Source organism: Cimex lectularius, unplaced genomic scaffold (assembly GCF_000648675.2).
Source record: "Cimex lectularius strain Harlan isolate CLEC.00 unplaced genomic scaffold, Clec_2.1 scaffold381, whole genome shotgun sequence".
Classification (NCBI taxonomy): domain Eukaryota; kingdom Metazoa; phylum Arthropoda; class Insecta; order Hemiptera; family Cimicidae; genus Cimex; species Cimex lectularius.
In genome coordinates, this window is record NW_019393025.1 from 27,900 (window position 1) to 302,342 (window position 274,443).

A 274,443-nucleotide genomic window follows, 5' to 3' on the forward strand; every position below is an offset into this window, starting at 1 on the left:
ACTTGTCTAGTACTTGACCAGCGAGTACGACTTTCTAAATGATCAAGTGAATGAGCTAAAGATGTCAATTAAATCTATCTATGAACCATCAACGTATCTTCGACAAACAAAGTACCAAAAATAATAGATATTTCTATTTCATGATCTGGTGTTCCTCGAGTGGTTCTTAGTGGATTTCAACGGTCATTATTCAAGACTCACGTTTTCTTCGTTGTACTCCAGCGACTGGGGCGAAGTTAAAGCTGAAAAAACCCTCTTTAATTAGGTGTAAAGAATCTTTTAATGAGATCTTTTTTTTTTTAAGGAAATTAACAAGTCGCGAAGGAAGTTTAAAGCAGAAAATAAAGGACGGAAGAAGGACTCAATTATTTCAAGGGTAATTTTGTGTAAATTTTCCAAATGAGCCAAGAAACAAAGAAAGAGTCATTAAAAATTTAAACGATTTTTTTATCTGAAAAGTAGGAGTTTTTAATTTACATAGCCGATTTACAGTCTGATAAGTCTGATTTTATAAGGAACACAAGTAATAGTATTACGTGTATACATATATATGTGTGTGTGTGTGTGTGTGTGTGTGTGTGTGTGTGTGTGTGTGCTGATTATTTATTTTATTTTAACTTTGTGGTTGGAATGTAAATTCTGATCGACTTATGAGCCAACTTTAAGAACAGAGTACAAATCAGCACTGGATTATGGGGGCCACAAAGAGGAAATGAATTCCCTGTTCCCATCCGACCGACTAGGGTTGGCTTCGATTTTCTTATTTTCCAAGTCTTCCAGACAAATCTAATCTCCCCATCGGTTTGAAAATCCAATAATTTGATAGTGCTACATGGGAAATCGATTGTTCAATTTTCGCCTCTTCTATCTCACCACAACTTTGGACAAATTTGCCTATTTTTACAAAAGTGACTATTAATACAAAACTAATTAAAGGCATTGACAGCAGAGGGTTGATGTATATATTACACAGGGCGGGCGACCAGGACCCGAGGGGTTAAAAGCCTGAGTAGACCCGTACCCCATCCCTAAAAGGTCCGGGACCTGGTCGGCTCACGAGTACTGCATAAACCTTTTGGACCTATTCATAAACCCCAGGATTGTGGACCATTTTATCCTGGGGAGTGTTTTGGTTATGTCCTCTCCTTCGAAAGTATTAAATCTTTCCCTAGCATACCTATCGCATTCTGCGAGGTAGTGNACTCTCCACTATTTCAGCAGTCTTCTTCTTCGTTGTCTGCTCCATCTCGTCCTTTTTCCGCCTCCTCTCCTTCTCCAACTCCTTCTCGGGGTTTAATTCTTGTTTTCCACTCATCTGAGTGGAAAACGTCGGTTGAATCGAGAAAAAACGTGATTTTGAACGCCGGTTAGCACGTGGCTATATTGGACCGTGTTACCTTCACGCGGTTCACCGCTCAAGTCGATCGACAGCAGAGGGTAGTTCGTTTTAGATTTTATTTTAAAAAAAATCCATCTCTTGCAATACAGTTGGATTTGGATAAAATTTAGGGGAATTTTCAGTGTCTATTGTAGAACTCGCATATTTTCTTCATTTTGAAGTAAAGCATTGAATTTCTTCCGTATATGTTTTCCTATCTCTGGTGTTTCAGGCTGCATAGGTCTTCAAACCAAATTTTGCACTGTTTCTTCTTTTTCCTGGCAATACCTCCTCAGATTCTATACACATGCCTCCGGAGTCTGATTTAGTAGTTCTGCCTTTAGTTTCTACGGTGGTTCTTTGTTCTGGACCAAATTCCCATTGAACTGCAGACTTATTTTTAATCCAATGTCTGATGGAACTACTTTCTTGGCAGTCTGGACAATGTGAGCCGATAGAATGTGACATGATATCTAGAAGGCGTGTCGATACAGACAACAGGAAAGATATAATTTGTTAGTTATTTTAATTAAGTTAATTGTACGTGTTGTGTGTTGTTTAGAGACCGGTGGTTATAGTTGTGGTTGAAGTTGTGAAGAACGGTCAGGTTAATTTTCTCCGCTTCTAGGGGCCGTTGGCAAGAAGACTCGGACACTTCCCCCCCTCACCATCTCCCTAACCTCTCCCTCACCTTGCCCTCTCCCTCACTCTCACCCACTCCCTCTCCCTTCCCACTCCCTCTCCCTCACCCTCTTTCCATGGTTAAAAAGAATACAAGCAGATTAAAATGGAGAAAATTAAAATTTAATAATAATTGAAAGAAGTAATTTGGTCAATCAGAAGTATAACTTCACTAACAGCTTCCCGTGGCCACTTCATATGTCGCCGAGAATCGAATCCTGACTACACGACATTTGAAAAATGGAAAAAAAGAGGGAAAATGCGAAAGGTTGTAGGGTGAGATTGGGAATTGGTGTCCGAGTGGATCGAAGTCACTATAGCCCAAGTGGTTAGAGCAGCGGCGTATTTAGCCGGAGGTCGTAGGTTCGAATCCCGCTCGTGACACTAACTTTTTCATTTCAACCAAAACCTTACATAAAAATATTAATTAATTGAGAGAAGTAATTTGGTCAATAGACCAATAAATATAATGAAAATGAGTAATCTTCATGTTTACGATTCTTAAGTAAATCCGTTATTATACAACATATATAACAATTCACTCATTTCGTGGTCCGCTTGACCAATTAATATATTACAATTAATTAAGGTTTTTAGTTGAGATAAAAAAGTCAATAGCACGAGCGGGATTCGAACCCACGATCTTCGGCTTGATACGCCGCTGCTCTACCACTTGAGCTATCGTGACCTCGATCCACTCGGACACCAACTTCCCATCTCAACCGCACCTTTTGAATTTTCCCTCCTTGGAAAAATGGCAAAAAGGAGGGAAAATTCAAAAGGTGCGGTTGAGATGAGAAGTTGGTGTCCGAGTGGATCGAGGTCACGATAGCTCAAGTGGTAGAGCAGCTGCGTATCAAGCCGAAGATCGTGGGTTCGAATCACGCTCGTGCCATTGACTTTTTATCTCAACTAAAAAGCTTAATTAATTGATATATATAACAATTTTTTTGTTTTTAGTTTGTATTTTGCATTTGCTTTATCCAACTAACAAGAATACATTGTTAATTTAATTAAAAATAATAGAATAAAAATAAATTACAAATGTTCCAATCATTTTTGAGGAGTTTAGGCCCTTTGCTAGGTTTTCAGAACCTGCATTACCGTTTAAATCTCATTTCAACGAAAATCGAGGAACCTCCTTCTCTCCTCCTCGTACGTTTCCTTGAAAACCGGCTGTACTTACTGTAATATTATTTTTGTTCGAACCTCGCTCAACCGTTCCCCGAGTGAAAAGATCCCGCCTGATGTTATTAAATTTCGTGGGCGCTGCCTAGGGCCGCATTTCAAATATTCTTGGTAAAGCCTTTCTGGACTTAAAAGGACTCTCAGTCTATTTCAACAAATATTTACGTTGTTCCGAGAGTTTTTGCTCAGGAAAGAGGGTAAATAAAACGTCGGAGGGCTGACACACCGACCACTGCCTTTTTGCATGCAACATTCATATTGGCGAATGGCACATTTTCATAACGGAAATCGTCGAGGCGAAGGCTAAAAGTGCTCTTCGAAACGTGTTGACTCAAGGTTTTTCATGTCTTCCATCGCGTTACCGCCAATTGGTCTCGTGTCTCACAAATTTAGCCAACACCAAATTATTATCAACAATCGCAAGAAAAGCTGAAAATTTACATAAAGCAAATAAAGCAAAAAGGCAGAAAGAAGAAAGACATACGTACGAAGGTTATATGTATTCTGGCAATATCAACAAAATAATTCTGTTATTTGTATCAGTATTAACGAAACCACACAAGCACGACACAAGAAATCGTTTGATATTAAGTTAACGTTGAGACGCTTTTCGTTGGTTATTTTCCTTGTACGGCTGTTTCCCGATCAATTCCCGCAGCTTGCGATTTCGTTGAAAATCAATGATTATTATTTGCAAACGGCCAACTTGACGGCGTTATCGTCAATCAACTGCTCCATTTACTCCATTTGAATTGAAAGGAAACGCGTATATTTAAGGTTTACCGAGGTGGAATCTGTCGAAATCGGCTTTTGTAAAATGAAACGCGAGCGAAATATGATCGGAATGAAGTTTCGGGTTTATTTCAATCGAAACGGTTTGAGTTGAAAACGAATTTTTCACGTTTTAGACCTCGTTCAACTTGCCGCTCTGCTCACCGGACTAAGGTCACAGTTGAAGTATTTTGGATTGGCGATGTTTACATTAAACTTCATCACTCACTTCTAGATAACAAAAAAAGTGTGGTGATTAGTGACCGTTAATCGATATTTATGTAGAAATCGTGAGATGCGGTCTGGTGTGATGTAGGTTTCAGAAACACATTTCTTATATCGTGCCAACGTTTCGATCTTTATTGCGGTCATCTTCAGTGCCTGGGATTTACAAACATTGTTTAAATTTAACAAATACATGTAGGATGTGGAAAAAAGTGAATTTATATAATGCTCGAAAATTTTAGATTCAATCAAAGTATTTGTACTCACTCAAAGTGTTTGTTTGTTTGTTGTGTTGAGAGTGCCAGTGTCATGTCATCATGCCAGTGTTCATACGTCGGATTTTGAAGGGGTGGGAAAGGAAGTCGGGAATAGAAAGACATTTTTATAGGAGTCGGCTTCTTTGAGGCGAAAGGAGCCAACAAATGGAGGATGGTTCGGCCTGATTATCGTTCAGGATTATGTAGTCGGGGATAATTAGGGAAAGGAAAGCCAAATTGTTGAAGAATTAAACTATTTATAAATGTTTGATGTGTGAAATGTGATGATTGTTTTATATGTTGTATTATATGTTTTGTGTGATGTGATGGTGATATATGTAGGTTATCGATATAGAATTTGATTAATGATATATAACTGAGTTTACATGCGTCTGTTCTGTAATTGATTTATCCCTGTTGAAGTAAACCATTTCTAAAATGTTACGTTTGTATGTTTTTTGTTCGGTGTGTAATATTTTTTGGATTGTTGAAGTCGAAATAGTCTTGGTATTCATAGTGGTGGGTAGGCAGTGCTGTTGGATTTTGTTTGGGTTTTTTGCAATCGTAGATATGTTGCTTTACTCTCTTATCCAGATATTGGGATGTAAGACCGATGTAAGTTGCCGGACGATTTAAACAATTGATTTTGTGAATTACGTAAGATTTATTTATTACTGGTGTGGGATCTTTAATTTTGGAGAAAAGTGTGTGAAATGTTTTACAGTTTTTGAAAGCTATTTTAAAGTTGCCAGAAGAGAGAAATGTGTTTAACTTATGTGATAGGTCGTGAATGAATGGAATGGAAATGTATGTTGGTTTGTCTGTATTTGATAGATTTAATGTAGTATTATTAGTAATAGTGGATGATGTTAGTGTTGTGTCTAAAAATGTCTTTCTATTCCCGACTTCCTTTCCCACCCCTTCAAAATCCGACGTATGAACACTGGCATGATGACATGACACTGGCACTCTCAACACAACAAACAAACAAACACTTTGAGTGAGTACAAATACTTTGATTGAATCTAAAATTTTCGAGCATTATATAAATTCACTTTTTTCCACATCCTACCTGTATTTGTTAAATTTAAGCAATGTTTGTAAATCCCAGGAGGCCCTGAAGATGATCTCAATAAAGATCGAATTTCATTTGTCGTCGAGAATCCAATCCGATTACACGACATTGGAAAAATGGCAAAAAGGAGGGAAAATTCAAGAGGTGCGGTTGGGATGGGAAGTTAGTGTCCGAGTGGATCGAGGTCACGATAGCTCAGGTGGTAGAGCAGCGGCGAATCAAGCCGAAGATCGTGGGTTCGAATCCCGCTCGTGCTATTGACTTTTTTATCTCAACTAAAAACCTAAATTAATTGTAATACATTAATTGGTCAAGCGGATCACGAAATTAGTGAAATTAAATATCGAAACGTTGGCACGATAAAGAAAATGTTTTTCTGAAACCTACATCACACCAGACCGCATCTCACGATCTCCGAATAATCATTTATTTTTTCTCTTTCTTTAACTTTAAAACCCGGTCCTGGGAAGGAGATTTAATTATCGGCCTATTAAATTGTGACGACCATCGCGTTTCAGGAAAAATGTTAGCAACACTGGGTTGATTTCTGATACCAGATAAGAGACAGGACATCAAGTGATTTATTTCAACCCGGCACGCAAAGCTCACCCTAAAACTTTTCTTTTAAAATTTTACATATTTTCATGAAGCGAGCGGGGTTGGGCTTATAAACTATTTATAAACTATTTCGAAGAATATTGTTAAAAACGCGGATAAAAATAAAAGAAACGCAAACGATGTTTTTGCTAAATAGGTTTTTATCAGCATTATATTTACTTGTTGAAGCTAATCCTACAGTGTAAATTTCATACAAAACGCAAAAAGCTCATACTCATAGTTTTAAATTGGAACCATCAGTGGAAGGACAGTTCCACACATAAGATGGCCGAAACGCACCCAATTAAGTCATTTGTTCTCTTCGTATGCAATACTAGTTTACATTATTATAACCTCAGTAAAGCATATTTTTTAAAGCTTGAAAGTTGGCCTATCAAAATATTTCTGGTACAAAATGTACAATGGTATGGTAACTAACATGCCCTACAGACTAATCTGACGATATTTGGCTCGTTTACAAGCTTGAAATGATCTCGTTTCATTTGAAGATATTAACACAAAAACATCAAATGTAGTCACGCATTTTTTACCACTACCGCATATAACTGTAAACCATTGTGGCCTGGATATCATCGGAAGGGTGGTCAGCAAATTAGGGATCATAAGGTTCGTTCACTATGTTCGCATAGCAAAATTCCATTTTGACATTCCTACAAATTAAATCCATTAGATTTCGTGATCCAATTGACCAAATGACGACTTTCAATTAATTAATCTTTATGAATGGTATTGGTTGAGATAAACAAGCCAGTGTCACGAGCGGGATTCGAACCCACGATCTTCGGCTAGATACGCCGCTGCTCTACCACTTGAGCTATCGTGACCTCGATCCTCTTCCCATCTCAACCCCAGCTTTTGAATTTTCCCTCCATTTTGCCATTTTTCAATTCAAATTCAAAATTCAAAAGGTGGGGTTGAGATGGGAAGTTGGTGTCCGAGTGGCTCGAGGTCACGATAGCTCAAGTGGTATGGCAGCGGCGTATCAAGCCGAAGATCGTGGGTTCGAATCCCGCGCATGCCATTGACTTTTTTATCTCGACTAAAAACCTTAATTAATTCTTATAAGGAATGCCCTACCAATCTGGTCGTAAGTTTAATCTCGATTTCAATGCTAAAATACTAATTATAAGACATTTTGTCGGCTTTTGAGGCGGGAAAATTCGTTACACTGAGGGAACTAAAATGCATTTGTTTTATACGTTTTAACTAGATTTTTTTCAAGGGAGCAGCACTTTCTTACGATGTATCGGTACATGAAATACTGGGATTTTACTGTATACCAACCCGAAGAAAAGATCAGGCTGTCAACTATCAGCACTCTTGAATGTTAAAGATCATGAGCAGTTAGATAATCATTTTTATTACTGCCAAATGCATTGAAAGACTACGATAAACGATTTTCAATGAATAATCAAAGGCATTAGTACATATCCTATTTTTCAAATGAAGAAATAATTCTGTGCTGTAAACTTTGCTATCGTCAGTTCGTTTTGTTTATTATAAAGTTTATTATATTGATTTTTGTGTTTGTTAAATTTGCTGTTAGTCCGTAGTGAAACAAGATCTACAATCCGTCCATTCTAAATCGGAATTCTTACAATTGTGGGGATATTCCTCGAAAAATTGTCGTAAATATTTTTCTTTTCTTTCATCTTGGCCTGATTTTTTAAATATAAAATTAAACAGGTCAAAGTTTGAGGTCAAGTTGGTAGTTTTTGTCTTTACTGGACCGAGTAGTTCCAATTTCAAACCGAAAAAACAATTTCAATTGTTATCTGCTAAGCTTTCGAACTATTTTGAGGCCATCATCAGGGAAAAAATCTTAAAGATATCTATAAATTGATATAATTAAATTTTTATTAGATGGTTTCTAATTTCTTTGAAAATAACTCAGCCTCCACATTGCCCAGAACTGCAGTGTTACAATCCTTCCCAATTTGTAGACAATTTATATACTCATCAAGAGGAAATGATCGACTTAAAAATTGCATAAACATATTGGAAGGTATATTAACTCCAAGCCAAATACATTGAATATAGTACTGGATTAACCATATAGTTAGAGAAGCTATCAAAAAGAAGATTTTAGTTTACCCCTTATGATGGGTTGTAACTGGTTCAGGCGTTATTTGGAGATGAAGGTGGAGATGCAATTGTGACTATACAATTTTTTTACCACATTTTGTTTTTGGCACAGTATGATTAATTCATTCAGATATTCTAGTCAGGTCGGCGGACTCTCGTAGACCCCCGTCTTAAAAAAAGAAAAATGTCTTAAATCATGGACGACTGAAACAATTGCAAATCTGTGTTTGTATAGAACAGTCGGAAATGGATAAGAAACAAATGGACTGGCGTGAAGCAGTGCTGTCTCCAAACACCGCTGCTTTTTACCTTGTACCGTGAAAAAATGTTTCATGGCTTTCATTAAATAGAATGGCATTTGAAGATAAATTTGGTGAAGAAGTAACGTATTACTTCTAATAAAACTAATATAAAACTCTATTGAATTATTGAAGTAAAGAGATCAGGGATGAAGCCATGTAGGTGAAAAAACCAACATGTTTTTCTGCTGTCGAGCTTTTGGCTGTATTTGACGCTTTCCTCAGGACGTTGAAAAACTATTTTAAAAAAACGTTACAATCAATTCGGACATGTGGTCCAAATAGAAGGGGCCGGATAACTGTATCGAATTATTCATTGAAGTCTTCATTGATTTCTATACAATTTCGTGTAGCTTTGCTTAAAGGCACTTTGCGTCTTTTAGTAAATTAACAAACTAGTGCCATAGAGCGCTAATTAGATTATTTTATACCGGATTCACTTGGCACCCGTGCAAATTAGTGAATAGGCAAATGGCCACGAAATGAAACAGATTTTCTCATTAATGTCGCACATAAACCGAGCATCATTTTATACTAGACCTTAAGAAGAGTTCGCCCTTAGTAGCAACAGGCGTGGCATCAAACCCGCTCGGACAGTTAAATAACCCCACATGTAATTAAAAAATTAGATTCATCATTAATAAAACAGTATGGTGATTAGTGACCGNATCTCAATAAAGATCGAAACGTTGGCACGATAAAGAAAATGTTTTTCTGAAACCTACATCACACCAGACCGCATCTCACGATTTCTAAATAAATTAATAAAACAGTTTTGTGTAGAACTTCCCTTTAGCCGTAATAAAACGACTCTTTACCAACCAATTATTTCCAATCGCCAAAAATTGTTATTTCCTCCTCCTCCCCCCGTTCATCGTTTAACACGGATTGTAAACAGATTTCAAAATACTGTGTTTATTTGGTACAAAGATGAATGCCGAGATGGTATTATTACAGGGAAACCGTGTTTCATTTAGGAACGTGACAACATCCCAAATTCTGATAGCTTTGATCCTGCCGTTCATACCGCAGGATTGCGAATGTTATTTTGAACTCCCTCGCTTAATAAACCGTTCCGATAATAACGTTAATAACGTTTACTTATAATTAATCATTTCAGTTTCGGTTCAGCGTATTCGAGCAAGCAAGAATTTGAAACGGTTCTGTAAAGATATACGGAAAAATTCACAACATTTCCTTCATTACAGAATTTGAAAATTTTTATATTTGTAACCTTTCGACGTGAAAACGATTCAGGAATGATGATAGGAGATCTTTCCAATCAAAACAAGATTGAATAATATTTCGGACTTGTCGACATATTCTGCTTTGCGACATATTGATTAATCGCATATCGGAATTTCGGTAGTTGTTGGTTGACAGTGTTTGACGCATTCAATTTTGTGGCGAGGGATTTATAAGTTTAAACCGAAGTAACACAGCATTTTTTTCAGTTTCGACTTTCACTATCTAGAAGATCTAACACCAGGCGAAGCCACTGACTACTCGCTGTGGAAGGCCATAAAAAAATTAAAAGACCAATCGCCCAAATTCCTCCATTAACAAAAGCGGATGGTACTTGGGCGAGAGACAGCAGATAAAAAGCTGAATTGTTTGCTAGTTACCTTGCTGAAATCTTCAAACCAAATGAAATCATCAATGGCAGCTTTCTTGAAGTAACAACCACGCCACAAGAAGAAAAGATAAAGCCAATTTCACCTAAAGAAGTAGCACAAGAAATTAAAAATATACCCGCTAAAAAGACTCCACTGACCTTATCACTGGAAAAATACTAAAACAACTAACATACCTATTTAATGCTGCAATCATACTGAAATATGTTCCCAGCATCTAGAAATTCGCAGAAGTCGTTATGATAAAAAAATCAGGAAAAGAACGAGGTCAAATCATATAGACCAATATCGCTACTACCAACAGTGTCTAAACTTTTCGAAAAGTTATTATTAAAACGAATAAAACACATCGTAGATAAAAAGAAAATCATTCCTGACCACCAATTTGGATTCCGAACAAGACATTCAACAATAGACCAATTCATCGAGTAACGGACCTAATAGGAAAATCTCTCGAAGAAAAACAAATTTGTTCTGCTATCTTCCTTGATGTCTCACAAGCTTTTAACAAGGTCTGGCACGAAGGACCCATTAATAAACTAAAAAAGGATGCTACCAAAGCAATATGTCGATATTATCAGTTCCTACCTAACGGACAGACTGTTTAGAGTGAAACAAGAAGATCAATATTCAAAATTAAAAACAATAAATGCAGGAGTGCCACAAGGTAGCATATTAGGCCCACTGCTTTACTAGTTATACACCAGTGATTTTCCGAAAATAGATGGAGTAAAAATTGCAACGTTTGCAGATGACACAGCGGTGATATCACTAGGACCGACTATCACCCATTCAACCAAAATCGTCCAAAAAGCATGTAATAAGATAAACGAATGGACAAAAAAATGGAAAATCAAGCTAAATAAGCATAAATCAGTTCATCTAATCTTTACAAACAGAAAGGTGGACCATGTTCCGTCGCTCACAATCGATGGAACTACTATCCCATACAGCAATACAGCTAAATATCTGGGAATGACCTTAGATGCCAAGCTGAGATGGAAAGAACACGTGAAGAAAAAAAGGACAGAAATAGGTTTAAGGTATAGACAACTATACTGGTTGATAGGACGTGGCTCCAATCTTGCTATACAAAATAAAATATTATTGTATAAACAAGTCATAAAGCCTATGTGGACATATGGTATCCAACTATGGGGTTGTACCAAACACATCAATATCAAAATCATACAAACACTCCAAAATAATCTTACGTAACATGGTCAATGCACCTTGGTACATAAGGAATAAGGACTTATATAGGGATCTTAAGATCCCTGAAGTCACGGCGGAAATACGACTATTTGCCGCCAAACCCTAGGCTCGCCTCAGCCAGCACGAGAATGTGGAAGCGACCAAACTCTTACATAACCGAAACATGGTCAGAAGATTAAAAAAGCAAAGCCATATGAACTTGTGTAGTTAAAAATTAATAGTGAATAGTGAAGTGTAAATCTTATTGTACCAGTGGGTTTATAAGAATGTAAACATTTATTTATACTATAATATTATTGTAAAATTAATGGTTGGTCTAAAAAGACCAGTTTTAATAAATAAATTAATTAATAAAAAAATATTTAAAAAAAGTTTTGACTTTCATTGTAAATTTAGTTTTATCGTATTGAGTAATCAAAAATCATTGTAATTCCGTGTCAGATATATCATTGGCGAACCTCTTCCATAATGCAACATTGTCCAATAACCTCTTAGCAGTCCTAAATAAAACTTTTCCTCTAGACGGTCAACAAAAAATTCAGAACAAAGTGGAGTGAGTGGTGATACCGTTGGTAAACCCTGAGCTGAAACTTTCCGTTGAATTTTAAATAGCAAGATATTCGTTTAGTAGGGCATCACGGACGAATGGGTTCACTCTCTTTCTTATGAATCTGCCCTGAATTATTTTTACTGGGGCGTTTTATAGTACATCTGTGAATAAATTTTTTTTATACCAAATGAAATAATCTTGATGTTCTCCGGAGGGTAGATATCTTGATGGTCAATAATGGATCGATCCACAGGTCCACAAGCTTGCCCGTATACGGCCCATCGACAGGTTGATAAAATCCTCACTGTAATCTGAAAGTTTTGAAGAAGAATTTAAAGCAATCTAGTATCTCGCCGTAAAAAAGGTTACAGGAAAGAAATGGTGGAAAAATGATTGTGAACAGAGTTGAAAAATTAACACTTACACGGGGGTCGACATTCCGAGAAACAAAAATTGAGAAAGGATATCGTTGTGTTTCTTATTTATATATAGAAAAAATTGTAGAAAAAATAAAATCCATCCTCAGAAATGAAAGCATAAAAGTAGCCCACAGAAATAGAAACACCCTAGGGCATAACTAGTGGCATGCGATATCAAAAAATATTCGATACTACTCAATTATCGACAGAAATTATTCGAAACTAACGAATATTTACTCATGTGAGTACTTTGTCGATTATTCATAAATGATCAACTTACTCGCTGTGAACTCGTGGGTAAAAACAAAATAAACAAAAATTTGCAGTTTTTTCATGTTTTTAAGTATTTTTTCAAACAGTGGGTACTACGTAGGTAAGAACAAAGAAAAGCTGTCAACACATTTCAACAAATTGATATTTCAATTTTATCGTCGCGACTCACCATCTCCAAATAATCATTAATTAACGGTCACTATCTTCTCTCCCGATTTTACAATACATAAGCCTATTGTTTCAATACGTTATTCGAAGCTAAACCGCCACATCACCTGCGAAATGGGAAGGAAAAGTTGAATTTCCGTGATGAGGTAAACAAGTGGTTATCGACAGCAGAAGCATTCCTCCCAAATGGTCAAAGTAAGCATTGTCCCTTTCCTGTTCACCTTTTTGAATAAGTCATCGGAACAAAATTTGTAGAGCGTAAAATTTGCGAAAATATGACGGTCCAAAATGTATGCATTCTTGAGAGTGAGTGATCGGTTTTATTTTCATGAGCACGTAAAAAACCACGTTTTTGCAAAAAAAATCGCTAACAACTCGAAAACGGCTGAGAAATCGGGCAAAATGGACGGTGACCAATTGAAATTTGATTAAAATATCCTATCGATTTCTGTAGGGCGCCGCTTTAGGACGATTTCCTGGCTCCTCAGCTCAATTTGAAGTTTTCGTAAAAAGTGCCAAAATTATCATGTTCCAGAATTTATAAACCTCCTTGTAGATATAGTAGATATGGTTGCAGGGTATAGTATACTGCGCTCTTTAAGAGCTATTGCATCCCCCGTTCTCTGCCTAAAGCGCACCAATGAGTCCTATTTCATCAAGAAACTATTAATAGGCCCGGTTTCAATGGTTGAAGCTCTTCTATGGTCACATTATCCATCCCAAAACATTTCCTCCTGCGGGCTAGTGTAGCTCCGCAGTTTGTTTCTAGATGTGTTGGTGTCTCCTCTGCCTCTTTGCAGAATCTGCATGTGCGATCTTGGATTATTCCAATTTTCTTTAAGTGTCCATTTAACCTGCAGTGTCCTGTTAGGAATCCTATTAGGATTCGCAGTTTGTTCCTGCTTCCCTTGACACATTCTGTAATTTCTTTTCTTCCAAAATTGATTAGAAGATTCTTGGATTGTCTGTGGCCAATGAGTGAATTCCATAGTTCCCTCATTTTCTTTTTGTCCTTCTGTCTGAGATACTTGTTATTAGTGTGGGTTCCTATGCCACAGAAGGGTTCGCGTTCTATCAGCGGTGTAGCAGCCCCTTTTCTTGCAAGGGTGTCCGCTTTCTCGTTGCCTTCTACTCCCATGTGTCCTGGGACCCAGCAAAGGCTGACTTTATTCTTAATATGTTTAGTTTGGTTTTGCAGTTCAGCACTATCCTTGAACTAATGATATTTGAGCTTTGTGCTTTGATAGCTGCTGGTCTATCTGACATGATAGCTATATTCTTGTTTTTGTACCCTTTACTTAGGTTGAGTTGGGTACATCTTTCGATTGCATGAATCTCAGCTTGGAAGATACTGGTGTATTTTACCATGGGTTCTGAGTATTTGGTTCCAAGTCCAAATACTCCTGTATGAATTTCCTTATGAATGACTGAAGCTAAAAGAACTTATAAAAAACCATCTTATTCAGAGTAAAATTTTCTAAACAATGAGACCTAGGACCGGTCTATGACTTAAAAGGCTGGGAAAATATGCATTTCCAAATTTGGCCATTTTTTTGTAATAGACAATGTATATCTGTTGTTTTTGGGTACTTGTCAATTTATTCAGTTTTGAGCATACACCGTTTGAAATTTCATTTTTCTAGCTCTAAATCAGTTAATTGGTCGAAGTTCCAAAAGCATGAGTGTTCAACGATAACCAACGGGTCTTAGATTGCAAAGGCAATGGTTTGTCTTATTGTAATGTTATCGTGTAATTTTCTATTGTAAAAATTTAATAATTTTCTCTTTATATAAAGCCCTTTATGTAAAGAAACTTAAAAATAAGTTTTTTTAAATTACAGAGAAATTTTTAAGACTAATTTGTTCTTTTTAATTTTTGTTTAACAAAAAGAAAACCATGTGGTTTTTTTAAATAAATTCATTATTTATTTAAACATTTATTTGGACGTTTCCGGAATTTACACCCATCAACAGAGGAATAACAAAGAATGAGCCTTACCTTTTTAATGATGTATTATGAGCCTTACCTTTTTAAAAATTAATAACTTTTTCATTTTATAGTTTCTTTTAAAAGATATATGTCCATTTTGCATCTTTAATTTAAGTTTATTTATATAAAATTTTGTATTACTTTTTAATGTTTTTTAAAAATAAATTACAATTAATTAAGGTTTTTAGTTGAGATGAAAAAAACGAAATTAGTGAATTTAATGATTAAAATGAAGTACACTTCACTACAGCTCTCCTTGGCCATTTCATTTGTCGTCGAGAATCCAATCAGATTACACGACATTTGAAAAATGGCAAAAAAGAGGGAAAATTCAAAAGGTGCGGTTGAAATGGGATGTTGGTGTCCGAGTGGATCGAGGTCACGATAGCTCAAATGGTAGAGCAGCGGCGTATCTACCCGGAGATCGTGGGTCCGAATCCCGCTCGTGCCATTAACTTTTTTTCATCTCAACTAAACACGTTAATTAATTGTAATGTATTAATTGGTCAAGCGGACCACGAAATTAGTGAATTTAATGATTAAAATGAAGTACACTTCACTAATGCTCTCCGTGGCCATTTCATTTGTCGTCGAGAATCCAATCCGATTACACGACATTTGAAATATGGCAAAAAGGAGGGAAAACTCATAAGGTGGGGTTGAGATAGGAAGTTGATGTCCGAGTGGATCAAGGTCACGATAGCTCAAGTGGTAGAGCAGCGGCGTATCAAGCCGAAGATCGTGGGTTCGAATCCCGCTCGTGTCATTGACTTTTTTTCATCTCAACTAAAACCTTAATTAATTGTAATGTATTAATTGGTCAAGCGGACCACGAAATTAGTGAATTTAAAAATAAAGTTTACTTGCCGACAAACCGCATGGCCAAGATGGAAGAAGGTTATTCTATTACTATTATTTGTTATTTTTAATGTAAAAATACAAAATTTTGCCAGTGCGGGAAATTTTTCTGCTTTAAGCTCGTTAACGTAGGTTTAAACGTGGAGAAAATCGTTTAAATTATGTAGGTATGTCGGTGAATTGTATGAATTCTCACTCGACAAACATATCCATGTTTCATTTTCCGTGAAGCTGAAAAAATATGCGAGTGTGAACCGCGAGATTGGTTTGGCTCTAATCGAAGGAAGAAAATACTCGAGTACAAATTTCTTCTTAGCAAGGTATGTACTTGAATTGAAAACCACATGACGGAACGACCGTGCAGGTTTAACATAACGAAGCACCGTTTTCATAGAGTTTTACCTCTTAGACGTAAATAATAAAGGTTTTACTGGATTTTTTCTTGATAACAAAAGGCCTCCAATTTCGTTGACTACACGACAAATGTTTGTACACTAGGTCATGATATTCTACCGGGTAAAATAGAAATCCCTTGCTTACCTCCTCCTTTACACGATTATGTTGACTTTCTTTCTCCTCAAAGCAATTTATAGTAAATAAATCATCTACAACCATTACATTTAGATATAATGATCTTATACTGATTTGCCCTTAGATATTTTTTTATATTTATAATTTTTTTAAATCTAATTTCTCAATTCGTTTTTCTCGTGATAAATGAGATGATTTATTAGATAAATGATTAGCTAAATGTGTGGACGAAGCAGCAAAAATCGTTGCTCTTGGGCACGTACTTTACGCATGCCAATATTTTTTGTTACAATGCTCCAGCTGTTATCTGCTGAAAACACAATTGTGAAATTATTACATTTGTTGGTGTATTTATACCGAATATAATGATTAATTTATGAATAGAAAATTTAAAAAGCAACACAAAACATTATAAAAAAATGTTTTTTTTTATAGATTATTTGAGGGTCGTGAGATGCGGTCTGGTGTGAAAGGAGCGGACAGAGCCGACATTAGGGAAAAATTGGGATAAGTAGGGAAAGGAAAGCCAAATTTTCTACCTAGTCTTTTTGTTCAACAAATGGCTTCTTTTATAGCTTGTTCATGAGGTGGAACTCTCAGAAAACCCCCAACAATTTTCTTAATTAAGTTAAGTTATCTAACACTAAAAAATATAACTAAAGCAGTTTCTATCCATTCCTTACTACCAAATCTTCATTAACCGACCATCTTCAGAGAGATTCGGCAACGAGTTTTCCAAAGTCAGAACGATCGGCTGGCATCCCACAAGGGAGCATTCTTGGTCCCATCTTGTATACAATTTATACAGCTGATCTGCCGATACATCCCACTACCATCTTTACAACCTACCCAGCGATACTGCATTTTTATCTCTTAACTCCAATCCTACCCACGTCCTATATGCCAAGAACATCTTGATGTCATTGAAGAATGGTGCTTAGGCGATCTATTTGTATTGATGAACACCATAAAACCTAAGCAGTTGAAGAAAAGGTAGAAACTATTGTTTTTTTTTATTTCTTCACGAACTCACCAGGACCAAAGTTCAACACAAATAAACTTCCATTCTTTCCCTCTCTCCTAACTTTCAGATTTAAACGTTTATATGCATGCATTTTAAAAGGCCTAATACCCATCGTAGGTTTACACAATGCCATTCCTTCGCAGCATTTTGGTTTATGTCCTCTTAATTCCACGATTCAGCAATGTTTCAGGGTTGTTGACACTATTTCCTTTGGTTTAGAGAACAGTGCTAGGGTGCATTCTTAGACATGTCCCAAGCTTCTGACAGGATCTGGCACCCGAGAGTTCTGTTTAAAATAAAGGAGTTCCTACCCACTCCTTATTACCAAATCCTAAAATCCTAACTAACCGATCATCTTCAGAATGAGATGCGATAACGGGTTTTAGGAAATCAGAACGATCAAGGGAGCACTCTTGGTCCCAGCCTATTTATAATTTATACTTGTGACCTGGCGATACTTCCCAACACCATCTTCCCAACCTACCCAGCGATACTGCACTTTTATCTCTTCACTCCAATCCTACCCAAGCCACCTCCAATATCCAGGAGCTTCTTGAGCTCATTGAAGAATGGTACAAAACGAGGAAAATGATGCTGAACGAGGATAAATGAACCCAAATTACGTTCACGCTAAACAAACAGCCTTGCCCACGTCTGTACGTTAATAATTTAAAAAAAACTACCGACACAAGTAAAATACGTAGGTTTATTCTTAGACAGTAGACTGACGGGAAATTCCCCACACAAGTCTCAAGCGACAAGGACTAAACATTCGATTTGGACAACTACGAAGAATGATAGGCCAGAAATCAGATATGACAATAAAGAACAAACTAACTCTATACAAATCATTACTTTGGCCCATTTGAACATACGGAGCAGAACTGTGGGGTACACCAAGCCATCTAATATCCGACGAATCCAAGCTTTCCAATCAAAAGTCCTCAGACGAATTCTCCAAACTCCGTCCTTCTCTCACTAACCATAACGACCTTAACATTCCCTTCTTCAAAGAATTGATCCTTTCCCGCTTCTTCAAGTTTCTCTCCAATCTTTCAACCCATCCTAACCCTATTGCTCAAGCCCTCTCTACTTCTTCCCATCTTAAGAATCCGCCACGTCGCCTCAAACGACGATGGTACCTTGACCTCGACTGATCCGACAACATACTGAGTGTCAGCATTGACTCGATTTCACAACACATGTCCTCCGGGTGCAATAGTGTTTTGCCCGGGATTTTATATCATTAACAATTTGTAAAGTGTATAATTCATGTACAGGATACAATAAAAATTATTATAAAAAATAATAAAAGAACAGACCAGGAAAAAACAAATATTTGCTCGCTTCGTCCTTGCTACATTCAAACCCATCTTTTTAGCAAACAAAAAACCTGTATTTAAACGTACACAGTAAACATTATTGTACACAAAGAAAGCGATTAAATGCAAATCACGAATGGATTAACCGTTTTTTTAATTCAAATCTGTACCGTAATTATTGCTCAGATATCGAGTGCCAAAACGTGGAGGAAGACGAAAGAAAAAGTCCCATCGAGCGGGATATCGCCTGATAATCTTACAGCCAGAAACACGAACAAAAAATAACAATAATTTGCCCTTTGAATAACTAAACGCTTTATGATTACTTGGCGCAAGGATGTAAAGTTTTATTGAATGCCAGTGTGTTAAGTGCGGGCATGTTTTATAGGCATCGAATCGGGCAAGTGTTACACTTTTGTATTGATTTTCCGTCCAATCAAAAGAAAAGCATAGATCAGATTTTATCAGAAAACCAAGCCCTAATGAAAAATTGGCACAATTGAAGGGAGAAGAGTTCTGGCTGAGACGGCTGGTTGCTTAGGTCGGATAAGGGTTTCGCTATAAAACTCCCTATCTTTTTTTTCTTTCCCTGGGTCTAATAACATTCAAAATTGTTCTGGCAGGTAAGTTTTATCTCATTTTCATACAAATAATTAGCCAATTGAAGAGGAACGAGATGTAAGAGAATCAATCTGTTCTTGGCAGTAAATCAGCTCCAGAGGTTTTATTCGGTTATGAATGACTGTGAGATAAAAATGTTAAACCGAGTTATGACCATCTTCTTCAGCTTAATTTGACCTATGTACAGCGCCCTTGTTAGGTGGAAAAAGGTATCGAACACGTCATTAAACATTGCGAAGCCGAGTAGACTAAGAATTCCCAAGCGTCGTTTTGGCTCATTGTTGGGTACACAAAGCCGCGAGGGATTGGCCATCAAGTTTCGTTGAAATGCACCCTTGCATAACGGATTTACCTGGGGAACGTAGAAGAGGTTGGACGGAATAACTTTGGCAGGGAAATTAAAAAATGTCTTGCCCACTACATATTGACGTAAAACCGATAATCGTTCTATTCCAGCGTTAAAAAGCCTAAGATTATTCTAGGCCATAGCGCTATTTAAAAAGAATTGTTTCTCCGTGCGTTTGATTTTCGTCAACGTAGAGAAAATTTAATTATAAAAATTAAAAATGGAAATTGAAAATACCTTGTACCTGTCAAGCGGACCACGAAATTATTGAATTAAAATGAAGTATACTTCACTAAAGCTCTCCGTGTCCATTTCATTTGTCGGCGAAAATCCAATCCGATTACACGACATTTGAGAAATGGCAAAAAGGAGGGAAAATTCAAAAGGTGGGGCTGAGATGGGAAGTTGATGTCCGAGTGGATCGAAGTCACGATAGCTCAGGTGGTTGAGCAGCGGCGTATCAAGCCGAAGATCGTGGGTTCGAATCCCGCTCGTGCCATTGACTTTTTTATCTCAACAAAAGACCTTAATTAATTGTAATCTTCATAAAGATAAGAATATCACCTGATATTCCCTCATGATCTCAAACCCACCAATGTGTTAATGCTTTTATGAATCCCAGCTTTTTAGGGTATTTAGGTAGTTACAGTTTAGTGTTGATCTCGTAGTATTGAAGTCTTTTCAGCTGCCAGACTAACGTTAGTATTATAATTGCTGACAATTTCTATGGATAGTATTTCCGCTNAATGAATTGAGGGGGGGTCAAAAATTGAATTCCATAATTAGGTCTAATCTATATTTCCGGGGGTGGCGGACGTACTGCGTGAGCGCCCGTGCATCTAAGCTATCCAACAGAATTATCAGAGCATTTCTAGAGAGGGTAAAAGATCCCAAGTGCAACAACCTGATCTCGCCCAATATTGTACATTCGGCCATAAAATGCCGTGTTGTTTCCATAGATTGAGAATTGCAAAGGGCACATAACCCCTCCTTGCCCCTCAACCAAAGTGTAGAGTTCAAGTTAAGGGCCTCGCAACGGGTTTTTAATAGCCATCTTAAGTTTGATAAACTAAGGGAATTAAGGTTCTCACGTTGTAGATTAAGTAAGGTATGGGGGTGAGATAAGTCTTTAAATAAGGAACGAGGACTGAGCTCGGAGTAAGCAATCGTCCCGATGCCGTTCTTTGAGTCTAGATAGCAGACCTGAAAAAAGAGCTGGCCAATCAGCAAGGTTTTCGTAGGTGGGACAGGTTACTTCAAATCTTTGAAAGAGCGTAAGCCATTGGGCATACCAGGCGTTCTTATTCCTGATGACTTCGATCAATTTCTTTTGCTCATAGAAATAAGAAAATTTTGCTTCGGAACTACCGAAAAGATAAGGAAGCCACGTATTCGTGAAGAAAGTCGGAACAATTTTTCTTCTACAAAATTAAAATTTCCACTCTCAATTTGCTTTTCAGAAATTTCTGAACAAGCTTATTTTATCCTTCCGTTGTCCATCTTTAGTGTGTACTCCTCCAAAATTAAAATTTCCACTCGCATTTTGAGTTTCAGGCTTTACTGAACAAATGTCTGGGGTCAATTCCTTGTAAGCGGCAAAACTCCGAAACCATGTGATCAATTTTTATAAAATTTTCAGAGATTGTGCTCCCGCAGTTCTCACAATTACTACACGGGCTATATTTTTCTGTATCCAGCCCGAAAACATATCTATTAAAAAAATAACAGAATACGTTTCTAATCAGATTTAAATACATTTTAGCCTACATTTCTCAAACTTTCGTCTCTATCAGCACGTAGAGAGTACTTAGAGAGGGAAATAGTCATTTGAAAGCTTTTAAAGCATTACTTTAGTTAGAACGCGAGGGGATTTCAAAACATTTATTTACAAAACTTTTTACATCCGCCGTACGTTGGATATACGAAGTAGAGAGGGTGAAGATGGCGTGTCAGCTAGTGACGTGCGATACCAATCGATATCAGTAAAGTATCGAGTACTTTCTTTCGATACCGAGTACTTTTGGTATCGAATATTGTCATTCGACACAACACTGTATCGAGTACTTGTTGTAGTATCGGTAAAAATACTCAAATAGATTTTACATCGAGTGTTCAAGTAATATTGAATTGTTATTTTACGTTCGAAACATATCTTTCATCAAACTGGGAGTTGACTATTTACTGTTAGGAGCGCCTACAAGCGGCATATGTCAACAAAGTTAATCGAGATTTCGAATTGGTGGTTGGTAACTCTGTTGATAATTCTTTCCCGCGTCGCACCTCGCACTTTTAATTTCAGTAATTTTTTATAAAATGTTTTTGTCTTCAAGTACCTAAAAAGTGTTCGCCTTCCCTCTCATCATGTCTCCTCTCAAAAGTAAGGCATGAGGTTATTTTACTATGAAAACTAAATCTTGGCATCTTGTAAACTCAGCGGGAATACGTCTAATCTTGTCAAACATTTGAAAAGAAAACACCCGTTGATCAATTTTTTCAATACTCGATAACGATAAAATTGAAATATCAATTTTGTTGAAATTTGTAGTCAGCTTTTCCTTGTTCTCACTTACGTACCTGCTGAATGAAAAAAATACATAAAAATATGAGAAAAAATGCAAATTTTTGTTTATTTTAACGCATGAGCGTATTTCACCCACAAGTCGATAGTAGGTAAGTTGATCTATAAATAAACGACAAAGTACACATATGAGTAAGTACTCGTTAGTATCGAATAATTTCTGTCGATACTTGAGTAGTATCGAATATTTCTTTCGATACCAGTATCGACTACCGTTGCCAAAGGTAGCCAGAACTAGTTCAGAGATTTCCAAGGAAGAGAGACAAGCCTTGAAACTAAAGTTATATCCAACCGTCTATATCTTGTTTGCAATAATTTGAGAGCTAAATCCCTCGACGTGCACAAAAAACCTTGCAGTGGATTAGAAGTTTCCAACACACCATTTTAAAATTTCCTTTCTGTTTTTGGTTTAACGTTCTAACAGTCAGTACTGGCGTTTTACATCAACTTCTGAGCAATATTTCCTCCAAGTTACCTATTATGCTTTTTCAATTTCCCTATTATATTTGTTGTGTTTGACTGTATTCTTCAGTTCTTGATGATTTTTTTTTTCATCTTATTCCGTAATCGGCGGGTTTTTTCCTCCTTAATATGTCTTTCCACGAGGAGTCTCTTCATTTGCTGGTACGGGCAGTTTGAAAACAGGATTCTTGATATGACCTATTTCTGAGACCAAACATAATTTTTTAAGAGAACTTATGGGTTCTTTTCCAGGTTAAATATAAATAAAGTTTAAATTGATGGTAAAGACATAACCTCCAAAATTTTGACAATAAAGCAGTCTTATTTTGTAGATTAATCAGGATGAATCAGAAGTTCATCCATTCTTTCATCCTATGTGGACACTGTTAAAAACTTACATCCGCATTAATTAAAAATTCCAATACTACTTTTTCCTTTCTTATCCTTTAAAGGATTTTCACTCTAACGTAGAATGGAAACGTTTGGTTATTAGTTGGAGGGATTTCCCAAAGTGTGCCAATTTTACGACTTCAATTCATTTTACCTTAATAAAGGGAAAAAGAGTAGCGCATCACAAAAAGATTAAAGAAGTTTATTCGGGGAAACAAAATATTCAATTCAAATTATGACTTATTCCACCGGATAGGAAATCTTCCTGGATGCCAGGTTTCTTTTATTAATTTCTTTTTATGTGTGTGTACGTTCAGAAAAAATATTCTGTGCCATCCCGGGAGTGCCCTCGACTGTTTAGCTCGAGGCGGTGCAACCCCGCTAAAAGGGAAACCCGCTATTCACGAAAATATTGTTTAACCGTCGCGCCTTGCATGATTTCAACCGTCATGGCAAATAGCAGAACTACATTCTAACATCTACATTCTAAGTGGTACGTGATGACTAATACTTTAAAATAAAAATACACATATAACAGTGCTTTTAAAAGTCCGCTAGATCTCGCTTTGTTGTAATCATAAAAAAACTGGGATTTCATGAACACCATTTCTGCAATATTTTATGATTATTGATTATTTGGCTTTGTTCTTCATTGATGATGATTATGAGGAACATACTAGGAAAAGGGGTTGACATTCCCCAAACTGCAAATTTTTGATTTATTATAATTAATTAAGGTTTTTAGTTGAGATAAAAAAGTCAATGGCACGAGCGGGATTCCCACGATCTTCGGCTTGATACGCCGCTGCTCTACGGCTTGAGCTATCGTGACCTCCATCTACTCGGACACCAACTTCCCATCTCAACCGCACCTTTTGAGTTTTCCCTCCTTTTTGCCATTTTTCAAATGTCGAGTAATCGGATTGGATTCTCGACGACAAATGAAATGGCCACGGAGAATTGTATCAGCGGCGTATCAAGCCGAAGATCGTGGGTTCGAATCCCGCTCGTGCCATTGACTTTTTTATCTCAGCTAAAAACCTTAATTAATTATAATATATTAATTGGTCAAGCGGACCACGAAATTAGAGAACTTTTGATTTATTGTACTTTTCCTAGTTTCTTAGTCCAGTTCAACTGATTCTGGTGTGTCTTGATGAACTCACCATTCCTTACGCTATTTGCATACTCTCATCTGTTATGTATATTGTGGATAAAAGAACTCCCTTCCGAACTAACTCCCTACTGCAAGAACTGGATTTGTTATAGTGTAAATTGGGCTGCATCGGGATAAATTTGAGATCGATAAGAAAATCGCGTCCCCTGGAATGTTGTATTTTTTTATCCTTTCGGTTTACCTTTGTCCATAACTATTCATCATATTGAAATTTTCTTAAATGCTAAAAGGCAAAAATATAACAGTAATTTGTTTAAAAAAAGCCCATGAGCTGAAAAATATATTTTTTGTATAAAGAAAAGTGTAAAATATTATCCCAACTTTAGGTTGTTGCCAGAGATTAAGGTATCATTTTTTTTTAAATCATGCTTGTTACAAAATTGTGGTGTACGAATAAAAATTAAACAAAGAAGTTTGGTTGTAATATATCAAATAAATTTTAAGAAAATGTTATCGGACAATTGAAACAATTTGGCCTTTCTTTGAACATATAATTGACCTTGAAAAATTTCTGAAATACGATAAAATTTTATAGTATTTTGATACATAAACTGAAAGGACAGACTCTTCTGAAAGCGCAATGCTTATAAAAATTAAAATCAATTGAGGACATGGAGTTTGTAAAAAAATTAGGAAGGAAAACCATCCATTCGTCCGAAAAATAGTCGCTACCTCGCTAAGCCATTCGTCATAACCCATATATCTATTCAGTAGTCATAATTGACCTTTCAATTATTTATATTTTTATCTAAGGTCTTGGTTGAGATGAAAAAAACTAGTGTCACGAGCGGGATTCGAACCCACGACCTTCAGTTCAATACGCAGCTCCTATAATCACATGACCTATTGTGACTTAGTTCCGCCCGAACACCAACTCCTCATCTCAACCTCCAACCTTTTCTAATTTTCCCTCTTTTTGCCATATTTTCAAAAGGTTCAAATACCGCTCATGACAATAGCTTTTTCATCTCAACCAAGAACTTAGATTAAAATATATTTAATTCGTCATAATGTTTATACAAATGGGAAAATTTTGTTATACATTATTTTATTTATCTCGTTGTACATTTTGATCAGCAGGTTGTTCCACTGGTGGGCTTTAATTAAGCACTCCGAACATTTCAATGAAGTGAATCTTCATTAAACTGTTTGGATAAGATAATGCTCATAATTCGCACAATGTTCACTTCGTGGAATAAAAAGGGCATCAGCCTGTACGATCGTTTTGTATCTGAGCTTATGAGATGGCTCACTTCATTCAGCGTGAGTCGTAGTGTCAAACATAAATTCAAGCGTGCAAAACCCGTTTCGCCGAGTCCTCCCCCCACAGTCTAATCCCCATTTTTCGGAAAATTTCATTTCGTAGGCTTATCTCACCCTTTGCCACAACAACGGGGATTCGGAAATGAGTTACCGATGGATTCTCGATCACTGAAATTCAGCCCAAATAACCCCCTTGGATTCATTCGAACGTAACATCATTTTTCATCCTTTATAGTTTTCATTCATCATTTCCCTAGGTGCTTTTTACTTTTCCCTAGTCAACTTCTTCTTTACGATTGCCGTGGACTAAATTTATTGCTGGACATTTTTCGTAAACACGTGTAACTTCTTTGTCATTATAGTCTNGGGATTCGAACCCACGATCTTCGGCTAAATACGCCGCTGCTCTACCACATGAGCTATCGTGACTTCGATCCACTTGGACACCAACTTCCTATCTCAACCCCACCTTTTGAGTTTTCCCTCCTTTTTGCCATTTTTCAAATGTCGTATAATCGGATTGGATTCTCGGCGACAAATGAAATGGCCACGGAGAGCTTTAGTGAAGTATACTGAAAAATGGCAAAAAGGAGGAAAACTCAATCTAGCCGAAGATCGTGGGTTCGAATCCCGCTCGTGCCATTGACTTTTTTATCTCAACTAAAAACCTTAATTAATTGTAATTTTCATAAAGATAAATAGGTCAGAGACTGGTATGTGTGATTGTTGTTTGGGCAGAGTCAACTTGCCATAATGGTATGTACAAAATTCTACAAATAAAACTATTTTTCAATGAAGTAAACCGTTACCTCGTTATCTGAAACTTCCATTTGACTATGGCGTGATGTCCAAAGAAATATCAAAATTTATAAATTAATTTATCATTTTTTGAAAAATTAAACATAATGCATAATTAGTACCTTCAGTAATCTTTAATCGGTAATGATTATTACTTTTCACTGTTTTGTCAATTGACATTATGTGTGGGTGGGATGATTGTATCGTTCTTTCATTCCATTTCACGCCGTATCGTTTAACACTGAACTTTTTTTATATAAATTGTAAAAGATCAAACTAATTACATGGTCAGGGTTTATGTTTGAAGTTTTGATAGTTCCTACAAATGAGGCTAGTTAACGGAGACAGTCTTTAGGATGACGGCGGGTCCTCTTAACCGTCAGAGCCAGGCTAATAATTACTAGTTTGAGATTGGACGAAGGGCAGCTCGTATTGCCCCATAAGATTTCCTGTTTAGATATGAGTATCTCACCTTTAGCCCGGTCGGACTTTGGACATTATCGTCTTCTCTTAACTTACTTCTGAAAACACAGAGGAATCAGTGCGGTGAAATTTCGAAGGGCACTCCTTCCAATCCCAAAGTTGTATTTTTTTAGCACTTTTTCAGACATTAGCTAATAAATTCATCTCTATTCTAACTACAAATTACATACGTATTCGAATAGGTAGGAATACGGTTCTACTCAAAGGCACCACTATCAAAACTTAGAGGCCAATAAAAACAATAATTTCACATGAAGAAGGACAATAATCCCATTTTAATAGAGTCAGTACAACAGGCTTTGCAGCTACCTCTTACAAACCTAACATATCATTTGACCAACCATAAAAGCCTTTTGCCATTCTTTGGCTGAGTAACAGAGTAACTGATCGACACTTCGGTACACGAAGAAAAAGGGAGAAGTGAAGAGGCTACGGAATTGTATGAAAACATTTGATTTATCTTCTGACTGTCCCCTTATGCCATAGAGTATCCCGTAAAATGCACTTAAAGCGTGTTAAAAATGGAGAACGTTAAAAACCTTATGATTCTAATTTTCCTCGTCGTCATCACAAATGCCTTTTGCAATAACGTCCTGATTTTCTAATAATACTCATTATATATTTACAGCTTTCTTAATTCAAGATCTGGGGATCGGGTTTCTCATTTCTTCCCCTTGGTTATACTAAGAAAGAAAGTGCATTATTATGATGTGCTCAATATCTTCCTTGGCATTGCAGCCGATATATAAAACGTAACGTTAATTTATTCTAAGCAGGAATGTTCCACAAAACCCATAGTTGCTATGGATTCAATTCATCACCGTACACTATTTTAAGTCCATTTTATTGAACCATGACTTTTTTCCTAAAATGGTTGATTGACAAACGTCGTAACGATGCATTTTAATTTCAGGGTGCTGCGAGACAGGACCAAGGTTTGTCGTCGAGCCGCCAAGGGAGTTGATCGTCTGGTACAAGGACGGCGGTATCGCTAACTGCGACGCAAGTGGAAGCCCTGAGCCTAGGATAACTTGGTACCTATCCGGTGAGAACACGCCCCTTCAGCCGGTGCCCAAAGTCAGAAGAGTGCTGGAAAACGGTTCCTTGTACTTCCCTCCGTTTAAAGCCGAGGAGTTTCGCCCGGACGTGCACCTAGCAACGTATCGATGCCTGGCAGCAAATTCCGCCGGAAAGCTGCTGTCCTTGGACATGACAGTGCGCGCAGGTATTTCAAAATTAAATAAAATATATTTCAACAACCACACAGTTTGTTTCTACAATCATCGTGGTAAAACCAAATAAAAGGATTTTTATATTGTTTTTGTGGCGTGAATCCAATGCTGTTTCTCGACGAAAGGTAAATGGTTGAACAAACCGGGTTTTCAATCAAACCAACTTCTAAACGCCCAGAGGCAGAACCTATATTTTCTGCATATTCATGAGACGCGACTCACTTATTAAAATCCTTCCACCCTCCTCCTCGTTCAATGCATAAAATTGAAAATCTTTTTGTTGACAACAAGTTACAAACACAGCTTCGTTATTTTGGTGTCGATTGTTATATTTTTTATTAGTTTTGTCTTAATGTACTGCACTTAAATGGCTGATATCCAGTTCGATGTAGACAATTAAACGGGCTGAAATGAATTTTCTATAGTAATTTCAATAGCGGTTCTCTATTTTTTTATTTTTTCAACTGTTATATTGCCTCTATTGTTATTATTCTAAAATTATTACTGTGCTCTAATCTCTTATATAAGCAAATTCCTTGGAGTGAGAATTGCCATAACGAAGTTATAATATTAAGATTACACAGTATCCGAACCAGTGCCGCAAATCCACAAAGGATGTGCCCAATATCTATGGTTTCTCCTGACAGAGTCGGCATGCTTCTGGTTCTCCTTTTCCCATCTTCTTTAACTGGTGGTTAAGAGGGCCAGTGGCCGCTAAAGAGTTTTTTTCAAAATTTGCCTGCTGAGAGAGAAGCGTTCTTTCACCTTCCTTTTTCTGAGATTTCTTAATCTCTTAGCTTGCTCATACCCGGTGTTTTATGCAGTGGTTCAGTTCGGTTTGTTGTGGTTTCGGTCACACTGGTGAGAGGATAGCTCCTTTGGTTAGCAGGTCAGCCTGTTTGTTTTTCTTCTATACCTTCATGTCCTGTAACTCACCATAAAGTAACCTCGTTATGTTTAAGGCCATTAGGCAATTTAGGCATTCCCAGACTAGTTTAGAGCTAAAAACATCAGCATTTAACATCTTTTATATCTTTTATAGCTCCTGATTGTCCGAAAGTGTGTGTGCATCGTTCATTTTTTTCTTTACTCCTGTGCACAGAGTTGAATTCCATGGACCTCAGTTTGAAGATAATCCAAGGGGTTATGCTAGGGTATAAGTACCCGATTGCCCTCTGTAACCATTCCCTGTTCCATCTTTGATCCATCAAAGAAGCTCCTAAACTTAGCATTGCTTTTCTTCCAAAGATCTCTGTTATTTATGTCCAGATATAAAGGTCTGTCGAATCAGTTTTCCTATCATTTTGTAGATATCGTTTTATAGATATCGTTTTATATATATTACGCAGGGCGGGCAACCAAGACCCCGAGGGGTTAAATGCCTGGGTAGACTCGTACCCCATCCCTAAAGGGTCCGGGACTTTGTCGGTTCACATGTCCTGCATAAACCTCTTGGACTTGTTCACAAACCCCAAGATTTTGGACCGTTTTATCTCAGGGAGTGATTTGGTAATGTCCTCTCCTTCAAAAGTTTCAAATCTATCACTGTCGTACCTATCACACTCTGCGAGGTAGTGCCGTGCTGTTTCATCTTTTATTTCACTAAAACGGCAGAAGGGGTCTGGTAAAATACCCATTACGAAGAGGTGTCTTCTCAAAGGGCAATGGCCCGTCAGGATACATATCAGCCTCCTAATTCCCTTCCTTGAGTCATAGAATAGCCATTTTGATTCTTTTGGTTTGATCTCCTTCACAAACTCCTTCGATTGCCTATGTCCGGGGGACAGATTCCATTCTTTAAGGAATTGTTTCATGCCCCAGCTATTAATACTCTCTTTCGCTGTGCTTGTAGAGTGGGGTAATACCGGTTGTAGCCCGACAAACGCGGTATTAGATCCTTCTTTGGCCAGGCTATCCTCCTCTTCATTGCCATAGTGTCCCTTATGAGCTGGTATCCACATGAGGGTTACCCTATTCTCGTCCCTGGTAGTAACCCTGTTAATAAGTTCAACGGTTTCCTTCACCAGCCTAGATGTTCATAACTCCTTTTGTAATGACTTAAGACCGGCCTGACTGTCTGAAAAGATTCTTATATCTTTTCCCGTAATCTTGTTATCCATGAGTGTTCTGCAGCAAAAATTGATGGCCCAGACCTCCGCCTGAAAGACCGAGGTGTTATTACCAAGAAGGGAGGAGATACTGATCCCTAATTTAGGTATATGTATTCCAGCACCGCTTCCCTTATCCTTAATGAGTGAACCATCGCTGAAGCAGTCTAGGCTACGATGGTCCTCATCCGCACTATAGTTATAATCACAGGGAGTAATTACCTGAAAGTGCTTTTTCCCTAAACGTGTTTTAACCTTTTTATCGCTAACGCTTAGTAGTTGGTTATTAACCTTACTTAGTAAATGTAGAATTTTCGAGTGACCTATGTTGTTTCCCTTATGGTTCCAGCTACCTTCACTAATTAATCTATAGCAGCTGGTTAGTGCTCTAACCTTAACCTCTATGTGTAGAGGTTTAGTATTGGTTATAATTTCAAGTGCTAGGGTGGGTGTGGTGGTAAATGCTCCCGTTATCATCATACAGCCTAGTCTTTGAGATGATCTTAGCTTGTTAATATTCCATTTATTATCTGGCCCTTTCCACCATACTATGGCTGCAAATAGAAATCTAGGTAGTATAATGGCGGTATATATCCATTTGGCCACACAAGGTTTAATACCCCATGTTCTACCAACAATTCTCCTACATTGCACCATAGATACTGTGCCTTTTCTATATATATTGTTAATGTGGCCTTTCCAATCAAGTCTCCTATCAAGCGTTACCCCGAGGAATTTGATTGAATCCCTCAATTTTAATTCGATACCCTGAAATTTTGGGTTTTTGAAGTTGCCTAGTGTTCTTCTCCTGCTAAACATTATCATTTCCAGTTTTGCTGGTTAATTGAAAGACCTTTATCACAACACCACTCAGATAACAACCCCATTGCCTCCTTCATCAGCAGTGAGAGGGTCAGGGGATCTCTGCCCGTGATCATTATGGCAGCATCATCTGAAAATCATTGGCTATAGAAGCCTGAGTTATTCAGAAGTTCTATTAAGCAATTTACTGTGATTAACCACAGAAGACGGGATAAGCAGCCTCCCTGTGGACAGCCTCCTGTGACATTGATTCTCAGAGTACTACTGCCTAAGCACATATTTACCATCCGTCGCTCAAGGTAGGTTTTCACCCATCCTGTGAGGTGTTGGTCTACATTGTTTCTATTTAGTGCTGATATAAGGCAGGAAGTATCTGCATTATCAAACGCCCCTTGGATATCAAAGAAGCATCCTAACGTATATTCATTATTGAATAATGATTTCTCTATCCTTCCTACTAGTGAATCAATGCAGTTTCCACTGATTTTCCTGGTAAATAGGCATGCTGATTGGGATGTATCATGGTATTAATTCCACATTCATGTCTAATATATTTATCTAGGATTTTCTCTATTATTTTAATGAAAATAGAAGATATACTTATAGGTCTATATGATTTAGGTAATTGATAAGAGACCTTTGCTGGTTTGGGTAAGAAAATTACCCTTGTTTCCTTACAACATTTATGTACCCAATGCCAGACTGGTCCTTAGGAGATCCCAAACGGTACCAGAAAGACCAGGCGTATCCTTAGATATCGTTATAGCCACATCAGTTATTTTAATTATCTTTTCAGATCTGGGTTTGTTTCCTTGTATCTCGGGAGTGATTGGCACTCTCGAAAGCCACCTTATATACATGAATCCATCGGTGTTGTGGGACAATTATGCATTATGTTATGTTAAGGTTATGTTAAGACACGCTAGTCTTTGTACACTTTGTAATTGGTTTTCTGCCTTATGCAGTGTGTTTCGCCACCTTACGGTGCTCGGTCTGACGTATAAGCACTGCAGTGAATATAAAATATTCAGCGTAATTGATGGGATACTCAACGTTATGTTGGCGAAATCATTTCTCAGTTACTTTCCCACTGTTGTAAATCAGAGAAGTTGGATTCCACTTATCTCTTAGTTATTATTGCCTTTTTGAGTATTTTCGATAATTCATTTTTTGTCTTTTTAATAATGTTTTTTTGTATAATTAATATATACAACCATTTATGAACAAAATAATTATTACATGGTTAACTTTATGTACAACACTTATTTTCTCTTGTCATATTTTTATTTTTGCACTGCACAAGAATTCATACAGTTTATTGTATGTTGTTTTGGTGTATGAGGAAAGTAGAATTTCATTGTTAATATCTTCTCCTAAGATGGTACTTCTTTCTTCTTTGTATCTTTTGCATCTCATTATGATGTGCTGAAGATCTTCCACGCAACCGCACACTTGGCATTGAGGTGAATCCTTTTGTCCTATTTTATTGAGATAGTAGCCACATAGACCATGATTTGTCAGCAGTCTATTTAAGGTCGTGGTCTGCGCCCTGTCGTATACTCTCCACGGTACCAAGGCTCTCGTCCTACTAAGGGGAAAATTCTCTTAAAAAATTGGCCTGCTCCTGCGGATGAATACGCCAATTTCCAGTCCACGAGAAGAGTCAAATGTAGGGATCTTTTTACGTCTTTTTTTGGAACTGGTATGGCCAATGTGAGTCTAGACTCCGTTGCTTTTTTGGCTAATTTGTCAGCTATTTTATTACCTTTTATCCCCACTTGCGCTTGTATCCACACTAATGAAACTTCCAGCCCATCCGACTGTATTTCTTGGATACACTGGAGAATTCTCATTACTAAATGCTCCGTGATAAAACCCTATTCAATCCCTTTTAGTTTTTCCACTACGCTTTTACTATCTGAGCAGACCACCGTGTGCCTAATTTGTTTTTGTTTCGCATATTCTAGTGCCTTTAATATTGCGACCAATTCTGCAGAGTTCATTGACAGATTATCTGGCAGTTGAAACATTGGTTTCAGATTTGCTTTGGGGTCGTAAAAAGCACAACCAACTCCCTTTGTTGTAACCGACCATCCGTGAATATGTAGTGTCAGTTTGGAAAACTGGCCTTTAATTCGGACCAACACAGTTGGTTTGCAATGCTAGCTGGGTGTTGGCTATATTTGTTGCAAAATTTAATATCGGGACTTTTAAAATTTGTGACATATTCCGCTTGGAATGCAGGCAGAACACTGTTTTTCTCCACCTTCACTTGTATTGGTGCCATATCCGTAAATACCTCTGCTAACAAAGGCATTGACTTTTTTCCCCAGCATTTTTGAGTTAAAGTGAGGAGAGTTAAGGTGGATATTTTCCCAACCAGGTCTGATTTTCTCGCCATCAGGTTGGTCAGAAGCCTTCCCGCCAAAAGTTTACGTCGTAGATTCAGGGGGGGGGTCATTGGATAACACCCTCATCGCATCCACTGGGGTACTTGGCAACACTCCTAAGCATAACCGGACGGCCTTATTTTGGACGATATCCAGTTTATTTAATGTCGTTTTGGGTGCTTCTCCAAAGAAAATGGAGCCAAAGTCGAGAACCGATCTTATGTTCGCTTTATAAAACATTAAGCTGACTTTTATATCCGAGCCCATTCTGGGATGAGAGATACAACGAAGGATATTGCACATCCGATCAGCTTTCGTTGTTATTTTTTGTATATGGCTTTTCCAGCTCATTCGTTTTGTAAGCGTCAAGCCTAGGAAAGTAACTTCCTCACACACTGGAACATCGTAATTTCCTAGCTTCAATACTTCCGGAAGAGATAGATTCCTTTTTCTACTAAAAGGGTACACACTTGTGACTTGGTTGAGGAAATAACCATTCCATTTATATTGGTCCATTTTTCCAAGGAGATGGCCGTCTCCTTAAGGGCTTCTACTGCTGCGTTCGCTTCTTTATGTGATGTGTAAACGCCGATATCGTCAGCAAACTGTGTGATTTTCACCTGGAGGGGATTTCTTTCAGATACGTAAATTGCATATAAAATTGGGCTCAAGATACTCCCCTACGGAAGGTCAACTGTAGATCTACGAGGCCCAATAGTCCCATTTATATTAAAGTAAAGGTTCCTATCAGATATAAGCTTTATGATTTTCTTGCTAAATTTCTTTGGTATTCCAAGCCGGGCCATTTTCTCATACAGTATTGTATAATTGACTGAATCATACGCTCCTTTAATATCTATAAAGAATGCTAACGTGATAAGATTCGAGGTGAGAGCTGACTGAATATCAACCACTAGATTACCGTGCGCTTCCATAATGAAGCGTCCTCTTCTGAATCCCATCTGGCTCTCCGGAAGTTGTGGTGTCTTTCTATCCACCATTCCAGTCTATTTTTAAGTAATCGCTCGAAGGTTTTTAGCATGCATGATGTCAACGAAATGGATCTATACGAATCGGATTGATTGGAAGGCTTTCCCGGTTTTAACATTGGAATTATTAGAGTCTCTTTCCAGTCTTCTGGGAATTCTTCTTGATCCCAAATTCCGTTAAATATGTCTAAAAGTCTTTCCTTTGCGGTCTGCGGAAGATTGTAGAGCATAGGGTAATAAATCTCATCCATTCCTGGCGCTGTGTTATTATTCTTCTTAATCGCCACGTTGAGCTCGTGAATTGAAAACTTTTCTTCTATAAACTCGCCTGGTTCGTCTATATACCGAGAGATATTTGTAACTGTTAACTACTCCAATTTTATAGGATATCTCTAATATAGGATATCCTCCAACTTTATAGGTTCTCTTTTCCTGATCTCACTCTGCCACCATTTCTACAAGGTAAAATCTATTAGAACTTGTCGATATTAATATAAAGTTAACTTTTATGCCCTAAGTATCGCAATCTGGTTCTAATTTTGATATGGTCATTTGCAAATGCAAATGAGCAGGACACTGCCAAAATGACGGAGTCGTCATCGTATAGGAGTATTTTAATTAAAATGTCTTCAAATCCCGCTTTATATATATATATATATATATATATATATATGTGTGTGTGTGTGTGTGTGTGTGTGTGTGTGTGTGTGTGTGTGTGTGTACATGCGCATACATACATATACACATATGCACACATACACATATCCGAATACAAACACATACATACACACCCATACGCATGCCAATTAAATATTCTAAATGAACAGGTAAATAATTTATATAAATAGTTGAACAATTTAAATAAATTAATAATCTAAATAAATGATTTAAATAAATAGGAGACATTGGCTAATATAAATTTATAGTTCTTATAACAGTTATTGTACATATTTTGCTTGAACATGACTAGACTGAATAATAATACGATTTATTAGCTAGTAATAAGTTCGACAATAATGTCTGAAGTGCTTCATTCGGCCTTAAAGTTGTATCATTAGTAACGCTATTTATTATTTTTTCCAGTTCGCATAAGACGCTGTTATCTCGGCTGAATTTATTTTCCTTGAATTCTTGAGATTCAGTTGTATTTTTTGATCCGTCTTCTAGATGATGTTTATTTGTGTTGGAACTAGAGGAATTCCTGAACTTTGGTTTAGCCGGAAGTGATAATACTTCACCTTGACCTATATTGCTGCGATTTAATTGAAATTCATCCTCCGACTGAGAAAACTCATAGGGCTTATTTCTCATTTTAATTTGTCTATTCTTTGTAATGTTAAGGTTGTAATTTTTCTGTCTTTCATTAAAATTTATTTGGGCTTTTTGGGCCAAAGAATGAAATTCTTCATTCATTTCCAATATATTAAATTTATTTGATGTGACGACTGAGTATAGCGCATGATTATTGATTTTTGTTTTATTCAATTCTGAGATTTTAATGTAGTGTGGGCATTTACTTGTTGAGTTGTGAGGGCCTTTTGACAGTGTACGCACTTGGGGGAGGAATTATTACAGTCGGACAAGGGGTGTTGTTCTCCACAGTTGCTGCAGCGAGGTTTGCTACGACATTGATCAGAACTATGTCTATAACGGAGGCAGTTAAAACATTGACGGATTGGAGGCACATAAGGGCTGACTGGGCATCTTTTCCCATAGATAGTGTTCTGGTATTTTTTGGCTGTCGAAATCAAGCTGTTTGTTTTTAACTTAACAATTCGGTAATTATCATCAGAATTTTTTATTTTACGGGTTAGTCTCCTTATGTTTTTGATAGGTGTATTTGATATTTATTACAGACTTTATTTCTTCTTCTGTCAGGTCCGGATCGACGTCTCTAATTACTCCTGTTTTGTTGATCAAGAATGATGGAATATATATTTTATTTCCTAGAATTTTGTTTTCTATAAATTCATTTGCCGCTAAGGGTATGTTAAATTCTATTTTTATTCTATTGGAACCGACGACTGAGATATTTATGATGTTCTTTTTATACAAGAAGGAGCTGTTATATATCTGTTTTCCTAATGACATTGGATGTAGATTTCCTATTTTCCCTTCGGAGTTTTCGATAAATAGTAANCTTTTTTTACTGAGTTTGAAATTAGTAGTTTTAGGTCCGCTGGGCGTATAGGTTGGGAAGCGCTGTGGGGACTTCCAGCGGCTCCTTTGGCCGCCCCGTCTGCTTTTTCGTTCCCGGCCATCCCTATGTGGCCGCGAACCCATGCCAACACGACCTTCTTCCCAACTGCATCGATCCCTTTTAACTGTTCTTTTATCTTGTTTTTAAGGGGTCCACGGAGGCTCTTCTCCTGAGCTTCTGGACTGCACTGAGCGAATCGGTACAAAACAAAAAGGAGTTGTCGTTTTTATTTTTTATCGTGCTCAGTGCGAGGGATATGGCGTTTAGTTCCGCCGTGTACACGCTTGCGGCAGGAGGGAGCGATAATTGTTTAAATTCCAGGGGGACGTTTTGGGAAGCTTTTCTGTGTCCAGCTGGTTCAGCTCTACGCCCCACGCCGCTAATATTTCTTCGGCTCTTATGGCCAGCGGCCTCGTACGGGTTCTCAGGAGGGCGTATCTTTCTCTGGAGTTAGGTTCGAAAAGGGTCTTATATAAGAAATGGTCCGGCCTTGCCCATTTGCTCGCATAATATTTCAATATTATTTCATCTCTTTTTAGAGCAGGGGGGAGAACCCCTGCTTCAACGCAGATGCTATCGAGCGGGCTTGTCCTGAACGCGCCTGTTACTAATCTTAAGCCTTGCATATAAATAGTGTCTAATTTTTTCAGGCGCGTTCTTCTTGCAGAACCGTAGGCCATACAACCGTAGAATAATTTCTGGCACAGCAGCGTTTTAAAAAGGGTCATCAATACCTCTCTTTCTGCTCCCCATCTGAAATTCGACAGGAATCTCAGGAGGTTGATGATCCGTTTGCACTGGACTTCGATATTCGTGATATGTGGTTGCCATCTTAGTTTCTCGTCGAAAGTCATGCCGAGGAACTTTGAACGGTCCGCGTACACGATGGCTTCGTTCCCCAACCGCAGCCGAGGGGGGTCATGCTCCCTCCTCAGTCTACAGAAGTGTACTGCCTTCGTCTTTCCCGCGGAAAAGGAAAAACCTATCTTCTCGGCATTGGCAACCATTTTGTCGATTGCGGTCTGTACTCTTGTTCCGACTTCTTCCAAATCTATACCATGAGCGTAGATAGCGGCATCGTCGACATAGAGCGAGATCATCATCGGAGGCTCAATACCGTCGACGATACCGTTAACCGCAATCGCAAACAGGGTAACCGACAGTACCGATCCTTGCGGGATCCCATTTTCTTGCTCTCTCCTTTCGGATAGCGTACTTCCCAGCCTAACCCTAAACTTCCGGTTGCTGAGGAAACTCCCTATCAAATCCGGAAGTCTGCCTCTCAGACCAACTCGTGACACTTCCGGAGGATACCATACCTCCATGTCGTATCGTAGGCGCTCTCGAGGTCGAAGAACACAGCCACACCATGTTCCCTGTTCAGGAACGTGTTCTGGACCTCGTCCTCGAGAAGAACCACTTGATCAACGGAAGCATGTCCCCCCCGGAATCCCGCCTGATGACGGGAGTAGAGTCCCCGGGTCTCCAAAATCCATACTAACCTTTTATTTACAATAGACTCGAGGACTTTACCCATGCAGGTAGTCAGCGATATCGGCCGGTAGCTTGAGGGTTGGCTGGGGTCTTTGCCTTCCTTGGCGATCGGTACTACGATGGCTTCTTTCCATTGCTCCGGGTACTTTCCGGCGCACCAAATGTTATTATATAACTCTAAGAGGCGACGCCTAGCCACCTCTGGGAAGTGGCGAAGAATCGCGTTAGGCACGCCGTCAATACCAGGGGCTTTATCTTTTAAACCGTCTAAGGTTTCTTCTAGTTCAGCCATCGTTAATGGTCGGTTGTAATCTTCTTCGTTTTCGCTGGTAAAGTCCAGTGCAAACTTTTCCATTCTGTGCATTACTGCACGGAACTTTGCGGTATATGACCGATCGCTCGAGACATCTTCGTAGTGTTAGGCGAGCGCATCGGCCACCTCCTTTGGTTCCGTTGTGATTCTACCAGTCACTTTTAGTGATGGTATTGTTGGTTTTTTCTTCTTCCCCGCAATCAGTTTTACTTTTTCCCAAATCGGTGGCTATCATTATTTAGCCCTGATACATATTCTTCCATACATTTCTTTTTCTGTTTGGTCAGTAACCTTCATTCTTTTGCTCTTTTTACTTTAAAATCCTCTAAGTTGGCCGACGTTAGACTTCTTTTCAACTTTTTTATCGCCTCTTTCTACTCCTTGTTCGCCGCCTTGCATTCTCCGGTCCACCACGGCACCCCTCTTCTACGTATAGGGGTTCCTCCCGTTTTCACCGTCGAGTGCTCGGCGGCTTGTTTCACATTCTGTGAGGGTGTGGACGTCTCGTTCCACATCCCCACTCATGTTTCGAATATTCAAGGCGCTAGTGAAAGTTTTCCAGTCGGCCTTATGAAGGTTATATCTGACTGTGGGGGGGGGGGCAGAAAACAAACGAATATCAACTTTGTTTCTTGGTAGCAAAGTTCAAGGGTTACAAAAAGGTTGAAAAAGATCAAAATTATATTTTACAACTTGGCAGGAGAAATTGAAATACATAATTTTCGACTGTGATTCTATCCAAATTCACGGTTTCTTTTACAATCATTGGTATGTGGAATGCCTCTTCTTTCAGCCTATGTCAATAAGGTTTCAATTTTATGCCATTAAAAGTGAGAAAAATACGGATGAAATCTACAAAAAAGGCTAAAGCGTTTTATTTTATTTCTCCCGTTCTGATTTAATTAAGAAGGCGACGTTTGTGCAATTACGTGGTTTTTTAGCGTTCAAAAGCCCTGTAAAGTTCGGTACAGACGTTTCAAAGTATCGGCATTTTTGTGATTTTCGAAAAAATCGGAGACAAGGAAGGTAAAAATTTGAGTAAATTTTTTCCCCATAAATTTGTATTCAGGGGTTTTTGATGGTGAAAAAACGAAAATCGGCTTTGTTTCATGTTAGAAAAATATTTTAACCACTTTGCTAAGTCGAAACCCCAACCCAGATTTAATCCACAAAAGGAACCGCCAAACATAGATAACGCCCATACAGGCGTAATCATTTCACCACAAAAACATAAAGATATACAAACAGATCCTCCATAACAATCTCTACCCTAAACACATAATTAACAGAATAATCAACAATTACAACTCAACACTAACACCATCCACTATTACTAATAATACTACATTAAGTCTATCGAATACAAACAAACCAGCATACATTTCTATGCGATTTATCCAAGGTCTGTCACATAAATTAAACACATTTCTCTTGTCCGATAACTTCAAAATAGCTTTCAAAAATTGTCCGGCAACTTACATCGGTCTTACATCCCAATATCTGGACAAGAGAGTAAAGCAACACATCTATGATTGCAAAAAACCTAAGGAAAATCCTACAGCACTCGCTACCCACCATCTTGAACACCAACACAATTTCGACTTCAACAATCCAAAAATATTACACACAGAACAAAAAACATACAAACGTAACATTTTAGAAATGGTTTACATCAACAGAGAAAATGACAGCATCAATTACAGAACAGATACATGTAAACTCAGTCGCAGTTACGCGAGTATCATTGATCAAATTCTATACAGATAACATACCTATATCATCACATTACATTCCACACATCAAATATTTTTCACATAGTCTACTTTCCCAACAATTTAGCTTTCCTTTTCCTATTTATCCCTTTCTATATAATCCTGAAAGGATAATCTGGCCGAACCATTACCAACACATTTTTTCCCTTCGTCGGCTCTTTTCACCTCAAAGAAGCCGACGCCTTATACAAAAATGTCTTTTCTATACCGACTTCCTTCCCCACCCCTTCAAAATCCAACGTATATAAACATAAAACAGCAAAATCTCACTGGCACTCTCAACACGACACGCAAGAATGGCACAATTACACAGAAGACAAACACTTTGAGTGAGTAGAAATACTTTGATTGAATATAAAAAATATATTTTGCATTGTATAAATTCACTTTTCCACATCCAAAATGTAATTGTTATATGTAAACAATGTTTGTAAATCCCAAGCCCTGAAGATGATCTCAATAAAGATCGAAACGTTGGCACGATAAAGAAAATGTTTTTCTGAAACCTACATCACACCAGACCGCATCTCACGATTTCTAAATAAATAAAGAAAAAAAATTAAACAGCATTACTAGGTTAATAAGGTTCAACCGTTCAGGTTTAAACCAGAAAGCTGAAAGAATGAAGAATATTCCTGTTTGATTACAGCCGACCAAAATTTATTGTGTCTTTCTCAATTACAGTTGTCGTTGAAAATTACGACGCGATGGCTCAAGTTGTCAGCGGACCTCTGGGACTTGGAAACACGGCCATACTCCGCTGCAAGGTACCGCAGCATCTGGACGGCATAGTAGCAGTCACAGCTTGGATCATTGACGATTCTTACAACATCTACCCGACCACAGACGGAGGTAATGGACACATTTATAATTCAATTATTTTCAACGGGTTTTTTACCGGCTCGTTTGATTTAATTATCAGCTGGAACTTTCTACAAATGAAAACGGAAAATACACACTTAACGCCGATGAGCTTAGTAGATAGAAGTCAATACATCTTGGGTTATCTCCTTCTCCCAACCCTAATGTAAAAAACATCTCCTATCCAATTCAGATGGACTAGCTCGGACCGTTGTGGGGCAACGTGTTGGTCTTTTTATTACTATCCTCAACTTGATTACTTATTACTGATTCCCTTAAGTGCTTTAACTCCTTTAACGTTTTATTTTTATTGTGGCTAAAAGAATGCTGAATTTTATTATCAATTATATGTGGACTGCTGCAAATTTTATACCAATTTATATGATCAAGGGGGTAGCGACCGTTTTTCGGACGAACTTTTTAAAAACTCCACTTCTACAATGGTTTTTAACTTTAATATTCATTTTTTTTTTCATGAGATGTAGTTTTTCTTTACGCATTAAAATACAAAACTGATAGTATTTCAACAATTTTTGTAGGTCAATTAGCTGTTTAAATCAAGGTTAAGTTCATGTGAAATATTTTTCATTTGTTTCCCAAAACGAGTATTGAGAGTTACAGACCGGGCGTTTTTGGTGGCCCTGAGAACCAGTGTTACAGGTGAAGCCGATGGTCAAATTCCATGTCAATGAACCTGTGCGATGCAGCTGGAGTCGATGGACTTGGTAGCGAGCAAAGGGACTCGTGCAGCAGGCAGCCAATTGGTTGTTGTGAGTGCGAGAGACAATGCTGCGAGTACTCTTGTTGCTGTAGCTAGTGTTCATGGCTTAATCCATTAGTGAGGGAAGACCTCATCGATGAATCTGAAATAAGCAGCTTGAACCCCTCAAGTGGTTCATTGGCTGCAGGGGTGAAGGTGGAATATTGAATACCCCATCAATGAATCTGAAATAAGCAGCTTGAACCCCTCAAGCGGTACATTGGCTGCAGGGGTGAAGGTGGAATATTGACTACTCCATTGCCCTTACTTAGATTAGTTTATAATATTTGTAAAGGGTGATGGAGTATCCAGTAGTCCATCCTATTTGATTGAATGGTATGTAAATAGGAAAGAATGGAAAATGAATGACACTGTACCTAGATTTAAAAACTGCATGTGTTGGGGGCTGAAGTGACCTAGCTGTCGACAGCTCCTGGAGCTTAACTTCAGTGGCCGGATGTATGAGACGAACTCTGACCCCAGACTGCTAAAACTTGAAGTGGGTGATTGTCAGTAAGAAGTCATAAGCTAAATTTGTATGTGGAGTTGAGCTTACACAAATCAGTCATTTTTTCAAAACCAGAGCTACCAACAGTATGACATTTCAGCCCCACATATGACCGATGGGATATTCAATATTCCTCCATCAGCCCTCTCATTAAACACATACTCACGTGTACATATACACATACAGTATACACTATTTTTATTTGCGAGGAAACAAAAAAAATTTTTTTCTCTTAAGAAATAGAACTGGGGACCCGACATTTCACCCACCGCCTTGAGTGCCATCTTTATGTCAAAGCTCATGCCTACTTCCTCCCTGTAAGTTTTTTTTTTTTGGATTTTAATTTAGAACTCAGTACTTTACTATTTTAAACACATCTTATTTATTTTAGAATCATAGTAGATTTACAGATATAATTTAAAAAATCAAATTATCTCAATATATTTGATATCACTTTTTATATCAGTATTTTATACAAAACATAATTTTGTATTAAAAAATCAAGGATTAGGCCAATTTGAAAGAAAATAAAACACTCAGTTCCTATGTCAAACTGTCAAGGAATATTCCTTCAGGACTTTGAAACTATTATAAATAATTCACAGTTCTAACAAATATGAACATATTTGTCTATCCCTAACCATGCTTGTTTTATTTACTATACTAATTCTCTGCTATAAAACATATAATTTTACCCGATAAAATTTCAAAAAAAACAAAAAACACCACATATGCATGAAGTTTGGTATTTACTGGTCATTTTGGTCTGCCTATTCTCACTAGATCAGTTTGATTTCATTAGCTTTCATCAGCTTCAGTCAGTCTGTTGGTGAAAAGACAAAATATGTCTAACAGACCAACCCAGCGATGATAGGCAGACCAAAATGATCTGTAATGACCAAATATCATGCATTTATAAGACCTACATTCAAATTTTTTTTTTTTTTTTTTTTTTTTTTTTTTTTTTTTTTTTTTTGTCTTTACATAAGAGCTTGGCTATTCATCAAAACCGCATCTTTGTAGACTGTTTTTATTATTTGGCTGCTCCATTAATTATGTGGGATTCCCACATAACAAAAACCGTGTTTTATGTTTTTAAGCTTTTGTCGGTCTATTTTTGTTGAGCACAGAAATAAAATTAGTTTGATTGATTAGTCTAACTCCTATTAAAAGTGGGGACTAAAATTCCATTCATCGCAAGTTTTATGACCAAAAAATTTGTTACTCTTGTACAGAACACATTTGGTCATTCACATGTCTCATTCTCACTCACTTATTAGCTAGCAGCTGCCTTTAGAAATCCGGTAAATCAAGACAATAATTTTAATTGGTTACAGTGCAAATTTGCATTGTGTATATATATAACAGAAACCTTTCATTTTTTTTTTTTTGTACTATTATTTTATTTAACATTTTTCCTTTTAATATGTGTGTATTTTTCATTGACTTTCTAGGTGGAAAATATGTTATGCTTTCTTGGAATGGTGATTTGCACATTCTCAATTTAAGCAGAAGTGATACCAAAAGGAAGTACACATGCAGAACTCTGCATCGGCTCTCTGGTCATTCACAACACAGCAATGCCGTAACGCTTCTTGTAAATGGTATGTGTGCAATTGGTGTTTTTTTTTTGTTTTTTTTTTTTGTCTGTATTAATAAAATTCTTTTAGAAATGTCAAGTTCAACTGGTGTTAACCTGATGGTTCCGGCTGATTCAGTTGTAACTACAAGACAGACAAGCGATATAATTCTGCCATGTGTAGCTAATTCGTATCCCCCTCCGAGTTACCAGTATGTCTTAACAATTTTCTTGTCTTTTCAAAGAACTATTATATACTGTTTTATCTTTTAGATGGTTTAAAAATAACATACCGATTGAAATTAATGAAAGGAAATTACTGGTCGGTGGTTCTCTGCTTCTGAGATCCGTCGCTGTGGAAGATAGTGGTCTTTACGTATGTGTTGCCAACAGTTCAACAAGCAGTGTTAAAGTACAAGTGACACTTGCAATTCCAAAGACGCTCATGGTTCACATAAATCCTCAAAACCTTCAAGTTGACAGTGGATCAAAGGCAGGCTTTGAATGTGTCACAAGTGCAACTCAAGTATGTTTATAGCTGACAGTAGTTTAATAGCATGTCTTATTTGTTTTTGCATTGTTGTTGGTCAACAAGAAAGCTATGCAACCAATTACTAATCAAATTTGATAAAGTTAAAGGCTTTAACTATTTACAGGGTGTCAATTACTAGTGAGGGGACCGCGGTAGCCGAGTGGTTAGCATGAGAGACTCTCACGCCGCGGTCGTGGGTTCGATTCCCACCGTCGCCTCTGGCCCTTTTTTCCCGATAACCCCCAATTTGAACACAGAAGAATTCGTACTATGGCTAATATGCAAGATCATAAGGCCAATAAAAAAAATAAAAAAATTACTAGTGTTTTCTCAAAACTTACTTAATGCAAAACTTTTATTTTATTTAACCAAGAAAAAATTGAAAACTGATTTTGTTAGCATACATTAAAAACAAATTTTATTCTGATTTAAGAAATTGTAAAAGAAATTAATAATAATAACAGGAATAAATATAAATAAACAAGAAAATAATAAATTTGATAACTCTAAATTTTAAAAGTTTTAAAACAGGAGTTTTTTCTTTGTATAAACCAATGCCAGGTCTGCCTCTCCAAGCTCCAAATACTATCCTTGTGAGTAAAACGTACCCGCTTTCTCCATGAACTGATAACGAATGATTCCAAATCATAGCACGAATTCAGGCCTTATGAACTATGTTACATTTAAGTGAGGCCTGAAATTGAACTTTGTGCCTCCAGAAAATATGTGTGACCAAAGCTACTTCACACCATCACAGAAAATGATGCAAGATAAATATCAAGAACGAAGAAAGAGCACACTTCTGGACTTTTTTAGATTGACGAGGAGACAACAGTTTTGGGTCAACAAAATCTTAGGCCTCATCTTGTAAAACCCACAGACATACACAATCCCTTCACACAGTGTTTGAGCATGCTTGACATGTACATCACTCAAACAGCGAGGAACAGACAAAACCTGCTTTAGATGGATAGAATCAATGCTAAAAACCAGGAAAGTGCAGGCCTCCATGTTCCACGAAAAAGTAGAAGCAGTGGTGGCAAGGAGGAATACCCTCGCCTCTGCTGTGGAATGTGGTAATGGACGACCTCATATGCGAACTAAATGAAAGTGGAATTTACACCCAAGGCTATGCAGATGACATTGTCATACTAGTCAGGGGAAAATTCAACTCAACATTAAAAGAACTCACCCAAAGAGCACTAAACCTGGTGAAACAATGGTGCTTAAAACGGGGACTTAAAATAAACCCCTCAAAAACCACCTTAATTGCTTTCACCAAGAAAAGAAATATAGAAATACAAGGATTACACTTCTATAACGAAATGCTGCTATTAAAAAATAAGGTCAAATATCTAGGAATAATCTTTGATAAGAAATTAACCTGGAATCCTCACCTGCAACATACTATAGCAAAAGGTAAAATATCGCTGATGACCACAAGAAGGACCTTAGGCAAATCTTGGGGGCTAAAACCGAAAATGGCCTATTCACTATACACGGCAGTAATAAGACCCAGAATAACCTATGGATCACTAATCTGGTTGAACAAAGCTCAACAAAAAGTAGCTACCTGAACATTAGGCAGCATACAAAAACTAGCAAACCTATGTATCACAGGGGCAATGAGAACAACCCCTACAAACGCATTAGAAACTTTACTAAACCTACCTCCACTGGAAATATTCATACAAGGAGAGGCTAGGAAAAGCTCACTTAGGCTCCAGAAACAATTAAATTGGAAAGGAACTAAACAATTCAGGCATACAACCATAATCAACAAAATCAGACACCCATTATTAGAAATGGGGACTGACTACATATCCCGGAAACAATCTTCACAACTTCCTATAAAGTCTCAACGGACTATAAAGGACAGGAAGAACACAGGAGAGCACAAGCAGATAAAATGATATGGTACACAGATGGCTCCAAAACAAATGAAGGAACCGGATCAGGCGTTTTTTGTACAAGCTCAAAACATGAGCAATCAAACTCATTAGGGAAGTACACTTCGGTCTTTCAAGCGGAAATACATGCCACAATGCTTCTGCCCTGAAAATCTTAAAAGAGGTTACACTGACAAAAAAAATCCTCATAAGATCAGACAGCCAAGCAGCCATTAAAGCATTAGCATGCAAAAGAATCACATCAAAATTAGTCAGTGAATGCATCCAAAATCTCCAAAACCTGGAAAACACAACAACTTGGTGATATCTTGGGTGCCAGGGCACAGGGGAATTTTGGGTAGCGAGAAAGCAGACAGACTGGCCAGAGGAGGATCTGCAAGACCATATATAGGCCCCGAACCTATTCTTGGGATAACAAAAACAAATATAGAATCCTCCATCGCAGAATGGATCCAAGCAAAACAAAAGGAGAAGTGGATAAACTCTAGCGGTGCTAGGCATAGTAAACTTATGATGAAACATCTCTCACCGAGACTGGCAAAAACACTGCTGCAATTGGAGAGGGCCAAACTCAGAGGAGTGGTAGGATTACTAACCAGTCACTGGCATCTGAGAAAACATCTACACAACTTGGGTAGATACAGCGATGATCCCATTTGCAGATTATGTAATGAGGAGGAGGAAACAGCCACTCATATCATCTTCAAATGCGAAGCAACAGCTCAATGGAGGTTTAACCTAACGTACGGAAAAAACTTAGGGAATCAAATTGCAGCAGCAACAGTCAATGACCTGATACTTCTAAGAAGAGGGATTGAGTCTATTGACTGAACTAAGGAACTAGGAAGGTACACTAAGCCAGAAGGCTGCAGTGCCTGGGGAGTACAAACCCCGCTTCCTAGTATCCTTTTCTACCATACCATGCTTGACATGAAAAGAGCGTATTCAACATCTCAAATGCAGTCAACAGCAAGACATTGGTCAAATTAACTATCCAAAGGGGGTCAATTGTGGGTAGAATCCTGTAATTGGTTTCAATTTTGAAAACAAATTCATTTGTCCAGGCCTTTAAGGTTGAGAAATTTTGTCACAATTCAGTTTATTTCATAGTGACAATGGTGATTTAGACTTCATGACTAGGGCTACAATGCCTGAATAAAGAGATCCCCACTTTTAGGGTAAAGACCAGGGATTGACCCCATTCTTGCATGAGAGACTAGAAATGATAGTTCCTAAAAAAAATAGTCTAAAGAAATCATGATTCACAGCACTATTATCAAATAGTGAGTACCCCCATCCACTCTTGTTCCATACGGTCTGGCAAATGGTTAGCACATAGTTTTTTAGAGATAAAATTCCTGTTTATTTAAATTTAAAAAAATTTAATTGTGCGTTTTAAAATTTAAAAAAGAAATTTAATGTATGTTAATTGACATTATTTTCCTGTTTTATTAATAAATTTCTTTTTAAAAAATTAATTAATTTGTATCTTGAAAGGCTGGTATTCAGGTCTGTTCAAATCTTTAGGGCTCTGTTTACTATTAATTAAGATTGAGGGTTGATCCCGTCTTGCTTTGAGCAAGAAACAAGCATAACAAAATTTATTTACAGTTCTTTTGCAATTTCTTAAAAAATTAAACCAATTCTAACCTAACCCAAACTCTGCCTAACCTAACCTGCCCATTACCATAACTAACATAATCTAACCTAACCCATCCCTAATTCTAACCCTAACCCGTCTCTAATAGATGTATTTAATTTTCATTCTATTACAATTTTAAAACAGTTTGTCACCTATTGTATTGTCAGCCCTTTCAGCCATCAAACATTTAAAATATGAATGATCTTACTTCAAAAACACTTGAGTAACTAAACTATTTCTTTTAAGGTTTATTGGTACAAAGATGGAGCAGATAAAGGAGTGTATGGAGCCATTTTGCAAATTCCATCAGTCGGACGAAGTGACCAAGGCGTTTATCAGTGCAGAGTTATACAAAACAATGAACAAAATTATGCTGTTGCAGAACTGAGACTTGGAGGTAAACAACAGCAAAAACGTGTTGCAAGAAAATGTACAAGATTGAATTTTACATTTTTTGCAGCATCCAAGCCTCAATTGATTTATCAATTCTTAGAACATACTTTACAACCAGGCCCACCGGTCTCATTAAAATGTATTGCAACTGGTAATCCAACACCACACATTACTTGGACCCTTGACGGTTATCCTTTGCCTCAAAGTGATAGGTGTGTCCATTTCCAAAATCTCAGTTAAATTTCTATCTACATTATTTTGTTTTATTTATTCACAGGTTTATTATTGGCCAGTATGTTTCCATGACGGGGGATGTCATTAGTCATGTCAATTTAACAAAAGTAGCAGTTGAAGATGGAGGAATGTATTCTTGTAAAGCATCCAATCGAGCAGGAGCTGTTGAACACCATGCACCACTTCGTGTTTATGGTACTGTTTACCCATTTTGTCATCATTTACCTCACTTAAATTATCACTTTCATTTAATTCATCATTTAAAAAATCACTTACCTCATGCAAATTATTTAATTAAAGCCAATGTGATAGTTTTGTTGTGTTCACTTACAACTAGAATTATGATAAGAATACCTTTTTTGAACTTCATGAAATACCTTTCATGAACACTCATAATCATGAAATATTTTAATATTTAATATGTTGCTAATGCTAGTGCCCTTGCCTCATACCATCACGTAAAAGCTGGAGTTTCTCTACCAAAACTACTTGGACTTATGAAACATTTGTCTGAGCACCAAAATTCAACAAATTCAAAAATCCTCAGAAAATTCTAAATGTGCCGTTCTGTAAATACAATGAAACAATTCTCAATGATCTAAATCCTTTATATATGAAAACCTGACCAAATACTGTGATTTCCACAAAACCCTACAAACCCTTAATCCACTCATCTGAAAGCTCTCATCCTCAGAATCTCATTAAACCGTACACAAAGGTTAAAGAAGCCATCGACCAAAGATTTACTGTCCTGTGTCGAGTGACTAAATGCATAATTTAAGCAAATAATGACAATTAATTAAGGTTTTTAGTTGAGATGAAAAAAAAGGTTAATGGCACCAGAGGGATTCGAATCCATAACTTTCGGCTAGATACGCCGCTGCTCTACCACCTGTGCTATCGTGACCTCGATCCACTCGGACATCAACTCCCCATCTCAACCCCACCTTATGAGTTTTCCCTCCTTTTGCCATTTTTCAAATGTCGTGTAATCGGTTTGGATTCTCGACAACAATTGAAATGGCGACAGAGAGCTTTAGTGAAGTGTACTTCATTTTTAATCATTAATTCACTACTTCCGTGGTCCACTTGACCAATTAATACATGACAATTAATTAAGGTTTTTAGTTGAGATGAAAAAAAAGTTAAAGGCACGAGAGGGATTCGAACCCATGACCTTCGGCTAGATTCGCCGCTGCTCTACCACCTGAGCTATCGTGACCTCGATCCACTCGGACATCAACTCCCCATCTCAACCCCACCTTATGAGTTTTCCCTCCTTTTGCCATTTTTCAATCGGCGTATCTAGCCGAAGGTCGTGGGTTCGAATCCCTCTCGTGCCATTAACTTTTTTTCATCTCAACTAAAAACCTTAATTAATTGTCATGTATTAATTGGTCAAGCGGACCACGAAAGTAGTGAATTAAGCAAATAATATTGAGTCCTACCAGTTGATAGCTCCTTCACTCTTTTGTTGTTCATTTCTTTTTCTGTTAACCTCTGTACACTAGTGCTTATTACCCACAGCTTTTAGGTAGTTTTGATATTCAATAAAAAATTAAAAATTAATTGATGTAAATTAATTTTTTTTTTTTTTAGGATCACCTGTAATTCGAAGTATACCCGCACTTTCTGCTATAGCTGGAAAAAGTGTTACGATAAATTGCCCAGTTGGAGGATACCCAATACACACTAAAACATGGGAAAAAGGTAAATTGTTATTCAATTCAAACTTTTAAACTGTTTCAAAACTGCACACCATAAACCTAAATGATTTGCAGATGGCAAACCTCTGACCACTAGTCACAGAGTGAAAGTTTTTAGTAATGGAACCTTAAGTATATCAAATGTACAAACAAAAATCGATCAAGGTTCATACAAATGTGTTGCTGCTAACAGGCAAGGGCACACAGCAAGAGCCACTGTAGAAGTCACTGTCTTAGGTAACTGCATGTCCTTTTATTAAATACTTATTAAAAATATGAAGATTTATTAAGATTTGCGCTATAATTTATCTCACTGATTAGAAGGTGGTATTTAATTTATTTCTATTTAATAAAACATATAACGCATTCAAAAGTAAAATAGTATAATGTAAATGTATATTGAAGAAGAAAATGTAAGCAATACATGCCATTAAATGCCAAAAAATCAATATTTGAAAATGTTCATTTTCCAAAATTATAAAGATAGAAGAGTTTCTTGATTTATATTATGTAATAGCAGTATTGCATACATATAACTGTGAACTAACTTTTTGTTCTTAATTTGTTGATTTTTTTAGTGTTGATTTATTATGGTGATGTGGCTGCAGTTGTAATGCAATTTTTGTTTTTTTAAATTCAAAATTGAAATGAGTTGAGATTGTGTTGCAGAGCCTCCGGTTTTATCTGGGCTGGAACCTACCCGTGTGGGTTTGGTTGGCGAAAGACTAGGCCTTCAGTGTTTAGTTATTCGAGGGCAGGTACCAATAAATCTACACTGGCAACGTTCTGAAACTCCAGTCCTTAAATTAAATCTCCCCTCAATTAGTATATCTTCGCCTGCAGAGTACTCGAGCACCTTGTTATTTGAAAATCTCAATTTACATCATACTGGTAACTACACATGTGTGGCTACTAATTCTGCCGCAACAGTATCTGCAACAGTTCAACTTTTTGTTAACGGTAACTGTTTTTAGCAAGAACACGCCAGTTTTGTAACGTACTGCACTGCATTGCACTGCACTACCTGCACCAAAGCAAACTGTTTTGAAAAAGAAAAATATTTTGTTTATCTAATATACAGTTCAAAACAGTTTGTCAATCTTAAAACAAGAAATTGTAGTGTTTTTTTTTATATATTTTGTTTTGAAAAGGGCTATCTAAAAGAAACTTTCAGAGCCCCCAGAAATCACTCCATTCACTGTTCCCGTACTCGAGGCAGGGAGCAGGTTACAAGCAACTTGCACAGTCCACAAAGGGGACCCTCCATTAAATATTTCTTGGAGCAAAGACGGTATTAACATAACACAAGATGTAACTGTCTACAACTTATACACAAGTATACTTAGTATAGCACAAGTGACTAGAAGAGATTCTGGCAATTACACTTGCACGGCAGTCAACCAAGCTTCGACCGTTGAACACACTGCACAACTTATTGTTACTGGTAACAAATCTTTAATCATTTTTATTAGCTTTATTTAGGCTAAAAATTTAACGTTTCCCAAATCAAATTGTATGTGGTTATATAATGTTTAACTAATATTACTTTTAATTTTTTTACAATTTAACCCATTATTTTAACAATACATTAGAACAATTGAAAAATAAAGTTGCAATTTTACATTCATTTATTTGATTAATGCCAATACTACAGAAGATTATCCTACTTTTCAAACTGTAAAAAGTATGTTTTGTCCAAAGTCCGATTGCCAATTATATTGGAAATATTTCACTTTTCAGGTTCAACTTTTCACAACTTTTACCCATAAAGTATCCCATATATCATAAATTGTTGATCTTACAGTAAATTTTATTACACTAGAGCATTGAAAAACCTTTATAAATGAAAAATCATTATAATTATAATTTAAGTAACTAAGTAAATAACTGAAATATCTATTTGCAAGTACACAAAGTTCTTTTCAAAATTTAAATCATTTAAAATTAATTATAATTATTATAATAATATTTAAATTTTAAAAAAAGATTTTCCTGGTCCTAAAAATACTGCTAATAAACTTCAAAAATGTGTTGATTTCTCAAAGGCCAGTTATCTCCAATGTATAATTAACAATTAATTAAGGTTTTTAGTTGAGATGAAAAAAGCTAATGGCACGAGCGGGATTCGAAGCCACGATCTTCGGCTTGATACGCCGCTGCTCTACCACTTGAGCTATTGTGACGTCGATCCACTTGGACACCAACTTCCCATCTCAACCCCACCTTTTTTGAATTTTCCCTCCTTTTTGCCATTTTTCAAAAGTCGTGTAATCGGTTTGGATTCTCGACGACAATTGAAATGGCTTTAGTGAAGTGTACTTCTTTTTTAAATCATTAATTCACTAATTTCGTGGTCCGCTTGACCAATTGATACATAACAATGGGATACATTGAGATGGGGAGTTGATGTCCGAGTGGATCGAGGTCACGATAGCTCAAGCCGTAGAGCAGCGGCGTATCTAGCCGAAGGTCGTGGGTTCGAATCCCTCTCGTGCCATTAGCTTTTTTCATCTCAAATAAAAACCTTAATTAATTGTTATGTATCAATTGGTCATGCAGACCACGAAATTAGTGAATTGTACAATTAACATTTAATTGCTAAAAAAAATATTTTTCAGTTACCAGTCATTAAGATTTTGAAATTTATTAAAAATAATGAATCTAATAAAAAATAAACAAAAATAGACTCTTCCATATAAAATTGAACATAAGGGGAAAAAAGGAAGTTTAAAAAGAATTAAATCACACGTTCACACCTCAATTTTCTTGAAAAATGCAAGCCTGAAATCGGTTCCTGACAGATTTTACTGCACTTAAGAGTTTACCCTGCTTCTCGTCTTTCATTCCTGAATCCTTTCTGCGATGTCACTAGTTTATTGGGTAAAAGTTGTGAAAAAGAAATATTTCAAATACAATTAAGAATCAGACTTTGGTCTAATGTGGACTATTTTTTAGGGCGTCACTGGCCGCAATGTTTAGTTGTTGTCAAGGTGCTCATCACCGTGTATTTGAATCCGACATACTTACAAATGGGCTTTTTTTTTTTTCAAAAACACTAGCGCCCCCCGAGGGTTGACAAAACCTCTGCTGTTGCAAACTCTCGTAAAAATAAAAAATATAAAAAAGGAAAAAAGGGACTTTTAAGTCCAATTTGAGATGTAGGATAACCTGAAGAATTGGTGTCTGTTCATGGGGCACCCTGTGTATGTAAATATGTAAATAAGGACTTTTGAAATCTTTGTGTAGTATAACTTCGTAGTATAATAATATTAAAAAAAAACTTCTGTGTGATTGAGCTTCGTTTTATACCATAACATAAAGTTAACAAATTGGCTTAACCTATATTTTTAATGAAACTGTACAGGAATTTAATTCAAAAATAATGTCTTTAGGTCCCATGCTATTAAAATAGTAATTCTGTTAAAATAACAAATTAAGAATTGTTCAAAGTAAAAATATACAACAACAACTAAATGTGATGGCATGGTGCAGCAGACACCAGTTTTCTGAAAACTAATTGTTCCTCATTTTCTTTTATTGCTGTTATATCTGTAACTAACTTAAACCTGTGACTAAGTAAAGTTTTTTGACAAAAAGAATTTTTTTTTTCATTTATGATTTATGATAGTTTTGACAAAATTTCAAAGTGAATTTCTGTAAGAGCTTCTAGCTATTGACAATTTATATTAGTATATTTCAAAATTCTGAACTTAAAAACAGATTAAACTATTTTAACAACAAAATCAAAAAAGTTTCACATTGTAAAAAATAATATTTATTGAAAATTATCAACACAATTTCTCACAAATAGATCAAATATTTTATAAACCATCATTGACTTATATCTGAGTGAAATTAGCAAAAACATTGAATGAACTATTGTTGTCTATTATCCAGACCAACGAGATCATGTAAAATTTGTAAATCTTATTGTCAAACATTTTTCTAATATGGCTCTTTGAATTTAAGAAACATTAAAATTTACTGAGTGGTTAGGGCATCCAACTCGTGTTTACATTAGCAGTTCTGGTTGAATCCCAACATAGCCTATGTATTTTAATTGAGAATAATATGAACAAAAGTATTAGTTTGATCATTCGTCTGCAACACCCAATTGTACTTGGATATTAAGACCTCCTGTAAGACAAAAATTACTTTACTTTTATTAAAATTTAGTTAGAGTTAGGTTAGGTCAGGGTTGAGTTAGTGTTAGGGTTAAAATAATGTGTTAGGTTTTTTTTTTATCATTAAATGTACTGCTTAAAAGCTAATATACCATATAATACACTACAAAATTACTTCTTAATCATTTTGAATTTTGCCAAGTTAGTTTTAATTAATGATTGGGAAAATAAGAGAAATCAATATAAAACGTACAACAATTAAATCTGCACAAAACAAAACACACATTTTAAAATTATTATTTGGAGGATTTTTTTTCAGTAAATTATAAATTTACATTTTTTATTTTTTAATACTTTTTTAACAAAGAAAAGCTCTACAACCTTGATTTCCTGCTATTTTCTAAGGTAAAATCGCATGAGTGTTGCACTGATTATGCACCATTCAAAGCACTGCACTGCACTAATAATAAATTCATATTTTTATTTGTAACTAAAAAATGTATTTTTTTCCTCATACATTTTTGAGGATATTGACTTGTCATTTGATTATATAAAATGAATAAGTGATATTTCCGTACAAATTAGATATTTTACTACTGCATAAAGAAGCATTACTGTTATTATAAGAGATGCACCAATAACTAAACAATAATGAAATGTATATTTAAAATTAAAAACTATAAAATATAAGTACTGAAAATAACTAACACATATATTTAAAAGTTATTTGATCAATTCTGTCCTCGAAATATTTAAGCACACTATCTGATTCCCTGAAATAAAATAATTACGTAATAAATAAAATTATATTAAAATAATAAAAATATGTCTCTAGCTTTTGACTGGCTATTTCTAGAATATTTTAGTAAAATTTTTTCTTGTCACCATAAAAATACTTTAATAAATCACTAAACTATTTAAAAACAATGTTTATTGTTACACATGTAACTCCCACATAAATGGTTTTCAGTAAACAAACAAAAAATATCATAATAGAAGCATAAATCTTTGTTGAAATTATTATTGTGCATTAAAATTAAGTATTTCAAAAAACATTTAATTCACCATAAAAGCTAATGCAGTAAAAAAGTACATGAACATCATATTTATATTGTGTATACTTTCCTCTGATCAATCAGTTAATAAAATATTTAATTTTCACAAAATTGAGTCAAAAATAAAATTATTTATATCAAAATCACTTTTCAGTGCCACCAGAATGGATTGTTGAACCTCATGATGTAAATGTTGTTGTCGGTCAACCAATATCATTACATTGCAGTGCAGATGGCTACCCAAAGCCTGCACTTACCTGGAGAAAGTCAGTTGGTAATTATATATATATACATATATTTCTTATTATCACAAAATATTATCTTTACAAAATTTCAAACATCAACAGCAGGAGTATTTGTTACTGTAATTATGTTTATTGGGGACCGCAGTAGCCGAGTGGTTAGCATGAGAGACTCTCACGCCTCGGTCGTGAGTTTGATTCCCACCGTCGCCTCTGGCCCTTTTTTCATGATAACCCCCCCAATTTGTACACACATATAAGAATTGTCACCATGGCTAATATGCATAGATCATAACGCAAAAAAAAAAAAACAAAAAAAAATTATGTTTATTATTGTGGCATATTATACACTTACTTATGAATGAAATTTAAAAATTGCACTCATGCCGGCAGGTAAAGATTCAACACAGTTTGGTGAAAAGCTGTCAGGAACAGAAAACGGCACATATACTGTGAGTAGTGCCTCTGATGAAGATGAAGGATATTATTTATGTGAAGCACATAACGGGATTGGAGCAGGCTTAAGCGCTGTTATATTTTTACATGTCAATGGTAACCAATATTTTATTCATAGTTGTAAATAAGTCCAATTTAATGCATTCTAAAAAGCAATCACTGTCTATTTACCCTCATAGTTATTATTTATACATTTTTCAGCTCTTCCTAATTTTGTGTCTGGTGGGCGTAAAGTATTAGCAACGAGAGGTGTCTCAGCAGTCTTAAAATGTGAGGCAAGAGGTGATTTACCTCTAGTTGTAAAATGGCAGCGCAACCACATTACGATAACATCCAGTTCTGACAAGTAGGTTTTCTGATAATATTACATATTTCCATTATTAAGGAGTGTAATCTTTTGGCAGATATGAACTGAAAGAAACTTTTCTGGAAGAGGCAAAAACCATAAAATCACAGTTGACCGTCAAAAACACGATGCAAACCGATTCAGGAAAGTATGTGTGTACGGCGTCCAATTCATTCGGAAGCGATGAAATGGTAGTACATTTGTCGATTCAAGGTAAATTAATACATTATAAAAAATTTCATATATTTATTGACTAAATTTACAAAACAAATTAAATTTATATTATATTACAGATGTTCCGGAACCTCCAAAGGATGTGAAAATTATTGAAACATCCAGCAGAAGTTTAAAAATTAGTTGGATGCAACCCCAAGATAACAATAGTCCTCTTCTTCACTATTCCATCTCTTTTACAAAAGATCCAGGTATGTGCAAGGTTTACAATGAAATATTATGCATTTATATCAAGAAATTAGAAAATATACAATATTCCCTGATCTATAGATAATTGGTTGAATTCTGAAGATACAAAAGAACTTTGGACTTGGTATGAAATACAACATTTACATCCTTCAACAAAATATCACATTCGTGTATTTGCTGTAAATCATGTTGGTCCATCGCCGCCAAGTGAAATTGTTTCTGCTAAAACTGGTAGTTATTGTTATTATTGCAATGTGTTCTGTATGTCAAATTTAAATGGCAAAAAATTTAAGGGCCTGAAATTCCATCTGGAGCACCCATTGAAATAATAGCTACTCCAATTTCAAATAGCAAAATTGAATTGAACTGGAAACCTCCTGTTCCTGAACATAGAAATGCACCAATCACGGGTTATACAATAGGATTCAAGCGAGCCATGTATGTAAAAACACTGAAATTTAACCTTTTTTTCACAACTGAGCCCATACTTGATTTGTAGTTGCATTTTTTTTTTTTTTTTTTTTTTTTTTTAACAATTATATGCATATATGGCTAAATATCCAATTACAATTTGTGATGATTGGCAATCAAATGATGTAACAAAATTATTTATTTCAAACAAGACTTTGCTCTGTTAAAGCTATGTTGTTTATTATTATTTAGAGATGAATCATACAACTACACCAATTTGGACTTCACATCAGATATTGAACGCCTTTCTCATACATTAACTGGACTTAAAAGTTTCACAAAATATGAAATAACTATTCAGGCAATTAATATAATGGGAAGTGGGCTAACAAGTCAGGCTGTTTTCTGTACAACTCTGGAAGCTGGTAAACCTTTGCGATCTTTTCTTTCTTTTTAATTAAATATTTAAATTTTTTTCAATTGTTTTATTTGATTTCAATAGCACCTGACGACTCACCGAAAGATGTAAACTGCAAAGCAGTGAGCTCACAGCGTTTGGATATTCGTTGGACAAAACCTCCTAAATCGAAGCAAAATGGAAAAATACTTGGTTACAAAATAACTTACCTGAAAATACCACCAGTTAATGACATATTAAGTAAGTTTCTAAATGTTATTTTTTAATAAGTTAAATGAAACTAAATAATTCTGCCAGACATTTAAAATTGTTTTCACGTTCAATTAATGTAATAATCATAATAACAAAACATAGGTGATATCATTTCTAATCAGCTCCCAGCCAGTCCCGAATGTCACCCTCATTGGTTCCTGCCCTATAACAAAAACTTCACGCTCACATATTTTATCCATTTCATGGAAAAACATTGAATCATGCATATGTAACTTAACTCAACCTAACTTAATCTAACCTAACCAGACTTATGAGATTTTACCTTATTAAATAGCAAGAAACCACAGTGTTGTAGATCTTGTAGATTGTAAGTTTATAAATAACTGCAAAAAAAAATTTTTTTTCATAGATTTAATTTTGTAATTTTTATGCTGATCTCTCTTACTTTTTTTGTAATTTGTTCTTCTTCTCTTACTTTATATTTAACACATTGACTGCAGAAGACTATGGTCATTTCAATTGTTTTTTACTGGAAGTGATTTTTTTATTTATCCTGTGTATGTGTGGTTATTTTAATTAATTATTTACCCATTGTGTATGATTGCATAAATTAAATGAAAAATTATTATCAAAAGTAAAAACAACTTTTATTGAACTACACACCCAAATGGGACAAACGTTCTTCAGATTGCATGCTTCATTATTTATAACTGCAGGGAATACAACTGTTGCCTCATTATATCACTTGGATAAACACAATAAGAATAAGAAATTCATTCACATTGTTTTTAAGCACCAGAGGTCTATTTTACATGGTAATTTGGGTTCCGCTGTGGTCAACCAAAATGGCCAAGCATATGCCGCATTCAACATGTTAAACTGTTAAATAATTAATAAATATTAGAAAAATCAAACCCTAACCTAACCACACTCATGTGGTTTAACCTCAGAAAATAGCATCACAAGGTTGTACAGCTTTTCTTTATTGAAAAAGTGTTTTTAAGAATTTAGAGGCTATAATTTGCTGAGTTTATTGTTGATTTTTTTATATCATTATCATAATTAATTAAAATTAACTCAGCTAAATTAAAAATGGTTAAGATTAATTCTGAGGTGCATTATTATATACGGTTCATTAGCATTTAAGCAAACAATTAGTAAATATCAGAAAACCTAACCCTACAACCTAACTTCACCCAGCTCAACCTAACCTAGCCCATCCCCCCCATTTCCAGCTCTGTTTTTATACATGAGTAAATTCACCTTAAGTGAAGAAATAATCGTTGTTTTAGCTAATACGAATATTCGAAGTAGACACAAAAGTTAGAATTGGAAAATGTACACAATTTTAAATTATTTTTAGCTGAAGCATTTGAAGAATCAAAAAAGACAGATAGGGAATCTTTTATTTTAACATCACTTGAAAAATTTACATCATATTCTATCAAAGTGAGTGCATTCACGATAGCCGGAATGGGCCCACAAAGTAGTCCCATATTTTGTACAACAATGGAATCAGGTATTGCCTTATATTCAATTTACATTTTTATTTGACAAGATATTTAATATATTATTAAATATGTAGCTCCAGATCCACCGCAGGAGATGAAAGTAGTACAAAGTGGTTTGCAGAATGTTATTATAAGTTGGTTACATCCATCGAAGGCCTATGGGCGTCTTATCAATGTTAAATTACACCAAAGAGAGCTCTCTTTAGGAAATTCTGTACAAATTCGAAGCCTCTCGCCAGATATAAATTACTTAACGTTGGGAATAAAATTTGGTATTAGCTATGAATGGTGGATGTCTGCTGTCAATTCAGCAGGTGAAAGCGTTCCAACGACTACGATTTCATTCACCCCAGCAGATAAAGGTCTACAGATAATTTACAACCCTACAGTAGCCAAAATATTTATTTAAAATTTATGTTTCAGTAAGTGCTAAAATTTACTCTATTGGATCAGAGAAATACGTCGGTTTGGGAAGCAAAGTAGACATGACTTGCAATTCGGTCGGTATTCCACTCCCGATTACCGCATGGAAACGGAACAACAAGGACATATCTGCCTCAGGTTACAAGATTTGGTCAAATAAGACACTTACCATCAATCATGTTACAAACAAACATGGAGGAAACTATACTTGCATAGTGAAAAATTCCCATGGAAGTGATCACATTTCATACTTGCTCAACATAATAGGTTAGCAATGTAGAAAGAACTATGCATTACATAACATAATTTCCATTAGACAGTTAAATTTAATATTTGATGTTACATTTATTTTCAGGCCCTCCCAGTGCTCCAAAATTACACCTTGTTATGGCCACTGTCCATAATATTACCTTAGGTTGGGGAAGGCCTCAGCAAGCTCTAGCACTTTTGGGTTATAAATTAATATACAGGATTTTCAACGTAATTATTTTTTGTTTCTAGTGAAACTGTCTAAATATATGTGTGTAAAAATGTGTGGTATTTAGTGACCATTAGTCAATGATTATTCGGAGATGGTGAGATGCGGTCTGGTGTGATGTAGGTTTTAGAAAAACGCTAATATCATTAATCAAATTCAATATAGATAACATACATATATCATCACATCACACAACACATATAATGCAACATATAAAACAATCAACACATTCCATACATCAAACATTTCTACATAATTTAAATTCTTCAACAATTTGGCTTTCCTTTCCCTAATTATCCCTGTCTATATAAGCCTGAAGGATAATCAGGCCGAACCATTACCCACGTTTTTCCCATTGTCGGCTTCTTTCACCTCAAAGAAGCCGACTCCTCATATAAAAATGTCTTTCTATTCCCCACTTCCCTCCCCACCCCTTCAAAATCCAATGTATATGAGCATAAAACATCAATGTGTGGTGATTAGTGACCGTTAATCGATAATTATTCAGAAATCGTGAGATGCGGTCTAGTGTGATGTAGGTTTCAGAAAAACATTTTCTTTATCGTGCTAATGTTTCGATCTTTATTGAGATCATCTTCAGGGCTCATATCAATCAGTGTGGGCACTCTCAACATGACACGCAAGGATAGCACAATTACACAGAAGACAAACACTTTGAACCCTGAAGATGATCTCAATAAAGATCGAAACGTTGGCATGATAAAGAAAATGTTTTTCTGAAACCTACATCACACCAGACCGCATCTCACGATTTCTGAATAATTATAAAACATCAATATCTCACTGGCACTCTCAACACGACAGACAAGAATGACACATCTACACGGAAAACAAACATTTGAGTGAGTACAAATACTTTGATTGAATTTAAAATTTTCTAGCATTGTATAATTTTTTTTTAATCTAAAATTTTCTAGCATTGTATGAATTCATTTTTTTAATCTAAAATTTTCTAGCATTATAATAAATTCAATTTTTTTAAAGCGAAAATTTCTAGCATTGTATATATTCATTTTTTCACATCCTACATGTATTTGTAAAATTTAAACAATGTTTATAAATCCCAGGCCCTGAAGATGATCTTTATAAAGATCGAAACGTTGGCACAATAAAGAAAATGTTTTTCTAAAACCTACGTCACACCAGACCGCATCTCACGACCTCTGAATTATCATTGTCTAAATATAATCAAATGCATTTTTGTCTTAGAAATCGTTGAATTGGAATGAAATCAATTTCACCAATAGTGCTGATGAATTCACAATAAGCAATCTGCAATGTGGTACTACAATAGAAGCTAGAATAAGTGCAGAAAACCGAGTAGGAATGGGGCCTCTCAGTGATATATTACAGCTGTCAACATTGGCGCCTGCACCTGAGCCACCTCTTCCTGACCAAGTACATTACAATACTACATGACTAGCATTATTCGTACAGTAAATTAATTTGTGTTATGCAACTTATACTTCTTCTCAGGCATTAACAACAACGTCAAATACAATCATAGTCCATTTGGAACTGTGGAGGTTCTTTGAATGCCCCGTAACGCATTTTGTGATAGAAAGAAAAACAAGAAATAGCAAATGGCACCTAGGTATGTGGTTTTTGGTATCAGTTCACACTAAACATATATTGATGATGTCTTTTATTAATTTATAATAAGCTCAATTCTGCACATGTCTGTACATACTCATCTGAACAGAATGACCTACATCAGATTTAGGCAGTGCAGGGTCAGACCTTGAACTTACCCGTCCTACACCGAAGTTAGACTCCTGCGGCTGTCAACGGCTAGGTCATTTCAGCTCCCAATGCATGCAGTTATTAAATTCACACTCATTCACTCAAATAGGGTAGTGGAATACTAGATATTCACTCCATCACCCTTTACAATTATTTATGTACTAATCAAATTAAGGGTCGATGAGGTTCTATATTCCACAATCAGTTCTCTCACATATTCATGCTAGTAAATACATTCACTCTAAACATATAGAAAACAAGATCAGAACTACATACAATAAAACAACCCTGTTTTCTTTAACCTAACTCATGCACAGTTCTCATATCGGGTGGCATTCCTACACACTCTCTTTAATGGAGCCAAGGGCACTCTACAAAAGGACACATGGAACTTTTATCTGCTTAAAAAAGAATTAATTGTATTGCCTTCTTTATTATTCTAAAATTATCTTGCGTATAAATATAAGCACTTTCCTTGGTCACTCTTTGCTTCTTGACTTAGTGTGAGAATTGCCTTACCGAAGTGGCTGTACCATACAGACTAGACCTCACATTCACAAAGACATGTGCCAATGTCTCACATTCCTCTTGACAAAGTTTTGGTCTCATCTTTACCTATTATTCATTAGACAGTAGTTAAGTAGGCTGTGGCTAGAGACCTATAATTTTCTTCGAATTTTTGCCTTTTTGAGAGAATTATAAATCTGTTAGCTTGTCTCAAACCTGGTGTTCGTCTAGTGTTTTTCTTTTGTAAGTAATTTTCGGTGGTTTCGGTCCCATAAGAACATCTGCCCCTTCTTTGGCTAATTGGCCAGCATGTTCATTTCTTTCCATACCTTTATTTCTCGAAAACCATCTCAACGTAGCCTTGTTGTGTTCTCTTAGGGACATCAGGCATTTAGTGCATTCTCGCATTAGTTAGGAGTTAAAATCATAAACATTTATGCCTTTATTCTACTTTAGCATAAGTATGTAANTAGACTAAACTAGGAATTATTCAATCTACTGTTACATTAAAATTTTAAAAATGTGTAACAAAATATATAAAAATAGTATATATACTACTGCTTTTGGCAATTGGTCTTCAAATATATTATATTTAAAAAAGCGGTTTGAATAAGTACTTTAAGGCATTTATTAATTGAAGGCAGGGTTAATTTTATAATTATTGAATGTCATCACACTCGAGAAAATAAATTACTCCCTATCAAAGTAGAACGATTTTGTATTTTTTTTTACATTTTAGTTTTAATACAGTACTAATTGAAACAGTTCTGATTTTTTTTTATAGATAATAATTGAAGATTATTTTGTAAAAATAATTGAGAATTTTATTGTTTAACTGAAGCTGTTGATTTCTTCAGTATTTCAATGCTTTGAATGTCAATGATTTTTATTTAAGAACATTTGTAATTTCATCGCTTATTAACCTGTGATATTGTCTTTATATTCATTATAATCAAACGCAATCTTGATATATGTATAATATCTCTCTTTGTAAACAGCGAAATAACTTTTCACTATTGATTTTCACTGCTGTTATATATTGTATGAACCTTAAAATATCATAATTTAGAGAAATATTCTGTAATCTAATGAATGTTATTTGTAGTGCGTATTTCTTAAACAAAGCTAAGTATCAAAAGCAACTTAGATATGAAAATTATGTATCTTTATTGCATATTATGTATTATGATTATAATGTTAATAAATTAAATTCCTACCATTATTTTTTTTTTTTTTAACTTTTTTCATTTCACGATTTTAATAGATGTATTTTGCAGCTAATTCATTCTGCACTGCTAGGAACTATTTGTGCCAAGTTCATTAAAACTGAAATGATGTCCGACAAAGTATCAGAAGCTATATTAAATATCAATCCTGTCCGATCACATCCCATGATAAATGTGAAATATTTATTGTTCTTTTACAAACTTTGTATAAATTTATATGTTTGACTTGTTCATTTCAAAGAGCATTATTGAGCGCTCAAAGAAAGAATTAAGCAAACAAACTGTCTTCTGTTAATTCCCTTTGGTATTCAAACACATCCAGCAATTATAACTAATATTCTATGAAGATAATTATTTTATTAACACTTGATTTACCACATTTCATGATATGAAAATTGCCTTCAGAAAATTCTATACAGGAAACAATATGTATAAAATCTGTTTGAATGTGTTTGCAAATTAAGTAAATGAATAAGCATTTAATTAGTATTTAAATCATCATAGCTTACATTGTAAAATAAGTGTGGCTGACAGATCCATCAAAAAATCAATGTTTAATTCAGTTTTTTGTACTTTAATAAAAGAAATGTGTATAATTAGGTGAACAAAAGTATTGACAGATTTACTGATGCAAAATATCTTATTACTATTTGAAAAGGAATATGTGTTTAAAAGTAGTGTAATAAAAGCTTTTCCTTGTTGGAATAGAAAAAGTTCAATATCAATACCCAAATAGTTGTAGAAATATTTAAACTATTAATTTTATTAATTCAATTATATAAATTCTCAGAACCAAAAGTATATTATTTAAAAATATATCAATGTATTGATGTGAAATATATGTTTATTGATACATTTATGTAGTAATGGCCTAATAACAGGTTAAGTTAAATGTAAACTAAGTTATTTATAAAATCTTATTTAACCTTGCATACAATATATCAATCAGAGTGCACTAGTATTAGTTTATACAGATGTAGTATATAAAATACACAACTTTGGTGCCAAATGTTTGATTTTTATCAATTAACAGTAGCAAACTGCATATTTTTCTTGTGAGGCTATAAATAAAAAATTCTATTGACTCAACTTCAGTTCGTTAACCCAGAGTTGTGCCAATTCAATTGAAAAATGTTATAAAATTAAATTTAATGTCATTCTGTAAATGTAATAAAAAATTAAAAATATATTACAGTTTTGTGATTAATGTAACGTTCATTACCACCTGTTAAAAGATTCGTTTGATCGGGAGGAAAATTACAATTTAGTTTTTTTATTTGCTACTATCTGTACCAGTTGGAAATTTTCAAAATAAAATTAGATATAAGTTGACGAATAAATTATGGATTATATTTACCATTTAGATGAACCAAAGATCAATTGACACGGCGCTCATCACTGTAAAGTAAAGGTCCTGGGTTTGAATTCTGTGCCCCTGAATTCGAACCCGACATACTTACAAATGGGCCTTTTTATCATTCTTATTTCCTGTTGTTAGAGATGCTAACTTTAGCATTAAAAAAAACCCTTTCCAAAAGATGTACAAAAATTGGACTCTGTCTAAAAATTTCTCCATGGTTGTTTAGCGAATTTAAGTTTTCCAATTGAAAATTTACACAAGATAAGTTTTAACTATATGGTAAAGAAAAACAAGTGTTTTTTTCCATAGGAAGTATTTAAATCCGTGAACCTTTCATTTTCTTCTTTATAAACAACTGTGCATGGAGTTGGATTGCATGGATTCCATCTTTGATCCATCAGTATACCGGAAATCTCTGTTGTCTACGACCATGAATTACTGCTTAAAGATATGTTTAAATTAAATTATATTATAATTTTCAATGATGATTTTTAAATAAAAATGAGTGATTGGTGTGTATTGCAGCTAATATATCATTTTGCTTGCTCAAAAATTCCTAATTTGACCAACATTTAGGCCTGAGTGTGTAATACTTAATTTGTTTTGTTGTTATGGTGTGATAAATCATTATAAAATATTTTTATTTATTGTTATTATTGCCAAATTAAATAATGCATTTTTAATCAAGTATATAAAAACATTGCAAACAGTTGGTGAGTGGCTTCCTGGGTCTAACTATGTAATGTCTGGGCTACAACCGTCGACATTTTACCAAATCTGCATCATCTCCCACACATCTGCAGGGCAAATCAGCCATTATTTTCACACAACAACTAAACCAGCTAATGGAGGTAGGATAGACACACAAAAGAATGATGAAATTGAACAATTTTTTTATATTTGACAATTTTAATTGTAGAAGAAAGCCAAATCGATACTCCTTGGGAGCCGAGGGAACAGCCGAAGCCGTTTTATTTAGATTTACACACAACTTTGCCTATAATCGCATCAATACTGGCTCTTATACTTGCAATTGTGACTATAATAATATGCCTAAAACAAAGTATGCATATTTAAAAATCTAATGTCCTTATTTGAAAATGACTCATAAATCGATTTATAGAAATTTGGAAGTGCAACAATTTAGAAGAGCCAAGCGCTGAAGTGATGCCACAACCCGAGTATTATTCAGCGATGGATAAAAAAGCGGAACCTACAAACAGAGTAGATCCTGGTAAAATAATTTTAAATGTGCTTCTACATTTTAACAAAACATTTAATTTGTATAATTTTTTAGAGTACGCTGATGAAATTTACCCATACGCTACATTTCAAATGCCTAAAGCCAGTAAAGAAAAACTGACTCATGATTTTCATCCTTTTATCTACCAGGGATCTTCCATTGTGGATGTCAATAATTTTCCTACTCCTAAAAGCAAGGTACTTAATGATGAAAAGAATTATAACTGATTATTCATATAATTTGGTCAATACCGATCGTTGTGGTCTGCCTGTCAGAAAAATTGTTCAGAAAAATAAAAATCACCCAGACTTAACTGAAGATGGTGAAAAGCCCCAAAATGTGCCTGACAGATTAAAACCACAAGGATAGGCAGATAAAGATAACTGCATGACTTGTATGTAACATCCATAAATTCTTTTTTTTTTTTTTTTTTTACAAATAACAATTTTTTCTCAAAATATTATTATTATTAGACACAGGGTTCTGGTGTTGTTGAAAAACATCCACTTGTAAGTACATTGGGTTTGGAATTTAGGGCCACTGAGATTCATTCGAAACAGTTTCACAGGTTATCCCCTATTTAAATTTTATTTTATTTAGTTTTAGAATCAATCTGTCATTGCATCTTGCAATTATTATCTTCTGTACAAATAAACAAAATGTTATGCAAATACATTGGTGGTTAGAATATTGAGGTGGAGTTCTTTTTTGGAAAAAATTGTCAAAATTTCATTTTCTTCATCTTATTTTATGCTGATTTTCAGCTTATATCAGGAACTTGAAAATGTCAAATATAAATTAATGCAGTTGAAATGAGTAGGCCTCTTTACAACCATGCATACCATGACCAATATTGGTCTATTGTGTCATTTCTTTTTCTAGAGCTCTTTGTTAATCTTAAGGTGTTTAACCAGATCCCAGTGCTTTAAGATCATCTGTATCCTTCAGGCCTTGGCTTTTTCTCTACCAGGAGTATGAATCTCAATCTGCGTACACCTTCGCACCAAACAGCTAACAACATATTCCACTGTTGCTTCTTATTCGTGGCAATATCTGCCCAGGCAAGGTTGCATCTCCAGAATCTGCAGTGTCCAATCACCAATCATTATCATTCTACCCTACATGTCCTAAGTTTAGTAGTTCTGTCGTTGATTTCTGCAAAGCTCACGAACTTTTTGCATCCCTCTGTCCTGGAATTTCCCAATTGAACTGAGGACTGTTTAACCCATTGTCCGATGTATCTATGCTTATAAATTTGAACCTTCCTTGGCCAATTTATCTGCCCTGGTACCTAAATAAAGGTAATTTTGTTATTTTCGCCAAGTGGCATGTTCCACTTCTTCTTCTTACTTGCAATATCTATACAGGCTTGTTTCCGCTGCTCCAAGTCTATGCATACACCTTCAGAGTCTGCAGTCCAAATATTATTCCAGTCTTAACAAACCCTAGTTTGTATAGTTCTACCGTTAGTACCTGTGAGAGTCTTTTAATGAATTTTTTACATGCCTCTCTCCTGGAATTTAATCCCATTGAACCGAGGACTTATTTTTAACCCGTTGTCTGATGGATCTGCAATTTAGTCTGCCGTAAAAGGGATCAAGGCCGATAGGTGTCCTGATTGAATTTTCCTTCAACAATCAGCCACCTCGTTGTCCCTCTGTCCTGTATGTTCTGATCCCGAAACAAGGTTATGTTGTTTTCCCCCAATGTTCGAAAGGGCCTTGATGCCATCGCAAACAGCTATGGACTTTACTACCAATGAGGTTCCTGTATTGCTGCCCGTTATTAACAGGTCTCAATTCTGATTGAAATTTAATGGCATATTGCCCAAGGCTTATTTGAATTATAGTCATTGGTTTATTTCCGTAGTCATACTCGGTTTTAGACCCCAGTTGGCATTAGCGGATCCCTTTCACCAATTCTGCTTTTCCAAAGATAAGTATGACATTAAAATTGACACTTGTAAAAAACATCAATGAATAAAAGATCACCTTCATAAATAGTTTCTACAGTTTATAAATTCAATAAATAACACCACCGATCTATTAATGCTTATTATTTTAGCAGTACAATGATCATGTTCTTCCTCCAGATGAATATGATAACCTTGATGATGTGCAATTTCAAATGTCTTTACATCGACATATGAAACAAAGTAAGTTTTTTTTTTTTTTTTTTTTGAAAGTATATAGGATTAATTTGACTCTTATAATTTCAACATTTCAGATCAAATCACAAGCATGAAGGTATCAAGCCCTATTGATATTTCCCCACAGCATGTTAAAAATCACACTTTCCGAAAAAATAAATATATTTATACAAACCTAATGAAATAAAAATGAGTCTAATCTCGGATTGGATTGTAATTTGGTAATGTCAAAAGAAAGTTAACAGGCGACTGTCGTAATTCCTATGAAATTTATATTTTTATTGTTATATAAGTGAAATTTGTNCGAACCCTAATAAAAAATTAAATTTAATGACATTTTGTAAATGTAATTAAAAAAATTAAAAATATATTACAGTTTTGATGTACAAAAATGGGACTCACTGTCTAAAAATTTCTCCGTGGTTGTTTAGCGAATTTAAGTTTTCCTATTGAAAATTTACAAAAGATAAGTTTTAACTATATGGTAAAGAAAAACAAGTGTTTTTTCCATAGGAGAATTTTCCTCCATAACAAACAAACCACTTCTATGGTTGCTACTGGTAGAAGACCTAATCAAAGAGCTTAACGGTTGAGAATACCATACCATAGGTTTTACGTGGTAGATATCATAAATAGAAAAATTGTTGAATCATATGCAAAACACACTAAACATTGGTCAGAAATTATGCAGCGAAACTGGTTAATAATCTGTAAGATGGAGTATTGGTTATATGTCACTACGGTCAGACCCTTAGTCTCATGAAGCACTGGTATAGTGGAAAAACACGCTGCATAGACACAAAACCTATAGCAAAGTCTACAAAGACTCTTAATATAACGGAATCAATGCATAATTGTCCCACAACAGCTATAGATTCACATACAAAAGGTCTAAAAACTAATAGTAACTGACATTATGAGGGGAACTCAACTCTGTCACCTCCCAAGTGGTCATAGATATCAAAGATCTTTGGAAGAACGCAGGTTTCAGGAAGGGGCCTAACATGAATCAAAGATGGTATAAGGGTGTATATGTAGGGGTAAAATGAAAGATGGATCTTTCGGACAGTCACGGAGCAATAAAGGGCATGAAGTCACTAAACGCTTATTCTTTTAGTCTAAACTAGTCTGATTATGCCTAAATTGCCTGAGGTGGGTTCCGAGGCATGAAAGGATAAGGAGAAAAGGAACAGGCTGACCAACTAGTCAATAGGTCAGACCTCTCACCCATGTAAACTAGAATCACAACTAAGTGCACCAGTGTGTGGAACATAGGATAGGGGTAAAGGGGTGAATTACGGCCTAGCAAAACCCCTTGGACTGGTTCCAACTATTTTCCAAGCTGAGTAGTATACAAATAAACTAAAAGGTGCACAGGTTTACATATTTTGGGACAGTCAGACAACTAAAAGGCACTAAATATGTATGCTGTACTCCAAAGTAGTCTGGGAGTGCCTAAATCGCCTAACAGCCCTAGGAATATACAAAGTGAGGTGGGTACCGGGACATTATGGTAAGGAAACAGGCAGTCCAACTAGCTAAATTGTGGCAGCCTTCTCATGTTTGGGACCAGAACTACAACTAGGCACAACAGAGAGTGCTAAAGGTTCCACAATGACCTATCTATATAGGTCCAAAGTGGAGTAAAAAATCCCTACAAAGGGATTGTGTTGTTCTATAACACATCAATGCTATAGAATAAACAATTAAACCATATGTAAAGGAGCTAGTTAAGATTTGTCTAAGTCAAAAGTATCAGGCTAAAAAAATAAATAAATAAACAGAAATCACAATCATTCTTTTGATTTATTTGAGCTAACATATTTTCATGGCTGTTTTATTTTCTGAATTAACTCAACATCCAGATTTAAGCTAATACATTCTCAATATAACTATAAAATTTTATTTTAAATAGTTTTATTATTTTGAATCTGTATTTGTTGTGACATTTAAGCAGTGTTTACAAAGTTTTTCATGCGCCTACATTTGGAAATATATAAATTAAAAACCATTTAGCTTTTTACAAGCATAATGACAAACAATTTTTTATGATCTTTATCTTATCATTTTAACAGTGGAACAGAAAATTTTTAGTGACAAAAATGTTATGTGCGTTTCTTTTATTATCGTCATATTTGAATACTACATTAAACAAGCACACATTTAAATTTATACATTTATTCAAAATACAATTTTAAAGTTTAGTCATTCAACTTCTTTCAAGTTTAGTTTATAAACTATTTCTTAATCAAATATGTAAAGCTCAATTTCATTAGTTGACAATTTTAACAAGAAATTTTTTTTTATATTCTTATCTACATTATATTACAAAATGTGCTAAGAATTACTTTTGATGAAATACTCTCCTAATTTCTACATAATATTAATTTATGTGCAAAAATGTAACTCTAGTACAGTTTTTAAATTTTGACTACTGTATTTCAAAAATGAATCTGTCGCTTCATATTTCAAAAATATATTTGTATTCTTGAATGTGATCTTATAAAAATTATAAACGATAAGAAAACCAGCAAACTTATGTACAAATACAAATCGGGTGCAACAAAGAAAATCTCAACTATTTTTGTCCGTTTTGAAAATTCCAATTGAATCATTTTTTGGTAAGTATAAAATTTTGAGATATCAATCAGTTACATTCTAATGACAATAATTAAGAAAAAATAATTTTAATGTCGATTTATTACAGGCTTTAAGTACCAAACACTAAAGCATTTTAATCAAAATAGATACATTGTTTTATAAGAAAATAAAATTGTCTTCAGAGCACATAAACTTTCTTAACAAATAATAAAATATATTTTATAATTACATATAGCGTATATGCTCTGAAGACAATGAATTACCACTCATGGTATAACTTTTATCTATATTACATATTATACTATAATGAAATATTTTTATAATTATAGTATCTATGTTCTGAATTAAAATTTTCAAGAAATTTTTAACCAATTTCACTAGCTAAGCTACCAGTAAAATATCCAATATATGTAAATCTTTCTTTCTATTCTCTCTGATACGCACATACACCCAGGCTTTTATAATTACGACTAGGACAAAAATTAAGATGCACGTATATGTGTCTAACCACATTAGTGAATAAAATAAACCCAATTTGAGTGCATGACTAAGGACTTTTATTCATTCTATTTATTATTTTCTTAAAATGACAAAACAATAGCTTTGATGAGTGGCAAGCTAATACCATCCATATTTATAAACGAATAAAAGACAATTAGTAACAATTACACTTAAAAAAGTGTTTCTGTTGCTTGATGTGCATCATATAAAAAAAAAATTATTAAAATCGTTGGAGTATTGACAAAAAAAAACTTACAATACTGCCAAAAACATTTTTTTCTCAATAGGAGCAAATTAAATGCCTTTTTTTCTTAATCAAATGGTCAAATGTACAGCCCAATTTGTTTACGTCACCATTTAGGATTATTTTAACATTGCACTTCTATTAACATTAAAAGAAAAGAAACATAACAGTATTATAATACAAGAGTTGGATTCCAATTTAACATAAAAACCATTTTGAGCCATTGACCATTGTGTGATTCAGTATTATTAAATCAAAACTTTCAAAAAAAAATAATAATAATAATAAATAAATTAAAAAAAAAAAAAAAACTTCATTGTTCTCAAAAATCGCAAGCAACATTGAATTATTTAGACAGAAACTATCTCTTAAACATTTGTTTACACTTTCAATTAATTAATCTTTTTATGTAAGGTTTTGGTTGAAATGGCAAAGTTAGTGCCACAAGCGGGATTCGAACCCACGACCTTCGGCTAAATATGCCGCTGCTCTACCACATGAGCTATCGTGATAAGTGGTAGAGCAGCGGTGTATTTAGCCAAAGGTTGTGGGTTCGGATCCCACTTGCGGCACTAATTTTTTCATTTCAACCAAAACCTTACATAAAAAGATTAATTAATTAATTGAAGTAAGTAATTTGGTCAATGGACGACGAAATATAATGGATTTGTTTAAACATTAGACAAATTTGCCAATGAACATTTATATAGTATTTTGTATAAATGAGTATTCTGTGAATTGTTACACTTTAAAACTAAACGTTTAATTTTGACACAAATTAAAAAAATTTGTAGGAAGGTTTAACATTTTGTACATCGTTTGGTTTATTATTGCAAGAGATAACTCTAATAATAAAAATAAATCTATGGCACTCTTCTATAGGAAAGTAATACATAAATATTAATTTTTTTTTTTAATTAACCAATTTTCATTATATACAATTTATTCGTAGTAATGGTAACTTTGACATTTGTGTTTTATGTGTTGATTAAACATTTTCATAAAATTAAATCAACACGTATGGGCTCTATGGGTTTTTTCCTACTTTGTCAATTCAGAGTACAATAATTAAACAAAATATGACTTTTTCTTAATAAATAAAAACAACACCAAGATCCAATTACATGTTTCACATGTTATTCATTCATTTCATATAAAAGGCAAACGGCCATGCGTTGAGTATACACTTGAGCATGATTACAAACAATACAAATACTAAGGAAAAAAAGACAAGGACCTGTCCTCTATAGAATCAAAACTTTACATATTTCACTATTAATAATTATAGTTTGTTCCAAAATAAAATAAAGTAAATATAAATAATTAAACAACTTACAAACTTAGCTGATTCTAAACAACACATTAAAACTAAATAAAAAATAATAATATGGTTTTTTTTTCAAACTAATTTTAATCATAATGTTGATAAAATTGTGCTCTTTGATGTTTCAGGAGCAGTTAAGCAGATGTTTCCCAGCGTATCTGAATGATCCTGATTGTGGTCATACTCAAGCGTCTACACAACTTTATATGTACAAAAATGGACTACAGCCATGATCTTGTACTTATCACAAGTTGCAGTAGGTTTAAAAATTAATCAGACATCTATAATCATGTTATTTATCACTGAGTTTGACATGGCACTCTTACTTGGTAATAAGAAAATTTGGATGGTTCAAGTATTTTGATCATTATATTTATCCTAAAAAATTAATTTTAATATTATTCAAGTATTTATTGTCTTAATGTAGTAAAACTATAAAAAAAAATGCAATTGTGTGGTTTGTAAAATATTACATCACATTTACTATTTATGATAAAAAGTAAACATAAATTTTCCAATGGTTTATACTCACACTTTTGATTTACATATCAGCATGAACGGGTTGATAATCCTATTCGAGGCCCTCAGCAAAATGTGATAAACAAATCATGGCCATAATACTTAAACATTCAGTTATTTTCTATAATGGGGACTAATTTTAAATATATANCAGTCTTGGCAAAAGGCTAACACTCAAGTAGTACAGGTAACAACTATATTGTAAAAAAACTTCTGTACATAGTACATTTTCCTCCTTGTGCTAGATTTATCTTTTAAAACAATGGCTGCTAATTAGCCTCTATTCAAGAAGGAAACTAAAATAACATGACTTTTTACCTCCAAAGGCTTTTTCGGTGTTAATTATAATGACTGTTTTTCTTTTTCATTTAAAGTTTGTAAATGAAGAGTTAGAACCTATTTGAAAAAATGATTCATAATTAGATCTGTCTCTTAGTGCTTATGAATCAATATTATTTACTTACATTCTGCAAAGATGCCTATCTACGCATTCAAAAACATTTTATATAAACACAATTTTGAAAATAAAGTCGCATTTCATCCATGTTAACCAAATGTAGTAATACTTAGTTAAGTAATTTTCAAGAAGATGGCTTGGGTGACAATGACAATGACATAAAAATTACTGTGATTCCAGAAGAGATTAACAAATGTTTAACTTTTTTTTATTAAAAATAAAAATATTGAGTCTGTTAAAATTGTTCTTAATTATAAACAAAAAAAATTTTTTTTTTGATACTATTGTACAAGTGACGTTTCTTTGGCTTTCATTTTCAAAAAACACAAATTTATTTAAAACAATTAAATCAGGTAAAAACCCTATAATTAAATCATGCAAATTCTGACCATCATCATCAAATTATACACGTAGAAATAAAACTATTGTAAAACTACAAATGGTTCACATAAATGACATCTATGGAATAATCATTCTTTGTAACAACCATAATTATATAAAATTAAAAAATAAAATAAAATAAAAAATAAACAGATTCACAGATGTATTATCTGGAAGTTTCCAAACAACATGATTTAAAACACTCATGATATTATATGATAACAATAAAACGAAAATGTACATCTAGTCACACAAGAAAACATTAATGAATTTAAACAAGATGCATAGGAATAAACATTTTCACAAATAAAATAAAGAATTGTTGTGCAGAAAATTTGTAAAACCTAACCAAATAAATGTTGCATTATAATAAAAGTGACTTTTGATTTGATATGAATTTTATTTTATACAATCTAATGGCTATTGTGTCATCCTTAGATTTAAATTTTCCAATTAGAATTGGAACAAGAAATATATAAGTGAAAATGTTTTGGTAAAAATATATTGCATCTCTTTAATTCAACATTTGTACATTTGTTTGTAGTTATACCATGTTTGTGATTATTAAATACATTGTGTAATAATAGAATTAAAAGCAAATAGGCTCTTTTTATCTATTACCATCTCGGTTGTATTAACAATTTAAGGCCATATTTTAAGCTTATAAAGTTCGGATGCAAAGGAAGCCCCCTAAGTTGATTTGTATCTGTTGAATATAGAAAATGTTAATTCATATGAATTCTTGTAATACCCAAATGAGCAATATCTATAACTCATTTTTTATTATACAATTTCAACACAGCCAACAATTGCAGGCTATTTGAAAAATAACCTACTCATAATATTAAATTTACAAAATATTTTTTACACATTTATTGTATTTTTATAAACAATTAAACGATTTCTTTGTGCTCCCTGCAATCAGAACAAATGAAAACATCAGGAATTTCGGACTTTTTGACTTTCGCGCACCTCAGATGGATCCATGTCAAACAGCTGCTGCATTCTATCATCGGGCGCCCAGCAAATGGTTTTTGACAAAAGCATGTCACAAGATCGTAAGAATCGTCGTCGGATGATTCGACAACAGAATTTTGCTGTTCGCCTGCGCTCGACTTGGAACTACTTTCAGAATCTTTCCTTTCACTTTGTTCGGATGTCTCGTGTAGTTCCTACAAAAGAAAGTACAACTAAATATTAAACTGTTCATTATTTACTAACCATGCATTTACTGTAATATATGAAAAAATGAACACCGATTTTGAGTAACTTGTTATTTCTCACATAATAATAATTTACAATTAATTAAGGTTTTTAGTTGAGATAAAAAAGTCAATGGCATGAGCGGGATTCGAACCCACGATCTTCGGCTTCGTGACTCTAACTTTTTCATCTCAACCAAGACCTTACATAAAAAGATTAATTAATTAATTGAAGTAAGTNCTCTACCACTTGAGCTATCGTGACCTCGATCCACTCGGACACTAACTTCCCATCTCAACCCCACCTTTTGAATTTTCCCTCCTTTTTGCCATTTTTCAACATAATAATAATGTTATTTAAGTTATCACTAATGTGAAGGAGTTGTAACATTAAATGTTTAAAACCACTAACAAACAAAACAGTATTTTCTTCTATTAACAACTAAGCTTCTTGGCAAAGTAGATTAAAATATGTTTTTAGCGAGAAACAAAATAGATTTATTTTTTGCAAACCCCCCCCCCCAACAAAACCTGATACAAATTTTTGGGAATATCAAAAATATTTTTTTTTCTTAAAATTTTTGCCTTCCACCAAATGTTTTTGATGATTTTTCCAATTATCACAAAAATGTTTATAACTTTAAAACAAACTTTTTGAATTAAAACAAATTTTATTTTGTTTGTCAAAAAATGAGTTTTTGACCTACTACTTGTCTTTTTTTTTCTTTTTTTTTTTTTGTAACTTTTTATATGTCTAATCTTATTTAATACAATCATGCTTATTATTTTCTTATCCTAGTTTAAAAAACAAGTCGACTGATTAATAACCTTGAAGTACGTGTACAACGAAGGCAGAAAATTATTACTAAAAAAAGGACTAAAACTACTAATGCTTTTTCTATGTTCCTAGAGCAAATTGGCAAGAACGTTCATACACTTGTCTAATATTTTTTCAACCTAGTATCACCAGCAAAAGTTTCATTAAAATCGGTGATCCCATGCCCATAGCCTCACCTTGTGAAGTACTTACAAAAATATTTATAATAGGGATACAATTAATTTTTGTCTTCTTAAAAGTTTAGAAAATTAGGAAACTGTTTAATGGGAAACAGTGAAAATGTGATGTTTTGGGCGAATAACAAGCTGTCGACGTTAAACAATATTCAACAAAAAACAACACTGACATGATAAATGCGTACATTACAGCCTATGATTGAAATTCACAAATGAAAATATAATTATTAGCAAATATATCGCTATAATGGTAACTAAAACACTTTAATCAAAGACAATACAAAGTACAGGATAATAATTATTTACAGATTATGAGGTGCGGTCTGGTGTGATGTAAGTTTAGAAAAACATTTTCTTTATCATGCCAATGTTTTGATCTTCATTGAGATCATCTACAGAGCTAGATCGTTGTCGGTCCCTTTCACCTCAAAGAAGTCGACTCCTCATGAAAAATGAATTCCTATACCTACCCCCGTCCCCACTCCTTCAAAATCAAACATATCTATAAAGACATTACAATCTCACTAACGACACACAACACTGACATGACAGAAAACACACACTTTGAGTGAGTATAAATACTTTGAATAAACCTAAAATTTATGTATTGTGTACATCATTGTATAAATTCATAATCATTTATTATATGTATTTGTATAATTTAAACGATGTTTATATATCCCAGGCCCTGAAAATGATCTCAATAAAGATCGAAATGTTGGCACGATAAAGAAAATGTTTTTCAAAATTTACACACACCAGACCGCATCTAACGACCTTTAAATAACAATTAATTAACAGTCACTAAATACTACACATTTGTACAGGATAATCATTAACAATATCTAGCAATCCAGCCATAATTAATTATGTCACAACAGAATTCTTGAAAATAAAAATTGAAAATACAAGCTTATATTATTAAAGCACTCAAAGAGAATAAACAGTAAAAGAAGATCATCAATGATACCTAATTCAGCCATAGAAATTTGAATGTATGTTTGATTTAAGCATAAAATGATAATAAAAGGACAAGACCATCAATGACAGTTATCAATCCAGCAAACAAAATGTCACAACCCTTAAACATGTAAAAACACAACTAATAATAAAACATAGCTAGAATTGAGCCCAAAGTCGTGGGTTTGAATCCCGCTCGTGACACTAATTTTTCATAGAAATGATGAATGGTGGAGTGAGTGCAGTGTTCAATCCTCTTTAAAAAGATAGTTCCTACTCACAGTGTTGTTTTTCAACGATCCGGATTTCTAGCTTTTTGCTCGTCATCAGGTAGAAGGAGTTCTACAACCATGTCTCTCGACTCGAATTGCAAAAGTAAATTTGCCAATACCCCCGCGCCAACGCGATGTTCCAATGAGTTACTATTTTTTCATTTCAACCAAAAACCTTAGATAAAACTGGAATAATTAATATGGTCAATTATGACCACTAAACAAATATGTATTAATTCATAGCTAAAATATAGGCAAGGATGATCATTAAAATCAAATTGCACAAAATGTTCAACGTCAATTAATGCTAATTTACATAACAAAAGATATAGCAAAATACCAATACATATTTAATCAAAAGATGAGTATGATCATTAATGACTCCTAGCAATCATAGTACTGCCAAAACACAATCCTTGAGAGCATGGAAAAACAATGAAAAGAACATTTTTACTTTAAAGCAATGAGAATAAACAGTACACGATGATCATCAATGACATCTAGCAATTCAGTCAGAGAAACTCCATAATTACATAATTAGTCAAATATGACAAACTTCAACAGATTGGATCTGCAATCCAGATAATGGTAGTCAAATATCACATCACACGAATATAAACCAATAAATACAAGCAAAATACCAACATATTTGATTAAAAGCAAAGTGAAGGTGACAGGACAGGAATAATCTATATATCGATACAATAATCATCAATGACATCTCACATCCAGGTAAGCATTACTTTGGATTCCTTGAACATGGAAAAATTTCAAAAACATGTTTGATTAAGGTGTACAATAATTCCGGATAAGACAGGACAATTATCAATCAAGTGGTAAATTACCAATAAATTTTCAATCAAAACATAAAACCGCATTCCTACCATATCCCCTGGATGGACTGATCCCTCCCCCAAAATGTTTATGTAACATTAATCGCACTTTGCCTAATATGAAATACATACAGTTATAAAAATAAAATAAAACAACAAGGATATAAAGATCAAGATCATCACCGATATCACAATGGATTGAATATGGCAAAATGCCAAAACCTATATGAGTGACAAAAAGCAACAATAGCAAATTTAGTATGTTCAACCTGCATGAAATGTGAATAACATCCAGCAAATGTAAATTCACGATCTACTGTAAATTATTTCCATAGGGGATATCTATTTTTTAATAATGCAATGAAAATTAAGCATTAATTAATTTATTTATTTTTTAATAATGACAGTGATTGTCCTTCGTTTTCAAATAAACTGAACTGATATAAACGACTGATTTGCTATGATTCAACAGGTAAATATGCAAATGAGTTGAAAAATAAAAAAATTCCTCTGGTTCCCAGCTGATATAATACAATTTTAACAATATCTAGCTGTTGATTTTTTAAATAATCGAGGGTTATTTTAAATAAACATAAATAAAGTTATGTTTTTCATCTACAGAAACTTGTTTGTTTTTCCACCACCACTCGGTAATGGGATTTTGTCTGTTTATTAGAAGGGCTCACATATAGAAAAATTATTTGTGAATAAAAAATAAATTGAATTCAAAGGAAGCGTAAGTGCACACACAATAATTTTCTCTTTCTCATGGACTCACATGACTTTGACCTTTTCTATGATAGAAATAATATTTTAGATCACACTCATCTCTTAACAGGTTTGCCATTCTCACAACACAGAACTAAGAACTGATCAGGAGGCTTGGGTTGTGGGGTGTAGGAATTCCAGAAACAATACTTTAAGTAACATGAAGAGTCATATGTCATACATGGAATACTCAGTTTTTTCTTTCTACTGTCTGCTTACAAGAGAATTTTTCATTAAAAAATCTATACATATTGTGACCTTGTCAGTTTATTGACAATAATTTTCTTAGTGGAATAAATAATGCCTGGGAAAATGATATAGTCAAGTCATGAGGGATATCTGATTATTATAAGTGTCCATTTGGGGAAGTTCGGCTGTATATGGCCAAAACATTTAGGATCAAAATGTACGTGATCAACGATGATCAAAAGGTGCATACCGATTTTCAAAATTGCTAAATCTAAAAGGGTTCACAATTTAATTTTCACTAGTTTAATTTATAAATATCCTTTAACTTCCCATAGAACTTCCCATAAGTGGACACCACTTGGGAATTCGTCATTATTAGAAGGTTCCACACATAGAAAACTCATTACATACATTAAGTGTAAGTAAAAAATAAATGGATTTGAACAAACAAAATGCATATACACAGAAACTAATTTTTCTCTTCTTCCTAGACTTGTACAACTTTGACCTTATATCTGATAGAAAGAATCTTTTTTTTCTCATCCATGAACTAGTATGTCACAATCAGCACATAAGAGTCATTACTCATTCATGGAATCCTGAGCTGTTTTGCATTCTATTGTCCGCTTATAAGACTTTTTCAATTAAAAATAAATTAATGTGGTGTCCATTTATTAGGAGTACTCATTATAGAAAAGTAAATGAAATAACAACGGAGAAAATAACATTGTCCCATCATGAGGAATGATGATTCAATGATTGATAATCAAAAGATGCATCCAGGTGCTCAACATTATTAAAGTAAAAAAGGGTTAAAATTATAGTTAGTAAAAGAAGTCTGTAAACACTCCTATTTTTTTTATTTTTTTATTATTTTTTTTAATAAAAAGAAATGATTTATCATTTATTATAACCCTTTTTAAAAATGCTGAGATAAAATAGCCATTTGATTACGCAAAATAAGTTTGAATACACCTTTGGTTTTATTCTTTGGGTTTTTAATAATCGAGGGTTATTTTAAATAAACGAAGTTAATTTTTACGTCTATAGAAACTATATATAAGGCCCTGTATGGATGGGTTAGGGTTGAATTGGACAGAAAATAACTCGAATTTATGATTTGTATGATTTAAAAAGAAAAAAGAAAAAAACATGCTTACCTCCTCTTTGGTCTCGTCGTAATTTTCGTATTCCAGAATAAATTTGCAGAAGAGATAAAAATCCTCCGATGTCCTAGGCTTTTTTGGAGTGGATTCTGAACCTACCTAAAATTGAGTAAGAGAAAAAGAAAGAAAAAAAATGAAACACTCGTGAATATCACAACACAAGGGATAAAAAACAAACAAGCACATATTAAACCAGGATTCACGTCCAAACAGGACAGTTTACAAATCAAACAGACGATAAAGAAAAGGAGAATAATTAGATCTCCGCCCTTTACAATTACTTGTAGAGGAAACCGTGTTGGAAGTCGCTTATCAAAAAAGTATTAATTATAAAAAAAATATTACAGAATTAAAATTGTAAATTGACTAACCTCTTCTTCCTTTAATTGTGACGATTTTCTCGATTCTGAAATAATTTAAACTTGACATAAGACATAATGCATTTAAAATAAGTGATGACATAAAACATTGTTATTTATAATCAAAATCAAACCGAATCATCGACTGACAATTAATAAACGTAAAAGAAACGTTCTAACAGATGGGAAAAAATGTTTTCAGAAGATGCGGGTTATTTATTTTTTACAATTTTCTTTCCAGGCCATTTTAAGCCGATAATAAAGCAAGGGCCTGAAAGGAAAAATTCCAAAATGGATCGATTTCCGAGAAGAAAATATGAAAAAGTACGAGAGGAAACAAGACTAAAATCCTGTTAAAAAGGGTACTAAAAAAAGAAAATCTATCTAACCTATGATGGGATGGAATGGTTGATTTATCTAAAGAAAAACTGCCCATTAATTTATAAAGAAAAGACAATAGGAGTTAATTACCTTTGAGAATATCGTCAGTCATGACTGAAATTTGGTTTAGTGGAAAAGAGAAAAAAAAAAGTAAACTAGAAACAATTCAAAGCGTTGTGGGAGAAATAGACTTTAAAACAGCTTTATAGCATATTTCGGGGGTCGTCTTCATTTTCAACAGATTCAACGGAAAATCGGTGAAATCGTGCAAACGATTTTGAACATGTTGAAGGAATTATTTTGAGAAAACCCTAAGACGAGAACGGAGACCCTAGTCAAACTATGTGGTAACTTAGCGGCGTTCAGTTGTCTACTGTCCAAATCAGTCCCGCCAACAACGCAACATCAAATTTCTCTCACATCCATCAAACTCAGATTCATTTAAGGCCTGATTGAAATTCATTTTTATTAAAATAATTATTATTACAATCCTATTAAATAAAAATCTTATCAACAAGGAAAAAAAAGAAGTTATAAATTGTCAGGCCTTACATTTCTCTTTAACGGACCCAAAAGAATAAAATGACAAACAACCAAATTTCTCTTTAAGTTCCCTCATGAAATTTATCTATTATATTACATTATTCAGTTTAAAAAAATAACAAATTATAATGATGCTTGGATCATAAACATGCTAATGACTTTAGAATAATAAAACCTTTAGATAATTCTTACAGTTTAATGCAATTTGAAAATGAGCATTTTTACACCCAACAATATAAAATGGAAGGGCTTCCTAAATATAAAAGAAATCATTTTTCCCCTTTTTTACAGATAGATAGTTAAATAATTTTAATAATAATAAATTGCAGTCAAGCCATTTAAATTTTTTAACAGACCCAAGAGAATAACATGACAAACAAGCAAATTCCTCTTTAATAAAGTTCCCTCATGGAATTTCCTTCAGATCGGCTGAATTAAATTAAACTTACTAAAAACACATGATAACAATATGATGATTATAAGGATATCATTGAGCATCCCTCCAGACCATTGTATTTTTTTGTCAATCGCATATCAAACTATATCTATCTGAACACATTTAGCTTAAAATAATTACAAAACTTAAATTATAATTATGCTTGGATCATAAACATGCTAAGGACTTTAGAATAATGAAGATTAATAATAATTCTGACAGTTTAAAGTAATTTGAAAATGAGCATTTTTTCACCCACCAATGGAAAATGGAAAAGCTCCCTAAATATAAAAGAAATCCAAACAATTCCATGCCTTCATCACTACAACATTTTTTATAATCAAATAACATTTATTTTCTTTGTTTTCACTTCAATCAGTCGTAGTAGTATTTTTGTTTATATCTGTAAAGATCTAAACAGATTTGATTATATGCAATGCAAAACGGAAGGCCATTCCAAATACAAAAGAAATCCATCCATTCCAAAAAACTTAAATTGTAATCACGCTTGGATCATAAACATGCTAAAGACTTTAGAATAATGAATATTAATAATAATTCTGACAGTTTAATGCAGTTTGAAAAAGAGCATTTTTACACTCAGCAATGGAAAATGGAAGGGCTCCCTAAATATAAAAGAAATCCAAATTTTTCCACACCTTCAACACTAAAACGATTTTTTAAATCAAATAACATTTATTTTCTTTGTTTTCACTTCTATTAGTCATAGTAGTATTTTTTGTCTATTTTCTATAAAAATCTGCATAAATAACTTTAAAATGTATACTACTAACTCATTTTTTAGTAATTTTTTTAACAAACCCGAAAGAATAAAATTACAACCAAGAAAATTCCTCTTTAATAAAGTTCCCTCATGAAATTTATGTGTTATATTATATTTGTCTATTCATTTTAAAATAATTACAAAACTTAAATTGGATCCATTGGAAAGAAATCCATTTTTCCCCTTTTTTACAGATAGATAATTAAATAATTTTGATAATAATAAATTGCGAAAGTCAAGCCATTTAATTTTACTAACAAACCCAAGAGAATAACATAACAAACAAGTAAATTCCTCTTTAATAAAGTTCCCTCATGGAATTTTCTTTCAGAATGGCTGAATTAAATTANGCATCCCTCCAGACCATTGTATTTTTTTGTCAATCGCATATCAAACTATATCTATCTGAACACATTTAGCTTAAAATAATTACAAAACTTAAATTGTAATCATGCTTGGATCATAAGCATGTTAATGGATTTAGAATAATGAAGACAAATAATTATACTGACATTTTAACAATATATTTTCTTTGTTTCCATTTCCATCAGTAGTAGTAGTATTTTTGGCTATTTTTTAAAAGATCTTTATAAATAACATTGAAGTTTATACTAATAACTCTTTTTTTACTATTTTTTTAATCACTTTGTTTAATCACGATAATCAAATATATTTTGTATCTGAGCTTATTTGATTAAAAAAAAAAAAATATGATACATAAATGGTTTAACATACTGTAATAACTTTAGAATCGCAAAGATTATCATTACAACACATTCACACAATTTTAAAGAGACCTTTTTTACATGAGGCAATGCCAATGGAACACCATTCTAAATACAATACATAAAAGAAATCCATCTTTTCCCCTCCACTTCAGATAGATAGATAAACATTTTTATCTACAACAAAAGAACAAAGTCTACAACAAAAAAGAAATTTATGAGTATACATAAGCATGGATGAAAACCGTCTGCACATCCAATACACTCTGTATACAGAATTTTAAATCATATATTTATTATTTGTATTTATTTACGGATCGAAATCCACTATAAAAAAAGAACTTTACNAAATAATTTATAGGTTTTAAGAGAGTGCGAAGGGCATGTAGCTGTAGTTGAGAGAGGAGAGAAGGACTATCAATGAGATTGTTTAATAATTTAAATAAAAAAACAATATCAAAGTAATCCCTTCTTAGTGCCAGTTCGAAAAGTTTAAATTCAAAGCGGATTCCAGGGTAGGCAGAATTCGGAGGAAGATTGAGATTGTAGGAAAGTTTTTTTAAAAACTTGTTTTGTACAGATTGAAGAATTTTTTGTTAATTTAGATAGAATGGGTTCCAAACAGGTGTAGCATATTCTAGTATGGGTTGTAAAAAGCTTTATAAAGATGGACAAAACAGAGAGGATTTTTAAATTCATAGGTGTTCTGGATGATGAAACATATATCAACTATATGTACCTGAGATTATTCAGTTTAAAAGTATTATAAAGCTTAAATTATAAGCAAGCCGAATAACATTAGAATATTTCTGATATGGTAATACAATTTCCAAGAGACCATTTTCACACCTGCCCAACAATGGGAAATAATAGAGTATCACAAATATAAAATAAATCCAATTTTTTCCACATCCTCCAGGTTATAATACTTTTTTTAAATTTTTTTTTTTTTTTTTTTTAAATCAAACGACAAACCTATTTTCTATTTGAGTTCAATTGGTTAAAAAGGATTATGACAAATAAACAATTGACATGCTGTAATTATTTTAGAAATATAAAAAACTAATTATTGTGGCATTGAGAAATGGAAGGGCTTCTGAAATATAAGATAAATCCTTCTTTTTCCACACCCTCCAAACCATAATACATTTTTTCAATATAACACATGTATTTTCTTTGTATTATCTTCAACCAGTAGCAGCTAGCCTTTTATGCCTATATTCCACCAAGTAACATATAATTTTGTCCTACTAATTTTTTTTAAATCACTGTTTAATCATGTAACATAAACCTATTTTCTATCTAAACTCATTTGACTAAAAAGGGTTATGACAAATAAATTATTAGCATCCTGTAATTGAATTTATATAGGCTCAAATCCACACATGCACATACCAACATACAAACATGTACTAGTTGAGCGTGAAAAATGCTTATAAATCCAAATCGAATTATATCTATTTGAGCTTGTCAGTTTAAAAGTACATACTAAAAAATTTAAATTATTAAAAATCGTGTAATAATTATGGAAAAATGAAGTCTAATAATGCTGACATTTTCAAGAAATTTGGAAGATACTGTTTTCACATCCAGCTTGCAATGGGAAATGAAAAAGCATTCCAAATATAAATTCATCTTTCTACTGAGCGAGAATCTCTGAGAGCCCATTCTGTTTAAAGTTATAGCACCAATTGGTTACAACAGATACAACAATCCATGTGTGTATTTAGTAGTCATAATTGACCTATTAATTATTTAAGTTAGTTATACTTTTAATCTAAGGTCTTGGTTAAAATGAAAAAGCAAGTTTCATAAGCGGGATTTGAAAGGTTCGAATCCAACTTGTAACACTTGCTTTTTCATCTCAAGACCTTAGATTAAAAGTATAATTAATTAAAATACAACAATACTGACAGATCTTTAACAAGATCAAGCTTTAGTAAAACACAATTGCTGGATGCCCAAAAAACTTAATAAAGGCTAAACGTTTAAATGCATAGACAAAATTTTAAGGTGGGCTTTTAGTCTCAGGCCTTAACTTAAAATCACTAACATTTTTCCCCAGCAGTTTGATAATTTCCAATCATTTTTGGTCTGCCTGTCCTTGCTGGTTTGGTCATTGGCTTGGCTGTTTGTGCATGTTATTTTTCACATTTTACACCCACCACTAATGAAAGCAAAAAGCTGAGACGTGTCTGAAAGACCAAAATTGTGAGAATAGGTAAACTTAAAAATCACACTTCTTTTCTCAAGAAGTGTGCAACTTAGTTAATTACTAATTACTGCCAACATCTTTTGCATCATATTATATCAGAGATGCAGTAACTGACATAAGCAAAAAAAAATTTGCATTAACACACTCAAACACTCTCAACACGACACACAATAATGACACATCTACACAGAAAACACTTTGAGTGAGTACAAATACTTTGATACTACTACTACTTGATTGAGTCTAAAACTTCTATCGTACAAATTTTTTTCACACCGTACATGTATTTGTATAATTTAAACAATGTTTATAAATACCAGGCCCTGACGATGATCTCAATAAAGGTCGAAATGTTGGTATGATAAAGAAAATGTTTTTCTAAACCTACGTCACACCAGACTGCATCTCAAGATCTTCGTATCATCAGCAAAATATTAAGGTGAACTATCTTTTTGTGTCCTGGGCATTAATTAAATATTGCTAGACTTTTTCTCATGTAGTTTGTTTATTGCAGATAATTCTTTATCTGACCTTTCTAAAACAAAAACAAAAAAAATGTGTTTTTTGTGCTCTTATTACTTACATAAGCGACAAAGAAAGCAGTTTTACATTACTTTTTACAACATTTTTCTTCTGTCTCCTTACAAGGAGGTGCATTTGGAGCCAATTAGTTTGAATATTTTCAAATTCCCTCGAGAACTATCTTGTTCCGTGGTAATGCTCCAATTTCGATTTGATGGCGTCATTCATGTTATGGCGGTTAAGTCGATAACCGGCGGCTGTTATCATGGAATCATATGTTTTTTGTCGTGCCGTGCATCGAAATCAGTCCAGACTCCAGTGATTAGACGTTCGAGCTGGGGTTAAACCGTAAAATAACAAAGATGGCCTCTACTTCAAACCTCCCAGTTTTTATTACTGTTGATAATTATGTTCAAAATCCGGGAAGCAATTGATGATTCATTTAAATACAGCTCTTCAAAATGTTGCCATCCAAAGGGTATTTCTTGTCGATCAATTGCCCGTACTACGAATCCGGCGAATGTGAAAGGCCCCACTGCCACTTCAAGCATTGCAAAATACGTAAGAATTTTCTTATTAAAAAAACAAAAAAAAAACCAGATAATATATTAGCTATTGAATGAAGCCTTTTCGCTCCTTCACCGGGGAGATTTCCAGTTCGAAACGAGGAAATCCCCCGTTTGCAGGAGCTCAAAAAGACTCGATCGTCCCTTGTTGTCAGCAGAAAACCGACCTCTCAGAAGAGGTTGGCGTTCGATCTGGCCCGGCTACGACGCCGGAAATTCTCAAGGGAATTTCCAGATTTTATGAAAATCCAAATGCCAATTGGAATTTTTATTTCTAAAAAATAATAAATAAGTAAAAATATCCGAAGAAATAGTCTAGTTTAAGCATTTTCTAATCAGTTCGTCCCGTCATTAATTTACTCGGTGATTCATGGTTCTTCTAAACGCCATTAATTTTTCCACCAAATTGCCAGTTTTCATCTAATTTTACGTCCGTTGCTAATGAGAAATGTAAAAAAACATGACATAAACCAATTTTAGATTGAGTAGCTTCAGATTTATCATGGAAGTAATAAGAGCCATAAAAATACAGATTTTCTTTGTGTGCTTATGGAAATCATTGACGATCATATACACGATACAAAAGATTCTGGCGCTAGTCAATTAGAAAAAAATTGGGAATTCTTTTCGGTTTGTCTGTTCCCACCCTATCGGACCATTAATCGCATTTCAGCTTTTTGCATCGTTATTTAAAATGACTCATAATAACTCGTAATGATATAAATAACTCGCTGTACTAATGCTTCATCTTGTTAGTGATCTGTCAATAACAAGACAGCGATTTTTTTTTGAATAATGGAGTAGCTTTTGATTTATCATGGAAGTAATAAGACCCTTAAAAATATAAATTTTCTTCTTGTATTTGTGGAAATCATCGAGGATCACATACACGATGCAAAAGATTCCGGCACTGGTTAACTATTTGAGGAAAATTGGGCATTTTTTTCGGTTTGCCTGTTCTCAGTCTTTCGGCCTATCAATCGCATTTCAACTTTTTGCCATCGTTAGTGGGTGGGTTTAAAATGTGATGAAAAAACATAACTCGAACAGCCAAGAAACAAAATGGTTTGTTCTAACCAGTAAGGATAGGCAGAACAAAAATGATCAGGAATGAACGAACTACATGAGACATAACATGCACAGTCAAGAGCCTGAACCTAGCTGTCAATGACATGCCAAACCAGTGAGGGAAGGACGTAAGACGATATGATGCTCTCCCCAATTGATTTGCCGTAGTTTGGTGTGTTTCATTACTACGGTCAGTCTTCGATACAGAATAATTAAGTCATAATCTGCCAGATTTACTGTAGCTTCTTAAAATGAAAACTGATACAAGAGACGTCAAAAACCCTGTAATTATGGGATTGGATATTACATCCCAACTCATATTCATGTTTGGTTTGTGGGTGATGAACCTGTTATTTGAAATTGTTATTTTAGTCTGCCTAGCCTCGCTGGGTTAATCTACAACAAGCAACATTAGAGCTTAAATGTTGTAAAAATTCTGTACTTAAATATTAAATTTTAAAGATGATTTTCTGTCAAATCTCAAAACAATTATTTTACCTTTGCATGCATTAATTGAACCTCTTTCCTTCTTCCAACGTTTAGGGAAGATAAAGTGGCATAAATAATAAAATTTATTTATATTTATTTCAGCAAAAGACAAAGAAGAAGAAAATTTAAGGAAAACATTGTCAAATTTGCAAGTTGAATTAAATGAAAATGGTGCTCATAACAAAGAAAATAAAGAAAATCCCAAAACTCAGCCCAACGTCGATGCAAAAGTTAATCAAAGCACAGTGCTTTCTAATCTGCCAGAAATTACTAAGGGAATTGACGTAGCAAACACTGGTGGCACTAGATCTGATTTTTACAAACGACATATACCAGTCGTGTATGCCCCAGCCAAGCCTACAACTACATTCCGAAAAGAATTATCCAATAATTCTAGATGTAATAAATATATACCAGTTGTCCCTGAAAATTGCCCTAAGCCATTGAATTTTGACTACAAACCATCGACAAATAAGACAAATGCTGATTCTGAATACCAACCTCAAAGTTTAAGCAGCAACAATTGCACAGTTTCTTATACACCTAGCCAGAGCAATAAAACCAACTTAGATGCACCTGTTGATAGTCTGAGCATGCTTGATTCTGAAGAAGAAAGCATAATAAATAATGATTTGGACCAAGATGAAAGTTTAGAGTGTGAGAGTGGTGTCGTTGATTCGACAGTTACTGATGAACGAAATGTTAATGGATCGGAAGAAGATAATGCTGATAAGACTATATTGTACAACCACTCAAGTAAACACTTAAAAAATTCTACTAATGAAGAAAGTAAAATTGTTACAAAAAGAAAAGAAAACAAAAGTAGCAAACATGCTAAAGATAGAAAAGAAACCTCGGACCATAAAGAAGATTCAAAAAGGAGAAAATGTAACAGTGAAGAGGAGAAAGATAAACATACCGAGAAGACTTGTAATGTTAAAGGAAGCAAAGATGCAAAAGAAAAGAAAACAGACAGTAATGACTCAAAGAACCAAGATAGTATGAACAATGAGTCGAAAAATGCTAAAACCAAAGAAAAGAAAGAATGTACAAAGCATGATAAGAGTCATAGTAGGGTAAAGGATGAAAGTAAAATTTCGCATAAAAGTTCTCACAAGTCAAAGAGTAAATCGGAATCATCTCACTCTCACAAAGAAGAAAGAGCTAAAAGCGATTCGCACTCATTGAAATCCTCATCATCATCTAGTAAGTGTAGTGACAACAAAAAGAAATCTAGTTCAAAACATGATAAGTCACATAAAGCCAGTAGTAGTAAACACAAAGAAAGCAGTTCTTCGAATAGCAGTTCAAGCAAACATAAATCATCGCACAGCTCAAAGCTATTTGAACAACCAAATAAACATAAAGTGGAAAAAACAAAGAAGAAACACTCATCTGATAAAAAAGATGAATCCAAACCACATAAGAGATCTCACTCTTCATCAAATGGGAAAGATGAAGAACAGCACTTTGAGAAAAGTAAGTCCTCTTGGTTATATGTGGTGTTTCTTTTAATGTGTTAGTTAAAAACCAATAATTTTTTGATTTTTTAGAACCAAAATGGGAAATAGAATCAGCAAGTTCTTCAGATGTAGAAAGCGTTGCTTGGGAACCCAACGATATTATAATCTCCGATTCATCTGATGATGAGCAACTTGCTTCCAAAAATGAGCCTGTGGTAAGTTATCTTCTTAAGATAATGTAAGATTTCTCCATGTTGTCTGCAGGATGATGAATATGAATCGTTATCGGTCAATTTGGTCTTTCTATCCTCATTGGGTTGGTCTGTCAGACATGTTTCGACATTTCGCCATCTTCATTATTGGGTCTGATGTGTGTGAAGTTCCTTTATAAGATCATTCCGGAAATCACAAACACACTGAAGATGGCGAAATGCTGAAACACATGTGCAGCCCAATCCAGCATGGATAGGAAGATAAAAATGATCAATAATGACCAAATTTAAATTGTTTTGCCTGAAAGGGTAAATGACGATTCATGTTATCTCAGTTAAGTGAAATATTGAGTTTATGACAGCAATAATTTGGCTTCCATGTAGTTTTATTGCACAAGCGCTATATTGTCCTTCCTGAAGGACTTGTCCTTCATTTAAGCCCTATGTTTTTATATTAGGATTGGACCTCTGGAACTTTTTGTGGGCTTTAATCCTTCCTTTTCCCTAGCATGATTGTATGAACTTCTTCAACATTTGCACTTGACTTCCATGTAATCTAATCTGGGTGTTTTATGAGAATTTATTTTGGTAAGGTCAAAAACCCAGTGGGGTGTTCACTTAAGATACTGTTAAGTGTAAATAGATAGAGTTAACCATTCATCCTTCTCTTCGCCATGGTTCACTTCCACCTTGAATTGGTGGTTATTTTAAGAAGGGAGAAGGGCGTACAGTAAGGGTTAGCCACACAAAACTAAGCATATTCCTCGGTGCCTCTTTGCGCACTTCTCTTGGTGTTAGAATTGTCTTATCAAAATGACTATACCATATCCGGGCTAGTGCATCAAATTCACAAAGGATATATGCCGATGTCTCTGGTTTCTACTGACAGAGTCGGCATGTTTATATCATTGCTGTATCCATTTTCTGTGATAATTAAGAGGACAGTGGCTGGTATAAAGGCCTATAATTTTCCTCAAATCTTGCCTGCCGTAAGAGGCGTTCATTTGTGAAAGATTTATGGATCTCATACATGGTGTTTTTGCCCAGTGCATGAGTTTTTCTTTCCCAAGCCATTTGTCCTGCTCCAACTGTTAACACTCTTGCGCCTACTTGTGGTTCTAGTCACACGGGTGAAAAAGCATCCCCTTCTTTGGCTAGTTGGTCAGCCTGTTTGTCTACTTCGTGTCCCAGAACCAATCTTAAGATAACCTTTCGTTTTTCTAGAGCCATGAGGTAATTCAGGCATTCCCAGACTTGTTTGGTGCTAAGAGCTGCATTTAGTGCCTTTGCAGCAGCCTGACTGTCTGAAAGTACGGAATTCTGTGCATCTTTCATATTCTTTATCAACAGAGCTGGATTGCATGGACTTCCGCATTCCAAGGGGTTTTACTCGGGTGTAATACAACCAATTTACCCCTACACCTACCCCCATTTCTATCTTTGATCCATCAGGGTATCATATTAAGGCCTTTTCCTGTAACTTGGGTAGTAAATATTATTATTTTAAAACATTTAAAAATGATATCTTCATTCTATTTTATTGAAATTTTCCCTTTAGATTAAATGGATTATTCATTACATTTCTGATCAATGTATTATCACTGTTAATACTTGGTAAATCATCAATTTTCCGTACCGACCAGCCCCCACTTTTTCATTTTTTTTTTTTTTAAACTTTCTTTTCAAGCCTGCATAAATGTATTTAACACTGGAATGACATTGCTGAATGTCTAACTGAAAGAAGAAAATAAGAAATCAGGAATAAGCAATGTTAATGTGATGCTATTGTGCAAAATTTAATATCTTAGGTTGTATGGTTTGCTAAGTTCCGTATTTCAATATTCTTTATTTCTTCTCAAATATATATTAACAGTTACATTATATTGTTTTGTTATTAGGTAAATGAACCTTCAAAACTCAATAAGAAAACAACCAGTAGAACTCCAGACTATTCAACTGTAAGTATTTTCAAGTTTTATTTCAAATTGTCAAAATCAAATCAGTGTTTTAGAATTAGTTCAGTAATTATTAAAAATCTAGTGACATAGATTTCAAAACTTAATTAATTAAACTAGGGCATGATAGGTCGACAGTTACAACAGTTCTGTTATTATTGTTTTGTGTTAGTAGTGATGTAATATTCTTATTATTTTTGCATGTAAATATGTCCTTTTCAATTAGTTATCTTTTTAAAAAATTTCATTTGTTTTTAATTTTAAAGACTCAATACAATTATAATTTGACATGAATTTAGAACACGCCCAACACACATATGCCACAATATAGTGATAACATTACCAATTTAAGAAATGACAGTGTCTGTTTTATAGACTTGGTGCATCACGTAGAATGCAATTTAATTTAACTGGTGACTAGAGAATTTTTTGTAATGATGTTGTTTACATTTTAATGTAGGTCATTGATGCTTTTTCCTTCAATCCACATTGTTGTCTGGAGAACAATCACTCTCATTATCAGTTGACGATCCCCATTTTCTCGATGTGCATCTTTTTCTTGCCTCCTTACTAGGTTTGAGGATTGTTTGATCTTCAATTGATGAAAAGTTAATAAATAACAAATAAAATATTAAAAATTAGTTGTTTGCCATGATGATGATGAAATTTTAATTTTTAAATTTTTTTATTATTTAATAATTTTAATATTTTTAATATTCTAGGGATACTAGAAATGTGGTATTCCCCATGCCAGTTATTTAGTTCAGTTCAATTGACTTGATTCTTCTTTTAAGTAATAGTAGTTCATTGACTGTCATTGATACAATTAATTTTCCCCGAGTGGTCCTAGTCTCGTAGGTTGTTTGCATTCAAAATATGGGTGGCGGTTTCTTTCTCCTCATTGCTTGCCATTTTTAAACCAATCCATGTCATGTAGGTGTTTTCTCAGATGCCAATAAGCACAAAACTGCATTCTTTCACAATAATTGGACAAGAATTATGACCTGACGTGTCATCTCAAGTGTGCGTTTCATGAAAGGCAATACTCTACAAAGAGTCCAACCTAAAGATTTTTTTGGTCTAATTAAATGTAGACAAATCATATAAGGAAATAACAAAACTTTAAATATATCAGATGAATGAAAGGCTAAAAACCAACTAGCTATTGTAATGACAATGGGATCAATTCATATCGATCAGTTAGTCATCCACCATAAGGAATACAGTATTTGTCAGTTGATTTATATGACCATACCCTTGAGAAATTCAGTTGTAAATTATAGAAGTGATCGTTGGAAAGATAATTGAAGCATATGTTGTGATCAAATTTTGAAAAGTTAATTTCATAGGCAAACTTTTAAATGAACCTAATTCCTTTGTGGTTTATGGCCAGGTCTCGAGGCTGCGTCTTTAGCGTCAACAGAAGCTAGACTTGATTAGGTGGTTTTTGATTCCTAGGAGGGTCTACTGTCTGATGATAAATTTGCCATGCTGCGCAGGCTGGATGGGTTTGTGAGGAGGTAGACATTTCATCTCCTACAATCCATACTGAACTGCCTCATCTATGCAAGTGGCAAAGACAGAGGACTAGGAGTTGTACAGATGGCGCATGGTCCTCATGTTGCATCTGCGGGTAGGCTTGGCTCTACCAACCCATTGATTAAGTGGCTGTATGAAGCCAACCAGGTAGGGAGAGGCATACTTAAGTAATGTCACCAACTGCCTTGGTTGGTGGAGTGGCCCACAATCTATGCAGAACTGTGTGGGCTAGCACAGACTTTATACGGGTTATAAGCTATACTATAAACAGACGCTGAAGAATTGGGCGGCCTTGAGTGTGACACGGGTCACAGGATGAAGATATTCACTGGCAATACAGTGGGCGACCATTGGCTCCATAAGAGATCTCTGATCCATCAGAAGGCAAGATTAGAGGAAAAGTAAGGCCTTTATACTTCTGCCCACACTTCCTTCTCCATTTAGCATGCTTTGGGATGTGTCAAACATAGTATTTCAAAGCAGATATTCCCATATTTAAATATTAATGATTTTTGACAAACTATACATTTGAGGAGTGTCAGCAACATATGTAAATGTAATGTTCTTATGTTAAAGCATGGCCATAGCAAAGTGTTAAAGGTCAATGCCTGCAATCAGTAAAAAAGTATTTTTCCTCAAAATCCTTCAAATTTGTCCAGATAGAAAGATAGCAACAACTGAATTTTTTAACAAAGCCAGTCAGTTATTTCGTCATAGTCATTCGTACGGCACTACGTATCTCTTATTTATTATCGGTGGAGGAGAATTCCTCGCCGTTTTCTTCTAAATAAAAAGAACAGCCAAAATTTTTGAAACGGTTGAATATTTGAAGACACCAGAAGCTATCGTCAGACGAAAACGACCGCGCTGCATTTGCAGCATCTGTCAGATGCTTCATAAGAATACCCCCAAGATTGGTGAACTTCATAAATCAATTTTTAATTTTTTATTAAGTAGTATGATCGAGCTGGCGATATACCCGGGCTTTCCAGGAGGACCGGATATTTATAATTTGGAAGCGTGTTTCATCACTAAATGTTCCAAGTTGTCAATAATATATGTAGATGGCGCGGACATCAACCCCTGAAATCCTGTACTTTGCCGCCTATAAACATTAATAAGACACAAAATAAGTGGTATTATTCGAGAGAGTTAACTAGTTTATGTACGTGCACCTTAGAACGCCTTGGCCAAGTCAAAAAAATCTCCGAGATGGATAGGGATCTACGTCGTACGATATTTTAGCGTGATAGCCATCTCCAAGGGAAAAGGTGCTGTGCTTGTAACTTCGTTCCGCCTTAGACTTGAACCTTCCGTCGGCCATTTTGTGCCAGATCTGAACTTTAAAAGACACGTTCGCAACCCATCGGCATTTGCTGGAGGTGGTTAGGGTTGCTGCATGAATTTGAAACTTCCAGCCAGCCAATTGGAATCCGAACAGAACCAAAAGTGGGATAGATTCAATTATTCCGACAAAATAACGATGAGATTTCTGATATGGCTGAGAAGCCACCATGCTGGTGACACATGGACATGTGCTTTTGGATCCCAAAGACGCTACGTTTTATAGAGAAAGGTCATTTTTATTGTTTACATTAATCCATATATGTCTAGCAGTCATAATTGACCGTATTAACTATTTCAATTAACCAAGACCTTAGATAAAAAGTATAATTTATTGCTCACTTTGTCACGGAAATTCTTGGTCGCTTTTAACTTTTTGATCGGTACCACCTTAAAGGATGTTTTGTTCTATCATTTAACCCACCAGGTCTGCTATTTTTCCTTTCTACTAGCTATTCTTTCATTTTTTTCTTTGGTTAATAGCTAAATGTTATATGTGTAGTTTTGCACCTGTTGAGTCGAAGAGAAGTCGTGTTCAACAACCGAACTGTGAAAATTGTTGTTTTTGTTATTGCCTGAATACAACTTAAAAGTTTTAACTCCTATGGTTCTCGTTATGTCTGAAAATTGTGATTTCATTAAATGTGCTGGCAAATCTCAAGATGTAAAAAAAATGTCAAAAGTAAATAATTTAAATAATTAATTTGTTATTGTCTTTCTCTGTTAAATGTCACTAAATAGTTTGCTTTGTAGTTCTAACATAAGTAGACTTTGTGAATCATGATTATTTCAAGTTAAAAAATTACTCAAATTTAAATTGCAGGTACTTTATGAACGGTGGATGAAAGCACGAGAAACAATTAAGAAAAATCCACAAGGTAAACAAATTTTTTCTTTTATACAACAATTGAAGGAAAAAAAGCATTATCAAGTTGAAGTGTAAAATATGACTATGAAGCTAGATTGTAATAATCACACCTTTAAAATATTAGATCATTTTAAAATTCTTACTCTATTACTTATATTGATAAATTTTTAGGAAGGATGAGAATTGCCCACGTTCCTAATGTTTCATCACTATTAACTGCCAAAGATAGAATATTATCAATAAGTAGTCAACAAAAAAGTATGCCTGAACAGCCTCCGTCAAACCCAGTGGAAGTGTGTGAGCCTAAAATAGTAAAGAGAGTAGCACATGTTCCAAGAGTATGTACAATTCTTTAATTTTATTTTAGCTATACATAAATATTTGGTTTGAAAATAAAATTGGGACAGGGTGTCGGTAAAGGCATTGACGCAATCACTATAAAGTAAAGGTCCTGGGTTTGAATCCACCGGCCCTGAATTCAAATCTGACATACTCACAAATGGGCTTTGTTCAAAAACCGACACCCCAAGGAGTGATATAATCTCTGTTAGTAAAAAATTATACAAATGGGTGTCATATTAAACTTAATCATTTCAATTATTTTAATAATTATCACTTCAATGTATCAATGTATCCGTCATAAAATAAAATATTCAACCGCCTTCAACAAAAGATTTTTTTTCTAGCTTCAATATCTAAATTTGATTATATAAATGATTTCAATCAATTTTGCTTACACTTTTCATGAATGGTAAAACTGACCTTGCCTATTCTGAATTCCCTATTTGGCTAAAAAAAGGAATAACTATTGATTCTTGAGTGAGTGTTTTTTCTTGAAAAATTTAGAATATAATAGCAGTATACTATAGCATGCAAGCAAAATACTGAGCTTCACCGCTGGATTGTTATTTGTTCACACCTAATTTAAAAATTAAACAAAAACTTAGTTGTGAGGTACGCTGTTGACAAATTTAAAGTATTCAAGTTGAGTAGAAGTTTGTCTGGAACTCTCATAATTTGCTGAAATCGTATGGAAAGCTATTTTCTGACTGTCCATGTTAATCTGCTATCCTTTCTCAATTTTATCAGATATAGTTACAACACTGTATAAGTTAAATATTTAACTTTATAATCACCATTTAAGTTGTCTTTTGGGGAGAGTAATTTGACTAGTATTTATAGAAACTTGGAAGCTATTGATATTTTACTTGAATAAGTAATGGGACTTTATCTTTCATCTGAGCCGTCGAATGGATTTAAACATAAAATCTTGTGAAAATTTTTGTTCAATAATGCATTGTTATGTCATAAAGGTCAAATGGTTTACTGTTTATTTATTTTTTATTTTATTTTTTGTTTGAAATGTGTATTCCTAAATTATTTGTGAACACACAAAATATAGATTTATTTTTCTTTGACACTCATAAATTGTAAATTTTTTCTATTTTTTTTTTTTTTTTAATTAAAAATCTTTTCCTTAAAATTATGTATGTGAAAGAGAAAAGAAAAGCTAGGTCATATAAGTAAATGTAAACGTTGATTTTATAAATACATTGAAAACTTTTCCATCAGGCGCAAGTTCAAAAGTATCCAAAGGTGAAGCCTGATGCCGATATTAAAATTCCTCCTGTTGTGAGACAAGTTTGCCTCAACAATCTGTACGATGAATTCTGCAAGTTTTTCTCTTCTGAAGAATCCAGTGACAAGGTAAATTTTGCACTTTTTTTATTATTTTTATTAACATTTTCTCATTGTGTTCTATGGGATGAAGAACTTGTAGTTCAGTTGTTTATGTTTACTTTGGTCCACCTAATCTCAACTAACCCACAAGATGACCAAACTACATGTTTATTAATATTTATTGTAAGTTTTAAGCTTCGTCAAAAAAAAGTTTGTTGGTGTAAGAGTTAAAAAATTCAGATTTATGTTGTTATATCTAACATTAAGTACAGTCAACTCTTGTTAAGTTGAACATGACGATAAAATTTCTTGATAATACGAACTCCTCAGCAGGTCACTTCGCTAAATCGAAAAAATTGTGGGCATACACTCGGTAATACAAAATATTTTTCGTACAGGGTGAGAAAATGTTATATTCCTCTAAATTTTCACATATTGTTTATTTTCTTACGGCCTAAAGTTTCTTAAAATTTTCTCTGGTTTGTTATGTTCTGCGTTGAGTGTTTTGTCAAGTGCTCTCTGCACTTGTCACTTTGGAAAATCATTTAAACAAAGGACAATGTTCAATTTTACAGTTGATCTATTTCCACTTTTATTATTACTGTGTTTTATATATGTACAGTAGAAATCCGTTTATCCAGACTTGAAGGGACCGGGACTTGTCCGGATAATCTGAAAATTTGTGATTTTATTTGTATCGTGTCATAAAAACGGAAAAAACATATATGAAAGTGAACACTTTTATTCACATACCAAGTAACATTTAAAGTAATAGATGTTTTATTTTTGTTTAAGTCCGGACATGTGTTTCTCGAAAAATTTATACGTAAAAAATACCTGATAAAAATATACATAATAAAAAAACCTTTTCAATGAAAGCCGACATATGAACAACACGAGAAAACAATTTATAGTCTTTTAAAATAGTATACACCTTTTTATTTATTTATTTTGTAACAAAAACATGCCTCTCCGGCCTCTTCGATCGTGTGATTAATAGAAGGGCGATTTGGTGGCCTTTCCGAATTTCGAACAACGAATTAAATGTCCCATAGTTGATTTATGAATTTAAAAAAATTAATATACAGACATCGAAAATTATGAAAAATTCACTAATTTTTGTGGTCCACTTGACCAATTAATATCATTAAATTAATTAAGGTTTTTAGTTGAATTATCAAAAATGTATAAAAATGTGTGGTATTTAGTGACCATTAAATAATGATTATTTGGAGGTCGTGGGACTATACCACTATGCACTACTATACTAGACAGCATCTCAATATCCAAATAATTTATAAAAAATATTTTAACAAACGGGTCCGGATAAACGGGTTTCCACTGTATAAGTAACAATTTCAAAAAATGCATATCATCAACTCTTAACAATTTTTTTTCTTTCCTCCTGATAATTGAAACATCTTAACAACTGTACATGTATTCAAGTTTTAAAAAAATGACCATGTAGACAATTGCTAAAGTAGAATTCATCACCTCAGGTTCTTATTGTTGGTCTGGAGCTACCAACCGTAGCCACCGTATGATAAAATTCTTCAGGATTGGAAAAAGCCCAAACTTTTTTTAAAGAAAGGAATAATAATTCCTCATTTAGTTGTTTTTCAAGTTCAAAGTAATTTCTAGAAACTATTTTTTTAATCATTTGAAAATGATAACACTTCTGGTGATTTGCCATGATTCATTAAAGATTAGAATAAATTGAAGGCAAAGGTAATGATTCATTTGAATTTGCGAATTACGTAAGTGGTGAAGATAGAATTATAATTCTCCGAAGTAGGAAATTAGAAAAATGCTTAATGGTATTACTCATATTTCAAGATATTTATTGACTTTTCCTTAAAAATGAATCATAAGGCAATGGGTTAAAAAACACCATAGAGCAATACCATGTCCGCTGAAAATGACTGCTGTATAGAAGTAAAGAACGAAAGGTCTGAGACGACAAAGTTTGATTGTACATCGCAACTTACAAGAGAATCCAATGTAGTTTTGCAATTTTAACAAGTTATTTTATAGTTTTCATTTTTTTTTTTTACATTTATTTCTAGGCACTTGCAGAAGAACTTGACATTGCAAAACGAATGAGTGTTGCTCATACTTATCAGTGTGCAGTTGCAGTATTTATTTTAAGAATTCGTAAAAACAAAGGAGTTATTGAAGGAGGTACTTGTTTTTTTTAATGCAATTACAAATTATATTTTTGATTTTGTACTTATTGTTACAAGAGCTTAGACAAAAAATATATATAAAATCAAAACTACTACTAGTTTCATAGGAATTATTTAACACGTTGACTGCATAAGAAGCTATGTGTGCATCATGCTAACTATCCTGGGTGCAATGGATGGTCTATATCCCGCTTATACTTTTTAAACTCTCCCTCCACTTTACCTGCTACACAATTCCTTTCAAAATTCCTAGGGCTGCCTCAGAAAGGGCTAACGTGTCACTGGCTATGATTGTTTCAATTTTTTCCCTCAACCAGAAGTCTTAATTTTTTTTTAAAATTCTGTAAAAATCACGTATTTGCTTTTCTGCACGTTTGGTTTTTGTACCCACTTTGTATGATTTAAGTAAATTAAAGGACAAAATATTGTAGAAAGTAAAAACAACTTTAATTCAACTACACACCCAAATTGAGCAAATGCTCTGTGGGTTGCTTACTTCATTTACTTAGTACTGTGCAACGTTCCTTCATATAAATTATAAAATCATTTACAGTATTTTACGTGATACATTGGATTCCGCCATGGGCAACTGAAATGGCCAAGCATAGGAGCATAGGATGCAGTCAACATGTTAAACCATATCATTTAATTATAATAACTCAAGTTTTTGTTTTCAGGAAAAAATGCGGAAGCCATTGAACCTCTTTCATCAGAATCAATTCCTCCTTATACATATGGTAATTATAACTATTTTATTACAACTTTGCACATATAAATTTAACTTCAGGGGCGTCAGTGGTTGCATAATTAAGGCATTGACATGGTGCTCATCAGTGTGAGGTAAGGTCCTGTGTTCGAATTTAGCGGCCCCATTCGAACCTGGCCTACTTACAAATGGGCTTTTTTCCCCGAAAACACTGGCACCTCAAGTGGTAAAAAAATTAAACCAAAATTTAACCTTCGTTCTTAGTAGAAACTAGATTTATTTATTTTTTATTATTTATTTATTTTTATATATATTAAAATGGTCTTATTAATCCACCAACCATTAATTTTTCAATGATATATATACAATAAATAAATGTTTAAATTCTTATAAACCCATTGGTACAGTAAGATTTTTACTTCACAATTCATTAAAATTTTAACTACTCATTTCATATGGCTTCGTTCTTTTAATCTTCTGATGGTGTTTCGATTTTGTAGTGTATTTGCTTCCACATTCTCATGCTGGTTGAGGCGAGACTGATGTTTGGTGGTATGGTATGGTGATAAGGAAGTGGGGTTTGTATTCCCCAGGCACTGCAGCCTTCTGGCTTATTGTACCTTCCTAGTTCCTTAGTTCAATCAATAGACTCAATCCTTCTTCTTAGAAGTATCAGGTCATTGACTATTGCTGCTGCAGTTTGATTTCTAAGTCTTTTCCGTACGTTAGGTTAAACCTCCATTGAGCTGGTGCTTCACATTCGAAGATGATATGAGTGGCTATTTCCTCCTCCTCATTACATAATCTGCAAATGGGATCATCGCTGTATGTACCGCTGTATATCGGTTAGTAGTCCTACCACTCCTCTGAGTTTGGCCCTCTCCAATTGCAGCAGTGTTTTTGCCAGTCTCGGTGAGGGCTGTTTCATCATAAGTTTACTATGTCTAGCATCGCTAGAGTTTATCCACTTCTCTCTTTGTTTTGCTTGGGTCCATTCTGCGATGGAGGATTCTATATTTGTTTTTGTTATCCCAAGAATAGGTTTGGGGCCTATGTATGGTCTTGCAGATCCTCCTCTGGGCAGTCTGTCTGCTTTCTCGTTACCCAAAATTCCCCTGTGCCCTGGCACCCAAGATATCATCAGGTTGTTGTGTTTTCCCAGGTTTTGGAGATTTTGGATGCATTCACTGACTAGTTTTGATGTGATTCTTTTACATGCTAATGCTATAATAGCTGCTTGGCTGTCTNGCCCATTTGTAAGTATGTCGGGTTCGAATGCAGGGCCGCTGGATTCGAACCCGGGACCTTTACCTTACAGTGATGAGCGCCGTGTCAAAGACTAAACCTTGCGGCCACCGACGCCCCCCCTCCTGTGTTATTCCTCTCCTTTATAGTCCATTGAGACTTTATAGGAAGTTGTGAAGATTGTTTCCGGGGATGTTTGGTGACAAATCTTTGTATTTACACGGTGGCCTCAGGGATCTTAAGATCTCTATATAAGTCCTTGCGTACTAAGTTGCATTGACCATTTTATGTGAGATTTATTTTGGATTGTTTATATAATTTTGATATTGCTGTGTTTGTTACAACCCCATAATTGAATACCACATGTTCACATAGGCTTTAGGATTTGACTGTACAACAATAATTTATTTTGTATAGGTTGGAGCCGTGTCCTATCAACTAGTTGTGTATACCTTAAACCTATTTCTATCCTTTTTTCTTTGTGTGCTCTTTCTATCTCAGCTTGGCATCTAAAGTCATTCCCAGATATTTAGCAGTATCGCTGTATTCTATAATAGTTCCATCGATTGTGAGAGATGGCACATGGTTCACTTTTTCTTAGTAAAAATTATATGTATAGATTTATGCTGATTTTCCCCTTTTTATATTTCTTTTTCATCCATTTGTTTATCTTGTTACAAGTGTTTTGAAGGATTTTGGATGAATGGTTGATGGTCTGTCCTGATGTGTCATTTAAAAACTAGAATTTTTACGCTATCTATTTTTGGGAAATCACTGGTGTATAACAAGTAAAGTAATGGACCTAACATGCTATCTTGTGGCATTCCTGCACTTATTGTTTTTAATTGTGATTATTGATCTCTATTCACCAGCAGCCAAATTCAAAATGGCGCCGATGAACACCCCAAGAGATAGGAGTTGAAATTAATAAGAAGATTGTTTTGGCACCACGGGAATGGAAGATTCCCGATTGATTAGATGTTAGTTTAGGAAGAATTAAATGAAGGAATAAATAATAAACGAAAGGAGTAAATGAAGACTCACTGTTTAATGAAATTTCTATGGCTTACAAGATGGCCGATGATCGTAATGGAGATCTGAAGGCAATGACGGTCTAAAGGCGATGACGACCAGACAGCGGTGAATATCTCCTGAATGCGATATCATGCGTTGTTCAGCGGTGATTAGGCCAGTGCACCGACCTGGTTCCTGCAGTGTCAATGATGATGATGGATGATGAAATCCAGTGGCGATGACAATGAGACGATGCAATTCGGGTAGTAGCCAGTGAGATGATGGAGTCTTCGGATGATAATGATGGATGATTCATTCGTGGGATTACAATGATGATAAATGGAAAAAGGGAGATGAGATTCAGGGAAAATGGCGATGATAGGTTTGGGGACCATGCGGTTGGGAGATGGGCCGCACACGGAGGTGAAGATCATATGGCGATTTGAAGGGGAATCCGTGGGGAAATGGAAGAGACGGCGATCTTACACGGAGGTGAATTACTATGGTGCAACACTTTGGGGAGATAGGGCGGTAGAAGGCGTGATTGCTGCAAGAGCTGGTGGAGAAGAGAGCCCAAAAAAGCTGGAAGGGATGGGTTTTTGAGTAAAAAGGAGGGAAGCGTGTTATGATTGGTGGACGTCCAGAAGATAGGGGTTGTAGATAGAGGGGTACAGTGTGTGTCGCAAATCGGGCGCTTTGGTGACAGAGATGCTCCCGAACCATCTCCTTGTTTGCCTCTACAATTTCTATCAGCTGGTAGGTGTGTGAAACATCAAGGAAGATAGCAGAACAAATTTGTTTTTTTCTGCGAGTGATCTTTGTTACATCCGTTACTCTGTGAATTTGGTCTATTGTTGAATGTCTTGCTCAGAATCCAAGTGGTGGTCAGGGATGATTTTATTTTTTTCTACAATTGAAAGGCTTAGAGACTGTCGGTAGTAGTGATATAGGTCTAATTATTTATATTATTAATATGTGATTTTTTTGTTCTTATTACAGGCTTAACAATTTATGACTGTTGTACTAAATATTTAATGACTGAATCGGAACTTCTTCTTCATGGCTATCCTCAAAAAATTGAAGGCAAACCTGGTTGTGCATATTTCAATATAGAGTCAGGCAGAGCTCCAATTAAACAAGAAGGAAAAGAAAGAGTATGTATTAATTGCACAAGAAGTTATTATTTGGATGATGATGACATGCCTATCATGGATGGGGACTGTGTTTATCATTGGGGCCGACTGATAAAAGTCAAAGGTAAATTTTCAGTTTTAATATGCTCTTAATAATACATTTTCACTTAACACAAATATTCCAATAGTTTATGGTGGTTGGACTGAAAAGTACACATGCTGTAATCAAGAACAATTCATGGGAGGCTGTCAAACCAGTCAATATCATATTTCGAATACATTCGATTGGGAGTGTTTAGAAGGTTTTGTGTCCACAAAGCCCTCGAAGAAAATCACAAATGACCATTATGCAGGAGTTTATGCATTGGATTGTGAAATGTGTAGCACAACAAAAGGGTCTGAACTAACAAGGGTCACTGTCGTAGATCTTAATGGAAATATCAAATACGACGTTATTGTACGACCTGACAATCCTATTTTGGATTATTGTACAAGGTAATTTAGCTCTTTCAGTTAGTAGATTCTAAGTTTAATTACATAAATTATCATATCATCATTATAAGAATCAAAAGTATCATTATAAGAAAATAAATATAATTATGTTATTCAAACTACTGAAACAATCTTTACATGAAAAATTACTGGGACTACTTCAAAATGGATTTTTTCTTTCTTAATGAATGCAAATTCTGTGATTATCACTATGTTGGCAAGCAAGATTTAAATATTTTCACTAATATGTAGTCCCCTGGATCTGTCTACACTCATAGGTTTTGATGTTACTCATATTTATTTCTACTTTGTGCAGTCTTCAGTGAGGAATAGTGGGCTATAGACAAACACAGGTTCAATATATGTATAGACTCGCATATCAATGCCCATCGTCAACTATAAATCCCCTTAACCTGTATGATAATCACAATTAAACTGTTCTATTTTACCGAGCTAAATTGAAAAGTTAAGGGGGGTCAGTATGCCTGTCATTTTTATATCCCAAGGCCCATTATCTCAGAACCTATTCAGTAAATTTTGCAGGTCTTTTATTTTGCCTAAAATACTAAAGTTTTCGTTGAATTGTAAAATAAATAAAAAAACTTCAAAATAATCTGATATCTAAATAATTAAAATTATAAATAATAAATTGTGAGATTTGAGATTGGAACAATCCATCAACACACCGACAGTGAAGCTAACATCAACACAAACCAAACCCTTCCATCCACGACTTTGTAACTGAAACTTGATTCCATACAAATTGCCCAGCCTCTTCGCTGAAGATGGCGTAATGCTGAAATATGTCTGACAAACAATTTCAGAGAGGATAGAGCAGAACACGATACCTGATTCCTTTAATACAATCCTCATGGCTGGCCTTGGAATACTTTTACGATTTGCTGATTTATATAAGTCCAACTCTGCACACAGATGTACATACATTCACACGGGTACAGCACTAAGCCTATCACTTCTTGCAGTCTGCCGACAATTTGAGCTGTTGAAATTAACAATAAATTACCGTCAGGCCTCGAAAATCACTTACCTTGTGTGTTGACAGTACGGGGTCAGTCTTTGGTCTTGTCTGTTGCTTCACCAAGGTTGGGCTTCTGGGGCTATTAACAGCTATGTCATTTCTGCCCCCAATGCAATCAAAATCCGAAGCATTTAACTTGGCGGTTTTTTTTTCACAGCTGAAACACTGGTTTTACTAGAGGTTATCGTATTGGTTTCACTGTTCCACAAGACGGAACTGACCAGTTGTGTCGTTTTCCAATAATATCAATTACAGTATAATATATTCCATTATTGTTTATTGGTACAATGGATGAAGAGCAAGTTCATCTGCTGTCCCTACTGTATTATCCATTAAAAAGAACGAAAAACAGTTTAATATGGGTTCACCCAATTGTAGGAAAAAGATAGAAAAAAGAACGTACGAATGTAAAACACCTGTTTTACATATGACCTCTAAATCTACATTATTAATTTTGTGAGATTCTCCGTGTAGACTGGAAGGTGATGAACCTGTGATTTCCTATTTGTCTGACAAATGACCAAATTACATTGTAATTTTGTTGCATTATATATTACGCAGGGCGGGCGACCAAGACCCCGAGGGGTTAAATGCCTGGGTAGACTCGTACCCCATCCCTAAAGGGTCCAGGACTTTGTCGGTTCACATGCCCTGCATAAACCTCTTGGACTTGTTCACAAACCCCAAGATTTTGGACCATTTTATCTCAGGGAGTGATTTGGTAATGTCCTCTCCTTCAAAAGTTTCAAATCTATCCCTGTCGTACCTATCACACTGCGAGGTAGTGCCGTGCTGTTTCATCTTTTATTTCACTAAAACGGCAGAAGGGGTCTGGTAAAATACCCATTACGAAGAGGTGTCTTCTCAAAGGGCAATGGCCCGTCAGGATACATATCAGCCTCCTAATTCCCTTCCTTGAGTCATAGAATAGCCATTTTGATTCTTTTGGTTTGATCTCCTACACAAACTCCTTCGATTGCCTATGTCCGGGGGACAGATTCCATTCTTTAAGGAATTGTTTCATGCCCCAGCTATTAATACTCTCTTTCGCTGTGCTTGTAGAGTGGGGTAATACTGGTTGTGGCCCAACAAACACAGTATTAGATCCTTTGGCCAGGCTATCCTCCTCTTCATTGCTATAGTGTCCTTTATGTGCTGGTATCCAAATGAGGGTTACCCTATTCTCATACCTAGAAGTGATCCTATTGATAAGTTCAACAGTTTCCTCCACCAGCCTAGATGTTGATCTCTTTTTGTAATGCCCTAAGACTAGTCTGACTGTCGGAAAAAATTCTAATATCTTTTCCCTTGATTTTATTATCCATAAGTGTTCTGCAGCAAACATTAATGGCCCATATTTCCGCCTGAAAAACGGAGGTGTTATTACCAAGAGGGGAGGAGATGCTGATCCCTAATTTAGGTATATGTATTCCAGCACCGCTTCCCTTGCCTTTAATAAATGAACCATCGGTGAAACAGTGTATGTTATGATGATCATCATCCACGCTGTAGTTATATTCACGCGGAGTAACTACCTGGAAGTATTTTTTCCCTGAAGGGGTTTTAACCTCTTTATTGCTAATGCTTAATAGTTGGCCGTTGACCTTACTCAATAATAGTAGGATTTTCGAGTGACCTATGTTGTTTCCCTTATGATTCCAACTGCCTTCACTAATTAATCTATAGCAGCTGGTTAGTGCTCTGACCTTAGCCTCTATGTGTAGAGGTGTAGTATTGGTTATAATTAATTAAGGTTTTTAGTTGAGATAAAAAAATCAATGGCACGAGCGGGATTCAAACCCACGATCTTCGGCTTGATACGCTGCTGCTCTACCACTTGAGCTATCATGACCTCAATCCACTCGGACACCAACTTCCCATCTCAACCGCACCTTGTGAATTTTCCCTCTTTTTTGCCATTTTTCAAATGTCGTGTAATCGGATTGGGAAGTTGGTGTCCGAGTGGATCGAGGTCACGATAGCTCAAGTGGTAGAGCAGCGGCGTATCAAGCTGAAGATCGTGGGTTCGAATCCCGCTCGTGCCATTGACTTTTTTATCTCAACTAAAAACCTTAATTAATTGTAATATATTAATAGGTCAAGCGGACCACGAAATTAGTGAATTTATTGGTTATAATCTCAAGTGCTAGGGTGGGTGTAGTTGAAAATGCTCCCGTCATCATCAAACAACCTAGTCTTTGAAATGACCTTAATTTGTTAATATTCCCTTTATTTTCTAGCCCTTTCCACCATACTAGGGCTGCAAATAGAAATATAGATAGAATAATTGCAGTATATATCCATTTGGCCACCCGAGGTTTGATACCCCACGTTCTACCAACAATTCTCCTACATTGCACCATAGATAATGTGCCTTCCCTGTATATGTTTTTAATGTGGCCTTTCCAATCGTTTCCCTGTCAAGCGTCACTCCGAGGAATTTGTGAGATTCTCCATGTAGACTGGAAGGTGATGAACCTGTGATTTCATATTTGTCTGACAAATGACCAGAAATGACCAAATTACATTGAAATTTTGTTGCATTAAAAGAAGTAAAAAGATCTCATTTGAACGTTATTTTATGTTTTTATCTGCATTTATATATCGGAATTTTTCATATATTTCAAATTGATGTTTTAGGTTTAGTGGCATTACAGAAGAAGTTATGGCAACTGCTTATTTAAGACTGCCCGATGTTCAGGCTCAGTTGTTAAAAATATTTAATGATAAGACAATTTTAATCGGACATTCTTTGGAAAATGATTTAAGGGCTTTACGGGTAAAATTAATGCTATCTATTATCTATTATTATCTATTTATAAATTTGATAATTTGAAATAACAAAACTTTAACTTTTTTAGATGTTTCACAACAGAATCATCGATACAAGTGTGCTATACCCCCATAGAAAAGGGCATCCATATAAATATGCATTAAAAACATTAACGAAGGAGTACTTGGGTAGAGAGATTCAAATAAAAGGTAACGGTTTATATAATTTATTAGAAATTTATTTATTTCAACATTGTTGTTCATTAAGACTCAGGACATGACAGCGAAGAAGATGCACAAGCTTGTTTGGAATTAGTCATTTTGAAAATAAAGGAGGATTGTAAATCACGAAAACCAAGAGTAAGTTTTATATGAAACTCTTGTCCTTATTTTACTAAATTTTAATTTAAGTTCATAGCTAATATATGTTTTTTCTGTTTTAGGTAATCATTAGTTTACCTGGCAAACAAACAAGAAAAGAGTCTACTGAAAAGTAGCATTACATTTACATGTATAAACCAAAACTAGCCAAAATTTGGCAGTCATAGATAAAATATTGTTTATTAATTGCATTGTAATACTCCCCTCAAAATATTTTTATACTTGTTTGTAGTTATTGATTACGACAATTCCTGACGCAGAAAGTTGTAAACAAAGCTGCAGATTGTTTTCTGTTACAGTTGTTTTTTTCTTTTTCTTTCTGACCTGTACATAGCTATTTTAGTTATAGATTATATCTGTAAATTATACTTAATACATTATTTATATCTGGCTGTTTTGTATCAGCAGTTCAGTTCAGCTTCAGATAATTTGGCCCACTCTATCCCCTGGTAGTGGATGTTATATGTTTTTAAAAAAGAAAAGACTGAAATACAGATATAAAGAAAATTTATGCAATAAAGTTGTTAAATTTGTTTTCAGTGTTTTTCTCACTTTCCTCTCCTCACAATGTGTGTTGTGAAAAGTTCCAATGAGAATGAAAATAAATGAAATAAAATTATAAAAACTCTATTAGGTATGGGGGACAAGTAATTTCTAGGATGAGCACGCAAAATTGAACTGAAGGCGTATCAGCTTCACAACAAATTCAATCAAAGTAAATTTGCGTAATGATGCAACAGTTCAGGTAAATCAAATAACCATTTGAGGGAGAGAAAAAAAGAGGGGAACCAAAAAATGGTTTCAGCGAATTGCTGAATGAAAATAAAAATGAAATAAATTAATTGAATAAATAAAATTTAAAAAAAAAGACAGTTACTGCTATTGCGGAAAAATGTGAATTTCTGGCTACTGCTCGACAGCGCTGGACTGGATGTTGGAGTTCGGGCCCGAATCCACGCTTGCTCCTGTTGATAAATTGTCGAAGCCAGGGACAAGTGTCGAGGGATGATGACGAGAGAAAAAACGATACGGAGATATTGGCGTGGTCAAGACCTGAATGCCTACTACTGAGCCTTCTCCTGTCCCAATAAATGCCCAACCTAAACCCCCACGCGAGAAAGGCCATAACCACAAGCCCTCGAAAGCCACAGGAATTATGAAAAATGTAAATTATAATTTTTCCTGACATAAACATGGACCTTTCATTGAAAAAACATACTTGAAAAATAATGACATAAACCCTAAAAAGAAAAAGCTCCCTACAGGAATGGTAAAAAAAATTCTGTTTGATCTATATGTGACACAATGGTCTGCTTCTTTCAATGTCCCAAACATTAAAGAGCTACCAACAATTCCTTCCATTGTTGAGAGGGCATTCAGCGATGATGCCCGAGGCTCCGTAAGTATGCAATAAGTTTGAATGAAATTGGTATGAAGGCCATGAGGAGATAACTACTGGAAGTGAAAAAGCCAAAGCCTGAAGGGTAGATACAAGCTAAGCCCTTAGCTTAGCTTAACAAGCTCTTAAAGTCTTGGGATCTGATAAAAAAAATCTTTAAACATAATGGAGAGGAATCAATTGGTTCAAATAGGTAAACAAAAGTAAAATATTTTTATTTTAGTCATATTTTAAAATATTTACATACATTAACACATCACAAAATATAATAAGAATTTATAATAACATATCACATGTTTATCCTTAAACATTTAATTTGGCTAATTATCGAGCCTCGCTTAATTATTTATTATTAAGTTTCATGATAAATTATCTTTAATATTGTCAAAAGGCACTGTATTCAATTTGTGTATTAAATCACAGCTTTTATTATTTCTAGTTCTCAAGTTAAATTTTGATTGAACTTATTAAACTGAAAGTAAAACTGCAGTGATAGTAAGGAAAAAAATATAACAATGCTTGCCAAAGTGTTTCGGCCAATTTTTTTTAAAAGCATCACTTTAAAAACAGACATAATAAACAGTTTTGATAGTAGCGAAAAACTGGTAATATGTCAATAAAAATAAAACTATAAAATAGTACAACAAATGTTAACTTTAAAGCAAAAATAATACACCTTTATGGACAAATTGTACACAACATTAAAAAAAAATTATAAACAAAATACTTCTGCTGAATAAAATACTGATCCTTTACAACTTTAAAGTTTCTGAAAAAGATAAAAAATTAATCTATAATAATTTATTAATTAATAAGTAAAATATAAATATAATATATTGCAGAAAGCATTGAGCTATGCTATAAATCACTTTGTAAAAAAACTATCCTAATTTAACATGGATATGTTAGACTAGGTAGGGTTAGGAAACGGAGTACGTTAAGTTAGGTAGGGTAAGGGACGGTAATGGGTTAAAGAGCAGGGTAAATAAGATTGTTAACGAGAGATTTAAATAAAAACATTTACATTTGTTTCATCAAGGCGAAAGGCACAATCCGTAGTGAGAACAAAGAGTTCTACGACTGCTGCAATGTTAGACAATACTCTTTGTCCTCGCTTCCGATCGTGCATGTTGCAGCGACGAAACAAATACAGTTGACTCTTGTTAATTCAAAACTCGATAATACGAATTTCTTGATAATTCGAACTCCTTAGCTGGTCACTTCGGTAAATTGAAAAAATTCTGTGTATTTGGATACACTCGGTAATATGAAATATTTTTTGTGACAGGGGAGAAACAACATTCTTTAATTCACTTTTTCCGCTTCGCTTGTTTATGGTAAAAACTTTTTCCATGTATTCCATCTAGCAAAAGTTTCTTTACATTTCTCAATTCTCTAGTTTGTTATATTCAGTGGTCAGAATGAATACAAACAAAAAATATGCATCTCTTTCTATGAACAAAAGAAAAAAATATGGTGGCTGCGGAAAGTGGTTTAAAAAAAAAGATCCTTCCTTAAAGAAAAAGACGAAGAACTTCAACATTCCACCATCTCCACTGGCAACAATTTTGAAGAACAGAGGGAGAATTTTGCAAAAAAAATCAAAATCAGGCCAGGGACCCTGAGCCCCTTCTTCTTGAGGATTCTTTAAGTGGCTCGACAATGTAGAGGGCAAAATTTACTTGTTGGAGGTGCTTTATTAAAAGTGAAAGCATTAGAATTTGCTACACAATAGGGTATTGCAGGATTTCTTCTTGCAAGTGAAGTATGGCTCACAAATTTCAAACGCTGACATGACATTTCTTTTTAAAAAATATGCAGAGAAAGCATGAGTCTTGATAAAACATGTGTTGAATGGAAAGACAAGTTACGGACTCTTATTGACAATTGTGCACCTTGCAATATTTTTAATATCCAACAGCTGCCATGGTGATGCAGGCAAACATGGAGCCTATTGCTGTGTGCAGAGAAAGCTTGGCTCTGGCCCTGCATGAAAGAATCCTTTGGCCTTCCTCGCTAGAGAGATTATCGTCCACCTAGTGTGAGTCTAAAAACACAGATACCATTTGTATCTGAGGCCAAGAAAGTTATAAGAAGAATTGGCCTGGAATGTTGCAAGCGCCAGGATCTTCCCACACAAATGGAGCAGGTGTTACAGGTGTAATTTCCTGCCTGGACCTAGTGAAACCTGTGAAAAAGGAGGGTGCCTCTCCTACAGAACTTAAGACAATAACTCTGGAAACCCTCGCTCTACTTCATCCAACAAATGAACGGCTCCACGTGTACACGGATGGCTCAGCAGTTGATGCTAGAGAATGCGCTGAAGCTGGAGTCTATTGCTCACAATTTGAGATGGCGGCACCTGTTGGATTAAAAGCGACAAACTATGATGGAGAGGTACAGGCAGTTGCGTTGGCCTTGGATAGGTTGCAGAGCAAGGTGGACTGTAAGGTTGTGCTCCTGATTGATTCGTGAGCTGTGATCCAGGCCATTACATCTCACTACTTCTCCGATTCCCATGCTGTACTCCTATGTCAGAGAATATTGAACACTTTAATAAGCTGCAGTACAACTGTTGCTCTTCAATGGCCTACATGGTAATGATAAAGCGGACAGTCTTGCCAAGAAAGGATCTCTAATGCACCAACCACATATGCCCCTTACTTATGGAGATGCTAAGAGAATTATAAAGACTACTCTCCTGAATTCCTGATGAAATGAAACGGGAGCACAGAGCAAAAGCGGAGGGAAAGCAAATGGGGTCTCTAAGAGATACAAATAGGTTACTGCCTTTAAACCTCCCTAGAGAACAATTCATGGCCTGTTTTCAGTTAACAACTGGCCACGACTACTTTGCAAAACATCTGTGCAGGATTGGGATTTTTCAACAATCAGACTGCATGCTGTACAACACCGGAGAGGAAATGTCTGCACAACACCTCGAAACGTGCTCTGCTCTGGAAGACGTCAGAAGCGCTTCAAGAAATGATGAATACAGTAGGAGAGCATTGATATATTGGGCTGCAAGGAAACGAATGGCTGAAGTTGTCGACATTCCTGCTTCAAAAAAAAAAAAAAAAAAAAAATGGATGAGACCAGTCTATTCTTTAAATGTCTCCCTGACCAGACCATGATGAAAAGTGTCATGGGGGAAACATAGCAAAAAAAGAATTAATTACCTTGCTGCTTACTACAAACTTGGATGATACAGAAAAAACCCCTAATTGTAAGTAAAGCAAAGAATCCTAGGTGCTTCAAGGGCATCAAGTCTTTTCCTACTTCCTACGAGGCAAAGAAAAACGCATGGATGCCAACAGAAATTTTTAATGACTGTCTTCTACATTTTGGTAACGAAATGTGGAAACAATAGAAACATCCTCCTTTTTCTAGACAATTGTACTTGTATTTGTTTTGGATCGTTATCAGACACTGAAATTTTGGCTAGTTCTTGCAAAAATGATGGCAATGATGAAGACGACGTAAACGAAGCAGAGCCAATATGGAATGTTACATCAAAGGAAGCCAGAAAATCTCTTGACATGCTCCATAATTTCCTGGTTAAAACAAATGTGGATGACAATGTGTATCTCAGCAGTAGTCACTTTTGGAAAATGCTTTAGACAAAGGACGCAAGACCACATTGAAACAAAAGACACCAATTATTTTTAAAATGCATAATATTAAAACCTACGTTTATCTTTCTGCTTTTTCATTATTATTATGTTGGCTATGTTGTTTTATATACTTGTACATTTTATGTAAGTATTTTTTAAAATACATATCCTTTTAATAATTCAATTTTTTTCTTTCCTCTAGATAATTTGATTATCTTGTTAATTCAAACTCTTGATAATTCAAATTATTTTTATGGTCCCTTGGGTTAAGAATTATCGAGAGTCGACTTTATAAAACTTTAGGATGGGGTTAGGTGGGGTTAAGGAACGGGCTATAGATGACCTTAAGTTAAGTAGGGTTAGGGACGATGTTAGGTTAGGTAGGATTAAGGAATGGGCTACGGATGACCTTAACTTAAGTAGGGTTAGGGACAATGTTTGAATGGGCTACAGATGACCTTAACTTAAGTAGGGTTAGGGACGATGTTTGAATGGGCTACGAATGACCTTAAGTTAAGTAGGGTTAGGGACGATGTTAGGTTAGGTAGGGTTAAGGAATGGGCTACGGATGACCTTAAGTTAAGTAGGGTTAGGGACGATGTTAGGTTAAGTAGGGTTAAAGGAATGGGTTACGGATGACCTTAAGTTAAGTTAGGGACGATGTTGGGTTAGGAAGTACGAAGTAGCTCAATTGATAGTGTGGTGCCTAAATTTTGCTAGGTCATATTAGGGCTTTTGGCCCCTCTCCCCCTACTCAAGTTCTATTTTAAGTGATATATATATTGACCATTTTTTTATCCATGAATACTCTGGATCTCGGTATGGTCTGGACGAAAATAGAAATTCATTTGTTATCTGCTTCGCCTTCGAATTACTTTAAGGTTATGTCCTTAAAACATGATCTTACAATCCTAAAGATTTTTTTTGGACATAGACTCAGTCACTGCCCAACATTGCCAAGGACTGCCAGTTTCATCCGGACCATACCAAGATCCAAATTATTCATGTGAATAAACGTAAGCACTCGAGAATAAAATTCTTTGTTTCTACGTTGTATGCTGCAAGTATAATTACAATTTTATAGGTTCCAACACTTTTGAAAGTGAATGAGCAGCTACATTTCATTTGAAACAGAAATATTTTAAAAGAGTGAGAATACCACTTCCATTTTTCTAAAAACATTGACCTTCCAAGCCAAAATAATGTTCAATAATGCAAGTTTTGCAATAAAATCAATAGGGTGTTCAAAAAAATGTTGAAGCTGCGTTATTAAAAAACTTCCGTGAACGAAAATTACAAAAAATATGGATTTGAAGTGTTAACTTTTAATCATCGCTGTAAAGCTCTCTTTCATATTCTATTTTGTTGTTATGAAATAATTACAATTTTAATCAACCATAACAAATGATTACAATAATCCTCATATTTCAGTGTATACTTAAATTGTAGTCAAACTGAAAAATCACTTACCAATTAAAATATTAAATATTCGTCTCAGATTGATGAGGGAGTGTTTTATCTTTATGCCGTTCCAGAATATTCGGCCTTGACGTGTAAGGCGAAAAGTTGGAAATGTGAGGTGGAGGGCCACTGACTATTCGTCCACCGACTCTCGGCCCACTTACGATTCGACCTCTGCTCAGTGATCTCAATCTGCAGTCAATTTCGCAGAGTAGAGCTGACCTATACGCTTCATACCTCATAACGATCTCTTCTAGTTGGTGTTTATATAAACGGGTCAACATGGCATTGAAACAATCCAGTTCCGGAAGCCTAAACAGCTCCCATTTAAGCTTGTAATCAAGTTGTTGAGATGCTCTACTATAAACTTCCAGCCACCGAGGAATTTCTGTAAATATATAAAAAAAACACAAAATTTTAAATTATACACAACTTCAAATTCTGAACAACTATTTTCTAATTTGAAGTATACAAATACCTTGATTTAAATATGGATTGGCTGGTACCAAAGCACTGTGCGGATGGAAGTGGGTATGCCTTGGAGGATTGGGTGGCGAAGGGCCCAATTCCATCTGAACTCTCATTTCAGGTTGATAAATATATTGTGAACATGGATGTTCATACTGAGCAGCTCGCGTTATATGGCTAGCAGAAGGTATAAAAAAATTTATATTAAGCTCTGAGTTCTCAGAAAAATAAAATAATATAGTAATTTGGTCACTGGGTGTCTTGTTTGTAAATTGTTCACATTTTGAACTTTCATGTTGTGCCAGTTAATAGTCTGTTGAACATATAAATTTTGCCACTTACTTAAATTATTATTATTATTTTAATTAGAACTTACTTTACATAATAAACTCCATACTCTGGGCTTTCTATTCTTTCCCATCCAGTTGGCAAGCCTTCCTTTTCCAAAGGGTGGCTCCAATGAGTTGTTTTTGTGTTGTGATCAATATAATACTTCCGGCCTCTTAAAGTGAAATCTACAGTCCATCCGGGAGGTAAAGGGAGTTCACCTGTTTCTAATATAAAATTTGTAAACACAGTCATGAACGAGGCAAAAAGAAAAGGCATATACATTAGAATCTAGGAAAATATTGAACCTCTTTCGAGTGGTGATATCGCCTGATTTTGAAGCATTAGATTATCTGGTAAATAGTTAACATGCTGTAAGTTTGTTGGGTCTGGTGGCTTATCCGATTCCATTACTAAAACATTACACTTAGTCAATATTGTACATAAAACAAAAAATCAGGGATAAAGCGAATTTGAAAAAAAAAAAAAATCAGTTCCTTTGTCACAATTGATGGTGGTAGATATGTCCACTTCACTAAGCTAAACGCTGGCTGAAACCATAAATTTAAATACTGTAAACAGATCTTTATATTTATTAACCATTATCCGAGACCTGATGAAGGTGAGATATTTCTTGAAAGGTTATGAAAGAACATCTTTTTTTTTAATTTGCCTTATCCTTATTTTTGTATATGCAATTATAATATTAATTAAGGTATATATCAACCACATCAAGATGTTTCTGTCGATATAGTTTAACATTGTTCTTAATAAAAAATACCTGACTGGGCGGCAGCTAAGTTATGTTGAGAGTGGCGTGACGGGGGAGGCAGACATTGAACTAATTGGGGTCGGTACATCTAATAAATAAGTAAAACATAAATACAAATATAAATAATAAATCTAAAGGGCAGCAAATTGCCTAATTGCACCAATTTCAAGCAAGATTTCACATTTTTTATTAATTACAATTAATTAAGGTTTTTAGTTGAGATGAAAAAAAGTCAATGGCACGAGCGGGATTCGAACCCACGATCTTCGGCTGCTCTACCACTTGAGCTATCGTGACCTCGATCCACTCGGACATCAACTTCCTAACTCAACCCCACCTTATGAGTTTTCCCTCCTTTTTGCCATTTTTCAAATGTCATGTAATCGGATTGGATTCTCAACGACAAATGAAATGGCCTTGGAGAGCTTTAGTGCCATTAACTTTTTTTCATCTCAACTAAAAACCTTAATTAATTGTAATGTATTAATTGGTCAAGAGGACCACGAAATTAGTGAATTTTTTATTAATAAAAATCACACTGATGAATATAATTATTGTATTGACTATTCACACAAAAATTGTACAATACTTAATTCACTACTTTCGTGGTCTGTTTGACCAATTAATATATTACAATTAATTAAGGTTTTTAGTTGATATGAAAAAAAGTTAATGGCACGAGAGGGATTCGAACCCACGACCTTCGGCTAGATACGCCGCTGCTCTACTACCTGAGCTATCGTGACCTCGATCCACTCGGACATCAACTCCCCATCTCAACCTCATAAGTTTTCATCTCAACTAAAAACCTTAATTAATTGTATTGTACAATACGTTTTGATTCTAGATCATTTCAGATTATTCTTTCTTTAATAAGTTATAAACTTCACATATACATAAAAAAAGATTTTAAATTTAAAAATAAATAATAATTTACTTGTTGGAATGGTGCAAAAGAATAATCATAAGATGTAGTTTGGCTGTATCGTAAATTGCCTGGATAGTCGTTTCTTGCTCTCATTGCATGGGGTATATCAGCCTGAAAATTAAATAACAATAAATATCATGTAGAATGGCTTAAGTGGAGTTTTGAAAATGCAAGTCACTTTTTCTCAAGTTTGCAAAATTAAGTTTAATAATTGTTGTCAACTTGCGTTGTAAAAGTTAAAAAAAAACTTTACCTGAGATTTGTTCAAGTTGAATTGGGAATCTGTATAAGGATAGTTGTAAGGGTTGTTCATGTTTGTCAAAAGACTGGAAGACGGTGTGGTATATAAAGGTGGCTGGGCAATACAAGCAGGACCATCACTATTGGCAACAGATATACTTGCAAATCTAAAACAAAAAAGAGTTAGCTGCATCTTAAGAAGTAATAACTAATAAAATTCATGTGTAAAGTGTGTCTGGCAAATCTCTTACAATCTACTACGATAATGTTCCTATCTTAAAATCTGACTGCATTCAACGTAAACTGCAGTTACTTAATAAAGTTATGACAATCTACAAAACTACAACCAATATGGACATAAGGTATATTAACTGTGGGAACTGTTAAACCTTCTGATATGCAATGTTTCCAATCCTTTCAATCTAAAGTCCTTAGATCAATTGTAAATGCTTTATGTTTGGCAGTTTTTCACGATGTCAATTGCAGTGTTGGCCCTGAGAAGGGTACAATTGCTTTCTCAAGAAGGTCCCAATCTGTTTGCCCCACTGGGAGTCTATTACTGTGAGCTTGATGGCACAAGACCCTTTTCACTCTAGCTAGTGAGAGAGGGCATCGATAAGCAAGTGGATCTCTTGATGAGGTGGTGAAGAGATTGAATGGTATTGAGATTCATCCGACTGTACCAGACACCTTGAAACCGTGAGCTTGAACGGCTGAAAGGTCCTTTTGAGTCTTTGGGAAGGGAGTCTCATGGTTGCCAAGAGGTGAGCGGACTCAAACCTCAAAGGAGCTCTGAGAAGAGTCAATGAAGATGGGTCAGACTGTGCGACTCCAGTTGTGTTGGCAATCCACTGTTCCGAGTTTGTAGTTAGCAGGAATTCCTGCCTGCTTATGTTACCTCCACAGGCTTTCTCAATTTCTTCTCTCATTAAAGAGTAGTATAATATTAATAATCTCGGTTTTAGTCTTTTTAAAAACTGTATATTGGCTGTCGATCCTCAGAGAGCCAGGGATAGGTATGTTTGGAAGGTACTGCTGGAATCAGTGGAAGGTTGGCTTCCTTAGATAGTTTACCTCTCGTTTATTTCTTTCAAGCAGAAAGAGAAAATAAAAATTGTGTCTTGAATTGCGCTAAGCTACAGCTTGGTTGTTCTCCACTAGGTGTCATTTTTGTTGAGAAAGTAGTATAGTCACCACACTTTGCATTGTATCTTCAATACTACTATCCACAACGACCAGTTTATGCAAAATTTAATTACTGAAAAATTTACCATGTTCCACAGTAAACCCTTCCATTCACCCCAATAGTCTTATCCAACTCTTTTTCAACAAATCCTATCCCTAAAATCCAAAAGGGCGTCGCAAGTTTGCTCTCTTCAATTAGACCATGTATATATGTAAATATGTCCTCAAATTAGGTGTAATAATTAGTACTTGCAGATTTGAAAAGAAATTGTCCAACTGACTTCAGTAAGTAATAAAATATAAATTCATCCTTACTGATCATCTTGATCTGCCTATCTGCACTGAGTTGGTCTGTCTTTGCCATATTCAGACACACTTATATTTTCAAAAACATCAACAGACCAACAAGTCAGGATCAAATTACAGCTTTGTCACCCTGCAGGCCAAAGGAGGAAATTTCATGATTAACACAAATACTATCAAGTCTGTGAAATGATAAACCACAGCTTGACTAGTCCTGACCATATCGGCCAGAGCATTTCAGGTGGTCTGCCATTGTTTTTTATTTATTTACATTAACTTTGACCTGCCAAAGGTTGACTTTAAAAGAAAGAAAAAAGTTCTTGATTCTTATGAAAAGTTCGGGAAACCTAGTGTAGCAAAATGGTAGGAGTGAAGAATAGGCAGTACAGGCTGTTATGTGTTATCAGATAATAAAATCTCTCTTTACAGGGCACTTCCCAAAAAAAGAAAAAATAGTGACACCACTAAAGCAGCTGAATGGGGATAAACATCCGACAGACTATGGTTAATATGTTGGCACATTTTTAATAACATAATTTTAAAAAACCTTTGTGCAAGATCAGGAACTGAAGTACTTGGAGTGTATTTTCCTTCGTGGCCTAAAACAGCAGGAGCAGGTTGGGATGTTTTACGGTGCACTCCAAACATTTCAGAAGTAGTGTTACTAGATACCTTTAAAAAATATATATCTTTCAGCTTTTTTTTTTTTGTAAACATGATATTAAATTTTATACCTGAGATTGTCTTAATGCGATAGTATTGTCCGGTTTGAACCCAGCACGCCGTACAGGCTTTTTTACCGGTTCCGTAGTCCATACATTAATAACTAAAAAACAATCAGATATGCACTTATAATTTTCGCTCCCTTTGCACTTATAAATAAACTCGTTAATATTATGTGTTTTGCCTCATTTTATTATTAAGGCTTAATATATGTTAGTTTTAAAATTGTCCAAATTTATTTAGTATATTATCAAGTCAAGAGTGGCATGTTTTATAGATTTTAACTTAAGCCTATTTAAAAAAACTTTAAAGTTTAGAAATTTAAATAAATTGACTGATACATAGAAATTATTTATAAGCCTGATATTTCCTTACTGTAAGTATAGTGAAACATCTTTGTTGTATGTCCACTGTTGTAGACGGAGTGCCCACAGGAAACTCATTCACGATAACATAGGATTAACGATTATTAAAATAAGCATGTCATGTCTGATAACGTCAAATAAAATATACACTGATAGGCAAAAATTCTGCCCAACTGATTTTTTTTTGTTTTCTTGTTAAAAGAAAATTCTGCCTGTAATTTGTCTCATTGTTTTTATCAATAAATATTTGTTTAGGCTAGTTTTAAATTTGTAATTTTAATTAGACATAAACACACTTAATCTTTAATCCAAAACAAGGATAAAGGATTTTTCAATGTTTAATTTCTACGGAATTTAAAATGTTTATTCAGTCTCATTTGAATTCTACAGTTTAGTTTTCATCTTTGTTTTTTAATTTCAATTTTTAAACTAAAAAATGCTACTTAGTGCTGAGGACATTGCGCGTGATGTGGCACTTATTGATGATGGACCTTCCATCATGTATTGCTATCGGAGTGCCCTATGAACTCTGCGAGAAGCTGTAAGACGATTTCGAGAAACTGGGTCCTACTATAGAAGGCCCGATTCTGGACACCCTAGGGTAACAAAAACAGGATGACCATGTTTTGGCTTTGAGAATTTTCAGAAACCGGCACCTTACTGTTGTTCAAGCCATCCATCGGCCCCAGGAAGTTCGAGGTGTCCAAATTTCTGAACGCACTGCTCGAAGCAGATATGAAATCAGTATGGACAGATGGCTTTTTGCCCTGTAAGACGACCAGAATCAACCAGAACATACAGAGTTGCACGGTATGACAAGCCATTTCATAAAGGCCGCCAAAGCGACATAAACAATCAATAAGGCAGAGTTCCAACGATTGAGGAGGCAGACGAGAGGACGGCGGCAGGCCTAAGGAAGAGCCACGCTGGATTTTGAGTTACTCGGTCGCTTGCAACTTTAGAAAGAAGATAAAGTAAAAATAAAAGTGTGTGACGTTATCAAGACAAAAAAACTGCTTGTGAAAAATTCTTGTGGAGTGGTGTTCGTTCATAAAGGTTTGTTACACTATACTATACAACTTGTCCAGAGAAAAGGAAACGAAAAAATAACTTTACACTTAATTACATTCTATCATAAGAAAATATTCCCTTTTCCTTATTTAATTAGTTGTAACCATTTATAAGATATATTTGATTCATTAATTTGTTATTAATATAAGAACCTTTTATTTTTAACGGGTACAGACTTATTATTTTATTTTATTTTATTTTTTATAACCATATTAATCCCACAACGTTATAAACACACGCTCCCACAACGTTATAACGGCTCACATTTGCTCGAGAACACAGCCATTGGTCTTTTGACGATTGGTCTGCAGTACTTTTTACATATGAATGTAGATTTGCTCCACGATCTCCAGATGGGCACGAAAGAGTGTGGAGAAGGTGAAATGAAAGGTACAAAGCCTGTAATTTTTCCTAGAGCCAAACTTTTCAACTCAGTGATGGTGTGGGTGGGAATTTCAATGGAGAGTCGCACAGAGTTGGTTGTTGTTCGTGAAGGGTCTTTGACAGCCACTCACTTTATGGATGAAATTTTGAAATGAAATTTTCGATGTAATCAGCGACAATCCTATTCTAATGCACGTCCATATGTCCCTCACATAGTATAAACATGCCTTCAACAGCATAATTTAAAATTTTGGTCATGATTGCACGTTCTACTGAGGTTACAAAAAAATACCTACAACTTTCACAAAAACTTCTTCATTTAATATGCGTTACGTTGATTTTTCAACTCTACTAGAACGTTATTTAAAAACCTGGATATATCAACATAAAGCATATTAGATGAAGAAGTTTTTGTGAAAGTTGTAGGTATTTTTTTGTAACCTCAGTAGAACGTGCAATCATGACCAAAATTTTAAATTTTGTAATTTTGACATGTTCCAACTGATATTGGCTAACATTTTATGTCATTCAGATTATTGCAAATAGAAATATCTTATAGCAAATTTAGCGTTCTTTCAAATGGTGTAATTGGATTTGTTATAGTCTCAACATTTTGGAAGTTGTAAGCATTTTTATGTGGTAAAGTAGTGAAAAGTTGAAAAAACCTAAATTGACGAATATGTGTGGTGATTAGTGACCGTTAATCGATAATTATTCAGAAATCGTGAGATGCGGTCTGGTGTGATGTAGGTTTCAGAAAAACATTTTCTTTATCGTGCCAACGTTTCGATCTAATCTATCCCAGGCCCTGAAGATGAAGAAACGTTGGCACGATAAAGAAAATGTTTTTCTGAAACCTACGTCACACCAGACTGCATCTCACGATTTCCGCATAATTTATATCAATAACATTAAGATAAATTATATTATCCTTGTAAGTTTGGTTTAGTATAGCAGACATGATCTAACACTCATCCATTCTACATTACGATTGACCAACAATGAAGGGAAGAATCTAGAAAGATTGAAGAAGGACCGTAGTAGTATTTTACCTTAGTTAATTATTACTTAAGCAAGCAAGCATTACTTTTATATATAATTATAATATTTATATCAATAACATCAAGATTGATAATTATCATATTATCCTTATGGGGGTACGAACGGGTACTATGTGCCTCCAACAGCCTCTAATACCCAACTCCGACTTTCCACCTTCACGAAGCTTATGCGGGTGTACCCTGTTAACTAACAAACAGAAAGAGGGGTATGGAGGGACAGGAGCTGGACCTGACACCTCCTAATCCTAAACCCAACACCTTACCCCTCCTCCCACCCTACACCCTATCCTAGTCCCACTTTCCAGCCCAAATCCAAGGTGTTATGCGATCTGTGCCGATGGATGAATGGCACAGGGATAACTGTGCCAATAACGGAGCCTCGAGGGCACCAGGCGACACCCTTGAGTAAATAACCTTACACCGGAGAGAGGGCTCCTCCGGTGCGGACCTTTAGATCCCTCTCACTCGTGGGAACTACATGGAAAAACCTACAGTACAAAACAAAACACCGGGGGAACCTGCAAAGGAAGACACCAAAAACCAACTCATGGAAATTGAAGGGGGCTCCGAACCCTCTCCAATTCCCATAAACGAAGAGCTAGAAGACAATCTTCTTGCGTCGCCTTCTGCAGATTTAGGAAAAAAACAAAATACGAAACCACTCCAATGGAGGTGACGGAGAAGATTGAGGAATTACGTCTACAACCCCAAAGAATATCTGGGGCACAAAGACGCAAAATGGCCATACACAGGGCCAAACAACGGGGGGAGCCTATCCTAAAAAGAACCAAGAAAGGAAGACAAAACCCCAATGTAAAACCCCGGACTCTGACACCAAGGCAAACCACGGGAAGTGTTGACCCCAAAAAACCGGGACCAACACCAACCAAAAGTGGCAAAAGGGGCAGGTCATTGGGTAGCACCCCATCATCAAGTGGAAGTGCTCCTAGGACATGCCCCAAAAAGAGCAAAACTGGGGGAGGCGGTGTGGAGCGGGTCATCCACCCCAACATGGGGGGGGAGGGCTCTGGTACATACCAGCAAGCCCTCAAGGTGCTTAAAATGGCCGTGGTGTTGGAAGAATACCCGGAAAAGGAATTAACAACCGATCAGGGCAGAACCGTTCAGCGGGCCATCCTGGCTGAGGTCTGGAAGAGCAAAAACTCCCAGGGACCTCAGTTCAGGAATGGATATGTTGAGAAGGGGGCAGTCCTGATAACTTGTGAAAATCAAAGTGCCAAGGAATGGCTCATGGCAACGGTGCCTACCATCCACCCATGGGAAGGGGCAAACCTTAGGGAAGGCCCTATAGAGAAATCGTTAAAACCACTAGGGTGGCCATGGGGGTGCCGGACCCTGACCTTCTGGGCACTACGGATGCTACCACCATTCTCGGGCTGATGGAGTCCCAAAACCCAGGTATTAATACCGGGAAATGGAGAATCATCAGCCAGAAGATAGAAGACAAAGGAAAAAGTCTAATCCTGGTGGTTGACATAGAAGATGTATCCTTTGGGAATCTGAACAAAGCCAACCTAAAACTATACCTTGGCTTTGCGATGATAAACCTAAGGGTCATCAGAAAAGCAACCAACACTGATGCTTCAAGCAAACCTCTAGCACAGTAAGGCTGCAACACTTACGCTTTGTCGTGGTTAAGGAGAAAAATTTCGACATAGCCCTTATCCAAGAACCCTGGCTAGTAAAAGGCAGAGTAGCCAGGCTGGGAGATAGGGGAAAAAGAGTAATATATGACCACACGCAACAAAACGTAAGAACATGCATTTTAATTAAAAACGAACTACAATGCCTAATCACTTATGAGCTCTGTTCCAGGGACCAAACAGCAATTAGGCTAAACTACATGAAGGAAGGAGTTAAGATGGACGTGATGATGGCCTCAANGCATTAGAAACCTTGCTAAATCTACTTCCACTAGAAATATTCATACAAGGAGAGGCTAGGAAAAGCTCATTTAGGCTCCAAAAACAATTAAATTGGAAAGGAACCAAACAATTCGGGCATACAACCATAATCAATAAAATCAGACACCCATTATTAGAAGTGGGGACTGTCTACATGATTCCGGAAACAATCTTCCCAACTTCCTATAAAGTCTCAACAGACTATAAAGGAGAGGAAGAACACAGGAAAGCACCAGATACAATGATATGGTATACAGATGGCTCCAAAACAAACAAAGGAACCGGATCAGGCGTTTTCTGTACAAGCCCAAAACATGAGCAATCAAACTCATTAGGGAAGTTGGTCTTTCAAGCAGAAATACATGCCATCAACGCTTGTGTCCTGGAAAATCTTAAAAGAGCTTACACTGACAAAAAATCCTCATAAGATCAGACAGCCAAGCAGCTATTAAAGAGTTGGCATGTAAAAGAATTACATCAAAACTAGTCACTGAATGTATCCAAAATCTCCAAAACTTGGGAAAACACAACAACCTGATGATATCTTGGGTGCCAGGGCACAGGGGAATTCTGGGTAACGAAGAGGCGGACATACTGGCCAGAAGTGGATCTGCAAGACCATACATAGGCCCCGAACCTATCCTTGGGATAACAAGAACAAACATAGAATCCTCCATCGCAGAATGGATCCAAACAAAACAAAAAGAGAAGTGGATAAACTCTAGCGGTGCTAGACATAGTAAACTTATGATGAAACAACCCTCACCAAAATTGGCAAAAACACTGAAACAATTAGAGAGGGCAAAACTCAGAGGAGTGGTGGGACTACTAACCGGTCACTAGTATCTGAGAAAACATCTACACAACATGGGTATATACAATGATGATCCCATTTGCAGATTATGCAATGAAGAGGAGGAAACAGACACTCATATCATCTTCGAATGCGAAGCAACAGCTCAATGGAGGTTTAACCTAACGTACGAAAAAGACTCAGGGAACCAAATTGCAGCAATAACAGTCAATGACCTGATACTTCTGAGAAGAAGGATTGAGTCTATTGACTAAACTAGGGTACTGGGAAGGTAGAATAAGCCAGAAGGCTGCAATGCCTGGGGAATATGAGCCCCGCTTCCCAGTATCCTTTCCACCATACCATACCATACCATTATCCTTATGAGTTTGGCTTAGTAGAGCGGATGTGATCTATCACTCATCCATCATACATTATGAGTTTAATTTTTTGTAATGGTTTATGTAATTTACAAAATCAAATAATTGTTTAAATTGTCCAGCAACTTACATCGGTATTACATCCCAATATCTATTGCACAAACAATACATCGACAAAAAAAAAAAAAAATCCTACTGCACTGGCTACTCACCATTTTGAACACCAAGACAATTTCTACTTCTACAATCCAAAAATATTACACACAGAACAAAACAAACACAAACGTAACTTTTTAGAAATGGTTTACATCATCAGAGATCAACACAGCATCAATTACAAAACAGACACATGTAAACTCAGTCGCAGCTACGCCAATATCATTAATTAAATTCAATATCGATAACATACATATAACATATAAAACAATCATTACATTCCACACATCGAACATTTCTACATAGTCTAATTCTTCAACAATTTGGCTTTCCTTTCCCTAATTATCCCCGTCTACATAATCCTGAAAGATAATCAGGCCGAACCATTACCCAATTGTCCCATTGTCGGCTTCTTTCACCTCAAAGAAGCCGACTCCTCATATAAAAATGTCTTCTTATCCCGACTTCCTTCCCCACCCCTTCAAAATTCAACGTATATAGACATAAAACATCAATAACTCACTTGGCACTCTCAACACGACACACAAGAATGGACACATCTACACAGAAAACAAACGCATTGAGCGAGTACGAATACTTTGATTGAATGTAAAATTTCTAGCATTGTATAAATTCATTTTTTCACATCTTACATGTATTTGTAAAATTTAAACATTGTTTATAAATCCCAGGCCCTGAAGATGATCTCAGTAAGTATTGAGTAAGGTTAACGGTCAATTATTAAGTGTTAGTGATAAAAAGATTAAAACCCCTTCGGGGAAAAAGCACTTTCAGGTAGTCACCCCTTGTGATTATAATTATAGTCTGGATGATGACCATCGTAACATAGACTGCTACACAGATGGATCACTTATCAAAGGAAGAGGGAGTGATGTAGGAATCTACATACCAAAATTAGGAATAAGTATCTCCTCCCCTCTTGGCAATAACACCTCCGTTTTTCAGGCGGAAATCTGGGCCATCAATGTGTGTTGTAGAACACTTATGGAAAATAAAATTAAGGGAAAAGATATTAAAATCTTTTCTGACAGTCAGGCTAGTCTTAGGGCATTACAAAAAGATTTGTCAACCTCACGACTGGTGGAGGAAACTATAGATCTTATCAATAGGATCTCTTTCAGGTTTGAGAATAAGGTGACCCTTATTTGGATACCAGCACATAAAGGACACCATGGCAATGAAAAGGCGGATGGCCTAGCCAAAGAAGGTTCTAATACTGCGTTTGTCGGGCCACAACCGGTATTACCTCACTCTATGAGCACAGCGAAAGAGAGTATCAATAACTGGGGCATGAAACAATTCCTTAGGGAGTGGAATTTATCCCCCGGACACAGGCAATCGAAAGAGTTTGTTAAGGCGATCAAACCAGCAGAATCGAAATGGCTATTCTCTATCTCAAGGAAGGGAATTAGGAGGCTGATAGGTATTCTGACGGACCACTGCCCACTGAGAAGACACCTCTTCGTAATGGGTATCCTACCAGATCCCTTTTGCCGCTTCTTCGAAATAAAAGAAGAAACGACAAGGCACTACCTCGCAAAGTGTGATAGGTATGCTAGGTCTAATTTGAAATCTTTGAAGGAGAGGACATCACCAAATCACTCCCTGAGATAAAATGGTCCAAAATCTTGGGGTTTGTGAACAAGTCCAACAGGTTTATGCAGGGCACGTGAGCCGACCAAGTCCCGGACCTTTTAGGGATGGGGTACGAGTCTACCCAGGCATTTAACCCCTCAGGTCTTGGTCACCCACCCTGCATAATATATATATGATCTCTATAAGGATCGAAACGTTGGCATGACAAAGAAAATGTTTTTCTAAAACTTACATCACACCAGATTGCATAATGATCTCCAAATAATCATTATGAATTTAGCTTAGTAGAGCGGACAAGATCTATAACTCATCTAATCTACATTACGATTGTCCAACAATGAAGGGAAGAATCTAGAAAGCTTGAAGAAGGAACTTAATGTTTTTCTTTCAAATTCGCCTTATCCCTTATCTTTTATATATAATTATGATATTTATATCAACAAAATCAAGATGGCTTGGATTATCCTTTAGCAATCGGAAAAGTCGTGTAGGATCAGGCAAAATTTATATAAGCTCGTCAATTCAGTTCATATAATTATTTAAATAATAAAGCAACCCGGTGAAATTGGAAGTACATATCTGTCAAGTAAGTCATTGTAAAAGATTAAAAACTCATATTTCTATTAATTCAATGGGCTTGTTTTTTTTGTTTTTTTAATGAATTTAACACGAACCTTTTGTATTTATTTTTGTTGTTATATATTTTTTTAAACTAAGCCCTTTTCGTTTAATAAACAGATTGAAAATATTCAAGCATCGCAAGTTGTATTGTAATAAAAATTAAATAAAAAAAAGACCAAAGCGCCGACTGACCCTCAAACTGTCATTCATGTTCCAATTGAAAAAAATAAAATATTTAAATTATTCAAATAATAATTACTCGGCATTTCCGGTGGTGTGTCTTTTTTGACATATTTTCCGACGACCCCTTCTTTGACACTCCTCGAATCCTTGCTCTTTCTCGATAACATATTTTGAACTGTGGACCCAAAGCGCCGTCACTTCAGCCAGGGTAACCGCGACTCGGAAGGCCGTTTCGTCAACATTCCTTTCCATCTCAAACACTTATCTTCTCTCCCCCCACAGCAGTTAAAAACGTCATAAAAGTCATAATTTTATTCAAGGAGAACTGTCCTAAAATAAATTATGTAAAAGTCATTAAAAAGATGGCCTAATTGGTGATAAATTCCCCCTGAGACGGAAAAGAAGTCTAATATTGTGTGGATATGTGTACATAAAAAGCTGAAACGTTCTTTGATGTTCCTCATTTCGTTGCATATTTCAAATGAATTTCAGCATTTACTTGACATTTAATATGTACTTTCCATATCTAACTTACCCTACAGTGTTTATTCATTCTATAAATATTGTTTAAAGGAAAAAGATCATAGTACCATTCAAAAGCTTATGATCTGTAATATAATTGCTATGTAGAAAAATTTTATCCTCACCCCACTTCACTTACACCGCTCAATTTACAAATTGAAGCCTGAATAATTTAAACACTAGTAATTACACTGCTGAAACTTGTTTCATTAATCTTTTCAAACTCATTGCATATTTCACCGCAATATCAACATTTACTTGAGAGGTAATTTTCTATATCTAACATATCCTTCAGTGTTAATTCATTAAATAATTATTGTTCAAAGGAATGACATGATAGTCCCGTTCGGAACATTCTGATGTGTACTATAATTGTAATGTAGGAAATTTCATCCTAACCTCTCTTCACTTATACAATTCAATATTTATTTCAGAGCAAGAATATTCATTTACTATTCTATAAATATTAGTAATTACAGAGTTTAAACTTGTTTCATTAATCTTTTCAAACGCATTGCATATTTCACCGCAATATCAACATTTACTTGGAAGGTAATGTGTATTTGCTATATCTAACATATCATACAGTGTTAATTCATTAAATATTTATTGTTCAAAATCAGAAACTATCTAGAAGATCTAACACCAGGCGAAGCCACTGACTACTCGCTGTGGAAGGCCATAAAAAAATTAAAAGACCAATTGCCCAAATTCCTACATTAAAAAAAGTGGCTGGTACTTGGGTGAGAGACAGCAGAGAAAAAGCCGAATTGTTTGCTGGTTACCTTGATGAAATCTTCAGACCAAATGAAATCATCAATGGCAGCTTTCTTGAAGTAACAACCACACCACAAGAAGAAAATATAAAGCTAATTTCACCTAAAGAAGTAGCACAAGAAATTAAAAATTTACCCGCTAAAAAGACTCCACCTTATCACTGGAGAAATACTAAAACAATTGCCAAAAAAGGGTATAGTTAAACTAACATACCTATTTAATGCTGCAATCAGACTGAAATACGTTCCCAGCATCTGGAAATTCGCAGAAGTAATTATGACCAATATCGCTACTACCAACAGTGTCTAAACTCTTTGAAAAGTTATTATTAAAACGAATAAAACACATTAGATAAAATACACACAGTAGATAAAAAGAAAATCATTCCTGACCACCAATTTGGATTCCGAACAAGACATTCAACAATAGACCAAATTCACCGAGTAATGGACGTAATAGAAAAATCTCTCGAAGAAAAACAAATTTGTTCTGCTATCTTCCTTGATGTCTCATAAGCTTTTGACAAGGTCTGGCACGAAGGACTCATCAATAAAGGTATGCTACCAAAGCAGTATGTCGATATTATCAGTTCCTACCTAACTGACAGACTGTTTAGAGTCAAACAAGAAGATCAATATTCAAAATTAAAAACAATAAATGCAGGAGTGCCACAAGGTAGCATATTAGGTCCACTGCTTTACTTGTTATACACCAGTGATTTTCCGAAAATAGATGGAGTAAAAATTGCAACGTTTGCAGATGACACAGCGGTGATATCACTAGGATCGACTATCACCCATTCAACCAAAATCCTCCAAAATTCATGTAATAAGATAAACGAATGGACAAAAAAATGGAAAATCAAGCTAAATAAGCATAAATCAGTTCATCTAATCTTTACAAACAGAAAGGTGGACCATGTTCCGTCGCTCACAATCGATGGAACTACTATACCATACAGCAATACAGCTAAATATCTGGGAATGACCTTAGATGCCAAGCTGAGATGGAAAGAACGCGTGAAGAAAAAAAGGATAGAAATGGGTTTAGGGTATAGATAACTATACTAGTTGATAGGACGTAGCTCCAATCTTGCTATACAAAATAAAATATTATTATATAAACAAGTCATAAAGCCTATGTGGACATATGGTATCCAACTATGGGGTTGTACCAAACACAGCAATATCAAAATCATACAAACACTCCAAAATAAAATTTTATGTAGCATGGTCAATGCAACTTGGTACATAAGGAATAAGGACTTACATAGGGATCTTAAGATCCCTGAAGTCACGGCGGAAATACGAAGATTTGCCGCCAAACACCAGGCTCGCCTCAGCCAGCATGAGAATGTGGAAGCGACCAAACTCTTACATAACCGAAACATGGTCAGAAGATTAAAAAAGAACAAAGCCATATGAACTTGTGTAGATAAAAATTAATTAACAGTCACTAATCACCACACATTAAAAATTAATAGTGAATAGTGAAATGTAAATCTTATTGTACCAGTGGGTTTATAAGAATGTAAACATTTATTTATTCTATAATATTATTGTAAAATTAAGGGTTGGTATAATGTCTACGTTTTAATAAATAAATTTAATTAATAAAAAAAAATTATTGTTCATAGGAAAAACAATATAGTCCCATTCGGAACATTCTGATCTGTACTACAAATATAATGTAGGTAATTTCATCCTAACCTCACAACAGTGAGCTTTCAATATTTAAATCAGAGCCAGAATATTGATTTACTCTTCCATACATACTACTAATTACATAGCTGAAACTTGTTTCGTTAATGTTTTCTAACTCATTGCATATTTCACCACAATAGCAACATTTACTTGAGAGGTAATGTGTATTTTCTATATCTAACATATCCTACAGTGTTAATTCATTAAATAATTATTGTTCATAGGAAAAACAATATAGTTCCATTCGGAACATTCTGATCTGTATTATGATTTTTTTAAATAGTAAATTTCATCCTAACCTCACTTCAGTTACAGCGTTTAATATTTAAATCGCAGCCAGAAAGTGACACAAATTTTTAATTTCGAAAAATTGCGTATAATTTGTTGCTTTTTCTCTTTATGTCATAAATGTTAAAGTGACATTATTTATCTTTTCTTAACTAAATATTACCAATTTAACTATAAATCAAAATACTTTCTTTACCAACCTTTCAGATTCACCAATTTCATCACCATTCAAAAAGATATGCAGAAAGGATGAAGAAAGATCAACATTTTTTCCAAAATATGTATTAAATAAAATTTACTATTATACAATTTGTGTTCATTGTTATCTTATTGTAGAAGACCTCTTCAATGTTGAATTCCTTGTAGAATTAGAAACCTGTAAATTAAATAGATTATGATTTTGTTTTAATTTGAAACTCTGAAATAGGGCTGAATTCATAAACACAGTTTTAATATTTTTCTTTTCTGTCTTCGACCTAATGTAATGTCTCTTCTAATTTGCTGCATTATTTGTAAGTAATACTGTAGAGCATGTTTGTTTTGAAGCTCCCAATGAAAAATACTTAACTGTTAATACATTTTAGTTGTTCATTCTATATGTTTCTGCACTAGCAAATATAATTTAATTCTGAAAAATCGAAGTACAGACAAACTTACAATAGGGCTTTTTTTTTTCAAAAACACCAGCACCCCGAGTGTTGATAAGACCTCGTCAAAACAAGAAAAAAACAGTATATGCATATATGTTGAGATTATTGCTTCCATGTTAAGACTTATAAAAATTAAGTAATTTTATTTATAACACAAAATGAACTAATAAAGGGTTTAGAATTAGACGTCGTAAACTTATCAACCTTTTGATATCTTCCTTCGACCAAATACATATTTGTAATTGTTCTTCCAAACTTGAGCTTTTTTCAGGGGTGGGGATTTTCAACCATGTAGTCATACCAGTCCCCAGGGTCCGAATAGTATGATGAGTTAAAATTTGTGGCCATATAAATTCGAACCAGGGATATTCCATTGATAAGTCACCATGTCAAGCCCTCACCATTCTTAAGGTTAATATTTTTTGGTTTAGCTTCATTAATATTTTGTATACTCATTAATCACTTCAGAGGGGAGCGCGCGACCAGTCGTGTGTTTGATTCTTATGATCGCCCCTTAAAATTTCTGAACTTTCCTCCCTTCTTAAAAATATACGTACAATATGATTCAATCGTCTTTAACTAATATGCACAACATAATGCCATTAAAAAATCACATCACTGACCCTTTCCTCTTCTTTAATTAATAAAATTAATATTAAATAATTCATGTGGTTAAACTAAGGTTTCCACGAGACGTTGCTGCTGTTTTGACAATGGTTCTGCCTTACAAGCAGCAGTTAATGAGCTTGCCGCACCCCTATATTATGAGGAGGGGTTCAACCTGCATAGAGCAGGCTTGTAAAGCAGGTATCATCACTACAAGCAGCAAGTGTACTCTCAGCAGCAGACATGGCTGATAGCTGCTCAATGCCCAGCTCTATCGACAGTCATCATACAGCTCATACATATGACACAGACTCACAGCATCGCATAACACTGCACAAAGCCAACGTGGCTAGCAGCCATCGGCTGCTCAGCAGTCTACAACGCTCAATAGTTTCAATTCAACAACCAACTCTTTTCATTAAATTCAATTCAATTGTAAAAGTAAAAAAGTAATATTAAATTACAATTAATTAAGGTTTTTGGTTGAGATGAAAAAAAGTTAATGGCACGAGCGGGATTTGAACCCACGATCTTCGGCTAGATACGCCGCTGCTCTACTACTTGAGCTATCGTGACCTCGATCCACTTGGACACCAACCTCCCATCTCAACCGCACCTTATGAGTTTTACCTCCTTTTTGCCATTTTTCAAATGTCGTGTAATCGGATTGGATTCTTGACGACAAATGAAATGGCCTCAGAGAGCTTTAGTGAAGTGTACTTCATTTAATTCATTAAATTCACTAATTTTGTGGTCCGCTTGACCAATTAATACATTACAATTAATTAAGGTTTTTAGTTGANTTATGTGTGTTAATATAAAATTGGCATATAAATAATGGACGCCAGAATTGTCAGCTGTCAGTTGTCCAGTTCCATTTCCTGTGTCTTTCAAATTTTGATTTGGAGGTGCTAACAGTCAATAGATGCAAAAACTATGCTAACACTGTAGAGTCGCAAAAACTACAGAATTGGTTTCGCTGATGTCAAATTAAGAAGATACAAACATCACCGTTGTATCTTTAGTTAGGTAGGAGAACGAACTACCGACATTTGTCCTCACCGACGACCATTTCACTCAGCCATTTATTTAGCCGAACCATCAGAATTGAGAAAAGGGCTCCAATTGAACGTTTATTTAGTGTCCAATGATAAAGACTGTTCATTGTACGGTAAATTGACAAGTGGAAGTATTTCAAGTACTTATTTATCAATTTGAACACCAGTTTTATTCACTAAATTGTCCTCTTTGTTACTATTGGCTAAAGTTCTCTTTTTAACTGATATAAGAGAAGCAAATTTCTGTTCTAACTTTACATTATTCTTATAAAACACTTTGTCACAGAATTATTGCTGATTTTTTAATAAATTTGTTTAACAGTTGCTTAGGACAAACTACTTTGAGATTGCCTACAACACATTCAATTTTACGAGCTCAATTGTCAAGTTTCCAAATGCAGTTTTTTATTTGGATATTAATATATCTTTTTGAAACTTGCTGTCAAGTTTGCACGTTTTAATATTATAAGGACTATCTCTGTCTTCTATGCAACAATACGCACTTTTTATGTTACGGAGATAAATGACAGAAAGACGCCATGTGTTTTGTACTTTAGAAGGAACCACCTCCAGGATTTACAATAGGATAATTTTCCATATAGAGACATTTATTCTTAAAACTGTTTATTAAAGATTCATAAACTTGTATAATATGACTTAAAATGGCCTCTTATTAATTTTAAAAAGTGGTCCTTGAAGGATGAGAGGAGGACCTCCAGGATAAGGTTGCAATACTATTACAGTCATTGGTAATATTAGTACTGAGTCGGTCTTCAAGGAAATTTGAGATCGGCTGTAAAAACTTAAATATGCCAATCTGTAGACATATTTACAGTTGTTTCGTAAGTTCTGTAAGTTATATTGATTGTTAAATCAATTGTACAAATATGTTTTTCATAATATGAAATTAATATAGGCCCTGAAGATAACCTTAAAATAAGTCGAAAGCTTGGCAGTAGCAAGTAAATTTGCTTTCTTCTTCAAGACATAACTTGATCCAGAGTGTTCGTAAGTGAAAAAGTGGTCGATACTTCTAATACTGACAACTAAAAACAAGTTAACAGTGTCACACTCACCATCCTGAATGAGATAGAGTACAGGAGTACAATTAACAAGTTAGAGTACATATTATAGGATGTAAAACACAAGTAATTAAAATTCACAACTGATAGTATGTATTGTCAAAATTGAATTTTACTTTCCAAAGATATTGCATTTATAGTTACTTTGTGTTTGTTTAAAATGTTTTAATAGCTCCTGTACACTGTGAATTAATGACATACAGACAAACATTTGGCCGAACACATGGAAACGACAATTTTGATAGTAAATTAATGCCTGGTGATTAATTAATGCTTACACAGAAACTTCAGAATGTTCAAAAACTAGATTAAAAAAAATTTTAAAAGTTTTAAGGTAACCATGCACCACAGGATAAGTTAATTGATGAAACAATAAAAATAAGAAAAAGCGTAATTATTAACGTGCTATTGAATCAGCTGAAGCTTTTAAATTTTTGAAATAATCATGATTACAGCAATGGCATACAAAATATATTATCATTCAATATTACGCATTGTAGAAACATGTGCAACACATGCACATTTTCAAGTTAAGTGTCCACATTGCCACTAACCTAAAAGATATATGTAAATAGTGTTTGTTGCACTCATGCAGCATATTTAAATAAATAAGACATGCATTAGAAAATATTAGAGTAAAATAAATAATTTAGGCCTTAAATTGCATAAAATAAAAGGATAAGTTTGTTTGTTACAATACTGTACTCCTTGGTTAAATAGAAGAAATCAAATTTCATCGCCTATAGAATAAAGTACAGAACAATGGCATTATTTTATGATTCACAACAAAAATTCATTTGCATTTTACTATATTTAATTTATGATTACAAGATTAAAACGGAATAGTGCTTGAGTTCAAGCATAATTTTTTTAAAGTAACTTTCAAATTGCCAAATTAACTGAGAACATTGAAACTATTTACAATTAACTTGGTAAATTTATGTGCTTTTTTAATACACAGCAATTTTTATCCAGAGCTACATGCTGTGTATGACAGAAAAATATAACTAGGAAGAGATAAATTGCATCAGGTTTATTTTGCAGTGTTTTCAAATTATTCATTGACGATTGATATAAACAAATATCTAGAATATAATATATTTAAATAACTATGTGTCTGCTGCAGAATTAAAATTTAAAGGGTAAATAATACTTCAGTGTAAGGAACAATAAAATCTAATAAAAGTTTTTTTTTTTAATGGCCTTATGAACTTTGCATAGCCAATTAACGATATATCTCATGCGATGCGTATTCTTTTTGGAGGGAAGGGTTGCGTGAAAAAAAGGGCCAGGGGCAACGGTGGGAATCGAACCCAAGACTGCGGGGTCTATCACACTGACCTATAAAGGGCTCAGCAATAAATAAACACATAATGCGTCATAATTAATCATATTATGAATTTAAAGTGTTTAATATCTCTCTTTTTAGCATGTAGTATTTCTTGTAATTAAATGTTATTATTTGTGTTCATTTATGCAAAATAAGTAAAGAGAGGATATATTTTGTGAATAGATTTTTGTCTTATTGACACAGGCTGTAAAAAAAATTTATCTCATAAACAGGTAAACAAGGCAATTCTGGATATTTTGTAAGCTTTGAAACTCCATTGCATTTCAGTTCTCATCAATTTAAATTGCTTAACTTATGTATTAAGGGTGAACTTAAGTAAAAGCCCAAAAAGAAAAAAATGAAATAAAAAAAAAGAATAAATATAGCAAACAACCAAAGTAGAAAAATTGGACGAAATATTACACTAAACACAGACAAAGGACAATACAAAAAAAAGATACAATAAACATAGTTTACAATCAGATTACATTGATTTTTTTTTTGTTCTTTTTTATTAGGTTAGTGCTGTTTTGCAATTTCTGTTGTAATTTTTTTGTTTCTGTTTATTATAGTATAATAGATATTTTCTGCTTTAGTTGTTAGCTGTGTTTATTGTCTCTTTCTTTATGTGCTGTTTTTATTAAGTTAAAGTTGGTAAATAAACTGTGCTCAGGGCAAAACGTTTAATTACTAGATTAGTCCCATTTCTCTTTTCTACATCATCACCACTTTTTTCCCCATTTAGCATAAAATGTCTATGTTTAATATAGTATAATTAAAGAAAAGGGTATACCACTAGAAAGCTTATTAAATGAAAACGTTGTTATGAAATTTCTCAACTCTACTATGAATTTTTCCAACGGGATTGCAAATTTAGTTTTTTACAAATTTTAAGTTTAGCAGTTTTGAAAGATTTAGTGATTTTTTTTTAAACCTCCTCAAATAGTTCAGGAGCAATGAGTAGATTTGTGATTAAAACCGTAGATAGTTAAAAAAAACCTAAAATGTTGAATATCTGCAAAAGCGTTGAGAGACCATGGTTTGTACGAACTTTTTTGTCAATCTGGAGGTGTGAAATTCACTGGTGAAGTTTGTGATATGAGTAGCGTGACACCCTCGATATTTCCTTGCATCATCTTTACACATACACTGTACTGCTATCATGCTTTGCATTTATTGCTTACTTTGTGCTTGTTTAAAATGTTTTAATAGCTCCTGTACACTGTGAATTAATTACATATAGACAAACATTTGGCCGGTGGTACAGAATAACTTTTATCCTTTTAAATACTTATGTCAAGTGGAAATATATTTTGCTTTCATTTAAATATAGGTAGAACGAAGAACACTAGGTAACATGAATAATTTTATTTGACAATAAAAATGGCTTAATGGTATTATGAAAGGATTTTTTTAACAAAATCAAGAATATTTATTTATTGAACTTGTTAACATATTTATTGAATATTTTATTTGTTAACTAAGCCAATTTGGTACCTATTAACACATTATAATCACTCATCTTAAATATTTATTCACAACAAAAATTCATTACCTGAATTAACTTTGTTGATGTTAAACCTTCTTTGGCTGGTTAATTATCGAAAGAAAATATAGTACATTTATACAATTCATTCTTAGTATCCATCTCAATTTTTTCATTCTAAACAATAATGTCAATTTTTTATTCATGAAATATCCAGTTCTATTATAGAAACATAGATGATAAAAAAAGAGCACAATATTTTCCTTCCTTTTTAGTCATTAAACAGTTAAGTATAACTAACAAATTAATGAAAAACAATCTTGGATACAACAATGATCAATAATAGTAATTAAAAGTTTGCAAATAGTCAGTATAAATTAATATCTTGTTGAACTGTTATTAAATAAAATTTAGTTTTTAAATGCAAACGTTATTTTCTCCATTTTATGCTATATATAGTCAAAAATTACGCTTCCAAAAGAAAGCACTGTTGATTCAACAGAACAATTACCATACTCTTAAAAACATACTTCTTTTACTCACTAATACTATGGCTATTAGTTAACATAATAACATGTATATTAAGTTTTATTTTGGTTATAGAAAACTTTTTTTTACAACAAAAAACTGTCAGCCTTTTGTAGATCACGCAAAGATGAAATAATAATTGTCCAAGCAGAATAAACAAATACAATACAAAACTTAAATAAAATTTAATTTTGTAAACTATGTACAAAAGGTGATGTAGAAATAAAAAAAATTCATCTTACAAAATACTGAAACAAAAACCTTAATAACAACTTAGTTGTTACCTAACTTAATGCTTTGTTTTAACAAAAGTATGCCACTTCTATAAATATTTAAACTTAACAAGTGCAAGTCATAAAAAATTCAAAACTAAATTCTACTACATAGCACACTATGTATATTGAAAGGAATAACAATAAAAAAAGAAAGTTAATAATTTATAATCTGGACATCAGCGTGCCAGGGTGTGAGGGGTATGTGAAGGAGAGTGCACGCCATAAGACTGTAAAGCACTATATGGTCGAGGAATTTTTCCAGATGACGCAGGTGTCACTGGACGACTCACCACTCTTGCTTGACAAGGATCATGCCGTTGTAAAAAGTGTTCAAGGGTATCCCAACCGCCTCCTACTCTTACCATCATATGTCTCCCTTTAAGAAGCTAAACAGGAAAAAATAGCTTATGTCAATGTACAATATGTTATTTTCAAATTTAAAAAAATAGGAAAATGAATTTTGGTACCTTGATGCAAAATTAAACATATAATTCAGAAAGTAATCAGATTTAATATACGTATATTTCAAACCATAATAAGTTCAAACAGATTTGGAAAATGATTTGTTATCAAATACAAATGGAGAGCTTTAGTGAAGTATACTTCATTTTAAATCATTGAAAAATGGCAAAAAGTTGGGAAAATTCAAAAGGTGGGGTTGAGATGGGAAGTTAGTGTCTGAGTGGATCGAGGTCACGATAGCTCAAGTGGGAGAGCAGCAGCGTATCAAGCCGAAGATCGTGGGTTCGAATCCCGCTCGTGCCATTGACTTTTTTATCTCAACTAAAAACCTTAATTAATTGTAATATATTAATTGGTCAAGCGGACCACGGAATTAGTGAATTTAACTATAAAACTTTAATAAAGAGTTTCAATATAGGTTATTATTTGAATATAAGTAAATAAAAACAAATGCGTGTAATAATAAATATGTGAATATATAGGAGCAAATAAATAAGACCCTACGTCGGTATACACTGCTGGCCAAATACAACAATCCATAACCAACAAGGAAAAACTGTTTTAGATTTTGACAGTCGATTGTTTTAACATGTACTGTAAAGTGGAATCTGCATCTGCATGTGATGCTTGTAAAATGATTAATTACAGAAACGTTGGGGTGAACTACCATCTACTTTTTTCATCTGTCCAAAAAATATTTAAAACTATTACCAGTCAACAAAGAAAAGAAAAAAAATGTACCAAGAACAGAGCTTTGAATTAAAAAAATGAAAAAAGAAATGAAGGTATTTGCAGTACAAAATCTTCTTGGCATTTCCGCTAAAATGGAACAAAGAAGGCTAGTTAGTTGGGCTTTTGTTACAAACAATAAAAAAAATTGCTCCCTCTCACAAATGTTCAAAGGCAAAGTTCGTGAAAATTTGTTAGAAGATGCCTATAGTAATAAAAAGTTACAGAGAATAAAAACAGATATATTTTTTCTTTTCATTTTGTCTCTCTATTTTTATTCCATTATAGATTATTTGTTTTATTTTTATTAGGCCAATATTGGAACTTGTGAACTGGTAGCTTTGAGTTCACATTATTCTTTGGGTGTGATGTTTTGGCATCCTCTGCCCATATCATTTACTTTTATTTCTGGAAAAAATTGCTTCAAATTATTATCTTTATATTAAAACATTTTTTATGCTTTCAATTAATTTTTTTTAATGTAAGGTCTTGGTTGAGTTGAAAAAGTCAGTGTCATGAAATTCGACCCCATGACCTTCAGCTCAATATGCCGCCACTCTAACCACTTGAACTATCGTGACTTCGACTTCGCTCAAGTGGTTAGAGCAGTGACGTATTGAGCCAAAGGTCGTGGGTTCGAATCCTGCTCATGAGACTGACTTTTTCATCTCAACCAAGCCTTAGATAAAAAAGAAAATTAATTGAAATAATTATGACCACTAATAAAGTATATGGATTTTTTATATGTACTTTTAACATTTTTTTTCTATGTTAGTATAATAATGCCTTACCCAAAGTACCATCTTTAATCTATTAAGGCCCCCAACCTTGAAAAATGTTTCTGTGGAGAATGACCAATAATGAATATTCAAACATGGAAGGAAGCATCACGGTGGGGGTGTAATCATGCGAGGGCAATTACATCCTACGGACAGTACATGCAGAAGAAAGTTAATAGCTGCTTAAACAGCAGCACATACTATAAGCAATGTTTTCAGAACCTGTTCATTTAAACAAGATGAGGGGTGTTAGTGGCTATAAGGGGAGGGGGCTGCTGGATTCAGACTGACATACTTACAAATGGGCTTTTTTTAAATACCTTTGATGTTGAAATACCCCCATTAAAAAAAAAAAAAAAAAAAAAATCACTATTGTGTTGTACTTGATGAAAACAAACAATTAATTTACTAGTAAAATTATTTAGGTGTGCACTTTTATTTGTCCAGCAGTGTACCCAAAAATATCATATTATAATGTATAAAATAGCAATATTGCAATAAAAGTTAAATTAATAAATAAATGGGAACATGTAAAGAAATAAAAACTTGAATTTACTTACTCTTACAAATACATTTCGTCCAGCTATGTTGTACTTTCCTTCTCCAACTTTTTTAACTTTAAGTTTGTCACATCTAGTTCCACATTGGCATTGCTTCTGTGCCACTCTAGCAACTGATTTTACCTACAAAATTTACAAGATTTTTTAATTCTTATTGTTATTACGTTATTACAAAAGTAATTGATTTCCCACTTTTATCTCACAATGTAAATATTACTGATAATTTTAATTTTTTGCTATATTGAATCATTTTGAAAACATGTCTCACCAAGGTGATACAAAACAATGTGATACAAGCCTGAAAAGGAATGAAGGTTCAGGGTGAACATGATAGTAACTGTGGGGCCTATGAGACCCGAAATGTAGGCCAATCTGATGAAAGCAATCAATCATTAACTTTTTAGTTTGTTTGATCATTAGTTTTAGTTTTGTAAGATCTATATAGCTATATTTGATTATTGAATTATCTGTACTAATACATATTCATAATTTCTAATATGATGATGACTTTTTTGATATTTATTGCGGGGGATGCCAGGAACTGGAGGACTGCAGCTCTATACAACTGTACTCCTTCCTTGCTCCATTTTTGGACCCATTCCAAAGGGGTAGGGACCAAATTCAGGGTCACTGAGATCCAATATCCGATCCCGCACCAGACCTTTCATTGATGAGTGCCTTGTCAATGTTCATTGCCACCAGTACCCTTAGGTGTCAGAAAAAAGTCCAAAGGCGATGGTGGGAATTGAACCCACAACCTCAGGACCTATTAGATGAGAGTCTGACGTCTTACCAATTTGGCTACCGCAGTCCCCTTGATGATGACCTTAAAATAGGTCAAAAGCTTGGAAGATAACAATTGAATTTGTTTTTATCCATTCGACCGTACCGAGATCCAGATTATTCATGATTAAAAAAAGTGGTCAATATATTTAATAGTTTAAATGAGTATATAACATAAAATCATATATACCTTGATGTCGAGGTCATTCAGACCACATGCAGAGTTGTCTAGCTCACTATGATCTTCAAGAGATGGTGCTCTAGACCAATCATCATCGGTTGTATCGGTAGGACTTGCATCACGTATGTCAGGTGCAATGTGTTCACTAGCAGTCCGTCTAAGTGATTCACCAACACCACATCCTCCTTCTTGTATGTACATCATTTTGCCATCACTGCTGTAATGTTTAACATAACTGTCTACACTAATTTACTTCATTTAAAGGTGAAATACAAGTATTAATATGTTTGTTTTACCTGCTGTGTTTTATGTTACTAGCAGGGGGTGTCCAAGTAGCAGCCAACTCTCGTGACTCCTCTTCAGCAATTTCTTTTTCTAACGCAACGAGTTTGGGTGGCTCTAAATTATACCTTGATGCAATTCTGGAAACTTCCATTAAACAAAGCACCACATTTCTTGGCTGGTTCTGTTGCACTGTAATTTCAAATTTAATTATTTTTTGTAGTTTATTTTGGTTGTTATGAAAGAGTAACTATATTATGTTTGTAAATTTCTTAAAGTGTTTTAAATTTAAAATAAAATGTGAATCAAATATATCAGTTTGTAGAGTCATTCAAATAAAAATTAATGGCCGAAATGTCTTCAGTAGTTCTTTTCCTAAACTTACCCAAGTCATTTGTTTCAAACAACAAATTGGGATGAACGCCAAGGTGTTTGCAAAAAGTAATAAACTTCTCAAGATTATCACGTGAGTAAAAACTTCTCCTATTTGCTTTCTCAAAAAAAGGTCCTTTTATTACTGGAACAGGCTATGAAGAAGAAAAAAATTAATACAGAAAATAAATGTTGCCTGAGAATAATTTACAAATATGAAAACCCAATATCAAAAAGGTTTTCCCTCAATTTTTCTTATCATTCAAATACATGGGTCATGTGAAAAAAAAGTCATACAAGTTTTTTGTTTTATCTCCCTACCATATTTTTCAATGCATTTTTAAAAATTTATTTATTAAAACTGGTCTTATTAGACCAACCATTAATTTTAGATTAATACATATAACAAATAAATGTTTACATTCTTATAAACCCATTGGTACAATAAGCTTTACACTTCATTATTCACAAAATTTTGAACTACACTAATTCGTATGGTTTTGTTCTTTTCAACCTTCTGACAGTGTTTCAATTGTGTAGAAGTGTGATCAATTTCACATTCTTGTGCTGGCTGAGGGGAGAATGCATTGACCACATTATGTAAGACATTATTTTGATATTGCTTTTTTTTTTACCCTTTCCACCACCCCGCCGCACCTGAGGAAGACCCCATACCGATGGACAAACGCTTTAGCTTCATCAAATTTGTATATCTAAGGGATTTCAAATAGATGGGATAAAAATACCTCCCAACGATCTTTCCTTAAGGCGAGACCGCTGGTCGGTTTTTGAAGGGACCATATTTTCATTTTAGAACCTAAAACAAAAGGTCTTCCCGTGCTGGTTTCCCCTTGCACATTTACTTTTCCTTGATTTTATTTTCTATCTATTTATATTATTTAAAATTTTCTTACTAACAAGAGGAAAAAAGCCTGGAACCCTAAACCTAAACCTATGCTTAATTATGCAATAAATAAATAAATAACAGTAATAAAACTCTAACAATAATAACAATATTTAGGACTTAATAATTAGAATAAATAGGGACTTGTTCATTTAAGCGTATTTGAGGCAAAGTCTTTTAGTGCTCCAAAAGATTTGATATCACAGACTAGCTTTTGGAGATTAGGCAGCCATTCTGCTGAGGTGATGGTCTTTCGCAAACGTTCTCTTTCTGCCTTGAATTTGATACAGCTGAAGAGTTTATGTTCGGCGTCTTCTTCAGTGCTGCAAACGGAGCATAAAGGGCTTTCTCTTTTCTTATATTTATGAAGATAGCTTGCGAAGTTTCCATGTCCTGATAGCATTTGGGTGGTCCAGTAGTCGGGGTGTAGCCATTTTCCTTTTGGTCTTTTTTCAACGCTTTGGAAAAATTTGGATGTTAGCCGACCTTTATTGCTATTTGTCTATCTTTCTTGCCATGATGCCCTTGTCATTTTTCCCAAGTACTCTTTTGCCTCTTCCCCGTTGTGCTTCGGAACCAGTCTATTTCTCCTTGGCTTGCTCCTATATCAATAGCCTCATTTTTCTTTTTTTGGTGGATGACCACCCTTTCTTTAAGGACTAGGTCTATTGGCGGTGCGTTGGCTATTACTTGTAGGGCATGTGTTGAAATCGTCCTGTACCCTTTTGTGGTTCTTATAAGAGCTATCCGTTGGCTTTGCTCTATTATAGCTTTGCTTTTTCTAGGTAGTCGTTTGGCCCATCCGGCTGCACAATAACTTACTAGTGGGAGGAAGGGGAGGAACTTACTATTTTGATATTGCTGTGTTTGATATTTGGCCCCAGATATTTAGCAGTACTGTTGAATAAGTATTTGGGGTATAACAGTTCCATCGACAATGAGAGACAGAACATCGTCCACTTTTTGTTTGTAAAATTTATATGTACTCATTTTGGATGAATGGTTGATGGTCGGTCCTACTTATATCACCGCTGTGACATCTGAAAACGTTGCAATTTTACACTTCATCTATTTTCAGAAAATCACTGCTGTATAACAACACAGTTGTAACAAGTAAAGTAGTGGACATAATTTGCTACATTGTGGCACTCCTGCATTGTTTTTAATTGAGAATATTGATAATTTTATTTGACTCTAAAATGTCTGCCAATTAGGTAGGAACTGAAAATATCTACATGCTTTGCCAGCATCCCTTTTAGTTTGCTGATGAATCCTTCATGCCAGACCTCGTTAAACTCTTTTGAGACATCTAGGAAGATAGTAGTATAAATTTCTTTTTCTTCGAATGATTTTTAGTCTTTTACTCGGTGAATTTGGTCTATTGTTGAATGTCTTGTTCGGAATCCAAATTGGTGGTCAGGGATGATTTTTTTGTCTAAAATGGGTTTTATTTTTTAGTAATAACTTTACAAAAAGCTTAGAGACTTATATTGATCTACATGATTTGACCTCGTTCACCAGTTTTCCTGTTTTTTTAATGTAATGACTTTTGCGAATTTCCAGATCCTGAGAACATATTTCAGTTGTACAGCAGTAAATAGGCATGTTAGTTCAACTAATCCCTTTTTCAGTAATTTTTAAAATTTTCTCCAGTGATAAGGTCATATCCTAGAGCCTTTTTAGCAGTTAAATTTTTAATTTCTTGGGCTATTTCTTCTTCAATGTAGAAGAAAATCTCAGGATAAAACTTCCTAACTTTGTCTTAAATTACAGTTCTGGTTTCAAGGAACAAACTACTACATTCATCTCATTTAAATAGTCAATGATACATTTTTATCAATATTTATTGAAAAGCCTAAGTATTGAATGTTGAACCTGAAAATTAGCATCAAGGAACAACTAAAAAATGTTATTATGGGTAGTGGTAAAAAAAAAACTGTTCAAGAGTGGGTTCTCAGACTTCATAAATTTAAGACTCAATTATTTATTATATGACAATTAATTAAGGTTTTTAGTTGAGATGAAAAAAAGTTAATGGCACGAGAGGGATTCGAACCCACGACCTTCGGCTAGATACGCCGCTGCTCTACCACCTGAGCTATCGTGACCTCGATCCACTCGGACACCAACTTCCCATCTCAAATTGAAATTGAAAAGGTGGGGTTGAGATGGGAAGTTGGTGTCTGAGTGGATCGAGGTCACGATAGCTCAGGTGGTAGAGCAGCGGCATATCTAGCCGAAGGTCATGGGTTCAAATCCCTCTCGTGCCATTAACTTTTTTTCATCTCAACTAAAAACCTTAATTAATTGTCAAGTATTGATTGGTCAAGTGGACCACGAAAGTAGTGAATTAATGATTTATTATATTCGAACTTCAAACTAAGTACATATTGTTTCAGTCCAGCTCTGTTTTTATTTTATTTTTTGTTTTATCTGGTAGCATAATCAAACAGAATAACAGAAATGTAAAGTTTTACAGTTAAGTGTTCTCTGACTTAGACCAATTGTCAGTAGTTTGATCACCCATGACCATCCTAATCTGAAACATACAGCAAACATATGAAGATCTAGATCAGGGATAACCAACCTTCAGACAAAAATTTGTTATAAGAGGAAAAAAAAAAAAGAAAAATCTATTAACAGCTCTACAGCTGCAAACAAATCAATGTAAAAAAAATATTGAAATATATATTATGAATATTCGTGTTACGTTTCATCATGTTCAAATATTGTATGAAAAAACACAAAATAAATTAACAAAACTATAATAATAATAAATATTAACCGCCTAACTATAGTCCAAAATAATCAATGTAATCAATCCATACTGTTATGTATTTTAAAGGATAAATTTGGACAACTTACGCCGGAAGCAAGTCCTGTATCAACGGCATCTTTCACTCTCTCGTGGATCACCATTGCTAAATGGCACAATACGACACCATTGTCGAGTATGTCAAGAAGGTTAGTAGCGGTAATATGATCTAAATCTGAAACAAAGGAAAATCAATCATTAACAAACATCATAATTTGTTAATATATTAAACAAATGCGTACAACATAAATACAATATGATTTTTGTTTTGTTTAAGAAGAATGAGATTAAACTGTAAGTATGAATGTGAAGGGTTTTTTTGTTCGTTTATGTTTTGTGCAAAAAAAATTTCATTGTAGACCATGATTTTTTTCATGATTAGACATGTCGTTCTGATGCTTTTCTGATTTCTGGTTCCAATCTTCTTATTTGATCTCTCCGTGGGGTAACCTCTAAGTTGGTGATTAATTTTTTTATATTCGTTAATGTTGGTCACTAAAAACATTTACATTGCAGACTATGACGAAAAACATTTTGGAAACTTATGAAAATTATGTTTCTTTTGAAACATTAAAAAAAAATCCAGTGATTTTCCCCCCCAGTTTTTCCCTTTGAAGGAGGAGAAAGTATTGTGTTGGGACGAAAAATGATCTGTACAGTTTTCTCACGATTTGCACATTTTTAGGTCCCCTTTGTCTTAAAAAAAAAGAAAAAAAGGCATAGAATCGAAAATCCCCCCCCCCCCGATGATAATCCTGGATCATGTGTTATGCTTAACATATCAAGATGTGTTAAGCAATATCGATAACATCTTGGGCGTCACATTTCAAAAAATTGCTTAACCCCTACAGGGATTCCTTTTATGCACCATACACTGAACTTTTCATCCATCTACTTCACCTGACACCCCCTTTCTCTTGATGATTTGAACGGACGTGATCAGGTTATTTATGAATTTTTTATGTATGCTCTGGAATTGTTTTGTGAAAAATTATTATATCTCTTCTACTTCATCTGAATGGTTCTACTCCCTCCAGTTTCAGTCATTCCCTAATTTTCTCTCTTTTCAAACATGACAAGATCAATGATGTTTCTAATTTCAGAGGAATTTCATGCCTGGATTCGATTGCTAAAATAGTGGTTTACTCCTTCGCTGATTAAAAATCTTTGTCACTGACAACAATTTACTAAGCAAAAATCAGGCAGGCTTTAGATGTGGGAACTCCACCTTTAACAACATATTTGCCTTATGTAACCTCATTAAGTTTAAATTTCTAAAAATGGGTGCTAATCTGTACTGCTATTTTGTTGATCTTAAAGCAGCTTTTGATAGTATAGAGTATTCTGCTCTATTTCTGAAGCTTTACAATGCAGGAAAATTTGTTCATTGTTTAAAATCCCTATATTCTAACTAATCGGCTGCCATGAGAAGTTTAGATGGAACCACAGATTCCTTCAAGGTGAAAAATACGAGCGCCAAGGCTGCCTATTGAGCCCAATTCTGTTTTTGTTGTTAATCGATGATTTGCATCTGGCTCTTGAATATGGTGCTCATGCCTGTGGAACGATGATAATAAAGGTATTGATGTTTGCCGATGATGTAGCCATTTTTGCAGATAACCCGGTCACAATAGCTCAAGTGGTAGAGCAGCGGCGTATCAAGCCGAAGATCGTGGGTTTGAATCCCGCTCGTGCCATTTACTTTTTTATTTCAACCAAAAACCTTAATTAATTGTAATATATTAATTGGTCAAGCGGACCACGAAATTAGTGAATCTACAACAAAATTTCACCTCATCATTCGCCTTGGTTATGCCCGGCTTGCCTTGTCTCTCGATCCTAGAATATCACTTCAGTTATGTATTTGATTCCTTCTTTTAAAGTTATTTTCTTTTTCTAACTCATTTTATAGTTATATTTCGTTTTCTTATATAATCTGCTGTACTATACTGTATAATGGAACAAGTATTTTATTTTTAATTTTAATTGTAAACATATGTATATATACTGTTAATAAATTTTCCACAATTAAAACATAAAAAAAGACCATCAACGCCCCCAAGAGATTATTATCAGAGCTATGAATGTGCTTTTACTATACCACCTTTTATTATTAGAAGACAGTTCGAATTCTTATAATTCTGTTTTATTGATGCAAAGGTGATTGACCAGCTTTTATTCAACAATATATTTGGTAGGATCGGTGATGTGGTCCAAAGAATGTTCTGGTGTTGAAATTACGCCAAGCTTTCGGTGTTTTATTTCACCTTCCTCAGGGCTCAACAACGGATACATATACATATAATATTTTATAATTGTGCTAATATTTTATTGCTCATGTGTGTAAGTGAAAATCAAAAATCAACTTGCTTTTCCAACTTACAGATTCTCCATCAGTGTTTAAAATTGTTTCCCCACCCCCCAAAATGTATAAATAGTTTTTCACTCTTTTTGACATTTCTTATTTTGTCTGTGATAATAGTTTGTAAGTGCCATTTATTTATTTATCAATTTATTTATTGAAAACATTGTACTCAGTATAAGAAATATCAAAAAGAGTGAAAAATATTTATACATGTTAAAAAGAAAAAAACTTTTAAAAATAATGTGTGGTGATAAGCTGACCGTTAATCGATATTTATTTAGAAATCGTGAGATGCGGTCTGGTGTGATGTAGGTTTCAGAAAAACATTTTCTTTATCGTGCCAACGTTTCGATCTTTTATTGAGATCATCTTCAGGGCTCAATAAAAGATCGAAACGTTGGCACGATAAAGAAAATGTTTTTCTGAAACCCACATCACACCAGACCGCATCTCACGATTTCTAAATAAATTTAAAAATAATTTCAAATGTTAGAATCTAGCACTGAGGAAGGTGAAAAAAAAATTGGTGTAGTTTCAACACCAGAACATTCTTTAGACCACATCCCCGATCCTACTAAATATATTCTGCTTTATTATCCCTAATTATGTGGTTAGTAACGCAATTGAAGCAGCACACTCCTCCATTGATTCAGGGTTAACCGTCAGTACCGGAAGAACAAAAATCTATTGGGCACCTCTTATGAACCTTGCAAGTCCAATTCATTAAAGGAAGAACAGCGTTCGAATTTAGTGACAGGATTAACTTTAAATAATTTCCTTTGTATCCCCAACACAAATATCTCTTCGGAAGATCGAGTCAGGAAATCCTAAAACGTGAAGTGGTTTGAAGTCGAATTTATGCCCTTCTTTCATGGTAATCTGCATGGATGGGTCAAAATCTTCAACCGGTGTAGGGGTCGCTTTTTAAACATGTACGGTGATTACCACAGGCAAATAAAAGTTCGGACTATAACTTCCATTTTGATGGAATTGACAGTCAGTTGGTGGAGAGCGTCCTCTGGCAAGATTGGCCCCGGAGCGCAAAATGTGTTGTCGAAGTTAACCAGATCCATGGGGTACCCTAGGATATGTCTAGATTATGAATTTATGACTTTGTACTGATTTGCACATAGAATTTTCGGTCAGTTAAAATGCTAATTAAGTGAAAATAGGCATCGAGCAAAGTTGAGAGAGATAAGCGTATATGTATATTAGCTGCGTAACACAGTCAAAAGTATTGAAAAGTGTGAAAAGGTGAAATGCGTCTGCCAGACCGAAACAGCGAGAATAGGCGGAATAGTGAACGAAAAAGGACCAAGTTAGTTTTTTTTCTTCCTTTTTTTAGTTTGACTTAATTGATACGATTTAACTGCATTTTCATCACGGTTGTAAGTAGTGGAAGAAAACTAAAATCCTCTAAAACAAATTGAAGGATCTAAGGTAGCCGACATGTGTCAGCGTGCTGGAAGACTTAGGATTTTAATAAGTGTAAAAATAGACCGTCCCCGCCGGAGGCTGAGGCAGGCCGAACGCAGTAATGGAGATTACACAACACAAAGAAGGATGACAAAAGAAATCGGGATAAAAGGGTTAAATAATAAAAGAAGCCGGACTCGGATGCCTCGAATCGGTCTGTTAACATTTCATCTTTCGTGTCTCTGGCTTATTTCAGTTTCGGGCATCGGATTATAAAAGCAGTGTGTCCCTCGTGGGAGGAGGAGTACTACACCGGCAAGAAAGCCGCGTGTCAGTCATGTCGGATGTCGTGATGGTAAATATTTGTGGTGGAGTAACAGCCCGCTCCTGGTAGGAATATTGAAATTGGATTCCTCTAAATCTGGCTTGCTAGTCGGCCTAATATTGCCAACGGCCATAAACTGAACACGCTCGTTATCGACTAAGACCTTTAAGGGTAATCTTTAAGAATAAATAAGTTTCAAATATCGACGAATTTTATCACAGCGGATGTGCATGAATCCATGACATCATTCCATCACCAAAACTCCAAAATTAAATTTCGTAAGTAATGATTTTCCTTTTTTTTTGTGACTCTCATCTAGATTAACGGGCAAAAAGTGGCTCTTTCACAAGCTAGATAAATTTAGTTACTTTTGTTAATTTTGTTTAAATTATTATTAATAGAAGATGCTGATGTCTTAAGTTCTAGTATTGGAAATGCGATACTTCGACGTTGAATCAAAACTATCAAATGAGCCGTTGTTACATCATTTATTATGCAGTATAACTTATATAATTTTTAATTTTGAAAAATGTTAATACATTACACAATAAATTTACAAGTCAATTTGATAGCGTCGTTCAGTTGTACAAACTAGGAACAACCGAATTGAATATCTATTGCAACTATTTCATTATTGGGCTGGTGCAAAAATAATGCAGGTATGTGTGGTGATTAGTGACCGTTAATCGATATTTATTTAGAAATCGTGAGATGCGGTCTGGTGTGATGTAGGTTTGAGAAAAACATTTTCTTTATCGTGCCAACGTTTCGATCTTTATTGAGATCATCTTCAGAGCTCAAAGTGTTTGTCTTCTGTGTAATTGTGCCATTCTTGCGTGTCGTGTCGAGAGTGCCTTTTTTCTGAAACCTACGTGAACACATCAGACCGCAACTCACCATTTCTAAATAAATAATGCAGGTTTTGAAAAGACAGTCAAAACTATTTTTAATTTCACTAGTTTCGTGGTCCGCTTGACCAATTAGTATCTTTCAATTAATTAAAGTTTTTAGTTGAGATAAAAAAGTCAGTGTCACGAGCGGGATTCGAACCCACGATCTTCGGCTAGATACGCCGCTACTCTACCACTTGAGCTATCGTGACTTGGATCCACTCGGACATTAACTTCCCATCTCACCCCCACCTTTTGAATTTTCCCTCCTTTTTGCCATTTTTCATATGTCGTGTAATCTATTTGATTCTCGGCGACAATTGAAATGGCCACGGAGAGCTTTAGTGAAGATATTCTTCATTTTAACTTATTAAATTCACTATTTTTCGTGGTCCACTTGACCAATTAATATCTTTCAATTAATTAAGGTTTTTAGTTGGGATAAAAAAATTGAAAAATGGCAAAAAGGAGGGAAAATTCAAAGGTGGGATTGAGATGGGAAGTTAGTGTCCGAGTGGATTGAGCTCAAGTGGTTGAGAAGCGACGTATCTAGCGGAAGGTTGTGGGATCGAATCCCGCTCGTGACACTGACTTTTTTTATGTCAACTGAAAACCTTAATTAATTCTGTTCAATCCATCATCGTTTCATGCTGACAAAGCCAGCAACCACAGGCGGACGTCAACTCAATTAGGGTTTTCATGCAACCGTTGAATCGTATTGAATGAATGAAAAAAGTACTTTATTAGATAAACAAAAGAGAGAAAAAAATTGCACATAACTTAAAAGCACATAACGGTAATGGTTATCGACCGGAGTCGGAATATAAATTTTTAATAAACAAACAACACATTTAATAGAAATGATAAACCTTTCAGACTTTTTAGACCTAAAACTGTCCATAATAAACAACCTAATAGAAATAGACGTATATAGAAAACCCACAACTACAGACACTATGATACCAGCGGATTCTTCCCACCCATGGTCCCAAAAGGCTGCTGGTTTCATTTGGCTCATAGACCGGATGTTAAAACTTCTGCTAACACCTGATAACTATAAAAAAGAATTTAAAACTATTAAAACCTTAGCAAAAAACAACGGGTATCAAGAAATATTTATTGATAGGTTGGTAGTTAAAAGAATAAAAAATTAACTTTAAACGAATCAACAATAGGACTCAGCCACCCCACCACAAATGAATCATTAGGTTTCCGTTGTTTGCCATACATTGGTGAATTACCGGAAAAAGTTAGTAAAATTTTTAAACAAGAAGGTTTTAGAATAGCTTTTAGAAGTACGGGTTCACTTAAAAACATCCTCTCAAAACCTAAAAACAAAGTAGACAACTGGCAAAAAGCGGGGTTTACCAACTCAATTGTAATGATTGTGATATTAAATATATAGGACAAAGCGGTAGAGAAATAAAAACAAGAGTAAAAGAACACTTGCCTAAATCGAGCAAATTTTCGGACTTTAAGGACCATCAAAAAGAAACAAAACATAATTTCAATTCAAATTTAAATACAAGAGTGTTACATAGTTTCAACAAAGGGAAAGAACTAGATTGGTTTGAGAAATTTGAAATTAAAAAATGTAAAATTGAACATGGTGATAAATGCATTAATAATATAACAGATTTTGATCTACCTCCCATTTTAAATATGTACATAAATAATATCAAACATCCAAATAATTAAACTAATTATTTTAATTGTTATTATTTTTATAGTAATTTAATAATATTAAGTATTTACTAGTATAATATTTATTTGTGTTATAATTTCCGCGTTTCGCACGTTCAAATTGAGCGCCATTAAAAAAATCAGCTGCTAATTGGAATGTCGCGTTGGCGGAGGTATCAGCGGGTTCACTTTGGCAATTCATGTCGAGAGACGTGGTTGTAGAAGTCCTTCAACCTGATGATGAGCTAAAAGGCTCGAAATCCGGATCGTTGCAAAACAACTTACTGTGAGTAGGAACTATCTTTTTAAAAAGGATTGAACAACACATTTCTTCTCAAGGAATAAACAAAAGAGAGAAAAAAACTATATAAGCAAACTAAAATATCTATGTATATTTACATACACTTATGCACATATAAATAACCAGGGTGTCTCTGATATAATCAATAAACATTTAATAATTGAAATAAAAAAATAATATTTTCCTGTAGTTCCAGGCTTCCATCGCAAACTTTACTAAATTTAAGGACTCGGGGTTATTTAATATAAATTAGGTGCTCTCTTGCTAACGTGGGCAAGCCTATATGCCGTGCTCGGAATTCCGCTAAAACTGGGCATTCTGCTAAAAAGTGAAAACAATCTTCTCCAGCCTGCCTGTTGCAAAGAGAGCACTTATCGGAACTATTGACTCTTGTGAGATTATAATTAAGATAAAGTAACTAGCACCTAACTTTGAAAAACCAGCGTGAAGCATTCATGTTTTAAATACACAACCTTTGATTCCCAGCTGCCTCATCGTAAAGAGGTGGCTGAATGTATTAGAATGCCATTTAATACTCAACCCCCACGCAAATGGTAAAATGAGTGTGTACCGAACTAGGCCGAACGCTAAACACTACTTGACTATACGTAAAGAAAATCGGGGATAAACAGACCTATCTGAACCGTGACCGTGGTCAAGGCTCCGTTACTAATGACTAGTCACCCGCACGTCCACACGTCGGCCGGTTTACAGTCGTAAAACACACGGGCCGATCCCGTTTTAGTTCCCACTACCGGATAATATAAATAGTAAGGATTTACAGTTAACAAAGTAGTGTGTACTAATCAAAAACATTGAGGAAAACTTGGCTTCAGGCGGTGAATTTTTTTTCACATTTTACGTTGAATTTTTCCAAAATACTTCCAATAATAAATTTGGCTTAACGAACCAAAGCTTACAGAACAAAATGTCCCAGAAATGGTTATAGACCAGAACTGATTGTAAATAATTAAAAACCAAGTTTCTGATGTTGTTTATACGATCCTTTATTTGCCTTTAAAGTTGAGGTCGCAATAAAGTTTTTAAATCCTTTCAATATATCACAGCAATATTACGGCAGACAAAATGTCTCACCCCCAAGGAGAGATACTATCGCCACTTCTTGCTAGTAATCGATGGTCTAATTAAAGAACTTAACGAGTTAGGATATCATACCATATGTTACGCAGATGACAGGATAACAATCATTAAAGAGAAGTTTGAAGACACTGTCAAATCAGATGCAAAACGCACTAAATATTGTAGGAAGATGGTGAGAGAAAAAAGGTTTAAATATCACCCCTAAAAAACATACCTCATACTGTTCGGGCGCGTCTCCGTCAGCGAAGCGCCCGATTTGTGACGTACACTGTACCCCTCTATCTACAACCCCTATCTTCTCAAAATCCACCAGTCAGAACACGCTTTCCTCCTTTTTCCTCAAAAACCCATCCCTTTCAGCCTTTTTGGGCTCTCTTCTCCGCCAACTTTCGGAGCGAGGACGCCTCCTATAGCCCTATCTCCCCAAAGTGTTGCACCATAGTAATTAACCACCGTGTAAGATCGCCCGACTATTGCTTTGCTATGAACATTTATCGCCGCGCGAATGTCCGCGTATTGACATTAGAATCGCCCCATCCTTAACTCCGCGTGCATCCCATCTCCCGACCGCATAGTCCCAAACCTATTTATCATCGCCATTCTCCCTTAATATCTCATCTCCCTTTATCCATCTACCATTATCATAATCCCACGAACGAATCATCCATCATTATCCCCGGAAGACTCCATCATCTCACTAGCATCGCCGCCTGGATTGCATCATCTCATTACCATCGACACTTGGATTTCATCATCCATCATCGACGCTGATGGAACCAGGCCGGTGCACTGGCCTAGTCATCGCCGAACAACGCGCGATATCGCATTCAGAGACATTCACCGCTTTCCGGCCTTCATCGCCTTCAGGTCTCCAATAGGATCATCGGCCATCTTGTAAGCCATAGAAATTTCATTAAACAGCGAGTCTTCAATTACTCCTTTCGTTCATTATTTATTCCTTCATTTAATTCTTCCTAAACCATCTCCTAATCAATCGGGAATCTTCCATTCCCGTTGGTGCCGAAGCAATCTTCTTATTAATTATATCTCCTATCTTCGGTGGTGTTCGTCGGCGCCATTTTGTATTTGGCTGCTGGTGAACACATACCTTTCACAAAAAGAAGGAAACTCAATATAAACGATCCCACTATAAAAAGTGAAGCCTTAACTTTCTCCAAAGAAACAAAGTACCTTGGCAAAGGCTCAAAAATGGGGAAAACACATAGGCACCATCCTGCATAAAGCCCATGCACTGGCCAAAAATTATGTAGTAAAAACTGGGTAATAAAAACCCAAAATGGCGTGTTGGTAAGACACCACAACGATTAGACCAAGGATTCCCAAACGATGACTGGCCGTGTATAATTACGTTTAGACTGGGGTTAGCGATGATTTTAACTGGGTAAAGTCAAAGCAGCCCCTTTTTTGAGGTGATCACCCTGAAAAACCTCCAATCGCCTTGGACACCAACAATGTTAGTTTTATAACACTAGACTTCATGTACCAGGCAAACATCTATCTCTTCCCGCGAAATTATAAACTCGAAAAGTCTGCTCAATGCCGCTTTACTCTTGGGGTTGGTTTATTTGGGCAGCGTTCAACGGCCGGGTTGCATCGTCGTTTCTGGTTGGTCTGCTAACTGCAGTTGCTATCATTTTCGCGTTCCCCGGCATCGCTCGACAGAGCGCAGATAAGGACATTTATTACCAAATATAGCATGACAGGTGTCATCGGTTTGAGCGGCTCGTTCGATGTACTTAGACGCATTTAAATTGGCCCTTTTCTGGTTTGTTACATTCTTTTAGCACATGATTACACGAACAGAGAGAACAAGTTGTTTCATTTTTACGTTCACCGTTGTGAAATCAACAACTGAAACATCGGCGAACAAAAATGTGATGGGCGACGTCGCAAACTGACCAAGGCAATCTCATTTGACCAGTGCCCTCAATTTGATGGAGAATTGGGCCGATCTCTACGGCGAAATTTTTGATATTTTTATCATTAACATTTTTGGGGTGATAAATCGAATCGCTAAATAAACGAATTTTCACCAAACACTTTCTTATTTAGTCTCCTTAGGTCCGCTTCTACTTTAGCAACATTTGTACCTGGCGGTGCATCGAAAATCCGATTCTGGGGATATTTTTCTTCGCGATTTCAGCTGTTTACCACATTCCTTGTTTATTGACATTGCGAGCTTATCCTTTTCCTCCTTTCTGCACTTTGTCAACATCAACCGACCTTTGGAGATTTGTTTTGCGTTTTCCCTTTAACCCCAACCTCCAAGTTCACGACGTTAGCCGATTCCTTCGGTACCTTTTTTTGTAGTTTCCGGTTTTACATTTTCCGATGCAGGAGATTCGATGATCTTAAATTCCGGCTCACGGCGCCTTTTTCCCTTTAACACAGAAGAGTAACTTACCCCAGAGGAACAAGATCGGTACAACAAACCTGTTGATCGCGATTTCCCTGCTTTAAGGTTTCTATTTGCCTTTTACCCCCCCATGGATATAGGCCTTGACAAGGCGGAGAGGCTTGCGTGCTTCAGTGAAACAGAGCTATGCTGGCGGTAGCACCGCTGCCAGAAGGTTCTCCCAAGCCAGAGAGGTCCCAGTGGAGAAGCTAGACTAACAGTGTCCACCCCCGAAGCGTCTGATCCAGAGTGGGCGGCTTCAAACAGCGTCTGATCCATAATGGGCGGCTGACCTAATGGCAGTGAAGAAGGTAACGGGAAACTACTTCACTTAAGCTAACTTCCCAGGTAAATCTTTAGAATGATTGGAAAACCTAAAGCCATGGCCCATCAGTGGGCAGGGGGTGCTAAGAATCTCCGAGCCAATCATGAGAAGGATAGCCATCTGGAATGTTCGCAGCTAATTTCAAAGTGGAAAAACTAACAATGCCATCAGGGAAATTGAAAGATTTAATATTGATATCCTTGGCATTAGTGAGTAGCGTTGGCCTAATTCAGGACAGTGTGTAGTAGATGGATATCATGTATGCTATGCTGGTAACAATGAACCTCATCACTTTAAAGGAGGGGGATTCAAATCCATCCAAAAATCAGTAAGACTGTCCGAAAGTTTGTGCCAGTGTAAGACAGAGTCTTTTTTCTCCAACATAATGCACAACCTATCTTGGTAAATGTTATCCAGGTCTATGCACCAACATGTGATGCATCAGATGACGATAGAGAATATACTCAATTAAAGACTGCTTTATCATTTACCAAATCAATGGAAGTTACTATAATCATGGGTGATTTCAATGCAAAGGTAGGAGAAGGCCAACGGGGTGAAGTGGTAAGTAATTATGGATTAGGAATTGGCAATGAGCGAGGCGAACGATTAATTCAGTTGTGTCAGGAAGAGGAACTTATAATAGCAAATACATATTTCCAGATGCCACCACGCCGTCTTTATACGTGGACCTCAAATGCTGACAGGAATATCAGGAACCAGATTGATTATGCCTTGATTAATAAACGTTTTAGGAATTCAATCAAATGTGTGAAAATATACCCTGGAGCAGATATTAATTGAGATCATAATCTTTTGTTAGCAACAGTGAACCGTAGGTTGAAGAAATGTCAGTCAAAGGAGACAAATAGTCGAACTCTGAATTTTCCCTCCTTTTTGCCATTTTTCAATACAAAAAGGTGGGGTTGAGATGGGAAATTAGTGCCTGGGTTTTACATTTAATAATTTACATTTAATAAGACGTATTACCCCCTCTGGCTTTAATGACTGCTTCCACTCGTCTTGGCATACTCGTAAAAAGGTTTTGAAGAAAATCTTGGGTATATTGTCCCACTCCTCCAATACAGCTGCCTTTAGCATTTCAAGGGTAGTAGGAGGTGGATTTCGTGAACGAACCTTTCTTTGGAGATAATCCCAAACGTGCTCGATCAGGACTTCTTGCTGGCCAATGGCGTGGATATCTGTGGTGTTCAGGTACTCAGAAACACATCTTGCCTTGTGAGGACGGGCATTATCATGCATGAACAACGATTCAGTCTATGAACGGCATAAACGGCACTACATGATCTTGAAGAATCATTTCTACATACCTTAAAGCATTCAAGGCCCCTCCTTGGATTGGCAACTCGGTACGTGCCTCCCAAGATATGCCGCCCCAGAAAATGATAGAACCCCCTACAAATGGCTCAGTTTCTAACGTGCAGCACTTACTATATCGTTCTCCAGGCCTTTTCCAAACTCTTTCACGGCCATCTCGACTGTTAAGGGCCACTCTCGTCGTGAATAAAACTTTTTTCCATTCCTCCACAGTCCAAGATCGGTGTTCCCTTACAAATCTCAATCTCTTTATGCGGTGTTCAACGGTGAGAAGGGCCGGGGTTTCACTGGCCTTCTTGAGCTGAGGTTTGACTCTCGAGAGTCTTCTAATAACCGTTGACTCCGAGATTGATAGCAGATTGATTAAAAACATCAGCGATCAAGTTTTTAATGGAAGAAGCTGTAGAATTACGCTCCCGAATGCTTGCATTTTAATGAAGCAGTCATCTATGGGATTAGTGATTCTGGGGCGCCCTGACGTTGGTCGCCTCGAATGACTCCCAGTCTCCCTGTACCTTTTTATGGTCCTTGAAACGGAATAATAATGAATCCCAAGGCGATTAGCGATGTAACGCAATGATTTGCCTTCTTCAGAGAGAGCGATGATTCTGACTGAATCATTGTGGCTTATGCGATTCATTGTGAATAAAATTAATTGTTGTAACTAGACTAAAGAGAAAAGAGAGAAAAGACTTGATACAAACGAAAGATAAACATGGACTGAAAGGAAATTTGAAATGAATAAACAAAAATTCCATCGCTTGTTGGTTAACAGTAAATAAATAATGATGTGTCTAATCCCTAATGTCTCTCATTTAATATATAATATTACTATAAATATAAACAAAGTATGGATTAAGTTCCAAACCAAGAAAATCTCGAAAATTATGGGTGTTGCAATACTTTTGACGGGGAGTTTATATATGGAAGTTTTGAAATTGCTTAAGGAAGAACTTAACTTGCTTAACTGCTTCTGGTCGATTTATAGAACAGCATCTATAGAAGTGGAACCATCCCACAGGACTGGCTCAAATCCACTTTTATACCACTCCCAAAGAAACCTAATGCAAAAAGTTATAAGGAATACCGGACAATCAGTTTGATGAGTCACATGCTGAAGTTATTTTTAATAGTCCTGCATTTAACAATATATCGGAAATGTGAAGAGAGCATTGGAGCTAGCCAATTTGGATTCAGGAATGGATCCATTGGAACTCGGGAGGCATTGTTTAGTTTTGAAAACTAATACTAGTTCAGTGATGTCTCGATGTCAATGTCCATGTTTTTGTTTGCTTCTTTGATTATGAAAAAGGATTTGACTCAGTCAAACATGATGAAGTTATTAATATTCTTAAAGAACTGGGCCTAGACAATCGTGATATCAGGTTGATTGGGAATTTGTATTGGAATCAGTGTGCTGGTGTCCGGGTAGATATCAGAAGAGGTGTCAATTACTAAAGGTGTTCGTCAAGGTTGTATTCTTTCACCTCTACTTTTTAATATCTATTGAGAAAGAATTTTCCCGGATGCTCTGAAAGGAAAGGCGTGAAGGTGAATGGAGTTCTTGTTAATAACATAAGATACGCTGACGACACTGTCCTGCTTGCATCAAGACTGGCAGACTTGCAAGGACTGTTGGATTCTGTCTCTACAGAAAGCAGTTCCATGGGATTACGACTTAACGTGAAGAAGACAAAATGGATGGTTAACAGGAAAAAACAAAATGGTTCACAGAACCTTCTCAAGTTGGCAGTGAGATAATTGAGAGGGTCTCGTCTTATAAATACTGGAGTGCTATGTCAAGGGACTCTGCATGCGAAATCCGTTGTAGAATTGAACAAGCTAGAAATACCTTCCAGAAAATGAGGAAAATCTTGACAAACCGGGACTTATCTATCAGGCTTCCTACTCGAATACTTCGATCCTATGTATTCCGTATACTTCTCTATGGGGTTGAAACTTGGACCCTTTCAGACACATTATGCCGGAAGCTGGAAGCATTCGAAATATGGACGTACAGACGAATTCTGAAGATACCTTGGACAGCCAGAGTCAGTAATGTAGCTGTATTACAGCGCATGTATAAAAAGCTAGAAATCCTCAATACCACAAATGGAAGAAAATTACAATACTTTGGATACATAATGCGCAATGAGAAATATCATCTGCTGCAGATTATCCTTCAAGGAAAAATAGATGGGAAGCGTGGCTCAGGGCGTAGAAGAACATTCTGGCTTAAGAACATAAGGCAATGGTCCGCAGTGAACACAGCTGATCTATTTAGAATAGCTTTGGATCGAAACCAGTTCAGGCTGGATCGCCAACGTTCTACGAGGACATGGCGCTTGAAGAAGAAGAAGATTTGCCTTTTAAACCTGTTAGAAATATTTGTGAACATTCCAACAGCCTCTCTGGTATCATCGCGATGCTTAGGTTACTACTAGTTTTAACTACTTTTTTGAGTTTTTAAAATTACGAACGTACGTCGTCACTAGGCGCCGTCTTACTTTTTCTGCCTGGAAAAAAGGTGATATGTCATGAACTTATAATTGAAGTGTGAATGAATGTGAGAGAGAAACATAAAGATAGTTTGTTATGTTTATATATTTTGTTTAATGTTAGTTGAAACAACACGGTGTAAATTCACATCGCGTTTAATTTGTTTAATACGAGCGTTGAACATCCTGATTTTTTCCCCTGATTTGTGAGGATGAAACGGACTAGCGTAATTATGTCAATTTAAATAACAGGGAAAGTTTTTGGTAGGAAAAAAAAAACTTTCGGAACAGAAGATACTTTATTTTCTGCTACGTTTAATATGGAGTTATTATACTTTTGAACAGATGCATTCGATAGAAAGAGTCGTATCCCATGAGGACAATCAACATCAGCTTCTTCTTTGCTCACGAATCTTGATTCAATTAATAATAATTCATCCGTGCTCAATTTTTCTCCATTTCCAACTTTCGTGACTGGAGGTAATTGTCTCAAATCACTTATTAATATTACATCTAAGTTACCAAAATTACTTGCAAAATTACCAGTGATTTGCTTAAGACGTAAATCGATTTGCTCAAGATGTTCTGCGCCAATCATGCTCACTTCGTCGATTATTATTGCTTTGACATACTTAAATAATGATCTATATTGATGAGCGGCTCCTATTCTCAATGGCAACAATTTTGACAGTGATATTTTCAAAGCAGTGTGTACAGTTCCATCTATTGCTACAGCTGCTTTTCCAGTTGATGAACAAGTGATATAGGCATTACAGTACCCATCATTATCAGAAAAACGATTATATATTTCCATAATAAGTTTGATAACGAAAGTTTTACCGCATCCAGCTGGTCCAGTGAAGAAAATCTGTAAAGGATTATTATCATTAGATAATAATTTGTTGATTACGTGTTAACAGCGCTCTTTGCTTTTCATTAGCCATCTTCATAGCTGCACAAAAATCCGCACCAGACAAAATATTTTCTTTTTTTTTAGCAATTGCACCAAGTTTATTCAAAATGGCCAATTGAAGATCACTATTTATATCTGAATTCGGATTATTGTATAATTGCTGAAAGGGGTTTTCTTCGGGAAAACTGTTGGCAACGTCTTGCATTTCATCTTCATCCATAGGGGTTTCTTCGCGGCATAGTTCTCTACAAATTTGTATAGTTTTATCAATATCAATGTTTTACTCGAATTCTTTTCTCCTCTGCTGTATAATATCCTCATTATCATCATAAATTCTAATAAACTTCAGCTCTGCTAATATTTCCTCTTCTTCATTTCGGAACGGTAAGTGCAGTGTCACCATCTCTCGCTTATATTCGTTAAAGTGAGTGGCCATGTCGTAATTACGATACCGAATTATCTTGGGTTCCCGCCTCTCAATAAATTCTTTTTTCCTGTTTTCCGTATATTTCGATACGAATTGAGCTAATGTAATGTTATCTAAAAATTCTGGTGTTCTCTCGTACTTATCGAACCAGTTTTCTTTCCAAACATCAGTACAATCATCATCTAATTTAGATAACTCCTTCATAGTTTTTCTTATACGTTGACGTTCAATTGGCCATACCGTTGGAATATATACGATGATGACTGAAGTTTTAGACATGGGCTCTCGTGGTAAATACCACGCAGCTTCTTGACTTGTGATTTCAGTATGGTTTAGTATATTCAAAATAATATTTTTAGTTATATCGATAATATCGAATTCTGGATGTTCATCCATTGTTTCGATTATTTTTCTCTGTAAATGACTTACTCCTCTGTTTGTTTTATTAACGTATTCTACTGCATAAGCTGCACATGAATATGCCTAAAGAAGTTTTCACTTCAATAATACCATTAAAAAATTGAGCCGAAATGAGGAAAGAATAAATTTCTGGAATTAAATCACAAAAATACCGGCTGGTTTATTTCCATTTTTCACCGTAAATTAGTGCAAGTTCGTCGATGACATGCAGTTTTTTGTACTCACTCCACATTTTAGGAGCCGTCATGTCCTGTTGGGAATATAAAGCAGGAACTATTGAAAAATAGAAACGGGAAGAAAATATTCTTTTAAATACCGGTACATCCTTTTCACGCATTCTCTCTTGGCCATTGTTGACAATTACCTCAGGCATGCAAGCTGAAATGGTATTTAATGAGCCTATTTGTACATGTTGCGGGAAGAAAATAACCTAGAGAAACGGTAATTTTGTACTTGTTCACTTACAACATACATTGCACAATTCTCACATAAAACGATTTGTTCAAAAATCATAAGACAGAAAAAGTAACATTAATATGTTTAAAAAACTGTAAGTACATGTAACAATAATGGGCCTTATAATAACCTTTACCGTTAATTAATTAAGGTTTGTAGTTGATAAAAAAGTCAGTGGCACGAGCGGGATTCGAACCCACGACCTTGGGCTAGATACGCCGCTACTCTACCACCTGAGCTATCGTGACTTCGATCCACTCGGACAGCAACTTCCCATCTCAACCCCACCTTTTGAATTTTCCCTCATTTTTCCATTTTTCAAATGTCGTGTAATCTATTTGATTCTCGGCGACAAATGAATCTCAACTAAAAAACCTTAATTAACTGAAAGATATAATTGGTCAAGCGGACCACGAAAATTAGTGACTTTACAGTTAACTTTTAAGGCCCATAACTTCTTCGGTATAAAACGCACGATCATTTCTAATACTTCTAATCCATTTGTTAACGGCTTATGAAGAAATTACTTACTTATTGCCTCACATCATCAGTTTATTCATGTGCATACTTAGAATTATTTACATTCTGGTATTGGTTTAGCTTATATGGTTACACGATCTCTCTTAATTTTTCAATACACTGTTGTTTTGTTACTGCAGAATCATCACCAACTGAAGGTTTCAGTATTTTGTCGTTTATCATAGATAAATATTATATTAGTATTAGTGTTTAGGTAAATTCAAAAAGCTTTTAGTACCAGCAGATTTTCTTTATTTATGGAAGACGCCTTTCACTCACCTTGTGAGCATCGTTAAAACAAAACGAAATAGAAATAACAGAAAAAAGAACTGTTCTTTTCAAACTATCGACATTGAAACGAGAACAGTTCGTTTTTTGTGTGTTATTTCTATTCTGTTTTAACGAAGGCTGATGTTGCTCACAAGGTGAGTGAAAGGAGTCTTCCATACATAAAGAAAATCTGCTGGAACTAAAAGATTTTTGAATTTACCTAAACAATAATATATAATGAGGTACCATCGGAAAGAGGTGCAAACATTTAAAAAAAATTGAATTAGTATAAAAATTCACTAATTTGGTGGTAAATTAAGGTTTTTAGTTGAGATAAAAAAATCAATGGCACGAGCGGGAAAACCTAAATTAATTGTAATATAATAATTGGTCAAGCGGACCACGAAATTAGTGAATTTAATGATTAAAAATGAAGTACACTTCACTAAAGCTCTCTGTGGCCATTTCATTTGTCGTCGAGAATCCAACCCAATTACACGACATTTGAAAAATGGCAAAAAGGAGGGAAAATTCAAAAGGTGCGGCTGAGATGGGAAGTTGATGTCCGAGTGGATCGAGGTCACGATAGCTCAAGTGGTAGAGCAGCGGCGTATCAAGCCGAAGATCGTGGGTTCGAATCCCGCTCGTGCCATTGACTTTTTTATCTCAACTAAAAACCTTAATTAATTAGTACAAAAAGTCGAACGGGTTATTATTTTTAATGTAATAAAAAATGGTATGCAGTTCTCTCAAGTATAAAATGTCAGCTTTCTCGACGACAAACAACAACGGGCACCTCAACAGTCATGAGTCAATTGAAAGAGGAGGTGTAACTACTTTGTGTCACGTGCTGGGCTTCCCCCCCGCCAAAGGCAACCCTTTCTAAAGATGGACAGTCACGCAAACGCTTCCCGGTACGCACGATATAATAACAACCCTCTGCCTCATTTTTACATTTTCCCTGTTGACGATCGATCTGCAAACGTGATGATTTCATCAGAACATATTTTAACCAATTCCAAAACTACAAGAACTACGGATTTTACAACACAATAGAAAAAATGGTTCATCTTGTCAATGTTCAAAAAACTAAGGCAATGGTGTTGAGAAATTTGCCCAAATATAAAATATTTGAGACCATTATGATATGAAAAGAACATTGTTGAGTACACGAATTCAAATAAATAAATATCTTGGTATTCCGTTTAACCGTCTGTCTGGTAACTTTGAACCTAGGCACAAAGAATGTAAAGGGTAACTCACTGGAAAGGAAAGTTGAGCTTTTCGATTCCATTGTCTACTTCTACGCCTCTACTTTCTATGGTGCTGGGATATGGACGAAATGGCCCAACTTCAGGTAGGCTTCATGAAACAACTACATCGTCCTTTCAACACTCCAGACCACTACGTACCAAGTACACTAATCTTCTAAAAGGACCCAGGACAGGTGGGGAATAATATTAAAATGTAACAAAGAGACCGTCATTTCAATATTACCTATAGCACAAATTCCTGCCGGCCCATCAGTGGTAATTTGACGGCCTGAATAACTGACTTAACTTTTCAGGGTGTAAATCCATCTCTTAATATACGCTTCAGAATACCTTTTAAGTAGGAAAGAAGATGTACCTGAGAAGTGGAATAATCTATATTCAAAGGACATTGATAAATGCCTCAACTCACGATTTAATCCGGGGTTCAGAAAGATACCTGGTTTAAATTCCGCTGAACAATATTTGCTATTTAGCTTACCTATTAGGAAAATAAGATTATTACTTCAATTGAGAGTAGATAATTATGAAATATTAAAGATATTTTTCGGTGGATGTTGCTATAGAATCAATGCGAATTCTTACACCGTATTATCTTTGATACCCCAATATACACACCTCTAAGAAGCCACTTAATTTGTAAACACATACAGTTTAATTAATTATAAAACTATAGGCTATATTATGCTTTGCCCNGTCGGGTAGCATCGGGTAGCGTCGCATGGCGTAGCATCGGGGAAGTGTTTCTGGCTTAAGGCAGACGAATTATTTATATTTTTTCTGGTGTTTTATAGTTGCGTTATCGGATCGAGGTTTTTTATTTATTGCTAAAACGACTGAATAGGGTTCTGTTCACTTACTACCAATATTTAAATGTAATAAATACGTAACTGTAAACTGTTAAATTGATATGATTATTTGTGTGCTCAAATGCATTTTGTTTTGTCGCATTAGCGAAACTGTTAGCAATTTAGTTATTTTCGTTTTTCAAATTGTTAAAGTAAATTTTGTATTTTAAATTATGTTTATGAATAGAAATGCTTGGCTGGCATAACCCCCTTGTGTATGTAATGCTTACCATAATACAATAAAATTTCTATCGTGTCGAGTTTGATACACGGACACTTGCCATAAGTGGCCAACTGGGCCAAAGCCTGCGTATCTATCCGGGCATGTAGAGATAGGTTGTTCGATATGTCCCACCTAATTGAAGGATGCAATTCTTTGGTTCCTTATAGAGAGCGAATAGGAATGCCACCCGATATGAGAATGGTGCTTGAGCACGACAGCAAGTTTCAGGGTATCCTATCCCGATTCTTGGAGATTGTTTTATTGTACAGTAATGATAGGTTTGCAACTCTAGCGTGTGTTGAATGTATTTATTAGTGTGAATGTGTAGTGTGAGAGGCGATGACGGAAGAAGGAGTGAATGGGTTTTGATTAAAATTCAAAAGAAATGAAAAAAAATGGAAGAACGTATTTGAACTATTGCAAACATATCTCTAAGATAATTTTGAAACCATGAAAGATGAACGCCAGATATCTAATTTTTGGTGAATATTAGGTACTAGAATGTCAGTATCTTTCTCTCCTGAAATATTTTCCTGACACTTTTCACAAGCTCCTCTTCTGTAAAAGACACCAAAGATCTCTGTAGAAAGGTTAAACCCAGTTTGCGTCTCATAAAACTCCGATCAATCAAAAAAATATCTTGGCCTATAACGACCTGGCAGCTAGGGTGTTTTATGATTTTTTTAAAAACAAACTTGTTTTCAAACGAGAGAATGAAGAAAAGGGTTATCGTTTAGCTGTGCAATATTCATCAGTGAGGGTAGCACGAATGAAGTTTTGTAAATTGTCTAGTGCATCTGTCTGGGGCTGAGACCTTTTAAACAATACACATTCCATTAAGCACGCGCATTCTACGTTCTTCAAGTGGAGCTAAGAACAAATTGTCCTATCCATCTCTTAGTTCACTTCCTGAGGCACCATTCCGAGCTAATAATTATCAATAATGTAATTAAATTCAATAAGCTCACTGACGGAGTAAGTCAGACAGTAAACAACGCCCTAAATTAACCAAGGGGAATTTGGAAATTGATATGATTTCCGTACATATTTATTGTAGAATTTTAACCTGCTTTAATCACCATTTTTAAAATTTCCTGTCTCAATCTAACTTGTTTCATTATTTCTGATTATTTCGTGAAATCCTATTATAAACAATTACCAGGTGGAAAGCAAACCGTCGAAATAGAACCCTGGCACAACGATTAATAGTGGCAGTGTCGAGTGTGCCTCATATCTAAATGTAATGCTTACTTCACTGAACTTCTTGACTTTAAAACAATTGACGGATTATCTCGCTTTGCATGAATTCCCTTAGACCCATAAATAGCAAAATCCGTCGTGGAAAAGACAGCCTGGCCAGATCGATACCTATCATCTAGTGGATCGTCTGGTCTCGCTTTTATTTCCGATGGTCGGATAGGTTTCCTCGCACGCTATCTTCCCAGTTGCGCTCTAAACGAAGTGTTTAACCAGCATTGGGATACTTCCTTGTAACTTTTATCATAATTAACACTTTTACAATGTTTCCCACGGGGTGAAAGCGTTTATTTGAAAGTAAATGAGCTCACAACATTGACGAGTTTTTGTCTGTATATGTCTGTATTGTATTAGATCAAAAAAAGGCGACCATATGTGGTATTACGTGAAAACGTCATCAAAAGCATGCAGCATCCAAACCAGGCTAGGTTATATTTTTGAGGTTACAATGATAAATCCGTAAAAGCGAAGTATAGAAGCAAAGAGTTACCTTCAGAAAATGGGATGGACGTTACATCACGCTGAACATTTTCCGGTTGCCCAAAGAGGGAAAAAACGAGTTTACATGCAAATGCAGCGCTGTTTGATTAATTGAAAGGGCAGTGGATTTGTCATCTCAGAGAATTGTAAATCCGCACTCGAAATTCCTGCTGGTTAAAGGGGGTTTGCAATATTCCATTCCGGGCCGAGGCGAATCATTTTTCCCACGGGGGAAAAGAAAATTTAAATCTGTTTTGACATTCATGACCCACAAAATCACATTTCACCCGAGGGTCTACGCGAAGGTAAAAGTTTTCTTCTCAAAATTTGTTTTTGTTGCCAGCCTATGAAGCAATAGTTCAGAATCTACCGAAACGGTCCTCCCACAAATCAAATGTTCATTGAACTGTAATGAAAATTGATTTATCTCCCGACAAAATCCCAGCGAAAACATCGTTCCCACAAAATTAAGTTATTCCCATTGTCGTAACAACGTCAAAATTAAGATTGTTTAAGTGAAAACTATTGTTCCAAAACTCCTGCCTCCTCATTGTACAACGAGACTTCGTTAATTATGTTAAATAATCAATTAAAACTCCAACTTTATATAACGAGTCTGGACGCTTTATATTCCGCTATCGACCAACTTCGATTATACTCTGGCTTGAGATATTATTGGCTATATTTAATTAGTTAATTAGAAATTAGAATTGAAGTTAATCATTCTTTCCTATCCCACCGGGTTTCCCCCCATTTTTAAAAAAAATATTTTATACTTGTTCAGAAATCGTGAGATGCTGTCTGGTGTGATGTAGGTTTCAGAAAAACATTTTCTTTATCGTGCCAACGTTTCGATCTTTATTGAGATCATCTTCAGGGCTCAAAGTGTTTGTCTTCTGTGTAATTGTGCCATTCTTGCGTGTCGTGTTGAGAGTGAAAATGTTTTTCTGAAACCTACATCACACCAGACCGCATCTCACGATTTCTGAATAAGTATCGATTAACGGTCACTAATCACCACACAAAAATATTTTATTTTATAGTCTTTATTATTTCAATATACATTGGAGGCAAGTTTAACTACAAGTTTTATATCGATATTTCAAAATAAATAATTGAAAAGAAAAAACAGGAATAAGTAGAAACTAATGGTTCAAATTATATATTCATTATAAAAATGAAGAAAAGAATTATACTACTTAAGCGATTATATATTAGATTTGTTGTTTACAAACAAAAATGCACTAGGATCGTAATTATTCTTCATCCAAAGATGGTCAAATGGAAGCAAATAAAAAAAGAAAAGAAAATAACAAGAAATGCCTTTACGATTAACGCCAAATTGATTCATTGATTTACGTTAGTTCCATTCTTAATTTATATGTAGACTGGATTTTTGTGCAGTAAAAACCAAAAAAAGTGCAGTAAAAGTAACTCAAAATGTGCAAAAACGTGCATTTAAAAACCTAAATCATGCTATCATACTCTTGTTTATATTAAAACATACAAAAATTAACTAACCCGATTTTATATGAGTAAATTAAGAAAAAACTTAAAATTCAGCTCGTACGCCCATGTCAAATAAATAACCCAACTTTTTTTAAAATTAATGTAGCAATCTGTATTTCTTGGTTTTTGATACCAATAAATTAAATGATTACCAATAATTTAAAATTAATTTTTTAACGCTTTCATTGAAATGTACGATTAATTATTCTTTTTATCTAAGGTCATGGTTGAGATGAAAAAGCAAGTGTCACGAGCGGGATTCGAACCCTCGACCTTCGGCTCAATTCGCCGTTGCTCTAACCTCGTACGAAGTGACCACAAGCGTCAAGTGGTTAGAGCAGCGGCGTATTGAGTCGAAGGTTGTGGGTTCGAATCCCGCTCGTGATACTAACTTAGATAGAAAGAATAATTAATCGCAATAAATTAATATGCTCAATCGTGACCGCTACTAAACATGTTTGGATTAAAATGTACGATGTTATACATTTCAAAATTTAGTTCTGTAAAATTGTGCCGCCTGTCACTTAAAATGTTTTTTAACAAAGAAAAGAGACGTTCTGTGTCTATTGACGTAATAGGGCAATTTTTGTATCAGGCGATTATAAAAGGTACGCAGGTCCGCAACAATTTCTTGGTTCCTTGACGATGACCTTTATATTATTTTTATTTTCAGTTCTTCCTTGGTTTCCCTTCAGTTTTATTTTAACTTTAATTTGTCACTTTTATGATTTCTGTCGTCAAAACTTCATCTCATTTTTCATTTTATTCTGATTTAATTAATTTTCTTTCTCTCGTTATCTTATGTACAGCAGTTCAATCCTTTCTCATTTTATATTCAGTTTATTCCTGTTATTTAGTGCATATTCCCCATTTATTGCCTCACCCTGCACCTCATTCCCTCATCTATTCCCTCCTTCTCATTCCTTTTCACTCTTATTATGTTTAACATCCTTACCTCCTTTCACGTAAATGCCCAATTTCTTTCTGCCGACTTTGATGATTTTCATGAATACTTTGCTAATAACTTTTTTCATATAATATCTGTTTCTGAAACGTGGTTTAACTCTTGTATTCCATTCTCACCAGTCTCCCTTCCATACCACTTCGTACTTCGTAGGGAATTTATGTTCATTCCAGCTTAAGAGCTCGGATTTTAACCTCCATTTCCTCCTCATCTCAAGTTGAATTTCTTTTTGATGAAATTTGATGCTGCTCTTATATGCTCTTACATGCTGTAATTTCTCGTCCTTTTAATATACCCTTTGACTCAGCTGTTGAAACCTCCCTATAAAATTATAATTCGTTTTACTCAAATATACTTATATCTGGTGATTTTAAGGCCAATTTTGTTCAGTCTTCACATTCCATTGGCCTTCATAACTCAAAATCCCTTTCTAGCTGTCCCCCTGTATGATCCTCAACGGTTTTATTTCTCTGACATCTCGCCTACACATCAATAGATATCATCATGAGTTCAGCCGGAATACCATTAAAATTGTCTTACAATTTCCATCCTTCCCGTAATCCTTCATATTTATAACTTTTCCTTACAAAATTCCCTTTTTCCAAATGTATGGAAGCAATGATCATTGGGCGTTTTTTAATTACACCAGTATAAGAAGCCTTTTTTTACCACTATTTATATGTGGAGTGAAACAATTCCTCTCCTGATAAAACTTCCAACTATAGCCGTTGCTTTCTTATCTCGTGCAAAATGGTGAATGTCCTCCATCTCCAAGCTCCCACACACCGTCGCAATTTAGTCGCTCGTTCGTCGTTGATATACGGCTTGAAGTTCCAGTTAATTAGCTTTCCCCGAATTTTCAACATAACTGATAATGAGATTTGACATTATTAGAAGTATTCCAGTAATTATTAGAATTGAGTTCAAAGTTGTTCCTTATAAAACAAATATTTCTTCTTATTATTTATCATGCATTTTAATTTTCGTTGGTTAAGATTAGGTGTAAGTTCTTAAATTTCATTTAACTTCAGTTGCCAATCGCTTAGAAAAGCAGGGTAAAGTTCAATATAAATTCTGCCAACCATATCTTTAACGTCTTAGGTAACTGTTGTCTTCTGCATTCATTGGGACAAGTTACTCGAGATGAATAAATAATTCATCATAATTAACCGGATTAGAAAATCTTCCTAAAAAGCCCCATTTGTAAGTATTTCCACCGATGTCGCCTTCCTAAACCTTAAAGCCAGAAACACACTTACCCGATGCTACGCCATGCGACGCTACCCGATGCTACCCGACGCAAATCCAAACTCCGATTTTCCATAAGGTTGCATTACCCCCGTGCACATCTACCCAATGCTATGCCACGCTAACCTACCCGACGCTCTGCGATCCCCACTGTCCAGATTTTCGTCGGGTCGCATCGAGTACAGTCGAAGACAAAAGAACCGGACACTCATATTTTTATTCAAACTACATGTATTATTGTCGTTATATTAATTACAACATACTTATTTTAATATAAACCAAATTAACTGTGATTAAAAATTAATTAGTTTTTATTTAAAAAATTAATTTTAATGGTTTGGTAGAAAATTAATCAAAACACCGGAATACGATTTTTTGATATAATGAATTTAACTAACAATTTATTGTACTCGCTTCGGCGGTACATATACTAAAATTGGAACAATTTATTACACGGTTTTGCTCATAAAATTTAATTAACAATTTATTTCATAGTTTTGCTCGTAAAATTACACCATTTTGTAATGTCGGGTAGCATCAGAACAGGACACTCATATTTTTTGTAGTTTATTTCAAACTAAGTACATGTAATTTTGTCGTTATATTAATTACAACATGTTATTTTAATGTAAACCAAATTAAACGAGATCAAAAATGCATAAGTTTTTATAAACATTGTTTAATTATGATGGTTAGGAGTAACTTTATTTAAAACAATTAAGTTTAACAAACAATTTATTAGATGGTTGTGCTCATAAAATTTAACTAACAATTTATTACAAGGTTTTGCTCAAAATAGTGCATTAAGAACAAAAGATGCGTTGCGATTGTGATAGTGATTATTGTGATAAACGCTGTGGACTGTACGCGACGTGTGCTTGCGTCGGATAGATGTGCACACCCCACCAAAACGTGGCAAGGCGTCGGGTAGCATCGGGTAGCGTCGCATGGCTTAGCATCGGGTAAGTGTGTTCCTGGCTTAAAGAGGTTCAAACTCCTTCCTCATCAATTTCAGAATGGACAATTTTAACAGCTTTGATCACATTTAGCAAAAGCGGTTTTTCCAGTATCCGCCATCAAATTCCACGTATCTCTAACGATGAACTCGAGCTTATCCTGATTTCTTTTATTTTTTTCACGGTGTTTCCACTCTGAACTTTTTTCCCGAGGGTTCGCAAGAGCAGAGGTTATATCAACCCTCGGAGTGCCGGTGTTTTTGAAAAAAGCCCATTTGTAAGTATGTCGGGTTGGAATGCAGGGCCGCTGGATTCGAACCCTGGACCTTTACCTTACAGTGACGAGCGCCGTGTCAACGCCTAAACCGTTGCGACCACCGACGCCCCCATATGTGAACTTTTCTTTCAGCTCTTAGTTTTTTTCCCAACACAACCCCATGAAGCAGGGACATTAAAAAACAAATCTATTCGCACGTCATTATTCTATGGCTATAACACGCGCTCAATCTTACGATAGGAACACCTGTGTGAATACTGAGCGGTAAGGGGTTATTCAACCAATTCTATAACGTAAAAATTAAATTATCTCTTTTTTCTTTTTCTGGAGTAAGATATTCGGAGTAAGATTGCCTGTGCTGTAAACTCACATTTGTTATGGTAGGATGCGATGTTATGTGACCTCAAGCCAGCGCAATACGTGTGAACAATGACAAATCCGATTTTCCTTCGAGCCTTGAGTTACCTCTCAAAACTATCATCTGTCAAACTATTGGGACGATTTTAACCTAAATTAAAACTGGAATCAGAAAAATAAAAATAACAATGTACACGTTTTTGAATACAAATCAAGGAAACACGTAAAAGAAGTAGTAATGAGTTCGGTTAGCTTAATTATTTTTTCCCATGCTCAATAAGTTGAGTGCATAGACACGCTACCAAATGTAAGATACTTTCACGGTAATGAAAACCGATAATCCCTGGGTTTTATAACAAAGACTGGGGGTAGGTTTTGGACAAATTCAACTGTTTGTCCCGGGCACAATTTATTTCCCAACTTTAATTTAATAAAAAAAAGACAAAAAGAAAGAAAAATGAAACAAAACAAATAAAACAGAGACAATAAACATAGCGAACAACCAAAGTAGAAAAACTGGACAAAAATTTAAACCAAACACAGATAAAAGAAAAAACCACCGTTGGGTTTATTGTCTGTATTTTATGTTTTTTATTTGAATTTTACGTTGAATATTTTTTGTCATTTTTGTATTAAGTTAAAATTGGGAAATAAATTGTGTCCCATAATAAATATAAGATATCTGCTAAAAAAATCTACCACCTACGGAATACAGAGAGAAGAGTTAAAGGGGTGAACAGTGTTGATTGCGATTTCAAAAATTGGTAGATTAAAAACATAAACGGCTCTCCATTATGATCAGTCACAACTCAGACAAGAAGAAGAAGAAACTGAGAAACTTACATAGCCTTTATACTTCCTAGCCATTTCATGAAAGCGTTACTACTTTTCTAGTCAGGGAACATAAAAGACCCTGGGGGCATAGCAGGGTGAATAAAGTACCAACTTGCTACTTTGCTACCAACTTGATAGTTCAGCACACGAGTTATTCATCATTCTGTCATCCTATATCAAACCGTCTCTCTTTGTTTAAAATACAATGCATGGATCATATACAAATGTACAGCAGAGCAAAACAGGATCGGTTAAGTGCATCGGCTTTTTTCCCCTGTCATTCTTTGAGAAAATATTCTATTAAAATCACTGCAATGATTGAAATGACTAATGAGTAAGAGAAAAGCCGATGGATTCAGCAAACGTTCATGCATTGCAATTTATTTAAATTTAATGACGTGACCCAATCTTTTGAAAACTCTGTCAATAAGTCCGCTATAAAATTTGCCCTAAGTTTGTAATTAGAGGGGACTAACTCGAATTGTGTATTTATAGTTTAAATAAAAGATGAAAGGAAGTCGATCCACAATTAGTGTTTATTTATTTCCCTTGTTTTACTTATCACCCTCTGCGTACTCTGACTAATTTCAGGGGTAATCAAATGCACCTCAAAGTCAGAGGTGTCACCCATTAAACGATTTGCGTCGAAAAAATTCGTCAATGACATGGACAGCAAACTGTCGAAGTGCGTGGGACTTGTTGCGCGAAAAATGACTAAAACATCGATTTTAAAAATGTCCGACTTCACAAAGGGTTTGCTCATTTTACAGACGTGCGACAGGCATATCCGCCTGCTTAACACAAGAGGACGAAGGGGCTTATCGGTCAGTAGCTTTCGCCTCTTGCAAACTTAAGCGTAGCGAAGAAAATTATGCCGCTTATGATCTGGCAGCGTTAGCTATATCTTTTGGACTAAAGAAGTTCCAAATTTATCTAGAAAACGACGAATTCGAATTGCATACTGACCATAAAGGTTAAACAAGCATCATCAATAAGCAAAATAAAAACGGTCGGTATGTTCAATTCGCATTACGCCTTATTTTATTATTTATTTTTATTTATTTACAGTCCAAACAGGTCAGGTACCCAAGCATAGGACAGTCAAGCAACACAACAAAACAATCATTATAATTCACTAATTTCGTGGTCCGCTTGACCAATTAATATATTACAATTAATTAAGGTTTTTAGTTGAGATAAAAAAGTCAATGGCACGAGCGGGATTCGAACCCACGATCTTCGGCTTGATACGGCGCTGCTCTACCACTTGAGCTATCGTTACCTCGATCCACTCGGACACCAACTTCCCATCTCAACCGCATCTTTTTGAATTTTCCCTCCTTTTTGCCATTTTTCAATATGGCGTGTAATCGGATTGGATTCGACGACAAAGGAGGGAAAATTCAAAAAGGTGGTGTCCAACTTCCCATCTCAACCCCACCTTTTCAATTTCAATTTGAGATTTGAGATGATGAATGTTGGGACTCAAATTCACCCAGTTCACACACACAACTAACAATGAACAATCTGGTTTACTTTCACTGGTCCTTTGCAGCCTTCCGTACATGGATTCTCCTGAAGAACACCCAAAAACTCGGGAGAGTTTGGGTTTCGTAAGGGGAGGGGGCAATCTCACCCTTGGCAACACGCGTTACAAAACGCGGATTAAAATGTCATCCTTGATCATCGGGCCGACGTCACAGGGGCCGAAATACAGAAGATTACTAGACTACTAACATAGACCAGATGTGTGCTACACATTGGTGCGTAAGGAGTGGCCAGGGGGACGCCCAAAGATATATCAATAAGTTATATTTATTTTAAAATATGTACCCTTATTATTTGGTGATTTTTGTTTTGTTTTATAGTTTAATTTAATTACACCTTTCTACCCTTTAAAGAGAAACCTCTGGAACCTGGAATTCGTGTAAGACCCAACTTATGATTGGCAATATAACTTTTTTCATTTTTATTGCTAATAATAATAACAATAAACGTTTTCGTTTGAATATTTTTTTATTGATGGCTATGAAACGACAGACCTCAAGCACATATTCCATACCAGTACAGATATCCTTTGCAGTAAAAATAAAAACTGTAAGAAGTTAGCGGTTTCTCATCACTTTACAATCCGTACAATTCAAAAAGGACAGTTTGTCAATTTGGGAAGACGTAAATTATAGTTTTATTTATTTACATATTTTGATTTCGTCAGTAATTCTTAAGGGCATTGCACCAAGACTAAAAATACATATTAGTGACTCTAATGAGATGCAGATGTAGGAAATTTGGAAGCCAAAGGTTTGTTGATTTATCTGATTCATGTTATACGTGTGTTCATTACATGACTTAGAATTTGAACTATTTGTCTCTATCGTTTGGCGATGACGGAAGGAAAATAATTTTCAAGCAACTTGTGGCATCGGATGGCAAATTTAACCTAGAAATCAGCATTTCTCCTGATTCAAGCCCAGGTTAACGACAAAAAAAAGCGAAAATGTTCATTCCAATAGGAACTGGTAACCAGTAACTTGTTTTACATAGGCTGTAATAGAGAAATGGTCAACAGAAAATTTGAGCATACCCACAGTCTCGAAACGCCAAAAAAAGAGTAGATGAAAAGACAATAAAAGTCTTAAATAAAATTTTGAACAGCCGATGGAGATTTTTTTAAAATAAAGTCGACATAGTGGAAACTGCCAGTGCTTGGTCCAATTGAAGAAGATTGAAACATCTACAAAGAAAGAGTTAAGATATATGTATAAGTAGGTGGGCAGCGGTTAAGGCGTAACGTAGGTCATTCAAGTATGACTCACTCTAATGCAAGAAAGTAGGCATGGAGAGTTTGCAGAACATGGATTTAGATTCAGGAGGAATCGTTCTCGTTCCAAATTGAATTAATTAGTCCTTTCATGTGAAATAGGCATCTGGCCGTTTGTATATCTACCTCTCGAATCGGTATGATGCTGATTGTTGTAATTTGGGTGAGGCTAGTAGGATTGCACCTGCTCGACCAAAATCAATCCGACGTAAAGACAGAAACACACTTCCCCGATGCTACGCCATGCAACGCTACCCGATGCTACCCGACGCAAATCCAAACTCCGATTTTCCATAAGGTTGCATTACCCCCGTGCGCATCTAACCGATGCTATGACACTAACCTACCCGACGGTCTGCGTTCCCCACTGTCCAGATTTTCGTCGGGTCGCATCGAGTACAGTCGAAGACAAAAGAACCGGACACTCATATTTTTATTCAAACTACATGTATTATTGTCGTTATATTAATTACAACATACTTATTTTAATATAAACCAAATTAACTGTGATTAAAAATTAATTAGTTTTTATTTAAAAAATTAATTTTAATGGTTTGGTAGAAAATTAATCAAAACACCGGAATACGATTTTTTGATATAATGAATTTAACTAACAATTTATTGTACTCGCTTCGGCGGTACATATACTAAAATTGGAACAATTTATTACACGGTTTTGCTCATAAAATTTAATTAACAATTTATTTCATAGTTTTGCTCGTAAAATTACACCATTTTGTAATGTCGGGTAGCATCAGAACAGGACACTCATATTTTTTGTAGTTTATTTCAAACTAAGTACATGTAATTTTGTCGTTATATTAATTACAACATGTTATTTTAATGTAAACCAAATTAAACGAGATCAAAAATGCATAAGTTTTTATAAACATTGTTTAATTATGATGGTTAGGAGTAACTTTATTTAAAACAATTAAGTTTAACAAACAATTTATTAGATGGTTGTGCTCATAAAATTTAACTAACAATTTATTACAAGGTTTTGCTCAAAATAGTGCATTAAGAACAAAAGATGCGTTGCGATTGTGATAGTGATTATTGTGATAAACGCTGTGGACTGTACGCGACGTGTGCTTGCGTCGGATAGATGTGCACACCCCACCAAAACGTGGCAAGGCATCGGGTAAGTGTGTTTCTGGCTTAAGTCTTAAATCCGGAGAGTGGCCAAATAGCAGTTCCTGCAAGTTTAATTTCAGTATTTAAAAGAGTTCTTCAAATTTTTCTCGTATTGATTGAGAATTTCAAGTAATGTTACGGAGTTAGATCGAGGTTGCAAGAGTAGAGAAGTTTATGGATTGCAATAGGAAACTCTTCTTTAATGGTTTTAATGATTTTTGGAGTGATAGGCTTTTCATCATTGCTTCTACATAATGCCGTCTGGTGTGACGTAGGTTTAGAAAAACATTTTCTTTATCGTGCCAACGTTTCGATCATTATTGAGATCATCTTCAGGGCCTGGGATTTATAACATCGTTTAAATTATACAAATATATGTAGGATGTGAAAAAAATGAATTTCGCAATAGCAAACTCTTCTTTAATGATTTTTAGAGTGACCGGCTATTCTTTTCCTTAATTACAACCCCACAATTTTTGTTCTGGGATAGACGTGTTTTTAACTCTATTGCTAAATACATACATACATACCGTGGCCATGCAATGTGTGTTGAGGTAAAACGTAAAAAAGAGAGAGACTTGCTACATTTTTTTTTACATTTTTCATAATGAATGGGCCAATGGTGAATTAAACACTAAAATAAAGTCAAGTATAACAAAAATTAAAACAAAATGAGAGGAGGGAGAGAGAGAGGAGAGGGTGAGGGAGTGAGAGAGAGGGGGAGGGGACAGAGAGAGAGAGAGAGAGAAAGAGAGAGAGAGAGANGAGAGAGAGAGAGAGAGAGAGAGAGAGAGAGAGAGAGAGAGAATGAGTGAGTGAGAGGGGCCTCTATTTACTTTAAAAATCCGAACTGGGGACTCAACAACACACAAGCGTCCCCAAGGACTGATTGACTGCCTTTGTATCGAGTGCCATGACTCCTTGGGACAAGGCCTCGACACACTGAGCAACTTTTCTCTACAAAGGGGACACCTGTGTAGGTTAGCCCAAAGAACAGGTGTCCCAGTGTCAATCGTGTGTGGCCTATCCTCAAACGGGTGAACAATATTCTCCTTTTGTTTCAGGCCTTATGATGAACAACATGGATTTATTAAGGATAGGTCCACATGTACAAACTTAATGACTTATGAGGTGTTTTTGTTAGCATCTATTCAAAATGTAAAGCAGGTTGATTCGATTTATGCTGATATTCACAAAGCTTTTGATTCCATGGATCACTGTATTCTTATTGCAAAAAATGGAACATTTGGGCTTTGTAAGTTAATTTTTATACTGAGTCTTACCTTGAGAAGAGAAGGCTATTTGTTTTCGCGGTAAAATGTCAGGTCAGATTTCTTCTACTTCGGGGTCCTTCAAGGATCCCATTTGGGTCCTTTTCTTTTCTCGTTTCATTACTTGCCGATGATATTAACATTTTCAGGACGGTGAACTGCATTGGTGACTATGAACTATTGCAAAAGGATCTAAATGGGTTCTCAAACTAGTGTGCCATTAATAATTTAGATCCTAATTATAAAAAATGTTTTTTCTATTTCTTTTCATAAAAGGGATTTCCTTCAACCTATTTTTTTATTGGTGGCACTCCAATAAACAAATTGGTATCTGGCTGTAAACTAACATTCAAGAAGCCTTGCACAGGTGGTTTCTAAAGAATCCGGAATCTGGGCTTTATTTAAAGACGTCAGACTGTACAAATCTGAAAACTGTTAAAGTTATCTCTTTTGGTATGGTTAGGAGTATTTTTGACCACTGCTCCTCTGTTTGGTTTCCGTGGAATTTGCACACTTATTAAGTCAAATTGTGTGGCGTGTGTTTCCCCTAAAGTGTCCCTAAACTAGCGTGGTTTATATTATTTTATCATTATAACTTTTTTCAGGTAGCAAAAATCGTTTTGTCGTCAAGTTTTTTTATTTTCTCTCAGATTATATTTCATAGTGTGTTCATACGTACTTCAGTAGTACGAATTTCTCCATTGTTTAGGAGACAAACCGGGCATGCTCGATAATTGTCATGTTTTCCAACAGTAATCTTTCTGCAGGCAGTACAAAAAGCGTTTGCAACTATTCAACGATGTAATATTAAACGTGTTAATAAAATACAATTTTGTGAGAAGCACACCGAACACCCTACCTCTCTATACATTTCAAAATAAGCATTTATTAAATCTTTATAAAAAGATAGTTCCTAAGCACAATTAGTTGTGCTCAATTTTGAACGTGCGAAAAGCGGGAATTATAACACAACTAAATACAATATTAAATCCTTTTTTAAAAAAGATAGTTCTTACTCAAATTGTTTTCCAACGATCCGGATTTCGAGCCCTTAGCTCATCGTCAGGTTGAAGGATTTCAACAACCACGTCTATCGACATGAATTGGAATTGCAACGAAATGCGGATCGTTGGAAAACAACTTAATGTGAGTAAGAACTAGCTTTTAAAATAAAGGATTGAACACCGCACCCACTCCATCATTCACCATTACAACTAAATATTATGTTAATAACTACTGTAAGAAAATAGTTATAAATTAGTGATTAATTTGTATGTTTTTACTTATTAATTAATAAAAATAAAAATAAGATTAATAAATGAATGATAAAATTAAATAATAAAAAATTAATTAATTTGATTAATTTGTACGACTAATATTACTTAGGAACAAATTTAAAATAGGAGCTAAATGAAACTCTACTAAATCATTAATGCATTTATTACCATGTTCGATTTTACATTTTTTAATTAAAAATTTCTCAAACCAATCTAGTTCCATCCCTTTGTTAACACTGTGTAACACTGTTGTATTTAAATTGAAATTGTGTTTTGTTTCATTTAGACGGTCTTTGAATTAAGAACATTTCATTGATTTAAGTAAGTATTCTTTAGCTCTCGTTTTAATTCTCCACGGCTTTGTCCTAAATATTTAATGTCGCAATCATTACAATTGAATTGGTAAACCCCGCTTTTTGCCAAGTTGTCAACCTTGTCTTTAGGTATGTGTGATGATTAGTGACCGTTTGTGGATGATTATTCAGAAATCNGTTTCGATCTTTATTTAGATCATCTTCAGAGCCTGGGATTTACAAACATTGTTTAAATTTAACAAATACATGTAGGATGTGGAAAAAAGTGAATTTATACAATGCAAAATATATTTTTTGTATTCAATCAAAGTATTCCTACTCACTCAAAGTGTTTGTTTTCTGCGTAATTGTGCCATTCTTGCGTGTGGTGTTGAGAGTGCCAGTGAGATATTGATGTTTTATGTTTATATATGTTGGATTTTGAAGGGTTGGGGAAGGAAGTCGGTATAGAAAGACATTTTTGTATAAGGAGTCGGCTTCTGTAAGGTGAAAGAGACGCCGATGGAAAAAACGTTGGTGATGGTTCAGCCAGATTATCTTTTCAGGATTATATAGACGGGGATAAATAGGAAAAGGAAAGCTAAATTGTTCAAAAATTAGACTATGTAAAAATGTTTGTTGTGTGGAATGTGATGAATGTTTTATATGTAATATTATACGTTTTGTGTGATATGATGATGTATGTATGTTATCTATATTGAATTTGATTAATGATATTGGCGTAGCTACGACTGAGTTTACATGTGTTATGTTCTGTAATTGATGCTGTGTTTATCTCGGTTGATGTAAACCATTGCTAAAAAGTTACGTTTATGTTTGTTTTGTTCTGTGCGTAATATTTTTGGATGGTGGAATGTTTGGGACCAAGTGATAGGAAGTTCTGGATTTCTGGAGGAATGTTAGATTTTGTTAGGTTTAAAGTTCAATCCAAAAATATTACACACAGATTTCAATAAATTCACTTTTTTCCACATCCTACATGTATTTGTTAAATTTAAACAATGTCTGTAAATCCCAGGCCTTAAGATGATCTCAATAAAGATCGAAACGTTGGCTCGATAAATAAAATGTTTTTCTGAAGCCTACATCACACCAGACCGTATCTCAAGATTTCTGAATAATCTTGTCTTTAGGTTTCCAGAGGATGTGATCACGTACCTCCAGAGCTACTTTAAAACCTTTTTGTTTAAGAATTTTACCAACTTTTTCTGATAGTTCACCAATGTATGGCAAACAAAAAAACCCTAATGTTTCATTTTTGGTGCGGTGGCTGAGTCCAATTGTTGCTTTTTTTAAAGATATATTTTTTTTTAATTCTTTCCACTAGCAACCTATCAATAAATATTTCTTGACATCCATTGTTTCTTTAGCTAAGGTTATAATAGTTTGTAATTCTTTTTTATAGTTTTCAGGTGTTAAAGGGAGTTTTAACATACGACCAAGAGCCTAATGAAACCAGAAGCTTTTTAGGCCCATGGGTGATTTGGCGAAGGGGAGAGCATTCCGCGCAATCAAAGGAAAACCTATTGGCAGAACAGCGGAAATCCTACAGGATTCAAATTTTACAAATTGGGAATCATTACAAAATTTTCTAAATACAAATGTTTTTTACAGTACAAAATTCACATAGTTTGCTATTTGAAATATTAATCGCTGAATATAATGAGAGGTTGGTAGTACTCCACACAATTTCAGGTCTTAGGAATCCCTGGCGGAACAATTTGGCCACCCGCAGTCCACTAATCGCAATTGAAAAAAAAAAGCATGACTTATAATATTTGAAAAATTATCAGTCAACATTAACCCAGACCAAATTCAATAAAAATCCTAATTATATTATCCAAAACAGACAACCCTTCCCTCAAAATCACCAAACATTCGAAATTAATAACCAAGTAAAACCTATGAGTGAGTATCTCCACAAGGGACTCGTCGCGACAACCAAATTTCGGATAACATAAGACTAAAAAACAAAACAAAAACACTATAATAAAACTGACACAAAAAATTCTTTCTTAGAGTCAGGCTCAACAAAAAGGCACGATTTGACGTAATGAATTTCGAAAATAACGAAGACGAATGACCCTATGTTAAAGACACAAAGTCATAATAGATACGGGTAGTACGCCTTCGTTCATAAATCCATATCTAGTAGAAAAACATTTTAAAACAAAATTAGAATACAAACCGTTCGAAGTAGTTACAATCCATGGATCGTAAAAAGAAAATTTATAGTACATTCCTGAGTTCCAAAGATTTCCCAACCGCTGAGAAATCGGACGAAGAATTTTTTCTATTCGATTTCATAAAAAATTTAATTTCTTCTTGGGTACCAGACAACATTAAATTGCATAACACACTCATAATATCGGAGGAGGGGGGATTACTAACTTAAATTGTAATGATTGCTGCATTACAATTTCAGATATATATATGACAAAACGGTAGAGAAATTAAAACAAGAGTTAAAGAACACTAGCCCAAATGGAACAAATTTTCGTAATTTAAGGACCATCTAAATGAAACAAAACATAATTTAAATTTAAATACAACATTGTTACACAGTTTCAACAACGGGAGGGAACTAGATTGGTTTGAGAAATTTGAAATTAAAAAATATAAAATCGAACATGGAAATAAACGCATTAATGATATAATAAAATTTGATTTACCTTCTATTTTAAATATGTACCTAAGTAACATTAGTCGTACAAATTAATCAAATTCATTCATTTATTTTTTGTATTATTTAATTTTATCATTTATTTACTAATCTATTATTAATGTATTATTTTTATTTGTATTTGTATTAATTAATAAATAAAAACGTACAAATTAATCACTAATTTATAATTATTTTATTACAGTATTTATTAATGTAATATTTAATTGTGTTATAATTCCCGCTTTTGGCACGTTCAAAATTGGGCGGAATTAAAAACCAGTTTCACTTAGAATTCATACCCAGAGATTTGGTTGTAAATACCTTCAAACTGATGATGAGCTATAAGCTTGAAATCCGGATTGTTGAAAACAATTAACTGTGAGTAGGAACTATATTTTTATGAAGATTGAACATCACACTCACTCCAACATGTATCATTTCTATCAATTTGTTGTTTCATTTTGACGGTAGTTAAAAAAGGATCAGGTTTCTAGGAAAGATGTATAGATCGGTCGAATATACGGACGTAATATCCAGCCTCGAACGGCAATACATGCCCAGTTGGTGAGAAATGTTTACAGCTATACAGTTTGTATATTTGAGCGTCACCTGCAGTTAATAGATGGATGAAGACTCACCTGAAACAAAACAAAAACACTTATTAAATTTGTACAAACTAAGAAACTTCTTAAATCAATTTTCTAAACGACTTTAAAAATTATGATTTTAAATTTTGGACTAGCTTTTACGTCTTATAGCGCCGTTTTTTAAAAGTGCTTATAAATTTCTGCATATATTTCGTCACCACAGACGTAGTTCGTAATAGTTTCTTCGAAAAACGGATCAATGATTTTTATCAACTTTTTAAGGAAATTAAATTCACTAATTTCGTGGTCCACTTGACCAATTAATATATTATAATTAATTAAGGTTTTTAGTTGAGATAAAATATTCAATGGCACGAGCGGGATTCGAACCCACGATCTTCGGCTTGATACGCCGCTGCTCTACCTACCACTTGAGCTATCGTGACCTCGATCCACTCGGACACCAACTTCTCATCTCAACCGCACCTTTTTGAATTTTCCCTCCTTTGTCGTCGAATCCAATCCGATTACACGCCATATTGAAAAATGGCAAAAAGGAGGGAAAATTCAAAATGATGCGGTTGAGATGGGAAGTTGGTGTCCGAGTGGATCGAGGTAACGATAGCTCAAGTGGTAGAGCAGCGCCGTATCAAGCCGAAGATCGTGGGTTCGAATCCCGCTCGTGCCATTGACTTTTTTATCTCAACTAAAAACCTTAATTAATTATAATATTTTTAAGGAAATGTAAAGCCAAATGTTAGACACATTTACTGCGTCGTGACATACCAGATTACATAGATCCCTTCAAGTGTCTGTCTGGTTGGAATTCAACTACCAACTGATATGTTTTTGTGTACAGGCGAAAAACTAAAAGAAACAGGGTAGGTGATATTAGATAGCAAAATGAGACAATGAGAAGACGCCAATTACTTTTCATAAGGTCACACGGGAGATAGAGACTGAGGAGATCAAATTATTATTTTTAGATTATTTATTATTATTCCTAGAAATGATAAGTGTCGATATGTTGGTCTGACATACGTACTCCAAACGGACCGACAAAATTTTTCAGGCCGCGCTACGTGTTGAAAAGCGTTCGACCAGGAAGAAGAAGCGGCGAAACTAAGCGGACGAATTTCCATGGGGTGGTTGCTTCCAACAGCCCATGATGCCATTAACCGGCCCCGAGACCCTATCGATCCTTCATTAATAGAAGGCAAGGCGATCTATTTTCCCGAAGTCCAGAGGAGGAAGGAATATTTTAATTTATAAATCCTTCGCCCTGATTCATAGGAAAATCATTTATTAATGCATTCGCTCAATGTTTACAAATTGCAGATAAAAATGTAACGAGGACAGTAGAAATTTATTCATTTATTCATTCGAAACTAATTAAGGCCTAGATGAACCACAATATAACGATGATTTCAACTAGTCTAGGTTGTACAGAATAGTATTACGCACATTTCAAAGTCAGAAGCCCATAGTATGTCCATATGTTATTAGCCTATTATCATTAAATATATTAGCATTTATAAGTAGATCAACCTGGATGTCTCGATTTTTCCTTTTTTATTGTTGCCTTGATTTAATGAACCCAAGTTAATTTTTCAAAACATTTATGGGTGTGGTATATGGTTGCTCGGCCTCCCGAACGCAGATGCAAAGGTCGATATATAGTGAGTAACCACCACCCGTGTTCCAAACGGTTTGTGTGAGATTCCTGTTTAATTAAGAAAAATGTTTATTTTAAAATTGTAAAAAGGAAATTCAAATTAAGTTAATTGTTATTATATTATTTTCTTGTGTAGTTAATAAATTGTTTTGTAATTCGGATTAATTTGTATTATAAAAAGGCACCTGATCGGTTTGTATTCAGGTGTTCTTCAAGAGCAAAAATATTACGGGATACAATGGAAATAGTTTTTTTTTTTTTGCTTNAATAACATGTAATTAATATAACGACAAAATTACATGTACTTAGTTTGAAATAAACTACAAAAAATATGAGTGACCTGTTCTGATGCTACCCGACATTACAAAATGGTGTAATTTTACGAGCAAAACTATGAACTAAATTGTTAATTAAATTTTATGAGCAAAACCGTGTAATAAATTGTTCGAATTTTAGTATATGTACCGCCGAAGCGAGGACAGTAAATTGCAGTTAAATTCATTATATCATAAAATCGTATTCCGGTGTTTTGATTAATTTTCTACCAAACCATTAAAATTAATTTTTTAAATAAAAACTAATTAATTGTTAATCAAAGTTAATTTTGTTTATATTAAAATAAGTATGTTGTAATTAATATAACAACAATAATACATGTAGTTTGAATAAAAATATGAGTGTCCGGTTCTTTTGTGTTCGACTAATTCCAACTATTATTCTAGTCCTGGCACGTCCTGGATTTAGTAGTTCTGCTGTTAGTTTCTGCGTTGGTCCTTTGATCAATTTTTTCGCATGCCTGTCTTAGGCTATATTCCCATTGAGCGGAGGGCTTATTTTTAATCCATTGTCTAATGATCCGCGTTTTTGACAGTTGGTAAGTCATTAAAGGATTCAGGGCCAATAAGTGTCCTCAGTGAACTTTCCTTGGCCAATTTAGCGGCCTCTTCGTTGCCCCTCGGTCCTGTCTGCCCTGGTAAGTAGATAAGGGTAATTTTGTTATTTTCAAAGATTTATTTGTTTAACATATGTTTAAAGGGAAATTCTTATTTGTTCGCGGCAGTTGATAGTTTTGCCAAATTTGTTTGGGCCAGAAACCGTTTTGTAAGTTATACGGAATTTTATTTTCGCCCAGCATGGAATCACTCGAGTTATTATATATTTATGATCAATTTTCGTTCTACCCACTACTGAAACTTTTTGTTCAAATTTGGCATCAGTACGTGATGATGAAAGATATGTTGCTTATTTAAAAAATGCCAAACGGGTGAACTGCTCGATTAACCTTGATTCTTGGGATGATTATGTAGTCTGGATTACCACATATCTAAACAATTGTATCAATGAATCTACCAAAATATCTCCTGCAGAAATATTTTTGGATCGTAATTTAAATACGCCTTCGGAAATAAAATGGAAAAGTTGAGTCCAGAGATGAAAAGATAAACAAACTAAAAGAATTTGGGAATGAGCCATAAAAAATTGAAAACGGCAGACGAGACATGCATTTTATTACAACTTTATTTTATTACAAAAAACCTCCCGGGCAAGAGGTTAAACTGCGTCCAATACCCCTCCTGTACCTGGTGGCCTTCCGTAACACTTTATCCCCTTACTAACCTCATTACCTAACCTTCCATTCCTATAATAACCCCTTCCCCAACACTAACCTCCTCACTGTTCCTTCCCCCGGCGTCACAGGCTTTCAGGAGGGGGAGGTGTGCCGGTTCACCTTTAGTGGCAGCCCCACTAATCGGCTAGGGGCAGGGTGGGTAGCTTCCCACTGGCCTAAAACAAACAAGCTACACAAACTACGAAAAAAACGCCGTATATCCGGAATGCGAAATGCCGGTGACGTCGGGGGCACAGGCCACCCTCGGCGTTATTCCCTCGGGCCCCGTTGGAGTTGGTGGAGAGAGCAGCGCCACCCAACGTATGGATACTGCTAGGAACGGAAAAGGTAACACCGAATTAGTGAGGACACTGCAGCCATTTGAGCCGGAGTCCAAAAAATGGAAAAGAATTAGAAAAGAAAAGAGCGTAAGTGATAACGAAGACCAGATGATAAAGAATTTCACAAGATACTGGATCATGGAAAAAAAGGGGGATTTTAAAGATGACTCCCCCATCCAGATCTGCCGTGTAGTCAACCAACAAATGGAATCCTGAGTATAGAGGTTACTGACTAGCGAGCGTATAGAAGATATTATAGATGAATACGGTATGGTGCTATTTAACAATGGAAATCCGACGTATATAAGTATTTACATTGGGAGATTCAGTGCGATCGAATTGAGCTTCGCCTCTCCGTCCATTGCCGCTAGCCTCTCATGGAACACTTTAAACGACGAATATAACAGCGATCACGTGCCGATTATCATTGAAACTACCATTCGTAAGACACTTTATACCCCCGCGATCAGATATAACCTTCGTAAGGCCGACTGGAAAACTCACAAGTGCCCTGAATATTTCAGATATGAGTGGGGACGTGGAACGAGACGTCCACATCCTCACAGAAAATGTAAAACAAGCCGCCGAGCACTCAGTGCCCAAAACAGGAGGAGTGTAAGGCGGCAAACAAAGAAAAGAAAAGGGCGCTTAAAAAATTGAAAAGAAGTCTCACGTCGGCCAATTTGGAAGATTTTAAAATAAAAAGAGCAAAAGAGCGAAGGTTATTGACCCAACAGAAAAAGAGAAGCATGCAAGAATATGTATCGGGGCTAAATAACGAAACATCGCCAANTGTTTATTGCAAATTACACAAATCAGTCTCTTTTTGAAGTTTCATTTGGTTTGTAATTTCAAAATCGGTATACGAATAAATAAATCAAAAGTTTGATTCCAGCAGCTTATAAGTTACGTTTTAAAAAATTGTATTAGATTTTCATTTATGAAACTAAGTAAAAAATATAACTCTTAAAAGTTCATTTCATACTGTTTGTTATAAAAAAGTGTGTGGTGTTTAATGACCGTTAGTTAATGATTATTTGGAGATCGTGAGATGCGGTCTGGTGTGAAGTAAGTTTAGATAAACATGTTCTTTATCGTGCCGACGTTTCGATCTTTATTGAGATCATCTTCAGGGCCTGGAATTTATCAACATTGTTTAAATTTTAGAAATACATGTAGGATGTGAAAAAAATGGAATTTATATAATGGTAGAATTTTGAGATTCAACGAAATTAATAAAATGTAATGTATAGTTATGAAAAAGGTTTATTTAATTTTAATTTTAGAAATTGTAAAAAAATTAATAAAAAATAAAAATGATAAAAATAAATAAAAAACAAACAAGAAAATAAAAAAGTTGACAATTCAAAATTGTATAATAAAAGGTAATTTTAAAAGCTACAAAACAGGAGATTTTTTTTCGTATAAACAGAACCAAATCCATAACGCCCGATGGTCAAACTGGGTCAAGGTCGGCTTTCCCCCCCGTCGAATACTATTTAAGGGTCGGTCGTTAACCCGGGATCCATTTCTCCTAAAATCGATCCATTATTAATTTAGACGGGGCTGGCACATGAAAAGTGGAACGCCATCGATTAAGGGATGAGCGACCACGTGGAACCCTGCGTTAACCGCTCTACTTTTTAGCACCATAACTGCTATGGTAGTAACCTCAGACGTCCCTTGGATGTTTAATTTCCCCGTTGAGTTCTTCTTTCCAGTTTTCACATTACATTAGTACCAATCGTTAATGGTCGATTATTTATTTATAAGAGAATCAAATTAAAATGGAAATGTTGGGGGTCAAACTCGGTACCATGTGCGTGAATTACAGGCACAGCCCAGCTCAACATATGACCACTTAACATACTACACCTTGTCCATTTTCTTTAAGAAATAATTACGCGGTAAATTGAGTATAAAATCTTATGTTAATACTAAATAAATCGGTGCTAGGTGTGTTTGAAATAATCAATTCATAATAATAATAAAAAGGCGGTAATGTTATATGGTGCTCAGGTTTGGGGCTATAAATGGTATGACAGTGTGGAGAAATTGAATAAATATTTCGTCAAATTCTTAAGAAAGGATACACCTGATTATGACTTACATTTAGAGACAGGGATTGACCCATTGTTTTTCAACGTATTAAGCATCTGACATCCAAAAAGTTTTATCATTGTTTTTTGCTAGACTTCGCCGAATTTTCGCCTTGAAAATATTAGACAAGAAAATATTTTGGGCAAAAGAATTTGAAAATTTGTGTCTACAACACGGTTTAACCCCCTTGAGTTACTTCGACTTGAATAAAAATTGTGTGGAAAGCCTGGTAAATGTTTTGAGAATCGACTTTAAAAATAAACTAAAATTAAGAGCACAGGGGTCTTTCTTGCATGGTTTATACAATGAGCTGAATCTGGAATTAGAAGAAAATTGTCATTATTTAAATAAAAATTATAATTTGAATATGATAAGTGTGATAATGAAGGCAAGAGGTCAGCTGCTGCCTCTTAATTACTCGGTTCACAGAAATGAGGAGGCGTACCGTTGTGCTTTGTATAATTTAGGCGTGTATGAGGATGGCTTCCATTTTTGGGCGGTGTGCCCTCCATTGAAGGAATTCAGACTTAGGTGGTTTGGCAAATTGTTTTTAGNTTACTCTCTTGTCCAGATATTGGTAGGTAAGTTGCCGGAAAGTTTAAACAGTTGATCTTGTAGATTACGTCAGATTTATTTGTTATTGGTGTGGGATCTTTAATTTTGGAAAAAAGTGTTTGAATTGTTTTATAATTTTTGAAAGCTATTTTGAAGTTATCGGACGAGAGAAATGTGTTTAATAACCAGACCGCATCTCACGATTTCTAAATAAATTTTCTGTACAATAATTTTTATTGTAAATAAACATCATTATCTTTCTATCTATCAATAAAAAAAGTTTCGTATTGTAATTTAACTATTCCCTTTCAAACAAAAAAATATCTCACAAGAAGGCAGGTTAAGACTAAAAAATCGTTAATTAATAACGTTAAAGACAAAAGATGCCCAAAGCCGACAGTAAAAACGTATTCATAACGACCCAATAGACATTAGAAGAAGAACAAGAAGAAAAGTCGATAAGCCTGTTTCCCGTCAGCGTAGCAACGATGTCATACATTTGAAAAATTCTTCTCGAAGTAAATAAATGAACGAAGACAAAAAGATAAAACAGAACAAACAAAGAAAGCGTCGAGCAACTTTACGGAATTATAAACCGTCACGCAACGAGAAAGGTTGTGGAGTAAACAATCAACAGTCCGGAAGCTGATGGAAATTCCGTTGCCAACTGGCTAAAAGTTAACAGATTTAATATATTAAACGAGTTTAATTGGCTGCCTCATGAGTCCTATTTACAGTTCATAGCGAAACCGTGACAGTAGACTAAAACTTTAACGAAAGGTGTCTATTTGGTGGATTTAGTCTGGGTTTTTTTAATGTTCCCGTCAGTTTTTGTGATTGGCCCTTTTTCTTTTTAATTGGTATAGTGTTTTGTTGGTGGAAACAATGAATGTGAACAGTTGTTAGTTTATGGGCTCAAGTTAAATGTGGTCATCTTTTAACTTGTTCACAATTAAGTTATATTAAAAGACAATAAGAAAGAGCGTCTGAGTATGAAATGCAAATCGGTTGTGTTTAGAACAAAATTAATTAAAAAGAAGAGAAACAACTAGATGTACATTCCAGAAGGCACGACATTCATTGAGATTCAGACCTGAATAAAACATAATATAACGAGAATAAGTCAGATTCAATTCAATCATTTGATGATCAGATTCATTAATTTCAATCATGGATTCAATCAACTGATCAAGTGCGATAAAACATTTAAAGGGCAAGCAGATACGCGTAGATTTATTTTTTTACGTTTTTATGAACCCTATATTTAATGTTTTTACTCTTTAATCCATCACAATCACTTGGAATCATATGAACATCTTCCTTGATATTTTACTGAGGCCCAACGCACAACGAATCTTTTTCTAAGATAATTGATTGGACGGTAGAAGTAAGCTGTACTAAAAGGAGCCTTTAACACTTAGAGTGAGTAGAAATACTTTGATTGAATATATAAAAAAATATATTTTGCATTGTATAAATTCACTTTTCCACATCCAAAATGTAACTGTTATATGTAAACAATGTTTGTAAATCCCAGGCCCTGAAGATGTTCTCAATAAAGATCGAAACATTGGCACGATAAAGAAAACGTTTTTCTGAAACCTACATCACACCAGACCGCATCTCACGATTTCTAAATAAATATCGATTAACGGTCACTAATCACCACACATTTATAATACGTTTTTGATTCTCCTTTAAAATTTGAAAAGTTGGAGATGGCTCCTTTTTAAAATGACCTTTTCAATTATGTCTGGAGCGAACGAAGAAAACGCTGAAGTGAATGTGAATCACCGAACAGCCTGGGTGTTTGCAACTTGTTATAAATAACATCAAATATCGCAAGCAGTACACAATGGAATCATGAGAGATCAAATAGGGGTGAGTTGTAACGTAGTTATGCAATGCTCGGCGCTGTGTTCACCCTTAATAACTAATTAATTATTTATTTAAAATTGACTGATGTGTTTTTGACAACATTGCACCTACATAATGTACTTCTAATTGATGATTTGTTTAACTGCCGGATGTGCTTTTGATGGCATTACACCTACATTATGCACTTATGACTCCAACTTCTTCCTTATGCCATCCGCTCATTTTTCATCTTCTGGTTTCAAAACCATAACAGGATCATTTTACATACCTTTGGATAATTTTGGTTAATCCCATGGGGTGGGCTGAACTTGCCACTGCCCAGAAAAACATTTGTTAGATTGCTTAATAGACAAAGCTTGAGCTTAATGTGACGTGATTTTTTATGAAACTGATTTCCGAAGAAGGAACGATCCAGTTTATCCATCGAAGGAAAATGAGGAAGGATAATGCAGAACGAAGGAAAAGAATTCCTCGCGTCTGCGCAAATAAAGTACAAACTCATGCCGCAATGCATATCTTGCCTTCTTTCTTGTTCACCCTCACTCATTTCTCCTTGATAAAATGAAAATCCAACGACCGTGTCCCCCCCCCCCTATTTCGAACTAATTATGGCATGAAGAAAATCCACAGACCTTTCTCTTAAAAGGCAACTCCCTACTTAGTTTGAGATACTTTCTGGAGGGGGGCTTTACTCCTAGAGCTCGTTACTTAATTTAACTTCCTGGTGCAGCCTTAAACTCAAGGAGTAACTTCCATCTACAATTGTATCAAATTGAAAAAAAAAAAAAAAAAGTTATACTGTTTATTTACGCCTGGCGACTTTACATTGTTTGTCACCCTATTATTATTTTAAAACTTGTAAATCCAATAATAAAAAAAGGTCTACTTCCAAAGACTAGAAAAATTATCAAGTTGCTCACTGTTATTGTCATTTCACGAAAACAATTTTTTTTCTTGTTATCCCATATATACACTGTCAACGCTGAACGTTATGTAAAGCCTGCAGTAATGGAAAAGGGGCGTGAAAGCCAGCTAGATAATTGACTTTTGACAGAAATCGTTAAAAAATTTGAGTGTCGTAAATTCGAAACGTGTCTCGTCAAGGGAACTAGAACGATTAGCCGTACATAAAATTTATCTAATTCCATTAATTTAGGATAGAAAAATAACCGTAAAAGTAGGGAAGAAACTCCTTGGACCAAGAGTTGTGAACTCTGGATTACCCCAGGGGGATATCCTAAGTCCAATCCTATTCGCACGTTAGTGATGTTGACCAAATTCTTAATGAGAAAACAAAAATAGTCCTGTTAGCGGATGATATCTGTATCTATTCAGAAGGAGAAAATATCGCATCATGTAGACTCAGCCTGGAAAATAGCATAACAAAATTCACAGATTGGGCCAGGAGAAAGAATATGAAAATATCAAGAACCAAATCCTGTATAATGCCTTTTACGAGAAGAAGGAAGTTTGAACTTTACGCTTCTTTTACGATCGATGGTCTTTCGTTTCCGTGTGTTAAAAAAATTAAGTTCTTAGGGCTATGGTTGGATTGGAAGTTACAATGGAAGTCCCATATAAATTATACCATCGAGAAAGCCAACAAGTATTTAAACATTCTTCGTGCAGTAACAAGTAAGAAATGGGGCGCAGATCCTTCCTCAGCACTATTATTTTACAAAGCAACTATTCGCTCGGTCATCGATTATGGTTTCATTTTTTATGGTATAGCAGCCCCTGGTATATTGAAACCACTAGACTCGATACAAAATAAAGCCATTAGAATTTGCTTAGGGGCGTTAAACTCCACCCCAGTCGATGTCCTGCACAGGGAAGCTAATGAACCCCCGCTATCAATCAGAAGACAATGGCTAGCAGAAAAATATGTCCTCAAAACCTATTCCTTACACCACCAACTCTACCAAAAAATTCACAATTTGATGATCGAAGTTCTAACATCTCCTTATTGGATTAAAAAAAAAACAGCCAATTATTAACACCTTAGGGTGGGAATGCCCCAGGTTATTCCAATCAATTCAAGTAAATAACAATCTACCCTTATTCAATCTCGAATTCTTCTCAACAATGCAAAGATCCCGTTTAATTACACTACCAAATTTTCCCAAATTCCCACCCAATGAAGTAAACCTAAGATTCCGCGAACTCATCCACCAAAAGTGGCCCAACGCGACTACCATATACACAGACGGTTCTAAAATGGATGGAAAATAGGGTGGGGCATACTAGGACTCTCTCAATAATAAATATGCATCGTACCGGTTACCAAATGAGTCCTCCTCGTTTACTTGCGAAATGTATGCAATTCTATTGGCTCTTGAATACGCGGAATATATTGAAGACAATCAGGTATTAATTTGTTCGGATTGTAGGAGTGCCTTATCCAGCGTCACGACCACAAATCTTACCAAATCATACGGTACAGAATTGACCGTTAAAATTATAAATAAAATAAATGATCTCCGGTATAAAGGAAAGCAAATTCTATTCTTATGGGTAAGAGGTCACTGTTCATTGAAAGGAAATGAGAAAGCCGACGAATTGGCCAAGTCAGCTTCAAAAAAATCAGAAAAAGTGTTGAAAATATCCCATTTCGATGCCATCAATGTTATCAAAAGTAGACCGATTGCACAGTGGCAGAATAGATATAGATCATCAAGCACTGGACAATGGTATAAATCCATCTTTCCGAAAGTCGGATGCGTTCCTTGGTTCACCAAAGAAACGTTTGAAAGGCAAGCCATTGTTACAATAGGCAGACTACGGTCAAACCACTGCATCTGTAATGCATACTTACACATGATAGGAAAGAAAGACAGTGAACTGTGTACCGTATGCAACCTAATAGATAATGCGGAACATATAGTATGGCATTGCAGAACATATGATGAAGAAAGGAAGATTATGCTCGGTGAAATAGACCAGTGCGAAATAGCAAAACCTTATATTTATAAATTCAATATATACAGAAGACTTCGACGTTTATCGGGCTATGGTCGATTTTGTCAAACGAACTCGTTGCAACTTATAAATAATTTATAACGAACAAATTATAAAACTTAAGACAAACATCGCTGAAGAAAAAAGGTCAATGCCAAAAAAAGTCAGAAATTCGAATCATGGAAAGGAGGTTTTTTGACACTATTCTTTTTCTTTTTTTTTTCAAAAAGATAGTTCCTACTCACAGTAAGTTGTTTTGCAACGATCCGGATTTCGAGCCTTTTAGCTCATCATCAGCTTGAAGGACTTCTACAACCACGTCTCTCGACATGAATTGCAGAAGTGAACCCGCTGATACTTCCGCCAACGCGATGTTCGAATTGACAGCTGATTTGTTTAATGGCGCTCAATTTGAACGTGCGAAACGCGGAAATTATAACACAAATAAATATTATACTAGTAAATAATTAATATTATTAAATTACTATAAAAATAATAACAATTAAAATAATTAATCTAATTATTGGTATGTTTGATATTATTTATGTACATATTTAAAATGGGAGGTAGATCAACATCTGTTATATTATTAATGCATTTATCACCATGTTCAATTTTACATTTCCGGGAATGAACCCCACACTCAATCCATAATTTATCATTTCTACTATTCTTATTTTGCACTAAATTGCTCGTTTTTACGGTTGATTGAACAAAATTGTATTTTTTCCTATTTTTTTATACAAAACAACAACGTGGAAATACATCATTTTTATGGGTTTACAGTATTTAGTCAATAAATAGAAGGTAAAATCTTGTTTATAATGCAATTCATCCAAGTTTTCAACTTCCCATGCCTAAAATTTCCTATTTTATGTTCCACATCCGCTGATCCGCTCCGTCCCAACACTTTTGCATCTCTCACTTTTCATTTCTCAATCTTCCTTCGAAAGAAAAGCATAACTACAGAAAAAATAAAGCCTGTTAGTTCGTAGTAAGAAACCATCAAAGAGGTGGCATCAGGACTAACCGGGGAACCGAAGACCGGGGGCAAAACATTTTTAAGACCAAAAGGGGAAGCAGGCAAGGATCTAAACTGTAATTCCGCCTGGAAGGCGTTTTCGATGACCCGATCAATTTTTTCAATGTTATTTCGTACTACGAAACGTTTTAAAAACAAATTTTAGTATAAGGAATGAGAATTGAATATATTTTAAATTTATATTACATTTCACAGCGGTAATTTGTTTAAATTTATACAATTAATTAAGGTTTTTAGTTGAGATAAAAAAGTCAATGGCACGAGCGGGATTCGAACCCACGATCTTCGGCTTGATACGCCGCGCTCTACCACTTGAGCTATCGTGACCTCGATCCACTCGGACACCAACTTCCCATCTCAACCCCACCTTTAGAATTTTCCCACCTTTTGGCCATTTTTCAATATGGCATATCAAGCCGAAGATCATGGGTTCGAATCCCGCTCGTGCCATTAGCTTTTTTATCTCAACTAAAAACCTTAATTAATTGTATGATATTAATTGGTCAAGCGGACCACGAAACTAGTGAATTTTTAAATTTAGTTGAATATTTTTAAATTTAATAGTATTGTAAGAGGGGACTGCGCGACGACCAAAAAATCTCTCTATGTTCGCTTACTTTTCTACAAGCGACAAGAGAGTAATCGGCGTAAGCGCTTCGCTACTTAATTTTGTGTAGGGGAAGGTCTTTGTTCTAGTATTCAGTAAACCAGAGGGTGTATTCTCAAACATTTATTTTAACACAATTCCGTTTTTTATGTACACAACCATAACAAAATCTTAAAAGTCAGTCACAACTATAAATCTGGCACGAGTCTATTAACAAAGGGACTTACTCCAAACTACGCTCACCACGAGTACCGTCCTCAGCATCCTCAGCGCCTCTCCGGTATCTCGACCCCGATTTACGATGTCCCACGTCGCTACATATTTTTAGCCTCTTGACGACCCTTCAGCAATAAATAATATAAAATAACGCGAAGTTAGTTCTTAACAATAACTTTGTTCTTATTTGAACGGTTGTCCAACTGGCAAGTTTATGTTTTCCTGGTTCGTGGAAAACCTTTCACACACCTTCAACGTTCTTACCAACTTATTATTGCAGGGATTGTAACTCCCATCTGTACTTTGCCACCCTTCGACCAACTGCTTAATTATTGCAGAGTTAAGTTTCCCAGATCGGTGGGAGACGTCAAATTGTTCCCGTCCGAGTGATCGCCCGTTCCGCTTTATACCCTTATTTGTATGGTCGTTTAAAGTATTTTTTTTTCTTATTTTAACACAACTTATTCTAAGGCGGGGACCGGCTTACAGTATATTTGTACAAATTAGCTTTTAAAATGGATATAATCGACTGTCTATAAAATAAACAATCTATCATAAACAAGGTTTAAGACAATAATTAATATTATTAGTAAATAAAATTTTTACTATGCTAAATCTTTATTGCACTTTTTGACTCTATTTTGAGGTTTTTTTGCACGTTTTGAACGTTTTTACTACAGTAAAATCCAGTCTTTAATCATCACTCATCAATATTTAACACAAGTCTAAATTCGGACTCAACAAATTTTATCCCACTTTAATTCGAAAACTCACAGATGAACCGTCAGATTTTACCATCAAAATTTTTGAAGAAGTTTATTAATTTTGAAAACAGCCGGTTCATTACGCATTGCACAAGAAAAATAAATGAGTTGAAGTAAAAATTGCTTATATCGAAGGGGCTAAACCGAATTGATAGAATTAATCTAAATTACCCACAAATTCAAAATTAGAGGCGCCGCTAGAATTTTCTAACCGAGCTAAAGGTCAATGACTGTCGGGCGGAATGAATGGAGCCAGCAACGCACATCAGCTTTGCTGGTTAATCCCTGCGGAAAGAAAGCTATTTTTATTTGATCTGTAATTGTAATTTCGCATTAACCAGATCCAATTCGAAAAACGCACAACTGGCAGAATGTCCAATTCGGGTTGTCGAACAGTTTTCTTACCTGTGCGATAGGGACTGTTTGGAAAAGGGGCGAGGTTGGATATCTCTTGGAGAAGGGGTGGCTCGTGGAGGATTTTTGGCGCATTGGCACGGAATTCTGGATCGTTCGATAGCGTAAGCCAGTTCCAGTAGATTTATCAACTCGTTGTCTGTCTCGACCTTGCCGCCCTTGGCTTCATATTTGGGCACCGGCCAGTGATGCAGAGAAGAGGACACCCGTAAGTGGTCACTTCCACTCCTCAAACGAATACACTTCCAAGGGGAAAATTTATTGGGAAAAAATCGTTCGTACAGTAGTTCTGAACACAACGAAAAGTAAATAAACGCTTTGTTAATAAACTCATCAAGTATTGAAATTTTATCTTTCTTTCTTGACATATTCTTCTGATATGAAAGTGATATATGAACCTGTCAGTTGTTCAATTTGTTGCTTAGTTGGCACACCTGTTCCCTCTGAACGATTATTTTTCAAAGCTGGACAGATTATTTCGAAAACCAGAAATCGCTTGGAGGGTAAATTGGCTTTTAAGCTACGTTTTTAATTCTGTTCCGGAGAAGATGTGGTAGAGTTTTATTGTAAAATTTGGATAAATTAAGGATATATATGTAGGGAATTAAAGGTCTCCCACAAATAAAAAGATAAAGATTTAAAGTTTATTGGTAAAGAACACATAAACAAAAGTAAAAGGATAACTAGTTAACATTAAAATACATTAGCGTAAAAAGAAACGTGTTCGTAGGACCGCGTGGTGGTAACAACTAAAACTGTCAGCTGGGGTCCAGATAGAGGGGAGAGACAGAGTTCCNAAAATTCACAGGCACAAACTTACTTTACAATTAGATGTCTTTTATTCAAAAGAGACCGAGAGATTTTATATATAATTATAAATGGAACAAAGGCAAAAAATAATAATTTCTAATAAATGTTATTAAAATAATAAACTTAGTTTTTATTAATCAAGTTCCTAATAAAGGTTCAGAAATGGCGAAGTTTGAAAAAGTAGCTTATCTTTCTAAAGTGGCACATAAAAATAATTTATGCATATGAAAATAATTTGTAGTTTGAGTAACGAGTACTAAAAAAACCATCGATGTGTCGATTATGGTTAGGCTCATGTTTAATCGATGGTGACCATCAATGTTTTTCTATCGATGCTTATCCCTACCGTAAGATATTAAACCACACAAATTAAGTTGAACAAAACTTGAATACTCCTTCGCTTCTTTCTCTCTCTCTCGTAAAGCTTTTTTTGTTAAATTTTTATGCAAAGAAGGTTGAGATGGAAAATTAGTATCACAAGCGGGATTCGAACCCACGACCACCGGTTTTATACTTCGGTGCTCTACCATTTGAGCTTTTCTTCGGTCGATACAGTATTTCCTCCTCTCGACCGACGATTATTTATTTATTTTTTTAAACTGATAAAGTAGTTAGGTGTCACTTGGGCAGACAGTTTTACCCCTTCTCCCACTGCTGGTCATCGGGGTGTAACGGTTGTGTAATGATGACGTCAACCCTTCTCTGACGTCACGCTATACGAGACGTCACCGTCGAAGTCACGCCATCATTACACAACTCCTCATACTCGACGACTAGAAAAGTGTCACCAAGGGTACATGACCCACCCTTCTAATTTGACGAACATGTTTGGGCAAATCTCTTACGTCACCACGCCGGTTATCTGACCGTGCGTGAATGACCGGGCTACCTCGTCCACCTATCAAACTTGACGAGCATGTTTGTACATGCCTCATTACATTACATTTCCATCATTACAGGGTGAAATTTTCCAAAATTTTTGTACCCTGGATACTGGTATATATTTTATCGTAACAAAGTTTTAATTCAACTGATCTCCTTTTGGGAAAGGTAGAAGAAAACAACGAAATTATGAAACGATAGACAAATTCTTTAAAGAAACTCCAAGTTATCGGTTTTCCTTATGCCCTTTATACACCAAACGTACTCTTCTCTTCTCTCTCTTCTCGAGGTGTTTTCGTTGTAGTGTTTCATTCATGATTTCAGCGGTGCATACTTTTTGGAACCTATTGGGTAGAAATACTCATGAAAAATAAAGTAGAACGAATCATTAAAATTAAAAAAACTAATAACAATGCGTACTGATAATGAAAGTTTCTTTATTTTTATGAATTCTTCTTCTTTTCTTTTTGAACATGTAGACAAAACAGGGAAGGTAAGTGAGACGGACGGGACTAAACTGGACGGTCGTTCGGTTTCTCAGAAATTTAATTGTTGATACTGGATCCAGCATGCTCAAATTTTACAAGTCTCCGAAAGATGCAGGTTCAATAGCCAGTGTTAATGGAATATCTAAAAGGCATAGTGCACGACAGCTGCTTAAATTTTCGGATTTATAGAGGCCGATAAGTGTTACGATTTGTTAATATTAATCAAGAATAATCAAGTTGGCTCTGGCCATTAAGATGGCTTTGCACCAGCGGGGCATTCGGCAGATTTCCACAGTGCTAGCCGGTGTTACAAAGAGTAAGGTTGGTAAGAATATTCTCTTATTGCATTTTTTGTTGTATCAAAGTTTTGCCAGTATGTTTGTAGGGTTCTATTCATTAAATATATTTGTTTGTTTGTGTTAATTACACTTGATTGTGTTTTTTATTTNTCTATATATACAATATATAATGCAGTGGTTCCACAATAGCCATATTAAATAAAAATAATCATTTTTGCATGACAAAAATAGTTTATCAAAAAAACTGGAGAAGGAATTTGACAAATGTAAAAATAATTAAGCAGAAAGTGTTCAGCATTTATATACGTTTATGGACAAGTAAACTGAACGTTCTTCTCATAGATTTACGTGGGAAAAATTACAATTATAATTATCATTGTACAACGTGCGATTTTGTGGCAGGTGAGAAGAAACCAAGGAATTTCTTACCCTTCTCACTATAGCAACTAATTTTATCTCCGCAATCTCTTTATGCTCCACACCCCTGCTCGGAGAATTCCCGGCCCTACAGAAACTCAGAAAATTCCCTTCTCCAAATAAACAAGTTCAACCCTTGGCTGATTTCCGAGACTGCACTTCCTCCTACTTTATTAATTTGCCAACGGCAAACAATAACAGACAGATCTGACCTGTTGAACCAATTAATAGCATCGAAATTTTAGAAATCACCGCTGCGAAAACGTCGAAATGTAACAAAGAAAGTATAATTCTCAGCATCACAAATCAACAGCTATTAAATTTAACAATTCATTGCAAGTTAGAAAAAATTTATTATTTTCTTTATTTTATAGCAGTTATTGCAATTCTATAGTATGACAATTGTACATCAGTCTTTTCCATTTTAAAAAGTTGCCACATTTTTTTCTGCCAACCATTTTCACCATCACCCAATTTATGCGGTGCCTATAAAACCATAAGTGTGTTGGGATTTTTGAATCCCGTGAATATCATTCAAATTTCTTTATTTCTGGACCTTACTATAATGCCCTAGCAAAAGCATTGAGTAATAAAGTGTGCCACACCAAATGCAAAATAATAATAGTAATGGGGAATTGTTTGTACTCATTTGTGTTCGATATTTTCAAATAACCTATTGGCAGCCTTTAGCGATGGAGAGTTTTATTATTATTTATTAATTATTCTTTTTATGTAAGGTTTGGTTAGGTATGAAAAGAATAATTAATTGAAAGAAGTAATTTGGTCAATAGACCACTAAACATAATGGAATTATTATTTATTGTTATCGAAATAATTTGTACAAGAGAAATTGGCATTCGTCTTAATATACAAAATAAAAATAAAATAATTACAATAAGTGAAAGCCCAATAACAAAAATGATAAATTTTCTAAATCTTTTACCTGTAAGTAAAATCAAATCTGGAGTGTTTTTAAATATTTAAACTACGATCGGAACTCACTTTCAAAAAGGAAGTGACCTATAGTATCTAATTTTAGGTTTAAACGAAAATGGCAATAGTGACTGGATTGGAATTTATAATTTAAGCCTTTTATAGCAAATGTGTTTCTTACACTAAACATCCTGAGTTGACAGAAGAATGCAATTATTTTGAAGGTAGGGTTCGGTTCCCCCTGGAAAACCTGCTAATTTGTCTGAAAATAGGGTTGAAGCTTGAGTAATAATAATAAAGTGGGAAGTTTATGGGCCGACTAACAGCTGAGGTGATCGCCGGCCCTCTGCGTGTTTTCCTTCTTTTTCTCTTCTTTCGTGCGAATTTTGTTTTAAACTGCAGCCATTTGAGCGTCTCGATCTGGTTACTGCTCTGTGATTTCAAATATATACTACGTTGATATCCTAGAATGGTAGTCTCTCGTTTGTACCTCAGGTTGACAAATACAGAATAGAAACAAAACATACAATACATATATATACTTTTCCNGATATTCCTCGGGGCGGGGTTAAATCACCCCTTCCTTTCATGCTAATAAATTACATTCATTCCAATAAATTAACATAAAGTCAAACACAGACACAACACAAACACACATAACAAAACTATATGCATTTAAAAATCCCTATAGCCCTGAGGTACCGCTTGAATCGAACGTTTTTTGAATGTCAATGGAAAGATAGTGATTTTCAAATTGCTTAATTAGATCACCAATTTTACCCTTTAGGATATTATCATCTGCCTAGTTGATAGGAACGGTTTTGCATTTGCATTGAGAGTAATTTGTATCAAAACTTTAATGTCCTGTTAAAAACGCGAGTTGTTAGGCGAAAAGATCTTGTTTCTAAACGAATGTAATAACGTGGGGTGTTGAAAGGAACACGAAGGATATGCTTAAGATATTTTTGTTGAACTCTTTCGATTTCATTTCCAAACTTTGAGTCCTATACCTCAGAACTAACAACCAAGAAGAGTTGGTTGAAGTCAAATGTCAGCACTAACCATCAACGAAAGAGAGCAGACGAGTCCAAAAGGGGAAATAATCCGCGTGGGTAGATTTAGTACTTTCTCAAAGAAATCAAACAGTGCAGCTATCCCCTTAATCGAAGTGTGTTGTTGTACTCGTCCGGAACTCTTCAAACGCCCATGGATTCATTCCCATAAAACCCCGCTTCACTTTTCTTCTTGAGGGGATCAGTTTAATTGGAGCGATCCGACAACGGGTCTGTTCCTCCGATATAAAAAATAACAGGAGAAAAAGAAACAAAATATCTACAACGGGGAAAAAATCGACTGGACAAAATAAGTAAGCACTCCTACTACACTTGCTTTCTCTGGTTCAGTAGTTTAGTGAACTAACAGTTGAGTAACTGTTGCTTTCGACAGTCATTGCACACCACCTTTTAAACTAGTATCAACAGAAAATTTTCTTTTTTCAAATGACTACCATGCCAGATGAAGAGTTTCTGTATAGTGCTGATGGAAGCTTTCATTATACACACTTTCTTCTTGACTCAAGTTGCATTATTATAATGAATAGAGAATATGATACTCTCAGCGGTTTTCCATTTATAATGTATGCCACGTATAAATGTAAGTTTTGCCGAAATAGCGGCATTAGACGGACCACGATGATAGAACTCGGCATATAAACATTTTCTGAATGTCTTCATTGTTGTCCTGTGCAGATGAACCGAACATTGGAACACTACGTTTACATCATTCTAGAATCACATCATTTCTAAAGTGAACCATCCAAATCCTTCCCTGTAAAAGTTTCAAGGCGATATGTCCAATTTTCAAATAATCAAAATATACTTAATTATTATAATAAAATAAAACAGGGATATTTTGTAAATATCACCAAAGAAGACTAGCCACTGGATTAAGAATACAATTATCTGCCAATAATAGGCTTACCTGAATTATTATAAAGGTTGGTAACTGGATTTTCTTTAAGGGTTTTGTAATATTATTTTTAACAAAGCTTTTTTAAATTTTGATCAATTTGACTTTTTGAAAAATTAGATTTTTAACAGCAACAACAACGATTATTTAGAGATCTGGTCACCAGAAGGCATCTCACGAACTCAACAAAATCATCACGTTAATTCTAATTAACGGTCACTAAATATTATACAAGTAATAACAATATCAATTTTTTTAAATATAAATAACAAAAAAACGTAACTTATTAAATTATGTTTTATTCACTAATTTCGTGGTCCGCTTGACCAATTAATATATTACAATTAATTAAAGTTTTTAGTTGAGATAAAAAAGTCAATGGTACGAGCGGGATTCGAACCCACGATCTTCGACCAGATACGCCGCTCCTCTACCACTTGAGCTATCGTGACCTCGATCCACTCGGACACTAACTTCCCATCTCAGCCCCACCTTTTTGAATTTTCCCTCCTTTTTGCCATTTTTCAATGGGGTTCGACTCCCGCTCGTGACACTGACTTTTTTATCTCAACAAAAAAACTTAATTAATTGAAAGATATTAATTGGTCAAGCGGACCACGAAAACTAGTGAATTTAAATAGAAAGTTTCTGTGGAACGAACACATTTCATGGCTATTAAAAAGAGGCGTACGCCTATTTAACATCTTGAGAAGCTTCACCTGCAGCAAATGGGGCGCTGATCCTGTCATAGGAATGCTCTTCTACAGATCAGCAATTCGAGCGACAATTGATTATGGATCGGTTTTTTAGGGACACGCCCCCGATTCTGTACAACGACGGATTGCAGTGTTTCAACGCAAATGCCTGCGGCGCATCCTGGGATGTCTCCCAAGCAATCTCATACCTGCTGTTTATGGCGAAGCATGTGAGCCACCACCGAACTTAAGGTGGGAAAAATATGCAAGAACTGTCTAATTAAAATATACGCTAAAGACAGTCCACTATAAGCGAAAGTAAGCCATTTAGCACAAAAGGTTTTGACAGACAGATATTAGCGAGAAAAAAATGCTCCGCCTATAGTCGAATCGTTTCTCTCCCTAGTTCCAATAATATATTCTGTTAACAAAAGAAGTATGAATATATCTTAATAGAAATTGTCAGGTTAACCTACAAATTAAGGAATCAAGGCAAAAACATTGTAATATGCTGGATAAAAGGGCATGCAGGTATAGTGTGCAGAAAGTGGCAAAATTGGTAAGATACGGGCACAGCAGGGAAGTTCTACCGTTCATTATTCCCAACATTACAAAAGAAGCCGTGGTTTCAAGAAATAGAGAGAGGAAAAGCTTTCTTCTCAAAAATTACACGACTGGCCATGACATCTGCGGTTCGTATTTATACAGGATTAACTGTAGAACATCGCCAAACTGCGCAACGTGCGATGTAGAAAAGAGCCTTGACCACAAACTACTACAATGCACCGAATATGAAGCCCATCGAGAACAGTTTTTGAAAGAACTGGAGGCTCTGGGGCAAGTGAAAAGGCCACTGAACTTAAGCTCGCTGCTGGCAGAGGGTGACACGGAAGTCTATGACGCCTTGTTCAAATACTTCGAGAATTGTGGCATTAGTGTTTAATTAATTAAGGTTTTTAGTCGAGATAAAAAAGTCAATGGCACGAGCGGGATTCGAACCCACGATCTTCGGCTTGATACGCCGCTGCTCTACCACTTGAGCTATCGTGACCTCGANGAAGTTGGGCTGCTTCGAAATATATATGATTTATAAGAAAATAAACTGGTTTTAACAGTTCTTAACCAAAAATAAATAAACAGTAAAAAGTAATCAATAAAGTACTTTATTTTTGTTTTATTGCTAAGCCTTAATTGGGCCAGTAATCTTTTAAAGTTTAGATAGTTATCATATTGAGCTAATGTTCTGGCAGAAAAAAAGAGTATTATAATTATATTCCGGTCAATGTACTCTCAATATCGTCAAGGTTCATATGATTTTTACTATTTTTCAGTTTTAGGTGTACAATGTGCCCTTATGTAATATTATTACAACAATGAACCAAATCAAAAGCCTCTAATGTTGATAAGTATGTTTTTCAACACTTCGACCCCCTCCTCCTCAAGAATAAAATACACTGGGTGGTTCAAAAGTGGCTTGGACGATGAGTATTACTTCGCGTGAATTTATTGTCATCGTACCAAATGTTCAATTTCGACGTTAAACGAAAAAGCATACAGCAGTGTTATGGAAAATAAGCCGTTTCCACCTGCATAAAAATATGCATTAGTTTAAAGAAAAATAAATATCGCTATTGTTTGTCAAACGAAAACAAGTCTGTATGCTTTGGGGCGATGGGAAAAGGGGCGCGCATCCCCTCTCAGGACGGCGTTAGGGAGATGACAAGTGAATTGATTGCTTGAACTTGAATCACCATATTGCAACGAAAAAGGCCCTAGGTTATTTTCCTAGAACGTCCTAAAAGACCGCAGGCAGCTAAACACATTTTTAAATCAAATAAATTGTGACTACAATGGAAAATTGTCCAAGAATACAGTGCGAACATGCGGGCCAAGAGGTAAACAAACTACTCTCAACCATTTATCGACTGGCCGGCCAGTCAGCGATATTTAATAATTTCAAACTACTTTTAGAAGACATAGACATTCGAATAATTACCATTTTCGCTTTGCCCACTTTCTCTCCGCAATGTTTGTTAAGAGAAACAGAAGAACTATGTCGTTTGCATTCAAACGCTAACGTCTACTTAACTTTCTGTATTGTTAATATAAAATGGTAATAGTACCGGGCTAGGTATGGTATGGTATGGTGGAAAGGATACTGGGAAGCGGGGCTTGTATTCCCCAGAAACTGCAGCCTTCTGGCTTATTGTACCTTCCCAGTTCCCTAGTTTAGTCAATAGACTCAATGCTTCTGCTCAGAAGTATCAGGTCATTGACTGTTATTGCTGCAATTCGGTTCCCTGAGTCTTTTTCGTACGTTAGGTTAAACCTTCATTGAGCTGTTGCTTCGCATTCGAAGATGTTATGAGTGGCTGTTTCCTCCTCCTCATTACATAATCTGCAAATGGGATCATAATTGTATATACCCATGTTGTGTAGATGTTTTCTCAGATACCGGTGACCGGTTAGTAGTCCTAGCACTACTCTGAGTTTTGCCCTCTCCAATTGCAGCAGTTTTTGCCAATTTTGGTGAGGGTTGTTTCATCATAAGTTTACTATGTCTAGCACCGCTAGAGTTTATCCACTTCTCTCTTTGTTTTGTTTGGATCCATTCTGCGATGGAGGATTCTGTTTGTTTTTGTTATCCCAAGGATAGGTCCGGGGCCTATGTATGGTCTTGCAGATCCTCCTCTGGCCAGTTTGTCTGCTTATTCGTTACCCAGAATTCCCCTGTGCCCTGGCACCCAAGATATCATCAGGTTGTTGTGTTTTCCCAGGTTTTGGAGATTTTGGATACATTCACTGACTAGTTTTGATGTAATTCTTTTACATGCCAATGCTTTAATAGCTGCTTGGCTGTCTGATCTTATGAGGATTTTTTTGTCATTGTAACCTCTTTTAAGATTTTCCAGGGCACAAGCGTTGATGGCATGTATTTCTGCTTGAAAGACCGAAGTATACTTCCCTAATCAGTTTGATTGCTCATGTTTTGGGCTTGTACAGAAAACGCCTGATCCGGTTCCTTCGTTTGTTGTGGAGCCATACGTATATCATATCATTGTATCTGGTGCTCTCCTGTGTTCTTCCTCTCTTTTATAGTCTATTGAGACTTTATAGATTGTTTCCGGGATCATGTAGTCAGTCCCCATTTCTAATAATGGGTGTCTGATTTTATTGATTATGGTTTTTTGCCCGAATTGTTTGGTTCCTTTCCAATTTAATTGTTTTTGGAGCCTAAATGAGCTTTTCCTAGTCTCTCCTTGTATGAATATTTCTACCGGGCTAGATAAGCAGCCCTGCGTTATTCCCACCTCAGCAGAAAATTCTCGCGACAAATCACCAGCACAGGGTCTGAGGATATTTTATCGAGAGGTGATAAAAGATGTAATGGGGTGAGGTGTAGTCACTGCATTTATGGGATCTGACGTTTTGCGATTTCTCCTCCCTTCAAACCTCTATTTTGAAAAAGTTACGGGAGCATCACCGTTTTTCGATAAGAAGAGTGTTTTCATAATAAAAACTGATTTTAGTATTAGATTGTTTTGAACGCGTACCCTTCAAGGGTGCATGACCCACCCTTCCAATTTGACGAACATGTTAACATTTCTTACGTCTCTACGCCAGTACTCTGACCGTGCATGTACGAAGCATGCCTCGCCCCATCGTACTTGAAGAGCATGTTTGTACATTGCATGCCTCATTACGTCACTTCCCCCTTCATACATTAAGGATGATATCAAAAGGATCACTAGTTCCTTTTATGAACGTAGCGCTGAGAGTACAAATATGACAGTAAAAGAATGTAGGAAACTACAACCTCAACAAAAATTGGAAACACAGGAGGATCAAACACATTTTAGTATGACTGCTTTGTATATTTATTCACTGTGATATTAGTTATTAAATTATTTATTAAATTGTTAATTTTACTGTTTATATATTTATTTATTTACCAAATTAGTAAATGTCAGACTATGTAGTGTACAAGTCTATTCAATGATTATAACTCATAATAATTAGTAATTATTTATCAACTTGCTTATTTATTAACTTATTTATGAAATTAGCTAATATTGAAGAAATGTGTTGTTTATCAAACTTATCTATTGTACATATGTAGTCAATGACTTATGATTTATAATTTAAAATATATGTAATTATTTGTAACTTCCCTATTTATTAATGTATTCTTCCTGCAAGTGGTTTTTGGTATAATTTTCACCACTGTTCTTATTTCTCTAGGCCAAATCAACAAATATTGTAAATATGCTTACGCCCTCTGCCACAAGGATGTATAATGTCCTAGACATTTCCCCTTGTAGTCACTTTGTACAAACTGTATGTATGTAAAAGTATCTAATAAATAAACTCGAACTCGAAAAACCCCCTTCCAGGACTGTCGTGCTCGAGCATGTTACATCAGTCTAAGTTCAGTTAATGTGTACTGTAATATAAAACGATGAACCGAAAAAATCTATTTCAATGTATATTGAGAATTTTCCATATGGTTAGTGCTTTTCATTATTTTGCATGTTTGTTGTTAAGAATAAGAATATTTTTTTGCTGTAGTTTGTTCGTCGTTACAAGAGAGGAAAGAAAAAAGTATACGATAAATTTTACGAAGAGAATAAGAACTGAGGAAAACAATTCTTTACCATATGACCATTACAAAATTCCTAGAGTGAAATCCGAATAAAAAAACAACCAAAACACAACATATAAAAATGTTACGAAGAGAAAAATAAATAAAATTTTAATATTACAATTAATTAAGGTTTTCCCGATCGTGCCATTCACTTTTTTATCTCAACTAAAAACCATAATTAATTGTAATATAATAATTGGTCAAGCGGACCACGAAATTAGTGAATTTAATGATTAAAAATGAAGTATACTTCACTAAAGCTCTCCGTGGCCATTTCATTTGTCGTCGAGAATCCAATCCGATTACACGACATTTGAAAAATGGCAAAAAGGAGGGAAAATTCAAAGGTGCGGTTGAGATGGGAAATTGTTGTCCGAGTGGATCGAGGTCTCGATAACTCAAGTGGTAGAGCAGCGGCGTAACAAGCCGAAGATCGTGGGTTCGAATCCCGCTCGTGCCATTGACTTTTTTATTTCAACCAAGACCCTACATAGAAAGAATAATTCTACAGAATAACGACCTTGAAATATAATAATACCAAACTCTAACACCTACTTATTTTAGTTATTCAACTTATAGACAATTAGTTTCTGGTTACTGCTGAGGTTGGGTCGGGGGTCGCTGCGTAGGGGGCACCTGTCTCGTGGGGGTCATTCGGGGCAGGGTATCATGGGGTTTCATAATTTCAAATTAGATGTAAGAATGGTCCTTGAGACCAAATCTCATGTGACTGATAAATAAAACGTGCATCATAGTCATCATTATCCTCATCATCTTTCTCCTCTCTCACCCCTTCTACGATCGTTTTTATCTTTTTCCAAATTTAACGGCGATCATGATAAAGTGTTGGAAATCTCTGGGCAGGCAGATAGATAGATCCTAGCAAGATAGATAGCGAGAAAAAGGGAATGAGAATGAGACATCCAGAGAGAGTGGAAGAAAGGCTAAGTGATTTTGAGAAAAATAGAGGTGTTTTATTGTTTAAAACTAAGTCACCTTTGCAATACATAAAATATAAAAAAACTGCAAAATTAATAAATTTGTAATCGATTTTTTAAACTTAATCTTAATTTTTTTGTAGCTTTGTACCGTTACATTGTTTCGTTCATTCATAATTATAAAAATTCATTGATGATAATAATAAAAAATCGTATACTTCAGTCGAGGAAATTGTGCTCATCTTTTTGAAAAATAATTGAAAATTGACGTTACAATAAGAAGACTTTTCTAAAGATTCTTAACGCTCCCACCCTCAAAATCTAATTAACAACCCGTGTAATAAAGTGTTAATAATCTGTACATTGTTTCTCTATGTTTCTTTTGACTAGTGCAGTGTGTTTTAGATAAGACGGCTGGAAGTGGTCGGAAAGAGCCGCGTTATCAAGCCAGCATCAGTCTGCTACTTGTAATACATCAACAACTTCCGCCCCGGCTCCAGGCTGGATCTTGACAATTGCTTAATCGGTTTTCATTCAGATAACATAACATCGTTTTGTCCCCTTTCACGTCGACGGATGACCGGTTTTGTCTTTGGACGCTTTGGCGTCCGCCTCTTGTCCACAACCGTGGTCAATTGTGCACTCCCTCGTACTCTCCTCAGTCAATACCTGCCTATAAATTAAATTGACATAGAGAAAAAGAGGCCCGTTGAGTTGAAAATAAAGTCAACATTTCAGAATTGTTTGGCCGTGGAAAAAAACGGGGAAAATAAAATTTTTCCTGCAATTTATTGACCTCCCCTTAGGTAATTCTCAACGTAATTTATGTTATTTGATGGAACACCAATTGGGCCAAATAAACTCCAATTGTAACTATGTTAAATTAAAAATGTAGTTACAAAAACATTATCGGTTTTTACTACTATAGTTTTCTGTTCTAATTCAAACAGAATCAACCATGGTGAGATTTGTAGTTATAAATTAATTGAACTTTAACTACATAAATAGGTGCTTTCAGAAAATGCAAATCAAATCCGATGCACTATTTTCAACTTATTTTCCCTATTAATTTTATTATTTTATCCAATACAATTCAGAATGATGATACGTCGAAAAGACATAAGATCCGGTATGATCAAGTACCACGTCTATAAAATTCTTTAAAATTATTTTCGTACATAATTTAAGAACCTGTTTTTTTTCTATTAATTATATATTTGGTGTCACATAATGCAATAATAACTAAATGTATGACTAGTGCTTATTAAATATTATAAAATAGCATTGGTCTGTCTCAATCTTTTGACGCTCTGGGCCGTTACGGCTCGAAGGGGACCGATTGCGAGGATCGACCTGTCCCCAAATTAAAAGAAATAGAAAATACAAACAAATGTCAATCCTCATTTTTAATAACGGATTTACTTATTATACCGTTGCGGTCAACGGTTCAGGCGTTGACACGGCGGTCATCACTGTAAGGTAAAGGTCCCGGGTTCGAATGCAGGGCTGGGGGATTCGAACCCGACGTACTTCCAAATGGGCTTTTTTTCAAAACATCGACACCCCGAGGGTTCATATAACCTCGTAGTTGAAATCCCCTTGTTACAAAAAACATGAAGATTACTCATTTTGTAAACAAACACCTTTTCTCCATTTTAATCCAGTTGTATTCTCTTTAACCATGGAAAGACATTATATTGAACCACAAGTTCGCAATATTTGTGAGAATGAGTCATCGAGGTCACCGGCAAGTGGATATCTCAGAGGCGTTTGTCAGCCGTGGTCTCCCGGGCTTTATTAGCCCGATTACGAGAGACTGGAAGTACCAGTAGGACGCCTGGTAGTGGATCTCAGCACTTTACGAGGTAAGGGAGGACAGAAATATGTCACTGCTGCAAGACGGAACCCTTTCCATAGTGCCCGCCGGATCCTAAATGAATTACAAGATGTTTTGCAAGGCCTTTATCAACACAAAATATTCGTAATCGTCGGTGGGAAGTTGGCCTCATATCGTTTTTCCCTTTCGTTCATTGGTCGTCCTTAATAATTAACTTCCTTTCCAATATTGAATGCTAAATCACAAATCCAATTCCCATCTCGATTTGCTTTGAGTTACATAAAACCGCCTATGATCAAAGAAATTTTCCCAGATTTACCTCGTCCCCACCCTGTCACAATCATATAAAAACAGCGGAATGCTAATTCACGTTTCACAACACTTTCACACAAAACCAATATGACACTACAAGAATAGCACCACACTTTATGTGAGTATGAAATACTTGGTTCAAAAGGTGATGGCCCTGAAGGTCATCCGAATAAAGGTCGTAACGTCAGAAAAAAAAATGAAAAGGTGTTTTTCAAAACTACCTCATTCTAGACCACTCCTCACGACTTCGACAAAGTATATCTTCTCTGTGAACGATATGTGACGGTAGGCCGATCGATAATGTTCGTCCGGTTGATCTGTCATAAGTATTTTTTGCACGTCAAACAGCGAAAACCAAAGTTTTCAGGGGGATCAGCGTTACGTAAATAGAACGTCTCACTTTGGAAAAGCATAAACGAAAAGCACGGTGAGCAAAATTCCTTTTTAAAGACCAAACGTACGGGTGGCCTATAAAACCGATACTACATCGTACTTCCAGAAACGCTTGTTTGAAGTGAGGGCTATGGAGGTCCCACACGTACCGTTCGGTTGACTGACGTACCTCATTGTTTCCAACCCCTTTGTTCTTCAAGGCCTTTCTTTCAATCAATCGAGCGACTACACCTCAGTTGCGTATTTACAAAATATGAATTAAGTCAACTTTATGATTTGTTAATTAAAATTCTAGTAATTAAAATTTACAACTGAGATAACAAGTCATTTTCATACTTATTGGGTTGCTCTACATAAAATATCCATTTTTATCATTCCAAACTCTCAAAAGAAATAAAACAATAAATTTGTCTTTATTCCTGCTGAAGCACAATCTGAAGGAAACACTTGTTAATAATATATTTAATTTAATAACAACGTCCGTTTTCTTTCCAAGTAAATTATTCCCATTGCAGTTTAATTTTAACAAGGCAATGGAAGCACGCGATTGTCGCATACGTCAACATAAATCGCTGACGATCCTTTTAAGAAAGCTGTTCGCATCAAAGAAAGCGGCACATAAGTTGCGGCACCTCTTGACCCTAAGTGTATCAACTTCCACAGTCCACTCATTTAATTAGGAAACGAGGAAAACTTAGTAGCAAAAAATGGTCTTATACAAAACCCAAGTTAATTGTGGCTAGGTATCGCGTGGTGGTAACAAATTTAACATAACTTTCTCAACTAGCTTGGAAATGAAACTAACTTTGTTATTTTACATGAGAATCACAAATTTTCACTGTTCAGTTCGATTCTAGAGCTTATTTTGTGCCAGTTTTTCTTAAAGGTAAATTTGATAGGATCGCCCTTTCTAAGCTATGCCCGATGGAAGGCGCGTGAGGAGGATATACGTTTTGTAACAAGATGGCCCTCCCCGTTTATTTCGAAAACGATTAGCATTAGTAAGTTATTCGGAGATGGTGAGATACGGTCAGGTGTGACGTAGGTTTAGACGACGACACACAATAATGACACTCTACACAGAAAACAAACACTTTGAGCCCTGAAGATGATCTCAATAAAGATCCAAACGTTGGCACGATAAAGAAAACGTTTTCTTAACCTACATCACACTAGATCTCACGATCGCCAAATAATTAACGGTCACTAAACACCACACATTAGTAAGTAAATTTAAAATAGAAGTCGTATCAGAATAGAGTAGGGATCGGAGGTTCCTTTTAAGCCTAGCTTATAATAATTTTTGGAAAAAAAGAAATTAATACAAAAAAGGATTTTTTTTTAACCATCGAATCCATTTTATTTTTAAAATGACTCTCAGCTTTTATGAATTGTTACAGATTTGGCCATTTATTGAAATTTTTGTTTATAATAAATGCACAAATACGCTCCCTGCGTTTAATGCGCAAAGCTGTGCTCGTTTCAGGAATTCTTCATTTGTGGCTTTTTCTATTAATTCTGGGCGGATTTTTCTGGAAGCCACAGCAATCCGTTGTTCCAATTCTTGGACAGTCAATACTGGATATGGATAAACTCGATTCATCAATGCCCCCAAGAAAATAAACCAAGGAGAAAACACCATTGTGCCTATTCAAAATCCCGTTATTTGAGAATTTGGATTCGAATTTATGTTTATAATAAATGCTAAAAAACCTGTGTGATGATGCTCAGAGCTCTGCTCATTTCAGGAATTCTTCATTTGTGGCTTTTTCTATTAATTCTGGGCGGATTTTTCTGGAAGCCACAGCAATCCGTTGTTCCAATTCTAGGACAATCAGTACTGGAGAAGGACTGGCATACACCTATTCTTCAATGCCCCGCAAAGAAAATAAACCAAGGGGGTCAAAACTGGTGACCTCGAAGTTCTAGAAATAGGACCTTGTGTGCTGATCCATCTCCCTGTATGGTTCATGTCCAAGTAATTGGTAACGTCGCGACTGTTGTGAGCGCGGCAACCGTCTTGTTGGAACCGCATCCTTCGCCTGGTGTAGAGCGAAAGTATCTCCATGAATGCAGTGAGGGTATAATAGAATGATACCGCTCTCTGTTGAGTGTTCCTCTAAAAAATGTGGTCCAATAAGTTTATTTGCCGAGCAATCCGCACCAAATATTAGTCGAATTGACTGTTTGAAAATGTGTTTGAATATTCCAACGAGGATTTTCCGTAGCCCAGAAAACACTATTGTGCCTATTCAAAATCCCGTTATTTGAGAATTTGGATTCGTCGGTCCACAATATTCGGCTCAGCATGTCCGGTTCAATGTCCATTTCAGCGGATGGATCTCCCTCTTGAATGCCTTGTGTTAGATGAGCACTAAAAGGAAGAAAATTATTTACTTTCAATATTCTCCAGACCGACTGAGCCGATATGCCAAGAATCTTCAACTGAGAGGTGAGGATTTTCCTCAACGGAAAGCAACATCGCTATTTCGTTTTCGGACGTTATTAGCGGACGTGTTAGGTTGGAGTTCCATAGGCAAATGACCCATGCTCACCCAAATTCTGGTATAAACGCAGAAAATTATGATGATGAGGGTGTCTCCTAACCGGAAACCTCTCTCTGAAATAAAAAGTGAAGAAAAGGATAATTAGACGAATTCAAAGGCTGTGGTAACGATTAAGAAATAATCGTAAGCAATCTGTAGAGAAAGACGCAGACCTTCATCTCTGCCCAGTATCAACAAAAGCAACAAGCATATCTCTCTTCTCGGCGCTTGTATACATTTTTGTTGGAAAGCGAAACATGAAATGAATGAATACTCAGGCATACATTATTGTGCGATAGAATCCAAATGATTTCAAGAGGATTAACTTCGAAAAAAGTAACATACACAAAGATTACAATAAGAGAGGCCATTAAAATTCGAAATTTAACTAGCCGTAAGAGAACATCCAATATATTTTTAAATATATATTTACAATTAGATAAGAAAGCTAAAACAAAATGGAAGATAATACCATAACTCGGTCAAAACAAGTGAGAACATATGTTTTGTTTGCAAAAGAAAAAAAAATCTGGCATAGCTCAGAAATGGTCGATCCTAACAAAATGTTCCTTTCAGTAAATCTGGCATAGATTTTCTTTCATTTCATGACCCATTTGTTTCCCCAAATTTTATATAGAAATCGGAGTTAATTTGGCAAAATGGATAAAAACGATGTCCGATAGTTGTGAATAAAATATATTTCATTTGTCATTTATTTCCTGTTAGAAAACACCAAAAAACGAAGATTCCACCCCCTTACATGATGCTTCCTGACTTATCGATCATAGACTAACTTGCAGAACACCAAATAAAACCTCACAAATTCATGAAAAAGTTAATATTAATTTATTAAGTTAAAGAAACTTTCAACCCTCGTGTCTTAATTTAGTTGGCAAGAAATATTGACGTTTTGTTGCACTATGTATTTTTATTTATTTTTTTATACCTTATATTTTAACTATCCGGAGATGTATTGTCCATTTTTACAATTAGTTTTTGCCATCTTTCAGGTAACATGTCTATTCGTTTCGCATAAAAATTCCCACCTTTAAGTCCAGGAACGTTTGAACTGCTTTTGAACACTTTCAAACCATTTTAAAAAAAATTGTAAGAAACGAAAAATAGTAGTCACAAAGTAAAATGTCCGGATAATGTAGCGGGTGTGATAATATTTTCCAATCAGTTAGTTGAAAATTATTTGTTCCCCAGAGACACGTGAGGGCGGGCGTTGTAGTGGTGAAAGTCTTTGGATGCAGTTTCCAATGGTTGTATGGGAAATATTTAACATCTGGGGTGGGAGATATTCCCCTCTTTCGCGCTAATAATATACATTCCGTGCCGTAAGGCCACACATAGGTTAGCTGGGACTCTGTAGTTCATCCTGCAAACTTCTCGTTTTCTTCTAGTTTTACTTTTCTGCATATGCTCATCGCTTAATCTTTCGGTACATAATCAGCATCGGCGTGGTATTTTTCCCACGAGCAAATGCCCATGTGTCAGTAGTATGACCTACTCACTGTAACCTAGTATGGCCCTTCACTTTTCGGCACGGCCTCAGTAAACCAAGGACCAATGCCAGTCTTTCTTTGCGGTAATGTGGCAGAAATTTGCGCTCGACGATTTTCCCATTTTTCTTTTATAATATTTTTCATTAATCTTACCACCTCTGCTGTGCGGACAGGATGGTGTAGTCCGTGCGCTGATGCCGCCTCTTAAGCCCCTTTGTTTGCTACTTCATTCCCGGCTATTTCAACATGGCCGGGAGTCCAGCAGCAGTACCTTTTTCCCATCGTGATTGTTCCCTTTTAATCGTTCGTACATTTTATGTATTAGTGGAGCCACGGAGGCTTTTCTCCTGAGTTCTTAGACCGGACTGCGCGCATCCGTACATATTATAATGGTTTTCGATGTATTACACTCAGTTCAAGCGATGTAGCATTCAATTCTGCGGTGTAAACGCTCGCTGTAGGGGGAAGGAATATACCTACGATCTGGCCTTCTATGTACACCGCGCAGCCCATATCCTCTGACGTCTCGCCTATCTGTGAAGATGGGTTTATTATCAGGGTACTTCGTCATCAGGGCGTGGACCTCGCTTTTGTTCAAATATGTTCTTTTTCCCTCTTTTTGTATTTGGCCATATCCCACCGTACGGTAAACGAGGGGAGAATCCAGGGTGGTCTCCCCAAGCCTATAAGATTTCTTTGGATCTTATGGCCAGCAGCCTCGTACGGTTCTCAGTTGTGCGCACCTTTTACTAGATACGGGTCGAAAAGTGTTTCATGTAGGAAATGGTTTGCTTTTGCACATCTGATCGTATAATATTTTAGAGTTAGCTCTTCCCTCTTTTAAACAGGGGAAGGACTCTTGCTTCGATGCAGATATAAGCCCAATTATTACTACATTTAAAAATAGTAGATTTAATCACGCCTGAAAATGTTCACTGATTATTAATTACGGTAATGTTCGTAATTAATAATCAGCGTACACGTCTCAATTATCGATTGTTATTAGTCAATCACGTTTAAATATAAACTAAATATTTTTTAGTTTTGAATTCTTTTTAATAATTGGATTAATATTTAAAAGAAAACCTTGTATATTAAAGCGTTAATAAGAAACTTCGCACGTTTAAACTTTAGGCAGTTGGTCCGAATGTTAAGGTGCAATGTTAATAGCAATAGATAACAACCAAATAGCATAGATGTAAGTAGAGATCTGACTACTTCTTGAATAGCACGATTCGGCCACCACAGGATCATTCACAATTTCACTTTGCCCACGTGCTAAATATGAAGATAATTTATGTACCATTCAGTTGCTCACGTTTTTTTCAACTGGCAAACGGTTCACTATCTCCGGCCTGACGACTTTTCTTTCCCACGCCCCTGGCCTCTTCTCATTTCTATTTCAACGACTGAGTTTTGTTATTCCGTCATGTCGCCGTGGTACGAGGTTCGTTAAGCGACCGGAAAGCTAAAGAAAGAACAAAAGTTGTCGACGCGCCGGTTTTAATTTCCCTTTGAAAATGGGGTTTTGAAAGAATAAAGCGCCTATTAACAACGAATCGAGGAGAGCCGGTTACTTGATGGACTTTTGCCGGTGGTAGAGTAGCGGCGTATCTAGCCGAAGGTCGTGGGATCGAATCCCGCTCGTGACACTGACTTTTTTATCTCAAATAAAAACCTTAATTAATTGAAAGTTAATCATAATGGTAAAGTTCTTGTTGATGCACTTGCTCGCCTTACTTTAGTCACTTACTTTACATCTGCCACTTTCTGCCACTTGATATGTAAATATCGATGATGTGGCGGATGCTTTTAAAGCCAAAGTTTCAGCAAAAATTAGGATTGGAAAATTACTATGCGTAGTTCTGTAAGGGAAGGTGACATTCCAAGGATAAGGGTGTGTCCTCCGGACAAAAGGGCAAGCCCAGCGTGGCCGATCGGTCGGATGCCTGAATAAAATGGTATTACTGTTACCGTCCGTGTCGCTTTTGTTTTATACACACTTTTTTTAATAGCCCTCTCAAATACTTTAAAATTAGACCGTCCGAAAGGTTGGACGTGCATTTGACAGAATGCTTATAAAATAAAATTTTTGTTTCGAATTTCTGATTAAAAAATACCATCAAATGTTATATTTTACTATAACCAGAGGTAGAAAAGTTGCTTTAAGTAGGTTTTTTGGTACCAGTTGGTCAGCAGTGTTCTTCCATGATAAGACCATCCAGGAAAGACAGCTGATCATCCATTTCTCAGGTGAATTGCATGGATGGTTGAAATGAAATGAATGCCACCGTAATTTCCTTATTTCATTTGCCTTTACCACTAAGTAACAAATCATCTACATATTTTTTAATTATTTTTATTCCAAAGTCATAATTCAGCTTAATTCAATCGAACAACTCTTGCATAATCGAGTCTGATAAGGCAGAGTAAAGAGTTCCACCCATGGCAACCCCAGTTACCTGTTCATAAAATTTATCTTCATGTTTAAAATATCCCATGAAAGCATCAAGGGCCGCCATGCAGATATCGTGATTGGTTGTGTACAACGAGCCGTCAATCTGGTTGACAGGTGGTGCAAAAGGGAGGAGCTATCTACAAAACCATAATGATTCCATTCACAAGGAAGAGGACAATAGGAAGCCTAAAAACTCCAAGTCTAAACGGGACCCCGATCCCATTTTCCAAGGAGGCCAAATATCTAGGGATCACACTAGGCCAGCGTCTCACATGGAATCCACATTTGACTAAAAGCACCCGGAGAGGAAAAACGGAGGGAGGTACAAAAGGCTCTGCACTAAAACCTGTGGATTAAACCCCAAAATGACCCTACGGCTATCCATCTGCGTCTTAAGACCAATGATGACATATGTGTCGGTGAAGTGGTGGAACCAAAGCTATCAAGCTTAAGTGGCACCCAAAGACAAGCCTGTCCCAGTGTCACTGGAGCCATGCAGTTTTCCAGTCTGAAATCAGCGACTGAACACTGCGCTAGGGAAATAAAAAGGTTGGGAATACATTCCCGCAAGATAGCCATCTTTACTGACAGCCAGGCAGCACTAAAGGCCCTAGCCTTGTGCGAGGTGAAGGTAAAGGGAGTTTGGAACTGCATGGAGGTCCTGACGGAAGTCAGAGACAGTAATTACTTGACCCTGGCATGTGTCCCTAGGCACTCGGGGCATAGAGGCAACGAAAAGGTTGACATGTTGGTCAAAGAGAAGGCTAACAAGGGACTCTCAAGTTCCTGAATCCTACCGTGGCTTAGCATCCTGCCACAAAAGAGGATACATCTTAAAATGGATCCATAATCCGACACCTCGTGGAACATTGCCATAGGCATGATGCATGCGAACAGATTGATAGAAGGACCTACCGCAAAACATACATAGGAGTTACTGGAAGGCAACCGCAATCGAATCAGGATTCAGGTTGGACTCCTCACAGGACACTGCCACTTAAGCAAGTAGATGCACCGGATAGAAGAACAAACAGAAGAAACACTGTTCTAACAGGAAGAGAAATAGACCGCAGAACACATTTTATGTTTCTGTGAAGGTCTATGTAGGTGCAGGTTCTTGCAACTAGTGCAGAAAAAACTGCAAGCAATATCCTTAACTAAGGAGCCGCTGCAAAGCTATGGAGGCTGATTAACAACCTGAACCTGGCCGGTGAGTTATAAAAACAAGGGAACACAATAGATCTATTCAGGTCGAGGTGCAGGCGTTGGGACCGCCTCTTTTATCCCTATCCATATCAATATACTGCCGAATTTCCCAAAATATAAAGAAATATGAAAGTGTCATGTTTTATGCGGGAGATTCGACGGTAAAATGTTTTTGCAATCCTTAAAAAATGATCTAGGGTTTTAGCTATTTAAATTTTTCTTTATGTTTTGACGTTAAAAATTAATTAATTAAAACTTGACTTTGGTTGGCTGAGGTAGAGCGTTCTGTCTGAAATCACTCATTGTCTAGGCTCAAGACACGGGAAAAATCGGAGTTGACTGATGCGGTTTAACGAAGGAACTACCGTTTGTTTTGGATTAAACGTCCATGTGGCGGCAGCCGATGTGGTATTTCCCAAATCCAAACATGTCAATGAAAATCATCACTTTTTGATGGGTTTGGGAGGAGTGATGCCAAATTATAGCAATCCTTTCCTTCGGCCGAAGTAGATATATTGTCGAATACCTATAACTTTACCAATCCCTTGGAAAGAGCGCTTTTCCTTATAAAGCTAAGCACTTTCCTTGGAGCATCTTCGCGGACCTCCTTTGATGTGAGAAATGTCCTACCGATATGGCTGTACCGTAAACGAGCTAATCCTTCACATTCATAAACTATATGTGCCGATGTTTATGGAGTTGAAAACACACGCATTATGTAGACTTTTACAGCTGCCTGGATGTCTGACAGTATGTATATCTGTGCGCCTTTCATATTTTTCTTTATTAAATCTGGACAGAGTTGTATTGCATGGACTTCAGCTAAAAAATCGTTGGGGTTAGTCAAAGGGCTTCGCTAGGATGTAGTTCGGCCCTTTTATCCCTACGCCTTCTCCCTATTCCATCTTAGATCCAACTGTGTACCATATTAATTTGGTTTGAAACTTGGGGCCGCCTTTTTCCGAATGTCTCTATTATCTGTCTACTTGGAAGGGTCTGTCAAAATTAAGCTTTTCTCTCATTTTGTCAGATACATAATTTTTGTACATTATTTGTTTCTTTCATTTTTGTCAGATTCCTTCAATACACGGATGGCTATATAATTATAGCCATCTCCTTTATTTTAATTCTTTCCAGAATTCTGTGATGGCTCCACTTAGATCTGGTTTTATTTCTTTGTATCACAGGAGTCTGTTAGCACTCTTAACAGCCACCTTTTGTACATAAGCATGTCGGGGTGGAATGTCGAGTGCTGTTTCCATTGAAGTAATGTGGGAGATTGCATTGCCCCTGTTTTCATATTGACACTACCTTAACTGTTATTAGTTATTAACATCATTCTTGATCAAAGAATCTAACTGGTTCCTCCGATTTGCCATGTGTACAACACTTCAAATTACCATAACATTTTTCCCTCATCTAAATTTAACAAGGAGCGTAAAACCACTCAACTCGAAGAATTATGAACATTTTACAACTTTCCATTAACGATGAGCTTGTGGAATCACTAAAATTTTGCCCCATAACAAATATTTTTATGCATTATCTTAAAGAATAGGTGCGAAATCATAAATGAAAGAGTTATCATTCAACGAAGTTTGAAATACTAGTAATATATAATAATCCTCTTCCCTCAGATTTCTTCACCAGCAAAGCGTTTAAATACAGAGTTCCAATTGTTGTAAGGTAAAAACGAGGATGGATACGCGCGTTTTAGTGCCTCAAAAAGCCCACGCTCGAATAGGTCCTTGTGAAACCGCGAGCAGTACTCCTACAACAACATCATAATTTTATTTATACGACTTATGACATCAACCGTTCTCGATTGCTCAACGGTCTCTAACAGTGGCGTTTAATTCATTTTTGTTTATTTTTTACGGATTACATTTTGCACTATCAAACGTCATTTTTTTCTCGAGATTTACATGACACAAGTGATACAGAGTAGTTCTGAGACACAAACAACAAAATCGGTCTAAGGTTATACGTTATTAATCAACCGGGAAAAAATGTACGAAAATATTCTTCAGTAAATGACATTGAAAAATAAATTCACTCAAATTAAAATTAGTAAATTTATCAAGTGAAGAGTTTTCCACTCAGTACTTCCTGAAGTTACATCGTGATATGCTACGAGGACTGCACAAGCAAGGTGTTTCAACGCCCATAAGGCTTGCCTCTCCCTACTTATATTAACCTTGACGTCAGGCCTTCTTCATATGCAATATGAATTTACTCCAAATTCATATGAAGACCGATTTAAAAAAGAAACCATTGCTATTTCCTGCCCCACGGATCGGTCTGTGAGACACGTTTCGGCATTTCACCATCTTCAGTGTTGGTTTTAGTGTTTGGTCTGTGCGTAGTCTGTCAGTCAGTCTGGAACTGTTTATATATAAACATAAGGATGGAATACCAAAAAATCCTTTCTTAGCGGCTATCCTTGTCATTATAAGATCGCATTGTGGAAATTTCAACTCTTTAGATCCAGCGGTTTGGTCTGTGCGTTGTCTGCCCGTCAGTCACAAAAATTATACATATTTCGAATCTCTTATCCACACACACACACACACGCGCGCACACACACACATACCAAAAGATAAGCAATAACTTAATAGAATTAAAAAATTAATTTAATTAATTTCTGCATGTCACCACTGATCAATAATAAAATACTTCAATTAAAATAAATTAATAGAATTGATAAATGATGGAGTGAGTGTGGTGTTCAATCCTTTTTAAAAAGATAGTTCCTACTCACATAAGTTGTTTTGCAACGATCCGGATTTCGAGCCTTTTAGCTCATCATCAGGTTGAAGGATTTCTACAACCACGTCTCTCGACATGTTTGACATTAGTATAATATATAGGCCAAAGGGGTAGGGAAATAAAAACAAGAGTAAAAGAACACTTGCCTAAATCGAGCAAATTTTCGGAATTTAAGGACCATCTAAAAGAAACAAAACATAATTTCAATTCAAATTTAAATACGAGAGTGTTACATAGTTTCAACAAAGGGAAAGAACTAGATTGGTTTGAGAAATTTGAAATTAAAAAATGTAAAATTGAACATGGTGATAAATGCATTAATAATATAACAGATTTTGATCTACCTCCCATTTTAAATATGTACATAAATAATATCAAACATCCAAATAATTAAACTAATTATTTTAATTGTTATTATTTTTATAGTAATTTAATAATATTAAGTATTTACTAGTATAATATTTATTTGTGTTATAATTTCCGCGTTTCGCACGTTCAAATTGAGCGCCATTAAAAAAATCAGCTGCTAATTGGAATGTCGCGTTGGCGGAGGTATCAGCGGGTTCACTTTGGCAATTCATGCCGAGAGACGTGGTTGTAGAAGTCCTTCAACCTGATGATGAGCTAAGAGGCTCGAAATCCGGAGCGTTGCAGAAACACTTACTGTGAGTAGGAACTATCTTTTTAAAAAGGATTAAAATAAATTAATGTTACATCACTGCACAAAAATATTGTGAGATGAAGGATCGTCCTGGTGCGCCTATCCTAGATGTTTTTGTCTGTCAGTTGCTTTTCGGCTCTCCAGTGGTGGGTTTGGCAACTGACAAACTCAAATCTCTACCGCTGAAGATGAACGGAACACTGGAAGAAAAACGACAAAGTTGGAGAAGTTCTTGTTGTTGTTGGTTTTTAAATTTTTTAATCTAGATCGTATAGCATTAAGTGATGGCAAAAACGCAAGGAAGTTGTGTTTCGGAAGTAACAATTCAATTACTAACTATTAATTTAGGTTTTTAGTTAAGATAAAAAAGTCAATGGCACGAGCGGGATTCGAACCCACGATCTTCGACTAGATACGCCGCTGCTTTACCACGTGAGCTATCGTGACCTAGAGCCACTCGGACACTAACTTCCCATCTTAACGCCACCTTTTGAATTTTCCTTCCTTTTATCTCAACTCAAAACCTTAATTAATTGAAAGATATTAATTGGTCAAGCGGACCACGAAATTAGTGAATTCAATTATTAACGTTGTTGATCGTACCAAGCATAGGCATATTTAATAACTTGACGTAAAACATGTAATTAAGGATTTCAGTATGGGTACGGGCCTACCTAGGCTTTTAAACCCTGGGGTCCTGGTCACCCGCCCTGCGTAATATATATAAGGATTTCAGTTAAAGCAGAGGAATTTTAACATAGACCTAGATATGTGATAAAATAGTACCATCGTACATGAAATACTACACGCGTCAAGGGCTTTCAATCGCCTCTACTGAAAATAGTTTAAAAGGGAACGTAAAGTAGTACTTTAGCGTCTAAAAGGGCCCTGATGAACAATTAAAATAAATAGTCTGAAAGTTGAAAGTTGGTCCGAACTTATTTATATATTTGTGTTTACCGTCAGCGGTTCGTTTTCCGGTAATTGATTTAAAATTATGGCAACAATAGTTTAAATTGTAATCTTAATAGTTCATAAAAACAGTCATGAAGTTGCAAGATTTCACACGACAAGAAAATGATAATGTTTTAATCGTGTATTTGACCTCTTTTTTTTAAACAGTATATTCACAACTCGACAAAACGTGCAAAAAATGAACTGAAAACAGGGGGTCAATTAATAGAAATGAACTGGAGCGGACTTATAACACGGTCGAGTTCATTAAGTCATGTCATCACAGTTTGTTTAACAGAGAAAGAAGTTTCTTTCTAATAATAACTATGATAACTATAACCAATGACTGTAGGTGGAGTTCATAATTATATTTTTTGTAAAGGAACGAAAGGTTTGCAGCGCGGCCGATCCCGCATTTCACCACATCAGTGTTGGTCTATTATANCAAAAAAAAAAAAAATAAAGTACTAATTAAAAAAAAAAAAATGGATAAGAGAAAAAAAGGGGAAAAATGTAAATAATTAAGGTTTTTAGTTAAGATACAAAGTCACTGGCACGAGCGGGATTCGAACCCACGATCTTCGGCTTGATACGCCGCTGCTCTACCACTTGAGCTATCGTGTCCGAGTGGATCCAACTTCCCATCTCAACCGCACCTTTTGAATTTTCCCTCCTTTTTGCCGTGTCAAAAGTCGTGTAATCGGGTTGGATTCTCGACGACAAATGAAATGGCCACGGAGAGCTTTAGTGAAGTATACTTCATTTTTAATTATGAAAAATGGCAAAAAGGTCATGGGTTCGAATCCCGCTCGTGCCATCGACTTTTTTATCTAAACTAAAAACCTTAATTAATTGTAATATATTAATTGGTCTAGCGGACCACGAAATTAGTAAATAATTAATTTAAAGAAAAAATTCTGTAATTAAAAGATCAATCAAAAAACGGGGGTGGGTGTGTTCTGTAATTCTAATTTACTTACCCACTTCCTTCCTGTACGAATTGCTCCGCACGAAGCTCGGGCCCGATTCTTTCTGACTTCGTAGCAGTTGTTTCGACGGATGTCAGATGGATTTGAGCGATCGTTGAATACAGTAAAATGTATGTGGGGGTTCCGTGGATTAATGGTTTATGCTATTTGTTACACAGTGTAAAATAAGAAGGAAATCATAAAGCCAGAAACACACTTCCCTGATGCTACGCCATGCGACGCTACCCGACGCAAATCCAAACTCCAATTTTCCATAAGGTTGCATTACCCCCGAGCGCATCTACCCGACACTCTGCGATCACCACTGTCCAGATATTCGTCGGGTCGCATCGGGTACAGTCGAAGACAAAAGAACCGGTGACTCATATTTTTATTCAAACTACATGTATTATTGTCGTTATATTAATTACAACATATTTATTTTAATAGAAACCAAATTAACTGTGATTAAAAATAATTAGTTTTAATTTAAAAAATTAATTTTAATGGTTTGGTAGAACATTAATCAAAACACCGGAATACGATTTTTTGATATAATGAATTTAACTAACAATTTATTGTACTCCCTTCGGCGGTACATATACTAAAATTGGAACAATTTATTACACGGTTTTGCTCATAAAATTTAATTAACAATTAATTTCATAGTTTTGCTCGTAAAATTACACCATTTTGTAATGTCGGGTAGCATCAGAACAGGACACTCATATTTTTTGTAGTTTATTTCAAACTAAGTACATGTAATTTTGTCGTTATATTAATTACAACATGTTATTTTAATGTAAACAAAATTCAACGAGATAAAAAATGCATAAGTTTTTATAAACATTGTTTAATTATGATGGTTAGGAGTAACTTCATTTAAAACATTTAAGTTTAACAAACAATTTATTAGATGGTTGTGCTCATAAAATTTAACTAACAATTTATTACATGGTTTTGCTCAAAATAGTGCATTAAGAACAAAAGATGCGTTGCGATTGTGATAGTGATTATTGTGATGAACGCTGTGGACTGTACGCGACGTGTGCTTGCGTCGGATAGATGTGCACACCTCACCAAAACGTGGCAAGGCGTCGGGTAGCATCGGGTAGCGTCGCATGGCGTAGCATCGGGTAAGTGTGTTCCTGGCTTAAATCATGTAGATGATGAATTAAAAATGACTGTTTTTCCAACAATGAGGTCGGGAAAATTTATCTCAAATTTTAATCAAAACTAATGATTACAAGGCTCACAGAAAGTGAGGAAAGGTCAAAAATACAAAAATTGGCTATATGAGAGTATCAAAAAGTGACCAAAATACCGATTTACAGCCTCGAACCTCAACATTATTATGATACAATTGTTGGGTCGGTAAGACAAATAGCATTGGTTAATTTTATAAATCTCCGAATATGCAATGAACATAGCAGGGAGTTTAAAGCGGTGCTGTGACATTGCTATTCAAGAAGTTCTGGAGAGAGGGAAAAAAAATTTTTTTCCAATGAAAAACAGGAAGAACTAGAGACTCGCATGGCTACCCTTATTTGGCTATTTAATAGTAATTCGAAATTCGGCGTAAGTCATGTTGAAGCAAAAACATTAGCAAATGGAACAAGGTACCTATTGTTCCCTTTGCAAAAGACATTAAGCTCTGAAAAGCTTTTTACCTCGCAAGGCCAAAAGATCTGTAGAACGGTCGCATTAATCAAATTCTAAGAAAAAAGCATATACATATTACATACAATTTATTGTCGTATAATCCTTCTAAACTGGAGGAGACCAGGAGAGCTACAGCGGATTCCTCTTCTTCTCTGTAAGGCTTTCAGAGGAGATAGCTTATCGTATGAAGAATTTAACCAGGCCTTACAATCACAGATAAATATATTCAAATTATTATTGTATTGATATAAGAGAACGTGGCCATGGCGTCCCGGTATTATTTAGCGCTGAAAAACTAAATGATCTTAAGGTACTTCTGCAGTTTAGAAATAAGTATGTTCCAGAAGAAAAAAATTGTTTGGACTACTAACTTGTTCTACCCCTATTGTGGGTTATGAAGTCCTGCGAAAAATGGTGAAAGATGTGGGTGTATCTAACCCGGAAGCTACTTCATCCGCGAAATTGTGAAAACACCTCCCCACATTATCTCAACCTTCCGACCTAAAAGAAGCAGAGATAGAACAGCTTCATTTATTTTATGGGCCACACGTTGGGGGTTCGTAAAAACATAAACGACTTCGAGACGACGTCTACCAGACATCTAAAATTTCGAAACTCTTACTAGTAATGAAAAATGTTAAAACCGAAGCATTTAAAGTAAATACTCTTGAGGAAATAAACATAAATCTTGGTTATGAACTCATTGAAATGAGAGTGATAATGAAAAGAAATAATGACCTATTTGGAAAGTACCTTTCAGGAGCAAGAAAGTTGTTCACATGAACAAAGAAATACAATCCCAGAAAAACCGCAACTGAAAAAACCAAAAAAAGGGTTTTAATTAAATGGAAAATTGAACCAAAAATATCATAAATTAAATTTTTCAAGAAACACATAAAAATAAAAAGCTCCGAAAAAAAGTAGAACGCGAAAAATTAATTAACCTCCATCCAACTAAACTGTTCAAAAATGATTTGGGATACTGCCAATTTTGTAGTATTTACTTTCCTTAGCATTTTTATTATAAATTGCATAAAAATTTATTAGAAACTATTATGGTTTTTACTGAAGGAAAATTTAATTAAGGGATTTTGAAAAATAACGAAATAAATGGTTTTAATTTAATAATTTTGTTTATTGGGCACAATAATTATTTAAACAATTAATACCGTGTGTAATGTCCGTTGTTAGCTAAAACTGCTGTGGACCTGTTAAGCATACTGTTAACAAGGTTGTAACTTTTTTCGTATGGAATTTCACTCTATAGATGTTGAAACGCTGCACTCAGTTGTTGCAGGTCAACTGGCTGCGGATGGTGATCGAAAAGCCTTCTCAGCAACGCATCCCACAAGTGCTCAGTGGGATTCAGGTCTGGAGATATTGGGGGAATGGGCAGATGGGAAATTCTCAGGTTTTCTAACGCATGGTCTGCCTCTATGATGTCTGGGCATTGTCATCCAGAAATCGAAAATCCCTGCCAATGATATCCCTGGTTTGAGGAATGTACTACTCGATAATTTCTTGCACATACCGGACTGCGGTGAGGTTGCTTTCAACAATATGGACACCTGTTCGTCCTCACAAAAATTCCTAGACCGGATCATTACGCCGCCTCCTCCACACTGCACAGAAGGGAGCACGAACTGGGCCTTTATGCAACTCCGGTTCACGGTAGACTTCGTCGCCTGGTCTCATTATACTGACAGAAACTCCACTTATCAGTAAACATAACAGCATTCCACCAATTGTGTTCTCTTCTAGGCTCTCGTTGCATCATATTTACCTGAGTTGCTGGTGGCGGGCTGTAGCTGCACGTCGTCTCTAAGGGGCAGACGATATGAGGCCAACTTCCCACCGACGATTACGAATATTTGTATATAAAGGCCTTGCCAAAACATCTTGTAATTCATTTAGGATCCGGCGGGCACTATAGAAAGGGTTCTGTCTTGCAGCAGTGACCATATTTCTGTCCTCCCTTACCGTCGTAAAGTGCTAAGATTCACTACCAGGCATCCTACTGGTACTTCCAGCCTCTCGTAATCGGGCTAATAAAGCCCGGGAGACCACGGCTGACAAACGCCTCTGAGATATCCACTTGCCGGTGACCTCGATTACTCATTCTCACAATAATATTGCGAACTTGTGGTTCAATATAATGTCTTTCCATGGTTAAAGAGAATAGAAGTTGATTAAAATGGAGAAAAGGTGTTTGTTTACAAAATGAGTAATCTCCACATTTACTGTTCTTAACTACATCCATTAACTAGGATTAACATTTCTTTGTACTCTCTATTTTGTTTTATCCAATTAACACGAATATATCGGTTAATCTAATGAAATAATAGAAATGTGTGGTGATTAGTGACCATGTGGAAAGCTTGGTAAATGTTTTGAGAACTGACATTAAAAATAAACTAAAATTACGAGCACAGCGGTCTTTCTTGCATGGTTTATACAATGAGCTGAATCTGGAATTAGAAGAAAATTGTCATTATTTAAATAAAAATTATAATTTGAATATGATAAGTGTGATAATGAAGGCAAGAGGCTGCTGCCTCTTAATTACTCGGTTCACAGAAATGAGGAGGCGTACCGTTGTGCTTTGTATAATTTAGGCGTGTATGAGGATGGCTTCCATTTTTGGGCGGTGTGCCCTCCATTGAAGGAATTCAGACTTAGGTGGTTTGGCAAATTGTTTTTAGNTGCTTTACTCTCATGTCCAGATATTGGGATGTAAGACCGATATAAGTTGCCGGGCAGTTTAAATAGTTGATCTTGTAGATTACGTGAGATTTATTTGTTATTGGTTTGGGATCTTTAATTTTGGAAAAAAGTGTTTGAATTGTTTTATAATTTTTGAAAGCTATTTTGAAGTTATCGGACAAGAGAAATGTGTTTAATTATGCCTATTCAATTTTGAGCAGTTTATATTATGAAATAAAAGTTTATGTACAAAATCAATACAGTAAAAAATAAGTATTTAAGTGATTCATTTATATAATTTGTTTCCTTGTTTGTTATAAAACACAAATAAATTGTTAAACAATCGTAGTATATTTTTTTAATATGTGTCATTTTGCCTGTTTCTACAATGTAAGTTTTCTTCCAACTTGTAGTACTTACTACCGTATTTTTATTTTATTTTTTATTTAATATATTTATAACAATCTGTAACATTATTTACAACATGTAAGGAATTATTATATTTGCAAGTGACATGGATCTACCGGCTTGAGGGGAGTTGACAACGATTGTGATTCTCCCGTCTGTACGCTATTAATACATTTATTAAATTCACATTTTCGCTATAATGTTTAGAATGAATTGATGATGTCGCCAGTTTTAATTATTATTTATTTTTATCATTTTTGGTATTGTAGCAAAAGGAAATATTAAATTTTGTACTAATGCAAAAAAATAGAAATAATAATTTTTCAATATTTTTTTAAAATAATAATAATAGGCATCTCACAAGTGAAACCACAACAAATACAACTGAAGTTCTGAAAAAAACTTTAAATTTTTTATTCTCATATTATATTTTATATCATTACACCAAATTATTTGATGTGTCAAATTCGGTACTAACTATTACATGTAATACATAAACAAAATAACATAATTAAAATGTATACATGTTAATGTTCCACATTGGATAGTTTAAAGAGTTCTTAATAATATACGCAAACAACCTGACGCTCGTATTTTGGTGTTCAATGAAAATATACGCATGTTTATAGTTTTATTAATTACAACATAATTATTATTATGTAAAGCAATTAAACGAGATCAGAAATTCATGATTTATAAAAACAAAATGTTAAATTGTTTGAAAGAAAATTCACCACTTCATCACATTTCGTCTCAGATTGACACTTTGGCCAAATTAATCCAAAACATCCACAAAAAGTAGGTGTTTTAACTGGTTTTTATTTTTTCAGCTACCGGTGGAGGTGTTAGTTTTCGAGTTTGAGTTTTGCTGTATTCCACTATTTCTACTAGATCTCGGATACCGATCACTCCAGAAATTGTACATAAAATACAAAAAAATTGGGGTCCACTAGCCACTGTGCCATGCACTTTTGGCAACACTTAAGTTAACTAACTTAATACTTAACTAATTTGTTATAGTGTTAACTAAGGTAACCAAATAAACATTGGTTTATTTACCACGGGTAAATAGCTTAGAATAGTTGTGATCTCAAAAGAATCTGAAAGGAATGATCCAAAAGCAAGATAACATTCAATCCAACAACTCCCGTTTTTTTTAGTTTTTTTTTTAATCTTTCTTATTTTAAAAACAATCAAAGATCTTAAACGTATATCAGTAGCTGTCTTTTCGAGAGGATAACACATTTAACACATACTGTGCATAGTATAAATGCCGCAACAGCGAATAATAGTTCGTAGACATATATAATTATCACGAATTCACCTTCTCCTAAGGTGTTATTATTATTAGTTAAATACCGCGAAAACGATACCTTTTTTACAAAAAAAAAAGATTGTTCTGGTTTGGAAATAAGGATAATTTTTTTAATAAAGGAACAATCGTTCGTCGGCGATGTCAGCCAGTCATGAATCCTTTCATAAGAGGATAATCGGTGTAGTCCTCCCGAACAATGGGCGATACACCTTTTCTTTTTTATCTTTCTGAATTATTTTTGAAATGGTTTACGTATCCAAAATGCATCAACGCTGTACGATCTCGACGTCGTGACAATCGTGGCTCTACTCCCAAGTAGTTTCCCGTATCGTACGAAACTGAACATCCCCATCTTTCCAGCTGAAGATGAAACATCGACATTGTAGATTTAAATTAATCCACATTTGCTTAGCGGTCATAATTGACTATATTAATTACTCCGATTAATTATTCTTTTTATCTACTTGTTTGTTGTTTTTTTTTTTTTTTGTTTTTGAGAGAGAGGGAGATGAAAAGTTAGGTCACAAGCGGGATTCAAACCCAGGGCCTTCAGCTCAATACGCCACTGCTCAAACCACTTGAGCTATCGTGACAAGCTAATTAGTGTCAATTAGTGGTTTGAGCAGCTGTTTATTGAGCCGAAGGCCGAGGGATCGAATCCCGCTCGTGACACTAATTTTTCATCTCAACCAAAATAAACCTTAGGCAAAAAGAATAATTAATTATAGATTTATTTACAATTGTCATTTAGCCTTGATACATCCACCGGCCAACGAAACAATTTGACACCCCGCTTCGGTTGCAAAAAACACGCAATACATTTCCCATTTATCGCCGCTTAGGCAATTAAATGATCGCTGGTTGATTACCCACCCAGCGTAAAAATACAGCTTTTCTGATTAGAAAACGAGTACAGGGGATTACAATCGTCTAGGAAACTCTAACAGTTTACTAAGTGGCGTCTTTTTTAAGTAACCCAGGACCGTTATCTTATTTTGGACTTTTTTCCAAACCCAAAAGAGACTTCTAAACACCAAGCAGTTTTCGGTCGGGCTTGGTTTTCCTGATCCATCTATCGAGTATTAAAATTTAATTGTAAACTACCTACTTCAAACTTACCAAAACAAAATCTTGACCCACGACCTTCGGCTAGAGTGGTTCGAAGTCACGATGTCTCAGGTGGTAGATTGGCGGCGTATCTAGCCGAAGGTCGTGGGTTCCAATCCCGCTCATGACATTGACTTCTTCATCTCAACTAAAAAACTTAATTAATTGAAAGATATTAATTGGTCAATGGACCACGAAAACTAGTGAAATAAATAGGAACGGTTATATATATTAACAATTTTTAAATTATAAAATTTAGAATTTAACAATAACAATTCGAAAAATTTAGAAAGTCTATTAAGCGTTTTTTTGAAAGATTATGGGGAAACAACCCGCTTTGTCATACCTATCCCCACTGATGACGTGGAAAACCCGTATTAATTCCCCTGTTTTCGGTTAATTCTTTACACTGCGGGGGCCATTTACGGTTTTTTATCTGCAATGGTTCTCTTTGTTGCTTGAAGTTTTCGCACTCAAACGGGACATACTCCATGCTGGTTTCCACTTCATCGCATTTCATGTCCGAGATGTGGAATACTTTAAGGTACGCCTTGAAATTCCAAATGTCGGGCTTAATCCAAGGGGCTTTCATCCTTGCTGCTATGCTTGGTAAAAATTAAAAGTCGCCCTACGTTTTTCACTTGTCACCCAACCCATCTGCTACTGTTCGTTTATCCTGTTCTGGAACATCTTTCTGTCGTTTAACCGTCTTACTCGTTCCTGGTCGATTTCTAAGCTTCCAATTCCCCACCCTTTCATTTTACATTTCTAGCCCAGTAGCATTTTCAGGTGTAAATCGTTCAGTGGGACTTTTGCGATCATTTGTAGAGCGTCATTCGATATTGTGAGGTACCCATTTGTCGTAAGCGGTAATGGTATCCGTTGTGCTTTTTCGTGTATTTTTGTATTCCTTTGGGGTTTAGCAATGGACACCAGCCGGCAGCTCCGAATGCTGCTATCGCAATAAAAAACACTTTTATATATGGCAGCCATTGCTGTACCATCGAGGCCACACTCAACTACGGAGTTCTGCCTTGATTTTGAGAAAAGGCATTTCGTTTTTGCATGCTGCGTTAAATAGAGCACTCTCTTATTTCTATGCACTTCACAGTTTTACTAGCATTAATGCGCTTGTTGTTTATTGTTACCTTGTGGTAATTTTGTAATGACGCTTATTGTAGCTCTAGTATGAGTTGTGCTGGAAATATGGGAAGGATCACTATCCTGGGTGTTCCTTCTTTTTATCGAATAGAAACGTAGCGAGACCCGTACTCGCTGTATGTAACTAATGTCTAGGCTTCTTTTCTTCGGGTCACGTTCTGATAGGACACAAAAGAAGAGGCGTTTCGATTAAACACCGCTCCGTAGCAAACTCAATGAAAAAACTCTACTGTGAAATAGAACTCATAATTAAAGATGGATGACAGGTCATTGTGCACTCAGATGAGTTAGAGGAGGTTTCGACTTTTGGGTGTATGAAGCCCTCTCAACCGGAAAATTCGAGACCACTAAAATCGTGAGATGAGAAAAGAAATTTAAGGTCGTGGCCCTACTAATTCTGAAATGGGATAGTGTTAAACACCAAACACAGTTAGATAATCGTTCTAATTAGCATCAACTAAAAAATTTTTTTATTAATGACTACAAATATTAGGAAGTTTGAGTATACTTTTAAACTCCGGCGTGTCTTTTTGAAGGGGTTAAAATGTTTGCATAGGTCTATACTACAAAGAGAAAACTGAATAAAGAAAGATAAAAACTAAGTGAAAAATATATATAATTACACATACTTCATCATTAATGTCCCAGATTATCCACAAATTCTTAACCCCTCGGTCAACACAAAAGCACATAGTCACAATAATCCACACTTCCTGTTTCACTTTAACCTCCTGTCGACCAATCAAAGAATAACAAAATTATCGGCGAACCAATTTGCGACTACATCTCTGATAAAAAATACTCCTTCCTACGATACGCCGTTCCATGCTTCCCCGAGTGAAAAATATCAGATATTACTATAGTTTCTTGCATCAAAACTTTCTTTACGTTGAAAAGGAGTTAAATTATATTCACACCCACCATCTTGAAACATGCGATAATAATGGACTAAATAAAAAATCGATATTGATATTTAGAACAAAGAGGGAGGGGGAGAGAGAAATAGTCAAAGGGAGTTAAAAATCAGGAGGTAGTAACTTTACAGTTAAATTACATTGTGAGAGAGTATAAGAAAGAGTTATAGAGTTTGAAAGAAGGAAAAAGAGTGAATGAGAAAGAAATACAGAAAATATAAAATAGTGGACGAGAAGAGGAAAAGAAAAAGGAAATAAGTGACAGCGAGAAAGCGGGGGCGAGGGAGCGATAGAGGCGGTGACAAAGAAAGAAAGGAAGACAGAAAGAAGAGAGAGTGAGAAAGAAAAGAGAGAGAAAGGAGGGAGAGATCTGAGAGAGAGATTAATAGTAAATAGAAGAAGTGCGTAAGCTCCAATCAATACAATACTGATTTAAACATTCTGTTGTATAAAGAAATTGTTAATTGTTGTTGATGATTGTTCCTCATTACAGTGCATTGCATTAAGCATATATGGTAAAGAACTATTAATTGAAAATATCATAATTGACAAAAATAGGCTAGTAATCACTTAACACTCGATATTTTTCCAGTCGCATACCAATTTGTATTGCACAGTACACTACAACACAAGGTAATTCATACATGCGTACACAACAATATTCTTGGAAGATTACTCAAGACTTAATAGAAGTGAAATGTCTAACGTAACGCACAGTACTAATTTTCACTCTTATGACTTTATATTGAATACTTACTTAGGGTTTTGTTGAGCCAGTCGGCGAGATCTTCTTGAAGTGGTAGAAGTCGTTTGTGTTGGCCGTGGGCGATCTTCTCCTGATAATACTCCAGACACTCTTGTTCGGTTTCTGGAGTCTTCCATTCCTGGTCGGTCGAGAGGTTCCAGATGCCCCTCGCCCGCCCTATAGGCGTCTTCAAGCCTACCGGCGACGAGCCCATGGTCCTGCAACAAAGTGGTCGGTAAAAATTCGGAAGTCAGCTTGGGCAACGAAACATGTAATAACAGACGCCACCCCCCCCCCAAAGCACCTTTTTTTATCATCCCCCTTGGCAATAATGGAGCGAGAGGTAAAGAGCCCTTTAAAACACCCCTAGTGCCGACATAAAGTGGGGGGTGAGGTGGGTTAAGACACAATAAATAGTGCTCCGGACCAAAAATAGATTAACTTTTATTAATGCATGTACTGTTCGTCCGTAAGGTCGATAAAAACAAAAATTTTCTCCAATCTAGGCAATGTTGGTATAAGATTTTTGTCTAAGTCTGGTGTGAAAACTTGCAAACCAGGTATGGCCTGTCCACCATCGTTGGAAACGAACAAACTACGCACATTAAATTCACTAATTTCGTGATCTGCTTGACCAATTAATATATCGCAATTAATTAAGGTTTTTAGTTGAGATAAAAAAATCAATGGCACGAGCGGGATTCGAACCCACGATCTTCGGCTCGATACGCCGCTGCTCTACCACTTGAGCTATCGTGACCTCGATCCACTCGGACACCAACTTCCCATCTCAACCGCACCTTTTGAATTTTCCCATTTTTCAAGGAGGGAAAATTCAAAAGGTGCGGTTGATATGGGAAGTTGGTGTCCGAGTGGATCGAGGTCACGATGGCTCAAGTGGTAGAGCAGCGGCGTATCAAGCCGAAGATTGTGGGTTCGAATCCCGCTCGTGCCATTGACTTTTTTATCTCAACTAAAAACCTTAATTAATTGTGAAACTACACACACTTTAAGCATTCGTCAATTATTGTTACACGATAAACCGACTGACTATTCCACGGAGTTTAAAACGGGACTGTCATGTCTTATTATAATTTGATATTTACGTAAATTGAACTAACTTGAAAACTAACATAAAAATATTTTTAAATATACAAGCTGGCGTGTTCACTGAACTTTAATCTGAAGTAATGTTCTTTATGGATCAGAATTTTTTTTTCTTTTTTTTTCTTGTGAAATTGTGAAATATTGTTGTGAGGCCTGCGATAGACAGGCTTCGAACTTGGTCCTTTTTTTTAACGAGTGTTCGCAAGAGCAGAGGTTATATCAACCCTCGGGGTGACAGTGTTTTTGAAAAAATCCCATTTGTAAGTATGTCGGATTCGAATGCAGGGCCGCTGGATTCGAACCCGGGACCTTTACCTTACAGTGATGAGCGCCGTGTCAACACCTAAACCGTTGCGGCACCGACGCCCCTACCACTTGGTCGTCTAGTTGCGGACAGAATGGTCTGACATAAACTCAATTAGAACCAGCATTATCAGAAATGATCAACCTACAACAATCCCAAGGATGCCAACATAATTACAAAAAGGACTACCTACAAGTCAATTAAATAAATACGGTAAAGCAATTTGTTTTTTACATTGCCATGTACATCCATTAAATCGGACAAACAGCTGCTTGTTAAGGTTGAGGTTTAAAGGAGTCGGCTATGACCAGTATTGGTCTATTGTACCAGCTTGAGTGTAATCTAATTCTAGTTGCAGATTATTTAAAACAGTCGGTTTTATTGAACTAAGTACTAAAACATTCTTTATTAAATATTATTTTTTATTTCGAATCGTTAAGTCAAACGATTAAAAAAAAAAGTTGCAATTTCCCGTGCATTTTGTCAATTTGTCAATCTTTCTTTGCTGTGATAGTTTCACAATACTTCACAATACAAACCATCGCTGCACGTGCATTCGCTAATGCTTCCCCCCCTCCGAACTGTATTGATGTTACGCGCGGTTAGGGCCTCACTTCGCCCAAGTTTAAATACGTGCAAATAAATTTGAAGAAATCTAATTAATTGTATGGATATATCAAGGGAAATTTGGGAAAGTGGCGGGAGGAGAGGAGGTTAAATCAAGGTATTAGATGACTGGATGTAAGAGTACCAAATAAAGAGATTAAATAAACAAATGTATTTACAGAGTATCTTATCTTGCTGATAAACTGTTAATAATGTGTTAACTATTGCATGGTATCAGGTATGAAATTGACATCTTCAGCAAACATGGAGGAACTTGTAAAACAGAAGAATGTCCGTGCGGCAATGACACGTGCCGGCACATTCATATCTTCGATAAACGTTTACTAGCATCGGGGAGTGAATTAAAAGGCAGAGCAGGTAATTTGATTGAAATGTATGAAAAATACAAAAGACTACTACTGCCAGATATTGCTGATATTAGTGAGGAATGTACAGGGTATAGTATATAATATAGTATATAGTATAACTTCTATATTCCACCCATTTAATTAGGAAACGATTAACTTAAGAAAAAAATGGCCTTTTATAAACCCCAAGCTAATTTTGGCTAGGCGAGGTGGTAACATATTTAGCGTAACCTTCTCAACTAGCTGGGAAATGAAACTAACTTTGTTATTTTAAATAAGAATCCTGTATTTCCATTGTACAATTCGATTCTAAAGCTTATTTTCCCACTTTTACTGTAGGGAAAATTTTGATAAAATCGACCATTTCTGAGTTATGCCCGACGGAAGAAGCGTGTGGGGTGTATACTTTTTGAAATAAGATGGCCCACCCCGTTTTGGATTCAAAATTTTATAATGTGCCTTTTTCCACACGGAATGGGATTTGAGCATTTATTATCAACATAAATGTTAATAAATAACCAAATGCTGTAACAATACATAATAACAGCTGAGGAAAGAAGTGTAATGAATGTAAGAAGTAAAACCACTTCGCTAGACATTACCGATAAAAAAGTGATGAAATAAATGTTGTGCAAACCAACTATAAGGCGGATGTATCAGTCAAGTGTCAAATACACAGCTTAATGGAAGTCATAAATATTTGAATGAGAGGGTGCCTCGTGTGATTCCTGATGCATTTTCAATAAGGGAGATTGGTTTAGCACAAAAATAGATGCCAGTCATGAACAGAAGTAGTAGTTGTCAACAATCGTTGCAAGATGGAATTTATAAAGATGCCATTGCCGAGTGTTTTACCAACCAGTTATATCAACAAAATAGAAAAGGTTGAGCTGCTTAAAACAAATATTTGTGTGCTTACATACATGAGAGAACGTATACCAATGGTAGGGACAACAGTTAAAGCAATGAGCGAAATTAATAATTTAAGGGCATAATTGAATTTTTAGTGGTTGATTTAAAACAGTCTCCTCTACTAGGAGGAATGGAAAAACATGTAAGGGGTCAGCTTTCTAAAAGAAAATCCCCTTCATAAATATCAGATAAGAAAAGCCAGTGAATCAACACTACACCAAATAACGATACAAATAGAGGATTCACTGAATCACCAAGAAATACCATTGGGAATATTCTTGGGAATTGAAGGAGCATTTGGTAACACTCCTTTCGAAGCAATGGTTACATCACCGAAATAGAGAGGCTCTGTTAAAACCTGCTGCAGATGGATAGAATCAATGCTAAAAAGCAGAAGAGTGCAGGCCTCCATGTTCCACGAAAAGGCAGAAGCATTGGTGGTGAGAGGATTTCCGCAAGAAAAATACTCTTGCCTGAGTAGTGGAATGTGGTAGTAGAAGACCTCATACGCAAACTGAAAGCGGAATCTATACCCAATGCTAGTCGGCGAAAATTCAACAATACAAAAACTCACCAAAGAGCACTAAACATGGTGAAACAATGGTGTTCACAACGTGGACTTAAAGCAAACCCCTCAAAACTTGTTTTCATCAAGAAAAGAAACATAAAAATACAAGGCCTATGCTTCGATAATGAAATGCTGCAATTCAAAATGAGGTTAAATGCCTAGGAATAATCATAGATAAAAAGTCAACCTTCAACTCTTACCTGTATCATACCAAAAACTAAAATATCGCTAATGACCATAAGAAGCCTTGGCAAATCTTGGGGATTAAAACCGAAAATGGCTCATTGGCTATAGACAGAAATAATAAGAACCAAACTAACCTATGGATCATTAATCTGGTAGAAAAAAGGTCAACAAAAATTACATAATAGATACAGCATACAAAGATTAGCAAACCTATGTATCACAGGGAAAATGAGATCAATCCCTATCAAGTGCCTTAGAAACTATGCTAAACCTACGTCCGCTGGAAACATTCATACAAGAAGAAACTAGGAAAAGCTAATTTAGGCTCCAACAACAATCAAATTGGATGGGAACTAAACAATTCGGCCACACAACCATAATTAATAAAATCAGACACTCATTCTTAGAAATGGGGACTGACTATATGATTCCGGAAACATTCTGTACAACATCGCATAAGTCTCAACAAACTGTAAACGAGAAGAACTCACGATAGCATCAGATACAATGCCAGGTAAGATGGCTAAAAAAAAGAAGGAACCCGATCGGGTGTTTTCTGTACAGGCCCAAAACATGTTATTTCAATGTAAACCAAATTAAACGAGATCAAAAATGCATAAGTTTTTATAAACATTGTTTAATTATGATGGTTAGGAGTAACTTTATTTAAAACAATTAAGTTTAACAAACAATTTATTAGATGGTTGTGCTCATAAAATTTAACTAACAATTTATTACAAGGTTTTGCTCAAAATAGTGCATTAAGAACAAAAGATGCGTTGCGATTGTGATAGTGATTATTGTGATAAACGCTGTGGACTGTACGCGACGTGTGCTTGCGTCGGATAGATGTGCACACCCCACCACCAAAACGTGGCAAGGCGTCGGGTAGCATCGGGTAGCGTCGCATGGCGTAGCATCGGGTAAGTGTGTTCCTGGCTTTAGATGGTAGTTAAGAGAGCAGTGGCCACTGGCCAGTACAGATGCCTAAAATTCTCCTCAAATCTCTGTCTGCTGAGAGAGAGGAGTTCCATCCCCTTCCTTTTTGGGAGATTTAGAAATCTCTTAGCTTCCCTCATATCTGGAGTGTATGTCTAGAGTTTGAGTTTTTCTTTCTCAATCCATTTTTCTAGTTCCAACACACTACGGTGCACTTAGTTGTGGTCCTGGTTCCATGGGTGAGAGAGCTGCCCCTATTTCGGCTACTTCGTTAAGGTAATCTTCTTCTGCTTTCCAAGGGTCATTGGATAATTCTGGCACACCCACAAAAGTTTAGAGATTAAAGTATTCGTATTTAGTGCCTTTATGGCTGCCTGAGAGTATGTAATCTGTGCACCTTTCATATTTTTCTTTATAAATTCCTGCACACTGAGTTGTAATGCATTGACAGCTTGAAAAATCGTTGGAGTTAGTCCAAGGGTGTAGAATGTAGTTCGGCAATTTTATCATGGGCCCTTACTACATGCATTAATTCAAACAATAATTAACCAATCACACAATTCCTTTTGACAGTTTTACAGATCATTGTAATAACTATTAGACGGTTCCAGGTTAAAACGAGGAAAGAACGTCTATTAACATGAAAGCAGACGTTTCTTTAAATTATATAACATAATTGCAAAGGATACTTTTATGATCTAATGATCCAATAACCTAGTAGATTGTCTTTAAATATAGATTTTGTTGGAGTCGGATAGCGTTGTTTTGTATCAAGAAGATAAATGAGTATGGGAGTTGTAGGCCATTGATTCCCAGTTATTATCAAATCCATGACAGATTGATATTTGACACAGAATCGCATGCTCATAACAGATATAACTAACATACTAGCGGTTTTACGTGCAACCAAAATTTTGCCGTTCACGGCGTAATAATGTTAAACTAATTGTTAGTCATTTCCGATCAAATGCTAATTATTTATGACTGCTGATCCATTATTAAAAAAACAAATGAGACATGGATTTACGGCTAATTGAAATAACATTATTAATCATAGTAAAAATCTATGACCTTACTGTGAAAGATCCATTGGAAATCCTGTGATGGATTTTCGCCCCATTGTAAACTTGAAGTTGATTGATACTTCGAACTGACTTACATTTATGTAAAGTGAGAAAAGTACTTAAACTAGAGTACAAGAAATACAGTGTCACGGTAACAGGATCAGAAATTAGTTTCGTTCAGAAATAACGTTTTCTTAAACTCCGTGTCGACGTGGCTGGCGTTTGGAAAACTCGTCTAGACTCATCCCTTTATAACGAGACCATTCAGTTACTAAAATAATCACCGTTGCCTCCTCACTTCACAGGGTTTCACCCTTCTCTTAAAATACTCCACCGGTGAAGATCATTCGGTACGAGCAACGGATGGGATTCCGGTGATCGTTTCATGTGAAGGATTTTCGTACCTTAGTCGTTTTATCGGGAAACCCGTGGAATTCTAAAGGGTCCCCCTGCACTCAGGCTTGTTAGGGTAAAGGAAAAAGATCAAGCGGCACCATCACTCAGAAGCATGCTCGTGATCTCGCTGGTTTTGCCTATCTGACGCAATCTTCACTGGTTCAAAACCCGGTGACAATATCCGGGACCAGGATGGCCTGAGAACGTCATGAAAATACAAGACTATACAACAATGTTTCACAATGAATTTTTACGTCCCAATCCAAATAAATACCTTGGAGATGCCGTGAATACAGTAAAAAATTGACAAAAACTCAAGCCCTCTGCTCTAACGAAAATGTAAACAAAACTTCTTTAATCCTTAATTGTTGCGTCGGTGATCATAACAAAACTAGCGAAAATAGGCGGACCTGTTTCACTACAAGTCTTTAAAACGCAAACAATAACAAAATTTTTTCTTGTTTCTGTCGATACAACAAAAAATCGACAAAACACAAAATCGTAACACAAAAACACGTAAACACTTTCCCTTTTGGATTGTAAAAGTACTTGGAAGGTGTTTAGTACATTAGAAGTAATCACCATTGGTTGATCAATGACAGAAAAACCCCAGCTAGAATACTAGGATGATCTGATTAACCTCGCAGACCTATCCATAATATTATATACAATAAATTGATCAAAATTCAAAATCGCTGCACTGACAAAAACGTACTGCATACACTTTAGATCCTTCACTGTCTGAATTGGAATGTTATTTTTCAATAGTAACTGAAAAAACATTTTAAATAAAAATTCCTATTACAATAGAACATGTACAAATAAGATGACATGATTGATATTCACAATTGTGGCAGCCATGACCAAGGAATCAATTAGTAAAGTTAAAATTAACCAAAAAATGACGATAGTTAGCAAGTTCTTAGTTTTAAAAATAATCTTTGAATACTAGTAGCATGAATTAGTAACAGTAACAGTTATTTGCAATGAACACTGGGTGAATAGTTAGGCAATTCCTCAATTAGTGATAGATTAATAAATAAAGTTTATATTCTGGCAAATGATTTCATGGCGATGGCCAATGATAAGAAGATTTCAGCAGTGAGAATGGCACATTAGAACCTCGTCATAAAAGATCAAAGAAAACGAAGCTTAGGAAATGATCTCAGGATGATGCGTAAGTTCTTTTAATCAAAAAGAAAGTCAGACAAACAAAAAAATCTTCTATCTGGATGTTGACCCCCTTATAAAGACATCTGTTTATGATTCCCATGGGATTCTCCCGGATTTCGTCAGAGATTCCCGTTTCTGTGGCCCACCAAGTTCAAATGGGAGGCAAAAGGTGTAAGCAAAATATAAATAGGATACTTAGCCCAAGGATTACGGTGCATGCACTTCCTCGTTTAATGACGCCCAAAATAGTTCCCCCTGGGTCGACAAGTCTGTGCCGTAAGAAAAAGAAGAATATGAAGAAAGGAGCGAGGAGCTCAACTGACTGCGGAAAATGGTCCCGCCGCAAGATGAATCAGCAGACGTTCGGAGGAAAGAAAGGCACTTGGCTCTTTTTCAACTGAAGCATTCTAACATTTAAATCCAAATCATCATAAAAAAAAAATAAAAAAAAACGTAAAGTAAACTGAACGAATTTCCGGCTTCCGTTATCCTATTACTATGAGAGTACAAAATTTGCCCATGTTATAAATATATATCAAAGGTAGAAAATTGTTAAACAGCGAAAACAATAAAGGCATGTTTGAGCAACGGAAAATCAAAATAATAAATTTACCTTGAAGAGGAATCGTAAAAATTGCCAAAAACACGGTGCCCTCACTTAGTGACGATTACAATTGAAGCTACATTTTTCTCAATTAAATTCACTAATTTCGTGGTCCGCTTGACCAATTAATATATTATAATTAATTAAGGTTTTTAGTTGAGATAAAAAAAGTTGAAAAATGGCAAAAAGGAGGGAAAATTCAAAAGGTGCGGTTGAGATGGGAAGTTGGTGTCCGAGTGGATCGAGGTCACCATAGCTCTGGTGGGAGAGCAGCGGCGTATCAAGCCGAAGATCGTGGGTTCGAATCTCGCTCGCGCCACTGACATTTTTATCTCAACTAAAAACCTTAATTAAATATAATTTTTCTCAAAGTTCATTACAAGGGCAATGAATGTCTAAAAATAAATTAAAGAAAAACCAGCAGGCATTAGACTTTTTTACCATCTTAAATACAAATATTGGTCTCTGCGCTAATGGTGAAAACCAAGGCAAAAAAAAATACAAATATTCTGCCGAAAGTTAACGAACAATCATCAAAATTCAAAATCAATTTTCTTCCATGATATGAATACGAAAAATACATTTTAAATGTGAAGAAGATCAAAGACTGTCAGTCAACTGATAATTTGTACTTTTTTTCTTCTCTAAAGCAAGAACTTATTCCATTGTTATACTTACAACTTTTATGTCATTTGTTGACTTGGTTTTTAGGGATATGAGAAAATTGACGGTGTTTCACAACGGGCCGTCATCCAATATTTAATTTAGCAACAAGAGCCAATGAGGTGATCGAAATTTAGGTACAAACAAACAGATAGTCATCCTAGCAAGAGAGAGAAAAGAAAAAAAGAGAAAAAGAGAGAAGAAAATTGATTTTGAATTTTGATGATTGTTCGTTAACTTTCGGCAGAATATTTGTATTTTTTTTTTTTTTTTGGCCTTGGTTTTCACCATTAGCGCAAAGACCAATATTTGTATTTAAGATGGTAAAAAAGTCTAATGTACTATTCCCTGCTGGTTTTTCTTTAATTTGAGGGTTGTGCGAAAAAGTGAGATGTGGGTGTGTAGTGCAGTTGGGGGTCACACTACAAAATATGTTCAAAGTGCATCCAACTAAACGAATAAATAAAGAGCAGCTCACTCTGTACCACACATACACGCGCGCGCACACACCCTTACCAATACCCATACCCATAGATCTGGTTAGGTTACTTAATCGACGATTATCCAGTTGTCTGAAGTGTCTCCCGTTCTCTTATAGGTGCCACTGAAAAGCGGTTGGAAATACAATTTTATTTATTAAAAAAGTCTTTGAAGAAATCAATCCAAACCCATCGTATTTGTTGTATAAACTTGACCTGAATTTTTCCGAATATCTTCGTAGTCGCGTCATTACGTTCGTAGTAAGTCACGTTTTCACGCAAGTCAGAACTTCACGGTTCACGTTCTGGCGTTTTTCCTGTGGCTTACGCTATCCAGTCCGTTACAATTGTTCTGTATGTTACGCTTGGCAATTGGAAGTTTTGTCTACAAAAATATAACTGACACAGTTAAAACCAAGAAAAGAAGCTCTCATCAAGACGAAATAAGGCGATATATAAAACTATACGAGAGAAAAAGCCGTGACGTGTTCAGTTTATTTTTGGGGGCAATTTGAATAAAAGTCATCACAGGTGACAATGGGGGTTGGAGCGTTATAGTTCTTTCCCGATGGGTGTGAGTAGTGCTGGTCATCTAGTTCGTTTCCATCGGTCCAGTCCTACCCTAATACTGGTAAACAGTCTCTTTTCTTAATTAAAGAAGAAGAAGAAGAAGAAAACTCGTTTATGATACAACAAAAATGTACACTACTCTCATTAATGCGCTGAGTACAAATTTACAACAGATTTTCTCATTGAGCGTGCACAGTTGATGTCAGAATCCTGCATCCTCTGAAGACATACTAAGTCGACATTTCGACTCTTTATTTGAAATGAACGTTTTTATCATCGTCAAGACCTTTAAATAATTTTGGAGCATGAAGTTTCAAGCATTTGCCGTTGAATAACTTATATTTATATATAATTTATAATTATTTGAAACCTTGTCATGTTCAAACCAAGGACTCACTCCAAGTAATGCTGTTGCAACATATGTACATTTTTCTGCAATTCCTCTTGGCTAACTGATAAAATCACCAAGTTGTCAGCGTATCTTGTACGAATATGACTTCAAACTCAAGCGAGTGCGCCATTGATGACAATGCAAACATGATTGGGTTCAGAGAGTACGGATGTTTTACCGCGCTGTTGGGTGGGAATTCTTTCATCCGGCCCACTTCTGTCCACAATGCGGCTACACTCAGTGTATAGTTGTGTTATAATCGTACATGCCAGCTTTCCTCGCGCTGATGGAATTTATGTTCAATTAAATTTGTAATCTCATTTTAACTCATGTCATGTCAACTTCTGCATAAGCAGTAAATGAAATGTTAAAACACTATCCGCATAAAAGCGTCAGACTTTGCAACTATTGAACGGATACCAGAATCGTTCTTGAGATGCGAATGAAGAAGCTTTCTTGTGTTAAGTGATCAGGTCGAGGACTTAGTGGAAACGGACAATGTTAAAGCCAGGAACACACTTACCCGATGCTACGCCATGCGACGCTACCCGACGCCTTGCCACGTTTTGGTAGGGTGCGCACATCTATCCGACGCAAGTACACGTCGCGTACAGTCCACAGCGTTTATCACAATAATCACTATCACAATCGCAACGCATCTTTTGTTCTTAATGCACTATTTTGAGCAAAACCTTGTAATAAATTGTTAGTTAAATTTTATGAGCACAACCATCTAATAAATTGTTTGTTAAACTTAATTGTTTTAAATAAAGTTACTCCTAACCATCATAATTAAACAATGTTTATAAAAACTTATGCATTTTTGATCTCGTTTAATTTGGTTTACATTAAAATAACATGTTGTAATTAATATAACGACAAAATTACATGTACTTAGTTTGAAATAAACTACAAAAAATATGAGTGTCCTGTTCTGATGCTACCCGACATTACAAAATGGTGTAATTTTACGAGCAAAACTATGAAATAAATTGTTAATTAAATTTTATGAGCAAAACCGTGTAATAAATTGTTCCAATTTTAGTATATGTACCGCCGAAGCGAGTACAATAAATTGTTAGTTAAATTCATTATATCAAAAAATCGTATTCCGGTGTTTTGATTAATTTTCTACCAAACCATTAAAATTAATTTTTTTAAATAAAAACTAATTAATTTTTAATCACAGTTTAATTTAGTTTATATTAAAATAAGTATGTTGTAATTAATATAACGACAATAATACATGTAGTTTGAATAAAAATATGAGTCACCGGTTCTTTTGTCTTCGACTGAACTCGATGCGACCCGACGAATATCTGGGCAGTGGGGATCGCAGAGCGTCGGGTAGATGTGCACGGGGGTAATGCAACCTTATGGAAAACCGTAACCTTATGGAAAATCGGAGTTTGGATTTGCGTCGGGTAGCATCGGGTAGCGTCGCATGGCGTAGCATCGGGTAAGTGTTTCGGGCTTAAGCCTGAAAAACCTCCGGCAATTGCTTTATTTTAAACTTAACACTTCTTACCAAAAGGTAGGCGAAACTCTAAGTCGACAAAGGAATGCAGAGTCCCTGTAGGGGAATGTAGGTGCGAACTTACTGCCGGACTTTCAACCAACCCTGAGTTTTATAAAATAAAATAATCAACATATAACAACATTTAACACAGATGGATTTGGTTGAAATCAGGTTTATAAATAAATGCATTTCGTTCTAGAGAATCAAATGCCTCCTAGAATTCAATAAAAAAGCTATTAATTTTCTTCTTTGAAATATATATGTTGAATAAACAATTAACTAGAATCGAGGGACCTATGGAAGAAAGATGGCCCGAAATATAAAGAAGGGGCCTTAATATGGTACACAGATGGATCGAAGATGGAACAGGGAGTAGGCGTAGGGATAAAAGGCCCTAACTCTACCCTAGCGAAGCCCCTTGTACTAACGCCAACAATATTCCAATCTTAAATCCATTCAATAAAACGTGTACAGTAGTCAATAAAGAAAAATATGAAAGGTGCACAGGTTTGCGTACTCTCAGACAGCCAGGCAGCCATAAAGGCAAAAAGCGTATGCTTTCAACTCCAAACTTCTCTGAAAAATGGCATAAAAATTGCCAAATAACTCTGGGAAGGCAGAATAAGATTCCTTAAGCCAGGAACACACTTACCCGATGCTACGCCGTGCGACGCTACCCGATGCAAATCCAAACTCCGATTTTCCATAAGGTTGCATTACCCCCGTGCACATCTACCCAATGCTATGCCACGCTAACCTACCCGACGCTCTGCGATCCCCACTGTCCAGATTTTCGTCGGGTCGCATCGAGTACAGTCGAAGACAAAAGAACCGGACACTCATATTTTTATTCAAACTACATGTATTATTGTCGTTATATTAATTACAACATACTTATTTTAATATAAACCAAATTAACTGTGATTAAAAATTAATTAGTTTTTATTTAAAAAATTAATTTTAATGGTTTGGTAGAAAATTAATCAAAACACCGGAATACGATTTTTTGATATAATGAATTTAACTAACAATTTATTGTACTCGCTTCGGCGGTACATATACTAAAATTGGAACAATTTATTACACGGTTTTGCTCATAAAATTTAATTAACAATTTATTTCATAGTTTTGCTCGTAAAATTACACCATTTTGTAATGTCGGGTAGCATCAGAACAGGACACTCATATTTTTTGTAGTTTATTTCAAACTAAGTACATGTAATTTTGTCGTTATATTAATTACAACATGTTATTTTAATGTACACCAAATTAAACGAGATCAAAAATGCATAAGTTTTTATAAACATTGTTTAATTATGATGGTTAGGAGTAACGGATGCGTCGGATAGATGTGCACACCCCACCAAAACGTGGCAAGGCGTCGGGTAGCGTCGCATGGCGTAGCATCGGGTAAGTGTGTTCCCGGCTTTAAAGTGGGGACCCGGACATGAAGGCATAGAAGGAAATGAATAGATTGACCAACCCCCATCGGGCCAGAACCACAACTAAGTGCACCGGAGTGAGTTGGAACTGGCAAAATTGAGAAAAAAAATCGAACACCGGAAAGTGTTAATGTTTCAGCAAAAATTCTCCTCTACATTTCAGCCATTCATTACGTGATGTTCGTTTTTAACCACATAATCGCTGGCTTCTTAGGAAGCGCTGTCGGCCTAGAATGAAAAATCAGACCTTAAACGAATACTTTACACCTAGCATAATTAACCAATCGGCATTGGTAGAATATGACAATAAGGAAAATACCGCGAGAGTATACGGGCCGGAATAGTCAGGGGCGGTGAAAAAACTCTCCACCCGACTTATTACAAAAACTTCACGATGGATGAACTTCATAACGAACTTCACAATTTCGCAAAAATGCCGAGAGAAAAGGGAATTAACCGCTGATACAAGAATCGAAAAGGGGAGCTTTTTTCCGTGAATCGATCTACCGTTCTGGAGTGGGGACAGAAAATTTTCACATTTTCTACACTTTCACTTCCTTTCTTATTTTCTAATCGCTTTTCTAGATATCTTCTCCGTCCGGATCGTCATTGTCACAGATGAGTCGATTTATTTACTTAATGAGCAATAATAATTTATTTATTTTTTAATTGGAGGTCCGACAAAATTATTTTGCAACAGACCAAGACGAAACAAGTAAGTGAATAGTTGGGAACGAGCGAGCGTTTGTCACTTGCTGGAATGTTGAATTTGTTAATGAATATAAATATCTAGGCCTAACGCTCACATAACAATTGTCACGTATGAAGCATTTCAAAGAAAGACTAAGGCAGGCAAATTTGGACTAAATATAACATGGAATACTATTAGGAATGGTAGCATACAAGTGACAAACTCCTTAAACTAATCTCTACAATCTTCCAAGCTGATGCCCGCCCAATTCTTTGCATAGGAGTTGATAAGTAAAAATATGAACGGTGCCAAGATCTACATACCTTCGGACAGTCAGGCATCTTATAAAGTCACTAAATGCGTATGCTTTTAACCCCAAAAATTATCTAATTTCTTTAAGAAAACTCAACTAGGTGGCTTTAAAGTGTGTTCCGGGACGTGAACGTATAAAAGAAAATGAACAAACATGACCGACCGGCCATAGGGACAACCCTGTAACCGATGGGACCAGAATGGCAACTAGATGGAACGGAGGTGGGCTTAAATCAGACTTGGAAAAATGGCTAGAGAAAGGAAGACTCAGTCACAGACATACAACTAGGCCTCACGAATAACCAAAGCACTCTAGCACTGTTTTTGGACAATCAAGCTGCCTTTCATTCCGTCGATCTGTTCATTCTGGCAGAAAAAATGCAAAAGATGGGTTTACCTAATAAATTTATTAACAACATAATCACTCTCGTCTCAGAGAGAAACATATATGTCCAAATAAGTGATATCACTCTTGGACCGGGAAAAGCTCGTTTTGAATTGCCCCAAGGAGGAATACTAAGCCCACTGCTGTATTTGTTATACGTTGCAGATGTAGAAAAGTTAGTAACCACAAATGTTAAAATTATTCAACTGGCGGACGACATATGTGTCTATACTATTCACAAATGTGCAGAAGGGGCCATAGAAGCCATGGATTCGACGGTGATAACTTACTGAACTGGACATACACTATCGGATTAATTATCCCTGAAAAAAAATCAAAAATTTGTTATTTTACAAGATCCAGGAAATTTACTCTTCCTGATACTTTGACCCTGGCTCAAAAATCATTTCCGGTGATTACTGAAGTCGAATTTCTTGGATTAATATTGTATAATAAGTTCATGGAACTGCCATATTATTGCAATTGAGGCCAAAGCAGAGCATGCTTACCCTACAATCAGCTTACTTTACTACAAAGCGACAATTAGATCTATAATTGACTTTGGATCAATTTATTACGGACAAGCTTCTAGATCAAAATTAAAAAACATCGGACATCATAAAGCACAAATCTCTTAAAACTTGTATAGGGACTCTTAAGAGCAGCCCCAATTATGTCCTCAAAGCTGAATGTAACGATGAGCCACTTTCATATAGAAGATTTGTCGCCGAGAATCAAATAGATTACACGACATTTGAAAAATGGCAAAAAGGAGGGAAAATTCGAGAGGTGAGGTTGATATGGGAAGTTAGTGTCGGAGCGGATCGAAGTCACGATAGCTCAAGTGGTAGAGTAGCCGCGTATTTAGCCGAAGATTCGAATCCGGCTCGTGACGCTGACTTTTTTGTCTTAACCAATACCTTTCATAAATATTAATTAATTGAAAAATGTTAATTGGTCTTGATAATAAAATTGTTAAATGATGTGTCAGTGAAAATATAATTTGAACTGTTTAAAAAGTATTCTTTGCAACATGGCTGCAATTGTTTGATGCCAAATAAATAATAAAAAAAGAAAAAAACAAGCACCAGATATGAGGCAAGTTATGAGATTTATGAATCTCTCAAAAATGAATACAAAGGAACTCTCTCTCTCTCAGCAGGCAGGATTTTAGTAAAAGTATCGGCCCTGACTACCTAAACAAAATGGGCAAAGCGGACACAGAAATATGCCGAATATGACAGGAGAAACATACTCCACAACAAAAACACCCTTTGTTAATATGAAGCATTAGTTAGGTTATTATTATATGCGACGGGAGAGGACGGGAAGAGGCACCGAGGAAAGTGGTAGTCCTATAGTAAAATTGAATCCTTATTTGACGCCCAGTAAAGAAAAAAGAAGACTTCTTGCCAAAAACAGGTAGACTGGATTTTTAACTCTTTACGTTTAAATTAATGTTTGTGATTTTAAGAAGGAAATGAGTTTATGCCCGTTTTTTTCTTTTGCAAACAAAACATATGTTCTCACTTGTTTTGACCGAGTTATGGTATTATCTTCCATTTTGTTTTAGCTTTCTTACCTAATTGTAAATATGTATTTAAAAATATATTTGACGTTTTGATTTTCTCTTACGGCTAGTAAATTTGTAATGTCAATGACCTCTCTTATTGTAATTTTTGTGTATGTTATTTTCTGGAAGTTAATCCTCTTGAAATCATTTGGATTCTATCGCACAATAATGTATACCTGAGTATTCATTTCATATTCCGCTTTCCAACAAAAATGTATACTAGCGCCGAGAAGAGAGATATGCTTATTGCTGTTGTTGATGCTGGGCAGAGATGAAGGTCTGCATCTATTCTCTACAGATTGCTTGCGATTATTTCTTAATCGTTACCACAGCCTTTGAATTCATCTAATTATCCTTTTCTTCACTTTTTATTTCATAGAGAGGTTTCCGGTTAGGAGACATCCTCATCATCATAATTTTTTGCTATTCTGGTTTATACCAAAATTTGGGTGAGCATGGGTCATTTGCCTATGGAACTCCAACCGAACACGTCCGCTAATAACGTCCGAAAACTAAATAGCGATGTTGCTTTCCGTTGAGGAAAACCCTCACCTCTCAGTTGAAGATTCTCGGCATATCGGCTCAGTCGGTCTGGAGAATATTGAAAGTAAATAATTTTCTTCCTTTTAGTGCTCATCTGTCACAAGGCATTCAAGAGGGAGATCCATCCGCTGAAATGGACATTGAACCGGACATGCTGAGCCGAATATTGTGGACCGACGAATCCAAATTCTCAAATAACGGGATTTTGAATAGGCACAATAGTGTTTTCTGGGCTACGGAAAATCCTCGTTGGAATATTCAAACACATTTTCAAACTGTCAATTCGACTAATATTTGGTGCGGATTGCTCGGCAAATAAACTTATTGGACCACACTTTTTAGCGGAACACTCAACAGAGAGCGGTATCATTCTATTATACCCTCCCTGGATTCATAGAGAGAATTTCGCTCTACACCAGGCGAAGGATGCGGTTCCAACAAGACGGTTGCCGCGCTCACAACAGTCGCGACGTTACCAATTACTTGGACATGAACCATCCAGGGAAATGGATCAGCACACAAGGTCCTATTTCTAGAACTTCGAGGTCACCAGTTTTGACCCCCTTGGTTTATTTTCTTTGCGGGGCATTGAAGAATAAGTGTATGCTAGTCCATCTCCAGTATTGATTGTCCAAGAATTGGAACAACGGATTGCTGTGGCTTCCAGAGAAATCCGCCCAGAATTAATAGAAAAAGCCACAAATGAAGAATTTCTGAAACGAGCAGAGCTCTGCGCATCACACAGGTTTTTTAGTATTTATAATAAACATAAATTTTAATAAATGGTCAAATCTGCAACAATACATAATAACAGCGGAGTCATTTTAAAAATAAAATGGACTCGATGGTTAAAAAACATCCTTTTTTGTAATATGTTCTTTTTTTTCAAAAATTAATATAAGCTAAGCGGAAAAGCAACCCCCTGATCCCTACCCTATTTTGAGACGACTCCTATCCTAAATTAACTTACTAATGCTAATCGTTTTCGAAATAAACGTGGTGGGCCATCTTGTTACAAAAAGCATGCCCCTTCACGCGTCTTCCGTTGGGCATAACTCACAAAAGGACGATCCTATCAAAATTTTCCTTTTAGTAAAAGTGGCACAAAATAAGCTCTAGAATTGAACTGTTCAGTGAAAATATGGGATTCTCATTTAAAATAAGAAAAAAGGAAGTTAGTTTCATTTCCCAGTTAGTTAAGAAAGTTATGCTAAATATGTTACCACCACGCGATTCCTAGCCAAAATTAACTTGGGGTTTATAAAAGCCATTTTTTGCTAAAGTTAATTATTTCCGAATTCATTGGGTGGACTATAGAAGTATACTACGATATATCGAAGCTAGTCCAAGCCCATCTAAATGATCAACGGTTCAAAAGATGGAGAATAAAAATTATTCAAAATAAATGCAACCACACAACCTTTACCCTCCGCCGTGTGACTTTTCCAACGCTCTACTTTAACAACATACCTATACCAACTGCTGACGTAGTGAAATATCTAGGTATTTTTCTCGGTAACCAAACGCTCCAATTCTAAAATAAATCAGTCACTGCAGTCACAAATTTTCTTTAAAATCACCAATGCCCCTTCTTATTACATCTCGAACCTCACCCTACACACCGACCACCAATGTCCTTTTGTCAAATAAGTCATCCTTTCCCGTTACCCAAAATTCCATAAGTATACACACTAACCCACTTCCAACAAATATGCTTCCTACAAAATCCCTCCGGGACAACCCGATGGTCTGTATCGACCATAGTCACAAAAACAGCTTCAAAATGTCAAATCGTACCCAATAACTAATAGCAACACGATCCCTATCTTTAGGTGAAATAGAAACGGCATCATGAAAGCTATACAAACCATGTTACATCCATAAATGAATAAAGGAACCGTTTAGTATTCCAGAATAGTAAAATGCCGTCTTTTAGACGACAATGCACGGCATCGTTGGGTGGAATCATTGTAAAACTTTATTATCCCCCGACCTTCCACTCACATCCTCCACCTCACAAAAAGATCTAACTTTTTTTTACGGGATGCGATACCACTAGAAGTTACGGTCATTAGGTCATTAACGACAAGGGAGGTGTAGGCAAAGACAAGCTGTAAACCATTGCACATAATAACCAACTTAATCCGTTATTGCAAAAAAAGGTACACTTTACGAACCGCCCCCGGCAAGAAACAAAGCGATAATTCTGCGACGATAGTAAAGGTGAACGAACTGTTTAAAAAGGCTGTCTATTTACACCGACGGCGCATAAAAAAGCCGGCTCAACAACGATATTGGGTGGAGACGCTAATAAATGCAATTACTAAGGACGGGTGATGATTATGATCAAAAAGTTTAATTTATCACAATAAATTGGAACAATCTATTTGCGAGTAGTGAATTAAGAAATGATTTACGTTTTAGTTGGGCCGCCTCTGTTGATAAATTAAGAATAGCGAGTTTATTAGAGCCTGCAAGCCTTTGACCGGATTATAACACCAGGATAGATTTGTCTGCATATTTTCTACCAACTGCGAAAAATGGGATTTCCAGACAGCATAAGCTTTCCTAAGTTTCATTTAGGCCATTAACAATCATTTAAAATACTCATACTGCCATAAAAATTCAAATCGCGCTGCAAAACAGAACTTTGCGTATCAACCAGGACACATATGGCGAAGGGACAACGATGAGGCCGATATATGGGCCAAGGAAAGTTTCATGAGGACATCTATCAACCCTGAAACATTTAGTGGCATAGCAAACTATCTAAATCGTAGATCCATCAGGCAATGGATTTAGAAAAACTCAATAAGTCGGTTTAATGGGATTGTATTCCGGGACAGGGCATGCGAAAAAGTTTATCAAAGGATCATAGCAGGCATTATCGGCAGAACTACTAAACCTAGTACGTGTAAGGATTAGAGTAGCTGGATGACTGGACACTGCAGACTCCGAAGGCACCAGCAGAAACAAGCCGGTGCAGATATTGCCAGGTAGAAGAAGAAACTGCTGAACACGTGCTCTGTAGTGCGAGGCTTATTTATGCAGGCTGGATGGCTCTTGGGAGAGGAAATGCCCGGGCGTGAAAGATGCACAAGAGTCCTTAAAAAAACTTTGGGATCTGGTAAAAAGCTTTAAGCTTAATGAGAAGCTCTAGAAGGGAGGAGATGCACAATAGATCGATATTGGTCGTGGTCGCTACTGATTCCGAAATAGAATATTTTTTAAAAGCAGTGAAGAATTTCTGAGCCTGTGGAAATAATAAAAAGCGCATTTGAAAATTTTGAGTACTGGGTTAGTAATCATTGTTTTTTATCTCTACTCTGAAGAAAAAGGAATGCCAAAAAGCAGCTGATTAACGATAAACGGGAGTAAAACTTCTTATACCGTGTGTTATTCGTATATTTAAAAACAATAAATGGTTTACACAGTTTTGGCAAATTGGTTACGGATGAAATCTCAACATTTCTCAAAGCGACATACTTAAACTTTTTAGCAATATTTAGAGCACTTTCAGAGTTAGGATATTTATTTTGTTTTACACAATAACGCCTGTAATGGATTGACTTAAAAAATAGATATTTAGGCAGTGAGGCCTTAAAATTATTTCGAATTTTTTTTTGTCTGATGCAGATGTGAATTACGAAGGAGACGCAGTAGGAAGGTTGGAAGCCAATGAAGACTCTGAGGATGCTGTACATGGGACACGTGTCTCGTCGTACGTGACTGAATTAGGAATATCCTTATATTTGGACATTGTTCTGCGTGAGTGGATCTCCCGGATAACTCGCCTATTGCCGCTCTGTTTAGCTAAACTTAACACCTATAGCCGATATATTAGACTCAGATCTCACACCCTGGTCCGTAACCGCAACGACACGATGCCAAAAAGGCTCTCTCGAAAGAAAGAAATATCAAAACTGAAACATGGCTGAGCTTTTGTTGAACTGCGCACTGGAAATGATATAACAGGAAATACTCTCCAAGGAAGTGGACAGTCCTACTAGTTCGATTTACTCAGATGTTGGGTAGAAAGCCATCGCCTGCATGCTCTTAAAAAATTGAATTTGACCACCAAACTAACTTCCTAAGCACGTTAATACATTGAAATCTCAAAAGCTCATCTACGTATATAGATTGGGACTATCAAGCACAGTAGCACATTTAATTCAATGCAACGGTTGTGGAATACCGTAATTATCTTCAGGGAATTAACCAAAACGTCCAGACAGCAATAAGAAAACAACAGTATCACCGTTCTACTTCGACCATCCCAAAAGTCCTCTTCAAACTGATGAGCAGATACGATTGTGTATCTGATTACTGATTTATGTACAGAGTTGAGTCTGAGTCATTGCGGGCGATTCAAGCTTTTGTGTAATATACGATAAATTACCGGCAGATCTCGAGAATCATCCACCCCAGGTGTTGGCAGTCCGGGGTCAGACTTCTGTTTTATCCGCCCAACAACCGAGGTTGGGTCCAGGGACCAACAGCTAGGTCATTTCAGCCGCAAACGCAACAGTCTCCAGGTTTGGTTCTTATCTTACACTGTATTACAAATAGCTTTAATAACTCACGGAATCACCACACATATTTTATTATATTCGACCATCGCTCAAATCCACCAGACATCCGTAGAAACAACTGCACGAAGTCAGAAAGAATCGGGCCCGTGCTTCGAGCAGCAATTCGTACAGGAAGGAAGTGGGTAAGTAAATTACAATTACAGAACACACCCATCCCCAGTTATAGGATTGACCTTTTCATTGTAGAACTTTTTCTTTAAATTAATTATTTGTATTTTTCCCTTTTTTTCTCTTCTCCATTCTTTTCTTTTTTTATTGTACTTTATTATTTTTTAATCAACGGCATCGGCCGAAACACTATTGATAAATTGGACTTTTGGATTTGGATTTATATAGCCTCAAATCCGCACATGTACATACATAACCTTTGTCAACAGCTAGGTCAATTCAGCACCCAACGCATGCAGGTCCGAACCCATGGTACTCTCATTCTTAAGTGTGTACATTCACTCCTATTCACATACCACATTCAATTAGGGGGGTGATATTCTGCCATCGACCCTCTCACTTTATACATTCACGCTAATAAATGCATTCATTCTCAACACAAACTGGAAATACACAAATATTATTACTACATACAATAGAACAACTCCACTTCCTCCAAAAAGAGGGGACCCAAATATTCGCTGCTGAGCTCGAGCACAATTCTCAGATCGGGTGGCATTCCTGCGCACTCTCTGTATGAAGCGAAGGAATTGCACCCTTCAATTAGGTGGGACACGAACCTAATTCGAGAAACCTTTCTCTGCAGGCAGGACACATACGCGGGCTTTGGCCCAAAAGTAAGTACCCGTGTGTCAACCTCGCATGGCTTATTCTTAATCGAGTGGGGATGACACTTCTTCTACTAGTCAGATCCTCCGAGGGCCACCCATCAACAGTGCACACGAGAGCTTCTCTGTCGATCCGGCCCATTGACGCTGCCACCCCTTTAATTATGCTTTTTATTCCTTTTTTAGCATCAGAGGGCAGGATCGTGGTGGTCAAGTCCGGAAGTTGGGCTTAGCCACCTACCCCACCTTTTCATGAACTTCTAGACCTACGTGCGAAGGTACCCAGACCACAACCACCGTTTTGCTGAGACGCTCCAGTTCGTGGTATCTCTCTAACAATAGTACTACGCAGGGTCGACGGAAAATCTAACACAGACCGCAGTAACCGCGCTGAGGTAGTCTGTGCAGGCTAGGTAGGCAAAGCAACCATCGTCTCTAATCACCCAAAGTGCGTGTCAAATCGCGTACAGTTGTGCTGTGTAAAGAGTGCAGTGGGGCGGGTGCGTCCACCCCGAGTTACATGCGCGATACACTGCACACGCCATACCTTCTTCAATCTTGGACCCGTCTATAAGGACGAACCGAAAACCAGCGTACCTCGATCTAAGTTGCAAAAAAACTTAGCTCGGTATAGGTAAGGCGGAGTAGACGACTTGGCTAACACGGCGACATCTTCCCGTTTTTTTTTTCTCCTATGAACTTCGAGCGTGAGAGGCTGGTGGCCGGTCGGATCGAGTTAGCCTGGCTTACGAATGCGAACGATTAAGTTGATTTTTTTCACTGCGTATGAATTTTTACGTTGTCGTTACGCTTATTCGGGCGATTATCACTTGTCCTGCGTTTTGTCATCGCGGATTGTCGAAAATTCGTCGGTAAGCTCCCCCATTTGGTTTTCCATCCCGATTACCTTTCAGCAATTTCTACCCTTCCCTGTTTTTCCCAGAATTCCACGTGGATGAAGGAAAACGACGAGCGGAGAGTGAGTTAATTTTAAATTTATTTTATTTGTCGTCGTATACAGTTGTACAGTCCACTACATTGTAGACCATCCCCCATCAGGTCTTCTATCTTTTGTCTCTGTTCCTAGTCCTTTTGGGGATCTTACAGATGATTTCTTGTTTGACAATCTTTCTCTGCCTGAGTCCAAGGATCTCTCTAGCCGAGATGTTAGCCGCAACTTTGGTGAAGAGGATGTATAACGAATAATCATAAATAGCTACAACAACTTTGTAAATACACTAACAACAATAACGACGTTCACAATTTAACAAATAAATATTAACAATATTAACAGGCTTAATGACTAGACACTCATTTAGTGCATTTAATTTACTTTATTTAGTCGACCATTTTTTGTTTTCATTAATGAAAATATAATTTTCTTGGTTGCAAAAAATTTTCTTTTTGCCAGCATTGCATTTTTCAGAGAGTATATTGCAGCAGATTGCTTTTGTATGCTATTCAGCCACTATTTCCTTTATTCTGAGTAGACTGTGCATTTTAAAAATACGCGCTCAGCTGATTCTTCACGTCCGCATATGCACAAAGGAGAATTTACTCTTTATTATTTATTAATTTACTTTATTAATTTAAATAACAGCTGCGAAGTCTCCATGGCCTGTTAATAACTGAGACATATAGAGGTCTATTTTTAGTGTTTCAATTTTATGGTTGCCTGAACGATGAGAGGATATTAAATGTGTACCTACCCCTTGGTGATAGGTACCCCCCCCTTCATGCTCATTTGTTGCCGGCATACCTGGTTGTCTTCCGTTTTTTAAATCCTATACTGCACACCTTTTCTTTATTAAGATGTCAATTGGTGGTTCGCCAGCTCATACCCGTGAGCCGTCGATCGAGACCGTGTTGAACGCTTTGGTTACTACAGCAGAGCTTTTCTTTCAACAGTCACTAGGTACTGTAGGTTGCTTTTATTAAGATCTTGATAACCATACTGGCAATAACAAAAATGGATTGGAGTAACAAAAGATTAAAACAAATGGATTGAAAGGCCGGTGAAGAAATGAGAGGAATCGATTCACACAAATCGCTAATTTAATTCGATCTTCCATAATCCCAAATTCAATTCGCTTGTACATTTATCGTTTGGATTAGTTATCGAGTTTCCACCAGATATTTACAACATAAAAGGACTCCGTTTTATTCAACGTCGGTCAGAAGAAGTCGACAAAAAGATATGCCTATTAGCGCGGCTGGCAGTGGTTTTTACTTTTTCCACCAAGAGTGTCATTTTAAATTAAAAGGCTCGCTTTTTCTTTTTTTCCTCCGTGTATAAAAAGGAGTATTGCAGGCCTTAGGCATGCTTTGTCACCTGTTTGCCGAAACGGAATGACACGGCAACAATAGTTATCTGACAATGCCCTCGCACCGAATATTACACGACCGCGGTTGGATTCGAGTTCAACAAAGCTCATCCCCAGGAACGATGACAACTAGAAATCATGCAAAAAATAACTAATATGGTATCAAATTGGAAATGGCTCGGTTTACCATCAAAAGAGCCAAATCATCGATTCCTATTTGGCCAAACCCATCTATTGCTTGGCGTCGCGTCGGTTGCCGCAACTGAATTCGGACCCAACATACTTACAAATGTGCTTTTCCTCAAAAATAACAGCACCCCGGGGGTCGACATGACCTCTGCTGTTGCTACATCGCTCTTTATGCAGAGCAGAATTAGAAAATAGTAATAATAATAACGATAGCTGAAGGTCGTGGGTTCGAATCCCGCTCGTGACACTAGCTGTTTCATTTCAACCAATACCTTACATAAAAAGATTAATTAATTTAAAGAAGTTATTTGGTCAATCGTACCATGAAATATAATGGATTTAATAAATAATAATAATAATAATAATGAATTTATTAATACAGTGTTTGGGATGGATACTAAAATAAAATTGAAAATAAAGGAAATAAAAGAAAAAACTTACGATTCGGCGTGCACTGCATTAAAAAAAGGAATCACTTACAGAAGTCGTAGCGAGATTGGGGCCCCGTTGCGATGCCGTAGTTCAGGAAGTGAAAAAGGGAAAATGATAAAAGAAAATTGAAGGGAAAAATGAGAGGTGCTCACGGGTGAGGTTGTAAAAGGGAGAGAGAGTTGAGCCGAGAAGAAGTTTTTTTCTTTCCCAATAAATTCTCACAGGGACACAGAGAAATCGGTACTAATGGAAAAGGAAAATGATGAAGGAGAGGTTGAGGAGAGGATTCAAAGGGTCACGGTGCAGAGCTTATTTTGCTCTGGCCGAAACATACAGCATAAGAATTAATGAAGAAACATATTAAGGATTTACTAGGCTAGTGCATAGTTTTACCAAACCTCTTTCTACGAGAAACAAAATTCTACTACAGAGAAATGGCCATTTTTTTGCTTCTCAGTATTTCAACTAAATGTTGATATTTTTACATTTATCTAGTTCGTGACGAAACGGTGGTGATTTACATAATCATTGAAAATTTGGTGTCAAATGACTTGCTTTAGTTAAACCTGCTTATCCTACATGTTTACTTATGCATATTCCAATATACATATGTATTATATTAAATACTTAAATAAATAGATAAAGATTGAGTTTACGCGCAAATATTAAACAAAAAACATTATCCATAACAACTTTCCCTTTTTTGGTCGTGTAATTATTCCTTCGACGAATGAAATACAAATGAAAACAAATCAATTTTGTCGATAAATTCTACTACTGAAATTATCCATAGCATATTTATCAAATGAGGTCTCTAGGGCTTGGAACAACAAACACGAGCATCCGTTCCGTTTATCAGAGTGTCTTGTTTAAAGAAAGTGAAAATCCGCTGTCCTACATAGGACCGAATTTTCCATAAACCACAATCAATTAACATCAGGGCTTCCCAAACTGTTTAGCCAGCAGACCCCGTTCTCAGGACAAAATCCGGACCCCTCTCATTCACGTATTTTAAATTAGATAGATACATATAGTATATGTTATAAATTAAAGTTTTATAAATTAGCCAGTCCATTCTTAATTAGGTGATCGAGGGGGATATAATTATAAAAACAAACATTTACACACTTAACTTAATTTACAAAATCCGGAACAAAAAAATAAAATTGGACAGAACGGAATCTCTGGGTAGATAGAACTTGAGCCAATTCAAATGTAATAAAATTAACATTAATGATTAATGGATTAATGGAAGAGAGAGGTATTTTAGCCTGCACAATTTGGATATGTTGGGTTTAATTTTTGATAGCTGGAGACGGATGTCAGATTCATTCATTTTTTTAAATTTAGTTTTGGTGGCTGTATGGATATAAAAATCCGGATTCGCAAAGGTAAGTTGTGGCAAATGGAAGAAGAAAACATTTAGCTTTTTCAACAAGAGGTTGAATTGTTTTTGTTTTCTCGACCTATTCAAAAATAGAGGTAAAGTTCGGACTCGAAAGAAGATTTCAAGGTGGAGAGTCTTAAGTAATTGTCTATCAAACATATGTATTATGTCGAAATTGAAAACGGTTTGACGACCGATTCATGTTAGGGAAGTACTGGTCAAAGGATATCTCCAAACTTCTAAGTTGAACGCATATTATTTCATCCATCAACGTGCCGTTCAAAAGCTCTAGTTTGTTTTCTTTAAAAAAAAATCATTTAACGTAGGAAAACGTTACACCTCTTCCTTCTCAACAGATTCAACCTGAAACTTGATTTTTCATTTGAAGGCGTGAACTTTGTCATTAGCATTCAATTAATTAAGGTTTTAAGTTGAGATAAAAAAGTCAGTATCACGAGCGGGATTCGAACCCACGACCTGTGGGGTTGAGATGGGAAGTTGGTGCCCAAGGGGATCGAAGTCACGATAGCTCAAGTGGTAGAAACGGCGTATCAAGCCGAAGGTCGTAGGTTCGAATCCCGCTCGTGCCATTGACTTTTTTATCTCAACTTAAAACCTTAATTAATTGAATGTTATTAATTGGTCAAGCGGACCACGAAAAATAGTGAATTTGTCATTATCATCGAAAGTTGTGATACTCTTCCCTCGCAAAAAGAGAGACTCATCTCAGTCATTTTAATGAAAATATCTGATAAATACGACACTTTATGTTGCCAGTTCTCATCATTGAAAACGTTGGCCAATTTGACAATGTGGCCCATCAACAAGATAAGACTTTACTACGTAATTCCTGTAACCCATGAGACAGACACTTCATTTCTGTACGGAGAAGCAGGGAATGACGAAGGTTTCCCATATCCTCACACATTATTGTTAAGTCTTGACTTCAATGGTGATTTTTGAACAGACTCCTCCAAAACTTTCTGAAAAGAGGCTGTCATTTGTTTCATAGCTAAAGCATGCCTATGAAAAACACAATGACTGCTGTTGCAAAATAAACACACTTTTGTTTTCAGTACTCATTGTTATTAGTTTTTAATTGTATTTATTCATTCGACGTTTATTTTTGTGCTTATTAATTATTTTAGAAGTTCGCCGCGGACCACAGTTTGGGAAGACCCGAATTAAATATAATTGGACAAAATTCATTTCCAATTGATAAATGTAAATCAAAATTTAATCAAGTTAACGACAGAAAGTCAGCTTAACGTTATGGAGACCCGTTGCTCCTGTCACAGTTGAATTTTTGAAAAACGTAAACACCACCACCCATTACTGTGGGCCTTTTACCCAACAGTCAAGCTAAATAACACCGGCTTAGGAGGATATGATAAAAACAAATTTAAAAAATTACTAATAAACTGAAATAGAAACTTTCACCGGTAAATAACGGCAAAACTGGTCTACATATGTTTTAGAATTAATAGCAGCAAATGTTAATCAGAGTGTGAAGACCTCCAAGTCTTTTTCCGATTAAAGCTTAAGATTAACTCCTTAAACAAAACGCCAGTGGTTCTTTCTCTTATTTATAACATTTTCATTAAAAATCTATATAGAGATGAAAGTGAATGTACGTATGTGTGTTACTGATCAAAACTAAAACTATTAAACCGATTTCGATGAACCTTTCACATTTCATTTTTATTAGTGCCGGCCGGGTTTGGAGAATATAAAAGGCATATAAATAATGGGCACCAGAATTTACAAAAAAAAAGACAGATTTCAGGAATTTGTGGCGTCCATTTTCACATCTGTTTTCTCAGCTGTCAGCTGTCCAGACGGGCCTTCGGCTCCCGGTATGATACACGTCTCCCGCGTCTTTCAAATCCCTGACACTCTACAGTCGGAAAAATAACTGAATCGGTTGTAGTTGCAAAACTACTGATACATTATAGTCGCAAAAACTACAGAATTGGTTTCGCTGATGTAAAGATAGGACGATACAAACTTCACCGTTGTATCTTTACTACAGGCAGCAGGGGTGTTGGTATGACAAACCACCGGCATGTTAACCCGACGTTCGCGTTCCGTTCAGTCAAACCATCAGAATTGAGAAAAAATGCTTCAATTGAACGTTTATTTAGTGTACAAAGATTTTTTTTTCGTTGTTTTGGAACATTCAGCAAGAGTACGGACCTATGAAATAACAAATTCCATTTTTTAGCATGACTAGAAATTCATAAAGCAATAAATAAATAACAAGTAACGAGAGCAATAAAGATTGATCGACACAATAAGTACTAAGAATAAAAAATTTCGGTGCGAAAACAACAACAGCAAAGGATAACAACAACATGAATAAATAAAGGTACAGACCTACCAAATAACAAATTACATTTTGACAAAACTAACAATTTGAAGACACAAACTAATAAATAAATAAAAAGTAACAGATGCAATAATTAACTATCAACTAAGTACAATAAATACTACAGAATAAATACAGATCAAACGCTCGGGAAGCTAATAGCCGTCCTACGAGGAGTGGATCTCCGTGTACAAAGATAAAGGCTGCAAAAAAACTTATTTTGTTTTACACGTATACATACATAACCAATTATAAATTATATAAAATATTATTAAACATTGATTTAAATTTTAAATTAAATTTGATACGTAGTGCTTTCGCCAATTAGATTTATTAAGTTTCTGAATTTGATGAGTGATTCTCGTTGCCTGCCGTTAATTTACTGAAAATTAAAATCTGGAATTGCCGGTGGAATACGAGAAGTAACGGGCTCAACTCTATACATGTGTATGTTTATGCACAAACGTCTTCGGATTTGAGCTTATTTATATAAATCAACAGCCAGGTCAAGATAGTAAGTAGTAAATTACCTCAGTTTTGTAAGTTTTTGTGTTTATATTAGTTTTGTAAGTTTTTTACTGTTCAGTACAATTGTGATGATTTTGCTGCAGTTTGAATTATGTTTAATCTCACATTTTGATTTTTTGTCTATCTATTGTAGAAATGTCTAGAAGTTCCTTTGTTTAAAATGCCACCAACAACAATATTGACAACATATTGTTCGTAGAATAATATTAATATTCTTACTAAAATTCAAGGGGTTCAAAGACCAACCCCGCTTCCAAGTAGTGAACCCCGGGAAACGTTCGTCGCCGTCCTGACGGGGGGATTCACATCGATCCCCACGGTATGGTACGGTGCGAAAAGGCTAAAGGGGCTCTGGTGTCCTATCCCAAAGTGAGGTACTCACTTTCCTAACCACTCCTCACTAAATAGACTCATATCACCAACCCCTCTCCCTCTATCCTATCACCCCCCTAAAAAGAGTCTTGGGCTTGACAGAAAACAGCATCCGCCCCAATCAAAGGTGTCATGCGTTCCGTGCCGAGTGATTCACTGGCAGCCGGGGTTAATGTGGCTGTCTTGAACGGAGCCTCTCTGACACCGGGCGACATCAGAGAGTATGTAGCCCTACTCCATCATGCAGGGCTCTGATGGAGCGGACCTTATAGTTCCCTAGCTACTTGTGGGACTCAAATGAGCAAAGTAAACGAAAAACAAAACCCAGAGCAGGATTCCACTGCTCCAAACACAACAAGAAAGCTGGGAATCAACCCCCAGATGGACACTCAGTCCTCAGAAGCAAAGGAGAGACCACCACTCCCTTCTAAAGATAAATTTCCGTCGCTACGTGGGAAACTAAACACCACACAAATGAAAGGTTCAATACCTTCAAGTAGCGACACTAGAAGACATAGACCTCCTCTTGGGAAACCAAAAGGTAAGAAAAAGCCTCCGCCGAACTACCAAAGCTGGGAGAACCAGGCGGAAAAGACGATCCTCTCAGGAAAGGTCTTAGCGGTGCTATGACCAAATGGTACCTGAGGGCTATAAAATCGGGGAAAACACCCGAAGAAGCAAGGAGATTAGCCGACGAAAGGAAGGCTCAAATCCAACAAGAAAAACTGGAGGCACAATCATCCAGTAAGAGGGCAAGAGAGCAATCTCTTACCCGTAAGAAACTGAGAAGGGACAAGAAAGTAAAGCCTTCCACTCCTCAGGCATAGTTTAAAGTCAGAGAGAAGTTACGCTGGAGCAGCAAAGATCATAAGAGTGGCTTTGCTACCAGAGGAATACCCTCTGGTAACTTTAACAACGGAAGAGTTGACCCATCTAGAGGAAACCCTCATAGAAGAAATTCTAAAAGGATGGGAAGCTAAAATATAGTTTGAAGGCATACACTTCAGGCCAGGAATGATGGTCCTAGACTGTCAAGATGGCAAAACTGTACAATGGCTACAGGAAATAGCTCCCAAACTGGAGCTAAACAAAGAAAAGAAACTAACAGTGAGGGTTGGGGAGGAAACTCGATAGCAGTTTTCTTCCCTAGGACAAAACTAGAAGAAGAACAGAGAACCTTAGCGCTGGTCAAAGCGCAGAATGATGGAATCTGCGCTGAGGAATGGAAAGTCCACTCAGTGAAAGCGGAGGGGCCTGGGATTGTCATGATCCTGGGCATCGACGACATCTCAGCAAAAACGATAATGTCAAGAGGACATACCCTCAACTTTCGTTTGGGAAGGATCCCTGTTAGGGGCCTGAAAAGGGAGGGGGGAGGAGGCTACAAAACGAGAGAAATCTCACACCTCCACCCCAATCACCCCCCCCATCCATTCAATCGGAGCAGGCCCCTACAGTGACGCCTCCACCCACGGAGATTACCTCCGAAAATACTGCTGAGATGGAGGTTGACCAGATCATCGCAGAGACCCGGACCCCTCCTCTACAGACGGAGCCAAGAGTGCCCACTGAGGAGGAGCTATTGGGAGAGGAGACACCTCCTTCTCCCCCAAAAGAATAACCAAAAATGAAGGAAATGAGAATGGCCCAGGTGAACATCCACCACGCTAAAGCTGCCTCGGCAGTAATAGCAAGGATGTTCACTGAACAACATCTATGGGCAATTCTCATCCAGGAACCCTGGCAGTGGAAAGGACAAATTAGATGTTTGTCCTGTAAAGGCGGTAAGACTGTATGGGATTCCAGACAGGAAAATCCCCGTGCATGTATATTGATTAGGAAAAACACTAATTATCTTTGTCTTTCAGAATTCATGACTGGAGATTTAGTTCCCTTCAAGGTAGAAATACCAATCGATGGGAAGAGACAAGAAGCAGTAGTAGCATCGGCATACTTCCCAGGAGAAGAGGAACACCCTCCCCCTGATGAGCTACGGAGGCTAGCCAGCTACTGCAGCGAGAAGAATCTCCCCCTTGGGATGTGATGCCAACGCACATCATCAAATTTGGGGAAGCACCAACAACAACAAAAGAGGTGAGGCACTCATAGAATTTTTGGTGAAGGAAAAATTAGATATACTTAATATAGGATCTACCCCTACCTTTGTCACCAAAGCTAGACAAGAAGTACTGGACATTACCACTTGCAGCCAAGTTCTATATAAAGTGATAAAAAACTGGAGGGTTTCAGGTGAAGCGTCGATGTCGGACCACAGAATAATAAGGTTCGACATCGAATCAGATAGGATAGACCCTACACCGTTCAGAAACCCCCGGAACACTAAGTGGGCAAGGTTCACTGAGATGGTAACCACAGTTTAAACCATGCAACAGTGAAAAGAGTACCAAAAACCTGCAATGAATTAGAACTTGCAGTCAGAGAACTTACAGAAAATATAATTGATCCATATGAAACAAGCTGCCCTGTAAAGGTCCCAAAAAGTAGACAAGAACCACCTTGGTGGAATGCAGAACTGGGCATATTAAGAAAAGAAACCAGGAAAGCGTTTAGCAAGGCTAGACTAGGAAGTAACTGGGGAGAATATAAAAGGTTACTTACTTCATATACCCATGCCATCCGCAAGGCGAAAAGAGAGATTTTTCGCAAATTCTGCGGAGAAATCTCCACAGAATCCACAGCAGCTAGATTGCACAAGATACTAGCAAAGGACAGATCAGATATAAACACTGCCCTAAGAAATACAGAAGGCAAATACACAGAAGACATGCAACAAAAAGCAATGCTCCTTCTAAGTACACATTTTCCAGGCAGTACCTACAACATCTCCCCAGAAAATGTGAGAGCAGACAATCCCAAGAAAGAAAATTGGTAGAAAGCAGCTGAAATAATCACAGAGAAGAAAATCCTCTGGGCGATTAACACTTTCAGCCCGTACAAAGCACCAGGAACGGATGGAATCTTTCCCATCCTGTTACAAAAAGGAATGGATATAATTACTCCAACACTGCTACAAATATATAGAAGCAGTTTAGCACTAGGTTATATACCACAGACATGGCGTAGGGAAGGGTGGTGTTTATACCAAAAGTGGGGAAAAGAGACCCCACATCCCCCAAATCCTACAGACCAATCAGCTTAACATCCTTTTTATTAAAGACTCTTGAAAAGCTAATAGACAACTATATAAGAACGACTGCACTGGTAAACAAGCCTCTCCATTACTGTCAGAATGCATACAGAGCAGGAAGATCAACAGAAACTGCACTGTACCAACTAACCAGTGACCTAAAAGAAACACTGGAAACAAAAGAAATAGCAATCTGCGCGTTCCACGATATTGAGGGAGCTTTCGACAATGCATCTCATGTATCAATGGAAGCCTCCCTGGGGAAAAAACACGTAGACCAAACCACATCTAGATGGATTGGAGAACTTCTAAGAACTAGAATAGCTGAAACAAATATAGGAATAAACACTATAGAAGTTAGAACAACAAAAGGATGTCATCAAGGAGGGATATTATCACCTCTCTTATGGAGCCTAACAGTTGATGAACTGCTCGAAACCCTGAACCGTTCAGGAATAAAATGTCAGGGATATGCAATGACATAGTCCTGACAGCCAGGGGAAAATTCGAGGAAACCCTCTGCGATATAATCCAAGAGGGACTGAAAATCACAGAAGAATGGTGTAAAAGTGCAGGCTTGGGAATCNGCCTATTAATCAAGTTTCTTGATTAAATAGGACTCAACGATGTGCTTTAGGCAGAGCACAGGGGATACAATAGCTCTTAAAGGGCGCAGTATACCATACCCTGAAATATTATATCTACATCTACATCTACTAAAATTCAAAGGGAAGGATGTGTATGCTAATACAATATATACAACGATATCAACAGAAGTGCCTTTCCAATTCAAATTATTGCAATTTCCAACTAAACTGGCTTTTGCAGTAATGATAAACAAATCACACGGTTAATCACTGCTGTTACGTGAATTGAATTTGGAGAATCCATGGTTTTCTCATGGAGAATTGATAATACGTTGCATCCTCCAGGATGGGGGATTGCATTAGCATTTTATATATCCAACAGCGTTACAATGAATTTAATGCTGAATATAACAGTAATTACAATTTACAACAACAAATGCACTTGTAAGAAAAGCACTCAAACACTTCTACGGTATAATGAATATACTATCATACCTTCAGGGAACTTCTTAGAATAAAGAAGGAACGATTCTCTCACAGGTAATCTAAGATTTGAAAGGAAATAAATTACAGCATGCTTGGATACATAAGAAAGATCAGCAACATTTTTGACAGTGCATTCCTATAATCATAAGGATAGCCGCTAAGAAAGGATTTTTTGAAATTCCAGCCCTAAGGGGATCATATGAACAATTTTTTAGCATGTTTAGACCGAACTGAATTGAAGAATAGGAGAATCGAGGCATTACATTAAAAAGCACCGCATTAGAAAGGTTAAAAGACTCCCGAATAGACGAAGTCGCGGGTAAAAGCTAGTTATAGCATAAAATAAGAATTCGGAAAGGCTTTGCGCATCGGATGTAAACACAATTCGACAAAAATAGGCGTGGACGGAAGATAGGAAATCTGGTTATTACACTGTCAATGATGACCCTTTAAAAACCGTGATGTGATAAACAGTTATGATCCTGATTGACAGAACTGTTCTCGACGTTACGCTCAGTTCAACGCTCGGATTCGCCTCAACGGACTTCCTCGGCTTATGGCCGTTGCGTAAAGAGCGGAAAAGGTGGTCATTTAACAGCAATCAAAAGGACGTCATCTAAGCATATTTTGACTTTCCGACAACCGTTAACCATTTGGGCGCAAATTGTACGGCCTTTCAAAGCTCAGAGGCACATTATGTAAAAGTAAAAGTTAGAATTACAAAAAAAAACGTATGGAGTGAGATGAGAATCGAGTTTAAAGGCTGCGGCGTTTCAAAGTCATAGGATTGAGAAGACGAATGCTTCCTTACAATACAAATATACGATAGAATTGTTAGGCAGTTATTTAAATAACCATTTTCTAGTTCAAATTTAAGTTCACGGCATAATTTTTTTTTAATTTCGTCTTCACATTCATTAACCACCTCAAAGCATTCATGCCACTTCTCGTTTGAGGCAGATCTGCTCCCATTCCTAAGGATCATTACTTTCGATATTTCTAGATTTGATATTTTTAGGTTTGCTGTAATTATCCTTGAGTTGCTCATTCAGTCATTCCTTATTATAGGGTTTAGAAGCTAGGAATACCAGGTCATCCGCATATGCGAGCAATTAACCATACTAACACTTTCAAGGCATATTCCACCATCCAACTGGTTCTTTAGGTCATTTATGTTTAGAGAAAATAGCGTAGTATGAGAAGACATCCTTGAATTACGCCCATTTCTATTTAAAATTCAAGCGTTATCTAACTTATTTATCAAACCCTGACTATTGTCTTTTTTTAATTGAATTTATGATATTAGAGGAAAGACCTATTCCAAAGAGTTTAAACATTAGTACAAATCGATAACAAAACTGTCGAAAGCCGTATTTTTATTGTCGAAATTTGACGTACATAAAATGCTTCTAAAATTCTACATTGTCGAGAATCGGTGGCGGAATATCAATATACTAGAATGTAACTAACGTCTGTAGGTTTTCTACGTACTGAAAACATTACACATATCCCTGAAATACACCGTTCAAGTCTTGCTACTATAATACTGTATTAGAATTAATCAAGGTTTTTGTTGAGATAAAAAAGTCAGTGTCACGAGCGGGATTCGAACCCACGATCTTCGGCTAGATACGCCGCTACTCTACCGCTAGAGCTAGCAACTAACTTCCCATCTCAACCCCACCTTTTGAATTTTCCCTCCTTTTTGCCATTTTTCCATTGGGTTCGAATCCCGCTCGTGACACTGACTTTTTTATCTCAACTAAAAACATTAATTAATTGAAATATATTAATTGGTCGAGCGGACCACGAAAACTATTGAATTTAATATAGTATTAGATTACAGAGAGGGAGCAGCGAGATCTGGCCATAATGAATCCAAGATTTGAAAAGAAAGAAAATACTGAAGTTACAGTCTTCTGATGTTATTTTTCTTGTAAAGTTATGTAATTTGATTTGTTGCCCTGAATTACTAGAAAGGGTCTCAGCATGTACATCCCATGGGTTGGTCCGTGCCAGGTTTACAGTAATTTGAAAAAACTTCTTATTTACCTTTGTGCTTCTAGAACTTGTACAATGAACAGGCTATGATACTAATGTTGTTATCACTATATCACGGACGGACTAATCTAAATATACGTTCAAGGCTCATATCCACTTTTTTCAGTCAACCCTGCTCAGCGAGCATTGACATGCCCCCTCCCCACATGAACCCTCTACTTCGCGTAACTCACGTGTGGTATTAGTGGCTTCAATATCTTTTTAATGTCTCTGGTCAGCTTGTTTTCGCTGCGCCCTTGGATTTTAAGTAATTTCAGATTAAGGCAACATCTTGAAAGGCAGAAAACTGTATATTTTCGCAACAAAATATTATCTTTTCCAGATCAAGATAGACATCTAATTAAAAAAGTCAATGAGTTAGAATAATATACAATAGGTTACGCAGATGACCTGGTAACAATCATACAAGGGGAATTTGAAGACATTCTGTCAAATCAAAAGCAAAGCGCCCTGTATAGGAAGATGGTGTGAGAAAAAGGGTTTAAATATAAACTCTAAAAAACATATCTCAAACCTTTCACAAACAGAAGGAAACTCAAAAGAAAAGCCCCCCACTATAAAAGGTGACTGAACTTACCAAATAAACAAACTACCTAGGTATAACCATTGAACAGAGGCTCAAATAGCGAAAGGAGTACGTAATGACTCTGGGAAAACTAAATAAGATTACCTCAAAGTGGATTCCAGTTGTGAAGTCATAGATGGAAATGAACAAGCTGACCCGCTAGCCAAAAAATGGACAGCCCTTTCACCCATGGGACCAGAACTACAACTAAGTGCACCAGAGAGTGTGGTTAAGTTGGAATGAAAAAATGAGTTGAGAATGAAAAACTCAAGCTCTGGCGCACCAGATATGAGAATTATAAATCTCTCAAAACGCGAAGAACCTTTTCTCTCACTCCCTCCCTCTCTCATAATATCAACCCCCTAACCCCAAAAAAGTTTATTTAAAATGAGATTTATTAGTGTGGCGACGATTCATAATCATGCCTTTTTTATAGTTACCCTTAGATTTACTTAATAAACATTATTAAATTGTTTTCATTCGGCTGAGATACTCCGGCGGAAGATACTGCGGCATATCGGATTATATTCAACACGAGAAGCTGGTATATTATGATATCTATTTAGCAAACATATAAAACAGAGAGTCTTTCGACAGACTGAGACGCTCAAATGGCTGCAATTAAAAAATAATAATAAAAAAAAATATGAATGCAAGATAAGAAAAAGAAGCAGTAACAGTCAGTCGGAAGGCTGGTGATGACATCAGCTGTTTGTCGGCCCCTAAACTTCTCACACATATAAAATGTATAATATAGCCTAATGTACCTGCCTTCTTAAAAAATACCTAAGAAAAATAATTGAATATAAAAGCCTGTTTTATAATAATATAATTATAATTATTT

General features: G+C 35.6%; 5 protein-coding genes across 7 annotated transcripts; 2 read left to right on the forward strand and 3 right to left on the reverse strand.

The window, feature by feature from the left end:
* Positions 1–26,761: 26,761 nt before the first annotated feature.
* Positions 26,762–68,747, forward strand: LOC106666912 (Down syndrome cell adhesion molecule-like protein Dscam2). The gene is made up of 34 exons (XM_024229840.1): positions 26,762–26,861; positions 27,593–27,904; positions 40,684–40,851; positions 43,583–43,732; positions 43,799–43,919; positions 43,981–44,233; positions 48,038–48,188; positions 48,252–48,396; positions 48,462–48,613; positions 50,018–50,128; positions 50,200–50,361; positions 50,794–51,084; positions 51,299–51,568; positions 55,458–55,577; positions 55,939–56,097; positions 56,203–56,347; positions 56,406–56,560; positions 56,641–56,772; positions 56,852–57,001; positions 57,064–57,208; positions 57,434–57,606; positions 57,684–57,839; positions 59,176–59,331; positions 59,398–59,685; positions 59,747–60,013; positions 60,102–60,226; positions 61,455–61,643; positions 61,722–61,839; positions 65,792–65,932; positions 66,001–66,144; positions 66,205–66,315; positions 66,379–66,521; positions 68,389–68,479; positions 68,551–68,747. The coding sequence occupies exons 2-34, from the start codon at positions 27,889–27,891 to the stop codon at positions 68,658–68,660; spliced, it is 5,208 nt and encodes a 1,735-aa protein (XP_024085608.1). The 5' UTR covers positions 26,762–26,861; positions 27,593–27,888; the 3' UTR covers positions 68,661–68,747.
* Positions 68,748–73,270: 4,523 nt separating this feature from the next.
* Positions 73,271–82,020, reverse strand: LOC106666913 (PHD finger protein 23B-like). Its single transcript, XM_014394450.2, has 4 exons — positions 81,735–82,020; positions 81,276–81,310; positions 80,899–81,003; positions 73,271–75,672 (listed from the first exon to the last, which is right to left on the reverse strand). The coding sequence occupies exons 1-4, from the start codon at positions 81,754–81,756 to the stop codon at positions 75,394–75,396; spliced, it is 441 nt and encodes a 146-aa protein (XP_014249936.1). The 5' UTR covers positions 81,757–82,020; the 3' UTR covers positions 73,271–75,393.
* A 5,150-nt stretch (positions 82,021–87,170) lies between these two features.
* Positions 87,171–109,554, forward strand: LOC106666902 (RNA exonuclease 1 homolog). The gene is made up of 15 exons (XM_014394435.2): positions 87,171–87,430; positions 89,095–90,471; positions 90,546–90,670; positions 92,566–92,625; positions 96,329–96,383; positions 96,545–96,711; positions 97,946–98,080; positions 100,120–100,234; positions 100,917–100,976; positions 104,204–104,461; positions 104,526–104,832; positions 108,509–108,647; positions 108,730–108,850; positions 108,909–109,000; positions 109,084–109,554. Exons 1-15 carry the CDS (start codon positions 87,331–87,333, stop codon positions 109,135–109,137), a joined length of 3,165 nt encoding a protein of 1,054 aa, XP_014249921.1. The 5' UTR covers positions 87,171–87,330; the 3' UTR covers positions 109,138–109,554.
* Positions 109,555–110,650: 1,096 nt separating this feature from the next.
* Positions 110,651–129,224, reverse strand: LOC106666921 (protein salvador homolog 1-like). Of its 2 annotated transcripts, none has more exons than XM_024229837.1 (11): positions 129,074–129,224; positions 120,453–120,544; positions 120,266–120,390; positions 118,244–118,397; positions 118,000–118,101; positions 117,072–117,150; positions 116,599–116,703; positions 116,340–116,511; positions 115,974–116,140; positions 115,505–115,883; positions 110,651–111,189 (listed from the first exon to the last, which is right to left on the reverse strand). In XM_024229837.1, exons 1-10 carry the CDS (start codon positions 129,162–129,164, stop codon positions 115,516–115,518), a joined length of 1,455 nt encoding a protein of 484 aa, XP_024085605.1. In that variant the 5' UTR covers positions 129,165–129,224; the 3' UTR covers positions 110,651–111,189; positions 115,505–115,515. The 2 variants fall into 2 exon arrangements, with proteins under 2 accessions (XP_024085605.1, XP_014249946.1); XM_014394460.2 differs by having other exon boundaries at positions 116,340–116,517; positions 129,074–129,223.
* A 3,367-nt stretch (positions 129,225–132,591) lies between these two features.
* On the reverse strand, positions 132,592–237,213 carry LOC106666932 (growth arrest-specific protein 2-like). Of its 2 annotated transcripts, XM_024229839.1 has the most exons (8): positions 237,002–237,213; positions 147,220–147,344; positions 143,464–143,605; positions 143,093–143,270; positions 142,806–143,013; positions 141,833–141,955; positions 139,593–139,688; positions 132,592–132,663 (listed from the first exon to the last, which is right to left on the reverse strand). In XM_024229839.1, the coding sequence occupies exons 1-8, from the start codon at positions 237,201–237,203 to the stop codon at positions 132,610–132,612; spliced, it is 1,128 nt and encodes a 375-aa protein (XP_024085607.1). In that variant the 5' UTR covers positions 237,204–237,213; the 3' UTR covers positions 132,592–132,609. The 2 variants fall into 2 exon arrangements, with proteins under 2 accessions (XP_024085607.1, XP_024085606.1); XM_024229838.1 differs by lacking the exon at positions 132,592–132,663 and having other exon boundaries at positions 139,233–139,688.
* Positions 237,214–274,443: the final 37,230 nt, after the last annotated feature.

Coding starts and splice junctions, on each gene's coding strand:
- LOC106666921 (XM_014394460.2), bottom strand. CDS start 129,164: ATGTTATCGAGAAAGAGCAAGGATTCGAGGAGTGTCAAAGAAGGGGTC. Junction 116,704..117,071: donor CTTAGCTGCCGCCCAGTCAG/GTATTTTTTATT, acceptor GTAATGTTTTAG/TAATGGAATCGGATAAGCCA. Junction 116,141..116,339: donor TATGGAGTTTATTATGTAAA/GTAAGTTCTAAT, acceptor ACCTTCTGCTAG/CCATATAACGCGAGCTGCTC.
- LOC106666912 (XM_024229840.1), top strand. Junction 48,189..48,251: donor TGCAGAACTGAGACTTGGAG/GTAAACAACAGC, acceptor CATTTTTTGCAG/CATCCAAGCCTCAATTGATT. Junction 66,316..66,378: donor TACAAACAGAGTAGATCCTG/GTAAAATAATTT, acceptor ATAATTTTTTAG/AGTACGCTGATGAAATTTAC.
- LOC106666902 (XM_014394435.2), top strand. CDS start 87,331: ATGTTGCCATCCAAAGGGTATTTCTTGTCGATCAATTGCCCGTACTAC. Junction 108,851..108,908: donor TAGAGAGATTCAAATAAAAG/GTAACGGTTTAT, acceptor TTGTTCATTAAG/ACTCAGGACATGACAGCGAA. Junction 109,001..109,083: donor GTAAATCACGAAAACCAAGA/GTAAGTTTTATA, acceptor TTTCTGTTTTAG/GTAATCATTAGTTTACCTGG.
- LOC106666913 (XM_014394450.2), bottom strand. CDS start 81,756: ATGACTGACGATATTCTCAAAG. Junction 81,311..81,734: donor GACTGACGATATTCTCAAAG/GTAATTAACTCC, acceptor AAATTATTTCAG/AATCGAGAAAATCGTCACAA. Junction 81,004..81,275: donor CACAATTAAAGGAAGAAGAG/GTTAGTCAATTT, acceptor ACTCAATTTTAG/GTAGGTTCAGAATCCACTCC.
- LOC106666932 (XM_024229838.1), bottom strand. CDS start 237,203: ATGGGCTCGTCGCCGGTAGGCTTGAAGACGCCTATAGGGCGGGCGAGG. Junction 143,014..143,092: donor AGTAACATAAAACACAGCAG/GTAAAACAAACA, acceptor TAAACATTACAG/CAGTGATGGCAAAATGATGT. Junction 141,956..142,805: donor TGAATGACCTCGACATCAAG/GTATATATGATT, acceptor TAAATTTTGTAG/GTAAAATCAGTTGCTAGAGT.